At 36.2% G+C, this 288,358-nt stretch overlaps 1 protein-coding gene across 1 annotated transcript; it reads right to left on the bottom strand.

Annotated features, from left to right (window-relative positions):
* Positions 1 to 52,667: 52,667 nt before the first annotated feature.
* Positions 52,668 to 53,147, bottom strand: LOC131051840 (F-box protein GID2-like). The gene has a single exon (XM_057986444.1). The coding sequence runs from the start codon at positions 53,145 to 53,147 to the stop codon at positions 52,668 to 52,670; it is 480 nt and encodes a 159-aa protein (XP_057842427.1).
* Between the last annotated feature and the right edge of the window lie 235,211 nt (positions 53,148 to 288,358).

Genomic DNA, 288,358 nt, shown 5'->3' with positions numbered 1-288,358 from the left:
AGATTGTTGTCATTGATGTCTATATGTTGTCATTAACATCTCATGTGTAGTTGTGATGACGTCCATATTTTGGTGTTGTTGTCATTAATGCCTCATGTGTATAGAGATGTTCCTAAGCTATGACGGTGTTCATTGTTGGATTTCAAACATCAATTTTGAACATACACCCCTCCTATGATAGATTTATTATTTTATTTTCTTGCAAAATAATTTTGAGGTGAATATGTGCTCAGTTATGTAATTGCATTAGTTAAATGTTAGAATGAGTTTTCATTGGAATGAATGAACATTCTTATGATCAAAGAATGCTTTGATGTTTAATATTTTGGAAAAGGTTGTATGTTTTAGCCTAACTACTATCGTGTATTCCACTCCACCCTCAAAATAAGAGGGAAAACATCATTGGAGAGAGGGTCACAAACATGGAAACAAGACAGTTTGCCACTTGATATTTCTCCTTTAAGTCAAGTTGACATGGATCGGGTAAGGATGTTTCATCTTTTTTTCACTTTTTTAAGCCTTAGAGACCTAATTCTAGGAGTTGGATGTAGGTTATTCCACTTCACCCTCAAAGTAAGAGGGAAAGCATCATTGGAGAGAGGGTCACAAACATGGGAACAAGATAGTTTGCCACTTGAGATTGCTCCTTTAAGTCAAGTTGACATGGGTCGGGTAAGGATGTTTCATCCTTTTTTCACTTTGTTAAGCCTTAGAGACCTAATTCTAGGAGTTGGTTAGTCTACGCCTTGCCTAGAATGTTGAACTCCCTTTGATCAAGTTAAACCATGATGATCTTGACTACATCTTATATTTAATTATAATAAAATATTATTTCATTCATACGTCTATATATAAGGTTATGTACGATATATATATATATATATATATATATATATATATATATATATATGTATGTATGTATGTATATATATGTATGTATGTATGTATGTATATATATGTAAATATGTATGTACATGTATATTATATGTATATGTATGTATGTATGTAAGTATGTATGTATGTATGTGTATATGTATGTGTATATATATGTATATGTATATATGTGTATATATATATGTATATACATGCATACATACATACATACATACATACATGTATATATATATATACATGTATGTATGTATGTATGTATGTATGTATGTATGTATATGTATGTATGTATATGTGTGTGTATATATATATATGTATGCACGCACGCACGTGTGTGCGCACACACACACATATATACATATATCTACATATGTACATATACATACATACATAGATACACATATATAAACTTTGAATGCTTGTCAAGCCATCTCAGCTAATGACAACCATATAATACGCAGAACAATATAGCACTTACATGGTAGAAGAGGCCACGACTTTATGGGTTTAGTATTTGAGATATAACCGATGTAAGATAAAACTATCGGTTTTAACATTCATTTGAAGATATTTTTTTGAGAAGGCTCGATAACTTCGAACAGATACAATGCATCGAAGCCCTAACTAATTCTTGAACACTAAGAGGACATGGGATAAAATATGAAATCCATGGTTTAAAAGAGGCTCTTTCTGAGAGCTCAAAAGTTAGTTATACTATCCACAATAGGAGAGCTCAAATAGAACTGGAATACGAATCTTGAATAGTTTGAAGTCTTTTGCTGGAGCTACAGAGTTCTGAGTTAGAAGTGTATTCTCTTCAACCAGCCGCTACTATTCACAGGCATGGTCTTTCATTCTTATATCCTGCTATTGCTTCCATTCAAAGGAAATCTATTATAAAATTTCAATGGATGGAATAACACTTATCTTTCATATAAGAGCTTCATCTTAGATGAACAAATATATGTCATCTTTGACTCTAATAAAACCTGAACCTGGTGCGACCATTATTGTTGGTTATAGGTAATGTCCAAAGGCTAGCTCTATTCAGTCCATTAAAGAACTCTTATCAAAATTGATAATCTTAGTCTAGTTTCTTGTCAAGAATTATGAAGGATAGAGTATTGATCTGTTCTAATTTAGTTATATTCTAGTTAAAAGATAGACTTTTCCTGAGTTGTAAGTATGGGTAATACATACCCAATCTTTTAAGTATTGAATCTTTACTTTCTAGAATATTTGAGACTAATCAGGACATGGTTGAAATCTTCCATGAAGCTAGCTGTGATAGCTTTGTCTAAATCGTAAAAGAATCCTAAACTAAAATGTTAACCTCCATTCTAGTTTTCTTTTGAGGTATTAATGAAGAAATATTACTGAAAAATGTTTATAAGCAGCTACATTCGAGTTAAAGAAACAATATTTCTATCGTAAGTTCTTCTATGGATAGTGGGGTCTTTATACTAGAAAATGTAAATCTTATGTTGTACAAGATGTTAATAACCATAGGGTTCGAAATAATATAAGGGAAGAAACTTTAAGTAAACTCTTACCAGCCTAGAATAGACTGGTAATGGTGGAAAATAGGAGTTCACAAAATTATGTGCATGCAAACTATAATCTAAGTCTATTTCAAATACATTATATTAAAAGCAGAATGAATTCAATAGATTCAATCTTAATTCTATTAGGAAGTGGGATGAATACTGATTGGATTCTATTTATTTTGATTGAGTTGACATTATAATTGAAATGATGTAATTTAAATGCTAGATCTATGATAAATAATGGAAAATTGACATAAAATAGGATCAACAATAAGCTACAAATGGGATAGGTAGGCACATGGCTAAATTTGAGCATAAGGGTGTTGAACAACTTCCGAATACTAAGAGGGGGGTTGAATCAACATATATTAAAACTTAACCATTCATCCAACATTCTTTCCAATTATCATATGTACAGAAATAAACAATAGAAAGAAAAACAACAATCACACAATGACACCAAGATTTTTACATAGAAAACCCAATGAGGGAAAAACCACAGTGAGAACTATCTCACTATATGAAAAACTGATTACAAAGTTTTAGTCTCAAGGCTAAGGAATCTCATTGCTCTTGATATGGATTTGTAGGCTAAGATGCACAGCCTTAGGGAAAGATACAATGGACTTGCAAAATAATGAAGATCGATTTTTTAATGAAAGATACAATGGATCCAATTACAAAGAGTAATAGTTGTTGAATTGAGGAGAAGCACGTCCTCTAAAATGGTGATAACAATTGAGTTACTAAACATTTAACACTGACTTCATCACTACTCATTTGCACTTGCACCATACACCATATACAACTTCTCATACAACTCATAAAATCACTCAAATACTCCAAAAGGTCTTATCCTATTTACATCATCCATTCAAAGAAAATACATCAATTAGGTTGGCCTAATTAGATACAATGTGTAGAGTATAAAACGTTGGCCTAAAATCATTCTCCAAAGATAAGTGGAAGGGAATAAGATATTTAAAGCATCGCACCATGTCAACACACGTTCCTATTACTCCCAAATCATTGCCATCAACTCCACATGCAATTGCTCAAACCAAAAAGTGCTTAAGTTAGCTCCAAAGGATAGAACTGATAATGTAACCCATCCAAACATATCCAAAATATAGTGTAGACCTCCAAAAAACTTGTGGATGTACAAAATAGCATCACATGACACTAGTGAAACTACAGTAGAGAACCAAGACCCCAAAAACTTTAGAAAGCTGAGGAATGCAAAGCATTCTTGCAAATAGGTACATTGTCACCACTCAATTGACACTCAGACCAACACCAAATTGGCTGTGGATCAAATGAGAACATTAAACCTTGGATATAACATTTTTATGCATCCACCAACATCATACTACAATTGCAATCAAAGATGAATCAATGTGGCACAACATGGACTATAATATAGAACCCTATCTGATGGACTATTCACCAAAATAGTCTCACTTAACAAAAAAATGTTGTAGACACCTAAATACATATTTAATGCTCTAGTAAGTCATAATAAGACTAGATATATCATGTTATGTCATCACCATCAATCATCATACATCAACATGAACATGTGAGCAAACACTTGATATAGCACCATTGAACACATACTTCTAGACCAACTTTTGGACCTTGCTTGACATCAATGACAACACAAAATCATATTTGCAACAAAGGAATAGAGAGGAAAGTGTGTAAAAAAATATGGCCTAAAAGTATGAGACTAGGATGTTTGCGGCAACTTGGTCCTGTGGCTATCGAATGCAGACAAATAAGAAACTTATTGAACTAGAATGTTGCTCAAATTCTTCTCCCATAAGTTTGTCAAAAATTCATCGGACCAAGATTCCCAGGGCAACTCGATCCTTTGCTTTTCCCTCCCACAAAAGTCAGATATGATCATCATTGTCTTGTCTATTGAAATCCTCATTTGTAGCTTTCGAATATGTCACCTACACACAAAAGGAAGGGAAATGGTGTTTTTGATAGGGGTTTGCCTAGGTCAAACTCTGGGTTTAGAATTCCCTTGAATTGAATTAAATTATAAATAGAAATGCTAAAGTAAATGCCAAATGATATACATCAGATTTGCTGCAACTGATTAAGGTTGATGATGCAATGCCCTTTGAATTTAATCACAACTGTTAATGCAATAACATAAAATATGAATGACTCAAACACAAAGACATGTTTGCATGAAGATTGATGTAATTTACTGCTATATGATGTTGGAAATGTTGGAAGGATATGGTGGGATGAAATTATACCTTGAATGTGAAGATGCTTAATGTGGATGCATAAATATTGGGTGAAAGTTCAATTAATTGTGGATTATCAAAATCAATAAAAAGGATGCTCATATATAGGGTTTTCAAGGTAATTCACCAGTTAGGCCGATATCCAATGATCATATTGAGTCACTGAGATCCGAAATCACTAGGAAGGGGAAGTGAACCAATCTATTCAAATTAGGTCATAGTTAAGGTGGACCAAAATACCTTAGGTGGTCCTATCCTAGACCAGGATGCCCCAGGAGACCCTATCCACCAAAATAGGGAAAACAAGTAGGAAATGCAAAGTACACATCCCATGGTTTAGATTCAGAACTTCGTGTAGAAATATGAGATTAATTTTGAGGTAGAAAGACTTAAAATGTACCTAGGTGATGCAGAAGCACCGAAGTAGTTCAAATCGGCATTTGGATTTGATCATGGTGAGACATCAATCTTGGTATTGGCTTGGTATTGGTATGTTCCTACCAGTTGGTCTTGCAGTGTATCGAGCGAAGATGAATTGGGTTGCGAGTGGTTCCCATAACTTGTGGATTGTTGAGCAATGTTGTTTTGGGCCTTGTTTGATATTTCTGGAGGACCGTGTGAAGTTTTATGCATTTGAAGATATTCTTGGTGATTTGGGTCGACATGTTATCGTTTACATGTTTCATCATGAACCAATTGGTCTTTGGTCGGCTTGATCGAGTGGTTATCACTTGCGGATGGTATAAAGGGAAAGTTTAGAGATTCATTTTAAGGACAGAGGTCGGAGGAAGAAGAGATCGAGCGAAGATGTAGTTTCCAGAGAGATTCTGGTCCAAGGGGACTGCGGTCTAGATCAGTGAAGATTGTTACCAGAGGCTTATTTGTTGAGCAGAAGATTTGCAAATCTTAGATTTGTGGTATGGATTGTATTGTAATCCTGGGCTGCAGTCCAACATGTGTAGCCATTGAAGGCATACGTAATTCATTAAATGGTTCTAATGATTGATTTATCTGGTTACTAGTTATATCATGTGTTCCTTCTATCAATTAGGTTACTCTTTATATATTTATCGGTTAGATCTTGTGTTGTGTTACTGGTTGCCAGTATCTTGCATGGTGTTTTGTGTTATAGGTTGCAAGGCGGGGATGTCCTTCATTGGATCTCCCTACCTTGACTGTATCAAGTGGTATCAGAGCTAGTTTATGAACTTTTTGATCAAAGAAGACCAAATTATGTACCAATTTGTTGGAAAGGAAGTTGAGGAAGCTTGTAGACTTGTTCAAATCGTCGAACATGAGGCAGTTAGTGGGTGGAGACTTGAACAGATCACCGAACCAGATCAAGTGATGGGACTCACTTTTTAATTAACCATGAGAGTCTGATGCAGGAGCACCAGAGTAGTTCAAACCGACATTTGGATTCGATCCCAGGAGACATTGATGCCAGTATTGGCTTGGTATTGGTATGTTCTTACCAGTTGGTCTTGCAGTGTATGGAATGAAGATGAATCGGGTTGTAGGTGGTTCTCGTACCTTGCAGATCATTGAGAAATGTTGTTTTGGGAATTGATCAATGTTTCCGGAGGACTACGTGAATTTTTATGCATTTCAAGATTTTCTTGGTGATCTGGGCCGACATGTTATCGTTTACATGTTTCATCATGAACCAATTGGTCTTTGGCTGACTTGATCAAGTTATTATTGCTTGCGGATGGTATAAAGGGAAAGTTTAGAGATTCATTTTAAGGATAGAGATCGAGTGAAGATGTAGTTTTTGGAGAGATTCTGGTCCGGGGGGACTGAAGTCCAAAGGGATTGAGGTCTAGATCAGTGCAGAACAATGCACAATGTTACCGGAGGCTTTTTTGTCGAGTAGAAGATATGTGGATCTTAGATTTGTGGTATGGATTGTTTTGTAATCCTGGGCTATGGTCCAGCATGTGTAGTCGCTGAAGGCATACATAATTTATTAAATGGTTATAATGATTGGTTTATCTAGTTACTGGTTATATCATGTGTTTCTTCTACCAATTAGGTGGGTATATGCACGAAGTTGTGGTACCAAAAAGGTGCAACACTTAAAAAAAAAATTAAAAAGCCCATAAGGCGCACGCACTATAGGGCGAGAACCCTATAGTGTGCATGCCTTATAAGGCGTGCGCCTTATAAGGTGTATGTGCATTATAAACAGCAAAAAAACCTTGCTCTGCATTTCTGCATTCCAAACCCGCGTTTTGGCATTTTTGGGTGCTATTTTCTTGCGCTTGCCCTTTGTAAAAGCTTGAAATTGGGCACTAAGTTGTCCATCTCTCATCAAAATGCTACCACGCCATTGAAGAGGTTTGTATTTTTATTTTCTTATTGTCATTTTTTTTTATTAATTTGAAGATTAAACTAGGTTTATTGATTTAAATTTATTTTCATTATCAGAAAATGAGATTAGACAAGAAAATATTGAAAACACTCAATCACCTCCTCATGAAGACCATATTGAAGAAGAAGCACATCAATCAGCTCCTCATGAAGACCATATTGAAAAAGAAGCACATCAGGAACCTCCTACAATCCCTAGACACCCCATAGGTACACAAGAAAACCTATTAGGTCAAATAGAAAATAGCCAAAAAGAGCTTGAAGGTTTAATCACAAGGCTAAAAGATCCCACTGGAACAAACTCCCATAGGACAAACCTTGCCAGTTCTTTGCAATATATTGTATCTCACATACAATCTGTGAGTGGGAAAATAAATTTTTGGTCCCGTAAGAAGGAAGAACAAAAGCAATTTTATGCTGACAAATTATCATATGCGGCAGTGAAGAAAAAGAAAATTAATAAATTTGACTTGTGTGCTCTTTTTATGGACCCCCAAACGAATCAACCTTTACACCCTGGATGTAGGAGATTCCCTATTCATTGGTGTCATCATGAAGGGATTAAGAACAATTTTTGGGATAGGTGGTGGATGGTATTTGATCAAGCCCCCATGCAATAATCATGAGGTACCCCAATACTTTTTGAGAAACTGTACTGTGATTTTGTCCTTAATGAGATCCCAAACTATTTTGATTTTCTATATTTCCAAGGTAGAGGTGGGGGTTCCTCACATGATAGAGAGGGTGCACAGCGTGATCCAAATCTCCCACCAAGACCCTTGGCCAGACCTATGGTGGAGCATGTTATTATTCCTTCCATTGTGAAGGAGAGTATTGAGGTCGAAACTCTAGACTCGATTAGCTCACTCACTCAGACCCTTATACAATATGCTAGTCCTCTAGTAGAGGGTGATGCGAGTGATGATGTTGATTCTTCTAGGCATCGAGTTCTAGCTCATTTTTGTCGATCTTGTGGTTCTCTTTGCACTTATGATCCTAATAGTTCTGAGAATGCATGTGCACGAGTGGAGTTTGCTACAGAGAACATTGTCATGACAGAATCCTTGCTGAATGAAACATTTGGCATTGATACCCAAGTGAATTTCATTACAAGTTCATTTCATTCTTTTTATTAAATCTTATATGTAAATTTGAGAATATATCTAAATTAGTAAATTATTATGATAAAAAATCAGGGTCAAAGTGTTCACAATACTAGCAACATTCTTGCAGTACCCTTTTTCACTACTTCGTCGACTCCACAGGTATACAACGAGTGAAAAAATATAATTATTATATGTAGATAGTTGAACCTTATGTGAATGATTTTCTAATTACTCATTTTGGATGTCAAATAGTTTGATGCTAGAGATTCAACATCAACACCTTGTAGTGTATTTCATCGACAATCTTTCACCCAAGTAAACAATTTATCTTTAATGTTGTTATTAAATAATATAGATAGTTTTGGCGATTAATCAATATACTTTGTTTAATTTTCAGATGTTGAATTCAGGGACTCCTCCTTCTGTCCACGCGTCAATGGAGCGTGGTGTTGCTGCAGCAGTAGCAAGTTCAACTACTTTAACAGAAGTATGAGACATATTTGTAAATTTAGTAAATTTAGCATTACATTTGTTATCTTAATAATATGTTATTGAAAATTTTAACGACACTTTCTATTTAGTTTAATTTATATTGTGATGCTTACAGGAGGGGCTTGTCACTCCAGATCATGAATGTGCACCTGTTGTGGATGAACATCATGATTATTTGTATGCAGTAAGTGATTATTCTATTATATGTCATTCTAAAATTCAATTTTTGTATATGCTAACATCATTCTTTTCATTGTATCAGGTGGAGTTACAAAAAAGTATAGTGAGGAGGTCGAGTGGACATACTCGAAAGACACTTGCATCATATACATCTCCATCCCCTCGACAGGAAAAGACATCTCATGATCTGTTTCCTTCCCCTAGAGGGAAATGAATAGAATAGGGTCCTATGTTGTATGCCTATATGGCAATTTTGAACATATGTTTTATATTATGAATATGTGACATTCTATCGCCATATGGCTTTTGGCAAGCTCCTATTTGACTTTATTGGATACCATGTTGTATGCCTATATGGCAAATTCGAACATATGTTTTGTATTACAAATATGTGACATTCTATGTCCATATGGCTTTTGGCAAGCCCCTATTTGACTTTATTGGATATCATGTTGTATGCCTTTATAGCAATTTTGAACATATGTTTTGTTTTATGAATATGTGAAATTCTAAGTCCATATGGCTTTTGGCAAGCCTATTTGTTTGTATTGGATATATTTGATAGTTTTAATAGTATACAATGTTACATGGATTTGTAGCTTTTTGGTTAATACAAATCATTTATCATGGTTATCCATAATTGCAGTACAAATGATTAGATGAATAATTGCACAAAGTTTATTATTACTTAATCTTTGAACCTAAATATGTGTTTGTAATCCAAGACACAAGCCACCCCAATGCGTACGAGCTGACGGTTTGGTGCCACAACATGACCCCGCAAGATCAGATGGATCGTTCTTATGATTAACGGGCATGGAGAAACACAATGCCAAATATTGACAACTTTGAGCAATTTGAGCACTTGGGTGATTTGGCTACTAGGGTGTGGCCTGCAATGATCGGGCGAGTTGGAGAGAAAAAAGAAGGAATTCCTAGCATAATCCCAGCCACCCCGATGCATACGGGTTGACGGTTCAGTGCCGCAACAAGCGGATTGAAAGATGGGGCATTGTGCAACTTTTCATTGAACTCATCTATCGCTTTTTGTCGCAACCGACAAAGAGTCGCCACGAGCAACTGGATCTGAGTCTACCCAAATCGAGAGAGGTTTTTTTAGAGTGCCATAACATGACCCCGTAGGATCAGACAGATCATTCTTATGATTAATGGGCATGGAGAAACGTGATGCTGAATATTGACAACTTTGAGCATTTTGAGCACTTGGGCGATTTGGCTGCTAGGGTGTGGCCCGCAATGATCGGGCAAGTTGGAGAGAAAAAAGAAGGCATTCCTAGCGTAAACCTGACCACCCCAACGCGTACAAGTTGACGGTTTGGTGCCGTGATGAGCGGATTGAAAGATGGGGCATTGTGCAACTTTTCATTGAACTCATCTGTCGCTTTTTGTCGCGACCGAGAAAGAGTCACCACGAGCAACTGGATCCAAGTCTACCCAAACTGAGAGAGAATTTTTTACAGTGCCATAACATGACCCCATAGGATCAGACGAATCATTCTTATGATTAACGGGCACGGAGAAACGTGATGCCGAATATTGACAACTTTGAGCATTTTGAGCACTTGGGCGATTTGGCTGCTAGGGTGTGGCCTGCAATGATCGGGCGAGTTGGAAAGAAAAAAGAAGGCATTCCTAGCATAAAATTGGCCACGATCTGACGGTTTGGTGCCGCGATGAGCGGATTGAAAGATGGGGCATTGTGCAACTTTTCATTGAACTCATATGTCGCTTTTTGTCGCAACCAAGAAAGAGTCGCCACGAGCAACTGGATCTGAGTCTACCCAAACCGAGAGAGGATTTTTTACAATGCCATAACATGACCCCATAGGATTAGATAGATAGTTCTTATGATTAATGGGTACGGAGAAACATGATGCCGAATATTGACAACTTTGAGCAATTTGAGCACTTGGGCGATTTGGCTGCTAGGGTGTGGCCCACAATGATCGAGCGAGTTGGAGAGCAAAAAGAAGGCATTCCTAGCATAAACCCAGCCACCCTAATGCGTACGAGTTGACGGTTTGGTGCCGCGACAAGCGGATTGAAAGATGGGGCATTGTGCAACTTTTCATTGAACTCATCTGTCGCTTTTTGTTGCGACCGAGAAAGAGTTGCCACGAGCAATTGGATCCGAGTCTACCCAAACCGAGAGAGGCTTTTTTAGAGTGCCATAACATGACCCCATAGGATCAGATAGATCATTCTTACATGTCACTAACATTGAGAAAAACCATGCCGAATTTTGACAATTTTTCACACTTTGAGTGATTGACAACATATGAGCATTATTTACATCTTTTAACATATTAACAGGGTATACTTCACGAAATGATCCCATGTGATCTCTAATGGTCCAAAATGACATTATTTACATAAAATCACACAAAACAAGACAAAAACATAAATTTTTATATTACAATGCCTCGAGTAGTCAAAAATACAAGTCATCTACATATATCCAAATAAGATTGATATTACATTTTTTTACATTTACATTTAATCCAATGAACCATCTGGATCTGCTCTACTCTTTATCGTGTCTAGTATGGCCTCATGGTTAGACTCATGAACCTTCCATAGGTTCTTGTTTAGTGGTCTACCCCCATATCTGATCAAATGAACATTTGAAGCTACAACAAGGTTAGAATAATGAAGAATCTTCCTATGTGTCTCGAAATCCTCAAACAACCACAAGTTAGACTTCTTCACTGGGTACCTTCTAAGCCATGTACCAGTAACAACTACTGATCTTGTTGGGTACTCAATATTTTCTCCATCTACCACAAGGCGATCCAATTTCTTTTTTGCGTCCACACAACGACACAGGTAATAATTTGTTCCTTCTTCATTGTCTTCAGCTGCAATTACTACGTAAAAATGCCCTGCAATGATAAAGTGAGAAGAATTTAGCAAACAACTAAGGTAAAATATTAAAGTACAAAAATTGCATGTGGATAATTTACCTGGTTGGACTAAATCTGACACATGGTCAAAGTCAATTGATGCTTCCATCTGTGTGAGTTGTAGTGCACTCGGAGGTCAGTATGTCTCAAGTGGGTTACAGGTCTCATACACCATTCGTCGACCCAATCCTTTGACTCACAATCATTATAGGCACCATCTCTACATGAAGAATAATAACATGCCATCCATCACATATGGATAGTCCATGAACCTGCATTAAAGCTTTTGAAAGAGTGTAGTTCACTCGTTCCTGTCAATGTACAACAATCTTCTAATTTTGCAATGTTAGTATCATCTACCAACCAAAAAAATCTGCAAACTAAAGACTTACCTTGATTACCTAGACCAATTATACCATTGCACCATTGAACAATTGATTTTGCATCTTTCAAGTTTGCGTTCCCTTTGTACTTTAACTCTTCTCATGCTAAAGCTCTTTTAATACATGCTCCTGCACCATCATGCTCCCCTTTTCCATGCTCAGCCTCAGAGAAATTCCACATATGTTGAATAGCAGTCAACTTATGCATCCTACTCAACCAATAAAACATTTGAGAGTTCTTAAATTGCAATGCACAATTATCTGACCATATGATATGTTGACGGAATGATATGCCTTGGCTAGCCAAATCATCGTAGAATATCTAAAAACAACCTTGCACAAACTTTGTAGAGTGTGAGCGATCATCATTGATGTAAAAATGATACTCCCTCAATATCTTCCTATCCTCTTCCATACTATCATGTGCATGGATGAATGCTATATGCACAAATATGGCAACTTGTGTGGAGTTGTAATATTGTGATTGCACCTCATTCTGCGGTTGTAGTGTGTAGTTCTCTGCAAAGTCAACAATTGAAATGATTGTATGAAGTGGAAATGTGTCCTTGCATAGCTTAAATTGTGAGTCCAACCAATGAGCTCAATGGTTATTCCTTGCATACTCATACACTATATTCTCATGAAAGATGCCCATAAATTGATACACTGGAATCTTCTCACTAACCAATTCACACCTTTTTGCATCTTTTCCATCTTTTTGCATGTAGGCCACTGTCTTATATTTTCCAAATTCTACTAATTCATTACCAATTTCTTGTCCAATATCCATATGTTGACAAATTTGTAAATGTCGCAATCCACCACAATCAACACATGTGCCATCCAAGCAACACTTATTGTAATATACTTGACCATCTACTCTTTCACATAAGATGCTAGATATGAATTCCCTTGAAGTTGTCGGTGGACCATTTATGTTGCATTCCTGCAAAACATTGTTAGCATGCAAATCTATACATATGCGTTGATAAACATCATAATGGTTAGAAAATTCAATATATACTCTACAACAAGAAGTTGTGCTTGTGTGATTTATTTTGACATAAAAAGGCTCTACCATTTCAAAGAACCTTTGACTAATTTTTATTTGAGGATACATACTTTGAAACTTGGCAAAAAATTGTCTTTGAGTCATATCCAAAAAATGTTTCGGATGTGGATCATGGATTTTACTACCAATCCTCCTTCTTACAACATCTCTTTGATTTGGAGAGACCCTTGTGTTATTCTTCCAAAAATATTCAATTAGGGATCTCAAGGCTTCAACAATTGCTTTATCTTTCCGTGGCAATCTACCGGAAAATGCCCATAACTCATTGTTATATGGATCCTCCGCTCTTTGTTGCCTTCCCAAAGCTCTCATTAGAGTTTGTCTACTTATCTTCAATTGTTTACTTGTCTTTCTAAGGAGGCGAGCTTTCTTATTTTGAGTGCTTACAATTGTTGATGTAATGATAGGTTGTGTGGCATTACTATCTTTTGTGCGTGAGTTAGAACCAACAGTATCATATGCATTCATCAAATTCTTCACAATAGATTTGTCGCTTGATTCAATCGATGTTCTTAGCCCAAGAATCTTCATTATAAGCCTAAATTTCAGATTTCTCATCATTTCAGCAAATAGTTGACATCTTCCTGTCTCATTTAAAGGCTCAAAAAATATTTTCCATATCTGGTTAGCATGTCTTTGACAAGTACGCTTCAGAAACTTGTCAACCATTGGTTTCAAAACATTAGCATCAATATCAATCAAATACTTAGGCTTTCTATGCAAAACTCTAGGAGGTGTTCTCAAACTTTGAGTTATCTCAAGATTAGGAATGTCAACAACATTAGGGATAGCTGGCATACCTTCAAGCGGAGATGAAAATGATGACATACCTTGAAATTGAAGTGTACAAGATGGTGTATCTCCAATACTTGATGTCAGTCGTGAAGTACTTGCAACGTCAAATGTCATAGAGGGAGTGCATTCAATATGAGATGTTGTAGAGACCAACGGTGTGCCAATAAGAGATGGTGTGCCTTCAACTTGAGATGTAAGAGATGGGGTGCCTTCAACTTGAATTGTTGTAGATATGCTCTCAACGTCGGGATTCAATTGTCTCATTGCACGAAGGTTTTGCATCTGTTGCCTTTGTGTGGCCAATTTTGTCTCTCTCTTAGATTGGATGGATATTTCATGTTCCTCTTCAATTGGCACCTCTTACTTTGACACCTCTTCTTCTATGGTATTCAATTTCCTTTGTTCACGAAGTTGCTTCATTCCTTCTCTTTTTTTTGCATTCTTAGCTTCACACTCTTCTGGTGTTACATTTTTTGGTCGTTTCCTCGGCATGATGATGATGTTGCATATGTTAAAACGGATATATGAAATTGAAATTATTTCATGTATTCATTTTCTAAATTATTTCATAAGATCTTAAAAAGGATGTATGAAATTGCAAATTTTGTTTTAAACCACTAAACAATTAATTTTCTTATGCAACTTCCTTCAAATGCATTGTTAAATCTAATGTAAATCTAATAGGATTATAATCAATTTTGACTCACACTTTTATTCTAACATTTAAACAAAATAACACTTAATAAGTATTTGAATTCTAAAAACAAGAAAATATTACCTCAATTGTTCAAATTTGATAAAAAAAACTATGTTCTTCCTCTTTGACATTGCCAAATGATAAAAAACGTGGTGGAGAGCTAATGGAATGTATAAAATAACCTTGCATAAAATGTCAACACCATGCAAAAAGAATTTTTTTGTCTGATCATGCACAGAAAGAAGACAAAAAGAGAGAATGTGGGCTTGGATCACGGGTCAAGGGTCCCATATAACCATTTTTTAGTGCAGCTCATTTGGCTAGCGCCAAATATGGTGCTAGCCAAATGACTTCCATTGAAATTTTTTACCTTTGATAAATTTCTACTCTATACCCTATAACCTTTTTTTTGTGCAGCTCATTTGGCTAGCACCAAATATGGCGCTAGCCAAATGACTCCCATTGAAATTTTTTAACCTCTGATAAATTGCTACTCTATACCCTATATTTTGATAGCCACAACCATAAAAATTAAACTATATGATGCTTTAGGACATAATATCGTGTCTTAGGACACCATATGACCCCTTAGGACATAATATGGTGCTGTTATGGGTCGTATGGACACCTAAGGGGTCATATGATATCCTATGGGGCCATAGGACACCATATGACCCCTTAGGTGTCATTATGGGTCGTATGGTGTCGTAAGGGGTCATATGGTGTCCTATGATCCCTTAGGACACTATATGACCCCCTAGGAAACAATAGGGTGTCGTTATGGGTCCTATGGTGTCCTAAGGGGTCATATGGTGTCTTATGACCCCTTAGGGCACCATATGACCCCTTAGGACACAATATGGTGTCATTATGGGTCGTATGGTGTCCTAAGGGGTCATATGGTGTCCTATGACCCCTTAGGACACCATATGACCCCTTAGGACACAATATGGTGTCGTTATGGGTCGTATGGACACCTAAGGGGTCATATGGTGTCCTATGGGGCCATAGGACACCAGATGACCCCTTAGCTATCGTTATGTGTTGTATGGTGCCATAATGGGTCACATGGTGTCGTATGACCCCTTAGAACACCATATGACACCCTAGGACACAATAGGGTGTTTTTATGGGTCGTATGGTGTCCTAAGGGGTCAAATGGTGTCTTATGACCCCTTAGGACACCATATGACCCCTTAGGACACCATATGACCCCTTAGGACACAATATGGTGTCGTTATGGGTTGTATGGACACCTAAGGGGTCATATGGTGTCCTATGGGGCCATTGCACACCATATGACCCCTTAGGTGTCATTATGGGTCGTATAATGTCATAAGGGGTCATATGGTGTCCTATGACACCTTAGGATACCATATGACCCCCTAGGACACAATAGGGTGTTGTTATGGGTCGTAGGGTATCCTAAGGGGTCATATGGTGTCTTATGACCCCTTAGGACACCATATGACCCCCTAGGACACAATAGGGTGTCGTTATGGGTAGTATGGTGTCTTATGACCCCTTATGACACCATATGACCCCTTAGGACACAATACAGTGTCATTATGGGTCGTATGGTGTCCTAAAGGGTCATATGGTGTCCTATGACCCCTTAGGACACCATATGACCCCTTAGGACATAATATGGTGTTGTTATTGGTCGTATGGACACCTAAGGGGTCATATGATATCCTATGGGGCCATAGGACACCATATGAGCCCTTAGGTGTCGTAAGGGGTCATATGGTGTCCTATCACCCCTCAGGACACCATATGACCCCCTAGGACACAATAAGGTGTCGTTATGGGTCGTATGGTGTGGACTAAGGGGTCATATGGTGTCTTCTGATCCCTTAGGACACCATATGACCCCTTAGGACACAATACAGTGTCGCTATGGGTCATATGGTGTCCTAAGGGGTCATATGGTGTCCTATGACCACTTAGGACACAATATGGTGTCGTTATGGGTCGTATGGACACCTAAGGGGTCATATGGTGTCCTATGGCCCCATAGGACACCATATGACCCCTTAGGACACCATATGACCCCCTAGGACACAATAGGGTGTCGTTATGGGTCGTATGGTGTCCTAAGGGGTCATATGGTGTCTTATGACCCCTTAGGACACCATATGACCCCCTAGGACACAATAGGGTGTCGTTATGGGTCGTATGGTGTCCTAAGGGGTCATATGGTGTCTTATGACCCCTTATGACACCATATGACCCCTTAGGACACAATACGGTGTCGTTATGGGTCATTCTGGGTTGTATGGTGTCCTCAGGGGTCATATGGTGTCCTATGGCCCCTTAGGAAACCATATAACCCCTTAGGACATAATATGGTGTTGTTATGGGTTGTATGGACACCTAAGGGGTCATATGATGTCCTATGGGGCCACAGGACACCATATGACCCCTTAGGTGTCGTTATGGGTCATATGGTGTCGTAAGGGGTCATATGCTATCCTATGACACCTTAGGACACCATATGACCCCCTAGGACACAATAGGGTGTCGTTATGGGTCGTATGGTGTCCTAAGGGGTCATATGGTGTCTTATGACCCCTTAGGACACCATATGACTCCTTAGGACACAATGTGGTGTCGTTATGGGTCATATGGTGTCCTAAGGGGTCATATGGTGTCTTATGACCCCTTAGGACACCATATGACCCCTTAGGACACAATATGGTGTCGTTATGGGTCGTATGGACACCTAAGGGGTCATATAGTGTCCTATGGGGCCATAGGACACCATATGACCCTGTAGGTGTCGTTATGGGTTGAATGGTGTCGTAAGGGGTCATATGGTGTCCTATGAACCCTTAGGACACCATATGACCCCCTAGGACACAATAGGGTGTCGTTATGGGTCGTATGGTGTCCTAAGGGATCATATGGTGTCCTATGACCCCTTAGGACACCATATGACCCCTTGGGACACAATAGGGTGTCGTTATGGGTCGTATGGTGTCGTAAGGGGTCATATGGTGTCCTATGACCCCTTAGGACACAATAGGGTTTTGTTATGGGTCGTATGGTGTCGTAAGGGGTCATATGGTTTCCTATGACCCTTTAGGACACCATATGGCCCTTTAGGACACAATATGGTGTTGTTATGGGTCGTATAGTGTCCTAAGGGGTCATAGGACACCACATAATCCCTTAGGACACAATATGACCCTTAACGACACCTAAGGGGTCATATGGTGTCCTATGACCCATTAAGACACCATATGGTGTCGTTATGTGTCCTATGGTGTCCTAAGGGGTCATATGGTGTCCTATGACCACTTAGGATTAAATATGGTGTCGTTATGGGTCCTATGGGAACCTAAGAGGTCATATGGAGTCCTATGACCCCATAGGACATCATATGACCCCTTAGGTATCGTTAGGGGTCATTTTGTGTCCTAATGGGTCATATGGTGTCCTATGATCACTTAGGACCTAGAGAGAGGAGGGAGTGAGGAAAAAACTGAGGGAAAGAGGTTAGAGAGGGAATTAGATGGGTGTAAGGATGAAGAGGGAGATAGCTCGAGGGATAGGAGAATAAGGGAATTGTGAGAGCTAGAGAGGGGAGGGACAAAGAAGAGTTTGTATCTATTCGACATTTGGCGCGCGCCAAATAGGGACAGTGCCAAATGTGTACATAGAAACCCCCATCTCACCTCTCTCTTCTTTATCTCCCTTCCCTCGTAGTTCCATCTCTCTCTATGAACTAGATCTCATATTCTCTCTCTCCCCTTACCTCTTCTCGGGCTCTTCTTTCTTATAGATACATACTCTTCTTTGTCCCTCCCCTTTCTAGCTCTCACAATTCCCTTATTCTACTATCCCTCGAGCTATCTCCCTCTTCATCCACATTTGGCGCGTGCCAAATGTGGAATATGGACCATATTTGGCATGTACCAAATGGAATATCCATTCATCACATTTGGCACATGCCAAATAGGGCGCTCACCATATTTGGCGAGCGCCAAATGTCTCTCTTTGGGAAGCACCAAACCTATGGTTTGGATTTGCCTTGGGCATCCAACCCAAAAGGTTTGGATGACCATTTTAGGCTAGAGATGTGTTTTTGTCAGAACATTAAAAATTTTGACATATTTTTGGTCGCGCTCTCCATCGGGTTTGCATGTGTTTCAATGAAGTTAAAAAAAAATACTGTGGTAAACTTGAGCTCCCTCTTAGCTATCCAAAAATGTAATTTATTTCAAATTTTGATTTTGTTAAGTCTTTCATCTATAATTTCTTTTGTTAGTGTGTTCGTTTTTTGTCAAAAACCAACATGCACTATTTTGGGTCTAGCTTTTTACACATTCATTAGATTTTGAAAAAAATTCCATTTTTAGAAACTAGACTCCATTCTACACAATTTTAAAAAAAAAAATTTACTTTTGATTTGTTTTCAATGATTTTAGGGGGGAGCACGCTCAAATTTTTGTTTTTTAGGATGTGTCTACTTCGAAAATTAGTAAAAAATCATATACTCATTAAAAAATTAGCTGAAAATTCTAGCATAAACTTCAAGGTGTTAACTAATTTCTCACTGCAGTGATTTTAAAAATTCAAAAGAAAAGTTAACATTTTATGGGGGCCACAACAGATGCTATGCTATGTTTTTTGCATAAAAATAGGACCACTTTTTGTGGCCCCCCTTTTTGAAGCCCTTAATCTCCACCATTTTCAAAAATAATTAGTAGTTTAGAAAGTAGACTCGAAGCACTCTGACTCTTGTTCTTGTTGCATCTTCAAATTTGGAGTGTAACTATCTTCAATTTGTCATTGAAGTTCAGACTTTGCTGATTTCAGAAAAAAAAAAGTGGCATCTTAAGACCCCCTTTTGGTACCACAACTTGGTGCACATACCCAGGTTGCTCTTTATCTGTTTATTAGTTAGATCTTGTGTTGTGTTACCGGTTGCTGGTATCTTGCATGGTGTTTTGTGTTATAGGCTGCAAGGCGGGGATGTCCTTCATTAGATCTCCCTACCTTGACTGCGTCACTAGGAGAGAGCTAAGATGGGACATGTTAAAGCAAGGGCACAAAAAATGGTATAAATTGTACAAGGTTATAATTTACGACGCTATAAGACTAAGAAGATGCAATACTGAAATATTGCTCATCATATTTATTTAGCATAGAAATGGCAGCCTAGAAAGCCTAATCTGGGATACTCTTGTGACTCTCTAAAGCTTATCTTACAATGAGTCTTAGCTAGCTTTGTGGTTAGTCGGGTTCTCGGAGAAATTTAATAAATCTTTATAATCATTTGTTTATGTGTGCCAGTTCACATAAACATGGGAGTGTAAGTGATATTCATGCAAATTATTACTTGAATATCAACAACACTATTGTTGGTAAACTATACAACCAATGGATGAACTAAGACAAGAGGCCATGAGACCAATGGTAGAATGATACATGAATTAAGTGACCAAGAAGTAAAGTCAATCAAGTTAGCCTGTCTTATGCTCTTGTTCTATAGATGGTTAGAGAATCCAAGTAGAATAGGGTTGGGTGAGAAAATTGTTGCACTTCATTTGTGAGTGGTTATCATAAAAACCTTTAGCCAAGGTGGCACAATGTTCTACTTGTGCTTAGCTAGCTCATTGTGTCTAGTTACCTAGTCTAGTCTAATGGTCATACATAAATTAGGGGTCTATAGTTGTGTGACCAACTAGACTAGAGTAGGATACAAACACCAAGATTAGGTGGAAACTTGACCCATTCCCATGTTTGTACCCTAATGAAGGATAAGGGCCACTTTCATTTGGAAGGTGTAGGGGATCGCTAGGTTTTTGGTTGGAGGAAAAGTGCTCAAATGATGCCCTCCCTATGCAGATTGATTGAGCTTTTAACAACTATACTTCAGTAGTCTCTTAATTTTATCTCTTTCTTAAAAGTTATGTTCATTAAAGTTTGAACTGAAAGTAGAAAATCTGAAAAATGCGGTTAATAGTTACTAGTCTTAAAATTTTCTTTGTGCTATCAGATGTTTATGAATAATGACATGAACTTGTTAGTTCTTGTTACAATGCTTAAAGTTAGAAAATATTTCACATCCAAAAAATTAGTTACTTCCTTACTTTATTAGATCCAAAAATTTAGTTATTTCCTTACTTTGTTAGATGTTATTTTCATTTCTTCATTCATGATTGTAGGGAAGTATCTATTACAAACTTGGTGTTGATGTCTATACTTAGTATGTTTTGCTTGCACATATATGATAATGCTTATGAAAATAATAATAATATGCTGAAGAAGAGTGATGGTGTTGAAGCTCATGATTGGATGTCATGCCTTGCTGCTTGTTAGCAAAGATGTTATCATGATGATATCATATTAATACAAAGATTAAAATAATTTAGATGTGGATAAAAAGTATTAAGATGAGGATTAGAAGCATGGTGATGAAGTAGTTATGATGTTGATGATCTTGTGCATGCTACATGTTGTTTTACATCTCTCGTTTCTCCTAAGTGAACAAATGGTTCTACAAGGATGTTCTTGTCATTGTAGATTGATAAAGTGTGAAAATGCAAAAAAGTACTTAGAATACTATCTAAATTATTCTACACTGGAAAATATGGTCTTGGAATTTGGTACTAGCTTGTACGTTCTGTGGACATTGCACTTCTATCCTTTTAGGTCATTGGTGTTACCGAAGATTTTTTCTAGTGAATGTACTATGTTGGCAGTTTGGTTGCTTGTCAAGATTGTGCTAGGAAATGCTTTGCATTTTTATCCATTGTTATTTATGCTCCCGTGACTTGGTGGATAAGATTATATTGTCTATGCAGTGTCTTAGTTAAGATTTAAGGATATGATGTATATTGCAAGTATGTTTGATAATTTAATACCTCATGACTATGTTTTCTGGCCTTTTGGGTATAAAGAACTTTGTATCTATTTGATTGCACTAGCTTTTTTTTCAATGAAAATGTGAAATAAGTGTATAGGGATGTTGTTGAGTGGTCATGGAATGTATCTATATGGTCCGCATGATAGTGGTTGATCTTTTTGTTGCCATATTTTTTCTAAGAGTGGCTTTTTAGGGAATTTTGTGGTTGTCTAATAGATAGATCTTATTTTCTTTCTTATGCTATGCATTTAGGGGCATGTGCTAGTATTGGAAGTTGTGTTGAGCCCTGTTGTGTCTCAACATGAACCACATTATGTTAATTCTTTTGGATGGTGTGTTTTTAAGCCGTTTGGTAAATTGCTACATGTTATCCTATTTTTGAGTTTGGAAGATGTGTGCCAGTGTGTTTGATGTTTGGGGCTCCATGGTAAGATGCAATAAGTTGTTTTATGTCCATTCTATCTCCAATATTGGACCTCTCTCACCACAATATGTTTTTGAGGCCAACTTGTTGGGGTCATTGCTTGTCTCATATTCTAGTCGCTCTAATTTGATGTTTTCCTTGTTTGTGGAGGGTATATATAGATGGTCAAATTGTTGGAGACTGTAAGTTGAAGTCCTATTCCTTGTAATTCTAAGATAGTGAATCTCATCAGCGGGTCGTTGTATCTTTTTCAACAAGTCCTTTAGGGAGTAGTGTTCTTCTTTAGGTAGCAAGCCTTAAAAAAAATTGTAATCTTGTTCAAATATTGTGAGATAACTCTCATGGCAGTTTTTCGTTATTGGGTTTTCCACATAAATCTGGTGTTCTCATGTGCATTGGTTTTCATTTCTTTATCTTTCATTGTTGTTGATATTTTTAAGGGTTTTGAATTTCAATTGTGCTAAAGGATTTAATTTTTAAGGATGCTAATTCATGCCCCCCCTCTCAGTATCCAAGTGTGTTCAACAAATGAAGAGATAACTAGTATTGCAAAGATAAAATAGATGATATGAACCATCATATGAACATGGGAGATGACTATAGTAGCTAGCAAAATGGTAGAGAAGGTGATTGAATTTACCACAAAGATGAAATAGTAGAAAATACTTACCACAAAGATACTCAAGAGAGAATGGAATTTGTTATTAGCAAAGAAGGACATGATATGATAAGAAAATGGGGATACTCTTAAGGGGAACATCTTATAAGTGTCGTGAGAATGGAAAAGGAGCATTTTGGTGCTAAGAATTAAAGTAAAAAGATAGTGCAAGATCTACATTTAGTAGCAAGAGATTACTTACTTTAGAAAGGGATCTAGAGTGTGGAGACTTATTATTTTTGTATAGATATTTGAGGTTTTGTTGGAGGGGTGATTCAACACAGAAAAATTTTACTCATGATCCAATACAAGGTAATAGGTAAATTCCATGATACATGGTGGTGGACAATGGAAGCATAAACAACTTGGTGTCTTTAGAAATGGTTGAAAAGTTAGGATTGAGGAGGATGATGCATCCACATCCATACCAATTTGGTTAGCTACAATATGGAGATCAAATTCTAGAAAAATAATACTAGGTTAGGTTTAACATCATAGTGTATCATGGCAAGGTGCTATGTAATATTGTATGAATGGATGCATGCCATTTTTTACGAAAGGACATGTAATTTAATTACTTAGGATATGATGGAAAGGATAACACCTTTGTGATTTGAAAGGATGAATAGAAGAAAAATTTTATGCATTAAAAATTCAAAAGAAATATTATAGTGTACTCTAGGGAGGGAAAAAATGTATTAATCAAAAGGATGTGTGGTGTTACTAGAACAAGTCACTTGGCACTACACATGAAAAGGAAGTGACATAGAGGAATAAAAGGGAGGTCCTCAAAATAAGGTGGTCTAGATTATATGATAGATGGATAAGAGAATGGGGGATAAATTGAGGAATATATAGTATTAAAGCATATAATCTAGTGCTATGTGGAATCTAAGAAATAGGTTGAATTGAGATGGATTGTGGCTAAATATAAGCCAAGGGCCAATTCAATAGAGAATGATTAATGGAATAGAACCATAAATAATATGGTAAAAGTAGTTCTTAAGGTTGACTTTTTTTGGAATGCTTGAGAAAGTGGAAAGAAGAAGTTGAAGAGCTAGAAAGATGGAATCTCTGAGTAGTGATAAAACTAACATGGAAAATGAAGGACTCATTTTTTCATATATCTAAGGAGTATGGTGCAAGTGCATCTTTAGGTCACCTTTAAATATGGAGTCATGTTTAGAGTGATATCATGTGTGATCTAGTTAGATAGTTTATGTGTGTGGAACTAATATTTCGTGGTGGTAAAGATTAGTGCATTTAACCCTTTTGAGGAATCATCTTCTATCATTGTGATAACAATTATATATGTTGTTAGATATTTGAGTTAAATTGGATAGGAAAAAAGTGAATTAATTAATTCATAGAGAGACCATGGGTTGGTAGTTTATGATGTTGAGTTAATTCCATTTTATGGAAGGTTTATATTGAGGTTATGGGAAAATGGAATATGAGAGAAGGTTGTAACAACCATTAGAGTAGTTTATGTTGTTCCATAACGATATTATCAACTATATGCATATTAGAATTTTTAATTTTTTCTTACTTTTAATCGATAATATATTTTTTGTAGTTTCATGCTTTGCACCACCTCAAGGATAATACAAATTATGTGGGAAACCAAGGAAGGAAATATAGGTGATTCCAAGAATACAAAATATATGTGAAACTATGTAAAGATATACAAGCTCAATTCCAAGTCATTGGAAAGGAATGGAGTAAAAGAATATAGTATATTTCCTTGTAATATAATATATGTCATAGGTTTTGTATTGTATCATTAGTTATTTAGTTGTTAAAATTTTAACTATCACTAGTCATAACAACTACTTCCAATTATTCTTATGATATATCAATTGTTATTGATTATTTTTGTGGTGTCTTATCAATGATGTGTGGTAAGAGAAACTAAATGATGGTACTAGTCCTTTACATATCCTTCCTAACTATGATGTTCTTTATGGTTTTCTCATTTGATAATTATTTTCTCTTGAGTAATGATAAGGAAAATGTTATAATATGAACTATCCATAATAATTGAAATGAAAATTTTGATTTTTTTGTTGTTGGGATATGTGCAAGAAAACCATGGATTTTTTTTTATTATTATAAAAAATATGATAGTAAAGTAATTTTCACAAAACCAAAATTTAGCATACTAGTCTAAAATAATAAAGATAAAGATCACAAAGCAAAACATCCTATTTTCTAAATAATTTGAAAAACTTTCTTGCAAAAAGGGTTCTATAGTGTGCACACAAAGATTATCAAACAAAATTCTCTATTTCAAAGGCAATCTAAAACCTAAACTACAAAATGGGTGTTGTAGTGACACCAACACAAGGATTACCAAACAAAAACCTTTGTTTACAAGGAAATCCAAAAATTCTATTGCAAAATGGGTGATGCAATGTGCAACAACACAAAAAATGAGGAGGTCACACATATGCCCCCGTTAAGATGTCAACATAGATATGTTTTTATATCTTAAGGTAGAAAGAGAACCAGACTAAGGATACACACCACCACCAAGGAGATATCCTTAAAAAAACATGCATTCACTCCAAGCTAGGAAGACAATACAATTGTTTATGAAAGGAATCTAAATAATTATAAAAGAGATATCTTGCAACAAGTGTAAGGGGATCCTTTACAAGGATACATGATTAAAAAAGGAGGAAGAGATATTTTCCCCAAGATATCTACCTCAAAGAGAAGATATTTAACAATTATGGCATCTCCAAACAAAAGAAGGGGAAGGAGACCAATGATACACACCTCCAATAAAGGCTAAAAATCCTCATGAAGGACAAACCATTTTATGCAAGAAAGGATATCCTTATGAAAGATGCAACTCAACAAAGGAAAAGTGAATCCATAGAAAGGAGGAAAAATATTGAAAACTATTCTTCCTTCCCAAGTATGGAGACAAGAGTAACTAAGCTATTATGTTGTTATCCAAGTATGATTGCACATGAAATTGTACCACCATGAATGACAAAGAGCCCCCAAAATGGTAATCTACTAAATGTCACATAGTGAGGAGCAACATAATGTTAGGATAATCGATGAACAACTGAGAGGTGGGGGGGGTGAATCAGTTGTTAACAGTTTATATCAATCAAACCACTTAATAACCTTTAACCGAAGCACATAAACATTGAATACCGGAATAGTAGAAACAGATATCAGTAAGCAATAAAACAAAGAATTAACACAATGCAACCATACCACATAAGGGTAAGTGAAAGGTAATGGGTCACAAATTGGCGGAAGTCCATAAGCTGGGTCACAAATTGGCAGAAGTCCATGAGCTGGAAAACACGCTCTTAGAAACGGGGGCCCATTTTAAAAAACTGAAGGCCCGTATTTGCTTCAGGCCCCCGAGGCAAAAAGTAACAGGGGCTCAAGGCGAAACTAAATGGGCCCCCATTTTGTTTTCAAACGAGGGCCCACTTGAAAACAAAATGGGGTCTCATTTTTAAAAATGGGCCCCCTTTTTTAAATCCGAATTTACCCATTTTTTCGGGCGCATTTTGTCATTTTTGGATAGTAGCGGTAATTTTAGGAACGGGCTCCCATTTTCAAAACGGGGGCCCATTCTGTGGAAGTTGATTCCACAACCCACCACTTGCCTCGGGATTAGGTCCATTATAGGCCTGGGATGGCCACACCTAAGACATGGACCTACAAATTCAAATCTCCATGAATGAAAGCACAAATATGAACTTCTGAAATAATTTGCGTGCCTCAAATTAGACAATTTTTATATGAAGTTAAGATCCATTTCAGATTATACTGTCTAGATTCTAAATATGTAAATTTATTTAAAAATTGATTATTTTAACTATTTTTCATTTAATTTATACTAAATTGGGCCCATAAACTTGAAATATTAACTTAGTTTTTTAATTTAATAACTTTTTTATTTTAATGAATTTTGACAAAAAAATTATATGTCATCAATCTACACAAAATTCTTTTCTATTTTAAAAAAAATAATGTTAATTTTACGTCAAATTATGTGGGCCGTACACATCGATTTTTTAAAAAGATAATTACGGTCATTAAAAAATTAATTAAAAATAATAATTTTAAAAACAAATAAAGAAAAATATGCTCATCAATCTTTAGTGTGTTACAAACCATTTCCCAAAACGGTTTGAGAAAATAATTTTAATTGTGTCAAAAAGTGTGGGTCGTACACATGCATGGTATGGTCCTAAAATAGGCATTTTTAAAACATAGTTTTTAGAAATCCATTCAAAAAATTATTTTTTATTATGTGGGTATTAAAATAAATTACATATTTGTAAAGTAAACTCAGAGGGCTATCTTTTATAGTCTTAACTTTTTCCATGATTTAATCTCCAAGTGTTTCAAAATTTAAGCGCAAATGAAACAAAAACCTGAAAATCAGGAAAAACACTTCCACTTTTTGGCCAAAAAGTGGACTCATCTTCTTGCACTGACCCATAACACCATGATTTGTATGTGGAAAACCCAGAAAGGGAAAAAACATGATGGGAAGCCTACCCACAGTTAGATGATACTTCTACAGAAAGTATGTGATACAATAAGGGGCATGCACATGCAGGAAGGCACACTGCCTAGAGCGTACTGCTCATTACAAAAGAGTCATTGACTACAGAGAGGTGATAACCACCTCAAGATAATTGGACAACAATCCAGAATAATGAATTGCCAGAGATAACATCTACCATGCTTGATTACAGTCCCAGTTAAGCTCAATACCAGAGGCCTTTGACCTCTTACTTAAACCCAATTCGATCACCTATTATCGACCAAATCTCCTTCGCATATTATATTGCATTCCATGACCATGACACTTATTTTATTCCCATACCATACCCTTCATAATCTACAATGAGATCTTACATCATTTTATACAAACCCTAAGGCCTAAACCAATTAGGTCGGCCACCTAAAAGATATTACAATAAGATCATTACATACATCCATATTACAATAATATGCCATGTTGGCTTTAGACCAAAATAACAATAACCAATCTATAAATCATCTCGGTAACGTGTAGAGAACACATTAACATGATACCAATCCATAACCTAGATAGGTACTGGACCTAATTTGGGTCTACCACGCCAAAGCAATGTCTTCAAATAGTTGAAGCACGATCAGGGATTACCTTCTGCATCCTGAATTCCATCTAGAAGCCGCACCAACACCACTTAGCATTTTGTCAAGGTCTCTCAGTGAAAGCTCTGCTGGTTAAACCTTAAACCCATAGCATCCAATCACCAAGTCTATATCAATAGACCAAAACATGCTCTAGAAGCATGTAACACATAAAACCAAACATACTCCATTAATCGAAACATGTTGAAAGTGTCCAACAGATAGTCCCTTCTGTCGGTAACACTAGATCTTCTACCAATAACCAACCATAACAGCTAGTGTTGACATCAATGACAAAACATCAATGCAACACATAATCAATTCATCCATATTGCCAACACATAATAGGGTAAAGGAATGCTAAGGAACCACCCCTAGATATGGATTTTAAAAAAGAATTAGATTAGGTGTAATTTAAGAATGCGATCTCTATCATATAAATCTTGAAAAAAAAAATTAAATGAAATATAATCAACAAGAGAGTTAGAGTGGCTTTCACTAAAGTGTAAACATATGCACCCTTATTATCATGCTTAGAGTTATTCATATATCTTATGTGAGGAAAAATTTAACATTTTTATCATGTTTAAGTCTCCAAAATATTATCTTTGTTATATTGAAATGAGTAGGGCTTGTCTCTTGTAGGATATGAGTGATGGTCACATAATACATTGAGAGGGGGTGGGGGTGAATTAGTATATGTAATTTTATTTATTCTCCAACAATAAGTACCATAAATAGCTTCTTCATCAAAACATCAGATCTACTATCTTATATAACTCATTGAAGCACTAAGAAAATGAACACACACACACACAAAGAACGCGATATTTACATGGAAAACCCAGGATGGGAAAAACCACATTCAAAATATATGTTTGGATCTACTGCAAAAATCTAGTCTCACAAATGAAAGATCATTTAAATAAGTTTGTAGGTACCAAACAATTGCAAACAACAATCCCCTTGAAGTATAGTGAGCACCAACCTACTAGAGACACCAATCTCAAATGCGTAGGTTTGAGAAGAAACTCATGAGCTAGGACCTAAATATGAACAACATGAAAGATATAATATTAGAACCTTCAAAGTATAGCTACTCCCCCTGAGTAGTAGCACCACTCATCAGTCCCAGAATGAATAGTATCTCTAATAATGAATGTTGGACTGATGACAAACTGCATCAATCAAGTCTCTGTCGGAGGAGCAAAAACCCCTAACCTATCTCTCAAATACTCAAATGATTCTTTAGACAATGATTTAGTGAATATATCTACAATCTACTCTTTAGTGTTCACATAAACCAATTTGACTTATGTTTCTTCTACCTTGTCCTTCAGAAAGTTATATTTTATTGATATGTGCTTAGTTTTAGAGTGAAATATCGGATTCTTAGACATGTCAATAGCTGCAGAGTTATCACAGTAGATAACTACTAGCTCACTACAATTTACCTTGATATCCCTCAACATTTGTTTCATCTACAAGACTTGTGTGCAATTAGTTGTTGCTACAACATATTCAGTTTCTGCAGTAGATAAAGAAATGCATGACTGTTTTGTGTTGATCCATGAAACCAATTTCTTTCCAAGAAAGAAATCTCCACCAGAAGTTCTCTTCCTATCATTAGTATATCTTGCCCAATCTGAATCTGTATATGCACATAAAGGGAAGTCGTCATCTCTAGAATACCATAAGCCATATTATGTTGTTCCTTGCAAATACCGAAATATCCTCTTTACTACACATTCATGATTTTCTTTAGCATTACTTTGATATCTTAAAACAATACTTATTGCATTCATAATATCCAGTCTAGTCTGAGTTAGATATAACAAACCATCAATCATAGACTTATACCTTGTCGGATTTAGCAGTGTAGATGTATCTTTGATAGATAATTTCTCACTAGTCACCATAGGAGTACTTACCGGTTTGGAATTATCCATACCAAACTTCTTCAACAATTCCCTCAGATACTTAGTTTGATAGATAAAATGCCTTTGTCAATTTGAGTAATCTGCAAACCTAAGAAAAATCTCATCTCACCAATCATGGACATCTCAAATTCATTCTTCATATTATTAGAGAATTCCATGCACAATTTATCTTCTCCTCCAAAAATGATATCATCAACAAATACTTCAATAATCAGAATATCATCATCAGTGATCTTATAATATAAATTACTATCAACACTTCCTTTAGTAAAACCAAGCTTCAAAAGATATTTATCCAACCTTGCATACCAAGCTCTAGGAGCTTGTTTCAATCCATATAAAACTTTCCTTAATCTGCAAACCATATCTTTATCATCTGTTAGTGAAAATCCATCAGGTTGCTCAATATATAACTCTTCCTCAAGTTCACCATTCAAAAATGTACATTTAACATCCATTTGATAGACCTTATAGTTCTTATAAGCTGCATAGGCAAGAAATAGTCTAATAGCTTCGATTCTAGCTACAGGTGCAAATGTCTCACCATAATCAATTCCTTCCATTTGAGATTATCCTTTACAAACCAATCTAGCCTTGTTTCTTACAACTTGACCATCCTCATTCAGTTTATTCCTAAAAACACATTTAGTTCCAATAACATTCTTATTTTTAGGTCGGGGAACTAAAGTCCAAGTCTCATTCTTTTCTATTTGATCTAATTCATCTTCCATAGCCTTTAACCAATGTTTATCTTTACAAGCTTCAATAACAGATGTCGGTTCAATTTGAGAAATAAGACATACCTCTTCATTTGCCAGTCATCTTCTTGTCATAACTCCCTTGTTCCTATCTCCAATGATTTGATCTTCAGAATGATTTAACCTTACATACCTTGGTATCTTCTGAACTTCAGGTTCACTATTTTGATAATCAGTCACAGTTGAATTTTCTGATTGTACTGGTGTAACTGTCTCAGTTTCCTGTACTGGTTGAGGCATTGTTGGTTCAGATATGATCATTTCTACTATTGGTTCCTTGTCATATGATATAGATTGATTTCTGTATTGGTCATCTGCTTTCACATTTGTGCTCTCCACAATTTTCTGCAATCTTTTGTTATAACATCTATATGTTTTGCTTTGAATTGAATAACCAAGAAATATCCCTTCATCACATCTAGGATCAAACTTCCTAATTGAATCATCCCTTTTGATATAACATTTTCTTCCAAAAATTCTGAAATATTTAATAGTAGGTGTATGTCCAAACCATAATTCATAAGGGGTCTTACTGGTTTCACCTTTAATGTGAACTTTGTTGAATGTGTAGACTATTGTACTCACTCTTTCTCTCCAGTAGATGTGAGACAATTTGACTTCCATCATCATAGTTCTTTCTACATCCAAAATGGTTATGTTCTTTCTTTCCACTACTCCATTCTACTGAGGAGTCCTAGGTTCAGATAACTGTCTTCTAATTCCATTTGTCTCACAATAACTATTAAATTCATGAGAAGTGAACTCACCGCCCTGATCTGATCTTAGAAATTTGATTTTCAATCCAGTTTCTGTTTCTACTTTTTCTTTAAAGATCTTGAATTTCTCAAAGGCTTCAAACTTCTCCCTAAGAAAAGTCACCCACATCATCCTAGAATAGTCATCAATAATCAGCATGAAATACCTATCACCTTGAAAGATTCTAGTCCTTGCTGGACCACATAAGTCAGTGTGAATAAAATCAAGTACATCATTAGATTTATCATGTATGCTCTTAAAAGAAGTTCTAACTTTCTTTCCCAATTGGCATTCCTTACATACCGGATTATGAGGCTTCATAATCTTAGGTATATCTCTAACTGCCTTTGTTGAATTGATCTTGACAATACAATCAAAATTAACATGGCACAACCTCTTATGCCATAACCAACTCTCATCAATATGAGCAATTAAACATGTCTTATTGCCAGTATTCAAGTGAAAGATATTACCTCAAGTTTGAGTACCCGTTGCAATCTCCAAACCAGTTTTGTTAATGATTTTGCATTTTCTATCTTTAAACTGAAGTTGGAAACCCTTATCCACCAATTGACCAACACTTAAAAGATTATTCATTAAACCTTCTACATAATAGACATTATCAGTATTATGATTGCCATCCAGAGAAATGATACCTCTACCTTTGATCATACATGCTTTGTCATCTCCAAATCTGACTTGGCCGCCATTGTATTCTTGTAGGGACAAAAATTTTCTTTTATCTCTAGTCATATGATGTGAGCATCTACTATCAATTACCCATTCATCCTTGTCTTCAAATTTTGCTGCTAGGGCCTTTTCTTCATTCATGATAGCCAGTTTCAGTTCATCTTCCTTTAAAGAATAGAACACTCATTCCTTTCCATTATCAGATCCACTAGCAGAGTCTGCTGCTAGTTCATCCCCAGAGTCATCACTTACTCCTTCCTCATCCACTATGTAGCATTGTTTACTTTTCTTGACTCTATGTCTATTATAATTAGGCTTAAATGATTTCTTAACTCTCTCTTTAAATCTTGCATTCCTTTTAGGACATCTAGATGCAAAATGACCAATCTTATTACATGTAAAACATTTAAAAGGTTCTTTTCCTTCATACTTACTTCCTGTCGGTCCTTTAGATACTCTTCTAGAAAATAAGGCTTCAAGTTGCTCAAATTATTCATCCTCTTTCCTCATATCTTCCAATTCTTTTGCATATTTAAGGCTTTCCAATCACTTTTGTCAGTAGATGATGATGCATGAAAAGTAGGTTTAGACTTTGCAGCTCCAGAAGGTCCAAATTCTTCAATCTCAAAAGCAGATAATTTCCCAATCAGAATGTCTCTATTAACTGAAGTGTTTGCCATTGTTATCAATTCATTAATTGCAATTGCCTTCATCTTGTAAACCGGTGGAAGGGCTCTCAAGACTTTGGAAACTATTTCATCTTCACTCAGAGATCCTCCAAAACATTGAATTCCCATAACAATCTCATTTACTCTTTACATAAATACAACAATTATTTCATTATCTTCCGTCTTCAAGTTCTCATACCTTACCCGGTAACCATCAAGTTTAGCAATTTTGACATTAGGATCACCTTCATTCAGAGTTTTCAATTTATCCCACATAGCTTTTGTCGATGATTTATCAGTCAATCACATGATTTGCTGATCAATAAGTGCACACAAGAGGGCTTCTCTAGCTCTGCAATCATTTTTAATATTCTTGTCTAGGTCTGGAGGAGCAGAATTGCCAAATGCCAAATCATAAGGTGTATACCCTTTCTCATTAATCTCCCAAATATCCTTGCCAAGATATCTTAGATGATTCTCCATTCGGATTTTCTATATCCCATAATTTGTTCCATCAAGCTTAGGGATTTCCCTTCTGGAAATAGTTGTCAGTGGATTAGTTTCCATAGGATCTACCTCAAGCAGTTAAGCTTCTACAAAAGAGGACCAAATCTCTTATACCAATTGTTAGGATAATTGGTGAACAACTGAGGGGGGGGGTAGGTGAATCAGTTGTTAACAGATTATATCAATCAAACCACTTAATAACCTTTAACCAGAGCACATAAACATTGAATACCGAAATAGAATAAATAGATACCAGTAAGCAATAAAACTTAAGAATAAAATAGAGAATTAAAACAATGCAACCATACCACATAACACCATGATTTGTACATGGAAAACTTGGAAAGGGAAAAACCATGGTGGGAAGCCTACCCACAGTCAGATGATACTTCTGCAGAAAGTATGTGATACAATAAGGGGCCTGTACATGCAGGAAGGCACACTGTCTAGAGCGTGCTGCTCATTACAAAAGAGTATCACTGATTACATAGAGGTTATAACCACCTCAAGATAATTGGACAACAATCCAGAATAATGAACTGCCAGAGATAGCATCTACCATGCTTGATTACAGTCCCGGTTAAGCTCAATACCAGAGGCCTTTGACCTCTTCCTTAAACCCAATTCGATCACCTATGATCAACCAAATCTCCTTCACATATGATATTGCATTCCATGACCACGATGCTTACTTTATTCCCATACCATACCCTTCATAGTCTACAATGAGATCTTACATCAATTTATACAGACCCTAAGGCCTAAACCAATTAGGTCAGCCACCTAAAAGATATTACAATAAGATCATTATATACATTCATATTACAATGATATTCCATCTCATATTTAGACAAAAACAACAATAACCAATCCATAAATCATCCCCGATAACATGTAGATAACACATTAACATGATATCGATCCATTACCTAAATAGGTACCTGACCTAATCTAGGTCCACCACACCAAAGCAATGTCTTCAAATAGTTGAAGCATGATCAGGGATTACCTTCTGCATCCTGAATTTCATCTAGAAGCCACACCAACACCACTTAGAATTTTGTCAAGGTTTCTCAGTGAAAGCTTTACCGGTTAAACCTTAAACCATGCCAATAAGGGTTTACAAGAGTGTATGATAGCATCCAATCACCAAGTCAATATCAACTAACTAAAACATGCTCCAGAAGCATGTAACACATAAAACCAAACATGTCGGAAGTGTCCAACAGATAGTTCCTTCTGTCGGTAACACTATATCTTCTACTGGTAACCAAAACCTGTCTGTCGGTAACCAACCATAATAGCTAGTGTTGACATCAATGACAAAACATCAATGGAACACATAATCAATTCATCCATATTTCCAACACATAATAGGGTAAAGTAGTGCTAATGAACCACCCCTAGATATGGATTTTAAAAAAGAATTAGATTAGGTGTAATTTAAGAATGCAATCTCTATCATATAAATCTTGAAAAAATTATTTAAATGAAATATAATCAACAAGAGAGTTGGAATGGCTTTCACAAAAGTGAAAAAATGTGGACCCTTATTAGCACGCTTAGAGTTATTCATATATCTTATGTGAGGAAAAATAACATTTTTATCATGTTTAAGTCTCCAAAATATTATCTTTGTTATATTGAAATGAGTAGGGCTTGTCTCTTGTAGGATATGAGTGATGGTCACATAATATACTGAGAGGGGATGGGGGTGAATTAGTATATGTAATTTTATTTATTCTTCGACAATAAGTACCATAAATAGCTTCTTCATCAAAACATCAAATCTACTATCTTCTATAACTCATTGAAGCACTAAGAAAATAAACACACATACACACAAAGAACACAAGATTTACATGGAAAACCCAGGATGGGAAAAACCACATTCAAAATATCTATTTGGATCTACTACAAAAATCTAGTCTCACAAAAAAAAGATCATTTAAATAAGTTTGTAGGTACCAAAAAATTGCAAACACCAATCCCATTGAAGTATAGTGAGCACCAACCTACTAGAGACACCAATCTCAAATGCGTAGGTTTGAGAAGAAAATTATGAGCTAGAACCTCAATATGAACAACATGAAAGATATAATATTAGAACCTTCAAAGTATAAATTTCATCTATTCCAGCCAAATTCAACATTTACACCTTATGATCTTTATGATATTTTGATATTGGAACACTTGAATTAGGAACTCCTCTTATGATTCATTATCGTAATTGCTTGTTATGAAATTGTATCCTCAAGAGTACATTATATCACACTCACACCACACAACAAATGAATCTCATATGCTCATATATATGAGTTCCTTTTTCAAAATTACAAACATGAGTCAGTCGCATAGATAGGTACATAATTTACAAGTTAGAGATAGTTTATTTCATCAAATTATGTGTAGTAGGCGAGGTCCTAATTAGCCCATACACAACCCAATGCAAGGAGTCCCATTAGATGCTTCATGAACTATATTAATCAAGTAAAAAATGTTATCCTTGCATAAGTTACACCAGTAGATGCACATGCTTCAATGTTTTTGTAGGTTGGCCATATCAAATGTGTAATAGGTTTGCCCAAGAATATACAGATGTCTCCACACAAAGAACCTTTCCTTATAGAATGAACCAAGGATCAAATTGAGCATAGAGAGATCCCACCCTTAATTTTTGGAATCCCATACTCAAATCAACTATTATAACATATCAATTTGAAACCTAATCTGGGTATGTTGCCAACGTAGTAGCAAAATAGTGAACCAAATATAACTTTTGCTAAATGAGAGATCTGGAAACATAGGATATTGGTAATACTTGTGTTAGAAACTATAGGTCATAATCCTTAATCATTAGAAGATATATATCCTAATGGTTTCCACAACAATCTTTGTATCTCGATAATACTATCAAACATTCTCGAACAGGCTTTTGGACCACTTCCATCAACTCATGTTTCAACCAATTTCATAGTCATATCAATCAATCAAACTACATAAGACTATCACAGTTCTCAAATGCATACATATGACAATAAAAACAATACAATTGAATCTCGAGATACATCAGAGGTAAACAACAACAATCACCTCAATAACAATTTTTGCCACATATTTTGACACCAATGTCAACTTTTTCTCAACAAGGAGGATTAGGATTTGGTAGAATAATGTGTAAGGAAGGAGGAGGATATCCTACACCTTCTTTGGTGTATTGTAGTGGAGGTATAATAGGGATTTTTATTCCTTGTTCCATCTTTCTAACCTTGTCCACTATATCCTTGTTTATAAATCATGTCATAGCTAATGTGGTAGTTTGTTTGCAATTGAGAAGGAGAACATCTTTTATCATAGACCTCATTGATTTTTTTTGTGTAAGTATACTTTATAGGACAAAAGGGATAAATAGGTCAACAGGAATGGATGCTTATAGGGGGATGCACATTTCTATCACCATCATTCATGTCCACTTTGTTAGGTTGGAAATAAGTGTTCTCATCATCTAAAGATTCATCTCTACTCAATATTATATTAGGTGACATATCATTAAGGAAATGCATAATATCATCTTGTCTCAAAATATGTTGATGGATAATATAATCTCTTGAATAATGAGAAAGATCTAAGGTGGTGGAAGTGTTGATATTTTAATTATCTATATGTGTACCTTGTCCCTCTTGCACAAAAGTAACCTTGTGAGAAGAACATTCATCATTAGTCTTCAATGCTGCATCTACATCAGAGAAATCATTGATAAAGGTAGTAACTATTTCCTCATAAATAAGAGATACTATAGGAGAGTTACAAGTATGACTAATCTCAACATCATCCCTAGGAGGACTATCAAAGGTACCACTTGAAAAATCCATTAGATCTTTAATGAAATCCAAACAATTCATGAACTAATTTAAAATTATCATAATATAGAAATAGGAAACATGTTTCTTTGAGAAATGAAGTGAATGTATGAAACATCTTTGAAACCCTTATTATGAAACACATTAGCATACAATGAAACAACACAAAAAAGATGAAGTGAAAGAAGCTAGGTCATTCAACACATGATTTTGATAAATCTAGATAATAAAAAATGTAATCACATGTAAAATTGCAAACCAACCAGATTGTATAAATTCCATTATAAAAAATTAGATCTAAAAACAACCAATCAAAATTGTTAGGAAATAATGCTTTAAACCCACATTCTAATAATCTATTTCCTACACAACCCATGAGAGAAAAACATGCATACAATCTTACGAAATCACCATAATGAAAATATCAAATAGATAAGCCACAGGATAAAACAAGATGTACCCTAGGAAAACCCTCACGAGGAAAAAACCCAGCCTCCAAAAGCATCCTTACTCCATATTATTTCGCCATAAAGTAGTAAGAGTTACAATGAATACTTTCGAACCATCAAGCCCTCCAATGCATTCTCATCTATCCAAGTATGAATCCACACATCCCATGCCATGCTCCACAAATGTAAACCTATAAAGGACTCAATACAATGATAGCTCAAACCACCAACCAAGCTTAACCACTAAACATGTTCTTGCTTATATAGACAAAAGCTCACACAAATACAACTAGTGGTAAAGTAAAACCATGTGCTCACAACTACCCTTTAAACCACATTTAATATTGAGTACGAAGTTTTTTATTTCTAAATATCTTTCAATATTAAATAATTACAATTTTACAATACAACTCATCAAGTGCTCCCAAGAATATTCCAAAGGAATCTCTACATGTTACACGTCCACGTGCAACATCACATAATAAAAAAATATTATAATTATAAATATTATTATGCAACATGTACAACACCTTATTTCCCAACAAAATTTATATAAATATGATTAAATTAAATGCATACAAATTAGATCTAAAAATGAAAATTAGAAGTTAATGCAAGCATAAGAGATGTCAATTTCACTAAAATGTAATGTGGGTAAATGTGATCCACTAGACTAATTAGGTAAAATAGGAATCAAACTTATTTACCACATCAATACAATTAAGAATAAATAAATAGGCCTAACCTTAGACCTATTAGGTGAGAGCTAGGTACAATGATTGTTTTATTCTTTTTCTTAATGACCAAATTGATTTGTTAAGAGAATGTGAGAACTAGTTGTGATGATGAAACATTGGCAATTATCAACATAAACAATAAGCTACAAATAATATATGGAAACTCCTACTACATGTATAGAAACAAGGAACAAAAGGAAACTTGTGTCTATAAATTGACCCAAAAAGTGCTAGATAGTATGGCTAGGCAACCTAGTCTTGAACGTGTTTGATGCATATATTAGAAACAAATTCAAAACTAGGATGACTATATTATAATTTATCAAAATATAAATCATACTTGGGTTTACTAGTTGCCACTTTGGGTCATGTTGTATTGCTCCACTCATTGAATCCCCTAGTGTACCTATGGTTGTAGTTATTGTTAGAACCCCAACATGTGTAACATATGGTGGAATAGTTGTTAGAGGAATCCTTAGTTGAGAACCTAATGATGGCATGACTGAGATAATGAAGATTGCTTCTAGGAAGGATACCCTCTATCATCTTCTATGTCTCTTTTTCTCTACCTTAGATGTCTTCTCCTATAGCCTCTTATTTATCCTCCTCTCCCTCAACCTCTTGATCACTAGGATCCCCTTCAAGGGAATTTATTGGGAAAAATCAAAGTCAATCCTTTTGTCTCCCACCACTAGGAAAATCCATGTCATTCCTACATCATCATTGCTACTATCTACATCAATACATTAAATCTCCTTGATGGTAGGATGAGGTTGATCCCATGACCTAGTAGCACTATGAAAGGACCATATGTGTGTAGGCACTACACAAGGTTGTACATACACCTTCTTGAACTAGCTCACTAATCGCCACTAGTAGTATGAACAATGATGTGATTGTGGTGACCAATGAGGAACCTATTGCACTACAAGTGTGGTAGTTGTGTCCTATTACTAGTTCATGTGTCCATCCTCCAATATGTCTGCCATATGACTTCATCGACCCCCAAACAATCTAGGTTTTGTCTCCAAAGTAGCATATCCCTAAATGTCCACTACAGCTCCAATGGGTCTATGTGTGCTTTGTTGGGATTAAGGTGTCTCAACCTTAGAGTCCAAAAATGTTTATTGAATTATTTATATATTTTTCACCAACTTTGAAATTCCTAAATTAGGGGAATACTAGCATGTAGGTTGCTATGTTATAACTATGATAGTTTCTTTTTAATTACTATGACATTTTTACTAGTTCAGTGGGAGAATCATGGAGAGTGATTATTTGGTACTTGGTATTTATGGTGGAGTTCACTTTTGACAAGTGGTGTGAGGTAGGTGTTGCATATGGCGAGGTGATCATTATGGGTGAGCTAAGTGTTGGTGATTTGGAAAGATGCTATGTGCAATGTGTCATGAAAATGATGACTTGTTATTTATGACACAACATGCCTCTTTGGCATTGGAGTTATTTTTTGAAACCATGGGCACTTTCCACTTGCATTGAGCTCTATAAATATGTGGCTTCTTAGTGGATTTTGTATGATAGGTTAGATATCTCCAGAATTCTCCTAAATAGCATTGGATTTGTGCATTGTATTGTAACTTTTGGTTATTGTTGATAATATAATTGAGTTTGGCTTTTGGAGTGTGGGTTTTTTCCTAAAAGGGTTGTCCCAGGTAAATTTGGTGTCATGAGTTTATTTGTTTAAATCTAAATTTGTATGTATTTATCTAATCTATAACAATTAAAGGTTGTAACAATTTTTTTCAATTTTTTGTCCTATTAGATTTAACACTTGCAAACATTACTCTGCAATTGTCTTCTTTTCAATTGGTATCAAATACTAGACAAAAAATTTCTTTTTGTTGGGTGGAAGGGTTTTTTATGTCAATTTAATTTGATTGGGAGTTTTGTAGAGGAATATTTCATAACCTTGTTGTAGATTTGAGATGGAAAGCACATTAAGCATAATAGAGATAAAAGATTATGGCAACAATTTTGAGTTATGGAAACTCAAAACGGAGGACATGCTCATAGATAGAGATCTATAGGATGTTTTTTATTCAGTGAAACCTCAAACTATAGAAAGATGCATGGGATGCAATGGATCAGAAAGCCAAGGGTTTGATATTATTCCGTTTGGCTGATTCTATGCTCTTGAATTTTCATGATGAAGAGAAGACTATAGTTGAGATGTGGAAGAAGCTTGGTGGTGTTTATCAAGATAAATCCTTGGTAAATAAGTTATTCCTTAGAAATAATTTTTAGTCTCTAAGGATGGAAGAAGGAGGATCTGTTGTATATCATATGAATGCATTTAATATGTTGGTTGCTTAGCTGAATTCTATTGGTATCAAAATTAATTATCAAGAAAAATGTTTGCTTCTATTATGTTCTTTTCCAAACTTGTGGGATCACCTTGTGATGGCCACTAGAAGCACAACAACCACTTTCAAGATGGAGGATGTGGTTGCTTTATTTTTACCTGAAGAGATGTGAAGGAAATATTCTGAGACAACTAAGGAGGCCTTGGTTGCTCATAGTAGAACAATGGAGAAAGAAAAGAAGAAAGACAAGAAGGGTACATCCAAGTCTCTAAGGAGATCTAAGTCGCGGTAAAAATTCCACAGAAAAATGTTGGAAGTACAAAAATATTGGTCATTTTTTAAAAGAGTGCAAGGAACAATTTAACAAAAAAAAAAGTAAAAAGGATTTCTCCAATTCAGACAAAAAATTCCTTTCTTGATGAAGTAGACTCTTTTATCACAACCTTGGCAACACATGCATCAGAAGATGTATGGTTGATAGATTCAAGTGGCTCTTTTCACATCACCTCTCACAAAGGTTGGTTTTCAAATATAAAGAGTTTGATGGTGGGAAGGTGTATCTAGGTGATGACTCTCACCTAAAGGTTGTTGGATGTGCAAGAGTCAAGATCTGATTCCTTGATGGTAGAGTGATGGGGATTGAAGGTGTCCTATATATCTCTAGTTTGGCACAAAAACTATTTTCAATTAGCAAGCTTGGTGATGTGGGTGTGAAGGTTGTTTTCTTGAGTGGTGGATGCAAAATAATAAGATGCTCTATGGTACTTTCTCAGGGTGTTCAAATTGGCACCTTGTATTAGTTGGATGCATGCACAATTTGGCATGCAATAGTGCTTCTATTAAGTATAATAAAAAAGATCTGGATTATTCATCATCTCCATTGAATCAAGTAGAGAAGAAAATTGTTGTTTCTACATTTGATGGTCATTCTTTTTGGGTACCTAAGGGTGCAAATTATTTAGAGATGAAGCTCCTAGTAGAGAAGACAATTTAATGAAGTCAGAGATGGCCATATTAGTGAGAAGGGTCTTAGAGCCCTGAAAAGAAAAGAGCCTTGTTGAAGGCCTTGATGACTATAATCTCAAGTTTGACTTTTGTGAACATTGTGTTTATTGTAAACAACACCATGTTTCTTTTTATTCTAGTTCTTATAAGTCCTCTCATGTTTTGGATTATATTCATTTAGATGTGTTTGGTCTTTTTAATGTGCCTTCAATATCTAGATCTATGTATTTTATATCTATCACAAATGACTACAATAGAAGGACATTTGTGTATTTCCTCATAAGTAATCTAATTTTTTTATTTGGTTTAAGAATTTGAAATCCTTGGTTGAAAACTAGATTGGTAGAAAATATAAGTGTTTGAGGATTGACAATGGCAGTGATTTTTATTTGGTAGAATTCAATATGTTTTGTAATGACAATGGTATTAAGAGACACAAGACAACTCCATACAGACCACAAAAAATTGGAATTGTGGGGAGGATGAACAAATTCTTGATGGAGAGGGCTAGGAGTATGTTGAGTGATGTTGGGATAGAATAGAAGTTTTGGGCTGAAGTTGTCGCTATTACATGTTATTTAATTAATGGGTCTCCTACTTTGGTGCTATTTAAAAAGAAACCCATGGAGGCATAGTCTAGTAAGAATCCCTTATTGAATCATTTTATAGTCTTTGGTTGTGATACATATGCACATGTAATAGTGAGAAAAGATAAAAGTTGGAGAACAAAACAGTTAAGTGTATCTTCATCATTTATGGTGTTGGTGTAAAAGGTTACAAGCTTTGGGATCTAGTTGCAAAGAAAGTTCTCTATAATAAAAGTGTGATTTTTGTGAGTTGAAACCTTTCACTGTTGATTTGCAGCTAGAGAAGGAAGAAAAATAGAAAAAAGGAGGTTGTCTTGGTAACACCCACTTTGATGAGAAATGAACTATGCACTCTTATTGGACCTAATGATGATGAGAGCTCAAATAGTTCTAAAAGTTTTAAAGAAAAGAAAGAACCTCAACCTAAACAATTGAGGAGGTCTAGTCATGATAGGTGACAACCTAAAAGATAGGGTTATTCTAAGGTGGAGAGAATTGATTATGGTGAAATATTCTCTCATGTAGCTAAACTGACATCCATTTAATTCCTGTTATCACTTGCAACAACTTATGACTTAGAAGTGGAGTAGATGGATGTGAAGGAAACATTCCTTAACGGTAATTTGGAGGAGGAAATTTACATGCCATAATGAGAGCATTTTCTCAAAAAAGCAAAAGAGAACCTTGTTTGTAAGTTGAATAAATCTCTGTGTGGTTTGAAATAGTCCCGTAGAATGTGGTATCAAAATTTTGACACCTATGTGTTGTCTTTTGGGTTTCTGAGATCTAAATCGAACCATTGTGTGTATTATAAATCTAAAAAATGGTCACATTCTTGCCATAGTCCTGTATGTGAATGATATGTTGTTTATTGGGAATGGAAAAAGAACGATTTTAGATTTGAAATCTTAGTTAGTAGAACAATTTGAGATGAAAGGCCCAGGTACAACAAGATATATTCTTGGGATTGAAATCATCAAAGATAGAGCTAGCAAAAATCTTTGGATGAGCTAGCGTAAGTATGTCAACTTTGTATTGGATAGATCTAACATGACATCTTGTAGATAATTAGTTGTTCCACTATTATAAGGGACAAGTATTTTTGTGGAGGATTTTCCAAGATCTCCTACTAAGATGGATGACATGTCTAAAGTACCTTATGCAAGTGTTGGTGGCTTGATGTATGTTATGGTCTGTATAAGGCCAAACATTACTAAAGCAGTGGGAGTCCTTAGTCGGTTTATGGCTAAACTTGGTAGGGTGTATTGGGATGTGGTAAAGAGTTCATGTATTTGAGGGGTAGTTTTGACTATTCCTTAATTTTTATGGTTATCCTCCTAGACCTAAACATTCAATTTAAATTTTTGGACATGTGGATTCAGATTGGCTAGGTGAAATTGATAGTAGAAGATCCACCAGTGGATATGTTTTCATGATGTTTTTTGGTGTAATAAGTTGGATGTGTAAGAAACAAGCTATAGTTGTTTTCTCCACTGCAAAATTAGAGCACATGGCAACTACTCATGCTTGTAAGGAACCCATTTGGCTTAAGAGATTGTGTTTTGATATTGGTTTGGATCTCCTATATTAGGGGACTAGTGTCATTGGTTTATGTGTTGGAACTTTGACATTTTCTTTTTAATTACTATAACTCTTACTAGTTTGGTGAAAGAGTCACAAAAAGTTAATATTTGTAAATTGGTATTTTATGATGGAGTTCACTTTTGACAAGTGGTGTGAGGTAGGTGTTTCATATTGCAAGGTTACCATTATGAGTGAGTTATGCATTTGTCATTTGGAGAGATTCTATGTGCAACGTGTCATGGAAATAGAAACTTGTTGTCCATTACATAACATACCTCTTTGGTGTTGGATTTGGTTTTAAAACTATGGGAACTTTCCACTTGCATTGAGCTCTATAAATATGTGTCTTCTTAGTGTATTTTGCATGATAGGATGGATATATTCTAAAAATATTGTATGCATCAGATGTTCTCTACAATTCTTTGTAGATGCTGCTATTTCTAAAGAGCATTAGCTATGTGTATTGTATTGTAACTATATTCATTGTTGGTGATAATACAACCATGTTTGTCTTTTAGAGTGTTGGCTTTTTCCCTAAAGGATTTTCCCATGTAAATTTGGTGTTACGAGTTTATTTCTTTAAATCTAAATTTGTATGTGTTTATCTAATATGTAATAGTTAAAGGGTTTGTATGATTTTTTTACATTTTCTATCCTATTCGATTTAGCATTTGGAAGTGTTATTCTACACTTGGCTTCCTTTCATGCTCATGATAGGTCACTTGTAATCTATTAGGGATACTTGTTTGGTCTAGTGTAGGTCACATGATTATGTGCTAACACTTGTAGGATTGTATAGGTCATTAGATTGTGATACTCGTGGAGCATGTATTGCCCAAGGTCATAATATAAATGGACCAACATAGTATAACCCTAAGAAAATACAATTATTCTCTCCTCCATGTCTCAAATGCATCTGATGAGACCTATTTGCAGGTGGGAGCCTCATCCATTTTATTGTGACTTCAAGTTCCACTATATCTATCATAATCTTATGGATAAAGGCACTGCAACTCACCCCTACTCAATCCATCTGAGGTAGATTTTCCCTATAATATCCAACAAGACCACTTTGCCTTCACAGTAGGTCTATGTGTCTTGCATGTCCTAGGAAATATATCCCTCATCGTAAAAAAATCTCTCCTCTCGGATGGGGAGACTTAGGATAAAGTATACATCCACTAATGTGATATTCATCTCTCTTGTTAGGAGATGGAATGATAAGGTATTTGTGTCCTACCTCTCAATAAGGGCCATTAGCATAGTTGGGTGGAAACACATCTCAGGCATCTCGTATACCACCAAATCCCTACTTACCATATCAAGTTGCAATCTATTGATTTCATGTCCCATATGTGGGTGCTTAGAAGTTATAAAACCATGCTGCTAGTATGCTCACAAAGCTCTAGTAGGCTGGCAAAATATATCTCTATTAGGAGAAACATTCTATCTCAATCTACTCTCTCATTTACTTCTTGACATTTTTTGATTAAAATTATTAGTTCTAAAGCATAATATTTTTTTTCTTTTTGGATGCTAGCACAAATTTTGAATGCAAATGTGGTAAGAGAATGCCAGTGTGTCTAGCAGATGCCAATATGACAATGTTCCTGGGATGTTAGTGCATTTAGCAGATGTTAGTGTGATAATGCCAATGGAATGCCAATGCAAAACCAAGATGCTTGTTGTGCTCAATATTTTCATACTAAAAATATTGTTTAGTAATTCTTCCCACTCGCATAGTTTTATGTCTTTTACTTTTTAGCTTTATTTGGGATGACTGCACAACAAAAACCGCTTTAGTTTTTTGCTTTATTTCCAATAATACAAGTTTTCCAATATCTAGATGTATCTAAGACCTCTATATAATGAGGCAATTGTAATTCATTCTCTTTCAGTTAGTCTGATCCTTGATCAATTAATCAAGAAGCTCTTGTAATCTCTTTAATCAATAGAATAGTTTATTTGTGTTTCAATTTAATATTTCTTTCATTTGGTATCAGAGCCAATTTCAACAAAGTTTTCTTGGTTCATGAATTTGAAGAAGCAAGAGAATGTGGGTTGAAGAACCAGTCAGGGCACTAAAGAAATTACTAAATTCAGTCATAGCTGAACAAAAAACAAGCAATCCACAAGAAGCCGCTAGAGGAGATCGACAAAGATCACAAACTATTTTCGTGATATTTTTCCATTAAGTAAGCCACCCATGTTGAAAGGGTGAAGTATTTTTGAAGACAACAATGTCAAGCTTTCTTTAAATGAAATAGCCACATCCTCAATGAAGTGAAGTCAACCCTCGAAAGAGGAGATTGCAGTCTAGCATAAACTATAAGTTTAAACCACCTCTAAAAAGTTGAAGCACTTTGTTTATAAGATTGTTGAAGGAGAAAAAGACAACTATCACAAATCATTAAAAATATTGATTTGTATGAAGAAGATCATGGATTTTGTAAATGTCGAAGAATTAGTCAAAGCCACCAACATGAAGTTGTGTGAGGAAGCCCAATCATGGTATTTGAAGAGGCCATAGTGTTTTTTGTCAAGAAAAGGAGAGAAGCCTTCTACAAGAGGAGAGAAGATCACAAGTTTTCTGAAAACTAGAGAAATTATTTTAAGCCACCGATATGAAATCATGTGAGAAAGTCAAATCCAAGTCTTAGAAAAGGCTTGAAGGAGATAAAAGCCAAGAATTTACAGTCTAAACAGAGATTGCCGCATGATGGATCGTTTAGTGGTTGAAATTTAGGGGGAGATTATTGGAATATTGTTAATTAATTCCTCCCACTTGCATAGTTTTATGGTTTTTACTTTTTAGCTTTATTTGGGATGACTACAACGAAAACAATTTTAGTTTTTTAGTTTTAATTTTTTGCTTTATTTCCAATAATACAAGTTTTCCAATATCTAGATGTATCTAAGACCTCTATATAATGAGGTAGTTGTAATTCATTCTCTATCAGTTAGTTTGATCCTTGATCAATTGATCAAGAAGCTCTTGTAATCTCTTCAATCTCTTCAAACAATAGAATAGTTTATTTCTATTCCAATTTTATATTTCTTTCAAAATTAAAGCAAAAAAAAAAAAGATAAAATGGAATTTTTTTGGACTACCTCATCTAGGGACTCGTCACTCTCCACTATAGACCACAATTCCTCAACTTGTGGCATTCAAAAAAATCATCTATGAGGCATTTTCATTATGGCTCTATAGAAATTCAAGCGAAGGTCCTTATCATGAATATTGCAAATGACTCTTTTGGCCCACTATTTATGTATATAGTAAACTTTTTGCCCATTTTTCAAAAAAAATTGTGGAAATTTGACTCACCTACCTTCTTATTTTTTCCCTCTCAACTGTGGACAAAAAAATGATGGGGCATATACTCACATCTTTATCATTTTTTTAATAACTCGTGATCTACTTCTTAAGCATTCTTGTTGTCATGATAGCTTCTTTCATTTTTGCAACTAACATGTTTCTAATTTTGCAACACCCAAATTTCATGTCAGATGTTGTAGGTTTTTGTCAAGTTTGAATATTAGGGACGTCATTCTCTTTCACCTAGTCAACCTATTCGGCCTTTAGAATATCCTTTTTGGGGTAATTAATGGACTATTAGCACTTAATATTTTATCTCTTCTTAGCTACTTTAGTGTTGCTAATCCATATGAACAATGAACTCATTAAAGTTGGGTTAAAATGTAGTGTCACAAATTGCACCTTGTGCCAATTTTGCACTTACACAATACACTTGATGCATTTATGACAAAACCTATGATCATATTTTATGATTCTAACTTCATAGGTAGCAAAGACGAAGCATTAGTAGCTTGCGTTTTGAATTTTGGAATTAAATGGTAAGACAAGAGCATGACATGTAGACGTCTACAAGACACACAAATGTCTCGATAGATTATGAGATTCAAACAAAGAATATTCCATATATTTTGCTTTCAACAAGTGTCCCAACATCTAAACACACTTGTAACAACTACTCCCACCCATTCCAAGCAACAAAACTCTCATTATTCCTCATTTGGTCATTCTAAAACATCTTTGTCATCTTGTCTTCATCTTTTTCTCTTTCACAATGAATATTTACCAAAATGCTCTCAACTCTTGGACTCTCATAGTAGCCAAGACTCCTCTTAAATCTTGTCTATCATGTTTATTGTCTCAAGAGCGAAGCCATACTTGCTGGTAATGCTCTCTTGCATATCATATTTGGTTTTGTCTATTTAATTTCAACTATTATTTATTATTGTGATAGGGGTTATCGTCCATAGTAGGGTTTGTTTATATCACACATTTATTCTATTTTATGTCTTCTAATCTTGTCTAACTGTCTATGGAGGTGGAAACACCAAAGCTACGGGTTGACTGAGGCAAACCCCTATATAGACCCCAACATTTTTTCTATTTCTATGTGTGTAGGTGAACATGTTTGGCAGGAATAAGGAACTCTTTCTAGTAGCTTTTCGGTTGTTTTTGTGCAGACGATAGTGCAGCTATGCAGACGTCCCTATATTGTGTCGGCAGCCGAGATCGAGGGTTAGTTGATTTGGTATTAGATTCTATTTTCTTTGTATCTTACATTTTACAACTAATTTATATATTTTTACCATAATCTATATTTGAGTTATGAAGCATTAAGTTTTATATTCTTTATAAAGTATAGTTAAAATTCACTTTTGAGAATTTAACATTGATGTAATCAAGGGCTATTTGCTCCTTAAGATCCTATCATCTTGAGAGTAGCGAATCCCCTCCTCTACAAATATATAGTAGAAATATGTTGCAAGACTAGATCTTATAACCACAAGTACTATGCCAACAATTGGACCATGACCAACTATTGGCATCTCTCTCCTAGGTGATATGTTATTAAACAAATGGTCATGGTTGAGGTTGCACCTAAGGCCTAAAATTACATAAATTCACTAAGTGATTGTCTTTATAACTAGGCTATGAAGAATATTGCTTATATTACATGGTGTATAGATAATCAAAGACGTGTTGGTAGACAAATTCTAACATGATCTTGTCAAGTAGTGTTAGGAAGAGGCAGTTGATCTTCAGATTACAATAGGAAATGCAATAAGGCACTAGATGTACATCACTAGCAACTATTGCTTGCACAAAATGTGAAGTAAAACGTTAGCTATTGAAAAGATGCATATAATTGTCAATAGTAATTGATTACTACAAAAAGAAATCATAAATCAAGTTTATAGAATAATAAGATGAATGAGATTAATGAATGGTCCACATAATCTTTTGATCTTCTTTAGATTAAAAAAAAAGATTATTTAAGATTATATAATCTAAAATGTTAGTTTATAATTATCTAATTATATGATATTAATTTAATTCTTCATAATTAATAATTTGCAATTTATGTACATTCTAATTATTGATAGATATTTCATAGATACTCGAGTGAAGCCCTCATCACACTCTCTCACACACAGACACACACATTTTTTGATTCCGCAAAATTGAATATCCCTGTGATTTGTAAGAGCACCCAGATTTGCTACAGGCTCATAAACTATTCCATAAAGAACTAAACAAAAAACCATAAGAACATTGACATTCTAATGCAAAATTATAATGACAAAATACATCTACCATGCATCTATGGACAACAGCATTCTCAAGTATATTACAGACCAGAGAGCACCGAAATGATTACCCTACAGGTTTCTGCTTGTGCTCTCAACTGTACTCTGGGAAAGAATGGTAGACAATTCATAAGAGGGACTACTTCTGAAAGGCCCAAGTTTTAAACAATACTCAACAGAGAAAAGAGACATGGAAAACCATACTTGGTCCCCGCTCCACACAACATTATCGTCCACAAAAGAACCATTCTTGCATTGTGGGGCAGAAGAATGCCTGGAAAGAGGATACAGTCACTTCACATACAAACGCTTGAATGCCAACTTATGGTCCAAATCACTTCCCACAAGTTATCCTCCATGGTTGCCTCGTATCAACGTCTAGAGACGCAGGAGGCCAAAGCCAAGCTTTGAGCATCGAGATGCCTGAAAATCTCTTTCATGGCGTCCACACTTTCCACCAAGTTTGTACCACTCTTCTCCAAAGAGCAATCATTGAAATACTAACTTATCTCAAAAGAGCTTTAGCTAGTAAAGCATTGGAATCTTGGATAGAGTAGCTTAGCCAAATAAAAGAAATGGGGGGCCCTGAAATGCTTTGTGGAGCCACAACTAGAGAAGACAAGTCCCAAAATGACAAGTCCTCGCTAGGCTTCGATTTAGAGCGAGGAAGTCATGGAAGCTTTTAATGTAATGACACATTTATATGCAATTAACACCTTCTCATAATGACTATTCGGGTTTAGGCCAACAAAGACCCAAAGTCAACATTTGAACATTGGAACCTGGGGCCAATTGAGGAGGACATTAGCTTTAGGCATTAGAGTCCTGGCATAATTGGCTATTCAACGAGCCAGGTATTAAGGTTTTGACCTAGTTTGTCAATCAAAGTCTGAGATACGCACATTTACACATAATCAGACATACTGAAAACAAATACTAAATCTTACATGAAATTGTGAGGGGGTAATAATTTATGATGCCACAAGATAATTTTTTGTGTTAATAATTAGTACATAAATGAATTCTTTGTTTTGTTTTGTACACATGGATAAGGGAAACATATTTAACATTTATGGATATGGAATTTGATGGATGTGAGGGTGTTAATGGATTTGGGATTTATGACTATTTATGATACACATGGATAGCATGAGATTTGAAATGTGAGAGGTGTTCATCATTTTATTGTGCTCTATGATTTAGGATTATTTGTAAATATTCTTAAGAGAAAATACTTGAAGGATGTTTTTGGTGGATTGTGAGGGTTTTGAGGGTGATGGATTAGTATAGGAGGTTGAGGTTACAAGGATCTCATGAGAGGTGTGGATTTGGGATTTCAATGGGTGATGAAGGGATTGGTTTATGGAGGTGGCTTTTAAAGGTGGTGTAAGGATGACTAACAAATAGATAATTATGATTGGTAGGATAGCTTATGTTAGTCTATTTTTTCTCTTATTGGTTAATGCTTGGGTAGTTGAAGCTATTGACCAATTTTCTTAAAGAAATGTTATCTAGGGTATATTCACCTTGACTAGAGGACCATCCTCAATGTCATGGGTATATTGGAGTGATTGTATTCATATTGATAAAAAAATACTACTATCATCATCAATGAAAGGAGAATCAGATTAACTAGAAACTCATAGGATCGATTGATCAAGCTTAGATTTGGGATAAATTTGAAAGCTTAGATTTTAGATCAAGTTATATTTGATATTTTTTGATGGGTTTGATTGGTGTTGGATTGGACTAACAATTAAGACCTTGAGATGATTAGATTATGATGAGAATTTGTATGAACTAGGATTGTTGGTTGATGTGGATGAAAGTTGGTATTTTTATTAAAAGATAGAATGTAAGGTTTCAACAATTAGAGTGCCTTTGAGTTGTAAGAGGATTTGGAACTAGATTTGATCGAGATTTTCTCAAGGATTCAGGTTAAATTTAAGTTTTGGGTGGGAGAGATCTTTGATGGAGAAGGAGATTATGATGGTGGATTATATTTCAGGATTGGACTTGGATTGAATTGATGAGTTGAGATCATGAATTTGATTTCTGGTTATGGAAAGGATGGGGATCAAGTGTGAAGACCTTAAGATGATTGGATTTGATTAGTTTGATTTTCATTACTTATGACATGATAAGTTTCTATGAATCAATTAATCATTAGTTTTGGATTTGACTTTTACATTTAAAGTCTTGATCTTGACTAACATTTTCAAATCATCTTCAATATAATTATTTTTTAATGTTCTTTTATATTATCTACCAATGTAACTTTTGATCATTATTTTATATAAATTTAATCTTGATTAGTCAAACTCTACATAAACTTTTTGATTCTACAAAATTGAATGTTCTTGTAATTTGTACAAGCACCCAAATTTGTTGTAGACACACAAACTATTTCATAAAGAACTAAACAAAACACCAAAAGAATTTGACAAATGTCTAATGCAAAAATATAATGACAAAATGCATCCACCAATTATGTAGAGTTTTAAATTTTTCTTGATTTAGCTTTGATTATCTAGGGTTTTGGATTGGTGTTTGTGGTTTAGTTAGGATTGGGATGATTGGATTAGGATGAGAATTCAAATGAAGGGATTCATTAGGATGGTTGGTTGATGTGGATGAAATTTGGGAGTTCATTGGATGATAGAATGGAAGGATCAATTTTTTGAGTGCCTTTGAGTTGTAAAAGGATTTGGAATTGGATTTGATCATGATTTTCTCAAGGTTTCAGCTTAAATTTAAGTTTTAGGTGGGAGAGATGTTTGATGGAGAAGGGGATTAGAATAGTATATTGTGTTTGAAGATTGGACTTGCAGTGAATTGATGAGTTGGAATCAGAAATTAGATTTTTGGTTAGGGGAGGGACAGAGATCAAGTATCAAGATAGATTTGATTAGTTTGATTTTCTTTACCTAAGATATGATAAGTTTCTAAGAATGAATTAAACATTAATTTAAATTTGACTTTTAGATTTAAAGTCTAAATCTTGAGTAACATTTTAAATTCATCTTAAATATTCTTTTTCTATGTCCTTTACCAATGTTTTATATCATTATTTTATATAAATTTAATCCTAATTCGTCAATCTCTCTATTAAATTTTAGATTCCACAAAATTCAATGTTCCTGTAAATGGTACGAGCACCCAGATTTGCTGCTGGCTCACAAACAATTTCAAATAGCACTAAGCAAAAAACCAAAGGAACGTTGACATTCTAAAGCAAAAAAAGAATGACAAAATACACCCACCATGCACCTATGATCAAGTAGCATTCTCAAGTATAAATTACACATCAGAGAGCACCGAAATGATTGCCCTACAAGATTCTGCTAGTGCTCTCAACTTTACTCTGGGAAAGAATAGCAGACAATTCATAAGAGGGACTACTTCTGAATGACCCAAGTTTTAAATAATACTCAACAGAGAAAAGAGACATGGAAAGCCGTACTTGGTCTTCGCTCCACCCAACATTATCGTCCACAAAAGCACCATTCTTGCATTGTGGGGGAGAAGAATGCCTGGAAAGAGGATGCAACCACTTCACATACAAACGCCTGAATCCACCCATTGCACCCACAACACATCTGAGTTGACCAATTGAAATGTCAGAAGCAGGCCATCGTTTGGTGCAAATCACTTCCCATAAGTTATCCTCCATGGCTGCCTCGTGCCACCTTCTAGAGACACAGGAGGCCAACCCCAAGCTTTGAGCATCCAAATGCTTGAAAATCTCTTGCATGGCGTCCACACTTTCCACCAAGCTTGTACCACTCTTCTCCATCTTTTGCATACCCATCTTACCTAGAGCAATCATTGAAATACTAACTTCTCTTCTCCATCTTTCGCATACCCATCTTACCTAAAGCAATCATTGAAATACTAACTTCTCTTCTCCATCTTTTGCATACCCATCTTACCTAAAGCAATCATTGAAATACTAACTTCTCTTCTCCATCTTTTGCATACCTATCTTACCTAGAGCAATCATTGAAATACTAACTTCTCTCAAAAAAGCTTAGCCAAATAAAAGAAATGGGGGGCCCTGAAATCCATAGTGGAGCCATAACTAGAAGACAAGTCCCGGAATGACAAGTCCTTGGTCAGCTTGGATTTAGAGCGAGGAAGTCACGGAAGCTTTTTAATGTAATGACAAATTGTAGAGTAACATCAATGGACACGTTATTTCATGACAAGGATGTAGTAATCTAGGCGTCACAAGAACAGCTAGAGAATAGGGCTCCCTCTGTTGAGTTCTTGTCTTAAAAGGGATGCAATCATGTGTGTGCATTAATCATGTACCGTACACAGAATAGAGCCTATAATATCACAAGGTGATTGGTGCCCTGGTAAAGTAGGTCAGAAAAGCTTCATGAATCAGTCCCTGCATAGGCTCAGAGTAATGGGTGTTAATAAGAGGCCCACTTGGATTTCAAAATGAAATTCCCTACCAAGACTCAAATAACTTCTGGAGTAATGGCGTACGTGAACTTAAAGCTCACTATCAGAATAGGGTCCATTCTTACTCCATTATATGTGAATATAATTTGAAAGTGGACGTGAAAAGATCAAGGGAAGGTCAATAAGTTTTGTTTTTTTGGTTTGAAGAATCTAGGGTTATAAAGCTGTTATGTGTTTTTACAAAAAGTTTTTCTTTGAATGGTTGAAAAGATTGTAATAACTTTCATGAAGCCGAAGGAGTCTATGGGGCTCAAGAATAGTACATATTTTCGAACAGAGGATCAAAGCCTTAAACAATTGGTAACCCCCTCTTTAGATCTGCCCTTCAACAATGAATTATGATCAATAGGTTTGTTGTTTTGTCTACCTTTGTTTCCTCAAACAAAGTTCTTAAATTATCCTTTTTTTAAATGTCCTCATAACTGATCTTAATGTCACTATATGTTGGACATTCCATGACAAAATGTCAGTTTGTCTCTACCACTCCCATGTTGCAAAATAAACATATTTTCTTTTCTCATTCTTCTTTAGGTATCATCCATCTACTTGTTTCACACCTCAAGTGATGAGAACTACTTGTCAATTGAGTTATTAGCATTTTTGCTTTGCATTTGATATTTGCTCATATGTAGGCTTTTCCCTCATGATCGTCCATAGGATTGAATTCTTCATATAATAGACTTTTTTATGCCCATTTTGTTTTGACCATATGCTACTCTTGAATTTTTTCCTCACAAACTTTTTTATTTCTTCATTGGCATCTGGACACTCTTTTATATTAACGTCTCGTTTTTCATCGATTTGTCATTTTTCTTTCATCCATGTTTTCTTCCTTCTATCTAGTCTTTCCTCCAAAATCATCTTAGACCAACAATGTTTTTTCATATTTTGAGTCTTCTTTAGGTATCTTAACAAATGGACCATTAGCATTGCTTCTAAAAGGGAGGGCGCCAGTTTCAGCCAATAAAATCTCATATGGGACAACAGTTTTAAAGGAAGCATGGAGAACTAAATCTAACCTACATAACTAGTTAGAATAAAATAATCGATCAACAATAATGGTCAAATAGTTTTAGAGATATGAAAGTTGGATATAGTAATTTTGTATACACATGTTTATGAATATGTGAAAATTAGATAAGACAACATATGTTTAGATTTTCTAAATTATATATGTTACATAAATTATATATGATGTTTTGTGATTTATTATTAGAATTTTTTATTAGAATTTTGTTAACGAGTTTCTATCAAATTGATAAATTTACTGTGTTATTTGTGATCATTTTTACTCTTGTGAAGATGATTCTCTTTATCATGTTAGTCATTACATGTCAATAATGTCTTGCTTTAAGTTATTTATACCATGTCTCTTTCTCCAAAAATATAACTTACTAAAAATAGTAAGTGGGAGGTGATGAGACACACTGAAAAATATCACTTATTGAATAATTATATTGTCCTCAGATAAGTACATCCTTCAAGAAAATATATATTAAACTAATAATTATTTTATCGGTGCCAATACAAGAGGGGTGTTATTTTGGGAGCCCAATGTGGATCTATTACATTTAAAAGCATAGCATTTATTCATTTGCAACCTTTGCTCATTTAATAATTTCTCTCATAGAGCCTTATGCTTGTGGTTTCTTTAGTGGACAAAAAATCCATTAGAGATAAGAGCTTTTGTATGAAAACCCATGAGTTTTAGATGGCCAAAGGATAAAAGATCTTTGATAATGAATCTAGGGATTGCATTGGAATTGAAGGTTTCAAGTAGTTTTTGCAATTTTAGTTACTTTTCTTGCATGCATTTCCATTGGAGTTTTGACTTTCTAGTTGATTTTATAGTCTTGTGAGTGTCTTGGACATGATAGATATTTTTTTTTTTTACTCTGCATAATTATACGAGAGGGTAGAGTATTTTCTAGTTCTTGGGGTTTCAGTTTGGTAGTGTAGCAATGGAGTTCGCAGTGGGATTTGTAGTTTTAGAGTTTGCAGGTTTGGATTTTTTTTTCTATGTGTTTTGTTGTAGGTTCAGAACTATTATATTTTGTTTGTACCTTTTTCTAGGCATCAAGATCTATTTTGTAAGTTTGTTGGGGTTTTTAGTGTTCTTGCAAGAAATTTCAAGTGATTGCTTATTGTGAGTTTTATCTTGTCTGGTGTGGTTGTAGTGCAAGTTTTGGATTTTTTGCAGAATTTTTTGTAGGTCAATTTAATCATCGTGCTAGACCTTATTTCTATATTTAAATTAATATTTTTTAATAAAAATTAGTGTTTGGTACTTCTATGTTTATTTAGCAATTTCTTCCCTATTTATTTCAATGATTTTAATTACTTTAGCAAGGCAAGGGCCCTAAACCCTCACATAACAATAAAATTAGAGAGCAACAAAACAACTTTTAGCATCACATAGCTAGGCACCCAGAACATAACACAAAAGATAGCCTCCAAAAGTAATCAAAACCATATTGACTTAAGTAGCAACCCATAATAATCCCACCAAAAAGTCTAATATAAGAACTAACCAGACTAATCAATAACTGATCAAAGTAGTTAAGAGTGATAACGATAGTCCCCAAAACCAAACTTAATAATAGTCTTAGGGGGCTCGCAAGCCCTATAAAACACAAGTCCAAAAAATTAACATCCTACATCATAAGCCAAAACCTAACAACCATAACTATCTATAACTATAACCATAGAAAAAACAACCCACAGTCGCACCACCCAGGCAACACCCTAATTGTCGTTGACAAGGTTCCATTCTGGGCCAATCTTTTCATCTACTCCTGCCATGCCTCTTGGTCCATCTCTTCATCCTTCTACTCACCCTCTTGCACATTGTCCCTACCTTGCAATTTTTTTTGGCTTTTTTCTTCATTTTCCTTTGGCCTGAAATAAATCCCATAGTCGCTTTATGCACAACTCCATTAGTAATAACATAGAGATAATTCAAGGCATCCCCCATCTTTTTGTAACCTTGTGTGCACTCTTCCACCTTGAATTTGAGACTCGTGACTTTAACCTGGAGGTCAGTAATCTAGCTTTGTAACTGGGCAACACTAGTCTCTTCCTTTTCTATTGGAGAATTTAGAGAGAATGACACCATCTCATCATCGTCATAGTCAACTAGGGAAGGTGACCTGTGGTCAAAATTTTATTTTTCATCCTTAGTCTCTCTAGTGCCCTCTGAATCATTCCCACTATCAACTTCATATTCCTCTTCCACCTCCTACAAATCTTCATCCTTTGAGTCTTCAATAGAGGAATCCTCATCATCATCAAGAGTAAAAACCTCATCTAGTTCAGGGGAGGCCTCTTTCATTTCAAATTTACCTTTTTTTTCCTTTGCAATAAGGTGAGAAGAATGCCTCTCTCCGGAACTACCATATTCTTTATCATGGTCGTGATTAGTACCATCCTCTTCTTTAGAATCCTACATTTCCAAGTCAATGGTAATTTTATTTTTATTGGAGTCTTTTCCAAATTTTCATGCTTTAATTGGGTTGTTTTTGGGGTATAACGCTTTACGTTTTTCAGGATTAGTTCTTAAAAGGGCCACCTCAAGAGCTTTGGTGACCATCTTGATGCAGGGACTTCGCGGGGTCATAACTTTTGACTCAGTTGTCTGATTGGGCTGAAATTTTACTTGGAAGTGTATCTTGAGGAGTTGATTGGATTGCCAATAGAACCTAGTTTAGTAGGGCCTCAAAAAAATTCAAATTTTCAAGGCCGGATTCCTTCATCTAAGGCCTCAAAATTGGCTTTTACTTTTTTTTCAGGTTTTTAGAAAGTTATTTTTTTAGTTAATTTTGAACTCGTAATCTTTATGGGGTTAGAAAGTTGGCAACTTGTGCCGTAGGAATGTTTTTAAGATTTCCAAAATATTTCATGATTTTTGGGATAGATTTGAAAATTTCCATAAAAGGCAAATTTTAGATTTTGTAAAAATCTACCCAAAAAGGAAATTTTTGGTTGTTGATTAAAATAGGGACTTTTTCATTGCAATAGAAAAATCGTTGGATTTTGTAGGGAAGGATAATGAAGAACATTTGATCTAGACTTATGTTAATTTTTGGGTTCTCATTTATTATATTGATTATGTTTTAACTGGCTACATCATCTGGTATCAGAGCAAGAAGATGACTGGGAGAGGAGAAGGAAGAGGTCTTGCTCAGATGCATAGACACATGCAAACCCTCCAAAAGAATATTGCAAACCTCACGAATATGATGGAAAATCAAAGACTGGGGCAAAGGGGAGATAATTTTGATGAAGGTTAAGATCAAGGAGATACAGATCAGTCTAAAGAGCTTGAAACAGAGCCAGCAAATCATGGGAATTTTGAAGAGAGCATGCTTAAGGAATTAGAAGGGAAGAATGAAGAAATTAAAGTTGAAGTTTTAGAATATGCAGTAGTCTTAAACTAGAGGAGCTGATCAATAAGTTGAATGAGATGGATAATATTTTTGAATGGAAGTCTATGATAGAGGAAAAAAGGTTAAGTTTTCATGCAGTAAGTTAAAGGGTCATGTAATGATCTGGTCGAATCATCTAAAAAAGGAGCAAACGAGGAAAAGAAAAGAGAAGTTCAAAACCTAGATCCAAATGGAGAAGAAATTAAGAGAAAAGTTTTTGCCCATAGACTATGCACAAACTCTATTTCCCAGATTTCAAAATTTGAAGCAAAATTTATCTACTGTACAAGATTACACAAATGAATTTTACCAATTGTCCATTTGGGTTGAGCATCAAGAATCTGATGAAAAAATGGCTGCTAGGTATGTAAATGGATTGAAGTTTTCAATTTAGAATGAATTAAGCATGCATCGGATCAATAGTATGGAAGAGGCCTACTAGCTGGCTCTAAAAGCAGAAGAAAAACAAAACAGACAATATATTTAGAGGAATAGAGGAGGAGGAAGGGGTACATCATCTCCTTCATGTGGCAGTTCAAATTATGGTAGGGGAGATTCATCCCAAGGAGTAGAGAAGCAAGATGATACTCATCTATATTCCTCCAATCTACAATGATGGTGAGGGTTTCAAAGAGTAAGAGGTTATGGTGATGGTAGAGGATGGGAAAGACAAAGAAGACCATTCACTTATTTTAGGTGTGGGGAAGAAGGCCAGAGAGCATTTGAGTGCTCAAATTTTAACATGCAAGATAGAAATCAAGGCGAACCGTCTAGGGTGCTTTTAGCTAAAGCTGAAAATGATAGAGAAGAATTAGAAGTTCTCCCAAACATAGGAGAAAACCTCATGATAAGGAGAACCATGATAATCCCAGAGAAGGATAAAACACTAATTCATATCTCTGATGACTCATGGCTTTGAACCAATATTTTTTGAACCAGATGCACCTCAGGGGGAAATGTATGTCAAGTTATTATTGACAGTGGTAGTTCTGAGAATATGGTTTCTAGGGAGATGGTAGATAAATTGAATTTATAGTGTGAGAAACATCCTCACCCTTACCGTATTGCATTGTTTAAGAAGGGGAATGAAGTTACTATTGACAAGAGGTTCCTGATCAAGTTTTCTATAAGCAAAAGTTACAAAGATGAGGTCTAGTGTGATGTCATCCTAATGGATGCATGTCATGTATTGTTGGGGAGGCCTTGGCAATATGACAAAAAATTCATGCATGATGGGGAAAGAAATACATATACATTTTGGAAGGATGGATCAAAAGTCATCTTATTACCCCTTAAGGATGTAGGGGAAGCTAATAATATGTTGTCTGAAAGAAAGCTTGTTAAAAAGATGAAGGTGACAAGATTATGTTATGCATTAATGGTACAAAAGGAGGAAGGAGAAGAGATACCAATACTTGTTGAAGTAGAAAAGGTACAAGCAAAGTATAGTGATGTTATACCAGACGCGTTACCTGATGGTCTTCCACCGAAGAGAGATATTCAACATCATATTGATTTAATTTTGGGAGCATCTTTACCTAATCAAGCCGCATGTAGGATGAATCCTACATAACATGCAGAACTCAACAAGCAGGTGATGGAGCTTATGAAGAAAGGTGTGGTGTGAGAAAGCATGAGTCCATGTGTTGTACCAGAATTATTAACACCAAAGAAAGATGATACATGGAGGATATGCACAGATAGCAGAGAAATCAATATAATTACCATCAAATACTGGTTCCCTATACCTCGCTTGGATGACATGATGGATGTTCTTGCAGGGGCAAAGTATTTCAATAAAATTGATTTGAGAAGTGGGTATCACAAAATTCAGATCCGAGAAGGGGATGAATGGAAGACTACTTTCAAGACTAGAGATGGAAATTATATGAGTGGATGGTGATGCCATTCAGGTTGTCTAATGCACCCAGTACCTTCATGTGACTGATGAATACAATGCTTCGATCTTACATTGGTAAGTTGGTTATAGTTTATTTTGATGACATTTTAATTTTTAGGAAGAGCAAAGAGGAGCACTTGCAACATTTGTGGATCATATTGGATGTGTTGAGGAAAGAGAAACTTTATGCAAACCTGAAAAGTGTATTTTTATGCAAGAGAGTTTGGTATTTCTAAGATTTGTTATTTCTACAGAATATATCAAGATGGATTTAGAGAAGGTTAGAAAATTTTTGGAATGGCCTAGTCCTAAGAGCACAACAAAGGTAAGAATTTTTCATGGTCTGACCACATTTTATCGAAAGTTTATTCAAAATTTTAATAGTATTGTTGAACCCATAATAGATTGTACCAAAGAAAAGGAATTCATGTAGACCAATGAAGCAGAAGAAAGTTTCAAGTTTCTAAAGAAGAAGGTAACTGAAGCTCCCATATTAGCATTACCGAAAAGGTGTTTGAAGTTGATTGCGATGCCTCACATGTAGGTATTGGAGCTGTTCTTAGCCAAGCAGGTAAACCAATAGCCTTTTTTAGTGAAAAGTTGAATGAGGTAAGGAAGAACTATTCTACATATGATCTAGAGTTTTATGCACTTGTGCAAGCTGTTAGGGTTTCAAGTAGATCCGAAGCAAATATGAACTAACAATTATATGTAGATTTAAATACAAAAGATAAAGGAATAAAATAGGACATAGATAACATAGAGATTTAACGTGGTTCACCTAGAATGGTAACGTCCACCATACACAGTCGTCCAATCTTTCTTATTATCCAGCAAAAATAGTACATCAACATTTCAATGCCTTAAGCATCCCAACCACTTATAACATGCATTTTTAGGGCAACAAACAAAGTCGGCCTTTTTAGGGTTTTATTACAATGTCGGTTTTCATCAACAAAAAAATGACAAAAAAAAAATTTCAAGCAGATCCGAAGCAAATATGAACTAACAATTGGTATCAGAGCGAGGTTTTCTGTAAATTGGCAAGACTTTCAGATTTGATCCGGGAGCAATCAAAGTTGGAAGACAAAGGTGTCATCGAGGATGGCACTAGTGGCTGAGTTGAGAGGTGAGCATGGTTTGTGGTGTTTTGTCGTGTTGTGGTGCAAACGATGGAGTTTTGGAGATGTAGAAGCCGATATGGGGCATGGTGCAATCGAATATCATAGAGTTGTTTCACAGATGTTCAAACAAGGGCAGTTAGCTCAGTAGAAGTCAAGGACTGGGTTCTTGCAATATGTTGTTGAGTTGGGGACTAGCAGTAGAGATCAGTTGGAGGCAAGGGAGCGTCTTCACAAAGATTAGTGCGGAGGTAGTGAGTTGGACTTAGGGGTTTGCCAAAGCGAGTTAGCCATGGATGGGATTCATGCAAGTGAAAGTCCAGTATGGGGTATGCTAGCAAGTGTCAAGTATGTCACGGACATAAATGATACAAGTGCAGGGCACAGTGAATCCGAAGTTAACTTTTAACAGGTCCTAATGTTGCGAAGGATGAGACTCGAGTCAAATGGTCTGGCATCGAGGACGTCACTTGTTTTAACTGGGGGAGGATGTAAGGGGCTGTTGTCTTGGGGAGATCAGTAGGCTTCTGGGGTTGTAAGTCCCTTGTTATTCTTAGTAGGTGGAAGTTGTGGTGATTGACAAATGGTTAATGCCAAGCTACAGTTGTGTGAGAATTGGACGAAAAACTTATATATGGGGGTCGGTTGAAGGAATAGCCGAGTGCCAGGAGTGCATCAAGGTGGTCTGAGGCAGACACCTCCTCCTAGGGGTGAAGAAGAGTAACCCTACCCTCTAGTCTCAGGGAGATAGAGGTCCTACATGGACATTAGGGGTGAAGTTGAGTAACTCCGCCTTATCATTGGATGGTGAGGTTTACAGGTGGATGCATTCTCATGGTCCCTATCTAAGTGAAGCGAAGTAACTGAGCCAATGTTGGGGATGACTCCCAGGGAGTTGTCTATGACCCGAGGACTAGGGAAAAGGAGTACCTAGGCCCTTGCAAGGAGGACAATCGTGCAATGGATTGTCCCAGTTGGGGAAGTGGAGTAACCAAGATCTTATAAGGGGGATGGCCGCACAATGGGCCATCGATGTCAGAATGTTGGAGCTTGAGAGTTGGGAAAGCTATGTGGGTTGAGTTGCAGAGCCAGAAGTCCATGTGTCTTGTGGAACAAGAGGGGTGATGTGCTAGGCACGCACCTAGGTTACCTGAAGTGGGATTTGCATTGAGGTCCGGGATCTCAAGGCCCTAGAGTGGGGGTCACATGTGGCAATAGGGACAGGGTTCCGAAAGTGTGTTCGTATTGAGCTGAGCCATGAGGCGAGTCCAAGAGGGTGACAAAGATGGATGAGTTGCATGACCAAAAAGAGGACGTGGTCCATAGGCGAGTTGTTCGGGGAGCACAGCCGAGTTGAAGGAGAATTCAATGACCAAGGATATTAGATTGGATCATGGAGTGAAGAGCTTGGTGCCCAAGTAGGAGTGCAAAGTGTTTTGTCAATCTAAGGGACTTAGATTGGGTTTTTGCATGGAGCTGGTTATTGTGCACAGGTTGTACAAGGAACCGGGTTCACCAGCGAAGTCATGTAGGCATAGGCCAGGGGCCCAAAGCAGTGTGACTTGGAGTCCCCGTTCAGGAAGGGGGTCTGAGTCGTGTACTGGGTAAGCCATCGTGGGCTCATGAGAGAGTTAGTGGTGTGCTAGGTTGAGTTCCAAAGGAGATAGGGTCTTTGTGGATCAAGATTCTACATGAGAAGCTACCGCCAGGGGCGAGGTGCAGTGGTATCTGTACCGTTGTTTCAAGAGTGGACATTGATCTAGGCGCAGGAACTTGTAATCGGATTCTTGGGAAGTATTCAAGGTAGTGACCAGTGACAGAGTTGGAATTGTTTGTAGACTGAGCCAGGGGCCATCTCTTCATAACAATAAAGCTATCTATTGCCCCAGTATTGTGTTCTTTGTGTGGAGATGGACAAACATGAAGCTAGCTTAGGGAGTCTAGTCATCCCATGAGATATGTTTGGTGCTTGAGGGTTCAGAAGAGCTGAGGGAGGCCAACATGGGGCACCAGTGCTATGGGAGTACTGGGCATGCTCAGAGAGTGTGCAAAGTTGGAGCCGGAGGACTTAAGGAGTTTTGGCAAGGGTCAGTGTTAGTAGTCAAGGTCTTATGGGGGACTCAAGAAGACGAAGGCATCAAGGAGACCTGTAAGCTTGTACCAAGGGTGCAAGGATGGTGCGACAAGACAATGCTAGAGTAGAGTCAGGGACTTGAAGGGAGTGCTAGGAGCATCATGATGAAGGAAAACCATGAGAGGGTTGGCATGCACTTCTATTCCACATGGGTGTGTGTTAATGTGGTTAGGTGGTAGACACTTGAAAAGGGATGGCGTAGTCTGGGAGCAAGAAAGGACTTGTCTGTAGTGGAAGTCATGAGTAAGGTTTGCCAGTGCCGCATGAGGTTGGACCTCCTTTGGAAGGAAAAAGCTTGTTTGGGCAGCAGGTCAGTCTAGCCCCATGATAGTTGCAGCAATATTTAGTGCCAAAGGAGTTTGTCTTGTTCACAGATCACATCGCATTAAAATATCTGAACACACAAAAGAAGTTGAGTAGTAGACATGTGAAATGGGTTTCTTTCTTACAAGGCTATACATTTGTTTTGAAACACAAATCAGGAAGACAAAACCAAGTTGTAGATGCATTGAGCAGATGCATTGTACTTGTGACAATAATGGAGAATGAGGTAGTTGGTTTTGATGCAATCAAATATTTGTATGAGTCTAACAATGACTTTTGAGAGATTGTGCAATAGTTGAAGTACCCAATAGCTAGAAATATGTCCCATATTCAAGGTGAATACTTTATGCAAGATGGCTATCTCTTCAAAGGGAAACAATTATGCATTCCAGTTGGTTCCATGAGGGAGAATATCATCAAGGAATTTCATAGCAGTGGTTTGGCTGGACATTTTGGCAAGGATAAGACTAGCCTTAATCAAATATAAATACTACTGGCCAAAGATGAAAAGGGATGTAATCAGATATGTGGCAAGGTGTAGGATCTATTAGGTTGCTAAAGAACACTCAAAGAATGCAAGGCTCTACATACCACTACCTGTACCTCTAGAACCATGGACAAATTTGAGCATGGACTTTATTTTGGGATTGTGAAATACACAAAGAGGTAATGATTCTATTTTTGTGGTTGTTGATAGATTCAGTAAAATGACTCATTTTATTGCTTGTAAGAAAACTAGTGATGCAACATGGGTGGCTGCATTATTTCTTTTAGAAGTTGTTAGGTTGCATGGTGTGGCAAAAACCATTGTCTTTGATAGAGATACAAAGTTCTTAAGTCATTTTTGGAGAAATTTATGGAAGAAGATGGGGACTAAGTTGCAGTTTAGCAGTGCTTATCACCCTCAAACCGATGGGAAATCAGAGGTAGTCAATCATAGTTTGGGAAACCTGTTAAGGTGCATTGTTGGAGAGAAGCCCAAGTAGTGGGATTTGGCATTGCCCCAATTTGCTTACAATAGCTCAGTGAATAGATCTACAAGTAAATCCCCATTTCAAATTATTTATGGTAGGAATCCTAAGGGTGGTCTAGATTTAATATTGTTTACCCTTGGAGAAAGAATCATTGATGATGCAGTAGCATTTACAGAACATCTTCACTAATTCCAGGAAGAGGTGAGACAAAAGTTGCAGGAAAGTAATGAGAAGTACATATCTATAATAGATGTTCGTCGGTGATATCAAGTATTTAAGGAGGGTGATTTAGTGATGGTTTATCTGTGGAAAGAGAGGTTTCCTACAGGCAGATACCACAAGTTAAAGTATAAGAAAGTTGGTCCTTGCACGGTTCTCAAGAAGATCAATGACAGTGCTTATCGGGTTGATTTACCACCTGATCTTGATATCTCTCTTGTATTTAATATTTTGGATCTATACATGGTTCATGGTGACATTCATGATGATGGTGGTGAGGAGGAAGCAGATTGGCAGTGGACACTTCCCAATAAGAAAAGGGAGAAGATTGCATAGATTCTAGATAAGAAGACTGTTCGAACTAAGCAAGGAGAATACCATAGATACTTGGTACAGTGGGATGGATTACCACCAAGAAAGAGTGCATAGATTACAGAGTGGGAATTGTAGAAGTTGGATTGAGGTCAGTGGCAACAATTTGAGGACAACCACTTGCAGGAGCTATGTTCTTTTAAACCAGAGAATGATGCAGGGACTTCGCGGGGTCATAACTTTTGACTCAGTTGTCCGATTGGGCTGAGATTTTATGTGGAAGTGTATCTTGAGGATTTGATTGAATAGCCGATAGATCCTAATTCAGTAGGGCCTCAAAAAAATTCAAATTTTCAAGGCCGGATTCCTTCATCTAAGGCATCAAAATTGGCTTTCTTTTTTTTCGAGTTTTTAAAAAGTTGGTTTTTTAGTTAATTTTGAACTCATAATATTTATGGGGTCATAATATTTGTGTTGTAGGAATGTTTTTAAGATTTCCAAAATATTTCGTGATATTTGGGATAGATTTGAAAATTTCCATAAAAGGCAAATTTCTGATTTTGTAAAAATATACCCAAAAAGGAAATTTTTGGTTGTTGATTAAAATAGGGACTTTTTCATTGTAATAGCAGAATGGTTGAAGTTTACAAGGAAGGATAATGAAGAGAATTTGATCCAGACTTGTGTAAATTTTTGGGTTCTCATTTATTATATTGATTATGTTTTAACAGGCTACATCATCTGGTATTAGAGCAGGAAGATGGTTGGGAGAGGAGGAGGAAGAGGTCTTGCTCAAATGCATAAATATATGAAAAACCTCCAAAGGCAGATTGCAGACCTCATTAAAATGATGGAAAATCAGAGATTGAGGCAAAGGGGAGATAATTCTGGTGAAGGTTTAGATCAAGGAGATACAGATCAATCTTAAGAGCTTGAAACAGAGCCAGTAAATCATGAGAATTTTGAAGAGAGGATTCATAGGGAATTAGAAGGGAGGAATGAAGGAATTAAAGTTGAAGTTTCAGAATATGTAGGTATTCTTAAACCAGAGGAGTTGATTGATTGGTTGAATGAGATGGAGAATTTTTTTGAATGGAAGCCTATGATAGAGGAAATAAAGGTTAAGTTTGCATGCACTAAGTTAAAGGGTCATGCAATGATTTGGTGGAATCATCTACAAAAGGACCGAACAAAAAAGAAAAGAGAAGATCAAAACCTGGAGCAAACTGGAGAAGAAATTAAGAGATTTTTTTTTGCCCATAGACTATGCACCAACTCTATTTCGTAGATTTCAAAATCTAAAGCAAAATTTATCTACTGTACAAGATTACATAGATGAATTTTACTAGTTGTCCATTCACGTTGAACATCAAGAATGTGATGAACAAATGGCTATTAGGTATGTAAATGGGCTGAAGTTTTCAATTCAGGATGAATTAAGCTTGCATCAGATCAATAGTATGGAAGAGGCCTACTAGTTGGCTCTAAAAGCAGAAGAAAAACAAAACAGACAATATTTTCAAAGGAATAGAGGAGGAAGAAGGGATACATCATCTCCTTCACATGGCGGTTCAAATTATGGTAGGGGAGATTCATCACAAGGAGTAGAGAAGTAAGATGATACCCATCCAGAGTCCTCCAATCTACAATGAGGGTGAGGGTTTCAAAGAGGAAGAGGTTATGGTGGTCGTAGAGGAAGGGAAAGTCAAAGAAGACCATTCACTTATTTTAGGTGTGGGGAAGAAGGCCAGAGAGCATTTGAGTGCTCAAATTTTAACATGCAAGATAGAAATTAAGGAGGACTGTCCAGGGTGATTTTAGCTAAAGATGAAAATGATGGAGTAGAATTAGAAGTTCTCCTAGACATGGGAGAAAACCTCATGATAAGGAGAACTATGATAATCCAAGAGAAGGAGAAAACACTGATTCAAAGCTCTGATGACTCATGGCTTCGAACCAATATTTTTTGAACCAAATGCACCTAATGGGGAGAGGTATGTCAAGTTATTATTGATAGTGGTAGTTGTGAGAATATGGTTTCCAAGGAGATGGTAGATAAGTTAAATTTACAGTGTGAGAAACATCCTCAGCCTTACCGTATTGCATGGTTTAAGAAGGGGAATGAAGTTACTGTTGACAAGAGGTGCTTGATCAAGTTTTCTATAGACAAAATTGACAAAGATGAGGTCCGGTGTGATGTCATCCCAATGGATGCATGTCAGGTATTGTTGGGGAGGCCTTGGCAATATGACAAAAAACTCATACATGATGAGGAAAGGAATACATATACATTTTGGAAGGATGGATTGAAAGTCATCTTATTACCCCTTAAGGATGTAGGGGAAGCTAAGAATATGTTGTCTAAAAGAGAGCTTGTTCAAGAGAAGACTGTGATAGGATTATGTTATGCATTAATGGTACAAAAGGAGGAAGGAGAAGGGATACCAATACCCACTGAAGTAGCAAAGGTAATAGTAGAGTATAGTGATGTTATACCAGATGAGTTACGTGATGGTCTTCCACCAAAGAGAGATATTCAACATCATATTGATTTAATTATCGGTGCATCTTTACCTAATCAGACAACATATAGGATGAGTCCTACACAACATGCAAAACTCAACAAGTAGGTGATGGAGCTTATGAAGAAAGGTGTGGTGCGAGAAAGCATGAGTCCATGTGCTATACAAACATTATTAACACCAAAGATAGATGGTACATGGAGGATGTGCCAAAATAGCAGAGCAATCAGTAGAATTACCATCAAATATTGGTTCCCTATACCTCGCTTGGATGCCATGATGGATGTTCTTGTAGAGGCAAAGTATTTCAGTAAAATTGATTTGAGAAGTGGGTATCACCAAATTCGGATCTGAGAAGGGGATGAATGGAAGATTTCTTTCAAGACTAGAGATGGATTATATGAGTGGATGGTGATGCTATTCGAGTTGTCTAATGCACCCAGTACCGTCATGCGGCTGATGAATATAGTTCTTCGACCTTACATTGGTAAGTTGGTTGTAGTTTATTTTGATGACATTTTACTTTTTAGTATGAGCAAAGAGGAGCACTTGCAGCATTTGTGGAGCATATTGGATGTGTTGAGGAAAGAGAAACTTTATGCAAACCTCAAAAAGTGTAGTTTTATGCAAGAGAGTCTGGTATTTTTGGGATTTGTTATTTCTATAGAAGGTATCAAGATGGATTAAGAGAAGGTTAGAGGAATTCTGGAATCGCCTAGTCCTAAGAGCATAAGAGAGGTAAGAAGTTTTCATGATCTAGCCACATTTTATGAATGTTTATTCAAAATTTAACAGTATTGTTGCACCCATAACAACTCCCATATTAGCATTACCAGATTTAGAACAGGTATTTGAAGTTGATTGTGATGCCTCACATGTAGTTATTGGAGTTGTTCTTAGCCAAGGAGGTAAACCAATAGCCCTTTTTAGTGAAAAGTTGAATGAGGTAAGGAAGGACTATTCTACATATTATCTAGAGTTGCATGCACTTGTGCAAGCCTTGCGACATTGGAGACATTATTTAGTGCCAAAGTAGTTTGTCTTGTTCACAGATCACATCGCATTAAAATATCTGAACACACAAAATAAGTTGAGTAGTAGACATGCGAAATGGGTTTCTTTCTTACAAGGCTATACATTTGTTTTGAAACACAAATGAGGAAGGAAAAACCAAGTTGTAGATGCATTGAGAAAACACATTGTACTTCTGATAACGATGGAGAATGAGGTAGTTGGTTTTGATGCAATCAAAGATTTGTATGAGTCTGACAATGACTTCTTGGAGATTGTGGAACTGTTGAAGAACACAATAGATGAAAATATTTCTCATATTCAAGGTGAATACTTTATGCAAGATGACTATCTATTCAAAGGGAAACAGTTATGCATTCCAGTTGGTTCCATGAGGGAGAATATCATCATGGAATTTCATAGCAATGATTTGGATAGACATTTTGGTAAGGATAAGACAATATCCTTAATTGAAGATAAATACTATTGGCTAAATATGAAAATAGATGTAATCAGATATGTGCCAAGGTGTAGGAGCTGTCAGGTTACTAAAGGACACTAACAGAATATAGGGTTGTACATACCGCTACCTATACCTCTAGAACCATGGATAGATTTGAGCATGCACTTTATTTTGGGATTGCCAAATACACAACGAGATAATGATTATATTTTTGTCAGTAAAATGGCTTATTTTATTGCTTGTAAGAAAACTAGTGATGCAACACGGGTGGTCGAATTATTTTTTTCAGAAGTTGTTAGGTTGCAAGGTGTGCCAAAAACCACTGTCTCTGATAGAGATACAAAGTTCTTAAATCATTTTTGGAGAACTTTATGGAAGAATATGGGGACTAAGTGCAGTTTAACAGTGCCTATCACCCTCAAACCGATGGGCTAACAGAGGTAGTCAATCATATTTTGGGAAACCTGTTAAGGTGCATTGTTGGAGAGACACCTAAGTAGTGGGATTTGGCTTTGCCCTAAGAAGAATTTGCTTACAATAGCTCAGTGAACATATTTACAACTAAATCCCCATTTCAAATTATTTATAGTAGGAATCCTAAGGGTGTTCTATATATGGTGCAGTTTCCCCTTTACAGGGTTAAAAAGTTGGAAACTTGTGCCGAAGGAATGTTTTTTAGGTTTCCAAAAGATTTTGTGATTTTGGGGAGATTTGAAAAATTTCCATAAAAGGCAAATTTTTGTGTTCTCATTTATTATATTGATTATGTTTTAACTAGCTACATCATCTGGTATCAGAGCAAGAAGATGGCTGGGAGAGGAGGAGGAAGAGGTCTTGATCAAATGCATAGAGACATGCAAAACCTCCAAAGGTAGATTGCAGACCTCACAAAAATGATGGAAAATCATAGACTGAGGCAAAGGGGAGATAGTTCTGATGATGGTTCAGATCAAGGAGATACAAATTAGTCTTAAGAGCTTGAAATAGAGCCAGTAAATCAAGATAATTTTGAAGAGAGGATGCTTAGGGAATTACAAGGAAGGAATGAAGGAATGAAAGTTGAATTTTTAGAATATGCAGGTAGTCTTAAACCAGAGGAGCTAATCGATTGGTTGAATGAGATGGAAATTTTTTTTGAATGGAAGTCTATGATAGAGGAAAAAAAGGTTAAGTTTGCATGCACTAAGTTAAAGGGTCATGCAATGATCTGGTGGGATCATCTACAAAAGGAGTGAATGATGAAAAGAAAAGAGAAGATCAAAATCTGGAGCAAACTAGAGAATAAATTAAGAGAAAAGTTTTTGCCCATAGACTATGCACAAACTCTGTTTCACATATTTCAAAATCTAAAGAAAAATTTATCTATTGTACAATATTACAAAGATCAATTTTACCAGTTGTCCATTTGAGATGAGAATCAAGAATTTGATGAGAAAATGGTTGCTAGGTATGTAAATGGATTGAATTTTTCAATTCAGGATGAATTAAGCTTGCATCGGATCAACAGTATGGAAGAGGCCTACCAGCTAGCTCTAAAAGCAAAAGAAAAACAAAATAGATAATATTTTTAGAGGAATAGAGGAGGAATAAGGGGTACATCATCTCCTTCACATGGCGGTTCAAATTATGGTAGGGGAGATTCATCCCAAGGAGTAGAGAAGCAAGATGATACCCATCCAGAGTCCTCCAATATACAACTAGGGTGAGGGTTTCAAAGAGGAAGAGGTTATGGTGGTGGTAGAGGATGGGAAAGGAAAAGAAGACCATTCACTTGTTTTAGGTGTGGGGAAGAAGGCCACAAAGCATTTGAGTGCTCAAATTTTAACATGCAAGATAGAAATCAAGGAAGACCGTCCACGGTGATTTTAGCTAAACTGAAAATGATGGAGCAAAATTAGAAGTTCTCCCAGACATAAGAGAAAACCTCATGATAAGGAGAACCGTGATAATCCCAGAGAAGGAGAAAACACTGATTCAAAGCTCTGATGACTCATGGCTTCGAACTGATATTTTTCGAACCAAATGCACCTCAAGGGGAAAGGTATGTCAAGTTATTATTGATAGTGGTAGTTGTGATAATATGGTTCCTAGCGAGATGGTAGATAAGTTAAATTTACAGTGTGAGAAACATCCTCAGCCTTACCATATTGCATGGTTTTGTTGGTTCCCAAAACCACAGATTGGAAAACCAAAAGATTTGCCAAATCCTCAAGTAGTCTAATCAGCCTTGGCCAACAAATAGGGATAGTCAAGGACTAGATCCCTCTGCACTTTAGGCTCCACTAAACCTAGGTGGGTGTGCCTCTTACTCTCAAGCACAAAAGAGGTTATTTATAGTGGATTTAAACCTTTTAGAAAGTTTACACAACTCGCAAATTATTGTTCTACAACTATGCTTTATTATGTTCTTTTAACTGAATGTTTTGAAAAGAAATGATTGTGAATGTATATTTAAAATGAGATTGCTTTCAGGACTAAAATGAAATTTGCATACGTTAGTTCATATAGGATTTGGGAAGAACATTTCTCTATCAAGGACCTTGGGTGCATACAGATCAAAACCTTAAAAGATCAATAACAAACCAGTCCCTCTATCCAGGGATATATCTGACACTTTGTGGACAAAATATCTTATCAACTCAAGAGACAATTTCTCATCAACTATGAAGGTTCAGTATGCGTTACACAAACAATAAGAACTCAATCTTTCACTTAATGAAACGACATGTGATTCACATCATATAAAATCTGTAAACAGATTTATCAAGAGGACAAAGATAATCATCAACACAAAAGTGTACCTAATATTTGGAAAAAGAAACAGCGAACCTTGTATATTAATCTTCAGAAAATAATTGCATACATAAGTTGTACTTGCAGATACTCCATTACAGATTGTTTGCACAAAATGATACTTCTTCTTCCTATAAACTTTCCTAATACAAAATGACATTCACTCCTTGCAACAGTATGTTGTTCTCTCGATTCCTCTGCCTTTACATAAAAAATGTCTCCCTATAAGTATGTGAATCCATAGGCACATATGAAAGGACACACCCTTTCATACATAGGAGGGAGTTACAAACAATTATTTTACAAAGAACACGCCCTTTGGTTTACAGATATAATTTAAAAGGAAAACCCTAAAACACCATACTAAATAATGCTTTAATAATATATCCTTTATCCTCCGCTTTGATAACATTTCTCGGTAAATATTCATCATCTCCTTAATATCTCCTGCACATAATACAAACCAATCAAATCTCTTGATTTTAAATATTAACTACATACCACCTTTGATAAGGTAATAATCCTTCTCCCTTATGTAAAATACTTATTTAGGATAATTCACTTAAATCAAAGTATTAAACACTTGTAAATATTTACTCATATAAAATAATTTACCCTAATGATAGTTTTTTCATAACCTAAGGTAAAAGATTTTATATGGCAAATAGAAGCATATACTTCCCTGTGCAAAAATGCTATCCGTGGAAAAACTTCTAATACCTCTTCACCTTTTAGGGCACTTGAATTAGGTTGGAAATATTTTATCACATGAACATACCCTTGCAAATACCAATGAAATTATTAAGTACATGATATAAATAATATACCCTAATAAATATATTAAATTTATAAACCTAGGGCAAATAAAATGCATATGGAAGGATCACTTTAATCAATAAATGCTTTTCATCACTTTACTTATAGTAAAATTACATTTTTTCCAAAATAATAATAATCATGCTTTGATCTTTAAAACAGTAAAACTATTTACCCTAATGTAAAATGTCGAATTTATTGGATTAGGGCAAATATATACATATGAAAGGAATTCCTTATTGCAATGACTTTTCAATAAATACTATTTATCTCTTTCATTTGTGTAAAAAAATGCATCTTCCCTTTTTATGAAATATTCTTTATAATATTCATATTTTGATTTTGAAATAATATTTACCCCAATATAAAATGATTCAATGAACTTTAAAGGGTAAAAAACATATAATGAAAATATTCTAGTGATTTTCAAGATTTAAAACGACAAAGTATATTGACTTGTATTTATTTAAAGGAAATTAAAAATATAACCAAGGTCTAAGAATACTTCCTCTGTATCTGCCAGTAGAATTTTACAGTCTTCCGTAAATGTATTTGTAAGACTTTGAAAAGCATTCTCTTTTTTTCTTAGCATCCTGTTTCTTCCTTTTATCCATTGGTGAGTGAGTGATCAAGCCAATAGTGATGGGAAAATGCAGAGCTCTGAGCATAGATGAGCATTAGCTTCCTACAAGATATCGATTGTGCACAATTCCATAGCCATCAGCTGAAACTACAAATGCAATCATATTTGCAAGCTTTGCCATTTCCAGGCATGTCTAAAGATCGCCATGCGGTATTTCCAAAAAAGAAAATTGATCCTCATTTACCATTAGAAGAACAAAGAACATCTATTATACATTCTAAAATATCAATCTATATTGCATGGGATGTCGAGTATTATAAACAAACACCCATTTTGCTGCCCGTAATTGACTTATAGTATCACTGTCAAATTCATTAATATTATCTCATGAATTCAAGTATTGAAGTCCAAGGGGTTGAGCTTAGCTGGTTAAAGCATTGAGTTTTCAATGTGGAGACCCAAGTTCAACTCCCATGAGGGACACCTTTGTGTAGAATTCTAAGTTGTGACTCTTGGTCTTCCATTGGTTGTATTTGTCTCATTGTTTAAAATGAATTTCTAAGTTGTGACCCTTGGTCTTCCAATTGTTGTTTCTAGTTCGGTGCTCAAAAGGAGCTAGTATTTGTAATAAGTTTGCTCGAAAGGAGCTGGTATTTGTAATAAGTTTGTAACGTGGATGCTCGAATGAGCAAAAAATGAGCTTTGTGATTCTATGATACTTAATACAAAAAGGATTGAAGGACAGAGTTGGATCTCTATTTTTATCAGGTAAAACATGCCTTTTTTAGTCTCCTTTGCTGAATTAGAATATGCAGGTCATCACTTGCAAATACGAGCTTTTAAACAACTCATCGACACTTTAAAAACAATAAAAATGCACCCCATAGTGAGATATATGATCCGGACAATCATTTTAAGATTAAAAACATCATTAATCATTCATTTTCAGCTTCAAAAAATAGCTCGAACTGTAAAAACGTGAATTCAGTTTTAGCCACCGTGCATTCCAGAACGGATTGATTAATCACTTGAGTGCTTTGTTATATCTTTATCAAAGATCGAGGAGACTTATTTTTTATTACAATGATCTCCCGATGAGTTTCATCCTTTGCCAGCCCACCATGTATAAAGTGTTTTGAACTTTATAAGTCCCATATAAATATATCTTTTATTCAAATCATTTATTTAAAATGATTTAAACGTATATTCTATAAAAGAATTATTTATCAAATTCAAAACTGAATCTCGATCCTGTATATTTTATCTTTCAAAATAAACTTAATTTTCCTCTTGCAAAATAATAATATTCTGGTCAAATAATAACCTGCAAACATCATACTCAATAAACTTTACATTAGCCAAGAAGATATTAAATGAACTCCTTGATACCTAGGATTTTGCACAGAGCATCCTTGTATCATAAATATTTACAAAAATAAACTATATCATTATAAGATTAAATCAAGTAAGAAATATTAACATATGAAAATGACTACTTGAATTAATATTACATTTCACATGAGAATTTAAAATAAATTGCAAACAAGGTCGCTTTGGGAAAAATAGCAAATCAAATCATGGAGGATTAGAAATTGGCATAATGATACATTATGACATGAAGAATTCAGTGGAATATTCAATTCAATATGAAATCTCAATGGGAAAGATTTAATAATAGTCAAAGATGACCTACTTTGATAAAAAATTATCTCACCATTGAAAAATATAAGAAAATGCAAATGGAGTGGCCTAAGGAAAAATGCCAAACGATATCATAGGAACCTGCAACTTGGTACGAGGGTTATTTAATATACATAAAATGGAGAAAAACAATTAGATTGGTATAATATTGCTTAAATGGAGAAAAATTATGATTCAAAAAGGCATACCTGGAATGATTCCATATTTGCAACTACAAACATACCTGGAAATCAACCACTTGACGTATGCATTAGAATAGGCTTTTAGGAGCTTGAAATGGAAAAGTATACCTGAACATAGGTGTCTCACGTGATTTCTCTAGTGAATTCGCTATCCTGCATGAGATTTGGAACTCTAAATTTTGAAAAAAAAATTAAGGTTCCATCAGTGGTTCTTTCTGGGGACGTATGCCCCTTGTGGGCATAGTGAGATGTCAGCCATCTCTGGAAAAGTAGAGCATCAAATAGCATCCTATATCCTCTACAGATTGTTATTTGAATTACAATTGGGTTTCCCGAGGCCCCCCAAAAATTGATGATATTCTCTTTCCTCTGTCAAACACCTAGTTCTAGTTATGTAACAATGTATACCTTCCGAGTGTATCATCATCCCTTCCACTAACCATATAGATTACTCCGTTAATTTTTTCCTCTTCACAATAGTCTTCATAAATATATCTCATCACTTGACCCAAGAATAAATAATTAGCCTCGTATCCCTTTTGAAATTGGATTTTATGATTTCTAACTTTGTAATATCCTTTCCATTGTACTTCACATCCCTTTGAGAACCCTAATAGTGCTTTCTTTTTTGAAAAATTTAAATCACCTTCACCAGATGTAGCCTTTTTTCGAGTGTGATAAAAACTGTCAATATCATAATGTTGCATACCCCTTTCACCAAGCATCCAATTTTTTGCCTGTGCAATAATATATTTTGCAAGATAAATCTTTGGTAAATTTTCTTTATAACCTCGTTCTTTGAAAATATTTATGCCTCCCAATGTAATATCCCGATTGTATTGCACATTATTTATTTTTACCACCTCCTCATTTTTCAAACATATTTTATATTTCTCAAATAGTGAATTGGGGTAGAAATAATAATTCTTTTCACATATGATTTTATCATAATGTAAATTTGAAAAAACTTCCATGTTTTCTTTAGACATATTTTCTTCTTCCTTATGGTTAAAGAATATTTTAATTTTTTCACATAAGGATTCAGGACATGTATCCTTCCCAGTAATATTTTGCAAAAATATTACCTCCTTTTCACCCATACTTTTATTATATGATATTTCTAGAACATTATTTAGGGATGTATTTTCCATATCCCCTTCAAGTAATGGACTTGAAATCACAGAACATGTATGCATATTTTCTTGAATTTTTTTTTCTAATTCATTACACAAAAGATCATCTGATAAATCGTAATGCATACCTTTACAAAAAAAATTCTGAGAGTTATCATCACCTTGAATAATGTCTTCATTTGCTAACTTGGCTTCTTGTGTACAAATTGTATGCAAACATATTTCACAGAATGGATTAAAAGGTGACTCGCTTTCAGGAATCTCCTCTTCACATTCCTCTAGATATTTACTATGTAGGAGAAACATATTACTTTCAGGCAAACCTCTCCTACTATATTTCCCACAAGGTATATATTTCTATGATATATTATCTCCTCGAGAATCATCATTTTGCTTCATCAAACATACCTTGAATGTGACCTAATCCATTAATTTGCTTATTTTAAAGAAAATCTGACCATTTTTTTGGATGTATTTTTGATAATCAATATCTAACAAATTTGAAATTTCTTCTGCACTAAGGAAAGTTTCTCCTTCATCATCACATTTATTCATGTTTATTTTTACAAATATGGATTTGTCTTCCTTATTTGAAATTTGGGCATTATTAGATTCTTCTTCTAAAATGCTTTCATATACAATTTTGAGAAAAGATTTTACTCGAGGATCATGATAAATCCCTAACTCGTGCATTTTTCTTGATAATGAAGGTCTGACATCCAAAGGTATTTTTGTGTATATGCTGAACATCCTCAAGAATAATTGTGTTGCAGATTCATCCTCATTCCTTGCTAGATTGAGAAATGCATCCAAAAGGGAAATGCAAGACTCTTCTTCCCCAGTGTAAATATGATTTTCATCCCACTCATAACAAATGTCATCTTCTTCCACACTGAGAGATTCATCATTTTGCATATTGTCTATTTCCATAACATCAATAATGGAATCTTCTTCAATCTGATCCAAACTTCCCTCTTCATTAGGGTTTTGTGTTCCCTCTGTAGATTTCATCCCGCATCTATTATCTTTTGCAACTATTTCATCATGTAGATACTTGAGAAAACTATACAACTGAGAGTCATACCCTAACTTATGTATTTTATTTAATAACTCATAAAATGGAGGCTTGACATCTGAAGGTATCTCCCGATAAATATTGAACATCCTCATAAAGAAATTTACTGCAAATTCATCTTCTTGTTTTTTTATATTTAAAAATTCATCCAAGGGAGACACATAGGATTCCACTTCCATGGTGTATTTGTGATCTTCCTCTAGCTCATAGCACATGCTTCCTTCTTCACCTGCGTCATGGAATACATCAAGGAACTATTGCTCCAACTCCCTCTATGATGAGATGCTCTATATAGGGAGTGATTCATAAGCTTCTCTTGCATTGTCCTTCAACATCCTAACAGATAGTTTCATCACATAATCTTCTGCACAAATCTCATAATCCTTTATGAATGTATAAAATACATACAAATGATCAATTGTTGATTCATCATATTCCCCATGGAATTTTGGTACAAGTTGTGAAAGCTTAGAGAGAAACTTGTTTGGGATACATTGAAAGCTTCTGAGATCCAATGGCCTGATGCCATCTAGAATAAATGTTTTTCTTTGAAACATTATCAAAAAGGCAATTTTTCATCTCCCTCTGGGTCTCTTCCCCTAGTAGAGCCACCAATTGAAATAAAACTTCTTATTAGTTAGATTCGCCACCTCCTAAGAGGAATAATACTTTTATTTACTTTCTGAGCTTCTTCCTCCAACAGAATCTGAAACAAGCTCACCAAAAATTCTGAATACTCTTTGTAACAACTCCCCAGCAGAGTCGCCAATCTGTTGTGTAACTTAGATGGGGAGAACAAAATTTATCAAATCTTCAATGAAAAAACACCAGAGCTTCTAGATGAATGTCAAACTATGTATGAAAACTCCTCAGCAGAGTCACCAATTTGTTGGGTGACTCAGATGGGGAAAATAAAACTTATCAAATCTTCAACGAAAAAACACTAGAGCTTCTAGGTGAATGTCAAACTATGTATGACAACTCCCCAATAGATTCGCCAATCTATTGGTTCCCAAAACCATAGATTGGAAAACCAAAATACTTGATAAATCCTCAAGTAGTCCAATCAGCCTTGGCCAACGAACAAGGACAGTCAAGGACTCGATCCCTCTGTACTTTAGGTTCCACTAAACCTAGGTGGGTGTGCCTCTTCCTCTCAAGCACAAAAGAGGTTATTTATAGTGGATTTAAACCTTTTAGCAAGTTTACAAAACTGGCAAATTATTGTTCTGCAACTATGCTTTATTATGTGCTTTAACTGAATGCGTTGAAAAGAAATGATTGCGAATGTATATTTAAAATGAGATTGCTTTCAGGACTTAAATGAAATCTACATAGATCAGTTCATATAGGATTTGGGAAGAAAGTTTCTCTATCAAGGACCTTGAATGCATAGAGAACAAAACCTTAAAAGATCAATAACAAACCAGTGCCTCTATCGAGGGATATATATGACACTTTGTGGACAAAATATATTATCAACTCAAGAGACAATTTCTCATCAACTATGAAGGTTCAGTATGTGTTACACAAACAATAAGATCTCAATATTTCCCTTAATGCAATGGCATGTGATTCACATCATAGAAAATCTATAAACAGATTTATCAACAGGACAAAGATAACCATCAACACAAAAGTGTACACAATATTTGGAAAAAGAAACAACGAACCTTGTATATTAATCTTCAAGAAATAATTGCTTACATAAGCTGCACTTGCAGATACTCCATTATAGATTGCTTGCACAAAATGATACTTATTCTTCCTATAGACTTCCCTAATACAAAAAGACATTCAGTCCTTTCAACAATATATTGTTCTTATGATTCCTCTACCTTTACATAAAAAATGCCTCCCTATAAGTATGTGAATCCATAGGCACATATGAAAGGACACACCCTTTCATACATAGGAGGGAGTTACAAATAGTTGTTTTCCAAAAGACACACCCTTTGGTTTATAGATATAATTTAAAAGGAAAACCCTAAAACACCATACTAAATAATGCTTTAATAATATATCCTTTATCCTCCACTTTGATAACATTTCTCGGCAAATATTCATCATCTCCTCAATATCTCCTGCACATAAAACAAACCAATCAAATCCCTTGATTTTAAACATTAACTACATACCACCTTTGATTAGGTAATAATCCTTCTCCCTTATGTAAAATACTTATTTAGGATAATTCACTTAAATCAAAGTATTAAACACTTGTAAATATTTATTCATATAAAATAATTTACCTTAAAGGTAAAAGATTTTATATAGAAAATAGAAGCATATACTTTGCTATGCAAAAATGCTATCCGTGGAAAAACTTCTAATACATCTTCACCTTTTAGGGCACTTGAATTAGGTTGAAAATATTTTATCACATGAACATACCCTTGCAAATACCAATCAAATTATTAAGTACATGATATAAATAATAAACCCTAATAAATATATTCAATTTATACACCTAGGGAAAATAAAATGCATATGGAAGGATCACTTTAATAAATAAATGCTTTTCATCACTTTACTTATAGTAAAAATACATTTTTTCCAAAATAATAATAATCATGCTTTGATCTTTAAAACATTAAAACTATTTACCCTAATGTAATCTGTCCAATTTATTGGATTAGGGCAAATATATACATATGAATGGAATTCCTTATTGCAATGGCGTTTGAATAAATACTATTTATCTCTTTCATTTGTGTAAAAAAAATGCATCTTCCCCTTTTACAAAATATTCTTTATAATATTCATATTTTGATTTTGAAATAATATTTACCCTAATATAAAATGATTCAATGAACTTTAAAGGGTAAAAAACATATAATAAAAATATTCTAGTGATTTTCAAGATTTAAAATGACAAAGTATATTCACTTGTATTTATTCAAAGGAAATTAAAAATATAACCAAGGTCTAAGAATACTTCCTCTGTATCTGCCAGTAGAATTTTACAGTCTTCCGAAAATTTATTTGTAAGACTTTGAAAAACATTCTTTTTTTTTCTTAGCATCTTGTTTCTTCCTTTTATCCATTGGTGAGTGAGTGATCAAGCCAATAGTGCTGGGAAAATGCAGAGCTCTGAGCATGGATGAGCATTGGCTTCCTACAAGACATCAATTGTGCACAATTCCACAACCATCAGCTGAAACTACAAATACAATCATATTTGCGAGCTTTGCCATTTCCAGGCATGTCTGAAGATCGTCATGCGATATTTCCAAAAAAGAAAATTGATCCTCATTTACCATTAGAAGAACAAAGAACATCTATTATAGCTTCTGATATATCAATCTCTGTTTAATGGGATGCTGAGTATTGTAAACAAACACCCATTCTGCTGCCCGTAATTGACTTATAGTATCGTTGTCAAATTCATTAATATTATCTCATGAATTCAAGTATTGAAGTCCAAGAGGTTGAGCTTAGTTGGTTAAAGCATTGAGTTCTCAATGTGGAGACCCAAGTTCAACTCCCATGAGGGACACCTTTGTGTAGAATTCTAAGTTGTGACTCTTGGTCTCCATTGGTTGTATTTGTCTCATTGTTTAAAGTGGATTTCTAAGTTGTGACCCTTGGTCTTCCAATTGTTGTGTCTAGTTTGGTGCTCAAAAGGAGCTAGTATTTGTAATAAGTTTGCTCGAAAGGAGCTAGTATTTGTAATAATTTTGCTTGAAAGGAGCAAAAAATATGAACAAAAAAATTACTTTGTGATTCTATGATACTTAATACAAAAAGTATTGAAGGATAGAGTTGGATCTCTATTGTTATCGGGTAAAACATGCCTCTTTTAGTCTCCTTTGCTGAATTAGAATATGCAAGTCGTCACTTGCAAATCTGAGCTTTTTAAACAACTTACTGACACTTTAAAAATAATAAAAATATTATAAAAATGCCCCCCAAGGTGAGATATATGATCCGGGCAATCATTTTAAGAATAAAAACATCATTAATCATTCATTTTCAGCTTCAAAAAATGGCCCGAACTGTAAAAACGTGAATTCAGTTTTAGCCACTGTGCATTCCAGAATGGATTGATTAATCACTTGAGTGCTTTGTTATATCTTTATCGGAGATCAGGGAGACTTATTTTTTATTACAACGATCTCCTGATGAGTTTCATCCTTTGCCAGCCTGCCATGTATAAAGTGTTTTGAACTTTATAAGTCCCATATAAATATATCTTTTATTCAAATCATTTATTTAAAATGATTTAAACGTATTCCATAAAAGTATTATTTATCAAATTCAAAATTGAATCTTGATCCTATATATTTTATCTTTCAAAATGAACTTATATTTCCTCTTACAAAATAATAATATTCTAGTTGAATAATAACCTGCAAACATCATACTCAATAAACTTTACATTAGCCAAGAAGATATTAAATGAACTCCTTGATACCTAGGATTTTGCACAGAGCATCCTTGTATCATAAATATTTGAAAGAATAAACTATATTATTATAAGATTAAATCAAGTAAGAAATATTAACATATGAAAACGACTACTTGAATTAATATTACATTTCACATGAGAATTTAAAATAAACTGCAAATAAGGCCGCTTTGAGAAAAATAGCAAATCAAATCATGGAAGATTAGAAACTGTCATAATGATACGTTGTGACATGAAGAATTCAGAGGAATATTCAATTCAATGTTCAATGGGAAAGATTTAATAATACTCAAAGATGACTTACTTTGATAAAAATTTATCTCACCATTGAAAAACATAAGAAAAATTTAGCTCACCATTGAAAAACATAAGAAAATGCAAATGGAGTGGCTTTAGGAAAAATGGCAGATGATATCATAGGAACCTACAACTTGGTACGAGGGTTATTTAATATACATAAAATGCAAAAGAACAATTAGATTGGCATAATAATGCTTAAATGGATAAAAATTATGATTCAAAAAGGCATACCTGGAATGATTCCGAATTTGCAACTACATACATACCTGAAAATCAACCTCTTGACGAATGCATCGAAATAGGCTTTCAGAAGCTTGAAATGGAAAAGTATACCTGAACATAGGTGTCTCGCATGATTTCTCCAGTGAACTCGCTGTCCTGCATGAGATTTCGAACTCTAAATTTTGAAAAAAAAAATTAAGGTTCCATCACGATTAAGAAGGGGAATGAAGTTACTGTTGACAAGAGGTTCCTGATCAAGTTTTCTCTAGGCAAAACTTACAAAGATGAGGTCTGGTATGATGTCATCCCAATGGATGCATGTCATGTATTGTTGGGGAGGCCTTGGCAATATGACAAAAAAGTCATGCATGATAGTGAAAGGAATACATATACATTTTGGAAGGATGGATCGAAAGTCATATGATTACCCCTTAAGGATGTAGGGGAAGGTAAGAATATGTTGTCTGAAAGAGAGCTTGTTGAAGAGATGAAGGTGACAGGATTCTTTTATGCATTAATGGTACAAAAGGAGGAAGGATAAGGGATACCAATACCTGCTAAAATAGAAAAGGTACTAGCAGAGTATAGTGATGTTATACTAGATGAGTTACCTAATGGTCTTCCACCGAAGCGAGATATTCAACATCATATTGATTTAATTACGGAATCATATTTACCTAATCAGGCAGCATATAGGACGAGTCCTACACAACATGTAGAACTCAACAAGCAGGTGATGGAGCTTATGAAGAAAGGTGTGGTGTGAGAAAACATGAGTCCATGTGTTGTACCAACATTATTAATACCAAAGAAAGATAGTACATGGAGGATGTGCACAGATAGCAGAGCAATCAATATAATTACCATCAAATACCGGTTCCCTATACCTCGCTTGGATGACATGATGGTTGTTCTTGCAGGGGCAAATTATTTCAGTAAAATTGATTTGAGAAGTGGGTATCACCAAATTCGGATCCGAGAAGGGGATGAATGGAAGACTGCTTTCAAGACTAGAGATGGATTATATGAGTGGTGTGTGATGCCATTTGAGTTGTCTAATGCACCCAGTAACTTAATGCGACTGATGAATAGAGTGCTTTGACCTTACATTGGTAAGTTGGTTGTATTTTATTTTCATGACATTTTAATTTTCAGTTTGAGCAAAGAGGAGCACTTGCAGCATTTGCGGATCATATTGGATATGTTGAGGAAAGAGAAACTTTATGCAAACCTAAAAAAGTGTAGTTTTATGCAAGAGAGTTTGGTGTTTTTGGGATTTGTTATTTCTACATAAGGTATCAAGATGGATTCAAAGAAGGTTAGAGCGATTCTGGAATGACCTAGTCCTAAAAGAAAAATAGAGGTAAGAAGTTTACATGGTCTGGCCACATTTTCTTGAAAGTTTATTCAAGATTTTAGTAGTATTGTTGCAGCCATAATAGATTGTACCAAAGGAAAGGAATTCATGTGGACCAGTGAGGCTGAAAAAAGTTTCGAGTTTCTAAAGAAGAAGGTAACTGATGCTCCCTTATTAGCATTACCAGATTTCAAAAAGGTGTTTGAAGTTGATTGTGATGCCTCATATGTAGGTATTGGAGTTGTTCTTAGCTAAGCTAGTAAACCAATAGCCCTTTTTAGTGAAAAGTTGAATGAGGTAAGGAAGAACTATTCTACATATGATCTAGAGTTTTATGCACTTGTGCAAGCCTTGCGACATTGGAGGCATTATTTAGTACCAAAGGAGTTTGTCTTGTTCATAGATCACATCGCATTAAAATATCTGAACACAAAAAAGAAGTTGAGTAGTAGACGTGCGAAATGGGTTTCTTTCTTACAAGGCTATACGTTTGTTTTGTAACACAAATCAGGAAGGCAAAACCAAGTTGTGGATGCATTGAGCAAATGCATTGTACTTCTGAGAATAATGGAGAATGAGGTAGTTGGTTTTGATGCAATCAAAGATTTGTATGAGTCTAATAATTACTTCTATGAGATTGTGCAACAGTTGAAGAACCGAATAGCTTGAAATATGTCTCATATTCAAGGTGAATACTTTATGCAATGTGTTTATCTCTTTAAAGGGAAAGAATTATGCATTTCAGTTCCTTCCATGAGGGAGAATATCATCAAGGAATTTGATAGCAGTGGTTTGGCTAGACATTTTGGCAAGGATAAGACAATAGCCTTAATCGAAGATAAATATTACTGGCCAAATATGAAAAGAGATGTAATCAAACATGTGGGAAGGTTTAGGATCTGTCAGGTTGCTAAAGGACACTTATAGAATACAGGATTGTACATACCACTACTCATACCTCTAGAACCATGGATAGATTTGAGCATGGACTTTGTTTTGGGATTGCCAAATACACAATGAGGTAATGATTCTATTTTTGTGGTTGTTGACAGATTCAGCAAAATGGCTCATTTTATTGCTTGTAAGAAAACTAGTGATGCAACACTGGTGGCCAAATTATTTTTTTAAGAAGTTGTTAGGTTGTATGGTGTGCCAAAAACCATTGTCTCTGATAGAGATACAAATTTCTTAAGTTATTTTTGGAAAATTTATGGAAGAAGATGGGGACTAAGTTACAGTTTAGTAGTGCCTATCACCCTCAAACTGATGGGCAAACAAAGGTAGTCAGCTATAGTTTGGGAAACCCATTAAGGTGCATTGTTGGAGAGAAGCCCAAGTGGTGGTATTTGGCATTGCCCCAAGAAGAATTTGCTTACAATAGCTCAATGAATAGATCTATAGGTAAATCCCCATTTCAAATTATTTATGTTAAGAATCCTAAGGGTGTTCTAGATTCGGTGTAGTTTCCCCTTGGAAAAATAATCAAGGATGATGCAGTAGCATTTGTAGAACACCACCAATTGTAGGAAGAGGTGAGACAAAAGTTGCAGGAAAGTAATGAGAAGTACAAATCTATAATAGATGTTGTTCAGAGACATCAAGTCTCTAAGGAATGGGATCTAGTGGTGGTTTATCTATGAAAGAGAGGTTTCTTATAGGCACATACCACAAGTTAAAGTATAAGAAAGTTGGTCTTTGCAAGGTTCTCAAGAAGATCAATGACAATGCTTATTAGGTCGATTTACCACCTTATCTTGATATCTCTCCTGTATTTAATATTTCTTATCTATACAAATTTAATGGTGAAATTCATGATGATGGAAATGAGGAGGAATTAGATTGGAAGAAAACACTTCCCAATAAGAAAAGGGAGACGATTGCACAAATTCTAGATAAGAAGATTGTTCGCACTGGGCAAGGAGAATGCCATGGATACTTGGTACAATGGGATGGATTAGCACCAGCGGAGAGCACATGGATTATAGAGTGGGAATTGCAGAAGTTGGATCGAGGTCAATGGAAGCAATTTGAGGAGAACCACTTGCAGGAGTTGCGTTCTTTTCAACCAGAGGAGAATGATGCAGGGACTTCGCGGGGTCATAACTTTTGACTCGGTTGTCGGATTGGGCTGAAATTTTACGTGGATGTATATCTTGAGGAGTTGATTGGATTTATGATAGAACCTAGTTCAATAGGGCCTCAAAAAAATTAAAATTTTCAGGGCTCGATTCTTTCATCTAAGGCCTCAAAATTGGCTTTTACTTTTATTTTGGGTTTTTAGAAAGTTGATTTTTTAGTTAATTTTGAGCTCGTAATCTTTATGGAGTTAGAAAATTGGCAATTCGTGTCCTAGGAATGTTTTTTATATTTCCAAAAGATTTCATGATTTTTGGGATAGATTTGAAAATTTCCATAAAAGGCAAATTTTGGATTTTGTAAAAATCTGTGCCCAAAAAGGAAATTTTTGGTTGTTGATTAAAATAGGGATTTTTTCATTGTAATAGCAGAATGGTTGGATTTTTCAAGGAAGGATAATGAAGAATATTTGATCCAGACTTGTGTTACATTTGGGGTTCTCATTTATTATATTGATTATGTTTTAATTGGCTACATCATCTCCTCTTTGGCTTGTTTGCACTTCTTCTTTGAAGTAGGAATGGTCTCTTTTATGGACATGGCTAATCTGGCTCCCAAACCGTGATGTCATACGATGCAAAAATTTTGTGTTATACATACACAAAAATTACAGAATGGGCTCAGAATGGCCGTGGAGCTCGGTAGGAGCACTACGACTGCTATACCCCCCTGTGTATAACATGAAGGTTATTTTCAATGTACAACAATGTAGTTGGATATTTTTTGGAGCCATAATATTCACAACCTTCTTTTTTCTATTTCTTCTTCTCCTCACCAATTTTTATTTGCCACCTCCAATCTTAAAACGTATCTCATGAACATCTTATGTCGAACTGTTGACTTTTAACTTCCCTTTAGAACCGAGCTTTGTTACTTCAAGAGTTCTTTAGAATCCCACCCTCCCAATTCTTCTCATCCATGTGTCTGTTAGGTACTGGAGACAATTGAGAGGGGGGGGTGATGAATCAGTTGTCCAATAAATTCAACCAAAATTAACTTAACCAAAACTTAATGCTTAATGCTGGTAAACCAAACTTTATGCTAGTAGATAGTTTTATCAGTTAATTGCAGTACTGGTAAAGATTAATGCATGAGATAGAAAGACAATAACATCCACAACACATAACACAAATATTTGTACGTGGAAACCCTGTAAGGGGAAAAACCATGGTGGGAAGCCTTACCCACAATCAAATGATACTACTGCAGATAGTATGTGTGTATAATATGAATTCTGCACATGCAAAAAGACCAGCTGCCTAGAGCTCACTGCTCAATCACAAAATGAGAGTCACACTAACTACAATTGGATGGTTAAATCCAATAATAATGTACTTCTTAAAATAACATCTTCATTTGCTGGATTTAGTACTGGTTTAGTTTTGGTTGCCTTCAAAAAAATCTTCTGTCAACCTTCAAATGATGTCTACGTGTATAGTTCTGCTTATTTTGGCATATACCCTATTACAATCCTTTTTTTTCAATCGCATATCAATCTCACAAATGAGATCTTACATTTATACCATAACCTAAGACCAATTGAATAGGTCATCTCACTAAAAGATATTACAATAAAATCAATTACAAATGAATCAATAAGCGATGCATCATGTCGGCTCAATGCATTTACAATAATAATAAACCATCTCCATAACTTGTCATGGTGATCTGGAATAGATATGCTTGCCAGTACATAACCTGGACCTATTTGCCGGTAACAACAAATATGAAAACCCTAATAGACCAATAGCCAAATCGCCAAAACCAAGTGATCAAATAATGTCTTCAACATAACCAAGTAGTCTCTAAGTCATTCCAAGTGCTGGTGAACAATATAACCTGTCGGTGAACCAAATACTGGTGATTGTGCATAAGTCACTGACTTGCCAGAGAACATAACCAAAGATCTCCAAGTGTTGATAAGGTTGACAAGTGTTGACATCAATGACAAAACCATATCAACATATCCAAAATACCAAAAATCTCCCCCTTTGGCATTGATGGCAACACAAGATGGAAAAACCATCAAAGTGCCAAAACAGAAATGCTAGAAACCAAAAACCAACAATCTCCCAAAGAGATCATTAACCAGAAATTAAAATACATAATGTCTCTCCCCTAGGAATAATCTCTCCCAAAAGATATCTCTCCCCAAATTTTTTTTTCCATAATATCTTTCCCCCTTTGACATCAAATGCCAAAGCAATACAAAAACTAGTTTCAAATACAAAATACCAACTACTCCCCCTGAGAAGTAACTCTCCTCATCAAAGCCAAAATAACAGATTTCTTTGTTAATTCTATCAGTTGATGACAAACATCAACTGTCTAAGTCTCTACCGGTGGGGGTAAGACTCCAATTTGCTCTCTGAGATATTCAAAAGTCTCCTTAGGCAAAGGCTTTGTAAAAATATCTACAATCTTCTCTTTAGTATTCACATAAACCAATTTCACTTCTTTTGCTTCAACATTCTCTTTTAGAAAATTGAATTTGATAGAAACATGTTTAGTTTTTGAGTGAAATACCGGGTTCTTTGATATATCAATTGTTGTCATATTATACAGTAAATAGTTATAGGTTCCTTGCATTTTACCTTTATGTCCTTTAACATTTGTTTGATCCATAATACCTATGTACAATTTGTAGCTGCTGCAACATATTTTGACTTTGTTGTTGATAGTGATGTACAACTCCGTTTCTTGCTCAACCATGAAATTAGTCTGCTACCAAGAAAAAATGCTCCACCGGTGGTGCTTTTTCTATCATCCACATCTTCTGCCCAATTAGCATCTGTGTATGCACATAATTCAAAATTTTCATCTCTACGATATGGTGCAAGAGATCCTTTCTAAGGTCTTTCAACATGTGACCTTTGTTGGAATTTTGCTTCTTTAAGAAGCCATGCAAATGTAATAAGAGCTAGGAGCTCATTGGTTTTGTTTAGGTCCTAGTTTAGGTCCTAGGTTCATAAGTCTAGGTTGAGTTTTCTTGTGCAGTAGAAGGTAGGTGTTTCTTTGATGTGTTTGGGGTCCTTTTGACATGGCTGTGTCCATAGGATAGCCCAAGGTAGGCTCAAAAGCCAAGAAAAGCAACATTGTAGAAGTTGCTCAAAAGTTGTAAAAAGTTACATGACAACTTTTCAAAGTTGCCATGCAACTTTTCCTCCAAATAGTTGATAACCTTAGTTTGCCATTAGGAACCCTAACAAGGGAACACCACCTGAGGCAGAGACACTATAAGTTGTTGCAAACCCTAAAATGAGGGGTTGGATGTCAAATTGTACGGCCAAGAGAAAAGACCTTGATTGTGACTGTGTTTTTGGTTTCCAGTCGACACAAATGAAGCATTAATAGGTTGATAATGGATTGTTTTGAAAAATGAACGGTGTTGTGAATCTTTCTTTGTGTTTATCCTTTCATTTTGAGCACTTAGGGTAGGTTCTTGTGCAGGTTTGTGTGTGTTTGTAATTATTTTGTGAAGTACTCTATCACTGTCTAGTTTTGGACTATTTTGTGTAATGGAATGATAACTCCTATCTCCATTGTGGAGACACAATGAAACCATAGGGAATAGGAGTGAAAAACTTGTACAATATCCCAAAGCAAGCAAGGCCCTTGAAGATGTAGGAAAGTCTTTCAAAGACCCACCCCTAGGCGAGACTAGACTGTGCCTGGCTAGGAAGGGTTGAAGTTGCAGAGGTCCATGAGAGCAAGGTAGGGCAAGGAGGGAGGCACCCTTTGGAGGAGGTGTAGAGGGATGTGTGAAGCACAATTGGTGAGAAGGAGGAGCTTCCACCAATCTAGATAAGGTGGAAAATATAGTAAACCATCACTATGACCCAGGCAGGCCTTAAAACCCTTGTAAAAACCCTCAAAAACCCCAAAATTCACCTAGGGCAGTGTATGGACACTTGGAGGCCCAAAACCAAAAAAATATTTGAGCCCTTGACAAATTATTAGCATTCCTTTTGGGAAGTTTCACAAGTTTTTGCATCATTTGCAAGAGGGAGCCCTAAAAGTCCGAAATGGAGGCCTAATTGGGCACATTCCTTGTAGCCCTATTTTGTAGGAAAAAAAAACCAAATTAATGAGATTGGTAATGAAATGAAAGGTTAAAACCTCTTGGGGGCACATGAATGGATGGATAACCATGTTAGAGACTTGTCCTAACCTTGCTAGGACCTAAGAAGGTGAAGGAGGAGCTAAACCCTTATTAGCCTATGTGAGGGTTTTTGATGCTTGAGGGTAGATGTGACTTAGGGAGGAAAATCACAGATTGTTGGTGGGTGGATTAGGAAAGGTCAGGGGATTCCACAAGCAAGGGAGGTCCTAGAGACCCTAGGGTGTGGTTGAAACACCTGGTGATCCAAGGAGATGATCAAGGAGCATAGACTAGGCTAGTCTATCCCATTCCCATTCCCATCAGGATACCATAAACCAAGATTTGTAGTGCCTTGTAGGTACTGAAAAATCCTTTTCACTGCTGATTCATGAATTTCTTTAGGATTAATTTGAAATCTTGAAAAAATACATACTACATTCATAATATCAGGTCTTGTTTGTGTCAAATACAATAAACCTCCTATCATAGACTTGTATCTAGTCGGATTAACAGGTGTTGATTCATCCTTCAAAGATAGTTTATCAGTTGTAGTCATAGGTGTGCTTACCAGTTTAGAGTTTTCCATGCCAAATTTATTTAGTAATTCCTTCAAATATTTGGATTGACATAGGAATATACCTTTATCAGTCTGTGAAATCTGCAATCCTAAAAAGAATTTTATCTCCCCAATCATAGACATTTCAAATTCTTGTTGCATTTTGTTAGAAAAGTCTTTACACAATCCATCTTCTCCTTCAAAGATTATATCATCAACAAAAACTTCAATAACCAATATTTCATCATTAGTCACTTTGTAGTATAGATTGGTGTCAGCATTACCTTTAGTGTATCCAAGCTTCAAAAGATATTTGTCCAATCTAGCATACCAAGCTCTAGGAGCTTGTTTTAGTCCATACAAAGCTTTCCTTAACCTAAAAACCATATCTTTGTCATCTGTCAAAGAAAATCCATCAGGTTGTTCAATATAAACTTCTTCAAGATCTCCATTCAGAAATGCACATTTAACATCCATTTGATATACTTTATAGTTCTTGTGTGCTGCAAAAGCCAATAAAAGTCTGACTGCCTCAATTCTGGCTATCGGTACAAAGGTTTCATTATAATTAGTTCCTTCTTTCTATGAATATCCCTTACACACTAATATTTCTTTGTTTATGATTACCTTACCATCTTCATTAAGTTTATTTCTGAAAACTCATTTAGTTCCAATTACATTTTTGTCTTTAGGGCGGGAACCTAATGACCAAGTGTTATTCCTTTCAATTTGTTCCAATTCATCTTCCATAGCTTTAATCCAATATTTATCTTCACATGCCTCATTAATTCATGTATGTTCAATTTGAGAAATAAGACATACCTCTTCATTTGCCAATCTTCCTCTAGTCATAACTCCCTAAAATTTGTTTCCAATTATTTGATCTTCAGAGTGATTCAATCTTACATATCGGGGTGTTTTTATTTGTTGTTGTTCTTCAGTGACTGTTGAATCCTCAGATAATGTCAGTATAACTAGTTCATCATTCTGTACTAGTGTACTCATAGTAGGTTCATTTGTGATTGTCTCTGTTGCCGGTTCAGAGTCCATGTACCTTGAATTTTCTCTAAACTATTCATCAATCTTCACATTTGCACTCTTAACAATTTTTTGCAATCTCTTGTTAAAACATCTATATGCCTTGCTCTTAGATGAATAACCAAGAAATATTCCTTCATCACTTCTAGGATCAAATTTGCCAATATACTCATCTCTTCTAATATAGCATTTACTTCCAAATATTCAAAAATATTTAAGAGTAGGAGTATTACCAAACCATAGTTCATGAGGGGTCTTACTGGTTTCATCTTTGATGTGAAATCTGTTAAATGTATAAATTGTTGTATTGACAGCTTCTCTCCAGTATATATGAGGTAGATTTGCTTCTGATATCATACTTTTTGCCGCATCCAAGATAGTTATGTTTTTCCTTTCAACAACTCCATTCTGCTGGGGTGTCCCGGGTGCTGATAACTATCTTCTAATCCCATTCACTTCACAGAATGCATTAAATTCCTTAGAAGTGAATTCACCTCCTTGATCTGATCTCAAACATTTTATTTTCTTGTCGGTTTCATTCTCTACCATCACCTTGAATAGTTTGAATTTCTCAAATGCTTCAGATTTCTCCCTGAGAAAAGTAACCCAACACATTCTAGAATAGTCATAAATGATTAGCATAAAATACCTATCTCCTTGTATACTTTTAGTTCTTGCTAGACCACATAAATCAGTATGAATTAAATCAAGAATATGTTTAGACTTCTCTAGAATACTCTTGAAATTTTCTCTAACTTGTTTTCCAAATTGACATTCCTTACATATCGGATTGTGAGGTTTAACAATCTTAGGTAAATCTCTTACCGCCTTAGTTGTATTGATTTTCACAATGCAATCAAAATTTATATGACAGTCTCTTATGCCATAACCAACTTTCATCAATATGAGCAATCAAACATGCTTTCCCATTATTGTTCAAATGAAATATATTACCTCTACTCTAATTACCGGTTCTGTTTAAGATTTTGCATTTACCATTCTTGAATTGTAATTGAAATCATTTTTCAACTAATTTACCAACACTCAAAAGATTATGCTTCAAACCTTCAACATAGTAAACATTATCAGTATTGTGCTTACCATCAAAGGATATAGTGCCTTTTCCTTTGATCAAACAAGCTTTATCATCTCCAAATCTTACTAGACCTCCATTGTATTCCTGAAAGGTTAATAATTTACTCTTATTACTAGTCATGTGATGTGAACATCCTGAATCAATAATCCATTCATCCTTATCTTCAACTTTGCTGCCAGGGCCTACTCTACCAGTTGAACAGTAGGTGTTGGTTGATCTTCTGTTATACCAACAAAAGATCATCAATTGTCTATCGGATCCTCATCAGAATCATCAGTGACTCCTTCATCAGCATAATAACAAGATTTGTTTGTATTCTTCTTAAACTTGTATCATTGATAATCAGGGTTAGACTTATATGTTCTTTTAGCTTCTTCTCTTAATCTTGCATGTCTATTAGGACATCTAGAAGCCATATGACCAATCTTATTACAGTTGAAACATTTAAAGGGTGATTTACCTTCATACTTACTTCCAATTGGACCTTTAGGCATTTTTCTTGCAAATAGTGCTTCAAGTTCTTCATTTTCTCTCCTTCTTTCTTCAAGTTCTCTTGCATAAAAGGCTTTCCAATCAGATTTCTCAGATGATGATGATGATGATGCAAATGATGATGATTCTTTGAAAGCTAGATCTGTCTTAATAGTAGTAACAAGACCAAATTCCTCAAGTTCAAAAGCTGAAAGTTTTCCAACCAAGGTGTCTCTAGATACTGATGTATTAGGCATTGTTCTCAATTCATTTATAGCAGTAACTTTCATTTTATATGTTAGTGGAAAAGATCTTAAAACTTTAGAAACAATCTCATCTTCACTTAAGGTTGCTCCACAACATTGTATACCCAGAACAATTTCATTTACTCTTTCCATAAAAGCAAAAATTCTTTCATCTTCTTCCATTTTCAGATTTTCATACCTGACCCGGAAGCATTCAAGTTTTGCAATTTTGACTGTGGAATCTTCTTCATTAAATGTTTCTAGTTTGTCCCAAATAGATTTAGCAGTAGATCTGTTTGACAATCCCATGACTTGCTAATCTAATAATGCACTCAAAAGTGCTTCTCTTGCTTTGCAGACATTTTCCTCATCTTTAGCTAGGTTAGGTGGATTAGGTTGATCTTGAGTAGGAACAATATAGACATTCTTTGTAACATCCCATATGTCCTTTCCAATGCAATTCAAATATGTCTCCATTTTGATCTTCCATATGCCATAGTTAGTTCCATCAAGTTTCAGATTGTCCTTCCTAAAGTAGTTAGAAGACATTGGATCATTTGTCCAATAAATTCAACCAAAATTAACTTAACCAAAACTTAATGCTTAATACCGGTAAACCAAACTTTATGCCGGTAGACAGTTTTATCAGTTAATTGCAGTACCAGTAAAGATTAATGCACGAGACATAAAGACAATAATATCCACAACACATAACACAAATATTTGTATGTGGAAACCCTGTAAGGAGAAAAACCATGGTGGGAAGCCTTACCCACAATCAAATGATACTGCTACAAATAGTATGTGTGTACAATATGAATTTTGCACATGCAGAAAGGTCAGCTGCCTAGAGCTCACTGCTCAATCACAAAATGAGAGTCACACTAACTACAATTGGATGGTTAAATCCAATGATAATATACTACTTAAAATAGTATCTTCATATGCTAGATTCAGTACGATTTAGTTATGGTTGCCTTCACAAAAACCTTCCTTCAACCTTCAAATGATGTCTGCATGTATAGTTCTGCTTATTTTCGCATATACCCTATTACAATCCTTTTTTTCATTTGCATATCAATCTCACAAATGAGATCTTACATTTATACCATAACCTAAGACCAATTGAATAGGTCGGCTCACTAAAAGATATTACAATAAAATCAATTACAAATGAATCAATAAGCGATGCATCATGTTGGCTCAATGCATTTACAATAATAATAAATCATCTCCATAACTTCCCATGCTGATATGGAATAGATATGCTTGCCAGTGCATAACCTAGACCTATTTGCCGGTAACAACAAATATGCAAACCCAAATAGACCAATAACCTAATCACCAAAACCAAGTGATCAAATAATGTCTTCGACATAACCAAGTAGTCTCCAAGTCATTCCAAGAGCAGGTGAATAATATAACGTATCGGTGAACCAAATACCAGTGACTGTGCATAAGTCACTGACTTGCCGGTGAAGATAACCAAATATCTCCAAGTGTTGATAAGGTTGACAAGTGTTGACATCAATGACAAAACCATATCAACATATCCAAAATACCAACAGTGTCAACTCAAGTGTTGGTCAGCAAACCTTAGTGGTTTGGAACTATCTTTGAGGTTCCTAAGTTCTCAAGAGTCCAAATCTCACAACCCTTATGATGATTACTGATACCTATCAACTTATCGATTGACATGAGAACTTTGACATAACTTCCATTGATGTTAAAGTGCCTACCCTTTCCAAACGGTTGATAGTCCTTTGAAAGAAATGGATCATACCAAGCAACAAAGGTAGTCATTTTTGCATTGGGGTGTTGGAGGATCTGGGAACTTATGAAATTGTGCTTTAAATTTTTTAACTTGTTGATCACCATGCATTACACTTTTCACAAGACCTAATCCTAGGAATATTTGTATGTACGTCTTCGTAATGACTAATTAAATGGTGAAAGACACGCAAAGGTTCACTTGACATTAGTTATAGTATTTAATGATGTCATTTCTTACAAAAGGCATTTAATATGTTTTCACCTGCTCATTATGACCTTCAAAGTTGGCTGAAGTAACATATCAACATATTTTAGTATGAATTATTCTTATTAGAATGGGTCTGCCCCATAATGATTAGTTTCCTATAGTCAACCCTAACTGGAATTGGCTAGAGAATGAGAAAGGAGACATTATCCTTGGATTATATGCTCTTGCGTGCAAGCAATAGACTTGTTTTGTAGGGTATAGGAAGACAATAATGTTGTTGGGAAAGATAGAAAGGCAAGCTAATAATCACAATCACCAATTATAAGAGGAAATTGTTGCAGTAAAAATCCAAGAAATTAGTTCAACAAATTGAGTGTGGAAAATGGTACTTCGAGGAGACAAACCCACACAAATAACACAACCAAATACAAAATTTACTGAAAATCCATAGGAAGAAATACTTGTTGGGTTGATAGACTTAGCTTGGCGATGCAAGAAAAGTTATGCATAATACATGCAGGTGATGTTTTTTCTTGAAGTGGAAGAAGAGAAGGTTGAAAGGCATGATTCTTTCCTTCAAAGAGAGATTGAAATGTGAAGGAATCCTACCCCACCTACCATTTGAGTATTGGTTATAATAGCTAAATTAGGTATCTAAAATTTGGCTTTGAATGGTGAACTCAAGTAATACCATGTGTGCTTTAGGTATATTTTAGTTTCTTTTGCAAAAATAATTATTTCCAAGAAACCATTATCATTAGAAAGTTACTTTCTTTGGTATATAGCTATAGGTAGATGAGAAAAGAAAGAAGATTGATCCCCCTTTTACTTTAATGCATGAGTGAGACTTGATCAGTTGGCAATTTTGTGATGTTTTTAAGTTAGTTCTGGAAAATGACAGTATGTTTTCTTTTTAGAAGCATAATTTTATATGCAGAAAATAGAGACTTTGTCCTTTTTAAATGTGATTCTAAGAATTGAGAAACTATTTGAAGCTTTGTATTCATGCATGTCCTTTTGGTTAGCATTTACATTGAGATTTGCAATCAGTTCTTTAAATTCATCTATCTATTATATTATTGATAAATATGTTTACAAAAATTTGATTCTTAATACATTTACATCATCTGGGAAGGATATCTTTTAGTTTCTTGTAATTGTTTATTATGTGTGATGAATGGGTGATCTTTGAGTCACCTGTTTCATGTCATTATCAAACTACTCTTTTCTTTAGTTTTGTTTCTACATTTGCCTTTCCTGCTTTCTAGTTAAAAACATACTCCCTTTAAAACCCAATTATATCATAAGATGGACTTGTACTTCTAAAATTTAGAGAAAATTTGTTAATTTATATAGAAATTTCTCCAACTCTTTGTTGCATATTTTTATTTAGCAAAAGGGAACATAGAGTTTTCAAGTATCTTCTTAAGGGACAAATCTATACACAAACATTGTTGATAATGGATTTGTCTCAATCATCTCAATACAAATAGATGAGCGAGGTGCATCTTTTGTGGCCACAATGTTCCCAATGAGGGTAAGCAAATGACTTCATTGGGGATAATAGTTGAAGGCATACTGGTAAAGGGCATAGATTATCCCTTGGTGGAGCATGGGTGGAGTGGGGGCTCAGCCCCTTTCCAAATACTCGTAAAAAAGAGCTAAACAGATAGTAGGGTAAATTAATTTTTTCACCATGCCTAATATGATTAAGAATTGTAAAATGATAGCCACCCACAATGGTATAACACCCTTCAAGGGTTAAATATTTCATCACATAATAGCTTACCATGGAATAGGGCGCTGGAAGGACATAGTGGTCATAGCCATTTTGCATTACCACCGGCTTCTCCCTCTTCTCGAAGAATTTTTTCAGTAAACTCTTGTAATCCCTTAAGATCTTCTTTGCAACCTTCTTCTCATCATTATTTAACCTCCGCAATGAGATCAGGGGTGACAATGAAGGTAATGTTGCTAATAGCAACTTCCCTTTTCTGCCAAGAATTGTGGAATCTTGACGAAAGGGCCCTATTGTATCGCTTCATAGAAAAAAAGAAGTGAGTCATCCTAGCCTTATGAAATAGGTCTTGAACCTCCTCATTCTTCTAATCTCTTTATAGTCCTTAGGCTCTGACCTTTTTATTAGTTCCCCCATTTCACAAGTCGGCTCCATAGTAGTTTAGCTAGGCATCCAAAAACAACACATAAAAGACCCACCAAACTTGTAACAAAACCCACAAAATAAAAATAAAAAATGAATAAGGAAGTTTATAATATGATTATCAATTCCCTCCGCACAAGTGAAAATACATTTCCCTAAATGATTTATCCTACAAATAAGGGAATTTAATTCACCACCATGCCATCTACTAATATCACCACACACGACAGTAAAAGCCAGATAGTTATATGACTACTCCGTAATATATGAAACTTTATTATATTTTAATTCCCCCATGCCAAGGGGAGTCCAAGAAATCCTCCATCTAAATATGCAACCCAAGAGCCACATCGGCATCCAACTCAACACCCTGTTTTGAATTTGAATACTTTTGGCACCTTTCCACCTTTTGCAGCTTAATTTTTTATTTTCTAGCCTTGTCATGATTACCAATAAATGAAAGTGAATATTTCAAATCACACTTTCTTCTTTCTAGAGATAATATCTCTCTAATCCTGGTAGAACAATGAGTGAAGTTGAAGAAATCTCAATCATCAAAGTTAAGGTAGAAATTGGCAACTTCATTAGCAACTGCCCTGTTGCCCTCCCGAAATATATGTTTGACTTTGATATTAAGAAATAAACCCATTATCACTATGCTTTCTTCAATAAAGCTTTTTATCTCCCATGGAGTTCCCACTTTGCCATTTGAGCAGTCAACAATCCTCTTCTAGGATGACATCCTGATAGTTCATCTGGCTTAATCTTTTAAGAAGACCTTTCCATGCAGCCAAAGTTTTTGTTCTATTATTAGAACCCATAACTAAGTTCATGCGGTATCCCTCCATTAATAACCCTCTATTGTCTCTTATGATACCTCCTACACTAGAGATCCATGGGTTTCCTTTAGAACAACCATCAAAATTGCATTTAATCTAGCCATTCTTCAGTGGGGACTAGATACACTCCTTTCTTAAAATCATTTTGTTCCAATTGATTCTCATCAGATTGTATAATATACCTCATGTGTGCTTAATTTTGAGGTCAATAATGCTAGGCATGATTTTAGATGAGCCATAGGAGGCAACATTCACATTTTCCTTAATCTATTGTTTAATGATATGGAATAGTGTCTTGTTGTTTCTTACCTCCTTGAAAATTCTATTATTTTGCCGCTTTCATAGATTCCAAGTTACAAAAGGATGGATTTGGGACCATAAATTATTGAAGATAGGATGACTAAAGAGGCATTTTCTCCATTACTCCATCAAATCTCACATATGCCTCAGTATGGGCCAGGAGATCATAAGGGAAGTAAAAACCTTTGAACACACATTATTAGCATATTGACAATGTAAGAAAATATGATCAATACTTTCAAGATAATTGCAACAAAGAATGCATCTATTGACAAAGGAGAAACCCCTCTTTTTCAGGCTATCAATGGTCAATGTGTTACTATAAGCTGAAACTCACCAAAAGAAATTTATTTTGGGAATAAGGCATTTAACCCAAATGTGATTGTTACCTATTTTCACTAGTAAGCTCAATAAGGTAGAGATTTTATGTTTTAATGAATAAAAAGGTACATTTTATTTTTATTATGCCTCATTCATGTGCAAAAAAGAAGAGAACAAAAGATTACAGTGCTACATAACATTATGCAGATGCATAGGAGAGAGTGCACAATTCTGAGAAAAAATTAATCTTTATTGAAAACATGAATGAATAATGTCTCACACAAGCCATGAGACTAATTCTTATAATGAAAATGAAGAAAATTATTATATATCTATAGATGCAAAGAAAAATAAATGCATATAAGGAAGGGTCACTCGTCATTTCTTGAATGTCGAGTCCTACTTGAGTTGCCTTGTATCATCTTTCATCCTTCTTGCATTTAGTTGTTGCTTCCTTGTTGCTTCTTTCTTGCATTTGAGAGAAAAAATATCTTTAGATCAATGAGGGTCATCATTCATTATATGCACATACATCTATGAACATATAATTATATCCTCGTGTGCACCATAACATCTAGCATGCCATATAAAACAAGTGCCAAATCAAATCATCAGGAAGAAATCATTGAATTCACTATTTTTTATTAACTTGTTTGTTCACTGTGCAAATACAGGAAAAGTAATGCTACTATTTTGATTCATCAAATTACAGCATGTGGAGTAAAATTTGGATTCCACGAGGGTTGAGCCCAACATGCACAATGATGAAACATGGGGTATGGAACAACTACAACAAAAAGACAGTCCTCGGGTGATTGGTCAAACAACCGAAGATAATGCAAATGTCATTATAGCAGTCAACATGAGTTCTAGGTGAAATCACAACAATGAAATAGAGAACCATATGAAGTTGATCTCATGGAGCAGTAAATGTTGTGAGCAATCATGAAACATTAGTAGTGCCATGGAAAAGGTAAAAGGCAGTCAAGATGTTCACTTTCAAAACATTAATGATTTATCTCATTCACAATGAGGAAAGACTTCAAGTTGCAGCCTATACTTTGAGATTGACAGTGAGATCATATTCAAATGGGCCCTTTCAAAACATAAATATAAAAGTCCTCTACACTAGAAGATCAACTTCTATGACAACAAAATGCAATCCAAAGATAGTGAACATAATATCTATTATTGTTCCAACGGCACATTGTGTAGTCACATCAAGAAATGACAGTCACAATTGGTAAAGGGAAGTGAATGCACAGTCTCAAAAAGAGGCTAAAAGAATTCCAAATATATTAAGCAATCCATGTAGCTAAAGAGAGAAGCCTTCAAGAGGTAGACATTATAGCACCCATAGAGCAGTGATCCAAAGTCTCACAAGGTCATCAAAGGACAATGCAAGGTGAATGCAAAGAAGCCAAAAGGTCTAAAATGAAGTGAATTGAAGACACAATTAAAAGGAAAGATTATAATTTCAACTCAGAAATATGCAACCAACAATGACAGTTGACAATGATCTTGCACATAGATCTAGGGTAGAACATAGTGATAAGCAGCTCTTAAGACCTGAGGTAAAGCATCATAGATTATCAATGGGCAGTTTTGTCACAATGTCTAAGAGAAATGAATGCATTAGTGCAAGAAAGATAATAGGACATTGTATACCAAGAACACCAACCATGAAGCAATCACTGCCCAGTACCATTGTCACAAGCCATAGAGCAGGCATCAAAGTTTATCAGAGTAAAATAGAACAACGAGGATGATGCTACAACATGAGAGCATCACAATCATAAGGACTATTTAGAATAGTCAAGTTGAAACTTCAAAAGGTCATGGTTAGAGAAATGTCATATATTTTCACAATGCTAATGGAAACCATGCAAAGGAGAAGCTTCAAAGAATTGCAGCCTATTACCGGCAAGGAACAACTCATTGTTTTGATAGTAATATAAGAGATATAGATCATCAGAGAGAATTCACCATCCATGCAATGTAAAGGAGAGATGACAAGTTGTTGAAGGTTGCAAACAAAGTGTGAAGGATAGTTTATCAGACAAAGAGGATGAGTTTTCATATAATTGCAGTCACTTGTAACAAAATTCATATGATAACAACCTTTAGCATAATAGCAGTGACAAAAAAGTTGAAGATATATAGTCTTATAGCAAGCCAAACAAAGGTGTATGACATTAAATATGAAAACAAGAAATGAAGATGAAAGATACCTACATGGCATATAAATACTACAAACCCTAAAGCAAGAGAAGTCACAACCAAACATCAATGAATAGAAAAGATCAATCACAATGATCTCAGTCATAGAGCATTGCAAAAAATACAGTTCAAGGATGATTGCATAAAGACAATATGGCTTCATGAGTAGCAAAGATGATATCCCTAAAATGAGTAAATAATAGTGGTAAGCTACAAGAGCAACCTTAATCCTTGTCAAAGATGCAACCAAGGGTGGAGATATTCAAGAACTCCAAACATAATAAGTTTTCATGTATGTTCAAAGTTAAATAGTCACAGTCATGGGTTAGTGTAGGATCATGGGGGGCCAAAACATGGTGATGTGAAAAAAAATAGCCTTTTCCACTCGCCTAAAAACGTGAAAAATTTGTGTTGACTTTTTGCTTGGCATGGTAAACACCTAGGCAAATCATATATTTGATAAAATCAGATATCCAAGAATATCGAATATCCAATTTTTATAAGCAATTTTAAATTAAAAAATAAATTATATATTATATAATATAATAATATATTATATAATATAATATTATATTATATAATATAATGTTATTTTATATAATATATTGTTATTTTAAAATAATTTAACTATAAAAATCGGATATCAGATTTCATCAGATATCCAATTTCTCTGAGACAATAAAAGTGGATTGTGACAGCCCATGGGTTATTTTTCACCGATGGGTTGCGCAAATTCTATCAAATCCGATATCCGGTTGGACACGATATCTAATTTTGTGATCCAAATTTGCAAAAAAATCCAATAAAAGGTAGGATTTTTATTGTTTGTTCTGATTAATTAGAAAAATAGGTTTTCAGGACCTGAAAACTTTAACAAAGGAGATTAAAATAAGACACCAAAAATTTCAATGCTTAAGAACCGCATACAAAACGACTGGCAAAAAAGCCAGCAAACCAAAAAGATAGCAAAGAAAAACAGCAACAAAGAAACAAGGAAGGCGCTACACAACTATAGTCTTCAACAAGTCCTCTGCCTTTTTCACCAGTTGGTCATAGGTGGCCCCAATATCTTTGAGATCTTCCAAGTCCTTGTTAGGTTTCTTTTCTTTCTTTTTGCCTCTGGTACGGGTTCTGGGACCTTGAGCTTAAACTATTCCTTCAGTGTTTGGGTCAATATCCAGTATTTCCTTTTCTTCATCCAGTTCGCTAATGAGAGTGTTAGTGTTGCTAGTAGAAACCTTCAGGATGCTTAAACTCTATTCAACAATGCTCTTCAGACACTCCTCAATTTTGCCGACTTTACTGACAGTATCTGAGATAGTTTGGTCATTAGCGTCAGCAAGATTTTTCCTTTCCAGCAAATCTTTCTCTATTTTCTCAAACCTGGGATTGAAGGCATCTCTTATGTTTTTGGCTTTAGCAATGGTATTTTTCAGGTCCTCTATGTAATTAGCCATGGTCTTCCCTTCCCCAGTGTTGATGGTTTCCAAAATTAGAATTTTGTTGCAGAGTTTTTTGTTGTCGTCCACAGCTTTCTTGTAACTAGTTATAAGCCACTCCATAGTATCCATGAAACCTTGCATACCCTCTGGAGGAGGGTTAGGGGGGGAATCGGCCTTATCAGGGATATCTTGTTCCTTTTTTGGGGTGTCTCAAAAAGTAGTTGCAACCCTAAGAGCCTCGTAATGGTCACCTTCTCTAGATTATGTTCGACTTCCAAGGTCCTTTCCTGCTTATAGACCTCCAACTCTTTAACATTCTCCTCCTTCCATTTGTGCTTATTTCTGGTCTGGGTGTGGACTTTTGTCTTCTTTTTCAGTAACCCTTGAGGGTTCTCCTCTGAGTCTTCTGAGACCTCCTCCTCCAAGGAAAGGCTAATCTGGGGGATTCTGCCTTTAGGCTTTTTACCCTTAGAGGAAGAAGGTCTTGTTTTGATGTGTTTCCTCTTCTTTCTAGTTTCATAATCTAAAACATCCATGTTCTCCTTAGAATCACTCGAGGGGTCATTGTCAGACTCCTCCTCCAATGAGAAGGCAGAGTCGGACCCCTCCTCCTTAGTCTCTACAAAGGGTTGCATACAGGCTATCTGATTGGCCTTGAGATGGTCATAAATAAGGACCATTAGGCCTTGATGCATGGCAATATCCCCCATTGGGTTATCTTTGTAGGCCTTAATAGTGGCATTCATTGAGCAGAGGAGAAAATAAGGAAAATTAACCTTTTCATCATGCCTAAAATGATTTAGTAGGATGAAATGGTAACCATAAAATTTTGTAAACCTACCATCTAATGTAATGTAGTGCAATAAAACAAAGAGGACCTCCTACCAGGGTTTGAGAAAAGCCCTAGGAGGGTAGTAGGTTTTGCTCAGCTTTACCAATCATTTTTTCTCCTTCTCGGTTTTTAGATATCTCTCAATAGCCTCCTTGCTGACTTTCCTATCTTTGTAGAAGTTGCAACCTTCTCTTCTGAGGCCCGTGGATTGGGAAATAAGATCTTAATCAATTTCAATAGTCTGATCTCCCATTTTTAGCATACCCTTTCTCCAATTTTTGTAGAAAAAACTGGTGACCGTGTCATCCCGTCCGTGGAGCCTCTCCATGAATTTAGAAAAACCATCCTTCTACAAGATGCTTCAGACCTCCTCCTTCTATTTCCATTCTTTGCAGCTGCTTGGTTCGTATCGCCACATGTTACCACCCATGTTCTCGTTGTTCAAAGCCAACTTTTGAAACTTGCAGAGAAAATTAACCAGAAAGCTTGTCGGAGCTATCAAAGTTACACAGAAAGCGTGGGAACTAATGAAATAGGTATTATAATAAATGAGGTTCTCATTATTATAATGACTTGAAGTACTCCAATCAGTCCTTTTCATTATTATCCTGTCCATCAAAAATCTTTGGAGTGCTTCAATATCGATCATTAAAAATGATTTGCCTGAGATTTGCAAGGAGTCCTTGTTCTCCCATCCAAGTAAACATTTCCTCTTTGTTAACCATCACGTTGGTAGCCCAGTCAGCAGAGCCATTGGCCTCCCGGTAAATGTGGGATATGCAACTTTTTTAAAAAGTGCTAATAAGGTCTATCACAGTATTGATGATGTTGTTGATCGACCATGAGGGCTTTGAGATCCCCTTAAGACATTTTATGATATTATTTGAGTCCCCTTCAATCCATAAGTAGGGGCAATTCCATTTTTTAGCAAGAAGAATAGCTTGGAGAGCTGCCACTGCTTCAACTTTATAGTTTGTTTGGGTTCCAATAGGGACAGAAATCATTTCCTTGCAAATTCCTTTGTCATCTCTAAGAATAGCTCCACAACCTAAAGGACCCGGGTTACCTTTTGCAGCACCGTCAAAATTAACTTTGAACCAACCATAAGGGGGGGTTTTCCATCTAGCTTCAAGTCTTTTATTGTGATTGGGGTTAGAATTGTTGACAATATTCAAATTCCATGCACTTAAGATATTAGAATCCAAAGGGTTGTTCAAGAAACAAGGACCCTCAATGATCCTATGTGAGGGAAAAAGCAAGACTAGGTTATCATGCCCTAATCCTACCTCTTGTCACACATTACAGAATACGAAAGAGCCTAGAGGTATCGCACAATTAGCTACTTCTTTTTGTGAAAGAGAGAGCCACGGGCTACCTATTAGGGTTTCTATTCCTTTGTTGTAATTGAAAGGTAAGATTATGCAAGTCCAATTCCTAACCCTAAAATGCAAGTATGAACTAACAACAAGATTGCAGAATTGAACCTAGACAATGGAAAGCTGTAAACACAAGGATAAAACAAGAATGCAAATGGATACCCGAAGTCAAAATCAGACTGAAAATGTTCGGGATGGGGGCGCAGGTGCCACTGTCCTGATTCTGCACCTGAAACTGCACTGGAAACTGCTGTTTTGCACTCTGGAACACTGTCGAAAACTGTCGAAAATGCTGTCTGTCCGGAGGACCAGGGCGCCCAGCGCCTCTGTCCAAGGGACTAGGGCGCCCAGCGCCCCTGTTCTGGCATGACCAGGGCGCCCAGCGCCCCTGTCCTAGTCTTTTGCTCTGCAATTTGATGCAGAGTGCTGTCTCGACCTGTTCTCTCCGGATCTGCATCCTGCGGCGTCGTCCGAGTCCCGAAACCTGCACTTATATCTGAAAAAGGGTGTATGGGCGGCTATATAGGGTTTTGCCTTAGTCAAACCCCCGCTTCAGTGATTTCCACCTCCACGAATAGCCAAGTTGTTTTGTAAAATGTATTGTGTGTGCAGACCTAGTGTGTGTGCAAGGTCCTAAAATGCAAGAAAGCAAACTAAAGCAACCTAGAAAGTAAACCCTAATTGCTTGTAAATGATAATGTAAATGCTCTTAATCAAGATGCAAAGTGATCCAAAGCATGAATAAATGAGATATTGAAGCTTATGGAAAGATATGAAAACAACCTGAAATCATACCCAACCCTCAAGGGAGAGGTACAAGCCAATCTTCAGTCGGTAATCTCCTATTGTTCTTCAATGTCTTCCAAGCCCTAAATGGATGAATGGAATTGATAAATTCTTGATAGAGGGATGTTGTAAGATGTTGAAGTCTTCAAAGATCTACTCTTTCGCTGCATATGAGGTTCCTGGAAACAAAATCTGATCCTTTCAAATGAAGAAAGAGAGCTCTTATGTATGAAACCCTAGGTCGCAATTTCGTCTTTTGGCCGACCTAGAGATTGAATATCCCGCCAATTTCTTGGGGTTAAGCTTTATTTTATGATTGGATCACGCTCCTAAAATTTCGGGAAAAATGTCTGGGACCGTGTGCACTCCGGGCGCCACGGTCTCGACAACTTTTCACCAAATTTTCAGGGCCGTCAGATATGATGATTTTAGAGAGAATCCCGATTTCGAGATGTTTTGACCCCCAAAATCAAGCCCCCAAGTTCAAAATAGGACTTAATTAGGGTTTTTGATTAGATGATGTATTGGAGGAATAAAATGAAAAGGGGTACACTTTAACGAAAGGGCCCGACTTTATGATGTGAAGGATGATGAAATAGGACCTTAGACCTAATTAATTTGATTAATTAAGTGCTAAAGGAGCAATGCAATGCAAAATGTAAAATGCACTAAGGCGGGTACTAAACTAGGTGTTAAATTGTACCACTTTAGCAAGTGCGTACAATTTATGACGTTACATTTAGCCCCCACTTTAGCGGTCATATGAGTACTACGTGCATATGCAAGCTAAAGTACAGAAAAGTAAACATCATTTGAAAAAGGATATATCCATAAGTTGTTGGACGAAGCCCCCAGCGGTATCTGCAGTACACAGTTAGGAACCGCACCCTACAAAACACACGTTAGATCAAAAAATTACCTAATGCTTACTAAAGAAAGTGATGAAATTTGTGAGTAGCTATATGCCCCCCCCTGTTTCAACTTGCTTATCAGGGAGGTGAAACAGGGTAGCATGTTTACTTGTGACAAATTGTATAAGAGAGCATTGATGAGGGATGTTCACTAAATAGGCTTCATCAGAGCACTTTTTGGAACATCCCGAGAGTAGGGGAATGAAAATACGATTCCTATGCAACAAACGGTTCAAAAATCGCATCTCCCAAACTCAAGTTATGATGAAATGAGTGACAGAGGAAAATTAGGGTTTGAAAGGTAAAGATAAAGAAATGAAAGTATATACCTTGAAAGAGACATTTGCATTTGTCACTTTGTTGTTTTCTGAATACTGTTCATTGCAGAGGAGCCCACATAGCCATCATCATGCCTTCACGATGACCGGAGCGTCCCACGAGGGTTGAGATCCTGCACCAGGCCGTGATTGACAACGAGCCACTGGATGAGGCAAGTTGACTGAACATTTGACTTTCGATTTTTCGCATTTTGACTTTTCTATGATCATTTGCAGGCCCTGAAGGCTGACCCGAGCCCCACCCAGGGCGCCATGGTCCCTGTGGGGCGCCCTGGTCCCCCCAGGGCGCCATGGTCCCTGACAGGGCGCCATGGTCCCAACCAGGGCGCCATGGTCCCTGACAGGGCGCCATGGTCCCAATCAGGGCTTGGCATACAATGTTCGACAGTTTGCATGAGCGATTTTGATGATCGAGTACTGATTACAGTTATGTTTTTGTGTTGCAGGGCCTCCCGTACATGAGAGAGCATACAATGGGACATATTCTTCGCAGTTTGCGAGATCAGATTCCGCGGCTGACTCAGGCAGAGAGAGACACATTATCAATCGTGGGATTATGGTATGTGATCCTCATCCCAGCCATTCGGTTCCATCCTGCAATGCTGATGGCATTGATGGAGCGATGGGATCCTGACACATGCACATTTCATCTTCCAATAGGGGAGCTAACGGTTACACTCGAGGATGTGTACCGTATACTTCATCTTCCTATCAAAGGAGCGACTGTTACATATGCGACCGATCGGTCAGCGGGGGATCATCAGAGGGAGCAGGTATATTGCATAGGGAGAGTCATGCCGAGTGAGATGAGAGGTCGCATCATGGTCAGCTGGCTCTTACATCCTATAGGGGAGGTACCCCTTCTGAGACACCTTATGATCACCATCATAGCACTAGCCGTCTGCCCTAATGGGTGAGGTACGCACATGCATGGGGGTCTCACATGGTGCATTAGAGTGATGGAGAGACACAGGAGAGTGTATGCTTGGGGTCGGAGTATACTTGCACATCTCTATCACGACCTTGAGGAGTATGTATTTGGACAGGGTTGCAGTTTGATGACATGCACACTTCTGCAGGTATGGATTTTAGAGCACTTCACATGCACAAGGCCTGTTGGCTTTCCGCTGAGTATGGCTAGCGAGCGACCTAGGGTGTTTGCTTATCCACTTACCATCGAGTGGAGATTTGGAGATCTGTTATATTGGAGAGTGATTTTTGATATACTGACAGCCGAGGTGACAGTGTGGAGACCTTACCTGCGGATGCACAGATGGGATGGGATGGAGAGATAGTTAGCATGCTTACAGACGAGCCGCCTACTACAAGGACGATATTCACACATCATAGTCCTTTTCTACTTTGACCGAGTACGGATGCAGTTCGGGCTAGAGCAGTGTGTTCCAGCCGATGTGCCCATCTATACTCGACACTCACGGGTCCTTCCCAGACCTAGAGCAGTAGTGAGACCGACGATAGATGACATCGAGACTACAGATATAGAGGGATCTGATCAGGATGTAGTCACTGATTATTCTGCAGAGCCTGGAGCACAGCGTAGGTATGTCTCATGGTTTATGAGATCATATCCAGGTCCTATCTTTCCACCGGATCACCCGACAGGCCATCCAGGCCCATGGAGACATGGAGACCGAGATGAGGACCAGGGATCCAGGTCAGAGGAGCCAGAGGAGGGAGAGGGTCATGAGGAGGTGGGAGATCCTGATCCACCTACAGGCGATTGGCCCAGTGCCGAGGAGGAGGAGGACACAGATAGAGATGAGGACGAGGAGGAGAGAACTGATGATGAGGAGAACGAGGATGCAGATGAGGATGAGGATGCAGATGAGGATAGAGATGATGAGGAGGAGTCAGATGCAACTCCTCACCATTCAGGGGATGATACCATAGCTCTGGATCCTCCTCTTATTCCCCAACAGGGGGAACATGAGGCGATACGGAAACCTGTTCCTAGTACCGTCCAGCCTACACCCATCGTGCACAGATTAGTCGAGCAAGGGGAGCCTAGTAGATCCCAATCACATATGCTACCGTATCATGATCCCTACTGGCGTGAGGGAGACCCAGGTATAGTAGGTTTAAATTGATTATTAATGTTTTGATGATATAGAATGGTACTAATACAAAAATCTATTCTATTGCCACAGCTAATGTGCAGGAGTGGCATTCCCTGATTCAGCAGGCAGTGACAGACATTTCCACGATAGCACAGATCCCCAGTTCCTCACAGATTTCCTATAGGCCTCAGGGGAACGCGGGTCAGCATGAGGACTTGTTTTCCCCATTCTGAGTATAGGTAGACATATGGAGGGAGAGAGAGAGAGTCCTATTAGAGGACCTTTAGTGGGCGCGGTGAGATCTAGCAGCAGCTCAAGCCGAGGCTATCACCTATCGCACGATCCTTATGGATAGGGATCGTAGGAGTTCCTCTCGGAGTCACTCACGGTCTATATCATGCTACACACCCATGGGTCCACCTTCACGGCCAGATCAGGAGGGAGCGTCCAGTCGACATTCTCCAGCCACTAGTCCTAGAGATAGGAGATGATTTTATGATGTAGGAGAGGTCACATTTTGGATGTATAGTGACCTATATTTGTATACGATCCACATATATATATGTATATATACATGCTTCTCTTTTGTCTCAAATGTGTTATCTTTAATGCTTAAAACAATGTATATTTTTCTTTGATTAAATCTAATACATTTGGTAAATGTACATGTATGTTCAGAATTTAATTTCCATGCGATTGATTTCTCAATGCACCATGATTAAATTGATACATGTGTGACTTAATTTAATCAAGTACTACATTGATGATAGGGAAGAAATATGCATTAAGTCTAAGAATCATATAACTAACGTGATTTAATTTTGAACTTAAACACAACATGATACGATTCTACTTAACACATAAAGACACTGTATAATATGCTAGCATAATGGAAATGTAAATCTTTTACAACTTAGATAAATGAATTCAAGACAAACTATGAAGTAAGGAAACACGCTTGTCAAGAATGAAGCAATATAGATTAAACATCATAACATTTAATTCTATTTTGCTCTAATTAGGAGATACTAACATATTACCCAATGTTGAAGAACTGAAAAGAAGATAAATAATGAATGAAGAATTAAGCATAATATCTATGCAAGTGCATAGCATTTATAGGTTCTTTAAGAGGTGTACCGTCTACATCCGCTATTTTGTAAGCACCTGATCCATAATCCTCAATAACGATATATGGTCCAAGCCAATTAGGACTAAATTTTTTCTTTTCTGCAGGTAAGGCATTCACATTGCGCTGATTCTCATAAAGGACTAAGTCACCTACTGAGAAGGAACGTTGAATAACCTTATCATTATAGCGTCATTGTAGAGTTTTGTGATACGCTTGAATATGCTCAAGAGCGTTTATACGTTGTTCATCAAGCATCTCAAGCTGTTGAAGTCGTTGTTCTCTATAAGAGTCACCATCTACTATACCTTTGAGAGAAACCCTAAGTGATGGAATCTCTAGCTCTAAAGGCATAATATCATCAGCACCATAAACAAGATTATAAGAAGAAGTTCCCGTAGCAATTCGCACACTTGTTCGGTAGGCCCAAAGAGCATAGATTAGTTGGTTACTCCAATCCTTACCATGCTTATTCACAGTTTTGCGAAGAATTTGTTCGATTATTTTATTGGATGATTCGGCTTGACCATTTGACTGAGGATAGTATGGTGTAGAAAATCAATGTTTGATATGATACTTCTCGAGGAATTTCTTCACATCCTTGTTCTTAAATGATGTCCCATTATCTGAGATTATAGTAGAAGGTATCCCGAATCGAGAAATGATGTTTTATAGAACAAATTGACAAATCACTTCAGCAGTGGTAGAGCGAAGGGGAATAGCTTCTACCCACTTCGTAAAGTAATCTGTTGTGGTTATAATGAAGGTGTGTCCTTGAGATGAAGGAGGAGAGATTTTACCAATAAGATCCAAACCCCATGCGGAAAAAGGCCAAGAAGCTACTTGAGAATGGAGTTCTTGGGCAGGAGCATGAATCAGATTATTATGTTGTTGACATTGATGACATTTCTTAACAAATGAAAAAGAATCCTTCTGCATAGTTTGCCAATAGTATCCCATACGAAGCAATCTATGAACCAAGGATTTGCCTCCAAAATGCCCCCCACAGGCACCTGAATGTGCCTCTTCAAGAGCAACAGGGATTTCCGATTTGTTAAGACAGCGAAGGAGAAGACCATCATAACCCCTTGGGTAAAGGATATTAGAAAGAATGATATATCTAGCAGACAGCTTGCGGATTCTAGCCCTAGTGTTTCTATTAGCAGAATCAGGAAAGGTACCATCGGTCAAATATCTTACGATATGCGAGTACCATTCATCTGAGTCTATAAAGTCACAACATGTTCCCAGACTAGGATCGTCTACAATAGCTGGAGAAATAAGATTGTGAATAACAAATTTAAGATCAACCACAGGGTCCTCTAAAGATACAAGAGAAGCCACACATGCCATTGCATCCGCATGTCGATTATCTTTTCGAGGAACAGGTTCCATGGTATAAGAATCAAATTTTTGTAATAAAGAGATGGCAAGGTCTTTATATTGTGATAATTTGTCTTGTTTTGCTTGATATATTCCTGTTACTTGTCTTATAATCAATTGCAAATCTCCATAGATATGTATGTGTTTTATGTTCAGAGCTAAGGCTGCTTTTATTCCTACTATAAGAGCCTCATACTCAGCAATGTTATTGGTACACAGGAAATTTAGACGATAGGATAAGGGAATGGGTTTCTTTGTAGGAGAAATCAGAACAACACCTGCCCCCGATCCCGTACGACACTTAGAGCCATCAAAGTATAATTCCCAAGTTTCATCTTTCTCTATAGAAAGAGTGAAGTCGTCAGGAAAAGACTCAGGGTTAGGGAAGGAGAAAGGTGAAGGGGCCTCAGCTAGGTGATCGGTCAACGCTTGCCCTTTAATTGCTCTTTGTGAAACAAATTTAAGGTCAAATTCAGTTAACATCATAACCCACTTAGCTAGGCATCCTGATAAATCAGTTTTAGAGAAAAGATGCTTCAACGGATCAAACTTTACCATGACGTGGACTTCTGAGTTTAAGAGATAATGTCTCAATTTCTAAGTCGCAAACACCAAGGCCAAGAATTGTCTTTCTATCGCAGAATATCGGGTCTCATAATCGAGTAAGGTACGACTTATGTAATAAACCAGACATTCTTTACCATCTTTATCATGTTGTGCCAATAATGCTGCAAGAGCATGAGAGGAAGCAGCTGTATACAGAAGGAAGGGTTTGGAAGGTTCGGCAGGTTGAAGAATAGGAGGACTAGCCAAATACACTTTTAAATCTTCAAATGCTTGCTAACAATCCTCATTCCATTGAAAAGTGATATCCTTTTTAAGGAGTTGAGTAAAAGGAAAGGTACGATTCGCAAGTTGAGACATGAACCTACGAATGGCTTGAATCTTTCCTTGTAAGCTTTTAAGTTGAGACACATTTCTAGGAGGTGGCATGTTGACAATAGCATCTATTTTCTTAGTGTCCACCTCAATCCCACGATGCGAAACTATGAATCCTAATAGTTTTCCACTATCCACACCAAAAACACATTTTCGGGGATTCAAGTGCATGTGATATTTACGAATTCTTTCAAAGATTTGATGAAGGATTTTAATATGATCCATGCGAAGAAAGGATTTGGCTAAAATGTCATCAACATAATCCTCTAAAATCTTATGCATATAATCATGAAAGATAAGGGTCGTCGCTCGTTGATAAGTTGCACCGGCATTTTTAAGTCCAAAAGGCATCATTATCCAACAAAACATACCCCAAGGAGTGGTGAAAGCGGTTTTGAATTGATCTTGAGGGTTAATAAAAATTTGATTGTATCCTGAAAAACCATCCATGAAGGATAACAAGGCATGTCCTGCCGTAGAATCAACTATCATGTCAATGTTTGGAAGAGGAAAATCATCTTTTAAAGAAGCCTTATTTAGATCCCAAAAGTCGGTACACATTCTTATTTTGTTATCTGGTTTAGCCACAGCGACAATATTTGAAATCCATGGGGAATAATCAATAGGGTGGATAAATCTAGCCTCCAATAACTTTTCAATCTCAGCCTTAACAAGCAGAGCCACCTTAGGATTCATTTTTTGAATCTTTTGTTTCATGGGCTTAGCATCAGGAACTAAGACAATGTTATGAGTAACAATCTTAGGATCTATACCAGGCATGTCAGAGTATGTCCAAGCAAAGATTTCGGGGAATTCATGCAATAAATCTTCATATTGTTTTTGTTCCTCTTCATCCAAACATTTTCCAATTTTAATAACTTTCTCTTTATTGCAAGGGTCCATCTTAACATCAGTGGTGTCACTTATGAGAAGATTACTTTATTGAGGAGTATCCTTTAGCTGAGGGAATTCTTTCACAATCTCATCATTATCCGTCTCTTTTCCAAAGTAGGCTTCAGTGTTCAAACAATAAGGGAGTCCCCTATTGTGATGATAACGAGGAAGAGTGTCATATGCTCCTAAAAATTCAGCTAAAGCATCATCGGTAGGGAAAATGTCAAAAGCACAAGCACACGAAGGATCCCCATCAATATACTCAGGGTGTTGCATTGATAGAGATGTAGAAATAACATTAACACTAATGCATGGTCTTTTAAAAGCTTTAGTGCGCTTGTAGGGATTATAGCCAAGTCCAAAGGCATAACTGTGAAAATTAGTCTCTAGAGGAACTTTTATCCCTTGTTCATGAGCACCACAACCATTTCCATGATACCCATGCTTAGCAAAAATGCGAAAACCACGACCATAACGATCAGCCATTTCAGGAAGAGAAGGTGGTTTTTCATAAGACAAAGAATCAAACTCTTCATAATTAGAGGTGTGAGGAGAAGAAGTTTGAGAAGCGGCCAAAAAATTATTACTCATAGGTTCGGGTAAGATTGATTGATTTTTAGCTTCTTCCTTCTTTTCAACTTTAAGCTCTCTAGAAGGAACCTTATATTCACCTACAAAGGTGGGATTAAAATCAAGAAATCCCCAATCGTCTTCTTCGAGGATCTTCCCAGGATCAAAATCCTTCTTATGTGTAGTTTCAAGTCGAGAAGAATCTTCTTCAAGAGCTCCAGACTCATCCGAAGAATTTTGATCATCGAAGAGCGAGGATTGACCGATAGGTATCTTATTTAAAGAGTCATCACTAGATGAGGACGGCTTAGAAGAACCCCCCTTGGAAGTAGATGTTTGCAAACAAGCTTGAAAATTAGTATCACCTATCAAGGTATATGTCTTATTGTTATAAATAAATTTAACTTGTCTATGCAATGTAGAGGGGACAGCTTGCATACTATGAATCCAAGGTCTCCCTAGTAGCAAGTTGTACGTTAGATTTCCCGACATAACATGGATAGGTGTAGGCAAAGTAACAAGCCCCACTGTGATGGGTAAGGTGATAGTACCTAATGAAGTTTTAGCCACATTATCAAAGCCTCGAATAGGATGAGAGTCCGGTTCAATTAAGGATGTATCCACATTCATCTTATGCAAAAGATTATTGCTACACACATTGAGACCAGAACCATTATCCACTAGTGTTCGTCTTATAGCAGTGTCTTTCATGATAACCACAATCATCAAGGGATCATATTGTTGTTGGATTTCACTAGTAGGCAACTCATCTTGGGTAAACACAATTTGAGCTTTAGGATTCATCACAGAGTTAACCAAAGATGCTATATTACTAGATGTATTCGGTGGAGAAACATTCAAATCTTTCAAGGCATCTTGTAACATCCCATGATGAGCGGAAGAAGTTTGAATCAAATCCCAAAGGGATATCTTAGCAGGGGTAACCTTAAGTTGTTCTATGAGATCATATTCCTTACTAAGAACTTGCGAAATACGGGGAGCTTGTGGAAGAATCGGTTGAGGATTCGGAAGAGAAACTGGGATAACAGGAGGAGGACTAGGCTGCCTATTATTTCTGGTATGATAAGTATGGGCAACCGCATGATAACTCTCTCTAGTTATTTGCTTGGCATAATTATAAGGACTTATAGGTTTTCTTCCTTGCACAATGATGATTGGTTTATTCGGAGTACGAAAGGAATCATGATCATACCCTCCTTAGACAGTAAGGAGAGGTGATTTAGGAACTTGAAAGGTGGGAGAAGGATAAGCTCCTTGGACTTCAAAGAGAGGCTTTTTATGCTCATTCAAGTTTATCATGTTAACTAATTTAGAAGTCTTGTTCTTGTTTAAAGATTTCGATAAAGCCACAAAGTCATCAAGAGCATCATCCAACAAAGCATGATCATATCTATTAAAAGGTTTATCTTTTGATTCAAAAGGAGACATCTCCTCATAGAGGGGATTGTTGAAAACAACCATGTTACTAGATTTAGTGGAAGAGTTGATAGGAATGTACCCTTGAGAGGACTCATTCAACTTATCTTTCTCATCGCAACGAAATGGCATAGTAACAAGGTTTATGAGTTTTTGGTAAAATGAAGGTTTGGTATCTTTAGGGTTCAAAAACTCATCTAAAGCTTCATCTAATTCATCTTGGCTATACTCATAATAATCATCATAAGCATGAACATTTTGCAAATAAAAGTCTGACATTCTGAAATAAAAGTTGCATAAAATTTAAACATACAATGTAAAGAAACACACTCTTTTTTTTTTTTTTTTTTTTTTTTAATGAAAATGAAATGAAAACACACTAAATCTAGATCTAGATCTAACAAATGCAATGCAAGAAGAAGCAATGATAGATTCATGTCGGGTTCACCAAAATGTGTGAGGGAAAAAGCAAGACTAGGTTATCATGCCCTAATCCTACCTCTTGTCACACATTACGGAATACGAAAGAGCCTAGAGGTATCACATAATTGCCTACTTATTTTTGTGAAAGAGAGAGCCACGGGCTACCTATTAGGGTTTCTATTCCTTTGTTGTAATTGAAAGGTAAGATTATGCAAGTCCAATTCCTAACCCTAAAATGCAAGTATGAACTAACAACAAGATTGCAGAATTGAACCTAGACAATGGAAAGCTGTAAACTCAAGGATAAAACAAGAATGAAAATGTGTACCCAGAGTCAAAATCAGACTAAAAATGTTCGGGATGGGGGCGCGGGCGCCACTGTCCTGACTCTGCACCTGAAACTGCACTAGAAACTGCTGTTTTGCACTCTGGAACACTATCGGAAACTATCAAAAATGTTGTCTGTCCAGAGGACCAGGGCGCCCATCGCCTCTATCCCAGGGACCAGGGCACCCAGCACCCCTGTCCTGGTAGGACCAGGGCACCTAGTGCCCCTGTCCCAGTCTTTTGCTCTGCAATTTGATGCAGAGTGTTGTCTCGACCTGTTCTCTCCGGATTTGTATCCTGCGGTGTCGTCCGAGTCCCGAAACCTGCACTTATATCTGAAAAAGGGTGTATGGGCGGCTATATAGGGTTTTGCCTTAGTCAAACCCCTGCTTCGGTGATTTCCACCTCCACGAATAGCCAAGTTGTTTTGTAAAATGTATTGTGTGTGCAGACCTAGTGTGTGTGCAAGGTCCTAAAATGCAAGAAAGCAAACTAGAGCAACCTAGAAAGTAAACCCTAATTGCTTATAAATGATAATGTAAATGCTCTAAATCAAGATGCAAAGTGATCTAAAGCATGAATAAATGAGATATTGAAGCTTATGCAAACACATGAAAACAACATGAAATCATACCCCACCCTCAAGGGAGAGGTACAAGCCAATCTTCAGTCGGTAATCTCCTATTGTTCTTCAATGTCTTCCAAGCCCTAAATGGATGAATGGAATTGATAAATGCTTGATAGAGGGATGTTGTAAGATGTTGAAGTCTTCAAAGATCTGCTCTTTCACTGCATATGAGGTTCCTGGAAAGAAAAATCTGATCCTTTCAAATGAAGAAAGAGAGCTCTTATGTATGAAACCCTAGGTCGCAATTTCGTCTTTTGGCCGACCTAGAGATTGAATATCTCGCCAATTTCTTGGGGTTAAGCTTTATTTTATGATTGGATCACGCTCCTAAAATTTCGGGAAAAATGTCTGGGACCGTGTGCACTCCGGGCGCCACGGTCCCGACAACTTTTCACCAAATTTTCAGGGCCGTCAGATATGATGATTTCAGAGAGAATCCCAAAGTTACAGGTGATTTCGAGATGTTTTGACCCCTGAAATCAAGCCCCCAAGTTCGAAATAGGACTTAATTAGGGTTTTTGATTAGATGATATATTGGAGGAATAAAATGAAAAGGGGCACACTTTAACGAAAGGGCCCGACTTTATGATGTGAAGGATAATGAAATAGGACCTTAGACCTAATTAATTTGATTAATTAAGTGCTAAAGGAGCAATGCAATGCAAAATGTAAAATGCACTAAGGCGGGTGCTAAACTAGGTGTTAAATTGTACCGCTTTAGCAAGTGCGTACAATTTATGACGTTACAGATCCCAATATTTTCCACAATCGCCCTGTGAATTTTCTGGAACACAATATCCTGATTGAGGGAGACATCCTTGAAAATACAATTATATCTTTCTTTCCGTAGTCCCCATAGGATGTGAGGAAGAGATAGCTGCCATAAAGATCTCAAAAAAGAGTTAGTCCAATATAAGTTCCAGGAAGAAAACAAATCATTGATAGTGTTAGGAAACACCCAATCAATGCAAAAACTTTTAAGAAATCTTTCCCAGACTGAGGCTGAGTAGGAACAGTGGATGGTAAGTGTGTAGGGGAAAAAGCGAGACTAGGCTAACATGTCCTAATCCTACCTTTTGACACACATTACGGAATACGAAAGAGCCTAGAGGTATCACACAATTGGCTACTTGTTTTTGTGGAAGAGAGAGCCATGGGCTACCTATTAGGATTTCTATTCCTTTGTTGTAAATGATAGATAGAATGATGCAAGTTCAATCCCTAACCCCAAAGTGCAAGTATGAACTAATTACAAGATTGCAGAATTGAACTTAAACTATGGAAAGCTGTAAATACAAAGATAAGACAAGAATGCAAATGCGTACCCGGAGTCAAAATCTGAGTGGAAATGTTTGGGACGGGGGTGCGGGCGCCACTGTCCTGATTCTGCCTCTGAAACTGCCCCCGAAACTACTGTTTTGCAACCTGGAAAACTGTCAGAAATGCCAAAAATTGCTGTCTGTCAGGAGGACCAGGGCGCCCAGCACCCCTGTCCCAGGGACCAGGGCGCCCAGCGCCCCTATCCTGGCAGGACCAGGGCGCCCCACGCCCCTATCCTGGTCTTTTTCTTTGAGATTTGGTGTGTTGTTTGGTCTCCGTCTACTTCTTCTGGATCTGTAACTTGCGGCATCGTCCGAGTCCTGAAACCTGCACTTATATCTGAAAAGGTGTTTGGGCGGCTATATAGGGTTTTGCCTTAGTCAAACCCCTGCTTCGGTGATTTCCACCTCCACGAATAGCCAAGTTGTATTGTAAAATGTATTGTGTGTGCAACCCTAGTGTGTGTGCAAGGTCCTTAAATGCAAGAAAGCAAACTAGAGCAACCTAGAAAGTAAACCCTAATTGCTTGTAAATGATAATGTAAATGCTCTAAATCAAGATGCAAAGTGATCTAAAGCATGAATAAAGGATATATTGAAGCTTATGCAAAGACATGAAAACAACATGAAATCATACCCAACCCTCAAGGGAGGAGTACAAGCCAATCTTCAGTCGGTAATCTCCTATTGCTCTTCAATGTCCTCAAAGCCCTAAATGTATGAATGAAATTGATAAATGTTTGATAGATGGATGTTGAATGTTGTTGAAGTCTTCAAAGATCTGCTCTTTCGCTACATATGAGGTCCTGAAAACAAAAATTGGATCCCTTCAAATGAAGAAAGAGAGCTCTTATGTATGAAACCCTAGGTCTTAATTTCGACTTTTGGCCGACCTAGAGATTGAATATCCCGCCAATTTCTCTGGGTTAAGCTTTATTTTATGATTGGATCGCGCTCCTAAAATTTCGGGAAAAATGTCCGGGACCATGTTGCACTCCGGGCGCCATGGTCCCGACAACTTTTCACCAAATTTTCAGGGCCGTCGGATATGATGATTTTAGAGAGAATCCCGAAGTTACAGGTGATTTCGAGATGTTTTGACCCCCGAAATCAAGCCCCCAAGTTCAAAATAGGACCTAATTAGGGTTTTTGATTAAATGATGTATTGGAGGAACAAAATGAAAGGGGCACACTTTAATGAAAGGGGCCCAACTTTATGATATGGGAGATGATAAAATAGAACCCTAGACCTAATTAATTTAATTAATTAAGTGCTAAAGGGGAAATGCAATGCAAAATGCAAAATGCGCCAAGGCGGGTGCTAAACTAGGTGTGAAATTGTACCACCCTAGCAAGTGCGTACAATTTACGACACTACATTTAGCCCCCACTTTAGCGGTCATATGAACACTACGTGCATATGCAAGCTAAAGTACAGAAAAGTAAACATTATTTGAAAAAGGATATATCCATAAGTCTGTCGAACGAAGCCCCCAGCAGTATCTGCAGTACACAGGTAGGAACCACAACCTACAAAACCACATGTTAGATTACAAAATCACCTAATGCTTACTAAGGAAGGTGATGAAAATTCGAGGGTAGCTATATGCCCCCCCAAGTTTCGGCTTGCTAATTTTAGTGAGTTGAAACAGGGTATCATGTTTACCACTTCGAATTGTTAAAGAATATTGATGAGAAATGCTCACAAGAAGATTTGATATGAGATCAAAAACTAATGGAGAATCATTTGGTAAGAAAGAGGACTAAACCTCAATTCCAACACAACAAAGAGTGTGAGGATTTGACAGTTCTCTAACGCAAGATGAAGGATGTAAATGGAAACAAAATGCAAAGAGAAGAAAAGAAAGGAAAAAAGCATGAATACACACATTGGTGATCCATGAGAAGAATAGTGAGAGAGAAAACATGGACTTCTCGCCCCTAGATCTTGTCTAGGTGATCCATGGGAAAAAGGACATGGAAAACTAGCCCCTAGAGTCTGTCTAGGTGATCCATGTAAGGGAGGAGAGTGAGAAAGTCTAGCCTTATGCCGCTAGTTCCACTCAACCTCATGCATGTGTGTGTAAGGGAGGTTAGAAGCACCTCATAGGAGTCTATGCCCAAGTATGCTACAACCTGTATATGTATAGTACAAAAGTGTGACATCTCGCTCTAAGAGTCTGTGCTCTAGTTCTGAGAATGACCACCTTGCATAAAAGAAAAATGGAGACATCTCGCTCTAAGAGTCTGTGCTCTGGTTCCGAGAATGACCCATTGCTCAAAAAGTGTAATGTTTATGTCATAAGCAAATTAGAACAAGGATACCTACCTTCATCACAAAAGAAGATACCCCAAAATGCAACAATGTCATAGATCCAAGCAAGAGAGTTTTGCACTCTTTAAGCAAGGATAAGATAGTTGAAAAAGGGATATCTTGTAGTATGTGTAAAGGATATCCTTAGAGGAGAAGAGATCTTTGTAAAAAAGACACCTATCCCCGAGAGGAATTGTCTTAGACAAATATAACATCTTCTAGAATAAGACAAAGCAGGGAATAAGAATGCAATACTTCCTTCTTTTGTGAGGTGAAAGTGATTCTTAATGAAGGATGACGCTCTTTTTAACCCAATTGGGAGAGTGAATTCATTATGGATGTCTTTTACCAAGTGCAAAAGAGGTTGTAGTCAATGACTTACACCTCTTGTAAGAGAGAATCCTTGAACAAACAACAACAAATGCGTACAAGGCATAACATCAAGTAATAAAGTCCACACCATCCACAAAATAGGAAAAAGTGGATCCTTCATTGCCTCCCAAGGATAAGGACAATGAGAAGGACTTACACAATCTTCTAGGGAGAGATTTGGACATAAGCAAAAGAAGAGATGTATGAAATCATTCTTGTCCCCATAGGAACAAGAAAATTAGGCTATTATGTTGCTTCAAAAAATATGATTGCACTTGAAATTGTACCATCATGAATGACAATGAGCCCCCAGTAAATGAGCTACCAATGTCACATAATGATGAGCAACATAATAGCCATTAATGTTATTTAAAGATATGATAGATTGAATGAGGTATTTGAATATGACATGCTGAATGCTCAACCATAAGTGAGATCAAAAACATGTATAAAATGATAAAAATTGAAGAAGAAAAGTCACAAGAAATCTTAGAAGAGGGATGAGTGTGATTTATTAGAGCCTTATCCCTGGAAGAAAGGACTTTATGATGAATAGGAGATAAAGATTCATAAGTGGATTCAGAAATTTGAGGGGATTCATAAAGAGATTTGTTCATTGCCAAAATTTCCTTATGAGGGGAATGAGAGTTGATAGAAGTAGAAGATGATTTAGTTGAAGTGAGATCATCATCACTATTAAATATAGCATTCACATTGAGAGATGGTCTTTTAGATGCTTTGGTACGTTTGCAGGGATTATAGCCGAGTCCAAAGGCATAATTGTGAAAATTAGTCTCTAGAGGAACTTTTATCCCTTGTTCATGAGCGCCACAACCATTTCCATGATACCCATGCTTAGCAAAAATGCGAAAACCACGACCATAACGATCAACCATTTCAGAAAGAGAAGGCGGTTTTTCATAAGACAAAGAATCAAACTCTTCAGAATTAGAAGTGTGAGGAGAAGAAGTTTGAGGATCGGCCACAAAATTATTACTCATAGGTTCAGGTAAGATTGATTGATCTCTAGTTTCTTCCTTCTTTTTAACTTTAAGCTCTCTAGGAGGAACCCTATACTCACCTACGAAGGTGGGAGTGAAATCAAGAGATCCCCAATCATCTTCTGTGAGAACCTTCTCAGGATCAAAAGCCTCTTCATGTGTAGATTCAAGTTGAGAAGAATCTTCATCCAAAGAATTTTGATTATCAAAGGATGATGATTTGTCCATAGGTAAAGAGTCATCACTAGAAGAGGAAGATTTAGAAGAACTCCCTTTGGAAGTAGATGTTTGCAAACAAGCTTGAAAATTAGTATCACCTATCAAGGTATATGTCTTATTGTTATAAATGAATTTAACTTGTCTATGCAATGTAGAGGGGACAGCTTGCATACCGTGAATCCAAGGTCTCCCTAATAACAAGTTGTATGTTAGATTTCCCGACATAACATGGATAGGAGTAGGCAAAGTAACAGGTCCCACTGTGATGGGTAAGGTGATAATACCTAATGAAGACTTAGCCACATTATCAAAGCCTTGAATGGGACGAGAGTCAGGGTCAATAAGGGATGTATCCACATTCATCTTATGCAATAGATTAATGCTACACACATTAAGGCCAGAGCCATTATCTACTAATGTTCATCTTATAGTAGTGTCATTTATGATAACCACAATCATCAAGGGATCATGTTGATGTTGAATTTCACTAGTAGGCAACTCATCTTGAGTAAACACAATTTGAGCTTTAGGATTCATCATAGAGTTAACCAAAGACACTATATTACTAGATGTATTAGGTGGAGGAACATTCAAGTCTTTCAAGGCATCTTGTAACATTCCATGATGAGCGGAAGAAGTTTGGATCAAATCCCAAAGGGATATCTTAGCAGGAGTAGTTTTAAGTTGTTCTATGAGATCATAGTCCTTACCAAGAACTTGTGAAATCCGAGGAGCTTGAGGAAGAATAGGTTGGGAAGGAGGAAGTGAAGTTGGGATAACTGGAGGAGGATTAGGTTGCCTATTGTTTCTTGTGTTATAGGTATGGGCAACCGCATGATAACTCTCTCTAGTCAGTTGCTTAGCATACTCATAAGGGCTCTTAGAGGAATAACCTCCTTGCATAGTAATAACCAGTTTCTTAGGAGTGCAAAAAGAATCATTAGCATAACCACCTTGAACCACTAAGATAGGCTTATTTAAAGGTTGAGAATTTTGAGAAGGACAAGCACCTTGGACAGTGAAGAGAGGTTTGTTAGGTGTTTCATTCACATGTATCAAATTGATTGAGGATGGTTTAGAGGAATGAACAAAAGTGTTGGAAGAATTATTGATAGTCTTCTCTTGCACTAAAATCTTATCACATATTAAATCAATTTTAGGAGAGAGACAAGGGGTAGGAATTGATGTTCTAGTAGGAAGAGTAATACTAGGAAAGGTCATATCATCCTCTATCATCAAAGGATCTACATGGGGAATAAACTCTCTAGGAGAAGGATTAACATTACTCTCTAAAGTCTCACTTTTGAGAGGGAGATCTTTGAAAGAGATGTTAACCATCTTGCTTTGAACTAGGGTATCCTTATGAGTAGAACCAAATTGAGGAGAGGGAGATGCTTTATTTTTAGAGGGAGAATAATTGAGATTCAAGGAAGGTGAGAAACTATCAAGGGAGTTTTTAATCTTGATTTCATCCCCTTTGGCTAGGGTTCTCTCACAGGGTAGAGAATAATCAACACCTTCTTCTAATGGTTCATCCCAAATAGTGAAGTTGTTGAAAGGAATGTTTGAAGTATTGTCAATTTCGGGAGAGGAGATAACATTGTTTATTAATTCCTCATCCTTAGGAGGGAGAGCATCAATAGATGTGTTAAACTCATCCTCTTTCATCAAAATGTGTTCAATATGATCTTTAGGGGAGAGAGAATTAAGGAAATTACTTATTATTTCATCTTCTTTCTCTAAGGGATGCTTATGGGTAAGACCAACTTTAGGAGAAGGGTAAGCATTTATCATTAATTCATCATCTCTAGTGGGAATTTTGTTGGAAAAGGCAAGGCCATCACTAGGAAATGTAGGGATAATGTCATCTTCTTGCACAAAAGGATCCTCATGAAGGGAGTGTTTTTTAGGAGACACAAAGGCATCAAGGGCATCATTCAACAAAGCATGATCATATCTATTAAAAGGTTTATCTTTTGATTCAAAAGGAGATATCTCTTCATAGAGGGGATCATTGAAAACAACCATGTTACTAGATTTAGTGGAAGAGCTGATAGGAATGTACCCTTGAGAGGAATCATTCGACTTATCTTTCTCATCACAATGAAATGGCATAGTAACAATGTTTATGAGTTTTTGGTAAAATGAAGGTTTGGTATATTTAGGTTTCAAAAATTCATCTAAAGCTTCATCTAACTCATAATCATCACAAATATGAACATCTTGCAAATAAAAATCTGACATTTTGAAATTGCATAAAATTTTAAACACACAATGCAAAGAAACACACTTTTTTTTTTCTTTTTAATGAAAATGAAATGAAAACACACTAAATCTAGATCTAGATCTAACAAATGCAAATGCAAGAGGAAGCAATGATAGATTCACGTCGGGTTCACCAAAATGTGTAGGGGAAAAAGCGAGACTAGGCTAACATGTCCTAATCCTACCTTTTGACACACATTACGGAATACGAAAGAGCCTAGAGGTATCACACAATTGGCTACTTCTTTTTGTGGAAGAGAGAGCCACGGGCTACCTATTAGGATTTCTATTCCTTTGTTGTAAATGATAGATAGAATGATGCAAGTTCAATCCCTAACCCCAAAGTGCAAGTATGAACTAATAACAAGATTGCAGAATTGAACTTAAACTATGGAAAGCTGTAAATACAAAGATAAGACAAGAATGCAAATGCATACCTGGAGTCAAAATCTGAGTGGAAATGTTTGGGATGGGGGCGCGGGCGCCATTGTCCTGATTCTGCCTCTGAAACTGCCCCCGAAACTGCTATTTTGCAACCTGGAAAACTGTCGGAAATGCCAAAAATTGCTGTCTGTCAGGAGGACCAGGGCGCCCAGCGCCCCTGTCTCAGGGACCAGGGCGCCCAGCGCCCCTGTCCTGGTAGGACCAGGGCGCCCCATGCCCCTGTCCTGGTCTTTTGCTTTGAGATTTGGTGTGTTGTTTGGTCTCCGTCTGCTTCTTCCGGATCTGTAACTTGCGGCGTCGTCCGAGTCCTGAAACCTGCACTTATATCTAAAAAGGTGTTTGTGTGGCTATATAGGGTTTTGCCTTAGTCAAACCCCCGCTTCGGTGATTTCCACCTCCACGAATAGCCAAGTTGTATTGTAAAATGTATTGTGTGTGCAGACCTAGTGTGTGTGCAAGGTCCTTAAATGCAAGAAAGCAAACTAGAGCAACCTAGAAAGTAAACCCTAATTGCTTGTAAATGATAATGTAAATGCTCTAAATCAAGATGCAAAGTGATCTAAAGCATGAATAAAGGATATATTGAAGCTTATGCAAAGACATGAAAACAACATGAAATCATACCCAACCCTCAAGGGAGGAGTACAAGCCAATCTTCAGTCGGTAATCTCCTATTGCTCTTCAATGTCCTCAAAGCCCTAAATGTATGAATGAAATTGATAAATGTTTGATAGATGGATGTTGAATGTTGTTGAAGTCTTCAAAGATCTGCTCTTTTGCTACATATGAGGTCCTGAAAACAAAAATCGGATCCCTTCAAATGAAGAAAGAGATCTCTTATGTATGAAACCCTAGGTCTTAATTTCGACTTTTGGCCGACCTAGAGATTGAATATCCTGCCAATTTCTTGGGGTTAAGCTTTATTTTATGATTGGATCGCGCTCCTAAAATTTCGGGAAAAATGTCCGGGACCATGTTGCACTCCGGGCGCCATGGTCCTGACAACTTTTTACCAAATTTTTAGGGCCGTCGGATATGATGATTTTAGAGAGAATCCCGAAGTTACAGGTGATTTTGAGATGTTTTGACCCCCGAAATCAAGCCCCCAAGTTCAAAATAGGACCTAATTAGGGTTTTTGATTAAATGATGTATTGGAGGAACAAAATGAAAGGGGCACACTTTAATGAAAGGGGCCCAACTTTATGATATGGGAGATGATAAAATAGAACCCTAGACCTAATTAATTTAATTAATTAAGTGCTAAAGGGGAAATGCAATGCAAAATGCAAAATGCGCCAAGGCGGGTGCTAAACTAGGTGTGAAATTGTACCACCCTAGCAAGTGCGTACAATTTATGACACTATAGTATGGTGGTCCACAGACTCTTCCTCCTGAAGGCACAGAGCGCATCTATTAGGGAAGGTAAAGCCTCTGCCCTTTAGGTTGTCTAGGGTAATCTTGGGGGTAAGACCCTTAATCCAGGCTTTAGACCCGTAAGGATTACCAGAAGGGGTGGGGGAAAGGATACAATACATAGAGGAAATAGTTAAAGTACCTTTAGGTTCATGTTTCCAAATTAGGGAGTCTTCCTCTTTATTCAACCAGACCGAAGACAGATGGATCTTGAGCTTAGAAAGGCTAGGGTGAATGCTTTCAATGTTCTTCCATTTGTTACCAGACTAGTACTCAACAACTAAGGAGCCAAAAGTTCTAATACAGGAGGGAGCATGGAGGTCCCATTCATTGATTTTAGTCAAGGGTTTATCAGAAAGCTAGGGATCCTCCCAGAATTTAACTTTCCTACCATTTCCTACTTTCTAGATCACTCCTTTGGCTATGTTTTCTTTGCATTTAGAGGCATGATTCCATATGTGGGATCCATTAATACTAGGATCCGAATTGATTAAAGAAGAAAGAGAGGAGGATAGAAGAGAATATTTACTTCGCCAGATTTTACACCATTCAGTGTCTAAATGAAACATTCTCCAAACCTGTTTTGACAGGAGAGCTTCATTTAAGGTTCATATTCTCCTCAGGCCCAAACCTTCTTTACTTTTCGGTCTACAAACCTAGTCCCAAGCCACCAAAGACATTCTTTTCTTGTCCTCAACCCTAGACCATAGGAATCTTCTTTGAATTTCTCGATTGCATCAACATACTTAACTGGAATTCTGAAAAGACTTAGAACATAAATCATAATACTTTGAAGAGAAGCTTTAAGTAATTGGAGCTTTGCAACCAGCTAGTTTTTTATGAAATTTATGTACTAGAGAACTCCAGAAGGGATCAAGAGGTGCAGTGCCCATGGGGAGACCAAGATAGGTCATAGGAAGATCAGCAATCCTACAATCCAGGATTCTATTGATTCTCTATTGTCTTCTCTCAGGAGTATTGATGAGAAAAACTTCGCTTTTGACCTAGTTAATAAGCTGCCCAGAAGTAGAGGCAAACTTACAAAGAGTAATCTTCAAGATTTTAGCTTCAGATATACTAGATTACCCCATGATAATAGTATCATTGACAAACTATTGGTGGGAATAGATAAGGTCAGCAGAAGAAGGTTGGAGACCCTTAAAGGAGCCTTGCAAAACCATATTTTCCATAGTCCTTCCAAAACATTCTGCCATAATTATGAAAAGGATGGGGGAAATAGGATCCCCTTGCCTTAGATCTCTAGAAGCTTGAAAGAAGGCTGAAGGTGAACCATTGACAAGAACAACAAAAGAGGCAGAGGTGATAAGTTGGTTGAGGAGGTCAATAACTCTAGAGGAGAAACCAAAAGACATAAGAACCTTCTCAAGAAAAGGCTAGTCAACCCTATCATAAGCTTTGGAGAGATCAAGCTTGAGGATGAGACCCTGCTTCTTTGCTCTAACAAGAGAATGAATGTTCTCATGGATAGTTATAATAGAGTCAAGAATTTTTCTTCCAGGGACAAAACCATTTTGCTAGTGATTAATTAAAGCGGGAAGGACAAACAAAATTCTAGAAGTAAGAACCTTGGAGATAATCTTATAAAAAGAATTTCAAAGATTGATAGGTCTACATTTTTCCATTGAGTCAGCACCTTGGGTTTTAGGGATGAGAGAAATAAAAGTACCATTGATTTCTTTCAAAAAATTTCTAGCCCCAAAAAATTCCTTGACCCCATTGGAGACATCTTTCCCAACAATTTCCCAAAAATCTTAAAAAAAGAACATGGGGAAGCCATCTAGGCCAGGCACTTTGTTACCATCAAAGGAAAAAACATTTTTAATTTCTGATTTCGAAGGAATGGAAGAGAGGGAGATGTTTATTTGATCATCAACGAGACAAGGGATGTAATGAAGAAAAGAAGATCAAGCTTCAGCATCCAATCTGTGCTCCTTCTTGAGCAGTTCCGAGAAATAACTTTTAGCTTCATTCCTTATTTCATCCTCCTTGACCAACTCCCTATTATCCACCATTAGTTTGGTTACCCTATTAACATCTTTATGCTTGATCATCGACATATGAAAGAATCTTGTGTTCCTATCTCCTTCCTTAAGCCAAATGCGTCTAGATCTCAGCTTCCAGAAGGTTTCCTCTTTAGCAATGATATCATGGTATTTTGAGAGTCTCATTTTCATCAGCAAAGGACATAGTACTGAAACCATCCTTTTGGATTTGAGCCTGTATTTTTTTAAGGTCTTCCTGGACTTTACCTTTGGCCTCAAAAATATTCCCAAAGATGGATTTATTCCAAAGTCTTATGTTATCCTTTACATTTTTGAGCTTCTTAACAACTCTATACATAGTTGTTCCCTTAACTTGTATGCTCCACCATTTATGAATGTTACTTTTGATATCTGGGTGAAGGGTCCACATTTTTTCAAATTTGAAGGGGAAGTGTCTCCTTCTATTAATTGAGTCAGCAATGAAGGTGATAGGAAAGTGATCAGATCCAACATGAATGTGGGCTGACAGAGAACAAAAATAATGACTGTACCAATCATCAGAGATGAGAGTCCTATCAAGGTGAACTTGGATAAGATCATTATCAGTTCTCCTATTAGTCCAAGTGTAATTGCATCCCTGTATTTCCAAATCATTGAGAGCCCAAGAATTAATGAAATCCATAAGGGCCAACCTACTTTCCAACTGAGAGGGACTTCCTCCAAATTTTTCCTCCTCTCTCAAAGGAGTATTGAAGTCTCCCATAACCAGCTAGCTAAGATTTCTGAAGTTGTCCCTGGCTTGTATAAGTTTTTTCTAGAAGGAATTTCTAGCCTTCAAAGTATTGGGAGCATAAATGTTAGTGAGAACCCATGAAGTACCATCTTTTAAATGCTCAAATTTGATACAAGAGAAATTATTTTCTTGAATAATAACATGTCCTTTGAGAGTATTAAGGTTCCAGATGGTAGCTATGCCTCTAGGAGCAACTTTTGAACTACCACCACTAACATTACCATTTTTGAAAAACTTCAAAGATTCAACTTTTTCTCTACTCCTTTTGGTTTCTTGAATTAGAAAAATATCAAGTTTACTGTCCCTTATCACATTCCTAATGATGTCATGTTTATGGGGATTATTAAGTCCCCTTATATTCCAAGAGATAATCTTCATAGTTACTTACCAATTCCTAGCTCCTTAAGAGTCTTCTAGGTCCCATCTGCAATGTTCTTACTGACCTCCTTGTCTCTGACTTTATGGTTAGAGGGTCGACCTAGGGAAGAGGAGATATACCCAACATCAACTTGAGCTATTCTAGTATATTTTCTTAGGAGAGAAGTCAAGGGAGTAGTTCCTTTCTTATTCCTGTGTTTTGGTATTTTCCACTCAGCATCTATCTTAGGAGCCGCTTCCGGGTTGATGAGGATTTTGGAGATTTCTTCTTCATTGCCCCAGTTAGGGGTTTTGGAAGCATTTGAATCACTGTTAACTATTTTTGAGCTTTTGTCTAAGTCCGAAAGGTTCAAACCCAGAATTGCACATTTTTGAGCTTCTTGTATTTCAAAACTTGGCATGAGCAGTGAAGTGTCAGTCTTTTCTTCTTGGGAGTCAGGGATCTCCCCTTCCTCAAGTTGGTCATCTTTCTCTTGCAGTTCCTTTCCCTCATAAGTGTCAGCTACTACTTCAGCTATATCATTTGAAGACTCAGTCTAATCTTTCAGATCCTCTGTTTGAGTAGTAACTGGGGTGTTGACTTTGGTTGATTCGTTTCTCAATACTTCTTGGGTTGAGGGGCTAGAAATAGAAGTTGAGGGTGCTTCCTTCTTCTCCCCCAAAGGATTTAAGTGATTAGAGTTATTTTCCTTATTCTCTAAGTTTTTAACTTGCCATACCATTTTTTCTGGAGCCCTTTGATTTTTAGTTTGGGGTTTAGACTACTTAGCTTCTGCCTTCGGCTTGATTGGACAGGATTTTGCCCAATGACCTACTTTTTTACAATGGATGCAAGCAAAGGGATAGATTCATATTCAATATGTTGTTTCCATGTTCCCAACTTTGATACTAGATCTATCTATTTTGGCATATCTACATCATGGGCTATCCCTACACAGAACCTAGCATGAGTGAGTCTCCTTTTAGAAGTTGTGACTGGGTCTATAGAGAGTTCACCAAAGGAGTTTGCAATTCCTAAAAAGATGCTTTCTGCCCAATATTCAAAAGGCAAACCTGGTAGCTTTACTAAACTGGAACTTGTGCCAAGAGAGAGTCATTCATATTCAAGTTCGGATGCCATTTTCGAAGAACCAAAGCTGTCTTTCCTACCATCCAGGGGCTCCCACAAAGAGTCCTTAATTTATCTTCTTCACATGAAAAAGTAAAAGATAGAAGGCCTTTAGGTAAAGTTGAGATTTTAACATTACCCTTTAGGGCCCATTTTCGTTTAACATAAACCCTAACAACTTCAATATTAGGACGCAAGCCCATAAATTTTCCTACTAAGGAATTCAACATACTATTTATATTATGATTCAGAACCAGATCAGGGATAGAGATAGCGAACTTTCCACCAGAAGGATCAAAAATATTCTTGATAGGAGGTAGAGAGGATTTACCAGATGGTCTAGTTCCAAAGAGGGAAGACCATTTTTTTGTTTCTTTTATGCTCTCCAAGGAGTCATCACGTGGGATGGGCTTCCCACTGGACCCTTCCCCCAGAAGCCCAGAGGAATCCATTGTCTTATTTGGCAGAGTAACACCTATCTGCGGTATGACAATAGCCTCCAGAATGTCCGAAGGCTTATCCTTTTCTCCTATGGGACCAGCAACAACATTGTTTTAGCCACTCCCACCATTGGAACCAGAGTTCCCACCTTGCAGAGAATTTGAATTTTGAATTCTCCCGTTGCCGCTTCCTACTCCTCCTTTCTCTCCCATTGCCGCTAACACTTTTTAGGATTTTTATTGTTTTTCATCATTGTCATTCAAATTTTTGCATTTTTTTTAATGTTTATTTGTTTTTCATTCAAAATATTTTTTTTCATGAAAACTAGGTTTTTTTAAACCAAATACAAAATTGTTCAAATTTGTTAACTAAATTCAATTGTTTACATTCAATTAGGTTCAAAATGGTGGATAATAGTGAAAACATTGATCAACCACAACCGCAATAACCAAACCCTCCTTTGCCAAAACCTCCCTCAATTCAAGATTTAATTGCACAAAATTTGAACCAATTGAGGGGGATTGTAGATGTCTATCATAGGATCCCTCTCCTAAACCCAATGTTTGATCCCCTCACATCCATCATAAAGAGTATAGAAACCATCACTAAGGAGCACAATGTCACTCTTTTGTGGCAAGATTCTATGAGGGAAAAATATGTGGATGGATTGTCCTATAAGGAGATCAAGGATATCAATATATCCAAAGCCACTATCTCTGCATTGTTTGTGAATCCCCATAGTGGTCAACCCGTAGACCCTAAAAAAACAAAACTTTCTAGTAAATGGTACACAAATGATGATATTGTGAAAAACTTTTGGGATCATTGGTAGATGGTTTTCGATAAACCACCCAACAAAAATCTTGATGTCCCCTTCTACTTCGTCAAAAAATTGTATGGTGAGTTAGTTTTAGGAAAACATGTGAACTACTTTGACATCCAACCTTTCTAGGGTGTTGGTTTAGGTTTGCCCCAAAATAGACTTGGGGCAGTCAGAGTAGTCCAGGGCCCATATGTCCCCCCTCCTCCTGTTGATCTCCCACCTCCAGTGCAACATCCATATATCATATGTGAGGCGATGTCATGGACAATATAAACTATTCATTCTTTGAGTAGCCTTTTGGTTTCTCAGGCTGGGGTAGTAGCTCAGTCTACTTTTGATGGTAGCGGTGCATCCGGTGGTGCTGACACGTCCTCCTCATCTCCACAAATTTGCGTGCCCCATAGTTGTGTCATGTGTGGGAACCTATGCCTTGGTCCAGTTGGACAATATATTGATCCTCCTGTGCACATTGCAGATTATAAGGTGCATGAGATGTACGATGCACCAGTGATAGTTCTGATACTAAATGTAAGTACAAATCCAATAGCCAACAAGATGAGAGGGGGGGGGGGTGAATCATACAAACTTAATCTTCCATAAAAACATCAAATTCAACCTTGGTAACATATACTTCAAAAATATAACCAAAACTCTTGAACATGCAAACTCAAAAGTATATAAACATCATAAACCTCATAACACCAGATTTAATGTGGAAACCCAAATAGGGAAAAACCACTGTGGGATTTTGGACCCACTAAGAAATATACTCTTCTAGAGTATGCTCGGTTAAAAGAAAATCCTATTAAAGATTACAACCACATTGCTAGATGTGACCCGGTTAAGGGATTTCCCTCAGATCTGTTAGGATCTTCACCTTGTTAGAAGTGACCTTGTTAAAGGATTTCAAACACTCAATCAGAATGTCACCTTGCTAGAGGGTTTTACAAATAAGACTGTTAAGTCCACTTGGTGAAGAGATTTTCTGTCACTTTCACAAAATAACAGTAATAAAAATCTATCTGCAACTTCACATCTAAAATGTTAAAGCAGATTCTTATTTGCTCAATACAATCTAGACATAGAACTAATCTTGTCCATCTGTTGGGCTTCTATACTTTGTTATTCAAACAGATCTTCAAGCTTTTGTGCTCCATAATCACTATGTAGCATCCCTGTGCATACACTTGCCCGCATACATTGTTTATCAACAGTTCCCTATTTATAAACAATTAGCTAACCACTTAATCTCCTTGATCACATTTCCCATGATCAATCATAGCCATCAAATCTTCAATCTTGTCTATGTTCAATGCATCTTTCGATCTGAAAATGTTTTACCCCACCTAGGAACTTGTGCCAGGGTATTGCGGTTCAATTTGCACTGTAGATCTTCATGCCGACTTTCCATTACCTTAGATTCATTAACAAACTTCATGCACGACATACCAATCATTTAATCAGTTCCAGCTCATCAGCTTCCTTCATTAAATATCGCATGTAACCATTTAATGCATTTTGTTATAGCTCGGTTACAACTCAGTTATAACTTGGTAAATACTAAACTTCACTCAGTAGTCATTTCGCCTTCATTAACTGATAGCGATAACCTTAGGGTTTACCAACTAGGTTCCTTAGGGTTTATCGACTAGGTTCTTTGCTTGGTAACATAGTATAGTATTAACCTTTCAATTTACAACATATGTATGATGTTAAAACAATCTAAACATCATGATCTCATCATTGTCTGACTCGGTAATAGTTGTCCATTGAATACCTTATTCATCTTCTTATTCATCATAATTGTAGACATCTAAAAATGGTCAATGCTTGTGGAGTCATACTTTAACATCTGCACATTGCCTTATTTTAGGGTTTTTGCCTTGCATTAACATTTCTTCTATGTTGCGCACTTGGTCTTTATCATTTGCGAGCATCGAGTTCTTCCTCTGCATTCCTCATTTTTCTCGCTTTCGAATTTCATCTTGTCGATAACAATCTCCAGTCATGATTTTGGTCGATCCTTATCCTCTTGTCAATCTTGTCATCTTGTGATCGATTCGTCATCGATCCTCATCCTTGTCAATCTTGTCATCTTGCGATCGATTCATCATCGATCCTCATCCTTGTCAATCTCATCATTTTGCGATTGATTTGTCATCGATCCTTGCCCTTGTCAAATCTCGTCATTTTGCGATCGATTTGTCATCGATCCTTTCCCTTGTCAAATCTCGTCATTTTGCGATCGATTTGTCATTGATCCTTGTCCTTGTCAATCTTGTCATTTTGTGATCGATTCGTCATCAATCCTTGTCCTTTTCAATCATGTCAATTTAGATCAGTTAGTCATTGTTCCTTGTCAATTGGTGCCTATCAATTTGATCTCTTTGTTAATCTTGGTCAATTTGTCAACCAATCTCAATTGTTTATTAGCATTGGTCCTTTGTCAATCAAAATCATGATTGAATCGACATTAATTTCTTGTTGTCTTGACCTAATTCCTTGTCCTCTTATTTCTAGGGTTTTATGATTTGTTCATTTAATCCTTTTCTTCTTCTTTGTGGGTTAAATAAATCTATTTATTTAGTCCTAGGTCTCTTTTCATGAATTAATTAATGGATGAAAACCTATTAATTAATTCACCTAATTTCTATTTCTCCTATTTTCTTCATTTTTTCTAATTTTTCCCCTAATTTTCTCCTATGTTTATGCTTCCATTTGTTGCAATCATGGAGGCTATTTTCTCTCTTCCCTTTTGTCATGGGAATGGTATTTCAATCTTGTCATAATTTGTCATGCATTTTGCATAGCAATCTTGTCATAATTTCTCATAATTTTATCAATCAATCAATCTTGCATGTCAATGTTGTCATAATTTGTCATAATTTTGCCATTCATGATTTGAATTTCCATTCAAATCAGTTTCATGCTAATCTTGTCCTCTCTCCAATTCGTCTATAAATTGGATGAGTTTCTTCAATCAAAGAGAGAAAAAAACCAGGCTTCTAGTATCTTTGTGCTGCCATTTTTCTAGTCATCTTGCTTTCATACTATGCTTTTGCACTTGTAGGTGAGATCCACAAACACACTAATTTGAAGGAGAAAGAAGGACAATGGAGGAACAATGAAGGAGATACATTCTTTGGTTTGCGTTTCATTTTAGTATTTCATCTTCATACCTTTATTGAATGTTTTTAGGATTTCTTATCATTGCAATCTAGTTTTTGTGGTTGAGCTAGTTTAACATTGCTTTGATGCATTCCAAATTCCTATCTACATTTTCTAGTGAACCCAACGTGAATCTTATCCCCTTTAACCATGTTTTGAGTGCTCTTGAGCTGATTTACAGGTGAAAAACTCAAGAAACAGGGCGACTCAGAGCTTTCTGGAAACTCCTGCGCCTGTGTCAAGACATCTTGCTCCTATGTCAAGACATCCTGTGCCTATGTTGAAGAGATCTGCACCTGTGTTAAGACATCATGCGCCTGTGTTGATGGGATTTGCACCTCTGTCAAGACATCTTGTGCCTCTATTGAGACATTCTGCGCCTGTGTAAGGCCAGAAACAGAGGTAAAATCAATGTTTTTACTTGCAAATTAGTTTGTTTTCATTTTGTTTCTTGCATTCTGGTTTTTCCTTGGTACTGATTCTCTGTGCAGCATCTTGGTGTTACGTGTGACGAAGACTAAAAATACAACTACTAACAAATCTTATGCAAGACGCAGTCAAAGACTTTCACTAAAACATTGTGCTTGTGTTTTTTTAAAGTAGTTGCATATCTAATTTCTTAAAGGTTGATGAACACCATGCATGCTTTGTTTATTTTTAGCTTGATTTAATGTTTTAACCCTTAGAATTGGGCCTGCCTCCTGATTTGCCTAACACTTTGCATAGGCATTGGTGAGAGGGAACAACCCAAAGTGGTGACGAGCTAAAGCCAAGCTCTTCCGAACCACTCTAAATAACTGTGGATGCAATGAAAGTTGTAGACAATGGGTGTTGGAATGGTATTGCAATGATTTATTCACCGGATCAATACCCACCTGAATGGATGCCCTTATTAGAATCTCTTATTTTTAGAGGCCAAAATCCTTCTATCTGTTGGCTCAGGCGTTGTGATACGCACATGCTGAAGACACCTCTCATGTACTCCTTAGTTAGAGATAGCAAGTTCTTGGGAAGTGATGCCCCTTGAACTTGAAGCTTGGTATGCCCGAGAAGTGAGTGCACTGTAAGGGGGAGCGAGTGCTACCAAGCATCTAGCTATCCGGCTAAGTGTTGTATTTTATGGTTAGAGGATTCACCAGATATTGCCCTTGCCAACCATAGGATTTGTTGTGAATGTGCTTGATTGTCTTGAGTCAAAGTCAAACAAACATTTTGTCTTCCATGATTGTCAAAGGTTAAATCAAAAACAAACTTTCAAAAGTGCTCATAATCAACTTGGGTTTTTCAAAATCAACAACCTTCAATTCAAAACAAAATCCAAACAAAAGTCCAAATTTGTCCAAGTATTCATCCAACATTTGAACATGGCTTGTCAAAACATTGAATATCCTTGTTTCAAAATTCATGTCACTTTAGGCTAGGTTTTGCATAGTCCAACTTAGGTCCTAGGGCATATTGTCATCTCCCTTCATTTTAGTCCTTTTTATTGCAAGCATCCTCATTTTGCACTTAGGTTCAAAATCATTTCCCTAAGTTTGAATTTCATTGTCATACCCAAGTTAGATTTCCATTTAGGTGACATTCCTACATTATCCTTGTCATGCTAAAATTAGGTATTGCCTAGGTTGCATTTTGCATATTCCAAGTCATTGATCTTTGCATATCCTTGTCATTGTATTGTCATCTTGTCTTGCCTTCATCTTGTCATATCATATCCTTAAATCATTTTCATGTCCTAAGTCATTGTCATAATCATTGCCTGCCTGCATTTAGTCTCAAAAATTTGGTTTGTCAAATTTTGAAAAATCAAATACTTTGGATGATACCCTAAGTTGTTGTTATGGAGTCTGGACCTAGTCTAAAAATTTGTCCTTTCATTAGTATCATTTTTGTCAAACCTAGCTTAGTATCCAAGCATATAGGTGAGACATTGTCAATTTGTCCTATTGTCATTTGGTCCATTGTCCTTTAAGGTCTTGGCTTCATTCCAACTTCCCAAGGTTAAGTCTTTAGGTTTGCATTTCAAAAAGTTTGTCAAAATCTTGAAAAAACAACAAAAAAAAAGGTTGCATTCTTGCCATAGATTGCATTTTCATCTATTTAAGTTGCATATCATACATCATACTTTTAAAATAAAAAAAATCCTAAAAATATTGCATTTGCATAGTGACATGCCTGTTGAAACAAGGTCAAAATCTAAGAGGATGGGCAAACCAACATATCAACCCATTGACAACGTATCAAACTCACAGTTTCAACCTAGTCAATCATTACAAATTGAAGGTTCGTCAAACACATCATTACCACCATATGGAATGGTTCAACTTGGACCACCTCCATTATATGAGCCAGTGTTTATACCCATGAAACTGGGATATGGGAGTGTTCCAACAACACCAAGGGAAAATGCACCTTTTGACTGGAATCAACCAAACCTGCAACATGAAATTCAAACATTACATGAGGAACAAACTCTTTCACAAGGATTTGGTTCAGATCAAGGCATTCAACAAGAAATAAATCCAAATGTTTTACCAGATTCTTCATCAGATTCCGATGCTTCCGATGATATTGATATGTTCCTTAAAGATCCGAAGTTGACAAAAAAGATGGATAAATTCTTGAACAAGGTCTTTAAGATGTTTCCACAAAAATATCTTGATATGATGAGTAATGTGACCTCCTCAAATGAACAAATTAATGTGCAAAAACAAAAAGGCGGTGAGCTGCTAAGTTTCTCTCCACATCCAAATGAAGAAAATGTGCAACAAGAAACCCAACACACCTTGATGAGTAAACGTGCTTCAAAAACATTGACAGTGACTATTCCACAAAAGTCACCATTCGAAACAATAAACAATCCGTTATTTAATACAACACCTTTAACACAAGATCAAATGATGGTCACACAAATATTGATAGCTGTCCCTCAACAAGAAATGATTCCTCGAATAATTACAAGTGGATCAAAATCTAAGATGCAAGAAAGCTTTATGACTGGAATGCCTGATCTTACGAATGTTCAAAACAATCCTACAATGCAATAAAGTTTATATGTCCCATCAAGTTCAATATGTTTGACAAATACTCAAGTACCCATTATGCAAAATATTGTGATAGATCCTTCGATAATGGAAACACAAAGAGCCACAAATAGTGGTGTGCACCAACAACAAATATTGCAACAATTGAGGAATGCACAAAAGGCACAATCGAATGCACAAACAAGAAATGCACAACAACAACAATATCACATTCAACAACACGTTGCAGTGGCTTCTGCACCATTACAAGTCAATTCAAACTTGCAACCACCACAATGGGTTGGACAAACAACACAACAAGTTAATGCAAGTGCCATCCCCCATCTCAAGGAGAAACAACAAAAACCTCCCAAACAAAGTTTTTTGCAAATGATGGGATTTACATTAGGACAACAACAATTGGCACAAAGTCAGCAAATTCTGATTCGTCAGCATCAACAACAACATTGGCCTCAATATGTGCCAAGAAAAACAAGTTATCATACATCACAACCACAATTGATGTCCATGCAATATCAACAACACCCTCAACTACAATATCAACCTAGGCTACAAACGATGATCCCACCACAAGAAGCACAACAAAAGGGTCAAGGTCAAGGCATAACACAACCACAACAATAAGAGATGTATCAAGAACTTTATATGCCAGAGACACCAAAGACAACAATTTTTGAGCATCAACAGCCAATGGAGAGCAGGATGTATCGACAAAGAGTACACCCAAGTGTGAATGATGAACTTCCAAAATCTTCGATACTTGACACATTTGCACAATAGCTTGAGAAGTTGCAATGACAAGTCGACGCATTGGAAACCAAAGGGACAAAGAAATTGTACATAGATCAAGATTTATGTCCTAATCCATTTGACAAGAGCTTGTACATGCCTCCCTTCCCTAAGCATTTTGAGGCACCTAATTTTGAGAAATATAAAGGGAACAACAACCCACAAGACCATATACGAGCATTTTTTGCAGCATGTACTGAAGTGAGTTATGAGGAAACATATTTAATGCGCTTATTCACATGAAGTCTCATAGGACACGCCATGGATTGGTATTCGCATTTTCCTGGGAACATAAAGACATGGTTAGAATTGGCTCAAAATTTTATATCCCACTTCGCATTCAACATTGACAGTGATGTGACCATGTCAAATTTATGCAACACCAAGCAAAAGCAAGGTGAACCATTAGTGACTTTCTTGCAAAGATGTCAAAGCTTGTATAGTCGTTCTTCCCTAGATATACCTGAAGAACAACAAGTGAACTTGTTTATTCAAAATTTGGTCCCAGAAATGATGTATGAACTCAAATTGAAAAGTCCCAGTACCATTGAGAAACTCATTAAGAAAGGGATGAACATTGAAACTACTCTTGTAGCTAAGGGACTCATTAAACTCAACAAAGATAGTGATAACACAAACAATTTTAGGGAGAAAAATAGATTTTGGTACAAAAACAAGAATGTCACTAATGATGGAGTTGTCCACGCAAGAGCGGTGAATGCAAATCAACCCACGTTCACAATAAAGAAATTGAGTGCTGCTAATATGTTGGCTATGGAACAAAATCAAACACCAGCAAGCAATGTTACTCAACAGCCGCAATACCAACAATATACTCAACAATATAATCAACAACAAGGTCAGCAACAAAACTAACAATGAAAACCTTTCTGATGAAGGGATGGGCCTCCTTAATAGTTTACGCCATTGGGAGAGCCTATTGAGTCAGTAATGAAACAATTAATACAAGCAAATTTTATCAAGTTACCAGATATCAAGGGAGAACCATTGGTAAAGCCACATTGGTGGAATGATAATGCATATTATGAATACCATTGGTCAAAAGGACATAAAACTACATCGTGTTTTCAATTGAAACATATGATTCAAGACTTGTTAGATCAAGGAGTAATTGAGGTAGACCCACCCAACATGACCTCTAACACTAATCATACAATTTTCAAAACTCCTTTGCTTGATCATGACAAGGGTAAAGCATCTTCTTCAAATTCTACCCAAACAATGAATCTTAATTATGCAAATAATGGTTATAACAATGTCATGAATTGTTTTTGAGTGTCAAATGAGTATGTTTCCACCATAAGATTAAAGGGACAAGATATTTCTTGCGTAGTCACCACTCGTCGATCCAAAATAGTCCTGAAAGGAGCTCCTGTAATTCCTCCCAAATCAACTCCTACGAGTTAGTATAATCTCCTAGATCATCTGGGGAAGACACCTGCACAAATATCAATTCTTGAGTTGTTGAAAATGTCCCCTATGCATCGCGCAGTCCTAGATAAAGCTTTAACTGAGTCCACTGTCCCGACAGACATTGATGTTGACCATTTTCAGGCCCAAATTGGACATCTAGCTGTTTCCCAACACGTCGCCTTTTCTGATAATGATATTTCTCCTGAGAAGCTCCCTCATAATGATCCTTTACATCTTGAAGTCTTTGTCCATAATTGCAAGATCCGACGAGTCTTGATAGATGGCGGAGCAGGTCTTAACATATGTACCTTGAGAGTGGTCATTGGTCTTGGTTATACAATAAATGACATTGATTCTTCTAGAAGAATAACAATCAAAGCATATGATGATGCTGAGCGTCCATCTAAAGGGGTAATTTCATTGCCTATCAGAGTAGGTCCAGTGATAGAAAACACTTTCCTACAAGTCCTAGACCTCGATCTCCCTTACAGTATGATTCTTGACCATCTGTGGATCCACGCAATGAAAGTAGTTCCATCTACTTATCATCAGTGTTTAAAATATCCTTACAATGGGACTGAGATAATAATTCCAGGAGATCGTAATCCATTTCAATTTTGTGCTAATCTAAAGGATTCCTCGAAGCAGCAAGTCCCAGTCAATAGAGAGGCCCACTAACATAATTATGTGGATCCTAATGAATTATTAGATGCTATCAAAGGAAAATTGAAGATACAGGACCAAGGATGCAGAGAGTATTCAATGGCTCAAACATTCCTCATTGGGAATTTACCAATATCTCTAAAATCACATGGCAAACCACATTTGTTGCAAAAGGAACCTAAGATAGTCATTCAATATCAGCCCCCCACTACATTTACAAAATGTGGTGAACTTAACAAAGAAAATTTGGATGATGATGTAATAGATTGGCTTTATAAGGATCCAACTGATACACCACCTGTCAAGTTGCCAGTGGAGCGGTATGGAAAAGGGTTTACTACACTGCAGAAAAAGGGATATGATGGCTACAGTGGTTTGGGCTCTGATAAGAAAGGAAGACTAGAACCTATTATACCTAAGATCCGACATCCAACTTTAGGGTTAGGTTTTGTACCATTACGAATTGGACCCTCATCTACCAAAGTGACCACGTGTGGAAAGGGGCATGACTCTAATGATGAAACAACACCTAAGGATACCCAACCTACAATGAATGGGAGTGGAGTTCTTTTTCTTCTAGCTCCTATGCCCTTGAAAATGTTTTCCTTGACCCTAATGATTTGCCCATGGAAGACAAACATGAAATAACTCCCCCTCCCAAAACATGTCCTAATGCTTGGATAGAGTCATTCTGGGACCCAAGCTCCAAATCAGATACGAGCAGTTTAGAAAGTGATACCACAAACATTCTTATCCTTACCATCTCATCCCTAACTCTCCTTGAAACTGATGATGACATACCCCTTGTCTATCCACAGCTTATCCAACATGACCAACAAGAACCACTCAAATTGGATTGTTTTCAAAATGACGAAGCAATTGCAGAATTCCTTGGACTACGGGAAGGCATACCACAAGGCGATCATAAGGCAGGGTTTGCTATTGATTTAGATTCTACAACATATTTTGGGGAGTCAACTCCATCTTCTAGTCATAAAAATGAAAAAGAAAAAATCAAAAATCAAAAGAATAGGTCTTTGAGTGAAAACTGTAAGGCACTCTCTAATCATACAAAAGTAAAAATAAAAGATGTACTTGCGGGTGAAAACCTCTCTGAGGCGGCCAAAGGTGGAAGATTGGACATACCCTTATCAAGTTAGGATAAATCAACATTGCTTGTGGAAATGACCGAAGAGATAAATTTGGGTACACCTGACAACCCTAAGGTCATTCATTTCGCTGCTTCTCTATCAAAACAAGAAAGAATAGATTTTGTCAATTTCTTTCTTGAAAAGAAGATCAATTTTGCATGGTCTTATGTAGATATGTCTAGCCTTGATCCAGAATTAGTCCTTCATCACTTGCCATTAAAACCAAATGCCAAGCCCATCAAACAAAAACTCAGAAAGATGCATCCCCAGGTGGCTCTCTTGGTCAAAGTAGAACTCAAAAAAAATTTAGATGTGGGCTTTATCAAACCAATTGATTATGCAGATTGGATTTCAAATTTGGTACCAGTTAGCAAAGTAACTGGTGGCATCAGAATCTGCATGGATTTTAGGGATCTTAATAAAGCATGCCCTAAAGATGACTTTCCACTACCGAATATAGACATCATAGTTGACATGACTGTCGGATATGAGATGCTATCATTGATGGATGGTTTTTCCCGATATAATCAAATTCGCATTGCTCCTGAAGATCAACATAAGATTGCATTCACATGTGCTTGGGGTACCTACTACTGGAATGTGATGCCTTTTGGTCTTAAAAATGCTGGTGCAACATATCAAAGAGCTATGATGATAATTTTCCATGATTTTATGTATACTTTGATGGAAGACTATGTTGATGACCTATTATGCAAATCTGTCACAAGAGATAGTCAACTAGCCATCCTTGGCCCAATCTTTGATCGAATGGAAACCTACAAGCTCAGACTCAACTCAAAGAAATGTGTCTTTGGTGTCACAACTGACAAATTATTAGGGTACATTGTTTCTCACAGAGGCATCGAAGTAGACCCTGAAAAAGTTAAAGCAATAATGGATATGCCTCCTCCTTCCAATCTCTGTCAACTAAGAAGTTTGCAAGGGAAGTTATAGTCAATCCACCGATTTATAGCTCAATTGGTAGACAAATGTCATCCCTTCCAGCATTTATTGCATAAAGGTGTCACTTTCAAATGGATTGAGCAATGTCAATCAGCATTTCAAACTCTCAAGGATTATCTGATGTCGCCACCTATTCTAATGCCTCCTATAGAAGGGAAGCCATTCATATTGTATCTCTTTGCAACTAAAACGACACTAGGAGTTCTCTTAGCCAAGCAGGATGAGAAAGGCAAAGAACGGGCTATTTATTATATAAATCGAACACTAGTAGGCTATGAGATGAATTATTCAACTATTGAATGGGCATGTTTAGTGGTGGTATTTGTAACATAGAAGCTTTGACACTATATGTTAAATCATCAGACATTGCTAGTTGCAAAAATTGATCCCTTGAAATACTTGCTTAGCAGGGCAGCTTTGACAGGTCGCCTAGAAAAGTGGGTTATGATCCTAAGTGAGTTTGATAATGAGTACATTGAGAGAAAGGAAATAAAAGGACAAATCATAGCAGATCAACTTGCAGAAGCACCTATTCATGATGATCATCCAATGTTGATGGATTTTCCAGATGAATCAGTCTTTGCTGTCACATCTTCTAATGAATGGAAATTATATTTTGATGGATCCCATACCAAATTTGGGTCCAGAGCAGGTATATTGTTTGTCACCCCTCAAGGTGATGCTATTCCCAAATCCTATAGAATAACTTTCCATTGCACCAATAATATTGCAGAATACAAAGCTCTGGTCATAGGACTCTGAGTAGCAATCCACTGGAACATTACACATTTGCAAGTCTATGGGGATTCCCAGTTAGTCATTCGTCAAGTGAATGATGACTATGAAACAAAAGATGAAAAGCTTAATCCCTACAAGCATATGGTGGATTTCTTCAAGACAAAATTTACGGCTATCCATTTCAGTCAAGTTCTAAGAATTCAAAACAAGTCAGCAGATGCTATGGCAACTATTGCTTCCATGTTAAATATGCCCCACAATATGGACAGATGTGAATTTTTGGTCGAACAGTTGCTTGTCCCTTCTTTTGAAATTTTGACAGTAGATGTGATGTGTATCTTGTTGGTCCTAATTCCCCATGGTACAATGACATCTATCAATATTTGAAATCCCAAGCCTTACCACCTAACCTTTCCCCTAACCAACGTTGAGCCTTCATATGCCAAACAACCAAATATGTCATCATCATAGACACCCTTTACCGTCGTTCTTTTGACCACACCCTCCTTGGGTGTTTGGATTCTAACGAGGCATAAATGGCTTTACGCGAGGTTCATGATGGTATATGTGGGGGCCATTTCAATGGTCTGAGCCTAGCTAAAAAGTTGGGTCGTGCTGGATATTATTGGCCCACTATGGAAAAGGATGCTCATGATTTTGTCAAGAAATGCTACAAATGTCAAATACATGGAAATTACATTCATGTGCCAGCCCAAGAACTTCACTCTGTCATATCTCCATGGCCCTTTTCTCAATGGGGATTGGATCTTATTGGCAAGATTCACCCAACATCTGCAAACGGACACAAATTCATCATCACGGCCATAGAATACTTTACAAAATGGATCGAGGCTATCCCCATGACCTATATCACTAGTGTTCAAATTTCAAAGTTTCTACTAAATTATATCATATGCTGATATGGGGTTCCCCTTGCAATTGTCATAGATAATGGCCATCCCTTTAAAAATAAAGATGTCAAGGAACTCTGTGAAAAGTTTTGCATCCAACACCGTTTCTCCAGTCCTTACTATCCACAAAGTAATGGTCAACCTAAAGCATCAAATAAAACCATCATTAAGATCCTGAAAAAGGTTGTCAATGACACTAGTTGAGATTGGCATGTACAGTTGAATCTAGCACTATGGGCTTATCGCACTTCCATCTGCACACCTACTGGCGCAACACCTTATTCCTTGGTGTATGGTGTGGAAGCCATTTTACCCTTGGAAGTGGAAATTCCCTCTTTGCATGTTTCCCTGCAACATTTGATTGATGATGAGATGCACAGAGTCTCTCAGTTGCATCAGCTTGAGATGTTAGATGAGAAACGTCAGACAACCCTGACACATTTGCAAGCATATCAAAACCATCTCCGTCCCTCTTATAATAAGAAGGTCAAAGGGTGACACTTCAAAGTGGGAGATTTGGTCCTAAAGGCGAACCCAAAGAAAATCTACTGACATCATCAAAGGAAAGTTTGAGCCTAATTGGGTTGGACCTTTCATAGTTACTGTAGCTTATGGCTCGGGGGCATATCAACTTGCAACCCCAGACGGTGAACCTCTATCCAATCCTGTAAATAGCATGCACCTTCGAAAGTACTGGACATAGTTTTCTATCAGCAGTTCTTCAAATATGATCCTGAAAAAATACAAAAAAATTAAAAAAAAAAAAAGAAGCAAAAAATTGAAAAGAACAAAAGTAAAGAAAAATAATTCGCCCTCTAGTGAAAACCTGGCAAATAGGGGCTTTGGGCAAGTACCATGGTGAAAACTTGGCAAACCGGTGCCATGTGTAAAAGATTATTGCTCTGTCATCTATCATGACACCTAGCTATACTTTCCCCCCACAAGTTTATCATGCTTATCCTTGCCCTGACCCAATGTTCTATTCCAGGCCTGTGATTGGTCAACATCATTGTCTTACATACTCAGGTTTCCAGTCCTCGTGCATATGTTTCGGTCCTGGTTGCTATATATATCTTTCAAATGTTCATTGGGTGCGTGTCCCTTGTCATGATCAATTACTGGAGCTTCAAATCGCATAATGTCCTGAAATAATCCAAAAAAGTCACATAATGTCCTGAAATAATCCAAAAAAATCACATAATGTCCTGAAATAATCCAAAAAAATCGCATAATGTCCTGAAATAATCCAAAAAAATCACATAATGTCCTTAAATAATCCAAAAAAATCACATACTGTCTTGAAAAAATCCCTAAAAAAGTCAAATAATGTCCTAAAAAAATCCCTAAAAAGTCAAATAAAGTCCTAAAAAATGAACAAAGAAATTGTAAAAACTCGAAATTCCTACAAAGTTCAAAACGTCAAAATCCAAAAACAATTTCTTTGGCATTTTGCATTTTGTCAATAAATGGTACCCTTTGTGCATAGATAGATCGCTGAGCATACATCCAACGACAATCGATCAAACATTTGTGTAGACAACAAATAGATAACATGTTACAACACTACGCTTTACTGAAATCTCGCATTAACAGATGAACTTTTCAATCAAACCAGACATTCAAACTGATCAAAATTGTCATATCAATCAATCAACATCAATATCATTTTTCCTTGTCATTATTATCATGGGTCTTATACAGGGTGTGGTATACTCGAAACTAGACTATGTCCTGTCTTAGACGAGGTACCGCATTCTCTAAAACCAAACAGCATGATCATTCTTGTTTTCTACCTTTGACAATGACAATCAGACTGTTTGTTTGACTTGGTTGAATTTGTGCATCTTATTTTTTTTTTTTAATTGATTTATCTTTGGCTTCGATCATGTTCCTATGTTTCTTGATGATGTCACTGAGTGATTTAGAGTGACCGAGATGGTTCATGGTCCCTTTCCTTTTTTGTTGTGTTTGTTGTTTGTGGAATGTTTGTCACAAACTGGGGCAACTATATCATTGGGTGTCTGTGATAAGTACATTTGCTTTGTGAACGCCGCACATACCTCGACCCTTGATGTATGCACCCTAGGATGATTCACTCATTCTTTGTGTGTGATGTGTCTATCTTTGGCAAAAGGGGTTGTGTTTCAGCTCTGGCCTTCGATGCCATGATGCTTTGCATCCGCTTTGCTACATTAAATAAAGGTTCTCACCTACTTCTATGCATTGGTGAAAGTAAGTTTTTCTTCATCTTTAATTGTCCTCTATCTAATTTCTTCTTACTAACATTTCTTCCATCAGTTTGGGCAGTCAGTTCAGTCTAGTTCTCCAATCTCCAAAAAAAAAAAAAAACATAAGCTGCATCCTGCATTCATTGGGTAGTGTGTTTGCATTATATCAAGCCCATATCAAGCATTTTATCCATTTCATATTATAAATGCATCAAAAAACACATAAAAATATATTCATACATGTTCCACAATGGTACATAAACAGTGCATAAGCCATCCATACATGGAAAGTAAACATAAGCCATAATACATTGCATCCCATCATATAGCTGCATATCATATCATATATCAACAAAAAAAGTATCGGAGTACAAAATTGGACTGTCTGTCCCATATATGGCCCGCAGGCTGCATACATAATGTCAAATGTCCTGTCATAAGGAGCATGTGCCTCTGTCACTGGGTGCTCCCTCTATCCTCCTCATCTCTGCTATGTCTCGAGGATGAAGCCCCTCCTGTCCCTGGTCCTGGATGTGGTGGTCTCCTAGGTCCACTCACCCCCATGCTGCTCACTATCCTCTGAGAGCATGGCCTACTCTCTGTCCTCGACCATGACCGATATGACGCTACTCTCTACTCTAGTGGAACTGCACTCTCATATAGTGTCCTCAATTGGTGCATCTCATCTCCAGTCTCTACCAACATCTATGCCATCTCACATGCACTGGCATTCCTAATCGGCCCAATATACTCGATCACTCTTTGCTCCACTTGCTATGCTTGGGCTATCACTGTATCTCAAGCTGCTGTCAATCTGGCTATCTCTACTCTAAATTGATCTTGCTCTATCCTCAAGATAGCATTCTATCCCTCTAATGTGGCAATGTAATCATGCTAACTTCCTATGGTGGCCCTACATGTCGGCATCTCCTCTATGCTTGCTACCTCCTACCCTATGGGTATATCCTGCACTACCTCGTGATCTGCTGGATCTAGCTCATCTCGTTGCATGCACCTAGGACTCTCCTCATCTCCTTCCTCATCATCTTCCCCCTCATCATCTCCCATCTCATCCTCTCCCTCCTCATCCTCTCCCTCCTCATCATCTCCGTCCTCATCATCTTCCCCCTCATCATCTCCATCCTCATCATCTCCATCCTCATCATCGTCCTCCTCCTCTCCAGCGAGTGGGAAGTCCTCTTGTCTCCTAGGTACTAGAATATCAGGATCCATCAAAGGCACTGGCCGCCATTGTGCAAACCATCGCTCATACTCCTCTGTCATCCCGACATCTACAACATCTGATCTCCAATCCCACTATCTTTGTCATAGCTGTGTGAAAGCGGTATATGCTATGTGTGGCTGAATCATCCTTCCCCACTGACTCATCTCTCTGTGAGATCGGGCAAAGTGTGCAGTCCCTATCGGTACATCCTGCCTCTCTCCAAACTATTGTCTGACTCTCTCTGGCAGATACATCTCAATCACTCTCTAGTGATTCACTCCTCGTCCAATCAGGTATCTCTCCTGTCTACAATATAGTAGCTCATCACTATCATCTGACCAACCAGGGCAATCATGATATGGCCTCCATGTGAAATCTCTCAATCTATCTAGCTCATGTCGCCAATACAATATGTATCTGAATGGACCCTGTCTCAGCATACCCCCATAATAGTACACATATGGTCGATGAGGTACTACCCATCTCTCTGGAATTGGTCAACATATGGCTATGTGCTCAAATGCCCATACCTGTAATAGTGTGACCCCACAGCTCAAAGTCTGAACCCTCTGATATGTTATCTGATGCAACTAAAAATACAGCATGACAAGCACACATGGTCCCCATGCATATACAGTCCCCTCCATCGCCATCCGCTCTAGCACTCTTCCCCATCCAATAGGGAATCCATGTCCCTGTCTGTCCCTTGCTAATAGGCATGCTATAACCACTGCTATCACCACATATCACTGATCATACTCTGATGCCATGGTCTCCCAGCCAATCTCCCTCTCTACAATATCAAGGTCATTTGCATTACACTCAAATAATCTGCACAAAGCATCTCTCACTATCGTTGGGTCATATACTACCATCTCCCCATGAATTAGAATGTGGAGGATACGCCACACATCCTCTAGTGTCACCATCACCTCTCCAATCGGTAGATGGAATGAGGAAGTCTCTGAATGCCATCACTCTGCCAATGCAGTGAGCAGTCTTGTGTTTGCCCTAATCTCGGGCATGTATGTGATGTAATATTATCCAAGTCTTGCTAGTGTATCTTTGTCAGTACTCTTGAGTCTATGTCACAACATGAAGCAGTCGGGTTTGTTCTCCCATGTAATCAATGGATACTGTCAACTCTGAATCACAATTGGGGCACAAATTTGTCAGTTTTAGGGTTTTCTCCTAAGGGTTGCATTTCCTTGTTTCATGCACCAATCAGGTTTTTTTTTCTTATCTATTTTGACCTATCCTACCCTTATCCCTCTTTTTGGGATCATCCACGTGCTGTTTTCAGTCAAATTAGGGTTCTAAGTGCACAACTGCACCTGTGTACCCTGTAAGAACCTATTTACATAGGCGTAGAATGCACCCACACAGGCGTAAAACTCTCTTTTTCCTTCCTTTGTGGGCCCCACAATGTCCCGCAAGCAAGCAAAATTCATGAAATTGACAATATGGGTTTTTGAGCTACATACCGTTGCTCCCACATTGTTCGGTCATTTGTAGGTGCGTACATGTTCCCCAAGGTGATCTGCCATTGGAATGTTCGCCATCTCTCTGCAAGGGTTCTTTTCTAGAACAACAAATCCTCCACTTTGGCTAGTGCAAATGAGCTCTTTTCCTTCTCCTTGTCTTATTTATAGCTCTTTGTTAGTCCCTAGATGCACATGCATCCTCTCCATCTTATGATGGTCACGGTCTTTTGCACCTTCCACTACTTGTCATTTGTGTATCTGACCTCTGATTTTTTATTTGTTCGAACCTATCATTTTCTATCATTCTTATCAATCAATTGGCCTCTTTTTTGGATTTTTTCGGCCAATTCCTTGAGGGGGCATGCATATGTCATTGTTATTGTCTGGGACATTTTCATTATTGTTCTTTGAAACAACGCTTAGAATTGCATTGTCTCAAAGAGGGGCAAAATGGAGACATCTAAAAATTGTCAACGCTTGCGGAGTCATACTTTAACATCTACGCATTGCCTTATTTTAGGGTTTTTGCATTGCATTAACATTTCTTCTATGTTGTGCACTTGGTCTTTATCATTTGTGAGTATCGAGTCCTTCTTCTGTATTCCTCATTTTTCTTGCTTTCGAATTTGGTCTTGTCGATAACAATCTCCAGTCATGATTTTGGTCGATCCTTGTCCTCTTGTCAATCTTGTCATCTTGCAATCGATTTGTCATCGATCCTCATCCTTGTCAATCTTGTCATCTTGCGATCGATTCATCATGGATCCTCGTCCTTGTCAATCTCATCATTTTGCAATCGATTTGTCATCGATCCTTGCCCTTGCCAAATCTCATCATTTTGCGATCAATTTGTCATCGATCCTTGCCCTTGTCAAATCTCATCATTTTGCGATTGATTTGTCATTGATCCTTGTCCTTGTCAATCTTGTCATTTTGTGATCGATTCGTCATCAATCCTTGTCCTTTTCAATCATATCAATTTGGATCAATTAGTCATTGTTCCTTGTCAATTGGTGCCTATCAATTTGATCTCTTTGTTAATCTTGGTCAATTTGTCAACCAATCTCAATCGTTTATCAGCATTGGTCCTTTGTGAATCAAAATCATGATTGAATCGACATTAATTTCTTGTTGTCTTGACCTAATTCCTTGTCCTCTTATTTCTAGGGTTTTATGATTTGTTCATTTAATCCTTCTTCTTTGTGGGTTAAATAAATCTATTTATTTAGTCCTAGGTCTCTTTTCATGAATTAATTAATGGATGAAAACCTATTAATTAATTCACCTAATTTCTATTTCTCCTATTTTCTTCAATTTTTCTAATTTTTCCCCTAATTTTCTCCTATGTTTATGCTTCCATTTGTTGCAATCATGGAGGCTATTTTCTCTCTTCCCTTTTGTCATGGGAATGGTATTTTAATCTTGTCATAATTTGTCATGCATTTTGCATAGCAATCTTGTCATAATTTGTCATAATTTTATCAATCAATCAATCTTCCATGTCAATCTTGTCATAAATTGTCATAATTTTGCCATTCATGATAATTCAAATCAATTTCATGCTAATCTTATCCTCTCTCCAATTTGTCTATAAATTGGATGAGTTTCTTCAATCAAAGAGAGAAAAAAACCACGCTTCTAGTATCCTTATGCTACCATTTTTCTAGTCATCTTTCTTTCATACTATGCTTTTGCACTTGTAGGTGAGATCCACAAACACACTAATTTGAAGGAGAAAGAAGGACAATGGAGGAACAATGAAGGAGATGCATGCTTTGGTTTGCGTTTCATTTTAGTATTTCATCTTCATGCCTTTATTGAATGTTTTTTAGGATTTCTTATCATTGCAATCTAGTTTTTGTGGTTGAGCTAGTTTAACATTGCTTTGATGCATTCCAAATTCCTATCTACAATAATCTTTCTTGTGTCTTTTACTGACATCTTTATATTCTTCAAATCATACTTCTCAAGATATGGCAACATCATACTGAATTAGAAAATCAATTTCTTGACATCAATGACAAAATAATAATATCAAGATAGTAAACATCCTTAATCAATTATATCCATAATCATCAACAACCTTCTCAATATCCTTATTGAAATGCCAAAAATCTTTCATTGTTCTATTATAATGCTATATTGCCAACAATCTTCCCCTTTGGCATTGATGGCAAAACCAATTGATTTGACCTTAAAAGATTCGGATTGCTGTGATTCTGAAATGCTGAAATGCTCTCCCCATACATTAGACTTCTCCCCCATACATTAGACTTCTCTTTTCTTTAGTCTTTTTTCCAATCTGTAGTCTTCTCATTTTTCTTCCCCTTAAATTGGTCTTCTCCCCCTTTCACAACAATGCCAAAAAGTAATGAACTAAAACATAATTTCTTCCTGTATGAAGTGATTTCCTGTTGTTGTGTATCAACTGAGTCTTGGTCAGAGCATTTTGTCTTTAATTCCTATTCCCTGTATTGTTTCCTGTAATATTTCCTGTACACCTTTAGAAAACATCCTAAAGTGTGTAATGCAACATCATCTCCTAAAAGATATTTGATAGAGTCATCGGATTGTTGCTTTCACCAAACTCGGTCAATGAGTAGAAGATAGGGGTAGGACCTCTAACTTACTTTTGAGATATTCAAAAGTGTCCCTTGGTAGTGGCTTGGTGAAGATATCTGCAATTTGTTCCTTTGTGCTAACATACTCCAACACCACTTTCTTCTCTTGAGCTTCTTCTCTGAGATAATGATATTTGATAGAGATGTGCTTTGTCTTAGAGTGCATAACAGGATTTTTTTGAAATATTAATGGCACTAGTATTGTCACAGAATATAGTTACTAGCTTGGTAACTTTCTCATGTATACCTTCCAACTATTGTTTGATCCATGCAATGTTGGTATAATTCAATGTTGTAGCAACGTATTCAGCTTCTACTGTTGACTGTGAAACACATCCTTGTTTCTTGCTAAGCCAACTCACTAGTCTTTCTCCTAAAAAGAAAGCTCCTCCACTTGTGCTTTTTCTGTCATCAATGTTGCCTGCCCATTCAGCATCAGTATAAACTTTTAAATCAAAATCATTTCCTTTCTGATATAATAAGCCATAATCCTCAGTGCCTTTCACGTATCTAAAAATTCTTTTGATTGCTGTCATGTGTGTTTCCTTAGGATCTGCAGAGAATCTTGCAACTATACCTACTACATGTGCTATGTCTGGTTTGTTGTGAACAACATATTGTAGTTTTCCAATCATGGATTGGTAAAGTGTCTCATCAACAGATGTAGATTCATCATTCTTTGATAATTTATAGTTGGTAGTCATAGGAGTACTTACTGGTTTGAATCCCCCATTCCAAATTTCTTCAAGATTTTCTTTATGTACTTGGATTGAGTAATGAAAATCTCATTTCTCATTTGCAGTATCTGTAAACCTATAAAATACTTTATCTCATTGATTAATGACATCTCAAATTCTTTGCTCATTTCATTTCCAAAGTTCTTGCATAAAGAGTCATTTCCACAAAATATAATATCATCAACAAATATGGCCGAGATCAGTATTCCATTTTCATCATTCTTCATGTACATATTGCTATTCTCACTTGTCCTTATAAAACCAATCTTAATCAAATAAGAGTGCAATCTTTCATACCATGCTCTAGATACTTGTTTCAAACCATATAAAGCTTTGTTCAATTTACATACCTGATCTTTATTATTGTCTTCAACAAATCCTTCAGGTTGTTCAATAAAAACTTCTTCTAATATTCCATTCAGAAAGGCAAATTTAACATCCATTTGATATACCTTGAAGTTTTTGAAAGCAGCATAGGCCAACAATGTTCTTACTCCTTCAAGTCTAGCAACAGGTGCAAAAGTTTCACCATAATCAATTTCTTCTTCTTGAGCATAACCTTTGCAAACTAGTCTTGCTTTGTTTCGAATGACCTCTCCTTTTTCATTTAGCTTGTTTCTGAAAATCCACTTTGTATCGATTACATTTTTGTCCTTCAGTCTTGGGATTAGTGTCCATTTGTCATTCTTCTTGATTTGATCAATCTCTTCTATCATAGCATTTATCCAATCTTCACTGTTAAATGCCTCTTTCACTATTCTCGGTTCAAATTCAGATATCAGACATGTGTTGTGTCTCAGTTTGTTCCTTGTCATCACTAGATCATCCTTATCTCCTATAATCTAACTTGGTGCATGATGTCTTCTAACATACTTGGCTAATACAGGCTCAGTAGGCTTTGTATGATCTTCTTCATCACTCGGTAACTGGATATTTTCTTCATTTTCTTCAACAGTCTTCTCGGTAAGACTTCTCGATTGAACATAGACAAATTCATCATAGTCTTCTGGTTCCTTGGAATTTCCTTCATCCTTTCTTTCTGCAAATTCATCAATTTTCACATTTTCACTTTCTACTATTTTGTTAGATGATTTGATCAGACATTTAAATGCTTTGCTTCTAGAAGAATAACCTAGAAATGTTCCTTCTTCACTTTTCTGATCAAACTTGCCATTTCTATCATCTTTGTGAACATAGAATATACTTCCAAAGATTTTAAAATAACTTACATTAGGTTTTTTATCATACCAGATTTCATATGGTGTCTTCAAAGTACCTTTCTTCAATTGTACTTGGTTCAAGGTGTAAACTGATGTGCTTATTGCTTCTCTCCAAAAATTTTGTGGCACCTTCTTTTCAATCATCAATGTTCTAGCACAATCCACAATAGATCTATTTCTTCTCTCAGCTATTCCATTCTGCTGTGGAGTTCTCAGTGTAGAGACTTGTCTTTTAATACCATGTTCATTGCAGAATAAGTTGAATTCATCGGATGTGAACTCTCCTCCTCTATCTGATCTAAGACATTTCAGTTGTCTTACTGTTTCATTTTCAACTCTTGCCTTGTACGATTTAAACATTTGAAAAGCTTTTGATTTATCTTTTAAAAACATTACTGACATCATCCTTGAATAGTCATCCACAAATAATATAAAATATTTATCACCATAATAACTTTGAACTTTCATAGGACCACAAAGATCAGTGTGCACTATATCTAAAATTCCCTTAGAAGTGTAAGACTTACTTGTAAAGCTTGATCTTGTCATCTTACCCATCTGGCATCCTTGGCACATAGCATTCTCAAGTTTTTCAAGACTCGGTAGACCTCTTACTCGGTGCTTCTTACTTATTTTGATCAAATTATCAAAATTTACATGACAAAACCTTTTATGCCATAACCAGGTATCATCAATCTTTGCATACAAACACTTGTTACGAGTTGAGTCAAGGTGAAATGTGTTACCTTTTTTTTGTGTCCCGGTAGCAGTTAACTTTCCATTTTTGTCATGAACTTTGACAATTCCTTTCTGAAATTCTATTCGGTAACCTTAGTTGTTTAGTTGTGCTACACTCAACAAAATGTATTTCAAACCTTCAACCCAATAAACATCATTGCATTTTGCATTGTCAAGAAGTGTTATAGATCCTTTACCTTTCACTGGACATGGTGCATCATTACCAAATCTAACATAGCCTCCATCATAATCTTCTAATATAACAAACTTGTGTTTATCTCCTGTCATATGATGTGAGCATCCACTATCTATGATCCAAGAATCATTAGTGTTTATGTGAGATATTAGGGCTTTTTCTTCATACCTTTCTTCATCTGATCCATCTTTGATAGCCACATAAACTACTTCCTCTGTATCAGTATCATCTCATTTATCATCATCGGATTCCTCATTAGCTATTAAGCATGTCTTTCTAACTCTTCTTCTGAAATCTCGGTGTCCTCTATAATGATTATCTTTGTGTCTGTCATCTCGGTAATCTCTCCTTTCAATAGAATCTTTGTTAGGACAATTAGAAGCCATATGTCCTATCTTATCACAATTGAAACATTTCAAAGGTAGTTTTCCTTTATACTTTCCTTTGCCTCTTGGTAACCTTTTGGCTAATAGTGCTTCAAACTCTTCTTGCTTTCTGATTTCCTCATACAGTTTGTGTACTTCTTCCATGTTCTTATGAAATCTTTCACTTGCTCCACTATGATCTCCTTCAGAGTACTTATACTTTCTTTCATTGAAATCATTATATTCATCAAGATGAAAAGAACTAAATGCAGATTCAACTTTATTTACCAAAGATCCACTATTATCAAAGTTACTTAACTCAAATGCATGTAGCTTACCAATAGTAGCATCTAAAGAGACTGGCATAGTAGGTACATACCTCAATTCATTGATTGTAGAGACTTGGATTGCATAAGTTGGTAGAAGGGTTCTTAACAACTTACTTGTTATATCCTTTTCTTCAATAGTTCCACCTGCTCCTTTGATTTGATTGACAATCTCCTTTAGTCTTGTACTGTATTGGGTTATGTTCTCACCTTCATTCATCCTCATAGATTCAAGTTGTCCTCTTAGACTATCTACTTTTTCTTTCTGAACATGTTCATCTCCTCCATATACTGATATGAGCTTATCCCACATAGCCTTTGCATCATTGCAACCTTCTAGATCATTAAACTTTGAATCGGTCAATGCAGATGTTATTTCAATCATTGCTTGAATATGTTCTTGCTTTGCCTTTATCTCTTCCATAGTCAATGGATAGGTGCTCGGTGTAACAAAATAATTCTCCAAATAGTATACAACATATTCTCCAACTCTTGATAGATGCAACTTCATCCTTTTCTGCCATGTAGAGAAACTTGACTTGTTCAACTTCAGTGCATCCCTCTTATACATCTTTGGATCTTTAACTCAAGTGCCTTTAAACTTTTCTTCCGAAGTCCAAAGCTCTGATACCAATTGATAGTTCTGATACTAAATGTAAGTACAGATCCAATAGCCAACAAGATGAGAGGGGGTGGGGGGTGAATCATACAAACTTAATCTTCCATAAAAACATCAGATTCAACCTTAGTAACATATACTTCAATAATATAACCAAAACTATTAAACATGCAAACTCAAAAGTATATAAACATCATAAACCTCATAACACCAGATTTAACGTGGAAACCCAAATAGGGAAAAACCACTGTGCGAGTATGCTCAGTTAAAAGCAAATCCTATTAAAGATTACAAACACATTGCTAGATGTGACCCGGTTAAGGGATTTCCCTCAGATCTATTAGGATCTTCACCTTGTTAGAAGTGACCTTGTTAAAGGATTTCAAACACTTAATCAGAATGTCACCATGCTAGAGGGTTTTACAAATAAGACTGTTAAGTCCACTTGGTTAAGAGATTTTTTGTCACTTTCACAAAATAACAGTAATAAAAATCTATCTGCAACTTCACATCTGAAATGCTAAAGCAGATTCTTATTTGCTCAATACAATCTAGACATAGAACTAATCTTGTCCATCTGCTGGGCTTCTATACTCTGTTATTCAAACAGGTCTTCAAGCTTTTGTGCTCGGTAATCACTATGTAGCATCCCTGTGCATACACTTGCCCGCATACATTGTTTATCAATAGTTCCCTATTTATAAACAATTAGCTAACTGCTTAATCTCCTTGATCACATTTTCCATGATCAATCATAGCCATCAGATCTTCAATCTTGTCTAGGTTCAATGCATCTTTCGATCTGAAAATGTTTTACCCCACCTAGGAACTTGCATATATTTCTTGGAACTTGTGCCAGGGTATTGCAGTTCAATCTGCGCTGTAGATCTTCATGTCGACTTTCCATTGCCTTAGATTCGTTAACAAACTTCATGCATGGCATACCAATCATTTAATCAATTCCAGCTCATCAGCTTCCTTCATTAAATATCTCATGTAACCATTTAATGCATTTTGTTATAGCTCAGTTACAACTCGGTTATAACTCAGTAAATACTAAACTTCACTCAGTAGTCATTCCACCTTCATTAACTGATAGCGATAACCTTAGGGTTTACTGACTAGGTTCCTTAGGGTTTACCAACTAGGTTCTTTGCTTGGTAACATAGTATAGTATTAACCTTTCAATTTACAACATATGTATGATGTTAAAATAATCTAAACATCATGATCTCATCATTGTCTGACTCGGTAATAGCTGCCCATTGATGTAATGCCCAAAATTTAGGGCAAGAACGGGATAAATTTCTTTTAAAAATCATAACTTAAACATTAAATTTACGAATATGAAGAAAAACACTAACATGTTTTGTCTTAACTATGTTGGGTTAACTTAAACCACTAACTCAAGTAATCAAAAATAATTTAAATCATATGTCGAATCCTAAAAGAAATGTTATATCATTTTCTCAATTTTAATCCATAACTTATTTTAAATCATCTCCCTAAAATATAATTGACGAAGATAGAATTAGTCTCCAAAAGTCGTTTACTGCTTTAAGGAACTAATTAAATTAGTCCTAGTACTTTGTTTAAAATGTCTAAAAGTTTATCTTAATCAATAATCAAAATATGCTTAAAATTAAATTGACAAAAGGGCCAATAATTTTTATAATGAATACTTACCTATAAGTTTAAATAACTCCCCATAACCAAAATTAATTTTACCCCATTTACTATAAAAGTTCTAAATGTTTAGACCTCGAAAATATTATTATATATTTTTTTCAGCATCTTTAAAATACCCTTATGGCTATCAAACACAATTACTAACCCATATGTTTATTAAGACATATATAGTTTATAACACTTAATAAATTTTACAATCTAAAATTTGTCTTATTCTTTTACATTTTGAACTCTATGTGTAAAAGTATATATATATATATATATAAAATTCATAAATGTGTTTTAACATTAAACTTAATCACCATGCAAACCCTAACATTCTTTTATTATTATATAAATGCTCTTTCTTTTTCTTTTTGTTTTGAAAACATCTTATTCCTCTCTCTATCCTAGCCCTACCTGGCTAGGTTTTTCTATTTTCTTGCAACCCCATTTTTTTGCAGAGGGGCGAATCTTTCTGTAGGGATGGGCGGCGGCCATGAAAATCATGGCAAAGGGGAGGAGAGGCGGTGGCGCCACTGTGTGCCCACACAGTGGAACCCACCACACCACTGTGCGTCCACACAGTGGCGAGCACGACACCACTGTGTGTCCACACAGTGGAAGCCGTGGGCCGACACTGTGTGTCCACATAGTGGCTTCAGCCCTTCGGCCCTTTCCCCCCCATGTTAATAACCTTTTTTTTATTGTTTTTTTTTTTTTAAATAATATTTTTATTTTTGTTTATTTAAATGAAATAAATTTATATATATAAGAATCTGTATTTATATTTTTAAACAAGCAAGTTTATTTATTTAACTTTAAGAAATGAATTCTCTTCTTCTTTTTTTTTGCTTTTATGCATGCACATAAATATAATAGTATTGAATCTAGGGAAATTTCTTTTCATGCATTTATTTTTATTCTGAACAAATAAAACAGGTTAGATATCTTCTGCAAGTTTAATCATCTTATTTACTTCCTTTTGATTAATATCCTTGTTGCCAAGTAGAAATAGTTAGGCTATCTAAATATGGCTTTTCTTTCTGTAAAAAAAATAAAGAAATTAATAGTACTAAATATTCTTAGAACATCTTTAGAAATTATTTACTTCCATTAAATCTGATTAACTACAGGACTTATTTCTGCAATAAACAAATAACAGAGTTTGATATTTCTTCAGCAACTATTCAAATGACCAAACTTAATAAAAGTAACAGCAACCAATTTAACCTATAATTTATTAATAAAAACCTTAGAGATGGCTATAAAATCTTTGATTTGATTTTCTGCAAATAATTTAAATAACAAATTTAAATACTAAGTTTAGCATATCCATGTATAGATCCTAAGTGCTTTTATATTTCAGCCCTTGCATGCATGCAAAAATCAATTCTATTTCTTTTCTAGTAAATAAGAGAATAAATTTAACTCATTTCCTTTCAAGAGATATTAAATACTCTACAAGATTTAACCTTAATGCTAGAACAAGAACTTAAAATAAACCATTTAGCTTTCTGCAAAATAACATGATATTTTCTGCATAGTAATTAACATATCCTCAAGTCTTTATTCCTATTTTACAAATAGCCTCTCATTTCAAACAAGAGAGGATTTTTTAAAAAAAAAGAACAAGTAATAAATACTCTTTTTTTTTTCTTTAAAATCAACATCTTTCGCTATATCTGCATGCATCTGACATTTCTTCTAATTTCCTGCAAATGAATCAAACCTATGACCATGGAGTGCTCACCTCCCAGCCTAGGCTAAATGGTAGCCACCCTCGAGCTCGGAGAACCAAGCCCTAGACGGGAAACAAACATGCAAGCATATAGACAAAATACACACAAATTTTCAAACACACTCCCAACCTGGCTACACAGCACCACACCTTGGTGATGACCTTTTTAAGGGTGGTAGTGAACCAAATACCCTGAGGAGAACTGCAAGTATGGAAAAACATGTAGCCACCTCATGGCAAACCAAATACATCAAGAATAGAAACCCCTTATTCCTTATGCCCCCCAAGGCATTCATGCCTTATTTCCCTCCTTATGACCCCCATTGCACAAACAAGCCATGCATCAAGGGTCACACAAAATCCCTTGTGATCACTCTCATAATGAGAGTCTCTCACTCGAGGGTTGTCACATCTACCACCCACAAGATCCTCCTCTCTCCCAAGAGTAAGAGGTCTTGATGACTCCCAAAAACACATACAATATATAACACAAAATACCAAATGAAATTTCCAAAAGAACATGCAAGGAAGCAAATCTTTTACACCAACATTACTTTCAAACACATGCAATAAGAAAGCCATTTTAAGAAGAATTTAACCAACCTTAATCTGCCCAAAGGTAGGTTAGTTTTGTTGAGGATGAGCAGCCCAATTCCACGGTTCTTCTCCTTCTACCCTTAGCCAAAATTATCTATTCAAAATCTAGTCTATTCCTTTTCAAAAATTCTCCTATCTCCAAAAATGGAGAGTGGGTGATTACACACAAATTTTCTAATTCTTGCTTAAGAAGCCCATTGTGAGAGTTCTCACAAGTTTCTAAAACTAAAGAGGAAGGTAAGATAGAATGGGAAAGGGAACTCTCATTCAAAAAGGGAGGTTTACAACTAGGTTCAAATCTTCTAATTTCAATTTTCGCACAACTTAGAAAAGTCAATTTTTAGGGTGTCTAAGAGGTCACATGGGAGTAGAAACTTGCCTTAAATTACCCCTAACCCTTAGGTATACCTTATGGGCTTTAGGAAACCCTATTAAACTACCCCTAGGTGTCCATTTAACCCTTTTTAAACCCCTTTGAAGTTTATTTTCGGGTCAAACCTATGTTGACCATCCCAAAGATTCTTTACCTAAGGCATTTATGACATCATGTTACATTAATTGAAAAAGCTATAGTTAAACACTTTCCCACCAAGAGACAAATTTAAAAATTCAAACTCAAATCCACACATGTGTCAAGTGACACAAAGAAAACACTTTTACAAATTAATACATGAAATCGTCTCTTGTGGATTTTACATAAATCAATTAAATAACACTTAACACACATGTATCATTTACTGTTATGAATAAAATACAACACAAACGGGGTGTTGTCTCTCCAAATAGACAAACCCTAGCTTACGAACATACATAGGTCTAGGTTTGGTTCTCCGTAATATTTCCATGGTCACATAGATAACTTCCTGCACATCTCAATTTACACATTAGTAAATTTCAAATAACCACATATAATATAAATCACAAGAATAATAATACACATCATCACTTGCATACAATTTACATCTGAACAATTTTATACATCTTTTATCCAAGCAATTTCACATAAGCAATTCATCCTAATTCTCATAATGTTGATCCATACTAAACATACATCATAATTCTATTATCATAGTAAAGTCCTGCAAATTCAATAACGACATTTATCACCGCAAATTCATCCCATTCAAAAATCATGTAGTGTTCTATATCATAAAGCATCCAAATAAATCATCAACATATAGCAATGTTATCCAAATCATGAAAACATATAAGTTCTAAATCCATAATGCATAAAAATAAAGCATCCATAATAGTCTCAATATAAAAACCACTGAAATGTCAAACTGAGTCGAGGTGGGGCCTCACAATTGAATACCTTATTCATCTTCTTATTCATCATAATATTTCCTGTCTTTTACCGACATCTTTATATTCTTCAAATCATACTTCTCAAGATATGGCAACATCATACTGAATTAGAAAATCAATTTCTTGACATCAATGACAAATAATAATATCAAGACAGTAAACATCCTTAATCAGTTATATCCATAATCATCAACAACCTTCTCAATATCCTTATTGAAATGCCAACAATCTTTCATTGTCTATTATAATGCTATATTGCCAACAACCAGATGTTATGATAGGGACTAAAGGATACCCTAGAGAGTCTTCACATGCTAGAGGTGAGGAGGCACCTTCATCATACATTGATGATGTAGTGGTAAGATTTGCATTTTCACAGTTCATTCTATATTTTAAATGAATATTTATAATCTAGATAATATTAAGTACTATTTTTTATTTACATGGTCTATTTAACAGTTGATGACAGAGGAGGAGTTGACATAGATCCAAGAGGGCACCTTGACGACCATTTCATTTGGCCTTGATATCTTTACGGTACATATATTATTGCACTTATTCATTTATATTTTATTGTACATACATGCTCATCATTTATATTGGTATTAATTAGATTATGTAGTAACTTGCATGTATATCTTATTTTACTCTTGTAGGGCACAAGTAGTGCGAGTGTGGGGCTATGCGATTCGGGATCTAGTAGTGCAGCTTGAGACAAGTTGAAGGTAATTGAATGCAAGTATGATTGAATGAATAGTTTAAATAACTTATAATTATTATACACATCTAGACATAGATTGATAGTTTCACATACTTGTTGTGTATATGTACAGAAAATTCTTGGCTTCACATTTTTTTTGACTACACCCACTATACCTGAAGATGAAGAAGAATAAGAAGAAGGAGAGATGCCTCGAGTACATGTGTGTTTATTTTATTTTGTGTTTAGTAGATATAATTCGTTATTATCAGTGAAAATTATAAGCTAACTTTTTTCAATGTCATGTTTGTGACCATATATAGGTTGTGTAGGAAAATATTGAAAACATACCTCCTCTACCAAAGAAATACATCAAAAGTCCTCCAAAGCCGAAGAGAAAATGAGGAGATGAGGTAAAAAAGAATAGTTCAATTATAGCTCATTTTTATGTTAACTTTTTGAATGTGAGTTATATAATATAACTAATCTTAATCGTGGTTTGTTTTTTCTTTTACAGAATCCTTTAGAGCCGAGCAGTGTGGCGAAGAGGATCGATTTTGATGATCCATCAATAGCTTAGGATGTTATAGATAGTTTTGGGATGCTTACATGTCTAGTTGGTATGTATATTTTGTATATGAACATATATTCATGTATATAGACATACATTTTGTTTGAGTTGGTGTTTATGCCATATTTGTGTATGGACATACACTTGTAATCATTTGACATTTTCACATATACAGAAGTTGACATTTGATCATATAAACTGTTGCTCATGTGTGCATGGTGTTATCATTTTAAACTTTAATCTTCAATCCAATAATTAAAAATGGTTAATAATGGTTATTTAATGAACAATACAATTCATTTCATTTAATCGTAAGTGTTGTTTGTATAATCTTCAGATTATATATAATTCATTTCATCTAAATCATAAGTGTTAAATTTGGTTGCCTTTGGCAACTTCACCAAATTTAATGACCTCCTTGCTCGTTAGGACTCCACGAGATCAAATTTTGAAGATAAGTGTTTTGATGGATTCTCAATGTAAATAAGGTGAAATATAATCATTTTTTATGTAATAAGGTCATATAGAACAATATTTGTTATGTCTAGTCATAGGTTACTCATATTGGCAAAATTGCTCAAGATTGTTTTGCTCGTCATGATCTCGTTCTGCTCATCGTAATCATGAACCGGTGGTTCCAATATGTCTATTTATTTATTCTTACCCTATGAATTCTCCTATTTTTCCCCTCCCACTTGGTCAAACGCTTGGGGTCATACCCCACCGACGTCGTCCCTTGAGCACCCTAAGTGCTAAAAATTATCAAACTTTGACGGGCCCTAACTTGGAATCTATGGCACCTACGAATGATCTATTTGAACCTATGGGGCCATGAGAGGGTTCCCTACAAAATCCTTTCTCTATTTTTCAAGATTCCATACGATTTTATTAGGACAACATTTTTTTAGTTGGCGAAAAAATCGTCAGTCTCATTCAATCAAATGTCACGTGGTCAATTTCTCGTTCTTATCACCGTGATCATGAACCATTGGTTCCAACATGTCTAGTTAGGAATTATTTCCCTATGAATTCTCCTATTCCCCCCCACTCGGTCGAATGCTTGGGGTCATACCCCACCGGTGTCATCCCTTGAGCACCCTAAGTGCTAAAAATTGTCAAACTTTGACGGGCCCTAAATCGAAAAATATGGAACCTGTGAACAATCCATTTGAACCTATGAGGCCAAGAGAGGGATCCCTACAAAATCCTATCTCGGTTTTTCAATATTCCCTATGGTTTTATTAGGGTAGCATTTTTTCAGTTGGCGAAAAAAATGTCACTCATTCAATCAAATGTTGTCGTGTGGCCAATTTCTCATTCTGCTTGTTGTGATCACAAACTGTCAGTTACAACATGTATAGTTAGGCATTATTACCCTATGCATGCTCCTATTCCCTCCCCCACTCGGTCAAACGCTTGGGGTCATACCCTACTGGTGTTGTCCCTTGAGCACCCTAAGTGCTAAAATCGTCAAACTTTGACGGGCCCTAACTTGGAATCTGTGGCACCTGTGAATGATCTGTTTGAACTTGTGGGGCCATGAGAGGGGTCACTATAAAATCCTATCTCAGTTTTTCAATATTCCCTATGATTTTATTAGGGCAACATTTTTTCAGTTGGCGAAAAATCTGTCAGTCTCATTCAATAAAAAAATATAGATAAACAAGCATTACACTGTAGATACATAATGATCATCAATATTTCCATGCATTGTATAAACATAATTACCATTACACTTGCATGTGAAATCCATGAATGAATATGCAAACATGATTTTTCATCATTATCAATACAACTACACCAATGTACTCATGTACAAATACATTGTATATCATCAATATAACTAAACCAATTTGCTCATGGACATCGTATATCATCATAACAAAGTTACATCAATTCACATCCATATAGAAATACAACATCCCACTTCGTCTGCATCAGACATTCTCATGTCGTAAGAGAAAAGATTAGGTAGAGCAATGCCTGCATATAAATGAAGACCAAAATAAGCAACCTTTTTATGCAGAATGAATGTGCTACAAGAAACAAATTATAACACTTAATACAAATTATTTTGTCAAATTATAAATAGATCATTTGAAACATTTTTAAGATGTACAAGATTTTATAATTACGAAACTTGCTAGTTTCTCTGCAAAGTCTACAAGCATAACTTTGAAGAAAGACGCATGTTGATTAAAGCCCTTCTCACTGCATTTCTCTGCATGGTTGAAGATGATGGTAGATATTGTCATTTCTAATTAGCAATACATTCACTTGACATAGTGTGTGACAATTTACAAAATTTAATCACATTGACAAAGTGAGGAACTTAGTCTTTACATAGAAAATTTAATCTCATTAATGCACACAGAGCATACGATGTTGTGTTTGGTTGTAAATTTTTGTAGTTCTTGAAAATAAAACTTAAAAAGTAGATAAATATTGATAACCCCAAGTAATATGTACCATCACCAAGAGTAAACTAGTCAACGGTGAATGATCTAGCATGAACCTATATTTTTAAGAATTGTTAGTCTACACATAAAATGCATGCATGAACATAAAGACTTTATGATAATCACTTCAATTGAAATGCATGATATTAAATGAAAAGGTGGGATTATATACCATAAAAATACGTCCCTTCAAATTATATCAAGAGAACCCACTATGTTGACACAAAAATCATAATGTGATAGTGTTGTATATCATCAAAAAGACTTACATGACATAAAGGTTTTGCGATAATTATATCATCAAAAATTGTCAAATAGTGTTGTCTAATAACAAAAATTGTAAAGCTCATCAAATGCATGATAATAAGTCATGTTGGAAAAATATGTCCCTTAGAATTATATCAAGTGTACCCGCTATGTGCATGCAAAAATTGTGTTGCCAAAAAAAATGTTCATCAATAGACCTGCATTTTGAACACATCCTTAATATACATGTAACAAACTTGAACATTAAGGTTTTATGATCATTGTTTGAAATAAAATGCATGATAAAAAAAAATAAGGCACCATTAAAGACCTACTACTCAAGTATGCCTAAAGGGTCATTTATTTGCTTAAGAGTATCCAGTATTGCTTCATGATCAATAGTAGTCACCGTCCATAGGTCTTTGGTCTTTGGTTTTTCTTGATGCTTCAACAACTTGACATTTGTAGCTATAATAAGGTGTGAATTCATGAGAATGGTTTTGTGTCTCTCATATTCAAATGCAGGTATGCCATTCTTTCTAATCATGTATGTTCACAACCAAGTTCCCACAACAACAACTAAACCCATAGGATATATGAACCCATCATCATCTATCACTAGTTGTGTTAGCTTCTTTTTTCCCTGTACACATTGTGCCAACCAATATTTTGATCTCTCTTAATTCCCTTGTGGTGCAACAACTGCAAAAACATGTTGGTGCAAGGCACCTAACACTCCTAGTATGAAATATTTGTTTTATTTTAATTTTATGTGTTAGATTTTTGATGTAATAATGCACCAACCATTGAGGACTCAGTAGAGCCATGGTTGAGTTGTCCAAGTTTTGATTTGAGTCAATTGTGTTCAGGATGCTGACATCCTAAGAAGTGAGTTGCTTAGGTATTTCACAAGTAAAATACTTGAGATGAATGAATTAATGTATTAGGGGTCAATTGAGTTGTGTTTAGGTCTTCTAGGGTGTTTGAGGACCTTTAGGAGTCTTACAATGCATTAGAATGCAAAATTGCATACTGGAGCAAAAAGTTGCAAAAAGTTGTTGAGCAACATTTTGCAATTTCTTACAAAAGTTGCATTTTTTGTTATAGGCATTAAAATTTGGTTGAAATGACAAAAACAAGAGCATATAATCCAAAATTCACTCCATTTTATGGGTTGGAGGATTGGAAATGCAAGAGAAAATTTTTGGTTTGTGAAGCAACCTTGTTTCCATTGGTTTTTGACAGCTTTACTCTTATTTTCATTGTTTGTATGGTCCAATATGGACTAGATGGTGTAAATTCATTACAATTATGAGTATTCATTGTATTTTTCTTCTTTAAGGTTGATTTATAGGTGTTATTGTCCTAAGTTGTAGATATTTCTTCCATTCTTTGCAACTAGGAGAAAAACCATTGCAAGTAGGGTTTAAGAGCAATAAAATGGCTCTAACCTAGGCATTCTTTCATGGCACCTATTGAAATCACTAAGAATGCTAGGTTAGGGTCTGTACATAGCTTTTTAATAGGGTGTGTCATGTTGCAGGTCCAGAAGGAGGAGAAACAATGAATCCCTAGGCTCACTGCTAGGAGTAGGTGAGTTAGGACAACAAGAAAGGTGTGATTTATGAGCACATGGGGATTGGTTCAAGACCCGGTGACATATGAATGGAAAGACCTTGGAGTGCCCTTGAATATTTTCAAATTTTTTGGAGCAGGAGATTTGACTGGTGAAGAGTTTTAGACCCATCTTGCCAAGTCATCGGTGAGGCCTAAACCCTTCAAAATAGTGCAGCATTGGAAACCCCACTTGTATGGATAACCTAGATGTACTTTTCTAGTATTGTCTGTAACTTCCAAAAGGGTACTCAAATCCATGATTTATTTATAGGATATTTTGGGACTTTTGTAAACTAAGACCCTAAAACTGCCTAGGGAGGGCTAATGCAATTAGGCCTAATTTGGTGCCAGTAGAGACCTAAAAGGGCCAACAAGCCAAGGTGATAGATTTGGTGAGCCTTGAACCTCAAAATATATTGAAGACACCTTTTAGATGCATTGGGAAACCATAAGAAGTGGTTTTGTGTTAAGATCCTTCCAGGAGTGGTTGGAGCCCAGGAGAAGAGTGTGTGAGTAACTAAGGTGGCAACCTCAAGTGGTGGAGTTGATTGTCCAAAAACCATTGGCTATACGTAGGAGGCAAGTCAAGAAGGTTCAAAACTTGGAGGACTCATTATCATTATCCCTACCAAGTACCATAGGAAGGACTTGAGTATTTGAAGGGTTGATTAGGACAAGTCACTCAAGAAGGTGTATCAAACCAAGCTCCAAGACTCTCTGCATCAGAGTGGTATCAAAGCCATTCTTTGAAAGATTTAGTGTATGTCAGATTGTGAAGAATAAGAAGCAAGTTCAATGCCTCCAAAGGCAATGACGCCAGAAGCCATCCAACAGTTGGTGGCAGAGATGATAGAAGGATTGAAGGATGCAAAAGGAAGTAGAGGAACCAAAGAGGTTAAGAAGGAGAAGGCGAAGGTTAAGACAGAATGGGGTGATGAGACTGATGAAGAAGTAGAAGATGGAGAGGAACCAACAGCAGTAGCCATGCCTCAAGACCAAAAGCTATTCTGGGATGCAGTCAAATCCATTTCTAAAGACAACTTGGATGGATTACCCATATATGGAGGAAAACTTAATCGAGAAGAGTTTCTATATTGGATAGAGGCTCTCAATAATCACTTTGATTACAAAGAGGTAGCAGAAGACAAAAGAGTCAATGTGGCCAAATCAAGAATGAGAGGATCTGCATTAGTTTGGTGGAATATGATGGAAGAATAAAGGATAAAAGAAGTCAAAAAGAAGATAACTTCATGGAAGCGTATGAAGATCAGACTTAAGGCACAATTCCTTCCAGGAGATTATGAAGTTCAAATCCATAAGAGACTGCAAAATCTGAAACAAAGGGAGTTGGATGTCAATGAATACACTGAAGAATTCCACAAACTCAGTTTGAGGGCTAGGAAGCATGAGAATGAAGTGGAGAAGTTGGCCAGGTATATGAATGGCCTTAGACAAAATATACAAGATGAGATAAGTATCCTCACACTAGACACTATCCATAAGTGTTTCCAGTTGGCCCTAAGGGAAAAGGAGAAGATCAAAAGGAGGAGTGAACAAAATAAAAAACATAGGGGGGGTAATAATTTCATAGGTAGAGGAAACTTTGGTAGAGGGTAGCAATCACCAAGAAATGAAGAGCAGAAAAGCCAAGAAGGAAATGGGGACTCTTAGAGAGGAGAATTTAGAGGATCCTATAGAGGAAGGAGCAATTTTAGGGGCAGGTTTGGAAACTCAAGAAGAGGAAATACAGTCTTCATTGGTAGGTGTTATCATTGCAATAAAGTTGGGCATACCATGCGTAAGTTCCTGGGGAAAGTGTCAAGCTCTACAAGCTCATACATGGGGGAAAGAAGAACTCAATTGTTGCAAGAGGAGGACACTCAGAGTGTAACTTCTTCAATTAGAAAGGTAGGGCCAATGACATATGGAGAAAACTTGATGATGAGGAGAAAAATTCTCAAGATACCCCAAGCTCAAGAGCCACCACAAAGGAAAAGCTTTTTTAGGACCACTTGTAAGTCACATGGGAAGATTTGTAAAGTGATTGTATATTCAGGTTCCACTAAGAATATTGTCTCAGTTGAAATGGTGGACAAACTCAAACTGAAAAGATTGCCTCACCTCACTCCTTACAAGGTATCATGGCTCAATCGGGGTCAACATGTATTGGTTGATGAACAAGCATTGGTGGATTTTGAAATTGGTGAGTACAAGAATAGATTGCTATGTGACATATTGCCTATGGATGCTTGTCATTTGTTGTTGAGCTGTGCATGGCAATATGATGTGAGAGCTACTCATGATGTTGAGAAGAAAAACTATCTTATCACCAAGAATGGGAAGAAGTATCAAATGGATCCACTACCTGAACCAAAGGAAGAAAATAAAATAGCCTCAAGTGTGATGCTGATGAGAGGAAAATAGTTTCTCAAAGTCTTGAAACAAGAAGTTCATCAAGGCCATGCTATAGTGTTGAAGCCTAGAGATGAAGCTAAGGCAAATCCAATGAGTGAAGTGCCTCAAGAGGTGCAAGGTCTACTCAAACAATATACAGAAGTGATAGAGGGTGACATACTTGATTATTTTCCTCCAATGAGATATGTGAATCATCAAATAGACTGAATACCAAGGGCCAATCTGCCAAACAAAGCTACCTACAAAATGACACCTAGTCAAAATGAAGAGATCATCAAACAAGTGCAAGAACTCTTGGAAAAAGGGTTTATCAAGAAGAGTTTGAGTCCATGTGTTTCTCTAACTATGTTAGTGCCTAAAAAGGGAGGCAAATGGAAAATGTGCACGGACTCCAGAGCAATCAACAAGATTACTATAAGGTATCGGTTTCCCATGTCAAGGATTGAGGACCTATTAGCCAATCTAGGAGGTGCAAGCTACTTCACAAAGGTGGACTTGAAGTTTGGTTATCATCATATCAGAATTAGACCTTAAGATGAATGGAAGACAACCTTCAAAACCAATGCAATCCTATATGAGTGGTTGGTGATGCCATTTGGCCTCACCAATGCACCTAGTACCTTCCAAAGGCTCATGAATGAAGTTTTAGTTGAGTTTATTGGTAGATTTGTTATTGTGTATCTTGATGATATTTTGATCTACAACAAGTTCAAGGAGGAACACCTCAAACATCTAGAGATGGTTTTGAAGAAGTTGAAGGAGGCTCAACTCAAGATTAACCTTGAAAAATGTGAGTTTTTTAAAACAGAGCTTGTATACCTTGGTTTTGTTATTTCTCATGGATGTTTAAAGATGGATCCAAGTAAGGTAGATGCAATAATTAATTGTCCTATCCCTAGGGGCATAAGTGAAGTTAGAAGCTTTCATGGAATGACATCTTTTTATAGGAAATTTGTGAGAAACTTTAGCCATGTTTGTGCTCCTATTCTCAATACCATTAAAGGAAGGATTAAATGTCACTTTAAGTGGATAGAAGAAGCCAATAAGGGGTTAGAAATGTTGAAAACCAAGATAGAAGAGCTGCCAACCCTTAGATTGCCTGATTTTAATCAGTTGTTTACAGTAGAATGTGATGCAAGCCAAAGGGAAATAAGGGTAGTTTTAAGCCAAGAGGGAAATCCTATAGCTTTCTTCTCTAGAAAAGTTAAATGAAGCTAAGAAAAAGAATTCCACATATGACTTAGAGTTGTATGAAATGGTTCAAGAATTGAAAAAATGGTGTCACTACCTTCTGCCCAAAGAATTTGTAGTCTTCACTGACAACCATGCCCTTAGTTTCCTCAATGGGCAAGAGAAGTTGAACCAAAGACACCTAAAGTGGGTTGAGTACTTACAATCCTATACATTCACTATCAAACACGAGAAAGGGACAACCAACAAAGTAGTTGATTTACTAAGTAGGATAACCATGACCATGCAGGAGATACAATTGCAAAGTGTGGGTTTGAGTGAGTTAAAGGACCTCTACAAGGATGATAAGGATTTTGCAGAGATATATAATGTGTTCTAATTTTTCTAACACCTCAAATGTCTCTTATTTAGAATACATGATAAAAGAGGTTTTTTGTTCAAAGGTCATCTTCTTTGCATACCTCAATGTTTTATGAGGCAAAATATTATCCAAGAGAAGCATCAAGGAGGTCTAGGAGGTCATTTCAGCATTGATAAGACTTTGGAGCAGGTTGGTAGATTTTATTATTGGCCCAAGTTCCAATCAGAAGTGAGAAGGTTTGTAGAGAAATGTACCATCTACCAAAGAGAAAAAGGAACCTCAAGTAACGCAAGTCTAAATCAACCCTTGGTCATACCTTAGAGGCCTTGGGAATGTTTGAGCATGGATTTTGTGTTGGGCTTGCCTAGGACACCAAGAGGATTTGATAGTGTGTATGTGATGGTAGATAGGTTCAGCAAAATGGCACATTTCATACCTTGCAAGAGCACCAATGATGCCATCTATATTGCAGGCCTCTTCTTCAAGGAGATAGTCAAAATTCATGGTCTTCCAATCGCTATTGTTAGTGATAGAGATGTGAAGTTTTTGAGCCACTTTTGGAGGACACTTTGGAGGAAGTTGGACACCAATTTATCTTTTTCATCTGCCTATCATCCTCAATCAGATGGATAGATAGATTTAGTCAACCGGTCATTGGGTAATTTGCTAAGATGTCTTACAAAACAACATGGGTAGCCTTGGGATCTAGTACTTGGACATGCATAGTATGCATATAATGACTCAGTTAACCATAGCATAGGTAAAAGACATTATGAGATAGTTTATAGATTCCATCCTAGTGGAATATTAGAGCTTAGAGATCTCAGTTCAATGGCACTTAAGAGTGCACAAGGGGAGAACTTTGTAGAAGGTATTAAAGAGGTGCATGATAAGGTAAGGAAGTCCTTATAATAAAAATCTGAGCAGTATAAGGTTCAAGCTAATAAAACAAGGAGGAAAGTACAATTTAAAGTAGGAGACTTAGTGCTGGCATACCTTAGGAAAGAGAGACTTCCAAAAGGGCAACCTATCTGTAGCGTCGTAAATTGTACGCACTTGCTAGGGTGGTACAATTTCACACCTAGTTTAGCACCCGCCTTGGCGCATTTTGCATTTTGCATTGCATTTCCCCTTTAGCACTTAATTAATTAAATTAATTGGGTCTAAGGTTCTATTTTATCATCTCCCATATCATAAAGTTGGGCCCTTTTCATTAAAGTGTGCCCCTTTCATTTTATTCTTCCAATACATCATTTAATCAAAAACCCTAATTAGGTCCTATTTTGAACTTGGGGGCTTGATTTCGGGGGTCAAAACATCTCGAAATCAGCTGTAACTTCGGGATTCTCTCTAAAATCATCATATCCGATGGCCCTGAAAATTTGGTGAAAAGTTGTCGGGACCATGGCGCCCGGCGTGCACATGGTCCCGGACATTTTTCCCAAAATTTTAGGAGCGCGATCCAATCATAAAATAAAGCTTAACCCCAAGAAATTGGCGGGAGATTCAATCTCTAGGTTGGCCAAAAGTTGAAATTAAGACCTAGGGTTTCATATATAAGAGCTCTCTTTCTTCATTTGAAAGGATCCAGAATTTTGGTTTTCAGGGACCTTCTATGCAGCGAAAGAGCAGATCTTTGAAGACTTCAACAACATTCAACATCCATCCATCAAGCATCCATCAATTTCATTCATCCATTTAGGGCTTTGAAGGCATTGAAGAACAATAAGGGATCACCGACTGAAGATTGGCTTGTACCCCTCCCTTGGGGTTGGGTATGATTTCATGTTGTTTTCATGTATTTGCATAAGCCTCATTATATCACTTGTATTCATGCTTTAGATCTCTTTACATCTTGATTTGGAGCATTTACATTATCATTTGCAAGCAATTAGGGTTTACTTTCTAGGTTGCTCTAGTTTGCTTACTTGCATTTTAGGATCTTGCACACACACAAGGTCTACACACACACTACTTTTACAATACAACTTGGCTATTCGTGGAGGTGGAAATCACCAAAGCGGGGGTTTGATTAAGGCAAAACCCTATATAGCCACCCACCATACCTTTTCAGATATAAGTGCAGGTTTTGGGATTCGGACGACGCTGCAAGTTGCAGATCCGACGGAAGCAGATAGAGACTGAACTTCACACCAAATTTCAGAGCAAAAGACCAGGACAGGGGCGTGGGGCACCCTGGTCCTACCGGGACAGGGGTGCTAGGCGCCTTGGTCCTTCTGTCAAACAACAAGTTTCAGCATTTTTCTGACAGCTTTTCAGGTTGCAAAACAGCAGTTTCAGGTGCAGAATCAGGACAGTGGCGCCCGTGCCCCCGTCCCGAACATTTCCACTCAGATTTTAACCCCAGGTACACATCTGTATTCTCCTTTTATCCTTGTGTTTATAGCTTTTCATCACTTAATCTCAATCTTGCAATCTTGTTACTAGTTCATACTTACACTTTAGGGTTAATAGTTGAACTTGTATCATTTTATCTTTCAATTACAACAAAGGAATAGAAATCCTAATAGGTAGCCTGTGGCTCTCTCTTCCACAAAAAGAAGTACCCAATTGTGTGATACCTCTAGGCTCTTTCGTATTCCACAAGTGTGTGTCAAAAGGTAGGATTAGGACATGTTAGCCTAGTCTCGCTTTTTCCCCCACACACTATCAAGCTCATGATGAAGAAAATTGGACCTCTCAAGATGGTGCACAAGTATGGGCAGAATGCATACAAGGTTGAACTTCCTCCTACCTTGGGGATATCTCCTATTTTTAATGTATGTGATCTCTATCCATACAAGGGAGAGTCACCAACAAATTAGATAGACATGCCATCGTCAGTTCATGAAGATTGGATAAAGGATTTGCCACCTAGTCAACTAGTTAAGTTAGAGAGTATCTTGGATACCAAGATAGTAAAAAAGACAAGGAAAGGAGTCTAAAAGAACTATCTTGTCAAGTGGAAAGGGTTACCTGATTTAGATGCCATGTGGATGTCAGAGGCAGATATACTTCAACATGGAGTGGAGATTTCAGACCTTATAACTCAAGGGACTTGAGTTCTTTGTCCTAGGGGAGTATGGTGCAGGGCAGGTAACACTCCCAATATGAAATATTTGTTTTATTTTAAGTGTGTGTGGTATCTTTATGATTTAATAATGGAACAACCATTAAGGACTTAGTAGAGCCATGGTTGAGTTGTCCAAGTTTTGATTTGAGTCACTTGTGTTCAGGATGCTGACAGCCTGAGAAGTGAGTTGCTTAGGTAGTCCACAAGTAAAATACTCCAAAAGAATGCATTCATGTATTAGGGGTCAATTGAGTTGTGTTTAGGTCTTCTAGGGTGTTTTAGGACCTTCAAGAGTCTTAAAATGCATTAGAATGGAAAATTGCATCCAAGAGAAAAAAGTTGCAAAAAGTTGCTGAGCAACATTTTGCAATTTCTGGCAAAAGTTGTATTTTTGGCTATAGGCATTAACAGTTGGTTGAACTGACTAAAACAAGAGAATATAATCCAAAATTCACTTCATTGTATGGGTTGGAGGATTGGAAATACAAGAGAAAATTTTGGGTTTGTGAAGCAACCTTGTTTCCACTGGTTTTTGATAGTTTTACTCTTATTTTCATTGTTTGTACGGTTCAATATGGACTAGATGGTGTAAATTCATTGAAATTATAAGTATTCATTTTATTTTTCTTATTTAAGGTTTATTTGTAGGTTTGATTTTCCTAAGTTGTAGATATTTCTTCCATTGTTTGCAAATAGGAGCAAAACCCTTGCAAATAGGGTTCAAGAGCAAGAAAATGGCTCTAACCTAGGAATTCTTTGATGGAATCTATTGAAATCACTAAGAATGATAGGTTAGGGTCTATACATATCTTTAGAATAGGGTGTGTGGTGTTTTAGTTCCAGGAGGAGGAGAAACAATGAAGCCCTAGGCTCACCGCTAGGAGTAGGTGAGTTAGGACAACAAGAAAGGTGTGATTTATGAGCTCATGGGGATTGGTGAAGGACCAAGTGACACATGAATTTAAAGCCCTCTGAGTGCCCTTGAAGATTCTCAAATTTTTTGGAGCATGAGATTTGACTGGTGAAGAGTTTTAGACCCATCTTGCCAAGTCACCGGTGATGCCTAAACCCTTCAAAATAGTGTAGCATTGGAAACCCCACTTGTACAAATAACCTAGATGTACTTCTCTAGTATTGTCTATAACTTTCAAAAGGGTACTCAAATTCATGATTTATTTCTAGGCTTTTTTGGGAATTTTGTAAAATAAGACCCTAAAACCACCTAGGGAGGGCTAATGCAAGTAGGCCTAATTTGGTGCCGGTAGAGACCTAGAAGGGTTAGGAAGCCAAGGCGATGGATTTGGTGAGACTTAAACCTCAAAATACATTGAAATCACCTTGTAGATGCATTGGGAAACCATAGGAAGTGGTTGTGTGTTAAGATCCTTGCAGGAGTGGTTGGAACCTAGGAGAAAAGTGTGTGAGTAACTGAGGTGGCAACCTCAAGTGGTGGAGTTGATTGTCTAGAAACCATTGGCTATACCTAGGAGGCAATTCAAGAAGGTTCAGACCTTAGAGGACTCATTATCATAACCCATGCCAAGTTCCATAGGAAGGACTTGAGTAGTTGAAGAGTTGAGTAGGACAAGTCACTCGAGAAGGTGTATCAAACCAAGCTCCAAGACTCTTTGCATCACATGTCCTGGTTGTACAAGATCCAATAGATAGTCATACTCAAGTGAACTTTCCATGTCATCATTTGACAAGGATATTGTTTGAGATAAAAGAGTTAGATATTGTGGAACCCACGTATCAACCCACTCACTTGACTCACACTGATCCCAATCACACCAAGCACAACTCTGATAAAAACAAGCCAATGATCATGTCCAAATGGTCCATGTACTTGCATCTAAGCTTAGAAATGAATGCACTTTTGAAGAATCTTTAATTGTTTGACAATCCATTCTGTATCCCACTATGCCCTCCTCAACCAACCAAAATAATTTGGTCACTGTTGAATCAAGAGTACCTCCATGTGACAATGTTGAACTACACCAATCAACAATAGAATGTGCATAAGAGAAATTTGCACCTGAAATCCTCAATTTCTCCTTAACTAGAGCTCTCTTCAAACATGCACCTACTCCATCATGCTCCTCCTTCCCATGTCGTGCTGGAAAAAAACACCAAATACGTGGTATATGCCTCTCTACATGCATTCTACTAAACCAATAAAACATATGAGCATTCATGAATTGACCCATACAATTATCTGACCATATGGTAAGTCGATCAATTGCAATATCTTTCTCATACAAGAACTCAAAAAAATTCTCAAAAGAATGTTGCACATACTCGGAGGAGTGTGATCTATCATCACTCATATAAAAATGATACTCCCTGATTATCTTCCCATCCCCTTCTTTACTATCAGGAGCATATATATATGTAATGTGAATAAAAATAACAATTTGGATTGAATTGTAGTGCTGAGATTGTACCTCATTCTATGGTTGCAATGTATAGTTCTTTGCAAAATCAACCACTAATATAATAGTGCCAATCAGGAAAGAGTTCTTACACATCTTGAACTATTGATCCAATCATTGAGACCTATGGATGTGCCTTGCATACTTGTATAAAATATTTTCCTTAAAATCCAAAATAAAATCAGCAACACTCACTTCTCTTGAGACTAATTCGCATCTAGAACCTTCACCTCTACACTTCAAAGTATATTTCACTATCTCATATCTTTTTTTCTCAACATAATTCTTTCCAAACTCGTGGTCGCTGCCCTCATGAAAACATGAAACAAACTTTGACAACTCACCACATTGTGAGCTCTTCTCATTCAAATAGTCATTTCTATAGAAATAGCAGCCATCATCTCTAGGGCATAAAAATAGATCTTGCAAGTCTCTTGATGATCTCGGAAATATCATTGCAGCACACTCCTGCAACATCTCATTAGTATGCATCATAGAACGAATATGGCATAAAAGTTTATGGTACATTGAAAACTCCACATGGTACTTGCAACAACAAGTATTACAAATCTTAAGAGGTACACAATAAAATAGCTTCAAATATTCAAAGGCCCTTTGTGATATTTGCAAAGTTGGATTTACTTCACGTAATTTTTTGTACAACATTGTTTGGCTTGATTCCAAAAAATATTTGGGAAGCAGTGTGCGGTCTAGGTTGTTGATTCTTAATTTCAAAATGTCCTTTACATTGGGTGATACTCTAGAATTAGAGTGCCAAAATTGTTAAATCTCTTTCACATTTTCAGTCAACTTTCTATCAACTCGTGGAAGCCTCCCACCAAAAGCCCATGTATCATGTTGAAGTGGATCGTCAAGTCTTTGTCTTCATGCAAGTGCTCTATCCAAAGTTTTACGGTTTATGTTCAAATCAATAGAAGTGTGTCTCATTTAATGAGCCTTCCTCAATTGATGGCTTACTAAGGAGGTTGTAATAACTCTTCGAGTGTCTCTCTTATCTCTTTCCTTGGTATTCTTTCCAATAGAATTGAGAGCATCAAATAGATTTTTGGCAATAACAGAATTTCTCTCCATCTTCTTGTTCATATGAATCTTCAATTTGTTTAGCAATGGTCTCATCTTTATGATCTTTAGCAAGTGAACAAAAAGTTGGCATTGCTCGGTCAATGTCTTATTGCTAAAATTTTGGTCAAAAAGTTGTGTATCCCACAATCAAACAGTTCTTGTTGACCTCTTGCCTTCAAGATTCACAATAATGTTCTCATCAATTTCAAGTAACCATTTTGGGGTTCTTGAAGGTCTTGGATTTGGAATTTGTCTTTCATGCATGAGAGGGTCTTCATTTTTGAGGTAATTAGGTGTTACAAATTGTTCACTTGGTTGAGCAATTCCACCTTCAATGTCAAAGTTTTCCACATTTTCACCTACAATGCCAAAAAATTTTACATGTTCACCTCCTATGTCAAAATTTTCTACATTTTCACCTCCAATGTCAAAAAAATTCATATTTACACCAAAATTATGGACACCTTCATTGTCAACTCCCAAATTTTCACTTTCCATTCTCACATCATGTTGAGCATTTTCATTATCACTTTCAACATTTTCAACATGTTCAACATTTTCACTTTCAAAATCTACATTTTCATTTTCAATAACTTGTTCAACATTTTCAAATTCAATTTCCTCTTCACTTGAAGTAACATTAGCAATATTTAACATACCTTATCTTCTCCTCCTATGACCTTCTCTTTCTCTTTCTCTATACACTTTGATTTGGTCATTTGAAAGTTTTCTTTTGCATTTAGAATTTCGACGACTACTACACCCTATTTATCTCCACAAAGATGCTCCTAAATGATTGACAATGTAAGATTTGACTTCAAGAATCTCTCAAAAGCATAAATTTGTCTCAACTTGTCTTAAAACCTGTGATTGTTGACAAAAACTAGAATGTGAAGAAAGTGGTTCATTGGAATCCACAAAATGGCCCACAAGGATCTTTTTTATTTACAAAAATTAGATATCTGATTTTAATGCATAAATTTGGGGTCCCAAAAATAATTCCCGTTGCTGCCTTTTTTTTTACTATTGCCACATGAATGGCAGTGGTAGAAATCAAATATCTGATTTTAGTACTCATATTTTAGAGAGGGATTGAGATTAGGGGAGGGGGAGAGAGAGAGATTAGGGGAGAGAGGGGGGATGGGGTAGGGGGAGAGAGAGATTAGGGGACAAAGAGAGAGAGATTAGGGGAGAGGGAGAGAGATTAGGGGAGAGGGAGAGAGAGAGAGATTAGGGGAGAGGGAGAGAGAGAGAGATTAGGGGAAAAGGGGAGAGAGAGAAAGATTAGGGGAAAGGGGGAGAGAGAAAGATTAGGGGAGAGGGAGAGAGAGAGAGAGAGGGGGGGGAAGGGGGGAGAGGTGTTGAACATAATGGATCACTGAGAGGGGGGTGAATCAATTATTTAAACACTTTCACTTCAACAAAGATGTACCTATTATAGATAAAACAATCTGAGTGCTAACTGGTAGCCCAAACAGTCTAGACAAAGTGTGTGAAAGGATTTTCTATAACCTCATCATAAATAATACACAAGAATGCATCACACAACACTAGATATACAAGGAAAACCCAATGTGGGAAAAACCTTGGTGAGAATAGCTACTTGAGATCTTCTCCAATCCAACCTCACAATGTAAAAGCTTTGATTACAATTTTAGGGCACCAACCTAAGGAGCACTAACCCCTGATTTATGAGCACCAACCCCTACACAATTTATATGCTACAGCCTAAAGGAGTTGCAACCCTTACATTAAGCACCTACTTAGTGAAAACAACATTAAAAATCAGTTATACAAATGAGATCCTTGCTGCAAATGAAGTTTTGTAACCCTTCAAAGTTCTACACTACCGGTTTCTAACTTACTAGTTTGCATCAGTTCAATACACACTGCAACTCAGCCTTTCTGTTGATTCTATCTCTGTTTAATCTTCTCTCCCTCTATTCTGCTAAAAATCCAATCACACTTGATTACTCTCTATAAGATGTTGCTTGCTTTAGATTTTCACGTCCGCATCCTATGCTAACCTTGTCGGTTTGTTCCTTACACTGATTTACCCTACTTCTCCTTACCGATACAGTCTTCACTCATAAACACTTCTGTAGACACCTAAACATTGCACAATGAATTAAGTGATTTTTTTTCATTTAATTATTCTAAATTCTTCCAATTAACTAAATTAAGATTTAATTAATATCCCTATTCTTCTAATTGCCTATTAATTAAATTAAGATTTAATTAATATACCCTTCTTCTATCTAAGCCATTTAATTAAATTCACATTTAATTTCCCCTTCTATCCCATTTAATTAAATTTACATTTAATTAAATCCCCCCACTTGCAAAATCCTACAAATGCAAGTTGCAACCACAATTGAAATAAATTAATTTAATTTTAATTAAATACTATTTTCCTCACCCACTTGCAAATCCCTACATCCCCCACTTGCCCTCTAAAACCCCTTCTACATTCTTCTAATCACTTCTAAATTAGCCTAACCCATCTCCTAAATATTGTCACATCCCTAAGCAAAGGGAAGTCACTTCTCAAACCCTCAAAGTCTTTGAAAACCATTAAAGGCTTTATGTCTTCAACAAGTTAACCTTGAAAGTCTTCCAAACCATTAATGGTTAACTCACCTTTCTTACATTGTTAGAGACTTTGTGCCTAACTCAACCCTCATCTAACCCAAGGGTCTCATCAAGCATTCATTGCTTTGACCATGGTTATTCCCTTAACCCTTGCACAAGAGTTTACCCCTTAGATAAAATCTTTATCCAATGGATGACTCTAGCCTAACCTTAACCTTACCTCCTAAGGTAACCATTATGTCTTCTCAAGCATTTAATGCTTCTTACATCTCCTCTCAAGTAGTCTCTTGTTGACAATTGTCACCATTTCATTGGTGAGAATTGTAAACATGGATTGATTAACTTTCAATCCTGGCCCTTGATAAGATTATCCAATCTTGACCATCCATTGCCCTATTTTCCCTACAAATAGAGCCCATTCTTCTTTAAGAAAATCAAGTCTTTGTGCATCAAACTTATAGTCTCATAACATTAAGCATATTATCTCTCTTTGATAGAATAACATTTTAGATCATTTTGATAGCATTATAATCTTAGATATATCATGTTAATCTCATATCATGTTATCTTCATCTTAGTATCATTTTCATACTAGTTTAAGCTTCATATCAATATCTTGCATCTTATCATCATCTAGTTTCATATCTAAATCATCACTAGGATATTGGTTGCATTCCATTTAGATCTTAGAATAATTTAAATCTCATTCTTTAGGTTGTCATCTTAAAGAGTCAAGTGCTCTTCCAAGCTAAGAGCCACCTTGAATCTTGAAGATCCTTGGAGATAGAGGAACATGAAACAATTTTAAAGAGTTTAGATTCATTTAACTTGCTTTGTTTGGATTTCTAACCTCTAATAAAATGTTTCATATGTGTGTTTGAATTAATTTCTCCTCTTGCAAATTGATACCACATTTCGAGCATACATTTCTGGCGCCCACCATGAGGCACGTCCCCAAAAATAATATCATTTTTCATGTAGTTAGAAGACAAAAATCATGCCAAAATACCAGAATAGCTAATCTATAAATTTTTGTAGCGCATCTGTGCTTAACTTTAGTGCATTCATGGCATTGTTTAGTGCTTATAGACCATTCTTTAGCACATTCTATAACCTTTCTGGCGCATCTTCTTTTCTGCTTGTCAAACACATAGGAGCATTGTTTTAGTGCATTCTGGCCACATAATAGCACATAGGTGCTTTTTCTTAGCGCTTTTGAACCATTCTTTAGCGCATTTGTGCAATAGTTTAGCACATAGAGCTGACAGAGGCAAAAAAATTTAACAGAGTCAAAAATTAGGCTTATGGAAGGACAATATTTATGGAATATAACATTTAAGTATAAGTTATATTCCATATATATTGTCAGGATGTTTGAGAGGGGTTTCGAACCTCTAGGAGTTATAATGCAAAATCTAGTTTTTGGAAGATCCTCCAAATTTCAGGGCATTTTAGGATCAGGATTGTAAAATTTGTAACCAAGATTTGAAATTAGGCTTGTGGAAGCCCACCAAAGGTTTTTATTTTTCACTAACTTCTTTCTTTGAAGGTTTTAACAGTTTCTTGTAGGTTGGAGGAGTTAGAATTAGGATTTGTGATTTATTTCTAGTTTTTTAAAGTTGGATAAAAAGAACTCATTTTTCCTTTGGACTAAAAAGAGCCTCATCTTTCTTTTGTGTTTAAAATCTACAACATCTTTCTTTGAGTTATAAAAATAACTTCATTGATTGGATAAAATGAACAACAATGCAAACCTTTTTTATTCTTGCAAGTTAGGCAAAAAACTTCCAATTTGGGTCTAAAAAGAACAAGCAAATTTCCTTTTTGCAAAGGTATAAAGAACTTCACCTTCCTTTGGTGCATAAAAGGATCCATTTTCATTTTTTCAAAGTGTAAAAAGAACCTCACTTTCTATTTTGTGCAAAGCAAGAGAGTTTTAAATTCACAATTTTTCTTTTGTTGACTAGGATTATTTTTCAAAGGTTTTGGAAATACACACTTTGATATAAAGAGTTAAAAAGAACACCATGCTTTTTGGAGCAACATCTCCAAATAGAAGTTAGCAAATCATTGCTTTGAAGGATAAAAAGAACTTTGTTTGCTTTGTCTCGAAAGTGGAAGGTATATGCTCTCCCCTTAATTGGGTGACCAAAAATCCAAACCACTCTAAAGTTTTCTTTACTTCAAGCATTTTTAATCCTCTAGCAGGCTTGCCCTCCCGATTTTCTCTTAGAGTGCCATTTAAATGGTTGGTGAGAGGGGAATGACCTAAGTGGGAAATGAATTTATTGCCAAGTGTTCCAACCCACTATAATCAAAAGTGGAGGCTGACAAAAATGATTAGCCTTCCCCCAGTATCTTTATGATATGTAAAACCTTTGTTCTAAAGGTTGGGAAGCCTCCCGAGGGAGTTTATTACTGAAGACCAAACAGGAAGCCTGATTATGAACCTTAGCATTTAAGACTTTGAACTGAGTCAGTCGCCAAACATTGGTAATATCATAGTGCAAGGGTGGGGAAGAATCCACCCCCAAGATCACTCACCATATGTCTCCCAAGATAACTACTCAATTGTGAAGGAATTCACTTTGGGTTAATTTCTAGCAAAAGACAAAAAAGCAGGTACCCTCTAGGGGGTGACAAGGTTGTTTGAACTGACGAAGTATCGAGACTAGTGGGCTATGATATTGTCAATGACCTTTGAATAAAGAGTCTATCTGATTGTCTTTTGTTGTAAATCAAACCAATGATAACATCGAGGATTTGAACACATCCTCAAAAGAACATACACTCAATGTTTAGCATAAGGATGATCATTGTTTTCATGTGTGCTATGTATTCTTGTAACAAATGTTAAAATATCTTGCAAAGTATCCAACAATCAAACTCAAAAGTCAGTTCAAACAAAGAAAAATCATAAAGTGCAGAAGATTTCCAACTCCAATAAAGCATCTTTTGAGGTGGTTATCAACATTTCAACTATCTTTAGGAAAGACTTTCATCCAACAAGATTAGGGGAATATCAAACCAAGTGATCAAGAGTTTATCTGTTTGACTTAGTAAGCTTGAGTATCCAAAGCAAAATCATCCATCAAAATCACAAGTGTTAAAATTCAAAAACAAAAGAAACAAAGAAATCAAGACAATTAGCGCATAGGAGAAACATCCTAGCACGTAGCAACCATCCTATAGCGCATTTCAACCTAACCTTAGCGTTTTCATCAAACAATTTAGTGCATAACCAGTATCATACTGCTGAAATTTCTGGTAGTGCTTATCAACATCATTAGAGTGCATTCAAACATCAATGTAGTGCATTCAAGACATATCATAGCACTTTCAGTCCAAACAATAGCGCGTACTCAGGACATATTAGCGGATAACCCATCCAGAATAGTCAGTTTCAAACATTTTAAGACAACACATAGGGAAGGCAACATAGCGCATTGTGAACATTTTGTAGCACTTCGAGAACTATATTTAGCACATCAGGTCTCTATCTTAGCACATGATCAATTTTAGGGGAAAACAAAGAGCAAATCCGACACTTTGGGAAAATTTTATTGATAGTTTCAAATACCCTTTTGGGTCCTTTAGAAAATCCAACAACAAAAATTTGAAAAGAATCGTTAGTGAGAAAATTCCCAAAATCAACAAGGTGTTCTTAGAACAAGTTTTCATATCATCAACTAGCTTAGATCAGACTTCATCCAACAAAATTAAAGAGCATCAGAACAGTGATCAAAGTTTCACCATCCAACGGATTCTATCAAAACAACATACCTAGTTTAAATCTTAAGTTGTCAAATCAAGTTTCCATATCGAGAGACTTTTATCCATATCATTTGACACACTTTGTCATGGAGGAGAATCTAAATAAACCTCTACTTGATAAAGTAAGCTTGAGTTTTTCAAACGAAGTATCCAAATCCAACATCAACATCAACATCAACATTGATCATTCATGAATGACCACTCATATTTTGAGAAGAACAAGTCTTCATCAAAAGACTAAGTTAAAAGAAGAGACAACCTAGTCCTAGGGCCCTTATCAAAAGGAGTAAATTTATCTACATCAACCTATCAAAAACATCAAATTTGATCACTCGTATGACCATTCATCATCAAACTGAGAAAAAGGAAACTTAGTCAAAGGAAATGAGTCCTAACCTAAGTCAAGATCAAGATATCATGACTCTCCAATCTAATCCCATTTTTTATCAAGATCTGACCTATCAAGAATCTTATAATGATCCCCTAAAATTTTGGTATTCCATCGACAATGATCCCCTTCTATCTCAAGAGCACAGTCCCATTCAACATCCATCTCCTAAGAAAGAGCATGATATACCTTCCATCTCCTCCACTAATCTAATTCCAAATCAAGAGGAAAGCACAAACTCAAATGGTCCTACTCCAAGTCAAGATCAAGATCAAGGAATCCTTTCATCCTCCAAATCTATCTTAGGTCCTTTCATTCCAAAGTCAATCTCTTCATCCTCCAAATCTATCTTAGGTCCTTTCATTCCAAATTCAAACTTTTCATCCTCCAAATATATCTTAGGTCCTTTCATTCCAAATTCAAACTCTTCTTCTTCTAAATCTATCTTAGGTTGCTTTCAATCCAAATTCAAACTCTCCACCCCTTCCATCCATCTTGGGTCCTTACCTTCATCCATCCACCAATCCATCACCTCAAATGATCCATAAGAAAGATCAACAAAGGAACACATCTTGGAACTTCTTTCATCTTTCCCAAACTATTCTTCCATCATTTCTTCTATCTATTTGGGGTCCTTATGTCCCAAAATTTGATTTTCCTCCATCTCTTCATCACTTCTCAAGTTGTGTACCAACACTCGTCTTGAATACATTTATATATATCCTCACACAAATATTCAAACATTTTATCTATTATCCAACACCTCTTTTCTATCCTTCAATCCCTATCATTCAACCCTTTGCATAAATCTTTCATCCGTGAAATAGGCATTTATGTCATTTTGTCACATACTTGCCCATGCTCAAATCTAATGTTCAGTCCTTTTCCTAGATATCTATTCATGAAATGCTTCAGAATCTGAGGTTGTTCCTCTTTAACATTTTCTTTTGGTTGGGATACACACTCAATCCATAAAAAAACCACTTATCGTATCTGGGTATTGACATGTTTTGATTACTATATCTCATACACTTAATAGATTGCTCTAAATCATTGTGATCTCTTAAATTGAATGGCTAGTGAAAAATCTAAAATCTTGCTTCAGCGCCACTGTAATTATCAAACCCATGTAAGTTTCATCACTTACAAGACAATGTAAGCGAAATAAAGAGCAAAAAGAAATATCAAAAGATCAAAAGCATGAGCAAGAAAAGAAATATTAAAAAAAATAAAAAATAAATACAATATCAAAATGCTTGGCTATGGGAACATGCAAGTAACTCCATTGGGGCTATGGACGCCTGGCTGGCAATGGAGCAATATTTGTGAGATTACAACGATAACCTCATCGGGGCTATGGATGCTTGCTGGCAACGAGGCTCTATCTAGGATGTTTTTGAAGTCAGGGTAACTCATGTAGCTAGCCATGTTGGATTCTGAAGATTACAATGATCATATGAGCTGGAATGAACCCACTTTCACACACATGGCTAATCAAATACTAAGTACCTTGATCCAGTTTGGGATTCTTCTTCCCTTTTGAGTCTACTTCCCAGTTTCTAGAAATGTTCATTTGAATTTTCCAGAGGTTCCAAGTGTGGGTTGGGTGTCTATCTTTGAAAAGTTCAAGAGCACTTATTCAGGTGGTGCTAAATACTGTGACAATCTTACATATCACCTTTTTTCAAATTGAAACCTCTATGCTTGGGGAAAATTTCATCCACTCTATTCTTCCTACCATATCTCCCATTATCCTTCCTCTAATATTCATTACCCCATCTAACTTCATCATTACCTACAAGCTTGCTTCACCTTATCCATATCCTCTAATCCATATCCCTTATCCTATCTATCCATTGCTTATATCATCTAATGCTATCTATGATCTTTCTACACCTTATCCATATCCTTCCTCCAATATCCATTATACTATCTAACTTCATCATTACCTACGATCTTGCTTGACCTCATCCATATCCTCTAATCCATATCCCTTATCCTATCTATTCATTGCTTATATCATCTAGTTCTTTCTACAATCTTGCTTCACTATCCTATCTATTCATATCTTCTATCATCTAGTTCTTTTTACAATCTTGCTTTGATATCCTATCTATTCATATCTTCTCTCATCTAGTTCTTTCTACAATCTTTCTTCACTATCCTATCTATTCATATCTTCTATCATCTAGTTCTTTCTACAATCTTGCTTTGCTATCCTATCTATTCATTGCTTCTATCATCCAGTGCTATCTACAATCTTTCTACACCTTATCCATATCCTCTAATCCATATCCCTTATCCTATCTATTCATTGCTTCTATCATCCAGTGATATCTATGATATTGCTTCGCTTTATCCATACCATCTATATCATATCTATTAATAGCTTATATCATCTAGTGCTATCTATGATCTTTCTTCACCTCATCCATATCCTCTAATCCATATCCCTTATCCTATCTATTCATTTCTTCCATCATCTAGTGCTATCCATATCCCCTTTTCCATCCTTGATCTTGATCAAAACTATGGACAAAAAATCCATTTCCACCTCAATGGTTTAGTCATCCATTCATAATGTTCCTTGTCTTACTATACATTGGGGAAACCAAATACATCTTTCTTCTAATCCAAAAAACTCAAAAAAAAAAATTCAAAATATCCAAAAAATAAAAATAAAAAAATTGATAAAATCGAATAAAAATTGAAACTCAAAAACATGAAAGCATGGACTATCCATCAAATCAATTCAACAAAAAAAAAAACTCTCAAATTCTGTAATCAAACTGATCACATGTCTTGTTAATCAGTTCATTACTCAAAATCAACATCAACATCAAACATGTCTTATACAGGGATAGGTACACTCAAAACCAGACAAATTGGTCTTATACAGGGTACTCACTCTTTGAAACCAGACATTCCTATCAATCATCAACTCTTGATAATCAATCCATCTATCAACATCAACATCAACATGTCTTATAAAAAGATAGGTACACTTGAAACTAGACATATCGGTCTTATAAAGGGTACTCACTCTTTGAAACCAAACATTCTTATCAATCATCGAACAAATCAAAACAACGACATAGATCAGTATGACTGCTGGGTTTTATTCTAGTTATCCTTATCTTTATCAATTGATGGCAACACATGTTTCACAAATCATATTGTACATATCATATCCACCCATTTGAGCCATCACCATAAATTCACAAATGCTTATCAATCTTGGACATACTTAGTGTAGTCACTGTCCTTGCTTATTTAAAAGATTGGTTTATTATATCCCGCCATGGCTTGGTGATCAATGTACATATCCATATAAAAGTAGTATCAACAACAAGGGGCAAAATCCTGACCTCGCTAGGGGCATTTCACCTTCAAGGTTTTCAACATCAAACCAAAAACATAGCAAGACAAATAAGGATTAGAACAACCAACAAATGACAAACGACAATGCAAGAAGGCTAGACATCACAGACTTGAACTTATTTCAACTAAACAAAGATCTATTTGCAAGATATTTTATTTGACAAGAGTAGATTCCAAATAGAATGCATGCTTACTTATGGTTGTTAATTTTTTCTTATCATATCTCTTGAGCACCTCCAGGATGTCTTACGACTAGAGAAGCAAGGAAGGAATGTGGTGTTTTATTTGTCTTCTATCTATGAGTGAAATCTTTTATCATACAAATTTATCTTACGATGTGATTAGGTAACCTATCACTGAGGACATCTCGGATTTGTATGGGACAAAGGTTAACTCTTGTCTATTTACACAAGCAACACTCAGGTGATCTTGGTTCAATTATACCTTAACGCTTGTGTTGTCTTGCAATATCAAAATCCATGTAAGTTATACTCAGGTTGTTATGGTTCAATTATACCATGATGCTTGTATCAACTTTCAACAAATCAAGGCTCGATGATGAAAACAAAGGAAGCACTGGCACTTTGATCATAATAGATGGCAACATTGAGAACACGAATGCATATTAAGCTTTGCATTAGCTGCACATCATTATCATCTTAATCTTGCATTAGGTTGCACATCATTTTTAATCTTGTATTTAGTTGCACATCATTATCATTATCATGCATCTCATTTTCAAGATACATCTCACATCTCATAAATCAAAGCAATGCATCATCACATTTTGCTTATCAAAATCATGAATCATACATTCACATCATAATCGAAATCAAGAGCATTATTTATCTAAGCATCAAATCATCCTCATAGAATCTCATATTGAAAAATAATTCATATCATTCACCATTCATCATTGCATCCATCACATGCATATATATCATATAATCATGGAATCTTTCTTCACTTTCATATCTTCATCATTCTTCCAAACTATATTCTATCAAGTCTTATACAAGATGTATCTTTCCTGAAACTAGATGTTTTGATCAGCTCTTATACAGGATATATCATTCCTGAAACCAAATGTTTTGATCAACTCTTATACAGGATATATCGTTCCTAAAACCAGATGTTTTGATCAGCTCTTATAAAGGATATATTGTTCCTGAAACCAGACGCTCGATCATCCATGTCTTATATAGGCAGTATCATTCTTGAAACCAAATGCTTGATCATCCATGTATTATACAGGCGGTATCATTCTTAAAACCAAATGCTCAATCATCCATATCTTATACAGGAGGTGTCATACCTGAAACCAGACTTGATCTTAATCTGATCAATCTTAATCTCAATCCAATCAATCTAATCAATCTTATCAAACTCATGCATGTCATCACTATCTACTCTTCTATCTTTCAAATAGCATTCTTCTTCTTTTGAGAGATCATTCATGCCTTTAGTGCACAAACGATCTCCCGAGGGGGCAGTTTCATATCAAATCTCGACATCAATTTCATATCAATTTCATATCGATATCAGTTTCATATCAAATTTTCATATCAAATCAATTCTTCATATCTGGGGCATCATATCAACTTCTCATATCAAATCAATTTTTCATATCCACGACATCATATTGATCAAATTTTGACATCATATCTGATAAATTTTCTTTGAATCAAATTAGATCTATTTATAAGGAAAACAGGGCAATGAAGGGTTAAGATTGGATGATCCTATCAAGGATAAGGATTGCAAGTTATCAATCCATGTTTACAATTCTCACCAATGAAATGGTGACAATTGTCAACATAAGACTGCTTGATGTAGACACCTAAAAGTTGCATAATGAATTAAGTGAATTTTATTCATTTAATTATTCTTAATTTTTCCAATTAATTAAATTAAGATTTAATTAATATACCCTTCTTCTATCTAAGCCATTTAATTAAATTCACATTTAATTAAAATCCCCCTTCTAGCCCATTTAATTAAATTTACATTTAATTAAATCCCCCCACTTGCAAAATCCTACAAATGCAAGTTTCAACCACAATTGAAATAAATTAATTTTATTTTAATTAAATTCTATTTTCCCCACCCACTTGCAAAATCCTACATCTCCCACTTGCCCTCTAAAACCCCTTCTAGATTCTTCTAATCACTTCTAAATTAGCCTAACCCATCTCCTAAGTATTGTCACATCCCTAAGAAAAGGGAAGTCACTTCTCAAACCCTCAAAGTCTTTGAAAACTATTAAAGTCTTTATTTCGTCAACAAGTTAACCTTGAAAGTCTTCCAAATCATTAATGGTTAACTCACCTTTCTTACATGGTTATAGACTTTTTGCCTAACTCAACCCTCATCTATCCCAAGGGTCTCATCAAGCAATCATTGCTCTGACCATGGTTATTCCCTTAACCCTTGCACAAGAGTTTATCCCTTGGATAAAAGCTATATCCAATGGATGACTCTAGCCTAACCTTAACCTTACCTCCTAAGCTAACCATCATGTCTTCTCAAGCATTTAATGCTTCTTACATCTCCTCTCAAGCAGTCTCTTGTTGACAATTGTCACCATTTCATTGGTGAGAATTGTAAACATGGATTGATTAACTTTCAATCCTGGCCCTTGATAAGATTATCCAATCTTGACCATCCATTGCCCTATTTTCCCTACAAATAGAGCCCATTCCTTCTTAAAAAAATCAAGTCTTTGTGCATCAAACTTATAGTCTCATAACATTAAGCATATTATCTCTCTTTGATAGAATAATATTTTAGATCATTTTGATAGCATTATAATGTTAGATATATCATGTTAATCTCATATCATGTTAGCTTCATCTTAGTATCATTTTCATACTAGTTTAAGCTTCATATCAGTATCTTTCATCCTATCATCATCTAGTTTCATATCTAAATCATCACTAGGATCTTGGTTGCATTCTATTTCGATCTTAGAATCATTTAAATCTCATCCTTTAGGTTATCATATTAAACCAGATGCTCAATCATCCATATCTTATATAGGAGGTGTCATACCTAAAACTAGACTTGATCTTAGTCTGATCAATCTTAATCTCAATCCAATCAATCTAATCAATCTTATCAAACTTATGCATGTCATCACTATCCACTCTTCTATCTTTCAAATAGCATTCTTCTTCTTTCAAGAGATGATTCATTCCTTTAGTGCACAAAGGATCTCTTGAGGGGGCATTATCATATCAAATCGCGACATCAATTTCATATTAGTTTCATATCAAATCAATTCTTCATATTTGGGGCATCATCAATATCGTTCATCAAATCTGGGGCATCATATCAACTTTTCATATCAAAATGATTTTTCATATCCACAACATCATATCGATAAATTTTGACATCATATCCAACAAATTTTCTTTGAATCAAATTGGCTCTATTTATAAGGAAAATAGGGGAATGAAGGTGTTGCTCACCAAATCTAGTTAACCCAAGAACACCTACAATCCTTCTATGAAATGGCCAATTTCAGTTTACAAAACACATCAGGGCTTGGACAACATAACATAGGACCCTAATTGATCCTCCTGCACTTCAGGTTCTGCTAGACCTAGGGGGGGGCACCCTTTTGATGCATTAAATAAAATGATTACAGACACATAATTGCCATAAACAAAAAATATGAAAATGCAAATTGGCTTGTGTATAGCCATCTATCCAAGCTCATGTGGTGTGTGAATTGGCAATGTAAAATTGTTAAGGAAATAAACATAGCAATAGAAAACCCTTGTTGGCCTCCTCTCACATGATGGTTGGTGAAAGGATATAGAAACCATCAAGCAAATACAAATGGCATGATATCCTCCACGTAGTGTATGGAGTGGGCATTTGGTATTATCAACAACAGTCAAATGCAAATCAATGCCATGTTTTCCTTCCCCGCTGAAACGTGGTGTTGGAGAAGACTACAGAAGATTTTGTGCATTGCAGATTTGGCAAGAAATTGCAAAGTAAATGTCTTTGGCAGGTGGAGGTCCAACCTCTACAACCCTCCCAACAAGATCCTCATGTGCTCTCCCTCTGGTAGCAGCTACAACAATAGCAACAAACTCCAAATTAGCAGCAGTAAGTTGTTAGAGAAATGTGACTGAGCAGGTGTAATGCAATCCAAACTCCCTCACATTCCTCCTTGTTTTTCCCTGCTAGCAGTGGTGGTTGATTAAAGGCATTTAAAATCCAAACCAATGCAACCTTTGCTAATTTTGTACCCACGTGAGGTGGACGTGAGCATGATTTTAGGGATTTCTGTACATGATGTTTTCAACGGCAAGTAAATGGTGTAAGGTTCTCCCTCACGTGCCCTCCCAAATCCTTCTCCCAACAGTTCATGTGGAGATTGCAGAGGGGTTTAATAATGCAAAGTAAAACCATTGCTGGTTCTTTCCCTAGTGGATGATAGAAATGGCAGAAGTTTTCCCCTTTATGTGGCTTTGGCAGTAGTAAAAACCTCCAAACATTGCATTTAGCAGATGAAAATGCCCATGTCCTTCCCTCCATGAGTATCGCTGGTAAAATATTACTGCTCCCTCTCTGTCGTAGCATGGTGAATAGACCACAAAAAATGCCATTAAAGCTCAGGCAAAGTTTCAAAAATGAAGTTTTAGGCTAAAACAATTTGTCCCACATTCACTGGGCAAAGGACATTTTTGATATTTAAAAGCAAAAACCTTACACATTTAATATGTCAAAGCCATCAAGGCTTTTGACAAACAGTGCTGGTTGAGCACCCAAGGTGGACCCCATGTGCATGGGTGAAGATCCCAAGGTGATCAAGGAGGTGACAGATGGCGATAGGTGGACCCCACACAGGCACAAATCCTGAGGTAGTCAGGCGAAATTTTGTAGAGAAAGGCCGACTTAACCAGCGAGTAGGTTTGGAGCAGATCGATGGTCGATGCGACTTCGTGAAGGCGAGATGCACACGAGATAAGGGCTATGAAATCGCAAAAAGCCCAAGGCAAAAATGCAATGAGTTAAAGATTGAGCAAGTCCGATGAAGATCAATGGCTTGCGTGACTTCGCGACCCAAAGATGCATGAAACTTACCCATTGCAAAATGGCAAAAGCTAGGTGGCGCACAGGTGGCAAGTCTAGTCAGTGGTCTAGCAGGTGGGCCCCAGTGAGGTGGTTGTCTGATGGCACGTAGGTGGAGCTTAGGTGGTGATGACGTGGCATCGAGGTGGTGTTGAGGTGGCCGACAAGCAAGAAGACACGTGGTGGAGTGATGAGGTGTCATCCAAGGTGGCACCCAGTGGATCCCATTGACCAATCAGAGATCACCACATGGCAGGGCATCAGGGCACAAAAGGAGCCAAAAATCAAAGTTAAATGCAGATTAAATATATAGTTCAAACTATATTAAAAATTGAAAAATTTAAATGATTGTGCACACATGAGTGACTAATTCGCCCAGGGCTCTATTTTTACTCAAAATACCAAGTATTATATGTTGCCAAAAAGCTCTCAAGATGAGGAATGCAGTTATGAAGTTTGTTTCAACAAAGATAAGATCTTTTGAGAGCAGTTTCCATGGGAAAGAAGAAGAAAGTGAATTCAGTTGGAAAGGAGACACTTGGCAATTTCGGTTGCAGACCTAATCTTTTCCCTCTTCCTTCTTATTCCAATTTTCTTCTCATGGTAAGGGTTCCAAAAATTTGGATAAATGCTCTAGATTTGATGGCTTCCATTTTTTGAATATCTTGACCCAAGTTTGTAAATGCTTTTGTTTGGTTTCAGGGTACAGAGGATTATAGTGCAATATTCAAGATGTGTTTTCTAGTTGCAGACTTTGCTTGTGTAAGGCATGAGTAATTTCCCACAAGATTGTCTCTATGATATGTTTTTTCATTATTATGAATTCAATCCTCAAGGAGGATGAAATTTGTCAATTTCAAGGAAGTTGTGTAATTGTTTGTGGGCATCCTTCAAGGAAGGTTTTAAACTCTGTAATCAGTCATGAATAATGGAATATGTCCTAGATTTGATGATTTGTTGTGAGTGAAACTGATTAATGCATTAATATAAGGTGTTAATGTAGGGATATCATTAGAGGAGAACCAATTTGTGACTAGGATGCATATTTAAAGTTCTGTGTGTGACTTTGTTGCCCAATGAACAAGGCACCAACCTTGCAAGTTTGGGGATGTTTTTGGATTAATTCAAATTAAAAGAAAATCTATTTCCCTTTGTGTTTAGGGGTTTTGTTCTTTCATTCCAAGCTCTTTTTTATTTGTGTCTTATAGAGATTTAGCCAATCTATAATGTGTTTCTAGATTTGGTGAGTTTGTGGAATGATCTATCTGCTTATTGTTGATGCAGTTATGTGTCTATAATAGTTGTATTTAATGCATCAAAAGGGTGTCCCCCCCTAGGTCTAGCAGAACTTGAAGTGCAGGAGGATCTATTAGGGTCCTATGTTATGTTGTCTAGGCCCTTATGTGTTTTGTAGACTGAAATTGGCCATTTCATAGAAGGATTACAGGTGTTCTTGGGTTAACCAGATTTGGTGAACAACAGAAGGGTTAGTATTGGATGATCCTATCAAGGGTAAGGAATGCAAGTTATCATTCCATGTTTACAATTCTCACCAATGAAATGGTGACAATTGTCAACATAAGACTGCTTGATGTAGACACCTAAAAGTTGCACAATGAATTAAGTGAATTTTATTCATTTAATTATTCTTAATTCTTTCAATTAATTAAATTAAGATTTAATCATCCCTATTCTTCTAATTGCCTATTAATTAAATTAAGATTTAGTTAATATACCCTTCTTCTATCTAAGCCATTTAATTAAATTCACATTTAATTAAAATCCCCTTTCTAGCCCATTTAATCAATTTCATATCACATTTTCATATCAAATCAATTCTTCATATCTAGGGCATCATCAATATCATTCATCAAATATGGGGCATCATATCGACTTTTCATATCAAATCAATTTTTCATATCCACAACATCATATCGATCAAATTTTGACATCATATCCGACAAATTTTCTTTGAATCAAATTGGCTCTATTTATAAGGAAAATAGGGTAATGAAGGGCTAAGATTGGATGGTCCTATCAATGGTAAGGATTGCAAGTTATCAATCCATGTTTACAATTCTCACCAATGAAATGGTGACAATTGTCAACATAAGACTGCTTGATGTAGACACCTAAAAGTTTCACAATGAATTAAGTGAATTTTATTCATTTAATTATTCTTAATTCTTCCAATTAATTAAATTAAGATTTAATTATCCCTATTATGATAGAATAATGGGACATTAAGCATATTATCTCTCTTTGATAGAATAACATTTTAGATCATTTTGATAGCATTATCATCTTAGATATATCATGTTAATCTCATATCATGTTAGCTTCATCTTAGTATCATTTTCATACTAGTTTAAGCTTCATATCAATATCTTGCATCCTATCATCATGTAGTTTCATATCTAAATCATCACTAGGATCTTGGTTGCATTCCATTTTGATCTTAGAATCATTTAAATCTCATTCTTTAGGTTGTCATCTTAAACCAAACACTCGATAATCTATATCTTATACAGGAGGTGTCATACCTAAAACCAGACTTGATCTTAATCTGATCAATCTTTATCTCAATCCAATCAATTTAATCAATCTTATCAAACTCATGCATGTCATCACTATCCACTCTTCTATCTTATCAAACTCTTATCAAACTCATATCAAATCAATTCTTCTTATTTGGGGCATCATCAATTTAGTTCATCAAATCTGAGGCATCATATCGACTTTTCATATCAAATCAATTTTTCATATCCACAGCATCATATCGATCAAATTTTGACATCATATCTGATAAATTTTCTTTGAATCAAATTGGCTCTATTTATAAGGAAAATAGGGCAATGAAGGGTTAAGATTGGATGATCCTATCAAGGGTAAGGATTGCAAGTTATCAATCTATGTTTACAATTCTCACCAATGAAACGGTGACAATTGTCAACATAAGACTACTTGATGTAGACACCTAAAAGTTGTGCAATGAATTAAGTGAATTTTATTCATTTAATTATTCTTAATTCTTCCAATTAATCAAATTAAGATTTAATTATCCCTAATCTTCTAATTGTCTATTAATTAAATTAAGATTTAATTAATATACCCTTCTTCTATCTAAGCCATTTAATTAATCTATTATTGACCCGTGATTTGTGGTTGTTTTATTAATGTCGACTAACTATTCCAACAACCATGTCGATGGAAACTTCACTAAACTCTACATTCTTTCCACCTCATCTCGACATGGCATCACATCGGCATACACTCAGCTCAACAATACAAGGTTGGTTTACACTTGAACATTCAACAAACTTTTATTGGCACAAGCCCTTACCGGTGAGACCTTCTCTTTCTGCAAACCGGTAGTGCACACTACACCGGTAGCACATCTTCACCTGTAGTGGTTTGTGATCTCTTTGTCACTATGCCTCTTTATCACAAACATTATCACAAGAAAATCAACCAGCCTTTCTACCAGCTACAACTTGTCATGCCAACACACAACTTCATATCACCTCTTACTGGTGATGTTACTAACAGTCTCAATACCTACTTGTCTTCCACCATAACGATTGACAAGCCTTCATGTTAATCTTCCTTATGTCAGTTCAATCTTATTTATACTTGGTGACATACCTCTACCGATAGCCTGTAATATCGGTTGACATCAATGACAACTCAATACCAACAATCTCTCCCTTTGGCATTGATGTCAACATTGTTTGTTCTAGTTTCTCTCCCCCTTTGACAACAATGGCAAAGGGAACTTGAGTCTGACACCAATAATCTCTCCCTTGACTACACCTATCTTGGACACAATCTCCCCCTGTTTCCATGCTTCATGATTCAAGAATCATAAGATAGTAACAATGGTCGACTCCCCCTGAATCATACATCCTCCTATGCACTTAAGTGTTGCAAAATGGTGGGACAACTCCCATCTTTTGTCTCAAGTACTCAAATGGGCCCAAAGGAAGTGGCTTGGTAAATATGTCAGCAATCTACTTACCAGTTGGAACATATTCTACTATGACCTCCTTGTCATCTACCTTCTCCCTCAAGAAGTGATACTTGATTGCAATGTGTTTTCTTCTTGAGTGCATTACTAGATTCTTGGAGATGTTGATTGCACTTGAGTTATCACACTGGATTGGAATAGGTTTTGGTATCTCCAAGTTTATGTCTTTTAGTGTCTACGTCATCCATAAAACCTGTGAACAACATGTAGTAGCTTCTATATACTCTGCCTCAGCAGTAGATAATGACACTGAATCTTGCTTCTTGTTGTGCCATGATACTAACCAATCTCCTAAGTAGAAAGCACCTCCACTTGTACTTTTCCGGTCATCAATACTTCCTGCCCAATCTGCATCAATATAAGCCTACAAAGCAAAGTCTCCTTTCTTAGGATACCATAGGCCATAACTAATTGTTCCTTTCAGATACCTAAAGATTCTCCTTACTGCATTCAGGTGAGACTGTTTAGGAGCATCTTGGAATCTTGCTACCATTCAAAAATCTTGTAAAATATTGAGTCTAGATGTTGTTAAATATAACAGACTACCAATCATAGAGCTATATAGTGTTTGCTCAACTTCAGGTGACTCATCTAGTTTTCTCAACTTACAACTAGTAATCATGGGAGTACCTACTAGTTTTCTATCCTCCATCTGAAATTTCTTCAACATGTCTTTCACATACTTGGTTTGGGAGATGAAAATTCCTTTCTCTTGTTGTGAGATCTGCAAACCAATAAAATAGGACAACTCACCTAGCACAGACATCTCAAACTTTGTCTTCATCTGATCTGCAAATTCTTTGTACATGATGTCCTTGTCTCCACCAAAGATAATACCATCCACATATAGAACAACTATAATCATATGATCTCCATTTACCTTGGCATACAAGTTGTTGTTTGCATTCCCTTTTTGGAATCCTTTCTCCTTCAAGTATTTGTCTAACTGAGAAAACCTTGCTCTGGGAGCCTACTTCAAACCATATAAGGCTTCCTTCAACCGGCATACAAAACTCTCATCATCATGTAAAAGATAAACCTCTGGTTGTTCCATATATACCTCTTTTTCAAGGTTACCATTCAAAAAAGAAAATTTGACGTCCATTTGGTAGACCTTGTAACCTTTATAGGTAGAGAAAGCTAAAAACATTCTTATTGCCTCTAACCTAACAACCAGTGCAAATGTTTCTTTGAAGTCAATACCTTCCACTTGAGCATACCCTTTGCAAACTAACCTTGATTTATGTTGGATTATTTCCTCTTCTTCATTCATCTTGTTTCGGTAGACCCACTTGGTACCTATGACATTCTTGTTTGCTGGTCTAGGAAAAAGTTCCCAAGTTTTATTTTTCTCAATTTGTTTCATCTCTTCCTACATGGAATCTATCCTTTTTTCACTTTTACTAGCTTCATTAAAAGTTTTGGGCTCTCCTTCATTCGTGAGATAGAAATTTACCTACTCACTTTCTCGGGCTAATCTCCTTATGGTCTGCACACCTTCATTCCTATCTCCTATGATTTGTTCTTCTGGATGATTCTTCTCCACATACCAGTTGGGGATCTTGTTTGGTGCATCTTCTACCAGTTCATTATCAGATTGTTCTTCATATTTAACATCTGAATCATCAATGTAAGGTGTCAGTGCATATTTTCCTCTATGTGAGTCTTCATCTATTCTCACATTTATACTCTCAACCACCTTTCTCAATCTCTTGTTGTAGCATTTGTAGGCTTTACTATTTGTTGAGTATCCCAAGAAGATTCCTTCATCACTCTGGGAATTAAAACTTCTTAATCCATCAACATCTCTCTTGATGAAACACTTACTTCCAAACACTCTGAAGTGCTTGAGTGATGGTTTCCTTTCATACCATAACTCATAAGGAGTCATTCTACTATTCTCTTAATTGTACCCGGTTTAATGTGTAGATTAGAGTATGAACTACTTCCTTCCAACATATATCTGGTATGCTGGCCTCATTCAACATTGTCCTAGCCATCTCCTTTCACTGTCCCATTTTTCTTCTCTACCACCCCATTTTGTTGAGGTGTCCTTGTAGCTGAATACTATCTTCGGATTCCATGTTTCTTATAGTAGTCAACAAACTCATTGGAAGAAAATTCTCCACCCCGGTTTGATCTTAAGCATTTTACCCGGTGCCCACTTTCATTTTCTACCATCTTCCTGAAAATATTGAATCTATCAAAAGCTTGTGACTTATCATGCAGGAAGGTTACCCAAGTCATTCTTGAGTAATCATCTATGAGCAACATGAAATACCTTTCACCAACCAACACTCTTGTCCTTATTGGCCCACATAATTCTATATGTATCAACTCCAAAGGTCTTGAGGTGTTATATTCCTTTGTTTTAAAGCTTACCTTTGCTTGCTTACCTCTGACACATTCATCATAGAATGTGCTTGCCGGTTTTACAATCTGAGGTATGTTTCTCACACACTGGTTCTTGCTTATCTTAACCAAATTATCAAAGTTCACATGGCCTAATCTTTGGTGCCACAACCAAATTTCATCAACTTTTCCCATCATGCATTGGGACTCATAGCATTACTTCATATTGTAGACATTATCATCTATCCTCTTTCCTTCTGCCACCACCTGACAGATATTTTTCTTTCTTATCTAACAATTGATAGAGTCTATTAGGTCCCAGAGAAACTGAGAGGGGGGTGAATCATTTGTTCAATAAATTCAAACCAAAACTTAATGCTTAATTTTGGTAAACCAAATATCGGTGAGTGTGCATAAGTTATTGAACATGTCGGTGAACATAACCAAGGATCTCCAAGTGTTGATAAATGTTGACAAGTGTTGACATCAATGACAAAACCATATCAACATATCCAAAATACCAACAATCTCCCCCTTTGGCATTGATGGCAACACAAGATGGAAAAACCATCAAAGTGCGAAAACAAAAATGCCAGAAACCAAAAACCAACAATCTCCCAAAGAGATCATTAACCAAAAATCAAAATACATAATGTCTCTCCCCTAGGAATAATCTCTCCCAAAAGATAATGTGTTTTTCCATAATATCTCTCCCCCTTTGACATCAAATACCAAAGCAATACAAAAACAAGATTCAAATACAAAAATACCAATAGATTCAAATGTAAACTTTTACCCTTTGACACACATCTGACTTACACTCAACAGGTTATGCTTCAGTCCTTCCATATAGTACACATCATGAGCCTTGAGCTTGCCATCAATATTCAGTGTACCCTGACCTTTGATCTTGATGGAGGAGTTGTCACCAAACCAGACTGAACCGCCATTCCAATCATCAAGCTTGATGAATTTTTTCTTGTCTCCGATCATGCGATTTGAGCAACCGCTATCAACTACCCATAGATTCCTCCTTTCAGCATGTAGAGCAGTCTGCACAATCAGGATGGAATCTATCTTATTTTTCTCCTTCTCTACCCAAACATGTTTCTCTTCTTTCTTTTCCTCTTTTGTCACTTTGTGTTCCGGATTTGTTTCTAACTTCTCTTCCGGTACCATTTTCTTTTTCTTATTAGTTCTCAAATTACAGTACCTTGATATGTGACCAAAATTTAGACACTTATAACATTTCAGATTAGCACTATAAGATGTACTCAAGGCATTCTTGTAGGACATTTGCATATTATTCCTACATTCACAACTCTTGTGGCCAAACTCATTGCAATTATAACATGTGACATTTGTACTTTTTAATGCAGCAAAGGGGTTTCTACTCTCAAAACTAGGGTTTAGATTCATCTTCCTACAATCTACCATTTTATGACCAAATTTGTTACACCAGTGACAATAACCATGTAAATTTGGAACATACTAGTTAGGTTGTCTAACCTACAAACGAATGCCTCACTGGGGGGTCTTCCTTTCATGCTGCTAACTCTGGTGAATCCTTCATGATCAACACTTGCATTTCTCCTTGGATTTTGCATGTCAGAACATTGAGTATGGTCTCCAGTTCATTGATTGAGTATACCGGTTTGTGTGGTGGTTTCTCGTAGTATCTGCATATGTCTTCTTGTCGGTATCCTTTCTTACCATGAATGTCCTCTTCTCTTCACCTGCATTTGAAGAGGTGAATTGTATCTCCTTACCGAATACTTTGTCCTTATTGAAAACCTAAGCCACCAGTATCTTTAGATTGCTTCTGTTTGCTCAACATCTTGTCCAGGGCTTCACTGTTGCCTTCATATTTGCTTCTCAATTTTATTTCTTCCTCACTTTTCTCTAATTCCTTCCAGAGCTTCACTATTTCTACTTCCAGATTCTGATGCTCCTTCTCCTTTTCACTCAAACCGGTGCTAGTGGCTTCACAGATCCTTTTGGCTTCTTCTAGTTAGAGTTTTAGATCTACAATAGCTTTCTTGGACTCTTCAAGAGATTGCTCCAACAACTCTTGTTCTTCAACTACAGCCCTTTTTACCTTCCTCAAATCTCTTCTTGTTTTATTTATCTCATCCAATGAACTAATGAGTTTATCTTCTAGATCTACCTCTCCTTCCTCTCCTTCTTCTCCATCTTCAAGTACCAGAACCTCTTGAGCCATAAAAAAGGTTTTCTCTGACTTCATCTTCACTGCAACAATCATTTGAGGAACTTTCCTCATCTGTGGTATCATTTTCATGTGTGTAAAGACTACTCTGCTTTCGTTAGCCTCTTCTGCCATGTCGGTAGACATTCTTCTTCCTATCCTTACCATATGATTTGCTACCACTTGATTGATCATTTTCTAGGGACATTTAGCAGCAAATATCCAATCTTTCCACAGTTGAAACATTTCAAAGGCATCTTGCCTTTGTCTTTGCCTGAACCCATCTTGAGTCTTATGACAAAGTTTTCCATAATGTCATCAGAGTCTTCACTAGTTGCATTATGAGTAGAGTCTTCTTTTCCTTTTCTTGATGTTTTGAATGCAACTTCTTTCTTCACAGCCTCAGTATCGACAGTCCTCATCTCATAAGCAGTTAGGGAACCATACAACTCATCCATTGTAAAGACTTTTAGATCTTTTGCTTCTTCTATTGCTGAGACCTTTGTATCATACTTATATGTAAGAGATCTAAGTACTTCTTCACTAACACCTCATCTTTTATTTCTTCTCCAAGCCCTCTAATGGTGTTTTTTGTTTCATCAATCCTTTGGAGATAGTTAGCAATCTTCTCTTCATCTCTCATCTTCAAAGCCTCAATTTGTGCTCTTAATGTCTATAACTTGGCTTCCTTGACTTTAACATCGCCTTCAAATATCTTCTGCAACTTATCCCAAGTATCTTTCGCAGAGGAGCAGTGCATGACTTTAACAAAATCATTATCAGATAACCCACAAAGAATGAAATTTTTAGCTTTAGCATTGTTCTCATATTCAGTAGGGAGATTATTAGGGATTGTATGCCCATTCACAACCTAGACAAGACAAATAGGTTTCCATTCTTCTACTCCAAAAGGTATAGTTAACACCATCAAACATAGGGGCTTTTGAGGAGGCCGGTTCATTTCTTGCCATTGTGAACACTTAATAGAATCTACCCAAGCTAGAGAACGCTTTGACAAAATAGGGTACTTATGCTCTGATACCAATTATTAGACACAATGGATCACTAAGAGGGGGGTGAATCAGTGATTTAAACACTTTTTCTTCAACAAAGATGTAACTGTTGGCAATTGACACTCATTGGAATCATATGTTGTCATTGATGGCAACAAGATTCTATTGAAGGCATATAGAGACATTTGGAGGCATACACCAATGTATACCGACATTAGAGAATTTAAGGTCATCACCGACACTGGCACTAGCACTAACATCCAACACTTCAGTGAAGCTCACATCAGTTTGGGATCTGAAAGGTTTTATTGTAAATTTATTTTGTAATTATTGTATAAGGGCTAGCATCGAATAAATTTTGTATTGTATGTCGACATAATGCATATTGTTTCTAAAGGGTATATAAGTTAGTCTGCTAGGTCATTTTGATATAGGACAAGGATATGACAAGGCAATAGTACTATGCAATGTGAAGGATATGTGTGTAGGTCATTTGTATGTGAATGTAATATCATGCAATGATCAATAGATGGTTTGTAAAGAATTCTTGGAGGAAAGGAGATACTGGTAGAAGGATTCAGGGTTTATGAACTGGTACAAAACAAAGCTTTAACCAAAACTCTTTTTGGCATTACAAATGCATTTTGTGAGGTCACCAGTACTGTTTTATCTCAGCAGAAGCTTGTAGTTAGTGAAACTCTTTTGTGTTGAGAAATGTGCTCTAGGTAGTGTGCCTTCCTGCATGTGCATGCCCCCATGCTATGTAATATCATTTATATGGCCAGTGAAATAATATTGTGGGTCAAAAATCCCACTGTGGTTTTTCCTCTTTGAGGTTTTCCACGTATACAATATGTGTTATGGTGTTCATTTATGTGGCTAGTTTATTTACTTCATGTTATATGTTTCTTCATTTACTGGTTTATATGTGTATGTTATAACAAGGTAAAATCTTATATTACTGGCATAACACTGATTCATCCCCACCTCTCAGTGTTCTTAGATTCCAACAATTGGTATCAGAGCCTGGTACCTCGGAGGAAGTTTAATAGCTTAAGGAAGATCCTGAAACCAGAATCATTGAACATGGCTATGGAGAAGCAACTTGAGATGGCACTTGAGGATTATGATGCTAAAAGGATGAAGAATTTAAAAATGAAAGATGAATTGAATTCTTCTAATGAGTTTATTCTTGTTCTGCAAGAAAGGTTATCATCAGCTCAAGATAAGAGAAAGGAACTTCTACAAAACTAGGATGATGAAGAGAAAAATGCACTTAAGGAACAATGTCAGAAACTGAGTCAAGTAAACATGCTCATGAAGAATGAAATGCAAGACTTGACTATGAGTTTATCAAAAGATATTGAGGAAAGAAAGAAGAAAGAAGAAAATCTTACTATATCTTTGAAGAACAAATTTGAAGAATGTGGCAGATTGACTTATGAGAATAATCTATTGAGAACTGATTTGATACAATCCCAAAATAATGAACAAGAGCTAGAGAGATAAATAATGACTCTGAGAGATGATCTAACTATTGCAAGTGAGTATAAAGAAAAATTCAAGATTAGTGTTGCGCACATTTGGATGATTTATTGAAAATACAAAGGCAAAGTGAAGATTCTAGAGGACTTGGATTTGTACAAGGTGAAAGCTCTAATACTACAAATGAAGATCAGACAACTAGTATGCAAAACTCATCTGACCAGAGGAAATCGGTAAGGAAATCTAATGCTTACAAATTCAATGGTAGATGTTTTGTTTGTAATAAATTTGGGCATATGGCTAGACAATTTAGAAATAGAACAAATCAAAACTACAATTCAATTCCCGATCAATGTACAAATTGCAAGAAATATGGTCATAAGTCAGAAGATTGCATAATGAATGTTAAATGTCATGCATGTGGAAAGTTTGGTCATTTGGATAATCAATGTAGGTCAAGGAATGACATCAGATATGTCAAAGCAATTCAAAAGAATAATATTACATGTTATGCATGCCACAAAATATATCATATTGCTATGTATTGTAGAAGGAGGACTACACCGGTTAACAATGATAAAGTAAATGAGAAAGGAAAGAAGAATGTAGATGAAATACAACAAGATCACACCAAGAGATGGGTTAGAAATTTGAAGAACCAAGTGGAGATGCAACTACACCGGTAACTGCACCATTAATTCCATTGGTAGAATAGAGCATTCCTGTACCGATAGGAAATTCAACTGGTAACTAAGGCATACGCCTTAGGGGTTGGAAAATTCATTGCAAATCTTGCATATTCCCTAGAAGAGATCTGGAAGAGATCTAGAGAGTGGTAGTGATCATTGATGGAGGTTTATCTGACAAAAAATTGTGAAAGTGACATCCAGTAGGGTACATCACTAAGCATTTATGATAGTCATGAATTAGGGTTTACTTGCTGATAAAAAGGGAAAATAGATTGATTTTCACTCATAAAGCACTCGAGCAAATCGGAGTGAAGCAAAGGTGAATCATAGGCGATCAAGAGCGAGAAAGGTATTCTAAAAGATTTCCAGTAGTCATCTGAGAAGTAATCAAAACCCTTCAACTAGCGACTATTTTCCAGGTATTTCTTTGAAATGGCATCTAGATCATCATCTGCTCCTACTTTCATTGGGAATCCCATTTTTGTTGAGGTTAAGGATAGGCTTAGGTGTATTTTCAAGGAAGTTCCCCAAATTGCTATGAAGGAAGACTCTACTAGTGTGTTTATGAGAGTTCCTGATGGTGTGGTTTATGTAGAAGATGTCAGGGCCTATATTCACTACACATTGGAGAATTTAGGCACTGGGAAAATCAATGGAATGTATCAATCTATGATACTAGGTAGCTCCAAAACAATCAAGTTGGAATATCAAATCATTGAGGATCTAGGGTTAACCGAAATCCTATACATACCAAAATTCAAGGATGAAGTGATCAGATATGTTCTAAGTAGGGTCCATAATGAATTTATCTATCTAGACCGGCCCCACATGATTACCAAAGAAGCAATTCAAGTGGTGACCAACTTACCCAAAGTTGGACAGGAACTAGGAAAGAAAATCTCCAACATTGCAGTTGAGAAGCTCACCGATGCAACCCATGATGGAAGATGAATGAGGGTTAGCACCATCAAAGTAAAAAATGTGAAATTTTCTAGGATGATCATTGGCTACAAGGTAACTCAATCAAGTTGATTAAACTTTGTTGCCAGTTCTCGTATCCATGTTGCACACCAAATGATAAAGAATAATGAAAAGTATGACTTGAGTGAATGGTTAAGGAGTGAATTAATGATTAATCTTGGCAAGATAAAATGTGTTAAGAAATGAACCTTCTGGTTTGCAAATCTTAATGTCTATTTGATGTTGTACTTTATGAATGAGCTACTAGGTTTTGGAAAGAAGAGTTGGGCTCATGACATACCTATAGGTATGCAGATCAAAGAAGCAATCACCAGTCTTGGTAGTAATAGGGATGAGAAGCTTTGGGGCTACTTCAAAAATTTTAAGGAGAACATGAGACTGAGGGAGAGAATCTCCAAACACATTGTGGAGAAATACTCCACTGATATTTGCTTCATGGTAAAAACATATGAGACACTGGTGGAAGAAGTGCAACATAGAACTATATGGATCACTGAACTAGGTTATGAAGTAGATGACAACATTTTGGAGCTATATGCTAAAATGCTGATTGATTCTCCTTTGGATGAAAAGGCTTAACACTTTGGCACTACAGAGGAGAAGCCTCTTGAGGTTAAGATTGATTTCAAAAATAAAAGAAGAGAAAAGAAAATAGACAAAATATCCGCATTTGTTCAGGATGTAATTCACAGGATAGATACAAAACTAGGTTCTAGATCTAAACTAGTAGATCAACCTACAACAAAAAGTGCTCCTAAGGTGAAGAGGCATAAGACTTTTATTTCTTCTATCACTTCTGACTCTGATCTAGAGGATAATCAACCTCTGGCATTCAGAAGGGTACAAAGGAAGAAAGTTGACAAGCCTCTCGTAGAGGAGAAGAAGGTATAACCAAGGAGTAAGCTAATTAGAAAGGTAACAACTACAACCACACCTTCAAAAAGGAAACCTACTCAGAAGAGGCAGCCTGCTCCATCCACTCCTGCAACCCACAACAGGAAGAAAAAGAGTGATGAAGCAACTAAATCTGGTAAAATGACTTGTGCAGAGCTAATTGATGAGGTAACTAAAGATAGAATTTTGAAGAATGTGTCAAATTTTTATGAAGATTTAGATGATAATGAGCAAAATAAAATAGAAGAAGCAATCGTGTTATATTTAGACATATATAAGAAGGATTTGGTAGATATTTTGAAGGAAATTACCTTATCTTTGTATAATAAGTTAGATGCAAGGAGATTAGATGCAATCGGGAGGGATAGGGAAATTAAAGAAGTTTAACTTTTGAGTATGTGTGGCTCTATAAATAATGAGGAAATGAAAAGGTGTATAGATGTTTCTAATAGAATAGTCTTTAGCAGCAAAACCTAACAAATAGGCCTAATGATGGGTAGAGTCAATGAGATAGTAAATGAGACCAAAGATGGTTGGACCAAATTATTCCAAAAGAATCATGATTTTCTCACTTCTCAAGAAGAATTTGCTAAGGCAACTTCTCCCACCATTCTAGACAAATCTAAAGGGAAAAGAATTTTGGGAAGTTTTGATCAAATTTTGAATGAACCGGCAGATAAACCTAAAACTGATGAGAGTGTACAGACTAAATGGGTAGAGACTACATTTGTACAATCTGGGAAAGGAAATATAGATAATGTACAGGTTATAGATAATATTGTGGATAATACTCCACCAACAATAATAGATACTGCACCAAGTGGTGAAGCCACTGATGCAAAAGAGGATGAGAAAAGAGATGCACTGGGAGAGGGTAAGGAAAAAAAGGAAAAGGAGACTGAACCGACAGTCGATTCTCCTACAAAACTTTTTGAAATTGACACTTCTCAAGTTGAGAAGAAATCAATCACAGAGATGAGTCCCACAGAGCTAATGATGGTGGCTACTCAAAAGCTAATGAAGGAAGGATCTGCAGATAAAGGAATAATAGATCAATCAATAACAATTTTGCATAGATTGATTCTTGATTGTATGATTGAAAATGAAGCAAGCCCTTCCAGTAAGATTAAGGCATTAACAAAGCATATATCTAAAAATTTTAGTCATTACAACAGATTTCTAACAAGAAAGCACTTGAAAGACTTACTCTGGACAAGAAAGCTAGTTTTGACCAAATTATTGAGATAGAGAAGATGAAGGTTGAAGAGAAACTTATACTCTTTGAAAATTATTTGAAACCGTGTACTAACATCTACATGGTTTGTTGTAATATAAAGATTCTTACAACAAATGTAGATCAGAGGTTAAGGAAATACATGAAAAGATTGCTAATATTGCCAATTCTTTTGATGGACTAACTTCACTTACAACTTCCATTAATGGACAAATTTTGACCTTGGAGAACCATTTTTTTTCTTTTGAAAAGGAAAGAGACAAGATCATTTAGAGAGCAAGGATTCTTAGAGGTTTGGTGAGTCCAAGATTAGATTCACTTGGTGTACATAAGAGGGAATGTATGGATATGCTTGCAAAGCCCACACTGGCAGAAGTCATTGAGAAAGAAACACTAGCACATTTACTGAGTGGACTTGTATCCATATCTGAAACACTCAAAACCGGCTTGGATACTTATGTACAATTGCTAGAGAAAGCTTACCCAGAAATTTTGGGATTGGTCAAGCTCTGGTAGAGTAATCTGTAATTATTCTTTCAATTCTTTCACAAGTCTTTGACATTGATGCCAAAGGGGGAGTGTATACTATGTGAAAAAAATGTGAAAGGGAGGCAAAGTCAATCAACTAAGAGGGAGCATGTTTCATGTTTCAGTTGAACTGACAGGGAATCCATTTTTCACATGAGTGTTACCATCAATGCCAAAGGGGGATATTGTTGGCAATTGACACTCATTGGAATCATATGTTGTCATTGATGGCAACAAGATTCTATTGAAGGCATATACCAGCATTTTAAGGCATACACCGACATATACCAACATTGGAGCATTCAGGGTCATCACCCACACCGACATCCAACACTTCAGTGAAGCCGACATTAGTTTGGGATCCAAAAGTTTTTATTTATAAAATCATTTTGTAATTATTGTATAAGGGCCGACATTGAATATATTTTGTATTGTAAACCGAGATAAGGTATATTGTTTGTAAAGGGTATATAAGTTAGTCTGTTAGGTCATTTTGATATAGGACAAGGATGTGACAACGCAATAGTACTATGTAATATGAAGGATATGTATGTAGGTCATTTGTATGTGAATGTAATATCATGCAATGATCAGTAGATGGTTTGTAAAACATTCTTGGAGGAAAGGATATACTGGTAGAAGGATTTAGGGTTTATGAACCGGTACAAAACAAAGCTTTAACTGGAACTCTTTTTCATTGCAGATGCATTTTGTGAGTTCACCAGTATTGTTTTATCTCAGCAGAAGATTCTAGTCAGTGAGACTCTTTTGTTTTGAGAAGTATGCTCTAGGAAGTGTGCCTCCTGCATGTGCAAGCCCCCATGCTATGTAATATATTTCATATGGCCAATGAATTGATATTGTGTGTCGCAAATCCCACCGTGGTTTTTACTCTTTGAGGTTTTGCATGTATAAAAGTTGTGTGTTATGGTGTTCATTCATGTGGCTGGTTTATTTACTTCATGTTATATGTTTCTTCATTTACCAAATTATATGTGTATGTTATAATAAGGAAGGTAAAATCTTATATTATCGACAAAACACTGATTCACCCCCCCTCTCAGTGTTCTTGGATTCCAACAGTAACTGTAACAGATAAAGCAATTTTAGTGCTAACCGGTACCCCAAATAGTGTAGACAAAATATGTGAAAGGATTTGCTATAACATCAACATAACTCATACAAAAGAATGCATCACACAACACCAGATATACAAGGAAAACCCAATGTGGGAAAAACCTCGGTGAGAATAGCTGTTGGAGATCTTCTGCTCCAATTGAGCCTCATAATGTAAAAGCTCTGATTAAAATTTTAGGGCACGAACCCCTGCACAATTTATAGGATACAACCTAAAGGAGATACAACCCCTGCATTGAGCACCCACTTAGTGAAAACACCATTAAAACTCAATTATACAAGTGAGATCCTTGCTGCAAATGAAGTTTTGCAACGCTTCAAAGTTCTACACTGCCAGTTTCTAACTTACCAGTTTGCATTAGTTCAATACACACTGCAACTCATCCTTTCTACTGATTCTAACTCTGCTTAATCTTCTCTCCCTCTATTCTATTGAAAATCCAATCACACTTGATTACTCTCTATCATATGTTTCTTCCTTCAGTTTTTAACCTCTTCATCCTATGCTAACTTTGTCAGTTTGTTCCTTACACCGGTTTACCTTGCTTCTCCTTACTGATCTAGTCTTCACTCATAAACACTTCAAGTTTTTTTCTCTTCGGCTCTCAGACAAGAATTTCACACTTACCTTCACTCTTTAGCAGCAACACTATCTGTCTTAAGTTGCTATATTTAAACTCAAACTTTCCCGCCAAAAACCAATTAAAATCCAAGTCGTTAGGGCTTCTTCCACTGATTAGATCTTCATCAGATCTGATTCAATCTGCCTTGGATCGATCACCTATACTGGAGGAATGCATCTGTAGGCATTTTCCATCATCCAATGCATATTTGCTAAAGATAGCAATCTCGACCATGATTTTCGGCCTTGAAATCTGTCGACTCATTTATAATCGAGTTGTTTCCTTCTTGAGGTCCTCTTTCAATCTGATTTCTTTGCTTCAATCTAGGCGCCAAAAAAACCCTGATCATTCTCTATCATTCATTCTTCCTCGAGCTACGTCAATCTATTGTTGACCCATGATTTGTGGTTGTTTCATTAATGTCGACTAACTGTTCCAACAACCATGTCGATAGAAACTTCATGAACCTCTGCATGCTTGCCAGCTCAGCTCCACTTGGCATCACATTGACATACACTCAACACACCAACACAAGGTCGGTTTACACTTGAACATTCAACAAACTCATATCGGCACAAGCCCTTACCGGTGAGACCTTCTCTTTTTGCAAACCAGTAGTGCACATTACACTAGTAGCACATCTTCACCTCTAGTGGTTTGTGATCTATTTGTCACTCTATCTCTTTATCACAAACATTATCAAAAGAAAATCAACCAACCTTTCTACTGGCTACAACTTGTCATGCCAATACACAACTTCATATCACCTCTTACCGGTGATGTTACTAATAGTCTCAATACCTACTTGTCTTCCACCATACCAATTGACAAGCCTTCATGTTAATCTTCCTTATGTCGGTTCAATCTTCTTTATACTAGGTGACATACCTCTACCGGTAGCTTACAATACCGATTGACATCAATGACAACTCAGTACCAACAATCTCCCCCTTTGGTATTGATGCCAACATTTTCTATTCCAGTTTCTCTCCCCTTTGACAACAATGGAAAATGGAACCTTAGTCTGACAACCAACCTTTCTATCAACTATAACTTGTCATGCCAACACACAACTTCATATCACCTCTTATCGGTGATGTTACTAATAGTCTGAATACCTACTTGTCTTCCACCATACCAGTTGACAAGCCTTCATGTTAATCTTCCTTATGTCGGTTCAATTTTCTTTATACCGGGTGACATACCTCTATTGACATCAATGATAACTCAATACCAACAAGAGAGAGAGAGAGAGAGGGGCAAGGGGGTAGGGGGATAGATTAGGGGAGAGGGAGATGATAACTCAATGATGAATGGATAGTACCAAACCAGTACTGAAAGGGGGAGGGGGGTGAATCAGTAGAGACAAAAACACACTCTTAAACCAGTTTATCAGCAGACACTATGCACTGACAAAAAAATAGTAACACCTATCCTAAAATAGACTACAACCAACAAAACCCAGAATAACTGAGACAAGCATAAACCGGTTGACACCTATCTTCTCATATAATCTAACACTTCATTTCCATTTCACCCTAATGCATGAATATGTAATCTACCATCAAAGATATACATATAAGCAACTAGATCAACATGATTCACCACTTGACAGAAAATAACAAAGCATCACATGAAAAAGAAATCACACATGACACACATATTTTTCATGTGGAAACCCCACTAGGAAAAACCACGGTGGGGATGAATACCCACAAGCTTCTTTTTGAACTCTTTAGAAATCCGCTATGTTAGGAGCCTTGTCCAGTTAAAGACTGATACAATAGGTTTTGTTAGGAACCGATCCTGTTAGGGATCACCTGGTTAAGGGATGGCTAGAATACCTAGTTAAGGGTTAAACCCTATTAAAGATTACCTTGTTAGAGGATTTCAAGAACTCAATGGTTTTGAGTCACCCTATTAAAGGATTTACAGCAAGTCGGTTAAAGCTACCCTGTTAAGGGATTTCTCAACTGTTGAGGTGGTTAGAGATCAACAATTATTACAATGATCTGGTAACATCACTCAATGCTAATGCAGATCCGCTTAAGCTCCACTTCACCTTCTACACTTACACTCTACAGGTATCACTTCTCTCCTTTGGTCCGGCAAGAATCATGTATCTCTTCTATTGGATACACACACACAACTTTTTCCAACAACCCTAGAAAGAATCACAACATCGACCTTATAGGAAAACAGATAGGTCGGTAGCATAAACCCTAAACCCTAAACCTGTTAGGTTAAGGAATTCAAACAGTTCAATCCTGACTATTGAGCATACTGCATTAAATGCAACAGTCTTGATCCAATCTCAAGACATTCTCCATCATCCATTTTCCACCAATTTCATAGCGGCTGATAACCCATCACACGTTATCACCATTTACAGACTTCACACATTCCTAAGGTAGATAGGAACAATCTCCTTCATGCAAAATCCTTCATGCACACAAGGCTTGTGTGACAACACAATTTGTTCTTCATTACCATGCTAACTCATCACACAAAGTCATAGGTTGAGCCACCAGGCTTGAAGCACTTCAACCAGAAACCCTGAAGATGAGACTACCAACTGGTAGTCATACAATGCTTCCATGTGCCGGTTCCCATAACCATATGCCAGTTCACCTTGAACAAACACATTGCTTCACTTTGGCAAAATTGTCGGTTCACAGTGTTATACCAGTTCTCACATATGCCGGTTCTCACCTCTTCAGGATATTGACATCAATGACAACATACAATGTCATTATGTCCTCATACCAGTTCACATAATGCCAACAATCTCCCCCTTTGGCATTGATAGCAATATACAAAGACATCTCTCCGCTTCACATCTTCTCCATTGTCTGCAGTTATCTTCTCTACTTCACAACTTCTCCCCCTTTGACAACAATGCCAAAGTGGAGGCACAAGCTTCCCTAATCCATTATGTTGCTCCCCCTGAGGAGTAGCATCCTTCAACACATCAATCCTGAAGAAATTTTTTTTGACTATGCAATACCTGACTGATGTGGAGCATATACTTTTAGTTTACCTCCTGAAGGGGCAACACCCCTAATTCACCTCTTAAGTACACAAATGTAGCCTTTGGGAGAGGCTTGGTGAATATGTTTCCTAACTGCTCCTTACTGGAAACATGTTCCAGTGCAATCTCTTTGTTTTGAAACTTTTCCCTCAAGAAATGATACTTAAGCTTAAAGTGCTTGGTTCTAGAATGTAAAACCGGATTCTTGGAGATATTAATTGCACTAGTATTGTCACAAAATATACTTACCGGTTCACATACAAGAACTTTGAAGCCATTTAATACATGCTTCATCCAAATTGTCTGAGTGCAATTCATGAAGGTTGCAACATACTTTTCTTCCACTATAGACTGAGAGATACAACTATGCTTCTTACTCATCCATGAGACTAGTCTACCACCGAGAAAGAATGAACCACCGGTTGTGCTTTTCCAGTCATCTATATTGCCTGCCCAATCAGCATCTGTGTATACTTTCAAGTTGAAATCCTTGCTATATGGATACCACAATCCATAGTCAATAGTTCCTTTCAGATACCTAAGAATCCACTTGACTGCAACCAAGTGGGGTTCTCTTGGGCTTTTCTAGAACCTTGCAGTAATGACAACTACATGTGCAATATCTGGTCTGCTATGCACTACATAATGCAACTTACCAATCATTGATTGGTATTCCTTCTCATCAACCAATGCTGAGTCATCTTCTTTGGATAGTTTACAACCGGTCACCATCGGAGTACCAACCGGTTTTCTATCTTCTATGCCAAAGGTCTTCAACACCTCTTTAACATACTTGGACTGAGTGATAAAGATTCCATCTTTAATCTATCGGATCTGTAGTCCAATGAAGAATTTAATCTCCCCTATGAGTGACATCTCAAACTCTTTCTTCATCTCATCTGCAAACTCATGGCTCATCTTGTCATCTCCACCAAAGATAATGTCATCAACAAATACCTCATAGATCAGGATCTGATCTCCTTCAGACTTCAAGTAGATATTGCTATCTTCACTTGTTCTCTCAAATCCAATCTTCACAAGATGGGAATGTAGACGTTCATACCATGCTCTAGGTGCCTGCTTTAGACCATATAAGGCTTTATGTAGCCTACATACCATGTCACTGTCTTCAGATAGGGAAAACCCATCTGGTTGCTCTATATACACCTCTTGTTCAAGTACACCATTTAGGAATGTAGATTTTACATCCATTTGATATACTTTGAAACCTTTAAAAGCTGAATATGCAAGAAGCATACGAACTCCTTCCAATCTGGCTATAGGAGCAAAGGTTTCTCCATAGTCTTCTCCTTCTTCTTGGGCATATCCTTTGCACACCAATCTGGCTTTGTTCCTAATCATTGTGCCATCCTCATTTAGCTTATTTTTGAAAACCCATTTGGTACCGATGACATTTTTATGCTTCGGTTTGGGTACCAAAGACCATGTACCATTTTTCTCTATCTGGTCAAGTTCCTCTTCCATTGCCTTGATCCACTCTTCATCTTTATGAGCCTCTTTGAATGTTTTAGTCTCAAATTTAGAGATCATACATGAGTTTTCTCTGACTTTTCTTCTTGTAAGGATTCCTACATCCTTATCTCCTATGATCTGCTTAGGATCATGATTCAACTTGATGTACCGAGGAATGGTCTTGATGGATTCCTCTTGCTTTTCTTCTTCATCCTCATCTCCATCAGTATTAGCATCTACATATACCGATGTAGGAACACTATTACTGGTACTTGGCTGACTGAAAACCAGTTCCCAGAAGGTTACAACCAGTTCATTTACCGCTTGCATACTGTCGGTTTCCTCAATTTTCTCAGAGGTTTCATCAACTCTTACATTGATGCTTTCCATAATTCTCTAAGTCCTATTGTTGAAACACTTGAGAGCTTTGCTCTTGGTGGAATACCCTAGGAATATTCCCTCATCACATTTTGTATCAAATTTGCTCTGGTGTTCACTCCTCTTGATGTAACATTTTCTACCAAACACTCTAAAGCAGCTAACCATAGATGTTTTACCGGTCCAATACTCATAAGGAGTTTTATCCTTACCTTTCTTGATGAGTACCTGGTTCATTGTATAGACTGCACTGCTCACTACTTCTCTCCAAAAGGTGTGAGCTACCTTTCCTTGAATCAACATGGTTCTAGTTGCTTCAACCACAATCCTGTCATTCCTCTCTGCTAGGCCATTCTGCTATGGAGTCCGGGGGGCAGACAGTTGCCTCTTGAAGCCATGTTCTTCATAGTACTTGTTGAATTCACCAGAAGTGAATTCCCCTCCTTGATCAGTTCTCAGGCACTTGATCCTTTTACTGCTTTCCTTCTCTACTAATGCTCTGAAGGCTTTGAACTTTACAAAAGCTTCAGACTTATCTTTCAAGAATGTGACCCACATCATTCTTGAGCAATCATCAGTGAGGCCACTGTCATTCAGCTGGGCAACACTTAGAAGATTGTGTCTGAGACCATCAAACCAATACACATTGTCAGCACTACTCTTTCCATTCAGTGAGATGGACCCTCTGCCTTTGACCCTACATGGTGCATCATTACCAAAGCGAACCACACCACCATCATACTCTTCCAAGGATAGAAACTTGCTCCAGTCACTAGTCATTTGGTGAGATCAACCACTATCAATGATCCACTCATTGCAATTATCAAACGGGGAGACAAGAGCCTTCTTGTCTGACACATCTTCCTTGATAGCATCAAACACAATATCTTCATTTTTTTCATCCTCTGATTCCTCATCTGTGACACCTTCATCAATTGCCACAAAATAGTTTCTCCGGTTTCCTCCTTTGAATATCTTGAACCTTTCTAGTTTGTCCTTGTTGTCACCATTAGGACAGTTTACAGCAATATGTCCTATCCAGTTACAAGAAAATCATTTCAAAGGTAGCTTACCTCTCTATTTGTCGGTTCCTTTAGGAAGTTTCTTGGCAAGGAGAGCTTCAAATGCCATCAGAATCTCCTCATCATCCATTTCTCTGCTCTGTCTTGGTTCACCACTAGTGCTAGCTTCTTTTCCTTTTCTAGATGGTACAATAGAAGCTTTAAAAGGTGATTCAATGTTTTGAACACTGCCATCAAAACTATTTAGCTCATAGGCTATCAACTTTGCAATGATGGAGTCTAGGGATACCTTAGTCTTGTCTATTGATCTCAGCTCCTGAATAGCAGCAACCCTTACTGCATAGACCGACAATAGGGATCTCAGGACTTTTCTTACCACAGTGAAATCTTCCATTTTACCACCTACACTCTTGATATCACCAGCAACGGTTTTGATTCTTATTCCATACTATTGAATGGTCTCGCCTTCAACCATAGATATTTTCAAGAGTATCCCATACTTCTTTGGGATTTACCTTATCTTAGACATCAATAAACTCAATGTCAAATAAACTATGAATTAGGGCTTCCATGACTTGCCCATTCTCCTGCATCTCTCTCTTTTGTTCATCAGTGAGAGTACCCGTAGGGGCAACATAGGTATTCTAAACATAGCTCCAGTGTTGAGCACCCATGCTTCTGATGTATATCTTCATTCTATCTTTCCATATACTAAAATTTTCTCTGTTAAACTTTGGACCTTCCCTCTTCATCATTAGACTGGGATCTTTACCTCAAGCGGTTAAGCTTATAACACAGAGGACCTGGAGGATGCTTTGATACCAATTGATAACTCAATGATGAACAGATAGTACCAAACCGGTACTAAGAGGGGGGGGTGAATCAGTACAGACAAAAACACACTCTTAAACTGGTTTGTCAGCAAACACTATGCATTGATAGACAAACAGTAACACCGGTCCTAAAATAGGGTACAACCAACAAAACCCAGAATAACTGAGACAAGCATAAACCGGTTGACACTTATCTTCTCATATAATCTAACACTTCATTTCCATTTCACCCCAATGCATGAACATGTAATCTACCATCAAAGATATACATATGAGCAACTAGATCAACATGATTCACCACTTGACAGAAAACAACAAAGAATCACATGAAGAAGACATCACACATGACACACATATTTTTCACGCGGAAACCCAACTAGGAAAAACCACGGTGGGGATGAATACCCACAAGCTTTTTTTTGAACTCTTTAGAAATCCACTCTGTTAGGAGCCTTGTCCGGTTAAAGACCAATACAATAGATTTTGTTAGGAACCGATCCTATTAGGGATCACCTAGTTAAGGGATGGCTAGAATACTCGGTTAAGGGTTAAACCCTATTAAAGATTACCTTGTTAGAGGATTTCAAGAACTCAATGGTTTTAAGTCACCCTGTTAAAGGATTTATAGCAAGCCGGTTAAAGCTACCCTATTAAGGGATTTCTCAATTGCTGAGGTGGTTAGAGATCAATAGGTATTACAATGATCTAGTAACAACACTCAATGTCAATACAGATCTGCTTAAGCTCCTCTTCACCTTCTGCACTTACACTCTGCAGGTATCACTTCTCTCCTATGGTCTGGCAAGAATCACGTATCTCTTCTCTTGGATACACACACACAACTTTTTCCAACAACCCTAGAAATAATCACAACATCGACCTTATAGGAAAGCATATAGGTCAGTAGCATAAACCCTAAACCCTAAACTTGTTAGGTTAAGGAATTCAAACGGTTCAATCCTGACTGTTGAGCATACTGCATTAAATGCAACGGTCTTGATCCAATCTCAAGACATTCTCCATCGTCCATTTTTCACCGATTTCATAGCGGCTGATAACCCATCACACGTTATCACCATTTATAGACTTCGCACATTCTCAAGGTAGATAGGAACAATCTCCTTCATGCAAGATCCTTCACGTACACAAGGCTTAAGTGGCAACATGATCTGTTCTTTGTTACCATGCTAACTCATCACACAAAGTCATCGATTGAGCCACACAGGCTTGAAGCACTTCAATCAAAAACCCTGAAGATGAGACTACCAACCGATAGTCATACAATGCTTCCATGTGCTGGTTCCCATAACCATATGTCGATTCACCTTGAACAAGCACACTACTTCACTTTGGCACAAATGTCAATTCACAGTGTTATACTAGTTCTCACATATGTCGGTTCTCACCTCTTCAGCATATTGACATCAATGACAACATACAATGTCATTATGTCCTCATACTGGTTCACATTATGCCAATAGGAGATAGAGATTAGGGGAAAGGGGGAGAGAGAGAGAAAGATTAGGGTAGAGGGGGAGAGAGAGAGAGATTAGTGGAGAGAGGGGGGAGGGGGAGAGAGATTAGGGAGAGGGAGAGAGAGAGATTAGGGGAAAGGGGGGGAGAGAGAGAGAGAGAAAGATGGTGTCATAAGGGGTCATATGTTGTCCTTAGGGGTCATATGGTATCTCATGACCCCTTAGGACACCATATGACCCCTAACAACATCATATGGTGTCATAAGGGGTCATATGACCCGTAATGACATCGTATAGAGTCATAAAGGGTCACATTATGTCTTAAGGGGTCATGTGGTGTCTTAAAGGGGTCATATGACCCCTTAGGACATAATATGACCCATAACAACACAATTTGGTGTCGTAAGACACAACATGACCCCTTAGGACATCATAGGACCCATAATGACCCAATATGGTGTCATAAGGGGTCATATGTTGTCCTTAGAGGTCATATGGTATCCCATGACCCCTTAGGACACCATATGACCCCTAACGACAAAATATGGTGTCACAAGGGATCATAAGGGGTCATATGACTCATAATGACACTATATAGAGTTGTAAAGGGTCATATTGTGTCCTAAGGGGTCATATAGTATCTTAAAGGGGTCATATGACACAATATGACCCATAACAACACAATTTGGTATCGTAAGGGGTCATATGGTGTCCTAAGGGGTCGTAGGCCACAACATGACCCCTTAGGACACCATAGGACCCATAACAACCCAATATGGTGTCATAAGGGATCATATGTTGTCTTTATGGGTCATATGGTATCGCATGACCCCTTAGGACACCATATGACCCCTAACAACACCATATGGTGTCATAAGGGGTCATATGACCCATAAAAACACCATATGGTGTCAGAAGGGGTCATATGACCCATAATAACATAGTATAGAGTCGTAAAGGATCATATTATGTCCTAAGGGGTCATATGACACAATATGACCCATAACAACACAATTCGGTGTCGTAAGTGGTCATATGGTGTCCTAAGGGGTCGTAGGACACAATATGACCCCTTAGGACACCATAAGACCCATAGCAACCCAATATGGTGTCATAAAGGGTCATATGTTGTCCTCAAGGGTCATATGGTATCCCATGACCCCTTAGGACACCATATGACTCCTAACAACACCATATGGTGCCATATGGGGTCATATGACCCATAACAATACTGTATAGAGTCGTAAAGGGTCATATTGTGTCCTAAGGGGTCATATGACATCTTAAAAGGGTCATATGACACAATATGACCCATAACGACACAATTTAGTGTCATAAGGGGTCATATGGTGTCCTAAGGGATTGTAGGACACAACATGACCCATAACGACCCAATTTAGTGTCAAAAGGGGTCATATGGTATCCCATGACCCCTTAGGACATAATATGACCCCTAACAAAACCATATGGTATCATAAGGGGTCATAGTGTATCATAAGGTGGCAAGATGAGCCATTATTACTATATAAAAAGCAAAGCCAATATTGCTTACAAACATTTGACACCTAAGGGGTCATATGGTGTCCCAAGGGATCATAGGACACAATATGACCCCTTCCCCCTCCCTCTCTCTATCTCTCTCTCTCCCTTCCCCCTCCCTCTCTCTCTCCCCCCTCCCCTCTCTCTCTCTCCCTTCCCCCCTCTCTCTCTCACCTAATATCTCTCTCTCTCTCTCTCTCTCTCTCTCTCTCTCTCTCTCTCTCTCTCTCTCTCTCTCTCTCTCTCTCTCTCTCTCTCCCCACTCCCCCCTCTCCCTCTCCCTAATATCATATACTAATTTATTTATAAATTAATATATTGTATATTAATATATTATATATTAATAAACAATAGATTAATTATGTGCAAATTTAGTTATTGAATTTACTTATTAAAATCAAATATCCAATTTTTGTTGTACAAATTTCAAATTTCAAATTTTGGCTTGGGTTTGCTTTGGGATATGCCTTGGAAGTGACAAGCCTAGAAAGTCAATTGAAAAAACGTGTTTTTTCAGTATTCCTTGATTTTCCAAACTTTACACTGGTGGCTGACGACTTTTTTTATAGCCAAAAATAATAAAATGAAAAGGGTTTTTTAAGGACATTCTCAACTTTCCAACAATATAATGCTTGTCTTATTTTGACTTTAATAAATTATTATTATTTATTTTCTAATTGAATTCTGACAAAAGTCCTGATTGAGAGACTGATTGAAAAACACACATAAATTTCAAACAATATAACATTTTTTGAATCTGAAACATGTGTCACATCTATGCTTCGTCTAGTATAAGGAAAAATTAAAAAAAATTGAATTTCATAAGGTTTTGACCAAGGTAAGGTGGTTAGATGTAGGATTTTCTGAATTTATGAAAATTTGTATTAAAATATTCATAAATAATTATTTACTTTATAAAAATTTATTAAAAAAATATGTATCACATCCAGACATGAGTCTAATACTTATATTATAAATCTTATAAAAGAATATTAGGATTTTATTATGATTAGGGTGGTAAGACATACACCTACTTCTTATCTTTTTCCTGAAATTCTAGTACCACTGGATTGAACTTTGAAATTTTCATCAAATAGGATTCTTTTTATCCAAAAAATAACCAGTAGCTTAGAAACTACATTCAATTTTCTATAAATTCTCTCCTTAACATATTTTAAAAATAATGTTCACAACTTATTCAAATTTTCATGTCAAGTTGCATAACTCTGATTTTCTGAAATTTCATTGCCACTTAATGGCCTGTTTTGGCACACCATGATCCTACACATACCCTCATAGGTATCAAATAGAAGAATTCCCTACCAGAAGCTTAGACAATGAAAATGCAGTCATAAGGTGAATGACAGTATGGTCATGAGAATAATGTTGGTCATAAGGTGAATGATAGTATGGTCATGAGAATAATATATGGTCATGTACACAATCATACTATTGGATATTGTTGGTCATTGTTGCTGCTAGGATATGTTGTTGTTATTGATGTCAACATATTCCTGTGTATTGCTCTGGTGATTGCAGATTAGGAAGATCTTATGATCTGTTTGTAGTGTTGTTTTGATGATCATTGTTTTGCAGAGCTCGGTATATCCTCCAATATATTCTAGTGTGATCAGATCTTGTGCTGATTTTTGGGATATTGCTTGGGATGGTCTTGTGTATCTTCCTTTTAGATGGATCATGATTTGGTACTTCACAAGTTATCTTTCTTCTTGACAGTTGTCGATTGGTTGTGTTCTTGAGCTTTCAGATGTTGATTGATGAATATTTGATAAGTGGTGTTGGTGCAACAGTTCTTGATGTTTATAATGTGCTTGCCAGTGTTTCCTAGTTGTGACCTATTTGTTTTGATGATCTTCATTGATCGTTGTGTGAATTTTTGGTGGTTTCTATGAACCGGTGATGATTTTCATGTTATGCGGTTTTCCTGGTGGTGTAGCGTGTTGTGGTTGATCTTGATGTGATTTCTAGTGGAGTTGAGTGTTTGGGAATTTCTTTAGGACCATGCTTTGCTATGTAAACCATTATATTGGTCTAATTGTCAATCTTTGTATTGTGTGTTGTAATTTTGTAATTGAGGGTTTAGCCGACCTTGTTATCAAGGTTGATGATTTGTTTATATAGGTGATAATGTCATGTAATTTGGTGTTGATGTTATGTATGCATTATCAGAGAGAATTTTATGTGCGAACAAGTGATTTATCCTTCGGTGTTGAGTTTGAGGAGAGTTTGGTGTTGTAGGGTAGACATCTGTGCTTAACCAGAACTATAATCAGGCATTTGGAGATACTATTATTTCAGTTCATTTCTTCTGGATTGTAGTCTCAATCTTATTGTAAGTCAGCAAGTCTTTCCTGAGGGTTGTAACGTTCCAGACCATTATCTTTTGAGCAGTGAACTCTAGGCAGTGTGCCTGAATGCATTTGCATTCCCCATTGTAATATTTTCACATACTACTGCAGAGTATCATCTTACTATGGGTAGGTTCCCACTGTGGTTTTTCCCTTAACCAGGTTTTCCATGTCAATATATTGGTGTTATGTGTTGTGCTTCCAGTTTGCTTATCTTTGTTATTACTGTAGTTTATCAAATCTGTGTTTTATGATTAAGTTTTATATTTTGGTGAAGACTGATTCAACCCCCCTCTCAATCTTCCTTCTTGGCTATTGCTAACACATACATACATGACATACCTCCATAACACTACTAAAATAACATGAAAAGAGAAAATAAGCAGAGAATGAAGAGTACAAGTGATAGAAAGCAATATCAATGATCTTTATAGTCACAAGCTACAAGTAGCACATGGAGACCCAAAAGGTGCAATCATCAAATAAAAGTTCTCTCAAGTACATGAAATGACATCTTTGAGCATAAGAGAAGTAAGGTATAGAAGTATAAGAATTAACAATCATATTGATTTGTTGTGAAGTCAATAGCAATAACATCATTCATTGCTAAGGAATAGAGAGAAAGAACATTCCTAACACTCAAAACCAATGATTCAAGCAAATCATGACCTTAGGACAGTGATGTTGTAGTCTTCACAGAGATATCATGAGCAACCTTGTCATGAACCGTATTTTTGATAATGTGTATTTAAGAGATGTAATGTAGTTTTTTATATTTATGCATTGAAATTGAAACAGATACAAGCATTCATTTTTATGAAAATTCAGTTGTAAACATCAGTGAGAGAATTTTGAGCTATTTTAGAACTGAGATAGAAGAAGAATAAGAGATCAGTGAGAGAATTTTGAGCCATCAAGGAAGACGTAGATCCATTTAGAGGAGGCACGATAGAGTTCTTTCCAACCAGTTTCAAGCGTAAAGAGGTCGGAATCTTATTTTATTTTGGTTATATTTGCAATAAGGAAAGTTAGAGAATTAAAGCTTTGTATGTAGTATAAGATTTCTTATATAATATTTCATATTTTAATTATTTTATTGAATATGTGTTTTTATTCCTTGAATAGATGAAGAAAGAAATCTTTAGATGGAATATATATTGAAGTAGTTAAGAGAGTTAATTGCTTAAAAATAGTGATTATTGTCAAAGAGATTAGGTTAGATTTTCAATTAAAGAATGTGTTCTCCTACTTTACTCTATATGAGCGAAAATCATACTTGTGTTACACCTTCTTTTTACCTTGTATCTATTCAAAAATTATTGATGAAATTATATTGCTTTTCAAATTTTGAAAGATTGTATTCAATTAGGTGAAAGAGATGAAATAGTGTTTATTTTACGACAGTAATAGGGAAGATGTTATTTCAATTAGTCAAAAGATTGTATTCTTAAAATATATTCTTGTTTGTGGGAACCAAGCTATGGATAGGCTTGTGTATAGAAAGTAACCTTTTGGGATGGGTGTCGAATATGGAATATTAGAGAGAATAGTTGCTTTTTCCACCTATTTATTTTTGCTATGCATGCCATTATACTCGGCCGAGTAATGATTTGAATTATCCATAGAAATAGATGAAATTCTTTATTTTATGCTCTCTATCATATCCTTGCATGATAATGCTTGCTTCTTAAAATATTTTAAAAGATGAAAATGCTTGTATCATCTAGGCACACATCAAATTCCTTCTTGTCTTTTGAATTATTTGGTTAAAACAATTCGTGTAGGGTCGGGTATTCTTGATTGACCAAGAATTTCGGGGAAGTGTAAGCTTCAAGGTTGGGCGGAAAAAGTGCCTGAATCTTGTTCTCGTCTTCATTAAAAGGACTAAAAGGAAGTGACTCATAATGGAGATCGATGGATGTATCTCACCTTCTTTCTATTTGTATATTACTTAAGGCGATATGAAAGCCTAAGTAGGGAATACGGATATATATATATATATATATATATAGAGAGAGAGAGAGAGAGAGAGAGAGAGAGAGAGAGAGAGAGAGAGAGAGAGAGAGAGAGAGAGAGAGAGAGAGAGAGAGAGAGAGAGATTTGTACCTTTCATTTTACATGATAATTTTATTTAACTCTTTGATATATATGGTTGTTTTATCAACTTATTGAAATTTCTTTATATTATCTATGAAATAGACTTCTTAATTGACTTATGAGTTTATTTATAAATAAAGAGTAGATTATGTCTTATATATTAATTTATGTCTTTACATTTTGGTATCAGACCATAGGTTTTATAACACTAGGACCTATGAGTCACTTCGCAAGTTAAATTTGGAGAATAATAGTTTTGTGTTGAAACTTTCAGAGATGGTGCGAACAAAGTAGACAACTCGTAAGTTAGTAGTTGGGTATGCTCACTATCTAAGGGTCAAGAAGGATCCTATATCTCCTTTCATGCCTATTAAGGATAACCATCCAAGTGGAGAATGGATCGGTGAGGAGGAAAATGTTCCTCCCAAAGTAAAACTAGTTTCTGAAGAGAAAGAAAGTGTTGAGATAGTAGTAGCCCTACTGAATCCCTTGCTGAAAAGACTATCCCTATAGAGGAAGAGGAGCTTGAGTTAGAATACTCTCCAATTAGGCCAATTGTGATAAGTTCTGATGAGTCCAAGGAATATTCTCCACTAAGTGATAATGATCTAAGGGATATACCCCACTGAGTGATAATGAATTTGAAGGTTATACCCCCCTAAGATCTAGTGAGTTCGAAGGATATACTCCCATGACTCCTCCAGAAGAGTGATGTATTATGTGATAACACTTTTATTATCAATAAATAAAGATATCTTTCTTATATAATAAATTTGAGTTGAATGTTATGTTTTTCCTATGATGATAAATATGTACTTTAGACCTTAGTTATATTATAAACTTGGATGAAATAGTTTTGTAAATTATCTATGTCTTATTATAGTTCTATATTGCTTCCTTCCAGTAGTAAATATGGATATTAATCTCTATAGTTATATTGTAGGATAGATGTTAGGGAGTATTGATTTAATAGAAGTTACGGAAGTCATAACTTTGCAAATATTCTTCTTTTCGCTAAGAAATGTCAACATTTCCTTGATGCAAAAATTGTTAAAAAACAATAGCCTCAAGGACCACAAGGGTTGGGCCTAGTAATGGGAATGAAAGGCTGGACCAAATTCTTGATTTACTGAACCAGTAGAGTGCCAGAATGAATGAACTTGAATAGGAGGTTTGAAGGGTCAGAGAAGTCCGACGGGAAGCTCCTAGGGTTGAAGAGCAACTAGATAACCAAGCAAGGATTGAAGAAGAGCTGGCTAAGGACTTGAAAAGAATAGCCCTACCAAAGTTTGATGGAAAAACTATTGGTGATGGTGCAGAGGCATGGGTGATAGAAATGGAAAAATATTTTGGTCTCTGCAACATGTCCAATGAAACCAAAGTAGTTTGGGCTACTTATCAACTTTCTGGCGAAGCTGCTATTTGGTGGGATAATGAAAAGTCTGAAAGGAAATTACAACGAAGAGATATCACTTGGGAATTTTTCTTGCAATCTGTTAGGAAGAGGTGGCTTCCTCATTTATTCTTCGATAAGAAGATGACTGAATTTCAGAACCTAATTCAAGGTGGCATGTTGGTAACTCAATACTGGGAGAAGTTTACCAACATCCTTAAGTATGTTCTACAATATCAGATGGATGAGCGATTTTGCATTTGGAAGTTAATTTTGGGTTTGAGAACCCATATAGGAGCAGAATTGGATATTCATAATCCACTGACTATGGAAGAGGTATTTGACAAAGCAACTAAGCAAGAGCAGAAGTTGCAGTAGTTGGGGAACTTCCGTAAAAATGTGAATAACCAACCGAATTTTGGAAATAGGAATTTCCAAAGGAACAACAACAACAATAATCGACAGATAAGGAATCTAAAGAGGGGACCCAACACTCAGGAAAGAGGAAGAGTGAATAATGATGGTAACAAGAGAGGAAACAATAACACCAATGCCCAACAAAATTTGGACAGAGGAAGGTCAGGTGGCCATTTCGGACCTAGGGACGGGTGTTACAATTGTGGAGGAAGTCATTATGCCTCTAATTGTATGCAACGTACCCCTGCATAGAGAGGAGCAAATTAGCAAGGAGCTCCTCAACATGAATTTCACACTGTAGTTGACAACCGTCAAGATGATTTCCAAGCCTCACCTATTCAGATGTGGGGTAAGCTTTTTGGACAATCAGTTTCTATTTTAATAGATACAGGAGCTACTGAATGCTTTATTGATCCTAAAGTAGTTTCTAGAATATATGTTAGACCTGGTTATATTTCAAATGCATGGATGGTTCAATATGGAAATCGAGCAGAATGGAGGGTAGATACTTGTCTATTTTGCAGTGAATTAGAACTTTCCAATTTCCAAACCCAGGTTAACCTTTATGTGGCACCATTAGGATCATATGATGTGATCTTAGGTATCAACTGGTTGAATAAGCATAAAGCCATAGTAAACTATGAAGATAAGGTCATCAGTTGCATTAATGATTTTCGGAATTCAGTTGAAATTTTTGGGTCTCAAAAGCCTCTTAAATTGAGACACATTTCGACAATGCAACTCAACTAGGCCCAAAGAAAAGGATGTTCTATTATTGCTGTCATGGTAAATGATTTGAATAATGTTGAGAAAATTCCTAAGGATTATCTTGTCCTTGTAGAGTTCCTAGATGTATTTCCAGAAGATCTTACCAGGTTACCACCTAAGAGAGAGTTTGATTTTTCTATAGAACTCTTACCTGGAACGAAGCCACAATCTAAGGCTCCATATAGAATGACAACAATAGAACTATATGAGATTAAGGCTCAATTGCAAGAGTTGCTTAGGCAAGGATTTATTAGACCAAGTTTATCCCCGTGGGGTGCGTCGGTGATGTTCATAAAGAAGAAAGATGGTACTTTAAGGTTATGCATTGATTATAGGATGTTGAACAAAGTACTATCAAAAATAGATATCCTCTACCCAGGATAGATGAATTTTTTGATCAAATGAAAGGTGCAATAGTATTCTCCAAGATTGATCTTCAATCAAGATATCACTAGTTAAGGATTAAGGATGAGGATATTCCTAAGATTGCATTCTAAACAAGGTATCTGCACTATGAATTCACAGTTGTACCATTTGGTTTAACCAATGCCCTGACAACATTCATGAATCTCATGAACAGTATTTTTAGAGAATACTTGGATGATTTTGTTCTAATCTTCATGATGACATTTTGATCTATTCTAAGAATAAAGAAGAACATAAGAATAACTTGAGGATAGTTTTGCAATGATTAAGAGATCATAAGCTTTATGAGAAATTTTCTAAGTGTGCCTTCTTTCAGGAAAAACTGCATTACTTGATGAATACTAAGGAGGGGGGGGGGGGTGAATTAGTATGCCAAAAAATACTATAAACAAACTTTTAAATAGTTTAGTAGATAACTGGTACAATAGATTCACTAATAAACCGGTTATGATAAATGCAAACCAAATAGAAAACAAAGAATTCACCCACAAGAGCACAATCACCATAACACAAGATGTTTGACATGGAAACCCAAATGGGAAAAACCATTGTGAGAAGAAAATCACAAGTAACTATCTATAGAATAGAAACCAGACCGGTTAAGGTCAGACCAGTTAAGGTCATACAATGTTCTTTACCAGAATAGATCCTGTTAGGAATCTAGATCTCTGTTAGGAGATAAGTCCTGTTAAAGAATACCTTGTTAAAGGATTTCTATAAGTCTTGTAGAATACTATCTTGTGAAAGGATTTCAGATCCACAGTTGTGAACCACCTTGTTAGAGGATTTACAAAGGCTTTGCTGGGTCTACCCGGTTAAGGGTTTCAGACTTTTCAAAGATGTAAGTAATCAACAAGTGAGTGATCTAGCTAATAGCATAGTCTACTTAATTAGATCCTTGACAACTCCTTGTTAATTCATTTCAACATTACTTCAGTCTTCAATATCTCCACACTCTACACAGACCTAATATACTCTACAATGATCGTACATAACCTTTTCTATCACACATCTCTCATATATCATGCATGCAAACCCTAGACATGATGTCCTTATAAAGGAAACTGATTTCATGTCGATCCAATAGAATTAGACTACAAGTTCCTAGGTTCAGTGCATCTAGACACATTTGGTAACACGACACAAAATCATCACCAAAGTGTCAGTGGATGATAACTTGTCACACATTACAGAAATACTAGTTGGTAACTCATCATAGAGTAATACCGGTTAATACAATATACCAATTACCAGTTGTCAAAAATGAAGACTGGTAGATCATAGTGTTCTGATAAAAAAATAACTACCGCTTGGGTCCTTCGTACTGCTTGCTATCCTTGAACCGCTTAGGATCTCCATACCACTTGAGCTTTTCAGTCAATCTATGACCTGTAAACATCTTCTACAAAGTCTAAAGACTATATATTCAATAATACACAATACCGGTTGGAACAATTACTGGTTGAGCATAACTCATACATCAAGAAAGTGTGTGTCCATCAATGACAATCAAAACATCATCAAAATTCCAAAAATCTCCCCCTTTGACATTGATGGCAACACTTAGAAAATTTTTGACATCTAAGTGTTTTTACAACAAAAATGCCATAATCAAAATTACTCCCCCTAAGCATATACAGTATCCCTTTTGCAGAAATTACAATATACACTACTCCCCAAAGTGGTAACATGAAAGTACATGAAATGGTAACATTCACCAAAATTTTAATGTACACTACTCCCCCTTTGCCAACAATGACAAAGTAATGCAGAATAACCCCTTTTTGCTTATATAATAAAATAGAGTAAATGTTCATAACAATAAGGAATGAAATCTCTCAAAAACAGATTTGAAGTCCTGCATAAAAGTTTTCATGGCCAATTTCCATGACTCAAGTAATGAGGTAGCAACCTCACTTTCAATCTTCATCTAGAATACCAGTTCTTCCATTGCATCAATGGTACTCATCTCTTGAGTTACTGTGATATCTTCCAGGTTAAGAAAACATTTCTGAAGAATCTGCAATCTTGGCAATAGGAGCAGCTAAAGCTCCTGCAAATCTTTAGTCTGGTTGTTGATCTCAGAGTCCATCTTGGTTGTCTGACACTAAAAGTGATGAACCATTTGCCCATATGTAGTGAAGAGATCATAGGGCATCTTGAAGGTGCTGATATATGCCTGAAACTCTGATTGGAGTTTATCTTTCTATTTAAGCACATCGTCACAAAATAGATGGGGTTGGCAGATTTTACTCAAAAGTAATTTGCCTTCATCCATAGCAACACTGATATCCTTTTGTTGTTTCAGTAGTTGTGTCCAGAGCTCATTCATTTTCTTGACTAAGGCAATGTTGAGTGTGTTTTCATGGTTCTTCTTTGTAGTGGCTTCAGCAACATCTTCCAAGCATTGTAACTGGTGCTCCACTATGGTATAAAGAAGTTTGAGCTTGGACAAAGAGGAATCAGTACTAGGGAGGTTGGTATTAGGAATCAGATTGGTAAGCATGTTAGCCGCAATTTGGATGACATCCTATTCCTTCTTCCTCCGTAATTCTTCTAGTCTTTCATGTGCATGTTTGATGCTATGCAGTAGCTCGGACTCATCTGCAAGAGTTAGATCGATAGGGCTGGTGGTATCAACCAGTTTGGTTTGATCATTGGTTGCCTTAGGAGTCTCAGCTTGTTTGTTCTTCTCTGCTTCCTTCTCCTCTTCTGCTTTTTTCTTATCTTCCTCCTTCTTCCTTTCTTCCTTCCTCTTGTCTTCTTCTTTCTTCTTCTCTTCTTCTTTCCTCTTCTCCTCTTCTTTCCTCTTCTCTTCCTTTTCTTCTTCTCTTCCTCTTTTTTATCTTTTTCCTTGTCCCGTTTCTCTTTCTCTGCTTTGTCCTGTTTCTCTTTCTCAGCTTTGTCCTGTTTCTCTTTCTCTTCTTTTTCTTTATCTTGTTTCTCTTTCTCTACTTTTTCTTCATCCTGTTTCTCTTTCTCTACTTTTTCTTTATCCTATTTCTCTTTCTCTTTGTCTGGAGTGACATCCTCACTATCTAAGGCATCAACATCAATAGTGTCAATTTGCTCTGTCACTCTTTCACCTTCACTATCAAATACTTCATCCGATTTTCCTGAGGATATGTCAGGTTCTTGTTCAACCTTCTTATTGGCTTCAGATACTTGGTGCATATTGACAACAACTTTCACATGTATGTGAGTATCCTTTTCCACTTCAGAAGCTTTACCTTCTAGTACCCTGAGTCTTCTCCTTCTCATGAAGAAGATGCCTTTGTTCTTATCCATTATTTCAAATGACTCAAAGTTAGAAGCATCAGAAAAAGATCATGCAAAATTTTTCTCTCTGATCTCCTATTCTCTCTCAATGGCAATGCACCATTTGTTAACTAAATAATTATACAAAGAATCTTTTGTAAATGATCTAATCTTAGATGGTGATCGATCATTAACACATAAATATTTGATGAATTCCTATTCTACTTCTTCTTTCTCACTATCAGTAAAATCATCAAAATATTCCTTTAAATCATCAAGAACTTTTCTCCTAATATTCTTAATTGTCCTCTAACAATGTGTCATTGGTTTATAAGAGGAAATGCCTATATTTACCAGTGTTGAAATTGCCGGAACATTACCAGTAGACTTCGCCTTCTTTCTTGATTGCCTTGTCTTCTTTGGTTGAATTTCCGGTTCAGTTTCCTCTGACTCCGGTGAGTTGGTTTTGGTTTTCTACTTCCTCTCAAATACCTTTGCTGGAATGACCTCGGGTTTCTTCTTAGCTGGTGACTGCTTGGTCACTTTCAGACTGGCATAGGTAACCGGTGCAGATACCGATGGCACTGCTTTGTCCTTTTTCTATTTTGGTTCTTCAACCGGTGTGACCCTCTCCACGTAGGTACCAGTTATCTTTTTCTTAGCATCCAATGGTGAGGCAAGTAGGGTAGAGGCATACCCGATCAACATGTCATTCATTACTTCATACCCCATTGGTTCAACTACTTCCTTTCTTGGTTTCACCGCTTCCATTATGTAGTCATCTATCCTTATTGTGAAGCAAATGTCATCTTCATACTTCTTCACAATATCATCAGATATCCTCATTCTCTAGCTCATTTTCTTCTTGAATTCATCAAAATACTTGTTAAGAACCTTAGGATATCCAACTCCCACTATTTGAAGACTTTCCTTGATTTGTCTGGAGACCGATAGGTCAACAAACCATTGCACATCACCTACTCCAGGGAAATAACCTTGAAAGTAGAAGAATAAACCAACCAGAAGTTGACCACCAAATCTGAACCTTAGAGAATTGTCTTGTTTGATGGACTTCTGATTTAACAACAATTGCTTCTGTAGATAGGTACATAGGTCAAATGTAGTGTCTTCCTCAATCATTCTATAAGTGGCATTCACCGCAGCAACAGGGACAAAGTTCATTCTACTAGCATGAAACATCCTGTAACCAATCACCATGGAAGCATATTTCACAAGATCATCAAAGATGGTGTTGACAGTCATCGTACGTTGGTCACTCACAGAACTGGTGAGCTTGGTCATTTCAGTTTTGGTAACCTTTCATAGAGCTAGTACCTCTCCAATATTGCAGAAATCAGTAACGACATGAATTGCTTCCAGTGTGATGTCATGCGTCCGCTTGAGATACATCTTATCACCATATACTCTGTTGAGGATGATGTGGATATGATCTTCTATGAACTCTTCCAGAAAATATACTGCATTATGCAGTTTCATCTTCTCAAGGATATTGTACTCAGGTTTGATCTTCTTATCATCCCCACATAACAAACTTAACTAGGAATGAATCACTAGGGATCCTAGGTCTTTTAATTTATAGTCAATATACCCTGAAATATCTCCCTCAATAATAACTCTGGCAGGTATTTGGGATAGGGTATTGTATTTCATTTTCTTTTGAAGAAATTTGGTTGAATATACAGGTGCACTAGAACTGGAGTGCAATGCAGAAGCCATGATAAGAAAGAAATTTGAGAAATACCTTCACAATCCAAAATTTAGGGTTTGCCAATGTCGCCCACAATACACCACTTTGGTTGCTAGATTATCGCTTAGTTTTCTTCACTAATAGATTGAAAAAAATCTCTGGATTCCTCTACAAGATTTTTGAATTCACTTTGAATCGCTAGATGAATCACTCTTTGTCGCTCTGCTCTTGAAAATTCTTCTCTCAAAAATAGATAAGTGAAAATGACAATGAAAATCCTTTTAAACAAACTCTCACCTACCATAATAAATGCATCACCGCAAGGGCACAAACCCTAATTTTGCCTTTTTACCACTTCAGATCTTCTGTCATCTGATAGGTAATCATATACCGGTTAAGATCTTTACCGATATAAACCAGGGGTTCAAAATATTTCACTGATATGTTCCCCCTAAGCTTTTTTGAAGCTCAGTTTGCCAGTTTAGAGACTTCTACACTAGGTGCAGAAACTGGTTCATCCTGTGACACTTCTTCTGATTTGTTTTTTCAAGTTTTATTCATTTCCATTTGAACGGTTTCAACATCAATCTTCCCTTCTAGAGTGATTGGTATATCATCCGATATGTTCCTTCTTAGTCTACAAATTCTGGCAGTGTGTCCCGATTTGTTGCAATGATAGGATACCATTCCAGGTGTTCTCCATGGTCTGTTATTCATACTACCATTCTTCCTTCTGCATGTTGCAGTAGTGTGACTGCTACCATGACAGATCAAATAGGTTGCTCTCCAACTAGTTTCCACTTGATAACCACCTGACTGATGGTCATAGGTATTGTACCGGTTGGGATTACGGTTCACAGAAGGTTCTGGGATAACTCCTTGAGTCCTTGGAGGATATCTCCCAGTGTTGTGCAAAACTGACCTACATTCAAATGCTCTATGCCCAAACTTGTTGCATGCATAACAATTTCCATTAAATCTATTAGATCTAGGCATATTGTTTTGAAAATAAGGAAAATTGTTGTAGGCCTTGCTTCTACACACATTAGCAGTATGTCCTTCTTTGAGACAATTAAAGAAAATAGGTTTAAATTTTTGCTTACCTTTTCCTTTGGATGTCAGTTGTTTCTTTGATGCTTCAGCTTTTGTTCCAGAGATCTCTCCTTCCTCATACCCGAAGAAACTAAGTCCAGTGGTATTCTTTACTAGTTTTGTCGATTCTAGCTTTTGCTCTAGCTTAGCAGTACTCTAATTGAATTTGGAAAGTATCTCCTTTGACTCAGTAAGTTCCTTGGAAATAACAACATTAGATTCCATCAAGGTTACATTCTCATAAATAGCCATGTTTAGTTCACCTTGCATTTCTTATTTTTCCACTTTACTCTCTTGAAGATGAGCGGTAAGGGTACTGATTTCTTGCTTCAGCTTAGAGATCTCATGATCTTTGTGTTTTACCAGATCTTCAGCTTTCCTCCTATTCTCAAGCTTCTGACTCATTCTAATAGTCAGTCCTTCCAACTCTCTTCTCAGGTTGGCTTTAGATTCATTCAATTTTTCAACTTTTTCAACTAGGGCATCCATGTATGCTTCATCAGAAGAGCTATTTTCAGTGAGTTCCATCAGTTTCTCAGCATGCTCTCTTCTTTTGGCCAAAGAGGCTTTATACTTGACTTTAAGTTCATCATAGGCTCTCTTCGTCTAAGTGAGACAATGAGTAAGTTCCCTCACATTGTATTCCCCCATATCTCCTTCCAAGTGGTTAAACTTATAGAGAGGTTGGCTCTGATACCAATTGATGAATACTAAAAGGGGGGGGGTGAATTAGTATGCCAAAAAATATTGTAAACAAACTTTTAAACAGTTTAGCAGATAACCAGTACAACAGATTCACTAATAAACTGGTTACGATAAATGCAAACCATATAGAAAACAAAGCATTCACCCATAAGAGAACAATCACCATAACACAAGATGTTTGACGTGGAAACCTAAATGGGAAAAACCAAAATGAGCAGAAACTCACAAGTAACTATCTGTAGAATAGAAACCTGACCGGTTAAGGTCATACAATGTTCTTCACTAGAACAGATCCTGTTAGGAATCTAGATCTCTGTTAGGAGATAAGTCTTGTTAAAGACTACCTTGTTAAAGGATTTCTGTAAGTCCTATTAAAGACTACCTTGTGAAAGGATTTCAGATCCACAGTTGTGAACCACCTTGTTAGAGGATTTACAAAGGCTTTGCTGGGCCTACCTAGTTAAGGGTTTCAGACTTGTCGAAGATGTGAGTAATCAACAAGTGAGCAATCTAGATAATAGCATGGTCTACTTAATTAGATCATTGACAACTCCTTGTTAATGCATTTCAGCATTACTTCAGTCTTCAATATCTCCACACTCTACACAGACCTAATCTTCTCTACAATGATCGCACATAACCTTTTCTATCACACAACTCTCATATATCATGCATGCAAACACTAGACATGATGTCCTTATAAAGGAAACTGATTTCATGTCATTCCAATAGAATTAGACTATAATTGCCTAGGTTCAGTGCATCTAGACACATTTGGTAACACGACACAAAATCACTGCCAAAGTGTCGGTGGATGATAACTCATCACACATTACACAAATACCAGTTGGTAACTCATCATAGAGTAATACCGGTTAATACAATATACTGATTACTAGTTGTCAAAAATGAAGACTAGTAGATCATAGTGTTATGATCAAAAGTTAACTACCGCTTGGGTCCTTCGTACCGCTTTCTATCCTCGAACCGCTTGGGATCTCCATACCGCTTGAGCTCTTCAGTGAATCTATGTTTAGTAAACATCTTTTGCAAAATACCAATAGTCTAAAGATTATACATTCAATAATACACAATACTAGTTCGAATAATTACCAGTTGAGCATAACTCACACATCAAGAAAGTGTGTGTCCATCAATGACAATCAAAACATCATCAAATTGCTAACATTACTTAGGTTATGCCATATCTGCTGAAGGAATTTCAGTTGATCTTGCAAAGATAGAAAGAATAGTAGATTTGCCAACACCTCAAAATATTTTAGAAGTTTAGAGTTTTATGGGACTTGTAGGATATTATAGAAAGTATGTGGAAGGATTTTCTAGGATAGCAACACCTATTACTTCACTTTGAAAAAAGGAAAAAAAGTTTGAATGGACTAAGAAGTGTGAAGAGTCATTTCAACTTTTGAAGCAAAAATTGACAACATCACTAGTATTAAGTATACCAGATCCCGATGGACATTTTGTAGTAATTACAGATGCCTCAGGTAAAGGTGTGGGAGTAGTGTTGATGCAGGAAGGAAAGGTGGTAGCATTTGAATCACAAAAGCTAAAGCAATATGAGATGATTTATGCACCGCATGACTTAGAACTTCTAGCTATTGTACATGCATTACAAATGTGGAGGCATTACCTTTTAGGGAAGCCTTTTGAGCTAAAAATAGATCATTTAGGATTGAAGTATATCTTTACACAACCTAACCTTAATGCAAGACAGAGAAGGTGGCTCGAATTTCTAAGTGAGTATGACTTTGGCATTGAATATATCAAAGGGAAGGAAAATAAAGTAGTTGATTCTCTCAGTAGAAGAAGACACCTCTCTGCTATGGTTACAATGAAGAAAAAATTGAAACAACAAGTGTTGCAAAACCTTCCAGAAGATGAACATTACCTAAGGGTTAAACAAGCCTTGGAAAAAGATTCATCAGATCATTGTTATGATGGATATGAAATATAACTTGAGGTTATTCTGAGGTACCAAGGAAGGATGTACATACATGAAGGGGGAGAGTTGAGGAAGTTAATACTGTATGAGATGCACAATACACCTTATTCAGGACACCTTGGAATAACAAAGATGGTAGCTGATCTGAAATCTTTGTATTTCTGGCCTAAACTCAGAAAAGAAGTGGTTGAGTATGTAGCACAATGTTTGGAATGTCAAAGAGTGAAAGCTGAACATGTTCATCCAGCAAGACTTTTATTCCAACATGTTATACCAGAATACAAGTGGCAGGTAATCAGTATGAATTTTATCCAAGGATTACCAATGAGCAAGAATAAACATGACACTATCCTAGTAGTGGTGGATAAGTTGACTAAAGTTGCACATTTCATACCTGGGAATCTCAAGGATGGATCATTTGTTCTTGCCAAGAAATTTGTGCAAGAAATTTTTTGGTTACATGGTGTTCCAAAAACCATAATATCTGATAGGGATACTAGAATGACTTCCAGTTTCTGGACAACATTAAATGCAGCATTGAGAACAAGACTAAATTTTAGCTCAGCATATCATCCTTAGACTAACAGCCAAACAGAAAGGGTTAATCAGGTAGTGGAAGATCTTTTCTGAATGTATTGCATGGATCAATAGTACAAATGGGAGGAGTACTTCCCTTTAGTTGAATTTTCTTATAACAACTCCTTTCATGCATCATTAGGGATGATGCCTTTTGAAGCACTCTATGGGAAAAAATGTCGCACACCTATTAGTTGGGATAGACTAGAGGATAGGATCATTATTGGTCCTGATTTACTTAAGGAAATGGATGAGCAAATGGTGTTGATAAAGAGTAGGTTGAAGGAAGTAGTTGACAGATAGAAGAGTTATGCAGATCAAAATAGGACTTACAAACAATTTGCTACAGGAGATAAAGTCTTTTTGAGAGAAACCTCATAAGAACTCTATCTTGTTTGGAAAATCATCAAAGTTGGAACCAAGATATGTGGGACCCTTTGATGTACTGGAGGTTATCAATCCAGTTGCTTATAGATTAGCTTTACCCCCTACTCTAGCTCGAATCCACAATGTGTTTCATGTGTCTTTATTGAAACATTATCATGCTGATGCATCTCATATTCTTGATTGGCAATCTTTACAGGTATATGATCCAGGGGTGGTGCTAGTGGAGCCCATTCAAATCCTAGATCAGTGTAGCATGAAGCTACATAGAAAATATTTCACTCAGTATAAGGTTTAGTGAGACAAATATTCTCAGGATAGTGCTACATGGGAGGATGCTGAGACAATTGATCACCATTTTCCTCATTTGCTTTCTTAGGAAATAGTTGCTTATCATTTGAGATATCTTTGAAACAATGATTTTATTTTTATGATGTAAACTTGGATAGCATGTATGCTATTGTCATTATTTAAAACTTGAAGTATGGTTGACATTTTTATGAGATATAATTGTTATGTGATTATTATTTGAGTAGTAAGACATCGAGATGATGTCTCTTCTAAGAGGGAAAGGATGTCATGAACCGCATTTTTGATAATGTGTATTTAAGAGATGTAATGTAATTTTTTTATTTATGCATTGAAATTGAAACAAATATGTGCATTCATTTTTATGATAATTCAGTTGTAGGGAAATGATGTATGCATTTTATTCATGCATCATGTAATTTGATATCTAGTCTTAATTGGGGATCATCAACACTGATGAATTATTGAGTGCAAGTGATGTAGAGACAGGTGAATGAAGTTGACGACAAGAACATGACTCAGGTAGAGTTGTTTTTACCTTATGACTTCGATAGACTAGGGGAATATCACACAGCACAATAGAAAATTGTTTGTGCAAATATGACTTTGTCAAGGCATCATTGTTTGAATTGTGACTTCATCAATGTTTATTTTAAATTGAAATAATTTGAGTAAAAATTAGCCGTTATGTTGATTGCATATTTGAAAATGTTCAATAGTTGAAAATTAGGGTTAATTAATTAGCAAGTTAACATTTTTTATTAAATCTAATTTAAAATACGAACTTTATGTCGACACGATTTTAATGGTATGAAGTTGATCATTTTGTTCGTTGAGAAATAAGTATTATGGTCTCGTCGATTAGATGATTGTATGGATTTCACATGCATAAAAATTTGATGATTGCTTATAAGTTAAGTTATATTTTGAAAGCAATTAATCTTGGTAATTCGAAATGATAGATTTATAATTATGCATGAATTACCATGTTTTTATTTTTACCTTTCTATGAATAAATCGAACATTATATATATATATGTGTGTGTGTGTGTGTTTATTTATTTATATCTATACATAAATTTATATCTATATACATACATATACATATATATATATATACATATATATATATACATATACATATATATAGATATATATATACATATATATATACATATATATATATATATATATATATATATATATATATATGTATGTATGTATGTATATAGATATAAATTTATGTATAGATATAAATAAATAAACATATATATATATATATGGGTTAAAATTCGGCATCGCTCTCACTCAATATATATATGCATATATTTATATTGTTAATTTATTAAACATCTTAAAAGTCTTAAATAGGTTTTCTTTTTTAAATACGATGTATATTTTATTTAACATAATATTGTTTTATTTAAATTAACTTTGTAATGCAAAGGTGGCGGGTTTTAGACTTAAACTTAAGTCAGTGACTACATTGCATGTTAGTAAAAAGTCAATGAAGGTGGCCAACTTGGCACAATGACTATCAGTAAATGTAGACTGGGACTTGGCAAGTTGATGGACTATGAGTTGGCAGGTAGATATCCATCGACATTGATAATCAAAGCAAAGACTTGGCAACGATGGTGATAATCATGCACATAACAAACACTTAAGTGTTTGTAGTAAAATCCAATGTTGCATGCTACCCGATGGGTTAGCAAAGGAAGTCGGTAGTAATGTAACTGCTTCATCTACCATCAGCAGAGAACAATTTGACGTGGTGCCATAGAGTTAGAGATGCAGACGTTAGGCAGTTGCAAACTCCACGATCCATGGTGAGAAGAAGTCGACTCATTTTCCACAACTACCAAAGATGTAATTGAAACTTCCATCTCTCCAAGATGTATAGACTAGAGATATAGTTAAACTGATAGCACTATGAAAACGTTAGATGGTTAAGTTGGAGACCTATCGAAATGCAGAAAAAAGACTTTAATTTGATAACCATAATTGAGCCTCAAACTTAGGAGATATTATAGGGGGAATTAAGAATAAATGCAGGCATAGGATCGATAGGAAAACACACACGGGAGAGGAGGAAAAAGATAGAAAATAATAGAGGAGCAGCTAGGAAGATATTAAGTTTGAATTGCACAGAGAGAGAGAACTATTTTAGAACTGAGATAGAAGAAGAATAAGAGATCAGTGAGAGAATTTTGAGCCATCAAGGAAGACGTAGATCCATTTAGAGGAGGCACGAAAGAGTTCTTTCCAACCAGTTTCAAGTGTAAAGAGGTCAGAATCTTATTTTATTTTGGTTATATTTGCAATAAGGAAAGTTAGAGAATTAAAGCTTTGTATGTAGTATAATATTTATTCTATAATATTTCATAATTTAATTGTTTTATTTAATATGTGCTTTTATTCCTTGAATAGATGAAGAAAGAAATATTTAGATGGAATATATATTGAAGAAGTTAAGATAGTTAATTGCTTAAAAATAGTGATTATCGTCAAAGAGATTAGGTTAGATTTTCAATTAAAGAATGTGTTCTCATACTTTACTCATTTATATGAATGGAAATCATACATGTGTTACACCTTCTTTTTACGTTGTATCTATTCAAAAATTGTTGATGAAATTATATTGCTTTTCAAATTTTGAAAGATTGTATTCAATTAGGTGAAAGAGATGAAAAAGTGTTTATTTTACGATAGTAATAGGGAAGATGTTATTTCAATAAGTCAAAAGATTGTATTCTTAAAATGTATTCTTGTTTGTGGGAACCAAGCTATGGATAGGCTTGCGTATAGAAAGTTACCTTTCGGGACGGGTGCCGAATATGGAATCTTAGAGAGAATAGTTGCTTTTTCCAACTATTTATTTTTACTATGCATGGCATTATACTCGGTCAAGTAACAATTTGAATTATCAATAGAAATAGATGGAATTCTTTATTTTATGCTCTCTACCATATCCTGTCATGATAATGCTTGTTTCCTATAAGATTTAGAAAAATGAAAATGCTTGTATCATCTAGGCACGCACTAGATTCCCTCTTGTCTTTCGAATTATTTGGTTAAAATAATTCATGTAGGGTTGGGTATTCTTGATTGACCAAGAATTTCAGGGAAGTGTAAGCTTCAAGGTTGGGCGGAAAAAGTGCCTAAATCTTGTTCTCATCTTCATTCAAAGGACTGAAAGGAAGCGACTCAGAATGGAGATCAACGGATGTATCTCACCTTCTTTCTATTTGTATATTACTTAAGGCGATATGAAAGCCTAAGTAGAGAATACAGATATATATATATATATATTTATATTGAGAAATTTGTACCTTTCATTTTACATGATAATTGTACTTAACTCTTTGATATCTATGGCTGTTTTATCAACTTATTGATATTTCTTTATATTATCTATGAAATAGACTTCTTAATTGACCTATGAGTTTATTTATGAATAAAGAGTAGATTATGTCTTATAGATTAATTTATGTCTTTACAAACCTACACCAATCTTAGGCAAATACAAACCTTGATCCAAAGGGGGTCACAGAGAAAAATATAGTCAAATGCACATGAGATGATAATGTTGCAGTCTAAAACAATGAATAGTAGGTTGTCATGGTATTCATTGACATACAAAAGAGCACCTACAACCATTAGATATGTATTCATAGTACTCAAAGCACAAAGGTCTCCATGAGAGATGGAAATGCGCTCAAAATACAGCTACAACAATACAATGGCTAAAGACCTTAATGTGTTGCATATAATTATATATAGGGATTTTATAACTAACATCAAAGGTTCAAAGCTTCTAAGATAGTGTATGTTGCAAGAGAAACATGAAAGAATAGAGAATGATAGTCATATAAGTAAAGAAGGCAAAATTCATGGTTCTTAACCTCAACACAGATATGGACAAGTGATTTGTAACCCAAGAAACAATCAAGATAGAGAATGTAGTCACAAATACATACACGATCATAGTAGCTATTATCACCAGTCATAGAGAATAGAGGATATGCGAAATCCTTCATCAAAGAATATATTTGGAGCATAGAAAGCTTACCCTATGTTAAAGTAACAACAATTTTGATATATATTGTGATGCTCTTTAGTGACGACCTGAGGTTTGATGGAAATGTCCTCCTCAAGAAGAACAGAGGCAAAATGAAATAAAGATGAAATGAGTTCATCTTTGCACTTTATGAGTTAGGATTGAAACCCTAAAGATTTCGATAGAGGAAAGGTTCCTTTCCTTTCATTTTCATTAAAAAAATTTATTGCTTGTGTATACCAAGGCTCTTAAGTGTTTAATAAACACTTTAAAAGATTTTATCTAAAAGCCTTTTAGGGTTTTTCAATAAACTCTTTTATCTTTGCATTTTTTTTTAACTTGTAAGTCTTCATTTGAGTGATAATTATAAGTCACTATTAAATGGATGATATTTGAAATGCAAAATAGGGGACATCTTTAAGTTATTTTTAAAAGAATAAATCATGAGAAGGGTTAGTTATCTTTGGGAATCTAGCTGATTTGCAAAGATGTGGAGGAAAATTAGGTGATTGGGACACTTATTTGTCAGTTGAGTCCAATTAAGAGTCCAAGTAGTTGAAGTTTGAGTCAAGGAGGATTTTCAAGAACTTATCTACTTGATTCTTTCAATTACATCCCTATTTTGGAGGGATTTTCAATTGCATTCGACCCCTTGGAGTTGTTTGCAAATTAACTCTTTATGCAGTTTTGGAGCAGTTTTCTTTCAGTCACATGCTTGATTTGAGGAAGAGGCTGGAGTTGTTGACAACACATAATTTTTGGAGCCAAAATTCAAAATTTGAATTTTTGGAGGCCTTTTGTATAAGTCCCTTTCTCTTCTCATTTTTTTCTCTAGTTTTCAGATTGCAACTGCAGTGGTAGCATGTTTTTCATTCTTTGTAACACATTTCTTATAGTTTGGCATATTTTGTAATGCAGACACCTCTTGATTCTCAATAAAATGAGTTTATCTCCTTCTTAGATATGTATTGTTAAAGCATTGTGTGTGAGTTCTTCGATTGAATGTTTGTGATTTCCATGAAATCCTTCTTTTGAACTTTTTGCCTCAGTGTTTTGTTCAGGTGCACATGTTATAATGCAGGTCATTAACTAAGTTTCTCCCATTTGTTGAGTGTTTGTTATGAGAAAATTATTGTTTTCTTTCAAGAAAGCTGCATTCATAGAAGCCTTTAAAATGAAACATTTATGCAAAACATATTAGCTCAAGTTGTGAAAGTTTGTAGCTTCATTTATAGAGTCATCTTGTGAGGTTTAAAGGCAAGTTCAAATCATTTTCAATTGGTGTATCACCTAGTAACATTAGTTTTAGTTTAAAGAATATTTCTTACCCTTTTCCCTGTCAAGTGTTAGTTTTTATAATATCAAAAGGGAGACAACCCATAACCTGGAGGTCTATGTTAAGCCCAATATGGAAAGCTAATGTACTAAGAGGGGAGGGGTGAATCAGTACTTCAAAAATTTTCTTCAACAATAACTTTACTGTTAAGCATAAACTGAATAGTGTAGTAACATAATATAATGCTAAAACAAATAAATAACAATCATACATGATTCACTCCATAACACATATATTTTGGTTATGCAAAAACTCTTGGTTAGAGAGAAAAACTGCGGTGGGGATGTCACCCACAACTTCACTACTGCAATAATAAAGGTTGCTCGATTAGAGCTGATAACTCAATGATGAACCACTAGTACCAAACCGGTAATGAGATGGGGGGGGGGGGTGAATCAGTACAAACACAAATATAGTCCAAAACTAGTTTGATAGCAAATACTCCAAATGACTGATAAACAGGGATACCGGTAAAACATAGTGCACCCGGTAACATCCAGTATAGCTCAATCAGTCATGAACCGGTCACTCAATAAGATTTTCTCTTGGCTCAATTCCATAGTATCATTATATTCTCATGCATAAACTAGTAAACTTAACCATCAGATCTTCACAATAGTGAGTTCAGTATGTTTTATAGACAGGCATAAGACATAGAACCTTCATGTGCTTAACAGATAAAATAGAGCATCACAAGACAAAAGCATTACACATGACACACATATTTTTCATGTGGAAACCCAACTGGGAAAAACCACGATGGGGATGAATACCCACAAGCTTCTTTTTGAACTCTTTAGAAGTCCGCTCTGTTAGGAGCCTTGTCCAGTTAAGGACATTACAATAGGTTCTAGTAGGAACCGATCCTATTAAGGATCACCCGATTAAGGGTTAAACCTAGTAGGGTCACCTTGTTAGAGGATTTTAAGAACTCAATAACTGAAAGGATCTCCTAAGCTTCTCTAGCTTCTTAGAACTCATTAGCCTCAAGTTACCCAGTTAAGGGATTTGAAACAAGCCAGTTAAGACCACTCGATTTAAGGGATTTTGAATCAAGCCAGTTAAGGCTACCCTATTAGGGGATTTTACAATTGTTGAAGTGGTTAGAGATCAACAAGTATTACAATGACCTGTTAACAACACTCGATGCTAATGCAGATCCGTTTAGGCTCCTCTTTTCCTTTTGCACATTCACTTTGTAGGTATCTCTTCTCTCCTTTGGTCTGGCAATTATCACGTATCACTTTCCTTGGATACACACTCACAACTTTTGCCAACAACCTCAGACAGAAACCCAACATCGACCTTATAGGAAACATACAGGTCAGTAGCAAAAACCCTAAACCCTAAACTTGTTAGGTTGAGCAATTCAAACGGTTTGATCCTGATTGTTGAGTCATACTGCATTAAATGCACTAGTCTTGAATCGATCTCAAGACATTCTCCATCGTCCATTATCCATCATTTCCATGGTGGCTGATAACCCATCACTCATTATCACCGTTTGACAGACTTCACACATTCTTGAGGTAGATAGGAATAGTCATCTTCATGCAAGATCCTTCACGCACACAGAGCTTACGTGGCAACATGATTTTTCCTCCATCATATTGCTAACTCATCACACAAAGATCACCGATTGAGTCACACAAACTTGAGGTACTCCAATTGGAAACCCCGAAGTGGAAGTTGCTTACCAACCGATAGTCATACAGTGCTTCCATGTGCCGGTTCCCATAACTACATGCCAATTCACCTTGAACAAATATGCCGCTTCACTTTGGCATATAAACCGGTTCACACATGTGTCAGTTTCTCTCTCTTCACTTATCACATGTGCCGGTTCACACTATGTCCCATATTGACATCAATGACAACATACAATATCATTATGTCTTCATGCTGGTTCACATAAGGCTCATGTCGGTTCACATAATGCCAACAAGAGCTACATGTTTAGCTATTTCTAATAGCTTACCTTGTTAGGAGTATCAAGATCTGTTAGATCTACCTTGCTAAAGGATTTTACAACACTTATTCTAAATGTTGCACCTAGTTAGAGGCTTTACAATTTATAGACTTAGTTAGAGTCTTTTACCTTGTTAGAATTTTTTCTTACAACTTCAAAATATTTCAATAAAATCTTTACAAATATCTGCAACTTTACATTTGGAATGTTATAGCAGATTCTATGTGTTCAAAATGATATTACCTTGCTTATAGCATACCTTGGTAATCCATATATTAACTTGGTAAACCCTTCTGTTTACTATGTTCCTTGACTGTTCTCTGAAATCCTTCTTGGTGACCTTTGTGTTTCTCTGTCAACTGTAATAGTCATAACACTCTATGATATCTCATGATTTTCCTTTTTGTATATGTCTTGCTTTACACACACATGCACATATATACTTCCACATATATCTAATCCTGAATTCATGTTGTATAAATAGATCTCTTATGTTGGTGATCTAGTCCATGCTTCGATCTTACAAACATGATTTCTCGAATGAATAACCATGAAAAATATTTCATTGGTTAGATGTGTTGGCAATATTGCATTATAATAGACAATGAAAGATTGTTGGCATTTCATAAGGATATTGAGAAGGTTGTTCATGATTATGGATATAACTGATCAAAGATGTTTTATTGTCTTGATATTATTATTTTGTCATTGATGTCAAGAAATTGATTTTCTAATTTAGTATGATGCTGCCATATCTTGAGAAGTATGATATGAAGATTATAAAGATGTCGGTAAGAGATACAAGAAATAATATGATGAATAAGGGGATGAATAAGGTTTTCAATGGGCAACTTCTACCGAGTCAGACAATGATGAGATCATGATGTTTTAGATTGTTTTAACATCATACATATGTTGTAAATTGTAAAGGTTAATACTATACTATGTTATCAAGCAAAGAAGCTAGTCGGTAAACCCTAAGGTTATCACTATCAGTTAATAAAGGCAGAATGTCTACCGAGTGAAGTTTAGTATTCATCGAGTTGTTACCGAGTTGTAACCAAGCTATAATAGAATGCATTAAATGTTTACATACAGTATTTAATGAAGGAAGCTGATGAGTTGGAGTGGATTAAATGATTGGTAAGCCACGGAAGAAGTTTGTTAACAAATCTAAGGCAATGAAAAGTTGGCATGAAGATCTACAGCTCAGATTGAACCGCAATACCCTGGCACAAGTTCCAAGACTAGTATGCAAGTTCCAAGGCAGGGTAAAATGTTTTTAGATCAAAAGATGCATTGAACTTAGACAAGATTGAAGATCTGATGGCTATGATTGATCATGGGAAATGTGATCAAGGAGATTAAGTGGTTACCTAATTGTTTATAAATAGGAAATTGTTAATAAACAATGAATGTGGGCAAGTGTATGCATAGGGATGCTACATAGTGATTACCGAGCACAAAAGTTTGAAGACTTGTTTGAATAATAGAGTATAGAAGCCTAGTAGATAGACAAGATTAGTTCTATGTCTAGATTGTATTGAACAAATAGGAATCTGCTTTAGCATTTTAGATGTGAAGTTGCAGATAGATTTTTATTACTGTTATTTTGTGAAAGTGACAGAAAATCTCTTAACCGAGTGGACTTGACAGTCTTATATGTAAACCCTCTAGCAAGGTGACATTCTGATTGAGTGTTTGAAATCCTTTGACAAGGTCACTTCTAACAAAGTGAAGATCCTAACAGATCTGAGGGAAATCCCTTAACTAGGTCACATCTAGCAATGTGTTTGTAATCTTTAATAGGATTTGCTTTTAACCGAGCATACTCTAAAAGAGTATATTTCTTAGTGGGTCCGAAATCCCATAGTGGTTTTTCCCTATTTGGGTTTCCACGTTAAATCTGGTGTTATGAGGTTTATATTGTTCATATGCTTTTGAGTTTGCATGTTTAATAGTTCTGGCTCTATTGCTAATATATATTTTACCGAGGTTGAATATGATGTTTTTATGGATGATTAAGTTTGAATGATTCACCCCCCCTCTCATCTTGTTGGCTATTGGATCTGTACTTATATTAAGTATCAGAACTATCAATTGGTATCAGAGCTTTGGACTCCTGAAGGAAACTTTAAAGGCACTTGAGTTAAAGATCCAAAGAAGTATAAGAGGGATGCACCGAAGCTGAACAAGTCAAGTTTCTCTACATGGCAGAAAAGGATGAGGCTACATCTATCAAGAGTTGGAGAATATGCTATATACTATCTGGAGAATGATTTTGTTGCACTGAGCACCTATCCATTGACTATGGAAGAGATAAAGGCGAAGCAAGAACATATTCAAGCAATGATTGAAATAACATCTGCATTGACCGATTTAGAGTTTAATGATCTAGAAGGCTGCAATGATGCAAAGGCAATGTGGGATAAGCTCATATCAGTATATGGAGGAGATGAACATGTTCAAAGAGCAAAAGTAGATAGTCTGAGAGGACAACTTGAATCTATGAGGATGAATGAAGGTGAGAACATAACTCAGTATAGTACAAGACTAAAGGAGATTGTCAATCAAATCAAAGGAGCAGGTGGAACTATTGAAGAAAATGATATAACAAGTAAGTTGTTGAGAACCCTTCTACCAGCTTATGCAATCTGAGTCTCTGCAATCAATGAATTGAGGTCTGTACCTAATATGCTAGTCTCTTTGGATGCTACTATTGGTAAGCTACATGCATTTGAGTTAAGTAATTTTGATAACAATGGATCTTTGGTAAATAAAGTTGAATCTGCATTTAGTTCTTTTCATCTTGATGAATCTAATGATTACAAAGAAAAAAAGTATAAGTACTCTAAAGGAGATCATAGTGGAGCAAGTGAAAGATTTCAGAAGAACATGGAAGAAGTACACAAACTGTATGAAGAAATCAGAAAGCAAGAAGAGTTTGAAGCACTATTAGCCAAAAGGTTACCGAGAGGCAAAGGTAAGTATAAAGGAAAACTACCTTTGAAATGTTTCAATTGTGATAAGATAGGACATATGGCTTCTAACTGTCCTGACAAAGATTTTAATGAAAAGAGAGATTACCAAGATAACAGATAGAAAGATAATCATTATAGAGGACACTGAGACTTCAGAAGAAGAGATAGAAAATACATGCTTAATAGCTGATGAGGAATCTAACAATGATAAATCAGATGAGACTGATACAGAGGAAGTAGTTTATGTGGCTATCAAGGATGGCTTAGATGAATAAAGGTATGAAGAAAAAGCCCTAATATCTCATATAAACACTAATGATTCTTGGATTATAGATAGTGGATGCTCACATCATATGACAGGAGATAAACACAAGTTTGTTATATTAGAAGATTATGATGGAGGCTATGTTAGATTTGGTAATGATGCACCATGTCCGGTGAGAGGTAAAGAATCTATAACACTTCTTGATAATGCAAGATGCAATGATGTTTATTGGGTTGAAGGTTTGAAATACAATTTGTTGAGTGTAGCACAGCTAAAAAAAACAAGTTACCAAATAGAATTTCAGAAGGGAATTGTCAAAGTTCATGACAAAAATGGAAAGTTAGCTGCTACCGAGACACAAAAAAAAGGTAATACATTTCACCTTGACTCAACTCGGAATAAGTGTTTGCATGCAAAGATTGATGATACCTAGTTATGGCATAAAAGGTTTTGTCATGTCAATTTTGATAATCTAATCAAAATAAGTAAGAAGCAAAGAGTAAGAGGTCTACTGAGTCTTGAAAAACCTGAGAATGCTATGTGCCAAGGATGCCAGATGGGTAAGATGACAAGATCAAGCTTTACAAGTAAGTCTTACACTTCTAAGGGAATTTTAGATCTAGTGCACACTGATCTTTGTGGTCCTATGAAAGTTCAAAGTTATTATGGTGATAAATATTTCATATTATTTGTGGATGACTATTCAAGGATGATGTCAGTAATGTTTTTAAAGGAAAAAACAAAAGCTTTTCAAATGTTTAAATGGTACAAGGCAAGATTTGAAAATAAAATAGGAAGACAACTGAAATGTCTTATATCAAATAGAGGAGGAGAGTTCACATCTGATGAGCTCAACTTATTTTGCAATGATCATGGTATTAAAAGTAAAGTCTCTGCACCAAGAACTCCACAGCAGAATGGAATAGCTGAAAAAAGAAACAAATCTATTGTGGATTGTGCTAGAACACTGATGATTGAAAAGAAGGTGCCACAAACATTTTGGAGAGAAACAATAAGCACAACAGTTTACACCTTGAACCGAATTCAACTGAAGAAAGGTACTTTGAAGACACCATATGAAATCTAGTATGATAAGAAACCTAATGTTAGTTATTTTAAAATCTTTGGAAGTAGATACTATGTTCATAAAGATGATAGAAATGGGAAATTTGATCAGAAAAGTGAAGAAGGAATGTTTCTAGGTTATTCTTCTAGAAGCAAAGCATTTAAATGTCCAATCAAATCATCTAACAAAATAGTAGAAAGTGCAAATGTGAAAATTGATGAATTTGCAGAAAGAAATGATGAAGGAAATTCCAAGGAACCAGAAGACTATGATGAATTTGTCTATGTTCAACTGAGAAGTCCTATCGAGAAGACTGTTGAAGAAAATGAAGAGAATATCCAGTTACTGAGTGATGAAGAAGATCATATAGAGCCTACCGAGCCTGTATTAGATAAGTATGTCAGAAGACATCATGCACCAAGTCAGATTATAGGAGATAAGGATGATCCAGTGATGACAAGGAACAAACTAAGACATAACACATGCTTGATATCTGAATTTGAACCGAGAATAGTAAAAGAGGCATTTAACAGTGAAGATTGGGTAAATGCTATGATAGAAGAGATTGATCAAATCAAGAAGAATGACACATGGACACTAATCCCAAGACCAAAGGACAAAAATGTAATCGGTACAAAGTGGATTTTTAGAAACAAGCTAAATGAAAAAGGTGAAGTCATTTGAAACAAAGCAAGACTAGTTTGCAAAGGTTATGCTCAAGAAGAAGGAATTGATTATGGTGAAACTTTTGCACCTGTTGCTAGACTTGAACGAGTTAGAACATTGTTGGCCTATGCTGCTTTCAAAAATTTCAAGATATATCAAATGGATGTCAAATCTGCATTTCTGAATGGAATATTAGAAGAAGTTTTCATTGAACAACCTAAAGGATTTGTTGAAGACAATAATAAAGATCAGGTATGTAAATTGAACAAAGATTTATATGGTTTGAAACAAGCACCAAGAGCATGGTATGAAAGATTGCACTCTTAATTGATTAAGATTGGTTTTATAAGAACAAGTGAGAATAGAAACATGTACATGAAGAATGATGAAAATGGAATACTGATCTTAGCCATATTTGTTGATGATATTATATTTTGTGGAAATGAAATGAGCAAAGAATTTGAGATGTCATTAATCGGTGAGATAAAGTATTTTATAGGTTTACAGATACTGCAAATGAAAAATGAGATTTTCATTACTCAATCCAAGTACATAAAGGAAATCTTGAAGAAATTTGGAATGGATGATTCAAAACTAGTAAGTACTCCTATGACTACCAACTGTAAACTATCAAAGAGTGATGAATCTGCATCTGTTGATGAGACACTCTACCGATCCATGATTGGAAAACTACAATATGTTGTTCACAATAGACCAGACATAGCACATGCAGTAGGTATAGTTGCAAGATTCTCTACAGATCCTAAGGAAACACACATGATAGCAATCAAAAAAAAATTTAGATACTTGAAAGGCACAGAGTATTATGGCTTAGTATATCAGAAAGGAAATAATTTTGATTTAAAAGTTTATACTGATGCTGATTGGGTAGGCAACATTGATGACAGGAAAAGCACAAGTGGAGGAGCTTTCTTTTTAGGAGAAAGACTAGTGAGTTGGCTTAGCAAGAAACAAGGATGTGTTTCACAGTCAATAGCAGAAGCTAGATACGTTACTGCAGCATTGAATTGTACCAACATTGCATGGCTCAAACAACTATTGGAAGGTATAAATGAGAAAGTTACCGAGCCAGTAACTATATTTTGTGACAATACTAGTGCCATTAATATTTCAAAGAATCTTGTTATGCACTCTAAGACAAAGCACATATCTATCAAATATCATTATCTTAGAGAAGAAGCTCAAGAGAAGAAAGTGGTGTTGGAGTATGTTAGCACAAAGGAGCAAATAGCAGATATCTTCACCAAGCCACTACCAAAGGACACTTTTGAATATCTCAGAAGTAAGTTAGGGGTCCTACCCCTATCTTCTACTCACTGACCGAGTTCAGTGAAAGCATCAATCCGATGACTCTAATGACTATCTTTTGGGAGTTGATGCTGAGTTATACACTTTAGGATGTTTTCTAAAGGTGTACAAGACATAATACAAAAATATTACAGGGAATAGGAATTGAAGACAAATGCTCTGACCGAGACGCAATTGATACACAATAGCAGGAAATCACTTCTTACAGAAAGAAATTATGCTTTAGTTCTTTACTTTTTGGCATTGTTGTAAAAGGGGGAGAAGACCTACAAAGGGTGAGAAAACTACTATAAAGGAGAGACAACTAAGAGAAGACCTATCAGGGGAGAAGACTAAGAGCAAACTGAGCAGACTACAGATTGGAAAGAAGATAGAAATGAGGAGAAAACTAATGTATGGGGGAGAGCATTTCAGCATTTCAGAATCACAGCAATCTGAATCTATTAAGGTCAAATCAATTGATTTTTCCATCAATGCAAAAGGGGGAGATTGTTGGAAATATTGCATTATAACAGACAATGAAAGATTGTTGGCATTTCATAAGGATATTGAGAAGGTTGTTGATTATTATGGATATAACTGATCAAAGATGTTTTACTGTCTTGATATTATTATTTTGTCATTGATGTCAAGAAATTGATTTTCTAATTCAGTATGATGTTGCCATATGTTGAGAAGTATGATATGGAGATTATAAAGATGTCGGTAAAAGATATAGGAAAGAATATGATGAATAAGGGGATGAATAAGGTATTCAATGGGCAACTACTACCGAGTCAGACAATGATGAGATCATGATGTTTTAGATTGTTTTAACATCATACATATGTTGTAAATTGTAAAGGTTAATACTATACTATGTTATCAAGCAAAGAACCTAGTCAGTAAACCCTAAGGAACCTAGTTGGTAAACCCTATGGTTATCGCTATCGGTTAATAAAGGCAGAATGTCTATCAAGTGAAGTTTAGTATTCACTAAGTTGTTACCGAGTTGTAACCGAGCTATAAAAGAATGCATTAAATGTTTACATGCGGTATTTAATGAAGGAAGCTGATTAGCTGGAGCAGATTAAATGATTGGTAAGCCATGGAAGAAGTTTGTTAACAAATCTAAGGCAATGAAAAGTTGGCATGAAGTTCTATAGCTTAGATTGAACAGCAATACCCTGGCACAAGTTCCAAGACTAGTATGCAAGTTCCAAGGTGGGGTAAAACATTTTCAAATTGAAAGATGCATTAAACCTGGACAAGATTGAAGATCTGATGGCTATGATTGATCATGGGAAATGTGATCAAGGAGATTAAGCGGTTACCTAATTGTTTATAAATAGGAAATTGTTGATAAACAATGAATGCGGGCAAGTGTATGCATAGGGATGCTACATAGTGATTACCAAGCACAGAAGCTTGAAGACCTGTTTGAATAACAGAGTATAGAAGCCCAGCAGATAGACAAGATTAGTTCTATGTCTAGATTATATTGAACAAATAGGAATCTGCTTTAGCATTTTAGATGTGAAGTTGCAGATAGATTTTTATTACTGTTATTTTTTGAAAGTGACAGAAAATCTCTTAACCGAGTGGACACATTCAACTATCATCTTGAGAAATTCACCTTTGAATCCAATCTTTCTTATAACTTCAAAGAGGAAGTGCCGAGAGACCTTGTCAAAAGCTTTTGATATATCCAACTTGAAGTCTATACTAGATTTCTTATTGTGTTCCATACAGTGGGCTAATTCATGCATAGTAATAAAATCATCCAACACTATTGTATTTGACTCCAAATTCTGATGAATTTTTGTCGATATATCGACAAAGTTTTGTTGGATTACCGATGAAACACCCATACAATTTTCATCGCAATTTTTTTTGTCGCTTTTTATACGAAATTTATATACGTCGAAATTTCAACGAATTATTGTTGGACAGTGGCACGATCATTGGAACTAATTTTCATTGGTAAATCAACGAAAAGTTCATCCAAAATAATCACAAAACATTGTACAATGTCTCTTTAGTCATTGATTGTTGTTAACTAGTCATTTATTTAGTCATGGTAGTCATTTATTTAGTCATTGTAGTCATTTATTTAGTTTAAATAAATTCAAACTTAAACTAATGAAATTTAATAAAAAAAAATTAAACTTTAATTTTATTTTTATTGAAACAATGTAATTACAAGAAAAAAACTACCATCAGGTAGTTGAAATAAGAAAATATTAAAAATTGCACACACACACACACACACATATAATATATATTTTTTATTTATTTTAAAAGAATCAAGAAAAAAATTTAAAAAAACTTGGAGTTGCGACCTCCATGGAGGCCACATCACCCACGGTGGGGGTTACGACCTCTATGGAGGCCGCAAAACCCATGGTGGGGGCTGTGACCTCCACGGAGGCCACAAGTCCTCATGGAAAGGTTGAAAGGGAGGGGAGTTTCAAACCGCATCCGTAAAAAAAAATATAAATTTTGCAATTCAAAAGGAAACAAAAACCCTACAATATTTTCATGGTCGCCACTCTTTTCTAGTCCACACCTGTGAGATATCTACAAAAGCAAAGAATAAATGCAAAATATCAGATCTAGGGTTTCATTGAGAAAACAAGAGGAAAAGAAAAAAAAATCTCAAAATAAATTTGGTGCGAACCCAAAACAAATAAAATGGAGATTTTGATCTCCTACAAATGCCTATGGCCACCACTCCTTCCCAACTTGGAAATCTGCAAACAATATAAGAGAAAAATTACATCAAATCTAGGTTTTAAAAATACTATAAGAATTGATTGGGTGAAATATTTGATCTCCATAGCTTATTTGATGAAGCCAAAGAACTTTTGAGAAACCTGCAACAATGGCTTCCATGGATGAGGCTAGGGTTAGAAAGCTTGAGAAAATATTTAAATGAGAGAATAGGGTTATTTTCCATCATAATAGATGTTAGGGTTTTCCATTCAAGTCCTAAGATCCAATGGTAGAGATTAAAACAATCTAATGGATGAGATTCTTTGCACAACCCATTAGGATTGTGGCTGGAAGTTTTTTATGGAAATTAAAATAATTAATTATGACTAGCATCATGGTGTGGGACCATGATGTTTGGTACCCATAACTTGGTGTAACTTAAATATATATTATATTAAAGATATATATTTATATATACACACATATACATATATATATATACACATATACAAATATATAAATATAATATTTATTTATTTTAATTATTTATATTAAATTTTAAATGTAAAAAATATATATTATATATATATATATATATATAAATATAAGATATATATATATATATATACATACATATAAGATATATATTTACATATACACAATGTGTATATGTACATATACATATATATGTATACATACATACATACATACATACATACATACATACATACATACATATAACTGTTGTCCAATCATAAATCTAATGTTTAGTTGTGTATTTTATTTGATGATCAAATTATTCATTTATAAATCATCGAGCTCACTTTTATTTATTAAAAAAATATTCATACAAATTCCGACGAACTTTCGTCAGAAATATTCGTTGAAATTCTGACGAACCTCTTGCATAGGTTTTAATTATCCGATGAAACATCTAATTATGCATCTTTCATCGGAAATTTTTTGTCGAATTTTGCAGTCAAATGAGTTAGTGCAAGATGTGTCTTCCCTTAACAAAGCCTTTTTTATTTCCAGAAATCATCTCATCCAACCCATTTTTGAGCCTATTTATAATAATCTTAGATAAAATATTGTAAAAGGTATTGTATAGGCTAATGGGCCTAAAGTATTTTAAAGAAGCAACATTGTCACATTTAGGGATCAAAGCAATAAAAGTTGAGTTGACTTGTTTAATAAATTTACCCATTTTGAAGAATTCCTTAGATGAATTATAAACAACCATCCCTAAAATATCCTAGAATTCTTGAAACAATGTCGTGAGGAACCCATCAGGGCCTGAGGATTTGTAAGTTCCAAAAGATAAAACCACATCCTTAACCTCCTAAAAGAAGACTTTAGATATGAGATGGAATAGATCCATATCAGTGATGACCTCAGGTATGACCTCCAACAAACCTTCAGGGTCACTAATTTAACTATTCTGACCACTATTATTTTGATTCTCAAAAAATGAAACTGCCATCCTATAAATATCGACATCATCCTCAATAAGGAACCCATCCTCTCTATGAAGTTTCCTTATTTTATTTCTACTTCTATGTTTCATAGTTAACTGATGAAATAATTTTGTATTCTTATCTCCCTCAGTAAGCCACTGAACCCAAGACTTTTATTTCCAAAAAACTTATTCCTTTTTGTTTGGTTTGACCCATTGGTCTCTTAGAGCTTTCTCTTGCAAACATTCTTCCTGATCAACCTGGCCCCTTTCTAGTTTATCCTAAATAGATTTCAACTTAGCAAAAATGGTTCTTTTATGTTAAAAAATGTTACCAAAAGAGCATTTATTCCACCCTATCTCTAAGAAAATTTTTTTTTTGTACCACACGGAACATAGGAGTCCCATCCACTTGAATATTCCACCACTACCCCACCAAATCTCTAAATTCTAGATGAAGAGTCCACATAATCTCATAGTTGAAAAGGTAGGGGCCTCTCTTGAAACCATCTTCTCAAGAGAGGATGATAATGTTATGGTCTGATCTAGTCTTGGAGAGAGAATTGAGGAAAAGATTATCAACATTTATCCAATTACTAGAAACCAAAAACTTGTCTAATCTTACCTAGATTAAATGGTGACCTTGTCTCCTATTGGACCAATCGAATTGAGACCCCTATAGGCTTATATCCACGAGACTAGAAACCGTGATAAAGTGATGGAGGAGATCCTTGGTTCATTGACAATCTTGCATCAACCAAAAAAAATTGGTTTTTGTTTTGTTTCTTGTTCAGTTCAGTTTCAATGTTTCACTTCAAACCCTCTAAGTTGCTCTTTTTTAGTGTGGAGATGGATTTAGCGTTTAGACATGTTCTTGTACCTTGATCCTGGATCGTAGTTCATTTGGATATTTTTTCGACACGATTTTCACTTCTAGAATGTCTAGCAGTTCTCAGTTTCCAGACCAACTTGAACCTTAATAGCTAGATGGTATTTTCATATCTTCTGGAGCATTTCCTTGACTTGCAGAGCCAATTGACACTTCAGAAGATATTCCCATATGCTTGGCCAACCTTCCTTTTGGTCCAAATTTCATTTTAGTTCTTTTTTGGAGGATTTTCTTCATGTTTGGGACTGACCTATTTGCACGTTACACTTTCCTGCCTTGGGGATTGTAATATTTCTTTGGTCGACCAGATGTGTTTCAGGGATGTTATATATTGATGTATTCAATCCTAGATGAGTAATTGGAGATATTAGATGATGATCAAATTGATATAGATCAAATTTTGAACATCTCTTGGGTTCCTGACTATATGTTCTGTAATCAGGCCTATTAGCCTGTTTGTAGCCCAGATATTGTCGACTAGTTGTACTTGAATTCATAATATAATCAAGGCCCGATTGTTGGGAAAATGGTCTCTCAACCTTGCATTTCCATAAGGTTATTATTTATACTAATTTTTTATTTGAGCATGAAAAGGCGCAAAATTCTCCTTGAAGCTTCTGGTTGGCTAGATAAGCATTCCAGTAAAGTTATGTCGCAAGATCACAACTAGTTTTGAAGATATTAAATTTTCCATTTTGGAGAGGTCTAATGAAAGGTTTAAATTTTATTTTGAGGACTTTAGAGGCCCTAAAATTCCATGAAAAGTGGGCGTAAATGGTGTAGTGGTTTACAAGGCAATAGAGAACTTCACGAGCTTTCTGGTGCTTGAAACGGTTCGTCAATAGGATACACAGTTCTCAAGTTATGGCCTCCAGAAGTTTGTACTCCTGAAATAGGAAATATAAAATACATGAGACACATAAATGAGCTATAAAAAGGGAGGGACATGTCATAGGGCATCTATAAGGGAGATAAGGCTGGCTACACCTTATTGGGTGGTTTTAGCCCATGGTTTTGTAATACCATTTGCCGGATTCTTGTATTGTATCTCCTATATATGAGGTGCATGAGATAGAGGTTGTGTGTAAGATTCTTATAACTATTGAGTTACCTTTGAATATCTAATTAGTGGTACTCCTATAAAGAGCTTTCTCTACAAGTATATTGTAATATGTTTTTGATTGCAAAATAATATATTGGGCAGCTTTTGGAGTGTGGGGTTTTTCTCAAAAGGGTTTTCCCCACGTAAATCATTGTGTTATGGTTTGGATGTTATTATATCTATTTCTGTTTTCTATAACTGTTGTGATGATCTGTAAAAAAAATTGCATTACCCTCCTCTCAAGGTTAGTGTAGGAAGTTGCTCCGCTACTTAACTTCCTTACAATTGGTATCGAAGCTTGATCACCTTTGATTTCAGTTATGGGTTGTTGGGCTTTTTGAACTAATCCAAATTTGAGTGGGAGCTTTTGCAGAAGACACTTTTTGATCTTGTTGCAAGAATTTTCAGATGGCAATTTTGTCAGGGAAAATAGAGGTGGAGAAATTAAATGGAACAAATTTTGAGATGTGGAAGTTAAATATGGAAGATCTACTAATAGATCAATATCTATGGGATGTTGTTGATGTGAATGTCCAAAGGACCTCAGATCCTACTGTGGTAGCTCAATATGATGTTATGGATCATAAAGCCAAGGGTCTAATTAGATTGTGTCTGGCTAACTCTATTGTGATCAATGTCCACAAACAAAACACTTCAAAGAAGCTATGGACTAAGCTTGGTCAAGCAAAATCTTTATTAAATCAGATTTTCTTGAGGAAAAATTTGTATTCCTTGAAGATGGAAGAGGGTGGATGAGTTGCAGACCACCTCAGAGCATTCAATATGTTGGTGGATCAATTAGTATCTATTGGTGTAAGATGAACGAAGAGGAGAAATTCAAGATCTTGCTTTGTTATTTTCTTGATTTGTGGGATTCTCTTGTTATGGCTATCGGTAGTACTTTTGTTGTTTTGGTTTGAAGATATGGTGGGTACCCTACTTGGTGAAGAGATGTGAAGGAAGGTATCCCATAGTTCGAAGGAAGCCCTAACTATTCATGGAAGACCTAAGGAGAAAGGAAAGAAGAATGAGAAGCACAATATGTCCAAATCGAGAGGGAGATCGAAATCTTCTGAAAGTCCAAAGTCATTTGTTGGAATTGCAGTAAACTAGGTCACATCCGTAAGGACTGCAAATAAGAAAAGAAAAAGAAAAAGAAGAAGACTGATTTTTGATTCTGAGTCGGAGAAGGAAGATGGTGATGCATTTATTGCAGCTTTGGTGAGTCATACAAGTAGTCTTTTCTGAAGCAGGATGTAAGATTATTAAGGGTGCTATGGTAATTGCTAGAGGTGTTAGGTTTGACACTTTGTATAAGCTAGACACATACACTGTTGAGTGTTATAGTACTTCTATAAAAAGTAAATCTATGGAAGATTTGAGGGTTTCACCTTCAGTAGATAGAAATGAATTTTTGGTACCTAAGGGTGCTCTTTCTTCTAAAGAAAAGTTACCTGCAGAGAAGACTATGTTATGGTACTAGAGGCTTGGCCACATTGAAGAAAAGGGTCTAAGGACCTTGAAAAATCCTTGTTGAAGGTTTGAATGATTATAATCTTGACTTTGATTTCTGTGAGCATTGCATTTATGGAAAACTAAACCGCATTCAATTTTATGTGAGTTCTCATAAAACATGTGGTCTTTTAGATCTTATTCATTCTGATGTGTTTGATCCTATAGATGCTCCTTCGATTGGAGAATCCACATATTATGTCTCATTTGTTGATTATTTTAGTAGAAGGACATGGGTATATTTTCTAAAGAGTAAATATGAAGTTTTCAGTCAATTTAAAGAATTTAAAGCAATGGTTCAGTTCCAGACTGGAAATAAAATTAAAAGTTTGAAGACTGATAATGGCGGTGAATTTTTCTCTAATGATTTTGATAGATTCTATAAAGACTGTGGTATTAACAGACAAAAGACAACTTTGTATTATCCACAGCAACATGGAGTTGCAGAAATAATGAACAAGACATTGATGGAGAAGGCTAGGAGTATGTTAAGTGGTGCTAGTCTAGAACACTATTATGGGTTGAAGTTGTTGTCACTTCTTTCTACCTGATTAACATGTCTCCTACATCATCCCTTGATAAAATGCCTATGGAAGCATGGTCGGGTCACAAGCCTTCATTGAGACATCTTAGAGTTTTTGGTTGTGAGGCATATGCACATGTGCCAAAGGAGAAGCAGACAAAGTTGGAGAACAAGGATGTGAAATGTATCTTCATCGGGTATAGTTATGGTGTGAAAGGATACAAGCTTTGGGACCTTGTTGCACAAAAGGCAATTCATAGTAGAAGTGTTTTTTTTAGATAAATTAAGTCTCCTTCTTTTACATTGCAGTTGGAACAGACTAAAAAGGAAGATATGATTCAATTTCCTTCTACATCTTAAAGAGTTGAATCGAGACCCCTAGATAGGCAAGAAGTTGAGGAGAGCTCATCTAGCTCTAAATCTTCAGAAGAAGAGGAAGAACCTCCAACTCAACTTGTTTGAAATTCTAAAAGACATAGACAACCACCTAAAAGGTATTCACCTGATGATTGGACATGTAATTTTTCTTTGAATACTAATGTGGATGAACCGAAATCTATAAAAGAGGTATTAGGTATGAATGATGCATAATCCTAGAAGATTGCTATGGAAGAAGAAATGGCAGTTTTGAAAAAGAATGATACATGGGATCTTGTACCATTGCCTAAAGGACGAAAGTCTATTGGCTGTAAATGGGGGTTCAAGAAAAAGATTGGTTCAGATGGAAGCATTGAGAAGTATAAGCAAAGGTTGGTTGCAAAAGGCTACTCTTAGGTTGAGGGTGTTGAATTTAGTGAGATATTTTCTCCTGTTGCCAAAATGACATCTATTAGATTTTTTCTTTCTATTGATGTTGCTTATGGTTTAGAGGTGATTTGGAGGATGATATTTATATGACACAACTAAAGCACTATGTGGTGAAAGGTAAAAGTAATTTGGTCTGTAAATTAAAGAATTCCCTATATGGCCTCAAACAGAGTCCTAGGATGTGGTACTAGAAATTTGATACATATGTGTTGAGTCTAAGATTTAAGCATTCTAAATCACATCACTCTTTTTATTATAAAACTGATGGTGATCATTTCTTTCACATTGCATTGTATGTTGATGATATGTTATTCATTGGTAAAGGGAAAGGTATGATTTCAAAACTAAAGTCTCAGCTCGCTACTAAATTTGAAATGAAAGATCTTAGTGTAGTGAACACATTATTGGGATAAAAATTAAAAGAGATAGAGTGAACAGAAAGCTATGGCTAGGCCAGAGTAAATATGTGAATTCAGTGTTATAGAGGTTCAACATGCAGGATTGTAGACCATTGTGTGTTCCTTTTACAGTTGGAACAAAATTATCTGCTGCAGATTGTCCTACATCCCCATCAGAGATGGAAGACATGAGCAGAGTGCCTTACCAAAGTGCAGTTGGAAGTTTGATGTATGCTATGGTCTGTACTAGAGCAGACATTGCCCAAGTAGTGGTAGTTGTGTCTAGATATATGTCTAATCCTGGTAGAGTTCATTGGGATGTTGATGCAGGAGCATCCTGGGTCGATGAGCAATCTTGCATCACCCAAAAATATTTCCTTTCAGTTTTGTTCTTGTTTAGTTCATTGTGCAATTTTTTGTGTTCTTACCAGTTGGTACTAGTAGTTGCTTGTTTTTCATGGCAGATCTTATTTTTGGTTTCTAGGTTGGTTCATGTACTTAATTCTAGATTTTCAGTTCATTTGGGTTCTTTTCTAGTCAGTTATCGCTTATGGTTGACTAGTTCTAGTTCCAGGACATTTCTTGTGCTTATCGATTGGTTTTCCTTCATTACTGGCGTGATTCTTGGCATATGGATCTATTTTGGGTAATTTTTTATGTTCTTGGCATGTGGCTGACCTTCCTACTAAACCACACTTATTGGTTTTTATTTTCTGGAAATATTTCTTTATTTCTTAGGGCCGACCTAGTTACATGTTTCATTTTTTTACATTGGTAAATGTAATCTTGTGAGGCCAACCCAGATATGTTCTGGTGGGTATATATATGATATTATGTAATCATTTGTAAGAACAAAGGAAGTAGAATTGAGAATAAGGATTGAGATTCACATTTTGTGATCCAGTTGATTCTTAGAGTCCCGGTTGAATCATATCTGGCTTGAGGCCTGCATGTAACTGGTTAACTACCATATGTTCTTTGATGATTATATGATGATAACCGGATGATTGTCGGAAGTTATAAAGCCATAATTTGATATATTTATGTAATCTTTCCATGTTTTCATGTTTCTTTCATTATGTTGCTCTTGCTACATAAGATGATCAATTCTATTTTGAGGGTTTTACTAGTTATGGTTGCATCAAATGCAGTCAAAAGAGTCTTTAGATATTTGATAGGTACCTCAAAGTATTCTTTGTTTTATCATGGTAATTCAGTTGGAGACACAATTTCCCTTGATATTCTGGGTTATGAGGATTCAGATTGGGCAAGTGATATTGATAGCAGAAGATCCACTAGTGCTTATCTGTTTACTTTATTTGGTGATGCAATTAGTTGGATGAGTAAGCGATAGGTTGTGGTTTCTTTGTCCACTACTAAAGTAGATTATATGGAAGCTACTCATGCTTGTAAAGAGGTCATTTGGCTTAAGAGACTATGTTCAAATATTTGAATAAAACAAGGAGCCATGATAGTTTATTGTGATAGCCAGAGTGCAATATTCCTAGCTAAGAACCCGACATTTCATGCTCAGACCAAGCATATTGATGTTCAGTACCAATTTTTCAGAGATATGATTGAAGATGGCAGGGTGAAGTTGGTTAAGGTAAAAATATTTGATGAATGTTGTAGATTATTTAACTAAGGTTGTGAGCACAAAGAAGTTCAGATGGTGCTTGGAGTCTATGGGCCTCATGGCCCCTAGCAATTGATTTATTGTGTTGATACTCCCTTTTCTATTGCAAGGTGTTCGACAAGTGGGAGATTTGTTAGGAAAATGGTGTTTCAACCTTGCATTTACATAAGGTTATTATTTATAGTAAGTTTTTATTTGAGCATGAAATGGTGTGAAATTCTCCCCAAAGCTTCAAGTTTGCTAGATAAGCATTCTGGTAAAGTTACGTCGTAAGGTCACAACTAGTTTTGAAGATATTAAATTTTCCATTTTGGAGGGGTCTAATGAAAGGTTTAAATTTGATTTTGAGGACTTTAGAGGCCCCAAAATGCCCTAAAAAGTGGGCATAAACAATGTAGCATTTAACGAGGAAATAGAGCACTTTGCAAGATTTCTGGTGCTTCAAACAACTCGTCAATATGATACACGGTTCTCAGGTTATGGCCTCCAAAAGTTTGTACTCATGAAATAAGAAATATAAAATACATTGAACACATAAATGAGTTGCAAAAAGGGAGGGACATGTCATAGGGCATCTAGAAGGGAAATAAGGTTGGCTACACCTTATTGGGTGGTTTTAGCCCATTGTTTTGTAATACCGTTTGACAGTTTCTTGTATTGTATCTCCTATATATGAGGTGTGTGAGATAGAGGTTGTGTGTAAGAGTCTTATAACTATTGAGTTACCTTTGAATCTCTGATTAGTGGTACTCCTACGAAGAGCTTGCTCTACAAGTATATTGCAATCTATTTTTGATTGTGGAATAATATATTGGGCGGCTTTTGGAGTGTGGGGTTTTTCTCCCAAAAGGGTTTTCCCCACATAAATCACTATGTTATAGTTTGAATGCTATTATATCTATTTCTATTTTTGTAACCATTGTGATGATCTGTAAAATGTTTTGCATTACCCTCCTCTCAAGGTTAGTGTAGGAAGTTGTTCCACTACTTAACTTCCTTACATCGATCTGGCATTCGCTCTATTCTGTGTTGTTGTTTTTGTTGTGTTGATATTTCTGCATGGTCTAGATAGTTCTCTTTGAGGACCCTCTTGTCATGGTTGCATCATAAAGTCAGTAAGATCATTCATGCTTTCAGAGAAGTCTTCAAGATTAATTCACTAAGCCTATTTTTCTAATTTAAATAAATATTCTATTTATTGAATTTGTCTAGCCCCTTTCCTCTATTAATTAAATAAATACTTTTATTTATTTAATTAATTCACTTACCTTTTTCCTCATTTAATACTATCCCTCCAACTTGTTCACATGGATCATAATCTAAATTCATAGGCATGTGACAAGTGTCAATTGTCTCTTCATTCACTTTGTGTTTTCTCCAAAGTCAACTGACCTCTTAATCTCATCCCTCTGTTTCAAATTTAACCTCTTAATCCTATTCACCCTTATCTTTTAACTTTCACCTCTTAATCTTCTTCCTTCATCCTTACCCACCCTCAATCCTATTGATTTTATTTCATCTATGCGATCTTGGCCATTCACATTTTAACCTCTTAATATAAACCTTAAATTATTAAGACGATCTCTATAAAAGAGGCTTCCTCCCTTTATTCTTCATAATAACATCTACTAGAAATCATACCTATATTTTGCTAGAATCATTCTAGTATACATCGTCACAACCACATTTATTCTTCCTTGATCTCTTTAGCAAGTGCAACAAAATCTGGGAGCAACATCATCAATGCAAGATCACGAATGATACGAGAAAAATGGAAACAAGCCTATCATGGATGTAAAGGTATAATCTTTGTTGTTTTTATGGTTTATTTATATTGTATGATAGTTCTTTATTAAGTTTTGTTGAATTAGTTTGTAGATCTAGGTTTAGTGGTTGGAACTTGTACGAGTTTACAAATAGGGTCAAAATTTGACATAAATTTTTTGGCATGCCCAATGGGACTTGAATATCTACTGGATTTGTATTTTTGCAAGTTTTCCTAACCTTATATTTCTATTTTGTGCAAAAATATGGAGACTAACCTTTTGCTGCTAAGGTTGGAGACACAAGCTTAGGGTTTTTAAACATTTGATCTTATACGTCAAACGGTTGTGAATTTTTGTACAAAGTTTTACTGTAGGTTGGGAATGGTATAAGGAGATTTCGGTCAAAAAATCAGAATTTTTTCATCATTTTTGAGTGACTTATAATTGTTTTATGATTTTTCATGAAAATTAAATTATTGGTGCAAATCAATGAATTTTTTAGAAAATCTTAAATTCTCAAAAATCTCTCATAATTATAAAGGGGGTTTATTCTTTGTATTTTTAATTTTGATGAAAAATAATTAGAAAAATATAGATCTTTGAAAAGTAGGTTTTTGCTAATATTTGATCATATCTCTGATTTATATTCTTCTCTTTCAATACCTCTTGGTCAGCTATGTACTCTCCTTGAGAGAAGGAATCCATATAAATATAAAACACTAGATATACCTTGAAGTTCTTGGCTTGCATTATTTTCTTCTCTATGCACATACTTTGCATATGCTCCCTCTGTCAATATTAATCCAATAAGCTGCAATCTCCTCCCGAGGGGAACACATAAATAATCATATTCTCATCCTTCTACATCTTTTTCTAGGATATTTATATCACCAACACATATTTCCACAGATATCCAATATACAACTTAAATCAATCTTTTCCATGTTCTGAAACAACTTGCCTTCATTTTCATGTTGAACATATTCAAACCAAATAACTTCCCAAATACAAGCCACAACACTTAAGGGGGTATAATATATATACAATTGATACTTCTCCTTGGCCCTTTTCTATCCCTTTAGTTTTTGGAAGAAACATTTGCACCAACCTGGAATACAGATTCATCCTTCACCTTATCATCTTCTTTATATTCTATATTCTTTACCCATATCTTTTTCATTTCTTTATTTACTTGATCAATGTTCTTCTAAGAATCGACTACCATGACATTCTTTCCTATATAAATACTAGCAACATGTCCTAAACTATAACAATAATAGCAGGTGATAATTTTCTATGAGACATGCCTTCTTCTTGAACTAGCTCTATAGTTTGTAGCCTTATGACCAAACTGATAACTCAATGATGAATGGTGAGTACCAACCGGTACTAAGAGGGGGGGGGGTGAATCAGTAATTTAAAAAACACTTACCTAAAACTAGTTAGACAACAAACACTACAAATTACTGGCCAATAGTAATATTGGTCTAAGATAGAGTACAACCAGCAAAACCCAAAATAACTGAGACAAGCATAAACCGGTTGACAATTAGCTTTCCACACAACTTAATACTAAACTTTCATTTCACCCTTATGCATGAACAGGTAATCTATCATCAGAAATATAATAACAGCTAGTTCAGTATGATCTACCTTCAGACACAAATCACTTAAACCATCACATGAAAAATTGTTAGACCCAATATGGAAAGCTAATGTACTGAGAGGGGAGGGGTGAATCAGTACTCCAAAACTTTTATTGAATAATATCATTACTGTTATGCATAAACCGAATAGTGCAGCAACATAAAATAGAGATAAAACAAATAGATAACAATCATACATGATTCACTCCATTACACATATATCTTGGTTACGCAGAAACTCTTGGTTAGAGAGAAAAACTGTGGTGGGGATGGCTTCCACAACTTCACTACTGCAATAATAAAGAGTGCTCAGTTAGAGCTACATATTAGCTATTTTTGATAGCTTACCCTGTTAGGAGTAACAAGATCTATTAGATCTACCTTGCTAAAGGATTTTACAACATTTAATCTAAATGTTGCACCTGGTTAGAGGCTTTACAATTTATAGACTTGATTAGAGTCTTTTACCTTGTTAAAGGTTTCTCTTTCAACTTCACAATATTACAATAAAATCATTACAAATATCTGCAACTTTACATCTGAAATGTTATAATAGATTCTGTGTGCTCAGAATAAGTTACCCATATAGTAACTTGGTAAACCCTTCTGTTTACTCTATTCTTTGACCGTTCTCTGAAAACCTTCTCGGTGACCTCTATGTCTCTGTAATAGTCTTCTTGCACACATACACACATGTAACTAATGTTGTATAAATAGATCTCTTAAGATGGTGATCCATTCATTGCTTCGATCTTACAAACATGATTTATTGAATGAATAACCATGCAAAATATTTCATTGGTTAGATGACCTCAAAATCATACACAATCTTCTAGTGCAATTTCCAATGTGATAACGGTTAGATGTGCCTCGATCTTGTAACACATTTTCATATGCATGTCCAGGTTCAATGAATCTGGTAACATGTTTCACTCAGTGTATATCAACTCAGTGTGTCATCTTTGCTGCTCGGTAGACATAAAAAGATACTCGGTAGACAGCTCGGTGTATACTACGTTCTGTGACTGCTTTCTTCTGTAACCGACTAGACTGTGCATACCGACTGAATATCTTGGTAGTAGTAACTGACTTGAGTATATAGAATGACTTTGGATATAAAACTAATGGCAATTTGATAAGTAGTAACAATCTCCCCTTTTGACAGTAGTTAAGATGTTTGGCAAAACTACTTTCAAAGTCATTACTCAAAAATCTATATACTTTACAAAATCTGACTAAACATACAGTATATACATTAGTCAATGAAATAGTATATTAAATATATACTCCCCTTATCAATATACTATACAAAACTTTGATTAAGTGTGCTTGGTGATCAATATTCTGTAATCACTATTCTTTTCTCTATTCACTGCTCGGTTCACTGCTCTTTGGATACTTTGCTTACTCTGCTTATTCTGCTCGGTATACTCCCCCTGTGTACTTTACTCCTGTTGGTTGATACTTTGAATACTATACACTCCCCCTTTTTGACAAACATCAAAATTTAGTTACCATTTGGAGGTGGCAACTGATCAAAAATGGATTTATACTTTGTCTTGGCTTTGGTGAGAGCGACAAAGAGGGCAACCTTTACACTGTCCATTAAAGAATTATGTGCATTAATATCAGCCAATAATGAAATTACGCCATCTAAAGTGCTTCCCTCTTGTGTAGTAGAGAGGTATGTGGCTCGGTTGAGCTGTTCTTGAATGGATAAAAGAAGAGGAAGGAATAATGTCTGAAGTGTCATTATGTCCATTCTGATCTTGTGTTCTTCATTCCTTAGTTCCAATTGTTGAGCCATGAGCTGTTGTAGCTTGGTATAAAAATTCTAAATTGAATTGGGCTTTGGAGTCAACTTATTTGAGAGATCGGTGATCTCTTTCTCAATGGCTTCTATTTTATTTTTAATATCCTTAATGAATAAAGAAAATGTACAGAGTTTTTGAAATAAATAAAGAATATGCTTGAGTTGCGGGGACAACTCAGCAATGAATTTGACAAGTTTGACTTTGCCAATAGCTAGAGCTTTTTGTACCTCTTCTATCATTTTTGTAGTAAGCTCCTTGTCTTTGAGCTTGCTCAAATACTCAGATGCATCAACTCTGGATGTTTCTATTTGATTAAGGAGTTCATCTAGTTGAATGTGGATGGCTGCATCAGTTGACACTGTAGCTATAGGTAGCATATCTGATAGCAGTGTCTTCACCTTCTGAAGTACTTTATTCTTCTTTTGTATGGCCATCTATTTTTCTTATTTGGCCTTTGCTTTGCACAGTTCACCAAATTCAGTAAGTGCTTGCCCCTTTAATTTTGATATATCCACATTGGGCAACACAATTGGTCTAGATAAATCAACTTTGAAGCTATGCTTTTTCACCTTCTTCTCTTTACCTTTGGCCGGTTGGACCAAGACAATAGCTTGAGAGGCTTTCTGACCCTCGGTAGGTTGCTCGGTAGAGGCAACACTTTGGTTGGTTCCTTTAGTCTCTGTAGAGTCCTTCAGTGTCTCGGTACTAGGTGTCTCAGCTGCAACATTTTCTGTGCTAGAAGGTGCTTGAGAGGTCTGTTCTTGAGTAGTCTCTTCTCCTGTTGTAGACTTGTGACCTTCGGTGCCTTGTGCTGTATCCTGAGGAGCTTCGGTAGAGATAGGTTGATTAACTAGTGGATAAAGCTAAACTTGTACTAAAATGGATTCACTAGATACAAGTTTTGCATATGTAGTGCCTTCTATCATTTCCTGCTCTAGTTCCTCTATATCCATGACATCTTCATCAATGATTTCAACTATAGATTGTTCACCGACATCTTTGATTTTGAAGATTTCCTACCACTTTGCTTTTGTCTCTTTTTCTACGTCAATGTATAGCTCATTCATTAGTTTTAAGGCTCTCTGTTTGACAAGAAATTTTGAATTGTAGGTTGTCAAATGTTCCTTTATTTCTGCTATAGACATATCAGGAAATAGATGGACTAGACTTCTTTCTCTGATTTGTTTCTCTGAGTCCATTGCATATTTCCACCTATTATCAATATGCAAGTAAAGTTCATTTGGAAGTGACTTTGCTAGTTCCAATGGAGCTAACCGGAACTTTAGAAGTGTGTAGATGACAACTTCTTCAATTTGTCTCTTCTCATCATTGTTCCTGGTTTCATACTTAACAAATCTAAATGAACTAAATCCACCATATTCTTTCTGATTAGCACAGAAGTTTTCAACACTATGTATATTTACCTTCTGGCTCTTGACAATCTGGAATTTGTTTGCATCCTCAGATTCTGTATCACTAGACTCCTTTTCCAAAATGAGTCTCCGAGTAGATTTCTTGTAGGTCTTGGTTATCTTGGGAGTAGTAACACTCTTTTGTTTCTTACTTGGTGATGCAGCTGATGCTCTTGTATTAGGTCTCTTTGTTGGAGGAGTCGGTAGGGCCTTTGAAGTGTCCTGTTTCTTTCTTTTTAACACTTTACCCTTAGGCAATTCAGTACTCAGTGTTATTGCTGCCTCTTGAGCTTCTCATTCTTTTGCAGTGATGGCAAGAGTGCCTTTGACAGGTGTAGAGGAAGAGTCTTCTCCGAATTTCTCTGTCAATGCCTTTATCATCTTGGTTGTCTTCCTTGTAGCTTTGGGTACTACAATGCTCATTTTCACTTTCTCCTTCATTTCTTCATAGTTCCATACCTCAGCTCGGTAGCATGCCTTGGCAATGTCAGAAATGCATCAATTTGCTGTTGTGTGATATCAAAGTCAATCTCGTAACCCATAGGAGGCAAAGATTGAGTCCTCAGTTCCACAACATTCACATAATAGTAGTCGGTGTCAACTTCAAAACATATTTCATCTTTGTATTTCTCTACTAGCTAGGCTGGTATCCTATATCTGTTATGCATTTTCTCTTGAAATTTACTGAAGTAGTCATCCATGATATCATTGAAATTATCTCCTAACTTCTTGATGAGGTCATTAATCTGATGGGTGATTGGTCGGTGTAGCTCCCAAACTACTTTACCGACTATTGGAAAGAATTTTTCAAAGTAGAAAAACATGCATACCAGTAGTGATCCAAACTTTAAAGTATTTGCCGAGTTTTTCTTCTTTTGCTTCCTGATTGTGTTCAAATTTCAAACAGGTTCTTCAGCAATACCTCACATAAGTCAATTTTCATGTCGTTCTTAACAATTTTGTAAGCTAAGTCTACTGCTGCATAGGGTACACTATTTTCCCTTGCCGATTGGAAGAAACAATAACCAATTACTCTAATGGCAAATTTTAACTCTGCATCAATGACATTGTTTAGTTTCAGTCCTTTGTAGTCAGATTCTACTATGGTTAAACTGATCAATTCCTTCTATAATATCATCTTTTGTGCTCAGGCGTGATCATAGATAGGTTAACCGGTAATCAGATGAATGATTTCCTTAGTTATCTTGAATGGTTTCTCTTGTAGCCACATGAAATCATCATGAACTTTGCTTTAGAACAAACTTGACCCATTGGGGCTTGAACACACAAGGGTAGGTTAGGGCTTCAGTCAATCCTTTGATTCTGATGTGTTCATACTTGTTGTTTAATACACCATTGGTACATAGTTCATCATAGGCATCTCTAGTCTCAACATGACCGAGTTCTTCAACACGACATTTGGTGAAGAATCTCACATCTTTGACTAACAAGACTTGATCTAGGATGAGTGAAAAGGCAGTTTTGTCATTCGGTTCATTGGCGACTTTAGGAGTCAAAGTGTATTTCAGGAGGGCTTCTCTACATTCTTGACAATAATGGGATCTTGGATCTTGGGCGCCATTGTAGATTTCAGGTAAAAACTTAGCAAACTATCCTTAGGGTTTGATGGTTTACAAACGACAGACGCTTCACACTCAGCAGACAATAACAATTTGATAAGATCGGTAAGCTAGCTTAACAGTGTGATGAGATTTGATGTAAATACCTTGAATTCACTTAGAATGAGGTTTGATCACCTTGGAACCACTCTGCTCTGCTCTTTCGAAAGCTTGGTAAGTGTAAATGACCATGAAAATGCTTTTAAGTACACAAAATACCTTATCGGGCTCCGTGCGGGTTAGGTCAAAAATATTAAATGCACTCGATTCACCTTTAACCGATTTACTCTCCTTTTTGTTTTAACCAAGTAACCAAGCTTCCGTCATTTACCGACTTGGCAGGTTTCCTGTAAAGTGCTTCAAAAGACTTTGATAGAATTTCAAACTTACTAATACATCTTTAACATGCAGATTTTGAATTTAGAACATAATAGAATAGGAACTATTATGATTTTAATCTTCAGAGAATGTAGTCCCTTCATACCTTTACCGATTAATTTGGAATAGGAGCACCTAACTCGGCAGGTAAGGTGCTTTCTTCATTTGACACAATTTCCTTCTTTCTCCAAATCATCTTTAATTTTTCTTTTATTTCTTCTGTGTCTCCTCTAGGTTGATCTCTACAATCTCCAGCTAAATGTCCAACTTTGTGACAATGAAAACATGCCATACTAGGATTTCTCCATGATCTTCAGTTGTTCATTCCAAACCTTATAAAATAGTTGGCACTAATATGTCCATATCTTCCACAACATTCACACCATATCCTTATGTTGTAATCCCATGGTACAGCAGAATATTATCGATAAGGATCTGTGTGAGTTCGATAACCTCTAGTGTTTGCTCGGTGTGTAGACCACATGTAGTTCTTTTTCTTAAACCAACACTTCTCGGTACTATGTCCATATCTATTGCAGTTTCTACAAAACCCTTTGTATTTTTCCTTCTGATAGTTGTTAACAGACTTTGTTCTACATTTGTTAAATGTGTGACCATATTTGTTGCAATTGTAACAATAACCATTGGACTTAGTGATATTCAGTTGCTTACCTTTTGTGATTTGGCACATGTTGGTAGTATGACCTTGATTTCCATAGTAGTAGCAAATAGGCTTCTTTCTTTTGATGTAATTCCTTTTTCCAGCTTGCTTTGATGATTCTCCTCTTTCGTTAGTATGAATTCCTTTCTCGGTAGAGTCTTTTCCTTTGTAGCCGAGTCCTACATCTTTGTTGGGTCTTCTTGTATTCAGTTTCTCATCCAGCATCTTTGATGCTTCATAACTCTTCTTCAGTATTTCTTTGGATTTCTTCTCTGTTTCAAGTTCATCGGTCAACCTTGATACTTCAAATTTCAATGCTTGATTTTCATCATTCTTTAGAATTGCTTCATGATGTGCATAAAGTTGATTTGTCATATTTTGTTGAATCCCAGTCAACCTTATGATTTCATCATTTTTATTAGATACTAAGACTTCAAGTTGTTGTTTCTCTCTTTCTAGATCTCTTGCTTTATCCTTAGCTATCCTTAATGCATCTAGATTTTTAGTCATTTGTGTGTTGAAATGTTCATGTTCTCTTTTCATTGCTTTTAGTTGATCAGCCAGTTCTTTTCTTTCAATACCCCAATCATTTCTTCAGTCTCTTCATATATACTGTTCTCAGATGATGTCTCAATTTGTTCCACTAACTCTTGAGAATCCTGCAAATCATGAGATAATCTTCTTCTTACTTTTAGAGATTTTTGCATTTGCCTTTGCATGTCTGCAATCATTTGATTAGCATGATCCAGCTCTTCTTGCAGATACACAATCCTCTGAGATTGTTTGTAGCCTTCCATTGGTGAGATCTTTCTCTTTAGGTAGTTAAACCCTTTTTCAAGATTCAAACTCTGATACCAATTGTTAGGACCAATATGGAAAGCTAATGTACTGAGAGGGGAGGGGTGAATCAATACTCCAAAACTTTTCTTGAATAATATCTTTACTGTTATGCATAAACTGAATAGTGCAGCAACATAAAATAAAGATAAAACAAATAGATAACATTCATACATGATTCACTCCATAACACATATATTTTGGTTACACAGAAACTCTTGGTTAGAGAGAAAAACTGCGATGGGGATGGCACCCACAACTTCACTACTACAATAATAAAGAGTTCTTGGTTAGAGCTACATATTAGCTATTTCTGATAGCTTACCCTATTAGGAGTAACAAGATCTGTTAGATCTACCTTGCTAAATGATTTTACAGCATTTAATCTAAATGCTGCACCTAGTTAGAGGCTTTACAATTTATAGACTTGATTAGAGTCTTTTACCTGGTTAAAGGTTTCTCTTTCAACTTCACAATATTACAATAAAATCATTACAAATATATATAACTTTACATTTGAAATGTTATAGCAGATTCTATATGCTCAGAATAAGTTACCTTGCTTATAGCATACCTCGTTAACCCATATAGTAACTCAGTAAACCCTTCTGTTTACTCTGTTCTTTGATTGTTCTCTGAAAACCATCTTGGTGACCTCTATGTCTCTGTAACAGTCTTCTTACACACATACACACATGTAAATCATGTTGTATAAATAGATCTCTTAAGACGGTGATCCATTCATTGCTTTGATCTTACAAACATGATTTATTGAATGAATAACCATGCAAAATATTTCATTGGTTAGATGGCCTCAAAATCATACACAATCTTCTAGTGCAATTTCCAATGTGATAACGGTTAGATGTGCCTCGATCTTGTAACACGTTTTCATATGCATGTCCAGGTTCAATGAATCTAGTAACACGTTTCACTAAATGTATATGAACTTGGTGTGTCATCTTTGCTACTCGGTAGACATAAAAGGATACTCAGTAGACAGCTCGGTGTATACTGCGTTCTGTGACTGCTTTCTTCTGTAACCGACTAGACTGTGCATACCGACTCAATATCTTGGTAGTAGTAATCGACTAGAGTATATAGAATGACTTTGGATATAAAACTAATGGCAATTTGATAAGTAGTAACAAGAGCACCACACATGACATAGATTTTTCATGTGGAAACCCAACTGGGAAAAACCATGGTGGGAATGAATACCCACAAGCTATTTTAAACTCTTTAGAAGTTTGCTCTATTAGGAGCCTTATCTGGTTAAAGACTGATATAATAGGTTCTATTAGGAATCGATCATGTTAGGGATCACCTAGTTAAGGGATGGCTAGAATATCTGATTAAGGGTTAAACCCTGTTAAAGGTTACCTTGTTAGAGGATTTCAAGAACTCAATGGTTTTGAGTCACCCTGTCAAAGGATTTACAGTAAGCCGGTTAAAGCTACCCTGTTAAGGGATTTCCCAACTATTGAAGTGGTTAGAGATCAACAGGTATTACAATGATTTGGTAACAGCACTCAATGCCAATGCAAATCTGCTTTAGCTCCTCTTCACCTTCTGCACTTACACTCTGCAAGTATCACTTCTTTCCTCTAGTCTGGCAAGAATCATGTATCTCTCCACTTGGATACACACGCACAACTTTTGCCAACAACTTTAGAAAGAAACACAACATTGACCTTATAGGAAACAGATAGGTCGGTAGCATAAACCCTAAACCCTAAACTTTTTAGGTTAAGCACTTCAAATGGTTCAATCCTGACTGTTGAGCATATTGCATTAAATGCAACCATCTTGAACCAATCTCAAGACATTCTCCATCATTCTTTATCCACCGCTTTCATGGCGGTTCATAACCCATCACACATTTTCAGCATTTATAGACTTCGCACATTCCCGAGGTAGATAGGAAGAATCTCCTTCATGCAATATCCTTCACGTGCACAAGACTGACGTGGCAACATGATATGTTCTGTGTTACAATACTAACTCATCACACAAAGTCACCGATTGAGTCACACAGGCTTGAAGCACTTCAATCAAAAACCCTGAAGTTGAGACTACCAACTGGTAGTCATACAAAGCTTCCATGTACCGGTTCCCATAACCACATGCCGGTTCACCTTAAACAAACACACCGCTTCACTTTGGCACAGATACCGGTTCACAATTTTATACCATATCTCACATATACCGGTTCTTGGTAACATATTGGTTCTCTGATCTATAGCATATTGACATCAATGACAACATACAATGTCATCATGTCCTCATACCGGTTCACATAATGCCAACAATCTCCCCCTTTGGCATTGATGGAAATATACAAAGATATCTCTCCACTTCACATCTTCTCCCACACTTTCTGTAGATATCTTCTCTCCACTTCACTTCTTCTACCCCTTTGACAACAATGCCAAAGTGGAGGCACAAGCTTCCCTGTTCCATTATGTTGCTCCCCCTGAGGAGTAGCATCCTTCAACACATCAATCCTACAAAAAAAAAATTGACTATGCAATACCTGACTGATGTGAAGCATATACTTTTAGTTCACCTCCTGAAGGGGCAACACCCCTAATTCACCTCTTAAGTACATAAATGTAGCCTTTGGGAGAGGCTTGGTGAATATGTCTGCTAACTGCTCCTTACTGGAAACATGTTCCAGTGCAATCTCTTTGTTCTAAACCTTTTCTCTCAAGAAATGATACTTAAGCTCAAAGTGCTTGGTTCTAGAATGTAAAACCGGATTCTTGGAGATGTTAATTGCACTAGTATTGTCATAGAATATACTTACCAGTTCAGATATAGGAACTTTGAAGCCATCTAATACATGCTTCATCCAAATTGTCTGAGCGTAGTTCATGAAAGCTGCAACATACTCTGCTTCCATTGTAGACTAAGAGATACAACTCTGCTTCTTACTCATCCATGAGACCAGTCTACCACCAAGAAAGAATGCACCACCGGTTGTGCTCTTTCGGTCATCCACATTACTTGCCCAATCAACAACTGTGAATACTTTCAAGTTGAAATCCTTGCTATATGGATACTACAATCCATAATCAATAGTTCCCTTCAGATACCTAAGATTCCACTTGATTGCAATCAAGTGAGATTCTCTTGGACTTTTTTGAAACCTTGCAGTAATGCCAACTACATGTGCAATATCCGGTCTTCTATGCACTACATAATGCAACTTACCAATCATTGATTAGTATTCCTTCTCATTAACCAATGCCAAGTCATCCTCTTTGGATAGTTTACAACCGGTCACCATTGGTGTACCAACCGGTTTTCTATCTTCCATGCCAAAGGTCTTCAACACCTCTTTGACATACTTGGACTGAGTGATAAACATTCCATCTTTCATCTACTGAATCTGCAATCCAATGAAGAACTTAATCTCCCCTATGAGTGACATCTCAAACTCTTTCTTCATCTCATCTGCAAACCCATGACTCATCTTGTCATCTCCACCAAAGATAATGTCATCAACAAATACCTCATAGATCAAAATCTGATCTCCTTCTTCTTTCAAGTAGATATTGCTATCTTCACTTGTTCTCTCAAATCTAATCTTCACAAGATGGGAGTGCAGGCATTCATACCATGCTCTAGGTGCCTGCTTTAGACCATATAAGGCTTTATGTAGCCTACACACCATGTCACTATCTTCAGATAGGGCAAACCCATCTGGTTGCTCTATATAGACCTCCTCTTCAAGTACACCATTTAGGAATGCAGATTTTACATCCATTTGATATACTTTGAATCCTTTAAAAGCTGCATATGCAAGAAGCATATGAACTCCTTCCAATCTTTCTACTGGAGCAAAGGTTTCTCCATAGTCTTCTCCTTCTTCTTGGGCATATCCTTTACATACCAATTTGGCTTTGTTCCTTACCACAGTGCCATCCTCATTCAGCTTGTTTTTGAAAACCCATTTGGTACCAATGACATTTTTATGCTCCAGCCTGAGTACCAAAGACCATGTACCATTCTTCTCTATCTATTCAATTTCCTCTTCCATTTCTTTGATCCAGTCTTCATCTTTATGTGCCTCTCTGAATGATTTAGGCTCAAATTCAAAGATCATACATGAGTATTCTCTAATCTTTCTTCTTGTAAGAATTCCTGCATCCTTATCTCCTATGATCTACTTTGGATCATGATTGAGTTTGACATACCTGGGTATGTTCTTAACATCTTCCTCTTGCTTTCCTTCATTATCCTCATCTTCATCATCATCAACATCTACCAGTCTAGGAGCACTATTTCTGGTACCTGGTTGATTGGCAACTAGTTCCTAGAAGGTTACAACCAGTTCCTAGAAGGTTACAACCAGTTCATTTACTGCTTGCTCACTGCTGGTTTCCTCAATTTTCTTAGAGGTTTCATCAACTCTCACATTGATGCTTTCAGTAATTCTCTAAGTCCTATTATTGAAACACTTGAGAGCATTGCTCTTGGTGGAATACCCTAGGAATATTCCCTCATCACATATTGCATCGAACTTACTCTGATGTTCACTCCTCTTGATATAGCATTTGCTACCAAATACTTTAAAGTAGCTTACCACTAGTGTCTTACCGGTCCAATACTCATAAGGATTCTTATCCTTACCTTTCTTGATGAGTACCCGGTTCATTGTGTAAACTGCAATGCTCACTACTTCTCTCCAAAAGGTGTGAGCAACCTTTCCTTGGATCAGCATTGTTCTTGTTGTTTCAACCACAGTCTAGTTGTTCCTCTCTGCTAGGCCATTCTATTGTGAAGTCAGGGGGGCAGACAGTTGCCTCTTGATGTCATTCTCTTCACAATATTGGTTGAATTCTCTAGAATTGAACTCTCCTCCTTGATCAGTTCTAAGGCATTTGATTCTTCTACCACTTTCCTTTTCTACCAGTGCTCTGAAAGCTTTGAACTTTCCGAAAGCTTTAGACTTATCTTTCAACAATGTGACCCACATCATTCTTGAGCAATCATCAATCAGAATCATGAAATACCTATCTCCCTGTACACTCCTAGTTTTCATCGGACCACACAAATCAGTATGCACAAGATCAAGTAAATTGTCCGCAGTGAAAGATTTACCTTTGAAAGTTGAGGAAGACATTTTCCCCAGTTGACATTCTTTGCACAAAGGATTTTCTGGTTTGCTCAGCACCAGCAATCCTCTGACTGCCTTCATCTTACTAGCCTTCACAATGTTATCAAAGTTTGCATGGCAGAGTCTCCTATGCCATATCCAGCTATCATCAAACTTAGCCATAAGATAGGTAATGATATTTGCATTCAGCTAAAACAGGTTACCTTTGGTCTGCATACCAATGGCCACCACTTCACCATTCTTTCCTTTGATTCGGCACACTCCATTCTTGAATTTAAGAGTGAATCTACTATCATTCAGCTGGGCAACACTCAAAATTTTGTGTCTAAGACCATCAACCCAATACACATTGTCAGCACTACTCTTTCCATTCAGAGAGATAGACCCTTTGCCTTTGACCATACATGGTGCATCACTACCAAAGTGCACCACACCACCATCATACTCTTCCAAGGATAGAAACTTGCTTCGGTCACCAGTCATATGGTGAGAACAACCACTATCAATAATCCACTCATTGGAATTATCAAAGCAAGAGACAAGAGCCTTCTTGTCTAACACATCTTCCTTTACTGCAACAAACACAATATCTTCACTCTCTTCATCTTCTGATTCCTCATTTGTGACACCTTCATCAACTGCAACAAAATAGTTTCTCTGGTTTCCTCCTTTGACTTTCTTGAACCTCTCTAGTTTGTCCTTGTTGTCACCATTAGGATAGTTTATAGCAATATGTCCTATCTGGTTACAAGAAAAGCATTTCAGCGGGAGCTTACCTCTGTATTTACCCATTCCTTTAGGAAGTTTCCTAGCAAGAAGAGCTTCAAATTCCATCAGGATCTCCTCATCATCCATTTCTCTACTCTGTCTTGGTTCACCACTAGTGCTTGCTTCTTTTCCTTTTCTGGATGGCACAATAGAAGCTCTAAAAGCTGATTCAATCTTATGAACACTGCCATCAAAACTATTTAGCTCATAGGCTGTCAACTTTGCAATGATGGAGTCTAAGGATACCTTAGTTTTGTCTATTGATCTCAACTCCTGAATAGCAGCAACCCTTATTGCATAGACCGGTAATAAGGATCTTAGAACTTTGCTTACCATAGTGGAATCTTCCATTTTACCACCTGCACTATTGATATCTCCAACAACAGTTTTGATTCTTATTCCATACTATTGAATGGTCTCACCTTCAACCATCTGCATATCTTCAAACTTCCCTCTAAGGCTTTCTTCCTTAGCTTGTTTTACATGCTCATCACCACCATAGATATTCTCAAGAGTGTCCCATACTTCTTTGGGTTTATCTTTATCTTGGACATCAATAAACTCAATGTCAGATAAGTTGCTAATTAGGGCTTCCATGACTTGCCCATTCTCCTATATTTCTCTCTTTTGATCATCGGTGAGAGTACCAGTAGGAATAACAAATGCATTCTCAACATAGCTCCAATGTTGAGCACCCATGCTTTTGATGTAAATCTTCATTCTATCTTTCCATATATTGAAATTATCTCTATTGAACTTTGGACCTTCCTTCTTCATCATTAGACTAGGATCTTTTCCTCAAGCGGTTAAGCTTATGACATAGAGGACTTGGGGGATGCTCTGATACCATTTGATAACTCAATGATGAATGGTGAGTACCAATCGGTACTGAGAGGGGGGGGGTGAAAAAGTACAGTAAAAAACACTTACCTAAAATTGGTTAGACAATAAAAATTGCAAATTACTGGCCAACAGTAACACTGGTCTAAAATAGAGTACAACTGGCAAAACCTAGAATAACTGAGACAAGCATAAACCGGTTGACACTTATCTTTCCACAAAACTTAATACTACACTTTCATTTCACCCTTATGCATGAACAGGTAATCTATCATCAGAAATATAATAACAGCTAGTTCAGTATGATCTACCTTCAGACACAAATCACTTAAACCATCACATGAAAAACACCACACATGACACACAAATTTTTCACGTGGAAATCCAACTGGGAAAAACCATGGTGGGAATGAATACCCACAAGCTGTTTTGAACTCTTTAGAAGTTCTCTTTGTTAGGATCCTTGTCCGATTAAAGACTGATACAATAGGTTTTGTTAGGAACCGATCCTATTAGGGATCAACTGGTTAAGGGATGGCTAGAATACCCAGTTAAGGGTTAAACCCTATTAAAGGTTACCTTGTTAGAGGATTTCAAGAACTCAATGGTTTTGAGTCACCCTCTCAAAGGATTTATAGTAAGTTAGTTAAAGCTACCCTGTTAAGGGATTTCCTGACTGTTGAAGAGGTTAGAGATCAATAGGTATTACAATGATCTGGTAACAACACTCAATGCCAATGCAGATCCACTTTAGCTCCTCTTCACCTTCTGCACTTACACTTTGCAGATATCACTTCTTTCCTCTGGTCTCGAAAGAATCACATATCTCTTCACTTGGATACACACACACAAATTTTTCCAACAACATTAGAAAGAAACACAACTTTGACCTTATAGGAAATAGATAGGTCGGTAGCATAAACCCTGAACCCTAAACTTTTTAGGTTAAGCACTTCAAATGGTTCAATCCTGACTATTGAGCATATTTCATTAAATGCAACCGTCTTGAACTGATCTCAAGACATTCTCCATCGTTCATTCTCCACCACTTTCATGGCGGCTGATAACCCATCATGCATTTTCACCATTTACAAACTTCACACATTCTCGAGGTAGATAGGAACAATCTCCTTCATGTGCACAAGACTAACGTGGCAACACAATCTGTTCTATGTTACAATACTAACTCATCACACAAATTCACTGATGAATACTAAGAGGGGGGGTGAATTAGTATGCCCAAAATCAATGTACTTAAACACTTTACTAGACTACCAGTAAAATAGTTTAGCAGACAAACCGATTAGCACACATACAAACCAAATAACAAATAATGCATTCACCCACAGAAGCACAAACACCATAATAGAAGAGATTTTGACGTGGAAACCCAAATGGGAAAAACCACGGTGAGATGGAACTCACAAGTAACTATCTGCAGAATAAGAACTAGACCGATTAAGGTCAGACCGGTTAAGGTCATTCAATGTTCTTTACCAGAATAGATCCTGTTAGGAATCTCAATCTCTGTTAGGAGATAAGTGCGATTAAATACTACCTTGCTAGAGGATTTTAGATACACAGATGTGAACCACCTTGTTAGAGGATTTACAAAAAGCTTTTGGGCCTACATGGTTAAGGGCTTTAGACTTGTCGAAGATGTGAGTAATCAACAAGCGAGTGATCTAGCTAATAGCATAGATTGCTTGGTTAGATCCTTGATAGCTAATTCCTAATACATTCTAGCATTACTTCAGTCTTCAACACATTCACACTCTCTCTAACTCATCAACCACCTTAAACCCCAGCAACAACTAAAAACCCTAGACATGATGTCCTTATAAAGGAATCTGATTTCATGTCAGTCCAATAGGATTACATTACAATTTCCTAGGTTGAATGCATCTAGACATATTTTGTAACATGACACAAAAATCATCGTTAAAGTGTCGGCACCGTCAAACAATCAATGGATGGTAACTCATCACAAAATGTCGGTTGGTAACTCATCACAGAGTATTACCGGTTCATACAAAATACTGGTTAAAGCAAAATACCGGTTGCCGGTTTGACAATAATGAAGACTGGGAATATGTGTTCCTACCGCTTCGTTCCTTCGTACCACTTGAGATCCTCGAACCACTTGGGGTCAACATACCACTTCAGACCAGTAAAAACATTCTGCAAAACACCGATAGTCTAAAGACTATAATGCATCATACCTGTTGGAAACAATTGCCAGCTAAGCATAACTCATACATATAAAAGTGATCTCAATGCAAGTGTGTGTCCATCAATGACAATCACAAAATAATCATCAAAAATGCCAACAATCTCCCCCTTTGGCATTGATGGCAACACTTAGGAAATTTTTGACATCTAAGTGTTTTACAACAAAAAATATGCCATAATCAAAATTACTCCCCCTAAGCATATACACTATCCCTTTTGTAGAAAATACAATGTATACTACTTCTTAACAGAAATGTAGCATCGTAAATTGTACGCACTTGCTAGGGTGGTACAATTTCACACCTAGTTTAGCACCCGCCTTAGTGCATTTTACATTTTGCATTGCATTGCTCCTTTAGCACTTAATTAATCAAATTAATTAGATCTAAGGTCCTATTTCATCATCTTTCACATCATAAAGTCGGGCCCTTTCGTTAAAGTGTGCCCCTTTTCATGTTATTCCTCCAATACATCATCTAATCAAAAACCCTAATTAAGTCCTATTTCGAACTTGGGGGCTTGATTTCGGGGGTTAAAACATCTCGAAATCACCTGTAACTTTGGGATTCTCTCTAAAATCATCATATCTGACGGCCCTGAAAATTTGGTGAAAAGTTTTCAGGACCGTGGCGCCCGGAGTGCACATGGTCCTGGACATTTTTCCTAAAATTTTAGGAGTGCGATCCAATCATAAAATAAAGCTTAACCCCAAGAAATTGGCGAGATATTCAATCTCTAGGTCGGCCAAAAGACGAAATTGCGACCTAGGGTTTCATACATAAGAGCTCTCTTTCTTCATTTGAAAGGATGGGATTTTTGTTTCCAGGAACCTCATATGCAGTGAAAGAGCAGATCTTTGAAGACTTCAACATCTTACAACATCCCTCTATCAAGCATTTATCAATTCCATTCATCCATTTAGGGCTTGGAAGACATTGAAGAACAATAGGAGATTACCGACTGAAGATTGGCTTGTACCTCTCCCTTGAGGGTTGGGTATGATTTCATGTTGTTTTCATGTCTTTGCATAAGCTTCAATATCTCATTTATTCATGCTTTAGATCACTTTGCATCTTGATTTAGAGCATTTACATTATCATTTACAAGCAATTAGGGTTTACTTTCTAGGTTGCTCTAGTTTGCTTTCTTGCATTTTAGGACCTTGCACACATACTAGGTCTGCACACACAATACATTTTACAAAACAACTTGGCTATTCATGGAGGTGGAAATCACCGAAGCAGGGGTTTGACTAAGGCAAAACCCTATATAGCCTCCCATACACCCTTTTTCAGATATAAGTGCAGGTTTCGGGACTCGGACGACGCCGCAGGATACAGATCCGGAGAGAACAGGTCGAGACAGCACTCTGCATCAAATTGCAGAGCAAAAGACTGGGACAGGGGCGCTGGGCGCCCTGGTCCTACCAGGATAGGGGCACTGGGCACCCTGGTACCTGGGACAGAGGTGCTGGGTGCCCTGGTCCCTGGGACAGAGGCGCTGGGTGCCCTGGTCCTCCGGACAGACAACATTTTTGACAGTTTTTGACAGTGTTACAAAGTGCAAAACAGTAGTTTCCGGTGCAGTTTCAGGTGCAGAATCAGGACAGTGGCGCCCACGCCCCCGTCCCAAACATTTTTAGTTTGATTTTGACTCCGGGTACGCATTTGCATTCTTGTTTTATCCTTGTGTTTACAGCTTTCCATTGTCTAAGTTCAATTCTGCAATCTTGTTGTTAGTTCATACTTACATTTTAGGGTTAGGAATTGGACTTGCATAATCTTACCTTTCAATTACAACAAAGGAATAGAAATCCTAATAGGTAGCCCGTGGCTCTCTCTTTCACAAAAAGAAGTAGCCAATTGTGCGATACCTCTAGGCTCTTTCGTATTCTGTAATGTGTGACAAGAGGTAGGATTAGGGCATGATAACCTAGTCTTGCTTTTTCCCCCACACATTTTGGTGAACCTGACGTGAATCTATCTTTGCTTCTTCTTGCATTGCATTTGTTAGATCTAGATCTAGATTTAGTGTGTTTTCATTAAAAAAAAAAAAAAAAAGAGTGTGTTTCTTTACATTGTATGTTTAAATTTTATGCAACTTTTATTTTAGAATGTCAGACTTTTATTTGCAAAATGTTCATGCTTATGATGATTATTATGAGTATAGCCAAGATGAATTAGATGAATCTTTAGATGAGTTTTTGAACCCTAAAGATACCAAACCTTCATTTTACCAAAAACTCATAAACCTTGTTACTATGCCATTTCGTTGCGATGAGAAAGATAAGGTGAATGAGTCCTCTCAAGGGTACATTCCTATCAACTCTTCCACTAAATCTAGTAACATGGTTGTTTTCAACAATCCCCTCTATGAGGAGATGTCTCCTTTTGAATCAAAAGATAAACCTTTTGATAGATATGATCATGCTTTGTTGGATGATGCTCTTGATGACTTTGTGGCTTTATCGAAATCTTTAAACAAGAACAAGACTTCTAAATTAGTTAACATGATAAACTTGAATGAGCATAAAAATCCTCTCTTTGAAGTCCAAGGAGCTTATCCTTCTCCCACATTTCAAGTTCCTAAATCACCTCTCCTTACTGTCCAAGGAGGGTATGGTCATGATTCCTTTCGTACTCTGAATAAACCAATCATCATTGTGCAAGGAAGAAAACCTATAAGTCCTTATAGTTATGCCAAGCAAATAACTAGAGAGAGTTATCATGCGGTTGCCCATACTTATCATACCAGAAATAATAGGCAGCCTAGTCCTCCTCCTGTTATCCCAGTTTCTCTTCCGAATCCTCAACTGATTCTTCCACAAGCTCCCCGTATTTCGCAAGTTCTTAGTAAGGAATATGATCTCATAGAACAACTTAAAGCTACCCCTGCTAAGATATCCCTTTGGGATTTGATTCAAACTTCTTCCGCTCATCATGGAATGTTACAAGATGCCTTGAAAGATTTGAATGTTCCTCCACCGAATGCATCTAGTAATATAGCATCTTTGGTTAACTCTGTGATGAATCCTAAAGCTCAAATTGTGTTTACCCAAGATGAGTTGCCTACTAGTGAAATCCAACAACAATATGATCCCTTGATGATTGTGGTTATCATGAAAGACACTGCTATAAGACGAACACTAGTGGATAATGGTTCTGGTCTCAATGTGTGTCAGGAAATCTAATGTACAACTTGCTACTAGGGAGACCTTGGATTCACAGTATGCAAGCTGTCCCCTCTACATTGCATAGACAAGTTAAATTTATTTATAACAATAAGACATATACCTTGATAGGTGATACTAATTTTCAAGCTTGTTTGCAAACATCTACTTCCAAGGCGTGTTCTTCTAAGCCGTCCTCATCTAGTGATGACTCTTTAAATAAGATACCTATCGGTGAATCCTCACTCTCCAATGATCAAAATTCTTTGGATGAGTCTGGAGCTCTTGAAGAAGATTCTTCTCGACTTGAAACTACACATAAGAAGGATTTTGATCCTGAGAAGATCCTCGAAGAAGACGATTGGGGATCTCTTGATAAGGTTCCTTCTAGAGAGCTTAAAGTTGAAAAGAAGGAAGAAGCTAAAAATCAATCAATCTTACCCGAACCTATGAGTAATAATTTTGTGGCCGCTTCTCAAACTTTTTCTCCTCACACCTCTAATTATGAAGAGTTTGATTCTTTGTCTTATGAAAAACCACCTTCTCTTCCTGAAATGGCTGATCACTATGGTTGTGGTTTTCGCATTTTTGCTAAGCATGGGTATCATGGAAATGGTTGTGGTGCTCATGAACAAGGGATAAAAGTTCCTCTAGAGACTAATTTTCACAGTTATGCCTTTGGACTTGGCTATAATCCCTACAAGCACACTAAAGCTTTCAAAAGACCATGCATTAGTGTTAATGTTATTTCTACATCTCTATCAATGCAACACCCTGAGTATATTGATGGGGATCCTTCGTGTGCTTGTGCTTTTGACATTTTCCCTACCGATGATGCTTTAGCTGAATTTTTAGGAGCATATGACACTCTTCCTCGTTATCATCACAATAGGGGACTCCCTTATTGTTTGAACACTGAAGCCTACTTTGGAAAAGAGACGGATAATGATGAGATTGTGAAAGAATTCCCTCAGCTAAAGGATACTCCTCAACAAAGTAATCTTCTCATAAGTGACACCACTGATGTTAAGATGGACCCTTGCAATAAAGAGAAAGTTATTAAAATTGGAAAATGTTTGGATGAAGAGGAACAAAAACAATATGAAGATTTATTGCATGAATTCCCCGAGATCTTTGCTTGGACATACTCTGACATGCCTGGTATAGATCCTAAGATTGTTACTCATAACATTGTCTTAGTTCCTGATGCTAAGCCCGTGAAACAAAAGATTCAAAAAATGAATCCTAAGGTGGCTCTGCTTGTTAAGGCTGAGATTGAAAAGTTATTGGAGGCTAGATTTATCCACCCTATTGATTATTCCCCATGGATTTCAAATATTGTCACTGTGGCTAAACTAGATAACAAAATAAGAATGTGTACCGACTTTTGGGATCTAAATAAGGCTTCTTTAAAAGATGATTTTCCTCTTCCAAACATTGACATGATAGTTGATTCTACGGCAGGACATGCCTTGTTATCCTTCATGGATGGTTTTTCAGGATACAATCAAATTTTTATTAACCCTCAAGATCAATTCAAAACCGCTTTCACCACTCCTTGGGGTACATTTTGTTGGATAATGATGCCTTTTGGACTTAAAAATGCTGGTGCAACTTATCAACGAGCTATGACCCTTATCTTTCATGATTATATGCATAAGATTTTAGAGGATTATGTTGATGACATTTTAGCCAAATCCTTTCTTCGCATGGATCATATTAAAATCCTTCGTCAAATCTTTGAAAGAATTCGTAAATATCACATGCGCTTGAATCCCCGAAAATGTGTTTTTGGTGTGGATAGTGGAAAACTATTAGGATTCATAGTTTCGCATCGTGGGATTGAGGTGGACACTAAGAAAATAGATGTTATTGTCAACATGCCACCTCCTAGAAATGTGTCTCAACTTAAAAGCTTACAAGGAAAGATTCAAGCCATTCGTAGGTTCGTGTCTCAACTTGCGGATCATACCTTTCCTTTTACTCAACTCCTTAAAAAGGATATCACTTTTCAATGGAATGAGGATTGTCAGCAAGCATTTGAAGATTTAAAAGTGTATTTGGCTAGTCCTCCTATTCTTCAACCTGCCGAACCTTCCAAACCCTTCCTTCTGTATACAGCTGCTTCCTCTCATGCTCTTGCAACATTATTGGCACAACATGATAAAGATGGTAAAGAATGTCCAATTTTTTACATAAGTCGTACCTTACTCGATTATGAGACCCGATATTTTGCAATAGAAAGACAATTCTTGGCCTTGGTGTTTGCAACTCAGAAATTGAGACATTATCTCTTAAACTCAGAAGTCCATGTCATGGTAAAGTTTGATCTGTTGAAGCATCTTTTCTCTAAAACTAATTTATCAGGACGCCTAGCTAAGTGGGTTATGATGTTAACTGAATTTGACCTTAAATTTGTTTCACAAAGAGCAATTAAAGGGCAAGCGTTGATCGATCACCTAGCTGAGGCCCCTTCACCTTTCTCCTTCCCTAACCCTGAGTCTTTTCCTAACGACTTCATTCTTTCCATAGAGAAAGATGAAACTTGGAAGTTATACTTTGATGGCTCTAAGTGTCATACAGGATCGGGGGCAGGTGTTGTTCTGATTTCTCCTACAAAGAAACCCATTCCCTTATCCTATCATCTAAATTTCCTGTGTACCAATAACATTGCTGAGTATGAGGCTCTTATAGCGGGAATAAAAGGAGCCTTAGCTCTGAACATAAAACACATACATATCTATGGAGATTCGCAATTGATTATAAGACAAGTAACAGGAATATATCAAGCAAAACAAGACAAATTATCACAATATAAAGACCTTGCCATCTCTTTATTACAAAAATTTGATTCTTATACCATGGAACCTGTTCCTCGAAAAAGATAATCGACATGCAGATGCAATGGCATGTGTGGCTTCTCTTGTATCTTTAGAGGACCCTGTGGTTGATCTTAAATTTGTTATTCACAATCTTATTTCTCCAGCTATTGTAGACGATCCTAGTCTGGTAACATGTTGTGACTTTATAGACTCAGATGAATGGTACTCGCATATCGTAAGATATTTAACTGATGGTACCTTTCCTGATTCTACTAATAAAAACACTAGGGCAAGAATCCGCAAGCTGTCTGCTAGATATATCATTCTTTCTAATGTCCTTTACCGAAGGGGTTATGATGGTCTTCTCCTTCGCTGTCTTAACAAATCTGAAATCCCCGTTGCTCTAGAAGAGGCACATTCAGGTGCCTGTGGGGGGCATTTTGGAGGCAAATCCTTGGTTCATAGATTGCTTCGTATGGGATACTATTGGCAAACTATGCAGAAGGATTCTTTTTCATTTGTTAAGAAATGTCATCAATGTCAACAACATAATAATCTGATTCATGCTCTTGCCCAAGAACTCCGTTCTCAAGTAGCTTCTTAGCCTTTTTCCGCATGGGGTTTGGATCTTATTGGTAAATTATCTCCTCCTTCATCTCAAGGACACACCTTCATTATAACTACAACAGATTACTTTACGAAGTGGGTAGAAGCTATTCCCCTTCGCTCTACCACTGCTGAAGTGATTTGTCAATTTCTTCTAGAAAATATCATTTCTCGATTCGGGATACCTTCTACTATAATCTCAGATAATGGGACATCATTTAAGAACAAGGACGTGAAGAAATTCCTCAAGAAGTATCATATCAAACATCGATTTTCTACACCATACTATCCTCAGTCAAATGGTCAAGCCGAATCATCCAATAAAATAATCGAACAAATTCTTCGCAAAACTATGAATAAGCATGGTAAGGATTGGAGTAACCAGCTAATCTATGCTCTTTGGGCCTACCGAACGAGTGTGCAAATTGCTACGGGAACTTCTCCTTATAATCTTGTTTATGGTGCTGATGCTATTTTGCCTTTAGAGCTAGAGATTCCATCACTTAGGGTTTCTCTCAAAGGTATAGTAGATGGTGACTCTTATAGAGAACAACGACTTCAACAGCTTGAGATGCTTGATGAACAGCATATAAACGCTCTTGAGCATATTCAAGCGTATCACAAAACTCTACAACGAAGCTA

The sequence above is a fragment of the Cryptomeria japonica genome, chromosome 6, assembly GCF_030272615.1.
Source record: "Cryptomeria japonica chromosome 6, Sugi_1.0, whole genome shotgun sequence".
NCBI classification, from domain to species: domain Eukaryota; kingdom Viridiplantae; phylum Streptophyta; class Pinopsida; order Cupressales; family Cupressaceae; genus Cryptomeria; species Cryptomeria japonica.
Note: the sequence above shows the minus strand (reverse complement) of the source record. Positions and strands in the feature narration are given on the sequence as shown.

What these genes read in the sequence shown, in the direction of transcription:
- LOC131051840 (XM_057986444.1), bottom strand. Translation starts at nt 53,147, where the DNA reads ATGGGTATGCAAAAGATGGAGAAGAGTGGTACAAGCTTGGTGGAAAGT.